Source organism: Camelus bactrianus, chromosome 13, assembly GCF_048773025.1.
Source record: "Camelus bactrianus isolate YW-2024 breed Bactrian camel chromosome 13, ASM4877302v1, whole genome shotgun sequence".
Lineage (NCBI taxonomy): Eukaryota > Metazoa > Chordata > Mammalia > Artiodactyla > Camelidae > Camelus > Camelus bactrianus.
The window spans coordinates 66,350,469-66,582,834 of NC_133551.1; the positions used below are offsets into that span (position 1 = coordinate 66,350,469).

Below are 232,366 nucleotides of genomic sequence, written 5' to 3' on the forward strand. Positions count from 1 at the left end.
TCAGAGCACTCCTTTCTGGCTGCAGTATGGAGAATGGATTTACCCCAGGAACAACAGTGGAAGCAGTAGTGACCAGCAGAGCTGGAGGAAGACTTTATCACCCCAGCAGCCATTCAGCACTCCCAGATTTTCTTTCGGGCCTCTGCCTTTCCCCCATTCTCAGTTCCTGTGGTGCGGGGGAGGGAGGGTTGGTTCTGCCTCACCCATGGGTAGAGCAAGTGACCAACCCAGGCCCAAATGAATCAACTCACCCTACTCCTTGGACCACTATGATTGGGTCAATGATAGGTCCAATAAGAGTGACTATCAGGACTTTGACTCAGACTACTAGGAAACAAACTTGCTTTTGCGTGCAGAACTTGAACCTGAGAGCATGTGAAGGCTGGAGCTGCTACAACCACCTTGCCACCAAAAAGAGAGAGCCTGGAGCTACAGGGGGCCATGACCTAGAACAGAAAGAAGAATAAAGCCAACCCAGGGGGAAATGGAAAATGAATTCCAGTGTCATCATTTGAGCCCTGAATCCAGCCATACCTGAAGCCATTTACCTCACTGTTCAGTCCATTTTTTTGCCAAGCCAATTTGAGTTTGGTTTCTGGCTGATACAATGAAAGTAAATGAAAGCAAATGGCTCATTGCAATTCATTTCTTAATACCGACTAAATAATCAAGAAAAAAAAAAAAGCACAATCTTACTTCCATAGACTGAATGAATGTATTCTCCCCACATTCATATATTGAAATCTAATCCCCAGTGTGATGGTGTTTGGAGGTGGGACCTTTGGGACATTACTCCTGAGGGTGGAGCCTTCAAGAATGGGATTAGTGCCCTTATGAAAGAGATCCCAGAGAGCTCCCTTGTCCCTTCAAACATGTGAGGACAGAAGAAGACAGGGGTATACGAAATGGGAAGCAGGTTTTCACCTGACACCAAATCTACCAGCATCTTTGATGCAGGAAAACGGATGTGGGGCGTGGGGAGGGCCGAGTTCCAGGTCTCGGTTGAGCCCCTGGGACGTGCCCTGCCAAGTGTGGGTCCTTGGCTTCGCGCAGGAAAGAATTCAAGTGCGAGCCACCGTTGAGTTAAGGTGGATTTATTTAGAGAGATACACACTGCATAGAGTGTAAGGCAAGGAAAGAGGTGCTCAGGTTAAAGTAAACGTAGGTACACACTCCACAGACAGAGGACAGAGCAAAAAGGCCACTAGGCGTGGTGGTGTCACTTTTTATGGTCTCAGTAGCTTCACACGCCTACAGGTGGGATCAATCCAACTGCCCTGGGGAAGGGGCTGAGATTCCCAGGAATTGGGCCACCACAGCCCGTTCTTTGGCCTTTTGCGGTTAGCCTTGGGGCTGTCATGGCACCTGCGGGCATGTTATTTGATCACGCTGTTACAATGAGCATATAATGAAGCTCAAGGTCTACTAGAAGTTAAACCTCTAAATCCTTAAGGCCAAGTAGGAGGTGAATCTTCCACCATTTTGGTGAATCTTCCAGCATTTCGGTGTTAAATTGCTGTCATTCCTCGAGTGGCTGTGCCCTGCCCCCTTCCATCCTGTCTCATCTTGATCTTGGACTTCCCAGCTTCCAGAACTTTGAGAAATAAGTTTCTGTTGTTTATAAGCCACCCTGTCTGTGGTAGTTTATTATCTGAACAGATTAAGACACTTACCAATCATTTTGATTAGTGAAAAATAAAAGCAAGTTCACTATCCCAAATACTCTCATGCACTACTGGTAAAAGCTGATACAATCTTCGTAGAGGAAAGTTAGGCACTGGTTATTAAAATTCAAATGTTTGTATCTTTCGCCCCAGCAATTCCACATTGACGGGTAAATTCTACGTGCTTGCACAAGGATGCAAACATGGAAAGATGTAAATATAGCATTATTTATTAGACTGAACATTAGAAATAACTCAAATGACTATCAAAAAGAAAATGGAAGAATAAATTGTGGAATTTCTATACAATCAAAGCTATTACATGCTGGCAACTCAAACAACATACATAACCATGTACATAATGAAATATGACACAACCTTTTAAAGGATTGTGATAGCTCTGTATGAAGGTATGGTGACTTGTCCACGACATATAAAAGGAAGAAAAAAGGCACAAACAACATGTATGGTATAAAGCATTTGTGTCTAAGAACGTTATGTTTTAGTACATCCTGGAATAGTCACTGAACTATGAGCCATGGTCACCTCTAGACAGTCAGCTCACGGGGAAATTTACATAGCCTCCTTTATATATTCCTGTAATATTTTATTTTTCTGAGACATTTATCACTACAATTTAAAAAAATTATTAAGTTTAAATATTTTTAAAAAGTAATAAAGATGCAGTCTGTGTACGTCTAACTCTGTTCTTTTAACATCATAAAGGAAAAATAGCTCAAGATGCTCTAAAAACAATAACATCGTTTCAGTAGATGAAGGGGGGATATTTCAGCAAATGTATTCAGGATCCTTCTCTCCCAATTCTGCACATTTGTAAGACTGCAGTTAAATTTTAGTAAGTCTTCCAGTTCTGAGGAGAACATGAGAATTAGGCCCTTTGGCATTAACAGAGCTCCAAAATTATCAGATCAAAAGCTCGAAGTTCTATCTTCATGTTGACAACGTCCAAATGCTTGGAAACATGGGGGAAAAGGACTGATCTTTCTCCTTATTGATCCAGTTGTTTTGGCTTTGAGCAGGAAGAGCTTTTGCATCCTATTTCAAGGTTTAAGGTCTGACCTAGGGATGCAGCTCCTACTGAAAGAAGAGGAGTTAGCGGGAATGAGTGAACAGTAAGTCGGGAGGGAAGGGTGAATGAAAAAGTAAAGATCCCATGGAGGCAAGGAACAGAAAATCCAACTCAAACTGAGCTTAGGCAACATGTATCTGAAAAATCCACTAGCGTCAGGAATGGCTGGATCCAGGGACTCAAAAGACTCAGGATTAGTCTCCATCTCTTTATTGTGGAGCTTTATATAGGAAGAATCCTCCCAAGTTGTGGCACTGGCACCAGCAGCTCCTATTACATCCTATTCTCTCTGAAATCAGGCAGGGAGAAGATGCTCTATTTCCTTGGCAGTCCCGTTGAGACTTGAATTGGTCCCGATTCTCTTTTGTCTGAATGGGGTCATGTTCAAAGCAATCACTGGGGCCAGAGAGATAAAGTAGGCTGACAAGTGTAGACCTGGTCAATGTGCCCATTCCTGGAGGTGGGGCAAGTTATGGCCAATCAAGTCATATGGACTGAGAGTGGGGAGAAGGGTTGTGTCTTCGAAGGAAAATCAGAAGGAGAAGGTTTCAGAAAGAACAGATATAAAATACAGGAATAGTGAAGTGGCTAGATGGGGCTTTAGCTCTATTTCAAATGCTATGAAGAAAAATAAAGCAGAGTAATGGAGACAAGAAAAGGAAAATCTTTCACCTTGTGCTGGGACTCGTACCCCTTTCTCTGATCTTGAGGCATTTGGGGATTTAATGGATCCATGCCATCAGCTTTTCGTTTTATACTTTGGAGAACCCTTGGGCGTGAAGCAAGGGAATTCAGGATCAACATTCCAGGGGTGGGAAAGGAGATCCAGTTTCACACTATAGGGGGCTCCGGGGTCCTGTGCGTCCCAGATGCTTCAGTGCATAATTGCCCTTCCTGGGTCAGGATTCTCCCATTTAATGATCTCCATCGAGTGTCTACTTGGCTGCAGGCAGAGCTCACAGTGATACACAGCCCTCCAGAGTTTACTCTCTATGGTGAGGCACAGACAAGGAACAAGTAAAAAGATACGTAGAACGTGTCTGGTGGTGAGACATGCTATGACAAAAGATGAAGCAGGGTGAGGGAGAAAGAGGATCACAGAGTGGCCAAAGAAGTCCTCTCTGTTGAGAAGACCTTTGAGCAAAGACTGAAGGACTTGAGGGATGGAGCCATGAAACTGTCTGGGGGAGCAGAGTTCTGGGCAGAGGGAAGGGTAAGATCAAAGACCTTGAGGCCAGAGGATGCCTGTGTTGTTGGAAGAACAGCCTGGAGGCTGGTGTGGCTGGAACAGAGTGAATGAAGGTAAGGATGGTAGGAGGTAAGGTCAGAGAGACAATGGGAGGATAGATCCTGCCCTGGTAGGCCATGGTGACAACTTTGGCTTCTACCCTGTGTTAGATAGGAAGCCAGTGACAGAGTAAGCAGAGCTGTAGCATGATCTGACTTCGAGTTTTAAAGAATCACCCCACCAATCAACCAGCCACCCAACAAACAGAAGGAATACTCTGCAGCTGTGTGGAGAACAGACTGTAGTAAGCAAGGCTGCAAGCAGAGAGGTGGATTAGGCATTTTTCGCAATAATGCAAATAAGAGATGATGGAGATGATGTTGGTCTGGGCTGAAGTGGCCACAGAGTCTGGACGTGGGGCAAGACAGTGAACGAGGTAACCAGGTCTACCTTGAATGTCCTACGACAATGGTGGTAATATTTGTAACTATTCGTGAGGACATTTGTAGACTTTTGCCCATGGCATCCAACTCCTACCTTCTTCCTGTTACGACATTAAGCCCCCTCTGCTAGAACTCACTTGGAGTCTTCCAGGATAGGCTATTCTTGACCCCCTTATACTTACAAATGAAGCCAGGTGGGCCAGATCCTTCCACTCTCTGCCCCTTAGCACAGGGATGAGCCCGTGACTTAAGCACAGCCATGGACTCTCCAAAGGCAAAGAGAATGGAAAAGGGGTTGGAAACCCCAGATTCATTACAGAGGCAGCATATACACATGACCTGTCTGTAGCATAGCCTTAACTGTTGTTTCTCCTGCCCAGCCTCTGTCAGACAAGGCCACCAGTGCATTGTACAACTCCAGGGGGCACCATTTCATGCTAGTCTCTCTTAGTCTATGGCAGGGATCAGCAAACCTTTTCTGCAAATATTTGAGGCTTTGCAAGCCAAGTGATCTCTGTCACAGCTACTCAACTCTGCTGTTACCGTGCAAAGTCAGCCATGGACAACACATAAACTGATAAGCATTCTGGGGGCAGTTATTGTTCTCAGCAACATTGTAAGAGAGAGATAGTTCTAATAAAACTTTATTTGTAAAAACATGTGGCAGGCAAGAATTGGCTAATGGGTCCTGGTTTGCTGACTCCTGGTCTGTGGGAATAGTGTCTTTTACCCCAGGAATTGTACGAACATGATTGCCGGGACTTTGGAGCTCCTTTTATTCTGGTTTTTCCAAGCTGGCCCTATAGCTTCCTCTTGATTCTATGAATCCCCATACCCTCCGTCTTAGTCAACTCATGTGGCCATATCAAAATATTATAGATTGGGTGGCTTAACCAACTGAGATTTATTTTCTCACAGTCCTGGAGACTGGAAAGTCTAACATCAAGATACTGTCAAGGTGGGTTTCATTCTGAAGCCTCTTCTCTTGGCTTGTAGGTAGCCTCCATCTCACTCTGTGCTCACGTGATTCTGTATGTGCTGAGGGTCGGGTTGGGGGAGACAGGGAGCTCACTCTCTGTGTCTCCTCTTATAAGGGCACTAATCCCATCATGAGGGGCCCACCCTCATGACTTGCCCTATTCTAATTACCTCCCAAGGGCCCCATCTCCAAATACTATCACATTGGAAGATAAGGCTTCAGCATGTGATTTGGGAAGGATTATTATATTGAGTGAAGTAAGTCAGACAGAGAAAGACAAATATCATATGATATCACTTATATGTGGAATCTAAAAAAGTAAAATGATACAAATTCTATTTACAAACCGAAAAAAGACTCACAGACATAGAAAACAAACTATAGTTACCAAAGGGGAAAGGGTGCAGAGGGATAAATTAGAGGTTGAGGATTAACAGACACATTACTATATATAAAATAGATAAACAACAAGGACCTACTGTATAGCCCAGGGAACTATATTCAATTTCTTGTAATAACACATAATGGAAAAGAATCTGAAAGGAAAATATACATATGCATGTATATGTATAACTGAATTGCTTTGCTGTACACCTGAAGCTAACGCTGTAAATTAACTACACTTTCATAAGAAATAAAAAAAAAAAAAGTCCCTCATTCCTACTGCTGGAGAAACAGCCTAAAGCAGATTACAACTAACAGAAGTCATTAGTGTCATCTTGATTTATGATACATCCGTGTGTTTAAGAGTTTCCTCACTACATAGTTTTAACTTCCTACCTCTTTCTTAAAAGGTTCAATCAGGACTGCAGTGAACAATAACCAGCCCCCGAGCTAGTTCATTCACGACCCAGCCTTCCTCCCCACATCCTCCCCTCATCAGCTGCTTGGCTGTTAGAGCTGTGTGTTTCCTGTTTACAAAGAGATATGAAATATATTAGTTGACGAGTCGGCCCATAATGTTTCACTGCTTCCTTCTGCCTCACAAGATGAATTTCACTTGGCCCTGGAGTTTTATTTGTCTTTGGAAGTAATGGATTGGATGATGTTTAGAAATTCATGACTATATAAGACCATATCTGTAAGGTGCTTACTTACATTATGCATATGTGTTTTATTTATTTATGTAATCCACCACGTTCCAAAGAGGATTGACTAAATGTGTGCTGTGCAAAGATTTAAAAAGAAAAAGAAAAGTAAGTGATGGGGCTAGGCAAAAATCAGGGGAAGGAATAAATCAGATGAATTAAGAGGCAAATTAGAACACAAAGTTGCCTTAACACTTATTGCCTGTAGTTCTGTGCAGATGCTTGAGACGTATTGCAAATCTTGTTCTGAGATTTCTGGTAGGCAAAGCAAATAGGGAAACACTTTTGATGTAAAATTGATAATGCCCTTAAGATTGAAAACAAACTAATTGTTCAGATAATATGGCTAATTCTAGTTTTTCAGTTACAAGATAAGTGGTAGTTGAGTGGCTACATTTTGTTTGGGCTCAGAAAACCAACAGTTTTTTTAAAAATAATTTTTATTTTATTTTTTATTTGGGGGGAGGTAATTAGGTTTATTTATTTATTTTAACAGACGTACTGGGGATTGAACCCAGGACCTCATGTATGCTAAGCAGGCAATCTACCACTGAGCTATACCCTCCCCATCCTGAAACTTTTTTAATTCCAGGAAGTGCTATACACTTTTGATACCCTGAAGAGAACTGAAGAAAAAAAGAAATCTAACTTTTCATATCTGATAAATTAGAGTTGGCCACTGTCACTGCAAAAGAATCATTTCTTTTACAAAGAGCCTCTTTAAAACACTTAAAAGATTTGAAATTTATATAGTAGTACCGTGGCATGTTTAAATATCTGCTGACAGATAGATTTCTATTAGGGTCTGGTGGGACCTGAAAAGCCTACTAGTTCATCCTTCCAGTCTAATAAGGAAAGAGCATTAACTTTAAAAAAATTAAATTGAAAACCACAACATAAAATGTATCATCTGAAAAAAAAAGTATCATCTGAATCATTTTGACTGTATAGTTCAGTAGTGTTCAGTATATTCATATTGTACAAAAGATCTCTAGAACTTTTTAATCTTGCAAAACCAAAACTCCATTAAATAACAACTCCCATTTCCCCCTCCACCTAGCCCCTGGCAACAACCATTCTACTTTCTGTTTCTATGAATTTGACGACTCTGGATATAAGTAGAATCACACAGAATTTGCCTTTCTGTGACTGGTTTATTTTACTTAGCATAATGTCTTCAAGGTTCATCCATGTTGTAACATGTGATAGGATTCTTTCTTTTTAAGGTTGAATAGTATTCCATTGTATGTATGTGCCCCACTTTCCTTATCCATTCACTCATCTATGGCATTTGGGCTGCTTCCACCTCCTGGCTATTGCGAATAATGCTGCAATGAAAATAGGTGTCCAAATATCTCTTTAAGATCCTCTTTTCAGTTCTTTTGGGTGCATACCCAGAAGCAGAATTGCTGGATCTTATGGTAGCTCTATATGTAATTTTCTGAGGAAGCTCCATACTATTTTTCACAGTGGCCGCACCATTTTATATTCCTACCAACAGTGCCCAAGAGTTCCAATTACTCCGCATCCTTGCCAACACCTATTGTTTTCTGTAAGATCATTAACTTTTGAGGAACAAGGGAACAGAGACTAATAGACTTAGAGTTTTGTGTATGATGGCAGAGTGCCTTAGCACACCAACATTCCAGGTATCCTTCCAAGGTACCCCGCCCCCTGTTTAAAACATTAAACATTCTTAGCAAAACAATATTTTCATGGAATAAAAAGTAAACAGCATAAGATACACAGATTGGGAAGAGAAATATAAAGCTTTCTTTGTTCCATAATGGCATGATTGTCTATGTAGACTATCCCAGGGAATCAACAACCAAAGAACTCCTGGAACTAATAAGCAATTATAGAAAGGTTATAGGATACAAGGTTAATATACCAAAGTCAATCACCTTCCCATATACCAGCAATAAAGAATTGGAATTTTAAATTAGAAACACAATACCATTTATTTTAGCACTCCCTGAAATGAAACACTTAGGTATAAAATCTAACAAAATATGTGGGTGATCTACATGAGGAGAGTTACAAAACTCTGATGGAAGAAATCAAAGAACAACTAAATGAATGAAGAGGTATACTTTGTTCATGGATAGAAAAACTCAGTATTGATAAGCTCAATTCTTCCCAACTCGATCTGTAGATTCAATTCAATCCCAATCAAAATCCCAGCAAGTTATTTTGTGGATATTGATAAACTGAGTTTACGCGGAGAGGCAAAATACCTAAAATTGCCAGCACAATATTAAAGAATAAAGTCAAAAGGCTGATATTACCTACTTTCAAGATTCACTATAGAGCAGGGAGAGGATATAGCTCAGTGTTAGCATGCATGCCTAGGATGTACAAGGTCCTGGGTTCAATTCCCAGAACCTCCGTTAAAAATAAATAAATATGTAAATAAACCTAATTACCTCCTCTCCAACAGCAAGATAAGGTCTTGAAAAAAAAAGAGAGAGATTTACTATAAAGCTATAGTAATCAAGACAGTGTGATATTAAAAGAATAGATTGATCAATGGAACAGAATAGAGAGCCCAGAATTCAACTCACACAGATATTGTCAACTGATCTTTTACAAAGGAGCAAAGGCAATTCAATGAAGAAAGGATAATCTTTTCAACAAATGGTACTGAAACAATTGGACATCCACAAGTAAAAAAAATGAATCTAGATATTGACCTTACACCTTTCATAAAATGGATAGTAAACCTAAAAGTAAAACACAGAATCATAAAACTTCTAGAAGATAACATAGAAGAAAATCTAGATGACCTTGGTTTGGCAATGAGTTTTAATTATCATTTTTTTGAAGTATAGTTGATGTACAATATTATGTGCTACAGGTGCAGAATATAGTGAGTCACAATTTTTAAAGGTTATGCTCCATTTATAGTTATTACAAAATATTGACTATATTCCCTGTATTGTACAATATATTCCTGTAGCTTATTTTATACATAATAATTTTTACCTCTTAATCCCCTATCCCCATATGGTCATAAATTCTTAGACACAGCACCAAAAGCACAAACCATAAAAGAAAAAACTGATAGGTTGATCTTCAATAAAACTAAAACTGATAAGATGATCTTTAATAAAACAGAAAATTTATTTGTGAAAGACACAGTTAAGAAAATGAAAAGAAAAGCCACAGGCTGGGAGAGAATATTTGCAAAACACATCTGAGGAAGGACTTGTATCTAAAACATACAAAGAACATCAATAAAAAATAAATAAAGGAATTTGTTCATTTACAAAATAAAACAAAACAAAACATACAAAGAACTTTGAAAAGTCAACAATCAGAAAACAAGGAACCCAATTAAAAAGTAGGCAAAAGAGCTGAACAGGCATCTTATCAAAGAAGATATACACATGGCAAATAAGCGTATGAAAAGATGCTCAATATCATAGATCACTAAGGAATGGCAAGTTAAAATCACAATGTGATACGATCATCTGTACATCTATTAAAATGGCTCAAATCCAAAATACTGATAACACCAAATGTTGGTGAAGATGTGGAGCAACAGGAAGTCCCATTCATTGATGGCAGGAATTCAAAATGGCACAGCCACTTTGGGAGACAGTTTGGTAGTTTTCTACAAAGCTACATATAGTCTTACCATAAGATTCAGCAATTGCATCCCTATAATTACATTTGTATTTACCCAAAGGAGTTGAAAAATTATGTCCATGCAAAAACCTACACATGAATATTTATAGCAGCTTTATTTATAATTACCAAAAATTAGAAGCAACCAAGACATTCTTCAGTAGATTGAATGGATAAACAAACAGTGATACATCCAGACAATGGAATACTATTCAGTGCTAAAAGGAAATGAGCTATCAAGCCACTAAAAGACATGGAGGAAACTTAAATGCATATTGCTAAATGAAAGAAGGCATTCTGAAAAGGCTGCTTACTTTGTGATTCCAACTCTGTGACATTCTGGAAAAGGCAAAACGAAAGGGAGTAAAAAGATCAGTGATTGCCAGAGGCTCAGGGATCATGGGAAGGAGGGAGGGATGAGTAGGGGGAGCACAGGGGGATATTTAAGACAGTAAAACTATCTATATGATACTATCACCATGGATGCATGATATCACACATTTCTTAAAATCTAAAGACCCATTTAACACAAAGGGTGAGCCCTACTATAAACTATGGACTTCAGTTAATAATAATATATCAATATTGGGTCATCAATCATAATAAATGTACCACCCAATGCAAGATATTAAAAATAGAGGAAATTATTATGTATGGTGGGGGGAGAGGGGATACATGAAAACCCTCCATACTTTCTGCCCAATTTTTCTGTCAAACTGAAACTGCTCTAGATAATAAAGTCTACTAATTTTTAAACATGTAAATAGTATTGTGACTAAGACAATTCTACGTGTCTTCCTGGGTGGCTCCCATTTCCCAATTCTCTTAGATATCTCTTAGAGTTAGGTTGGGCCCAAGGGACTGAGTTCTGAGCAGTGGAATGTGGGTGTAAGTCATTTCCAGGCCTGGCCCTTCAAAACATCCCCCTTCACCTTCCAGCTTTTTCTTTCTTTTGCAATGACCTTGTTCCAGATGATGGGAAAACAAGACTAAAGAGGACTGCCAAACTCACATTGGACTCTGTGTGAATGAGGAGAAAAAAACATGTTTTTGTGTTAAGCTATTGAGATTTGCAGGATTTATTTGTTACTGCAGCATAGCATAACATGGTCTGACCAAAACAAATACAAAAAGGCTTATAATGAAAACAAACAACAACAAAAATGCAGTTGCCCTACCTCACCTCTCCTCACTTTCCACTCTTATTTCCCAGAGGACCACTCTTAATGTTTTAGCAGCTTCTTTGGGTATTTACGTATTTCTACATATCCCTTTACTTCTGATTTTTTAATGTATCAATGTTAGCCGTGATCTATTAACCTCCCTTTATGGCAGCTGAGGTTTTAGCATTCTCAAATCATCAAGTATCCTAATCCTCCCCTTTCCATCTTCACCAGGTGATAAATATGAAATCTGAGAGTTGAGGATTAAAGTCACATTCGGTTATTACATTATTCAGAATATGCAAATGTAGAACCCTAATGAGCCAGATAGTATACTATCATTATGTTTCATTCCTGAAAACCTTTCATTTTCTTTCTAATCTGTATTTATACTTGCCTCATTTTTTGGTTTCATTTGCTTAGTTTTTGCATTGTTTTGTTTTGTTTTAATCTATGTGTTACCCATTCTTCCCGTACTTCTACAGTGGATATTTGTCATTCTTCCTGGCTGCCCAGAAATTAAACCCTTCCTATATTTGGGGAAGTCCTCCTTCTGAGACTGGTGGAAAGCAGAACTTCCACCACGGAAGTGGAAGTTTCTAGATGCTCACTTTCTCAGCCTCTTGCAGCCAGGGCATGGGCACTTGGCTTGGGCTCCACCCGTCACATGCACACATCTCAGAGTCTGAATAGATAACGAATGACTGGAGAAGCAGAAAATGCAAGAAGCTTTTCTGGGGTAGAAGAAGTTGCAACGGGGCAGCAGTGTGAGACAATGACCTTGAACCATGCACCAGGGACCCAGCAGTATCAGCTCTGCAAACTGCAGTGCCTGGTACTTAGCGGGTAGTGGTGGCATCACCCTCACTATACCAGTTTACAGCCTGGTTTGAGGAGTTTTTTCTAATTGGGTAGCTATGAATACCGTCCTCCAATCCCCTTGGGATTTTATGAGTGAATAAATTTCCCTTCTCCTTAAGTCAATTAGATTTGGTTTCTTTTAGCTTACAGATGGGGACACGTAGTTTCCTGCATGGTCACATGCAGGGCTGACTTCCCGGGCATATGACCTGGGCAGTTCCATGGGGTCCCATTCTGAGAAGAGCCCACCAGATTTTTTTTTTAATGTTCTGCTTTTGCTGTCTTGAAATCCTTAATAATTTTTAAACAGGAGGTCGTTCCTCTTCAGTTTCTTTTTGCATGGAGTCCTGCAAATTACACAGGCAGTGCTGGTTGCATGGAGTAGATACTGTGTGATCTTCTCTATTTTCCAGGAGATCCCAGTCCCAGAGCCCTCTGCCTTCCTATACCCAACTGGACTGAGCTGTCTGCACAGTTGTCATGCTGAGTCTTCCTTCTGCTGTCAGCCTGGGAGTCTCTTGCCTTTCTCCTGGGCCGGAGCCACTGTCTCCTGGATACTTGCCTTTGTCTTGTGTTTTTCTCTCCTAGGGGTGGAGTACATCATCAATCACTTTCTGAGAAAAAGTGCATGAGAGGTAAAATTTCTGAGAGTTTGCGTATCTGCAAGTATGTTTATTCAACCCTACACCTGATTGATGAATTGGCTGGGCATAGAATTCTATGTTAACATTTTTCACTTAGTATTTTGAAGTCTGTGTTCCTTTACTTTCTAGCTTCTCATGTTATAATGTAGAAGTTCAAGGCCATTCTAATTCCCAAGTCTATAAATGTGGCATGTTCTTAGTTTTTCTTTTCTCAGTCTCTCTCTCCTTCTCTGAAAGCTTTTTGACTTCCAGGCCAATGCCCACAAATTTCCTGGGGATGTTACTCCAACATCTAAATGCATTTTTTCCTACTTCATGGGGCTCAAACTAGGAGTAATAATTATAGAACCTCCCTGTTTCTTTCATTCAACAACTCATTTGTTGAACACTCACTGAGGCCTGGAAGGTTTGCAGGGTTTGCAGTGATCCACAGGCAGATAGGACTCTTGTCCTCTGGGGAGCTTGCGCAGCAGTAAACAAATGAGTACATGGAACTAGATGTCACAATTGCATATGTTGATACTTACCATGAAGAAAAGAGGGTGTTGAGATAGTGAAGGATGATGGTGATCAAGGGAAGTCTCTCTGTGTTCTGAAAGGTGGGGAAGAGTCAGCATGTGAAGAGCCAGTTTGGAATGTTCCAGGTAGTGGTTTCTGCAGATGCCAGAGTTCTTGTGCCAGCCTGTCAGACTTACCTGATTAGGATCCCTGTTACTTCTTCTTCTTCTTCTTCTTCTTTTTTTTTTTTGTATATATGTATTTTTATTGAGGTATAGTCAGTTTACAATGCTGTGTCAGTTTCTGGTGTATAGCATAATGCTTCAGTCATGCATGAACATACATATATTGGTTTTCATATTATTTTTCACCTGTAAGTTACTACAAGATATTGAATAGAGTTCCCTGTGCTATATAGTATAAACTTGCTGTTTATCTATTTTATATATATTAGCTAGTATTTGCAAATCTCGAACTTCCAGTTTATCCCTTGCCACCCCTTCCCCCCTGCCCCACCCCGGTAACCATAAGTTTGTTTTCTATGTCTGTGAGTCTGTTTCTGTTTTATAAATAAGTCTGTTTGTCTTTTTTTTTTTTTTTTCAAAGATTCCACATGTAAGTGATATCATGCAGTATTTTTCTTTCACTTCCTGGCTCACTTAGAATGACAATCTCCAGTCCATCCATGTTGCTGCAAATGGCATTATTTTATTATTTTTTATAGCTGAGTAGTATTCCATTGTATGAATATACCACAGCTTCTTTATTCAGTCATCTGTCAATGGACACTGTGTTACTTCTTGAATCTCATCTCTTACTCTTTTCCAACCCCTCTGGCCTCCTTGTTGTTCCTTGAACATACTGGGCATGCCCCAGCCCCAGGGCCTTTGCACTGAATACTGCCTCTGCTGAGAATACTCTCCCCACTCCCCCCAATGTATCTGCCTGGACTGTTTCCTCACTCCCTTCAAGTCTCAGATGTCACCTTCTCATTGGGACCACCCCTGGCCACCATGTTGAAAAATGCAAACCCACTCCTCAACACCTCTGATTCCCTCTCTCAGTTTTATTTCCCTTCCCTTCATCCTGATTCCTATCTGCCATACTGTACTTATTGACGTATCTTGTTTACGGTCTGTCTTCCCTCCCTGAAATGTAAGCTTCCCAAAGGCAAGGTTTTGTGTGCATTTTGCCCCTGCTGTACCTTCAGTGTCACAAGCAATGTCTGTCATGTACAAGGTGCTTGATAAATATGTTTTGAGTGAGTGGATGGTTCTGAATGTGAAAGAGCTTGGTATATTTGGGCAACAGAAGGCCAGTGCATGGGACAGAGTGAGCAGGTGGGGCAGGGCAGGAGAGGAGGTTGGAGAGAGGTGGGCAGAAGGCAGACACATGGACCCACTAGGGCATAGAGAGGAGTGTGGATTTTATCCTAAGAGTAATAGAAGGCCTTTCAAGGGTCGTAAATAGGGAAGTGACATTTTCCGATCTGCAAATTTTAAAGGGTCACTGTAGCTGCCAATTGGGGCCTGGATTTAGGATAGAAATTGGAAGTAGAAATGGGGAGACTAGTGAGGGGGCTACCACAATAGTTCAAGCATGAGGGCAATGCAGATGGAAATATCTTGTGTGCAGATCCCACATTTGATAAGAAATTGGCACTCAACTTTTATCTCAGGATCCTTGCTAAAATCCAGGGGTGAGTTTACTACTATGTCTTTTTGTGAGATCTTCCTTCAAGTTTCAGGTTTGGTTTTGTGGTTAGTGATCCAGCTAGACTCTAAGAGGGATTGGAAGAGGATAGAGTAAATCCTGCCAGCCCTCAGGAGTTAGGACCAAGAACTCAGAGGAATCCTTGCCCTCAACTTCAAATTCTTTAACACTGGATTTACCCCCCTCAGGGAAGAGGATGTAGCTCAGTGGTAAAGTGTGTGCCTAGCATGCACAAGGTCCTGGGTTCAATCCCCAATACCTCCATTAAATAAATAAAAATAAACCTAATTACCTCCCTCCCCTCAATTTTTTTTAAATTAAGGATGTACTCCCCTCTCCTTGGCTCACAGCTGATGATACTTCCTCAGTGTTCCCTTAACCTGTCCTGACCTCTCCATCCCCAGGGAAGGAGCCATTCCCTTGCTCTCTTCTGCTTCCAGGTCACCTGGTGTAGAGATCAACACCCACTTACTGCTTTAAATTGTAATTATTCATTTGTTTTCCTGTCTTCCCAACTAGACCATGAGTTCCTTGAGGTCAGGGACCTTGTTTACTCATCTTTGTGTCCTGACCTTGTCTATAGTGACTGGCAAGTAGCAGGTGCTCAGTCAGACTGTTGAACCTGACTGCCACAGCCACACTGGCCACACCCTCAGGACAGCCCAATTGCTAACCTCCTCGTTGTAACAAAAGAAGAGCTGGCTTGTCTTTATCAGCCCCGAGTCTTCAATCTGATCAGGCACAGACACTATTTCTAGGCTCTTTTCCACATTAGGCAGAGACTTCCCAGATGCAAAGGCCTCTGAGAGTTCTCTCCAGCAAGTGCTGAGACTTGGCCAGCCAGGGAAAGGACTGAAGTTGCCTCCAAATAAGGGGAAAGGATTAGCTGCTATTAAAACAACATGGGAGCTGTCAGTAAGGAAATAGTCTCTCTGAGATGGACCCTCCTGAAATTGATAACATGATGCTTCCAAATATGAGCTACTGACTGGAGGGAAGCCTGCCTGTCACCGAGCCTGACTCTTCCTTCCCAGCCAGGGACTGAGTGGTGTCAAACTTGCTGATGGCTGGTGTACAGCAGATGTCAGGATGCAGCCATGTGAGATTCCAGAGGGGGAGTTAGCAGGCATGGGCTAGTAATAGTAATGCCACGAGTAAAGTAGGGATTCAGGCTCTCTGAATAGTGTTGAAACACTGTGTAGAATGGATAGTCAGACATCTCCATGAGTCAGGTAGTCCTTCTTTTAGAAAAGCCTTCATTTCAACCTTTTATCAAGAATATTCATACCAAGTGTATTGGTTATCTATTGCTATGTAACAAATTGTCCCCAAACATAGCTACTTAAAGCAGCACTTGTTATCTCATCGTTTCTGTGGGTCAGGAAATTGGGAGAGGCTCAGATGGGTGGTCCTTGCTCAGAGACTCTGATGAGGTTGCAGTCAAACTGTTGGCTGGGGCTGCATTATCTGAAGGCTTGACTGGGGCCAGAGGATCTGTTTCCCTGACCTCTCACCCACGTGGCTATTGGCAAGAGGCCTCAGTTCCTCATTACATGAGCCCCTCCACAGAGCTGCTTGGGATTGCTTATGGCATGGCAGCTGTCTTCCCCCAGATCAAGGGATCCAAGAGGGAGACCAAGATGAAGCCTCAGTGGTATTTATGATCTAGTCTTAGAAGTTGCACACTGCCACTTCCACTTTATTCTATTTGCTAGAAGCAAGGCACTAAGTTTAGATCATAGTCAAGGGGAAAGGAGATAGGGCCCCTCTTTTAAAGGGTATGTCAAAGTTGCAGACATATTTTTAAACCGCCTCATCCAGTCAAGAAGAAACTAGAAAGTCCTTCCCTATGATCCAGCAATCCCACTCCTGGGCATGTATCCAGAGCAAACTCTAATTCAAAAAGATGCATGTGGAGGGGAGGGTATAGCTCAAGGGGTAGAGTGCATGCTTAGCATGCACAAGGTCTTGGGTTCAATCCCCAGTACCTCCACTGAATAAGTAAATAAATAAATAAAGCTAATCACCACCACCACCCTCAAAAGGGGGATATAGCTCAGTGGTAGAGTGCATGCTTAGCAAGCACAAGGTCTTGGCTTCAATCCCCAGTACCTCCAACTAAATAAATAAACCTAATTACCTGCCCCCACCAACAACAAAACCAAAAAAATTTTTAAGTAATTAAATAAATAAACCTAATTATCTCCCCCAACCCCCCCCCAAAAAAACTAAAAAGATACATGCATCCCACTGTTCATAACAGCAATATTTACAATAGCTAAGACATGGAAGCAACTTAAATGTCTATCAACAGATGACTGGATAAAGAAGTTGTGAGATATATATATATATATATATTTACACACATATATACACATACACACACACAATGGACTAATACTCAGCCATAAAAAGGAATCAGATAATGCCATTTGCGCCAACATGGATGGACATGGAGATTGTCACACTAAGTGAAATAAGTCAGAAAGAGAAAAAAAAATACCATATGATATCACTTACATGTAGAATCTAAAAAAAAAAGACACAAATAAACTTATTTATAAAACAGAAACAGACTCACAGACATAGAAAACAAACGTATAGTTACCAGGGGAAAGGAGGGTGTGCAGGGATAAACTGGGAGTTTGGGCTTTGCAAATACTAACTACTGTATATAGACTAGATAAGCAACAAGGTCCTACTGCATAGCAGAGGGAACTATATTCAATACCTTGTAATAGCCTATAATGAAAAAGAATATGAAAAACAATGTATATACGTGTAATTGAATCTCTATGCTGTACACCAGAAATTAACACAACATTGTAAACAGACTATACTTCAATTTAAAACAACAACAACAACAGTAACAAAAAAGGAAACTGGAAGTCTTGATGCTGCTAAGATTTCTATTGCCGTCAGACAAGGGGGATTCAGCATGAAGAAGAGAGTCCCAGATTGAGAGTGATGGCGAGTCTGTACATTAGTTCATCCATCCATCCATCTGTTCATTCCACAGCTATCCATTAAGCACCTACTGTGTGCAGTGGGAATCTGGACGATATGCTACAGGGCTCACGAAGAGGCTCAATTATGGTTAAAGCAACAACTGCTGACCTTTAAAGCACACACTTGCTGTGTGCCCGTGCTGCAAAGAGCTTTAGATCTAATGATCTTATTTAATCCTCCCAATAACCCTTTGAGGTGAGTACCATTATTATTCCCCATTTCACAAATGAGGAACTGAGACTTGGAGAGGGGAGGTCATGTACCATCAAGGGGTAGAAGCCATGACTTGAATCCAAGGACTCTGACCCCAAAGCCCTTATCCTCTAGCACTACACTGTAGTAATAATGGTCACAAGTATTAGTCCTACTTTGTGTGTTGCTATTATCCAGCTGAGGGCTCTCAGGCTCAGAGAGGTTGAGTGACTTGTCCAGGCTTGTTTGGGCAGAGCTGGGCTGCAAAGCCAATTCCTCAAAGTTCCGAGTCTGTGCTCTCTCTTCTCCACTTGTGTCAAACCAAGTCCTTTCTGTCCTGCTTCTCAGAGAAACAGAGCTAAGATGGAAAAGGGCCCAGGGGAGCGGGGAGGGGTGTGGGAAAAGAGGAAATTATCGCTGAGGCCTGGAATCTTTTATAAGCATGGATCTCCCCTGGTTGGTTGAAGAACACACCAGCATCTCTCCAGAGGCTGCTGTGAAGATGCTGTGGAATTTCTGGTGTGCCTGATGAGGTGTTGCTCCACCCAGGCTGTCAGCCAGCTGGCCCTCTCAGAGAAGCCCCTGTGGGGTCTGGATGCTCCAGACCCTGTGCTGCAACGAGAAATGATGTCAGATGCAGCCAATCATCATGGAGCCCTCACCGAGTGTCAGGCACGTAGCTAGGGTGTTGGGCACGTATACTCAGGGCATCCTCACGGCTGTAGACAAGTCCACAGTCTACTATTCCCATTTGCAGAGGAGGAATCTGAGGCGCACAAAGGGTGACCTGTCTGAGTCCACACAGATACCCAGTCTTAAAGTGGGTTAACTGGGGTTCGGAGAATAGGTGAGCCATAACAGTTTAAGTTCAGGGGCCTGGAGCTAGGGGGTCTGGAGTTAGAGGGCCTGATTTCATGGGCCCCAGGCACTCGTGGCTTTGGGGCCTTTCCTTCCATAAAAAATATTAAATATCCTATTTTATGACTATGATGGAATAAAAATGACTATGTGGGAATAAAGAGGAATTGAACCCAGACTGAATTCATTATTACAGAATTATTATCCTTATATTCATTTTTTCTCCTGATTTTAAAATAAATGAAAATTAAAACAATTTGTGGCCCCCTAAAAATATTGTGAACCCTATGCCTTGTGCTTCTTGTGTCTAATGGAGAAGTTGGTTGGGTCTGGGCACCAGTCCTGGTTCCCCTGCTTGCTGACTCTGCGGCCTTGGCAGAGTTACTTGACCTATCTGTGCCTCACTTTTCCTCCCTGGAATACGGGAATAACTGGGAGATTATATTATAAGTGGTGATCATAAGGATTGTTTTTACCAAAATATTTTTGATGTATTGCATTGTGTAAGTTTTAGGTGTACAACATGTTGTATTGGCACATTTATATGTAGTAATATAGTAATACGATTGTCATCATAGTGATAATTAGCACCTCTATTACATTACATAATTACCCTTTGTTTACAGTGGTCGGAATAATTAGCTCTAGTCTCTTAGCAAGTTGATGATTATAATACAAGTGTGTTGTCTATATTCACTATGTGATGCATTAGATCTCTAGGGCTTATTTACTACTCATTGTAACTTGATACCTTAAACAGCATCTCTTCTACCCCCACCATGTTACTTGGCACTTTCAAGTGACTTTTCTTGGTCCCACTGCTAACAGGAAGTCAGATTAGGAGTGTGCCCTGGGTTTGTCTGACAGCAAAACCTCTGATCTTAGCTTTCTCAATGTGACAGGGGAATAAATGGTAGAAAAGTCAGAGCTGAGAATTGCGCTGCTGCGAATTGGTTCCATGAATACAATGCAGTCAATAGATCATGCATTAGATCAGGATAATCTTTTAAAAAGTATATTGTGGTAAAACATGTGTAACATAAAATGTTACCATTGTATCCATTTTTTGTGTACAATTCAGTGACATTAAATACATTCAACACTGTTGTGCAACCATCACTGCTCTCCATCTCCAGAAATTTTTCATCATCCCAAGCTGAAACTCTGTACCCAGTAGATACTAATTCCCCATTTCCCGCTCTCCCAGCCCCTGGTAACCGCTATACTATTTCCTATCTTTATGAATTTACATCATATGCCAGCTGCAAGTCCTCTAGGACTTCTGACCAACTAGCTGTAAGTGGTGAGTTCTCACCACCCCTTCCTTGGGTTCAATAGTTTGCTAGAATGGCTCACAGAACTCAGGAATAATGGTTTACTTCCTAGATTACCAGTTTACTATAAAAGTAAAGCTTTAAGGATAAAGACAAACAGCCAGATGAAGGGACACATAGGACGAGGTCTGGAAGGGTCCCGAGTACAGGAGTTTCTGTTCCTGTAGAGTTTGAGGTGTACCACCCTCCCAGCACACAGGTGCGTTCCTGTTCACGGACCTGGACACCCTCCGGCCAGCCCCTTGGTTATGGTTTTCATGGGGCTTCATTCCAAAGGCACAGCTGATGAAATCATTGGCCATTGGTGACTGAACTCAATCTCCAGCCCATCTCCCCTCCCCAGAAGTTGAAGGTTGGTGCTGAAAGCTCCAACCCCCTCATCACACAGTTGGTTCCCTGACAACAGCCCCTCCCACCCTTGGGAGCTTTCCAAAGCTAATTAACATAAACTCAGGTGTGGCTGCAAGGGGCCAGTTAGGAGTGACAAAAGACTCTCCCTCCTTTCACTTTTATCCCTCTGAGCTATTTCAGAAACTGGGGACAAAAACCAAATATTATAACGAAAGATGCTCCTATTGCTCTTATCACTTAGGGCAGGATAAGAGTTTGAGGCGCTCTGATTGGTTGTAGGTGAGGAAAGGGACGGAGACCAAATATCTTTCTTATTATAGCACCATATCACAACAAATGTACAGTTTTGGCCATGAACCCTGACTTAAGGTTAGGAAAACACGCTCAGCCCTCGGGGGTCCCGGGATGGGAGTGAAGAGGCAAAAGCCTGAAGTCGGAGTCAGTGGGCTTCATTTGAAGCAGACTAGGGTGAGAAGGAGAACTGAGACTCCTCCAGGATCTGGAGGGACATGCCCTCCCTATGGCTCTGCTAAACCTCCTGCCCCTTGCTCCGTACATGGAATTCTGGAGGTTGGACAAAGCAATTCTGTATCAAATTTTGTATTCTACTAGACTGAAACACGAAAGCAGCAAACTAGCTGTTACTGGAAGGCTGGAGAAGATCTTAGGGATCATCTAGCCCGGTGGCTTCAAGCCAGTCACATGGATCCTGGAGCTGAATTGTCTTGACTGCGTGACTTACTAGCTGTGTGACCTTTGGCAAGTTAGTCAACCTCTCTAGGCCTCAATTTGCCTCATCATATGTAAACTGTGGGTTGTAATAATGCCTACTTTATAGAGCTATTAGGAGGATTTAAATGAAATATTGAATTCATGCATGTGGGGCACTTAAAACAGAGTAAATGCAATGTAAGTGTTTGTTAAATTTAGAAAAGAATGACTCAGTGGCCCAACTGAGGGACAGGCCAGGTTCCTATTCTCACTATGAGTAAAGAAGCTAAGATTTTACTTATTTTTTATGTCAGGCTTATTGGGCCAACTGACGTCCTTCTCAGTCCACGACCCCCATTTCTGGGCTCTCAGACATTCTTTACTGGGCATGTTTCCTCTAACAAACTAATAGCCCTAGGTAATGCCTAACCTCACAATAGCTCAGGCTGGCTTGTTTCAGTCCCTCATTAGAGTCGCAAACCCCACTGCCCTTCACAGATCCTAAACCTCTGACCTTACCTACAACCAATCAGAGACTTATGCACAAGCTGATTGGGCACCTTGTGACCCGACCTTGTAAAAGACCGCAGTGACCAGCCCTCGGTGCTCACACAGGCACCTGTCGTCTGTCTGGCCCTCTGTTGTCTATGACAGCATAACCTAATAAATGCCTTTCTGTTCCCATACTTTATTTCTGTAAATTCTTTTACCAAGGTGCGTGTCACCGGCTCACTGACCGGCTGCCCCATCATGTCCCACAATAAGGCTTCCTCGTAAAATGTCATTAAAAGGAAGAACAATGATTGACCACCCTGTTGTCATATAATCTCATATTTGACCAATGAGAAACACACCCAGGACAGCTATGTGCCCTGCCCGCGGGCACATCTGTACTGTGCTGAAAGGAAATGGAATGTGGGGGTTTTGTTTTCCTAAGAATGTCTTATGGCTCTTTGTCAACAGCTCAGTGTCACACTGGCTGGCCTGAAAACAGATTGCATCAGTGAACTCCATTCCTTTGTGACGAAGGTCATGAAGGATGTCCCACTGGTGGAGAAGATTTTGAGCAGTCTGAATGGTACTCCTGGGTGCTAGCGCCTTCCCTAATACAGATTTTGGGCTTGGCTCCCCAAAATACATTACATCCCTGCCTCACTGAGTGACAGCGGTGACACTGGGGCAGGGAGGTTGATGACTGTGCTGCACCTCTCATTAGTCTATCTAATTATGGCAACCCCATGCCCTTTGCCAATGACTGGTTCCAGGACGTAGAGTCTAGGCCAATAGGGGTCAGCGAGACTTTAGAAGATTTTTGCCAGGTTCTCAGTCCTTTTGAATGTGAACTAGGAACACATTGCTCTGGTTTCTGTGGGAAGTCCTCCTGCAGCATGAAGAATCCAGCCCAAGAATAGATAATATGTGTAAAGTAGGTTAGAGAAAAATCCCAGAGCCCTGAGCGCCCAATCTGTAGGCCTGCACCACCCAATATGGTGGCCTGTACCACCCAATATGGTGGCCACTAACCACATGCGGCTGTTGAGCATTCACAATGAGGTTAAGCCAAACTGAGATATGCTATATGTGTAAAATACATGCCAGATATTAAAGACTGAGGATGAAAAAAATGTGAACTCTCTCTCTCATTAATAATGTTTATGTTACATGTTGAAAGGATAATATTTTGGATAGATTAAGTTAAAGTAAATTGTTATTAACATGGATTTCACCTATTTCTGTTTACTTTCACTAGTGTGGCCTAGAAGACTGTAAATTACACATGTGGTTTGCATTCTATTTCTATTGGAGAGCACTGTTTTAGAAAATTTTGTGAGTTGGGAGATTCTCACTGATATGCTTTTGCAAGTGATGTGAGACCGAAAATACAAAATTTCTAAGCTTTAGAATAGGTCATCCTTGAGGCTTACAACAGCAAGTTCTCAGCCCTTTGGCTGAAAGTAGAGATGAAAAATTGGACATTTGAATGGAAACATAAACAAAAGTAGAGAGAATGATATAGTGAACCCCCATCTCTCAGCACCAACAGTTATCAATGTGTTTTATCTACACCTCCCTGCAGTACGCTGGGTTATCCTAAAGCAAAGCTTGGATGTCAAACCCTTCTTTTCATAAATGCCTCATTATGGATTTCTAAGCAATAAGAACTTTTGTTTTAGAAAATATAAGTACAATGTCATTGACACATTTAAAAAAACCTTTTATAATATGAACTAACTTCTAGTTAATGTTCAGATCGCCCTGATTCTCTCATAATGGTCTTTATAATTGGTTCATTCAAATCAGGATCCAAACAAGGTCCACACATCATATTTGGCTGAGAAGCCTCTTTAAGCCATTTTTCACCTATCACTGTTCTATTTTTTTATGCCATTAATCTGTCTTGTCCTGGGTTGGATAATCTCATTCTCATAGTGTCTTTTAACATGTTTCTCTATCCCTTGTTGTTCATGACAATTAGATCTAGAAGACTGATAAGATTCAGTTGAATTTTTGTTTTTGGCAAAAATACTGTCTATTCTATGATGGTTAATTTTTGTGAGGCTTTTATAATTTTTTTAATTTTAAAAATTTATTTATATATTTATTTTACAGTATCATAGTTTTTAAATGGAAGTTTAGTTGATATACAATATTATATGTTACAGGTGTATAATACAGTGATTCACAATTTTTAAAGGTTATACTCCATTTATAGTTATTATAAAATATTGGCTATTCACCATTTTGTACAATACATGTAATGGTTAATTTTATGTGCCAACTTGGAGGGCACTGGGGATGAGATTAACATTTAAATCTTTGAGTAAGCAGACTACCCTCCATAATTGGTGGGTTTCGTCCAATCAGTTGAAAGCCAGAATAGAACAAAAAGACCAGCCTCCCTGAGCAAAGGGGAATTCTCCAGCAGACTGCCTTTGGATTGGATGTGCCCCATCAACTCCCTGGGTCTCTAGCCTCCCAGGCCACACTGCACATTTGGGACTCACCAGCCTCCACAATTTTGAAGCTCAATCACTTACAAATAAGTAAACAAACAAACAGACAAAGAAATCCATCCTATTGGTTCTGTTTCTTTGGAGAAACCTGAATAATATAATACACTGTCATGACAAAATTTTGAGTAAAATGTTTTCTCTTATAATGAAAATAATACTTGCATATTAAAGAAAACAGTCCAAGACAAACTTTGCTGACATTTGGGTATATTTCCTTCCATCTTTGCAAAAATAAATTTTTAACAAAGTTGAGATCCCTCTCTAGAATTTTGTTTTTTGTTTAACATTATAACAAATTGCATTTCCTCATGTTATTACCAACCTTGAAAACATTATTCGATTGTAAAATAAAAGTAATACAAGCTTATTGTAGAACATTTGAAAAATACAGGAAAGTTTAAAGAATGGTTGAAAAGTCTCCTATAATCCCACCACACATTGGTATGTTTTTGTAATACATTCTAGTCTTTTTTCTCTTCATGGAAATCATAATAATAGATTTATTCTACTTTATATTACAATCCATTAAATATGCTTCAAACTCGTATTGTTAGATGGCTTCATAATCACATTTTACATAAATCTACCATGGGTTTTTTGGTATACATATCATCCCATTTTTTTATATTGCCCTATTTTTGAACTATAAAATGTAATTTTAAACTGCAAGTATATAATATCATAAGCAGAGTGTTCATAAGTCACCTCAGCATTCCCCTCTGGTTGGACATTTTGGAAGACCCAGTAAATATTAAAAATACCAGATGATTTCTCCTTCCCACCAGTTTCTTGCAAAACTGGTCCATTCATCCAGTTTACTCCCAACCTCTTCCCTTCTGATCCAACATCCCATACTTGCTTAGCTACACTTGTCTTTGTGTATAGGCTATATGAATGAATGATCACAGTGGGAGATAAGTTGAATGCTTGCCTGAGGATCTCAGATCTTGGACTTCATTTCATAGGCAACAAGGAACAAGTGAAGATTTTTTAATAACAGAGGTCCTTGAGCAGACCAGATATGTTTTCCAGAAAGATCAGTCTGGTAGGAAATGAACAGTAGGTGCAGAAGGGAAATGATGAAGGCAGGAAGTCTAGGTAAGAAGTTTTTCCAATAATTGAATTGAGAGGTGATGAACAGAGCAGTGGAAATAGAACGAGACAGATAAGAGGAAGATCTTGCAGACAAAGGCTTGGTAATTAAAGAGAAGGGAGGAACATGTAGAGAGGGCCCTGATTATTGAGGATGGTGAGGCCATTTAAGTAAACTCTGCTCTTATGCCCGTCAATTCCTGGAAGGGCAGGCAGGTGGAGTTCACTCCCAGGAAAATTCCCATCTCATCATAGCCAGCCAATCAGAAACATCCTCAAAAGGATGATGTAAAACATCTTTGCTATTCCTGTGCTCTCTGAATTGGTACCTTCTCTCTCTATCTTCTACCCTCTGCCTCCCCCCAGAGCCTCTGGCTCCACCTAGTCACGACCCCATATGATTGAGGCTAAAGAGACCTATTTCTGTCTTACCAATATTAATAGGTTCTCATAGATCTTTGTGGTTTTATTGTGATAAAAGATCTGCCTTCTCATCTCCTTCCAGGGTTGAAAATGGGAAGGAGCAGAGAGTGTGGGGCCCAGGGACACCCATCCTGCCATGCAACCAAGAGAAGAAACACAACGAGGACCAGGTTTGAAATTCACGATGCCGATTTCCACTTGATGGGTGGTGTGTTCTTGGCAGATGATGTGGACGGTGGTGATTGGGAACAATAATGGGAGCAGTGCTCCTGAGTCTCAGTTTTCCTGCCTAGAATGTGGCCTGAACATCACCAGTGTTATTGCAACTCTGCCTGAAGGTAAACGTTCTCTTCAGGATCAAGGTCTGTTTCTTGATTTAAGCAGTAGTCATCTTTTCTGCCAAGAGTCTGTGTCTGGGGTGGGAGGGTCCTTGACCAGGCCCTCCCTTTGCCTTATTCTTTATCAAAGTGTGTGTTGTGGTGAACCTCCTTTTCTCTGGCTTCCAGTTTCTATGCGGCAGGAGGTCCATGACAGTAACATCTCAGCAGCTCTTGGTTCCCTCTCTTACTGTTTCCAGTAGGAGGAGGGGTAAGGATCTGATTGGTGGGTTTGTGAGAAGGGACTGGGCATGCTCAGTTCAGTGCCGCCTTCTTTTCTTCTCTCTGAAAACGCATATCTTCTGCTCCTCCGTGCCTTAAGTTCAGCAGGAGCAGGCTCAACCCCTGAGGCATCTGCTCCAATCCAGTGTCATCTCAGACTGGGTGGCTATGTCTGCCTAATTCTGAGACCCCTTAATCGTCCACCAAAAGCCAAATTTTTCATTATCAGCTTTATTGACAATAAAATGATGTTTTCATCTCTACTTACTCGATTCCTGCATCTTCCCTTCATTTTATTCCAAATTCAAGCAGGAAAAACTGGCATGTTATTTACTGGGCTTTCCCCAAACCCTAACAGTCTCAGCAGAGACACATCTAAAACTTTATTGACAATAAAATGATGTTTTCATCTCTACCTACTTGATTCTCGTGTCTTCCCTTAATTTTGTCCCAAATTCAAGCAGGAAAAAGTGGCACGTTATTTATTGGGCTTTCTCCAAACCCTAACAGTCCCGGTAGAGACACATCTAAGATGCTTATAATAAAATTAGAGAATTGGACCTCCCCAAAAATAGAAATAACACATAATTCATTATAAGTCTAACAATGAAGTGATGGGATTTCAAAAAAAAGTTGTGTTCTTCAAATCTGTAGCTAAAATATTTACACGGGGCCCTGGTGATATACAGGCGATGGTTTACAGAGCACAGCCTGTTCAAACCAAACAGTTGCTCTGTTCCTGATTTTGGAAACTCGTCAAGGAATCAGTGTTTACTTAGACAACTTGGGCCCCAAGCAGCTCTTGTGTAGGCTGGATTCAATCCAAGGAGAAGCCAAGGCCCGGGAACATTCCTCCTTCTCCCCTGACCATTGGAACACAGACCTCTCAGCTCTCCAGGGCCCTCTGGAGGGTATCCGGTCCAGCCTCCGGTCAACTGTCCAGTCCCCAGGCTGGACTACGCAGACTAAGTTCTGTTTTAGAATTGGCCCCTTGGCGCCCAACCTAATGAGGAATCCTGTGTGTGAATGTCTTATTCATTTAACTCCCAAAGAGAGAGTGTAGGCTTGAGGGCAAAGGATTTGATGTTTAATACATGGATGACTTGAATTAGTCTGGCGCATAATGCAGGGGGTGGCCCAGCTGTGGGAAACAGACCATGGAGAGCCTAAGAAGGTCAAGACTGAGTGTCTGGGAAACAAGATCTGATATTCTACCCAAAGTAAGAAAACAAACCCAACATTATTAAAAAACAACATGTACATGCATGAGGATCAACAATACTGCATGGGGAAAAAAAACAACACATGCCATGGTACCTAGGTTCTCAATAAGAGGTAGTGTTTATTGTTATTATTGTTCTCATTGAGATAATTTTGAAAACTAATGAGATCAGCCTGTGGGTGGGCCCGGTGTGAATGACAATGATGAAACTGAAGTGAACGTCACTGTTTTGGGATACTCCTTCCTTTCTCTTATTTGGAAATTTCCTTTCCCTGATCTTAGATGGTTCTAATGGGACCATCAATCACTGCCCCTGCCTGTCAGGTGGTGAACAGTGACTTAGGCCTGGTCAATCTTTACTTCCAACATGATTGGTCCTGAGATAGGCTTGTTACCCAACCCGGCCAATCAGATCCTTCCATGAGGTTTGGAATCTCCCCCACCATGAGGCAGAGCATGAGCTTTGGTGTCTGAAGGTATGGCTCATGATGTTGGGCAAGTTTCTTTACTTCTTTGAGCCTCAGTGTCTTCATCTTAGTATATAGTGGAGTAAAACTGACCTTGCAGGGTTGTGAGGATGAATGGAGATGGTAGACACCAATAAATGACTTCTGTTGTTAACATTTATAATAAAAAAACAGAACTCTAATTAACTCTCCTGATTCACCCCCCCCCCCGCCCGATCAATCTTCACTCTGTGAAGCACTTTTGATTAACTATAATTGGGAGGTTCCCTGCTTTTTAGTAGGGAGGGGCCATCTTTAATTTTCCCTGACCCTTGAGCTCTCTGGAGGGTAGAGACAAGATGAGAGAATAAAATGTTAGGATGGAAAAGTCATTGTCTGGTCAGTCCGTGGGTAACGAGTGGTTGGGAAATCCTTTCTCTAGAGTTCAAGAAATTGTCTTCAGTCTAGATGCCAGGGCAGTGCTTTCTAACAGAACTCTCTGCTATGATAGGAACATTCTAGATCTGTGCTGTCCACTACAATAACCACTAGCTGTGTGGCTGTTGAGCACTTGGAATATGATTAGGGGGACTGAAGAACTCAATTTTGCATTTGTTTAAATGAATTTAAATTTAAATATCCACATGGATATCATATTGAACAGAGCAACTCTAGACTGAAGCATGGTTTTAGCAGACAGACAAAGAAGTGGGTGAGGATAATACCCAGTGCTTTCTTGGCCAGGAACGTGTGCAGGAAGGGCTATAATTCGGAAGCAAGGGGGTCTCCAGGTTTGGAGCAGTTGGTAAAGGAAAGTCATATATTTGGTTAGCAATTTAAAACAATGCACACTGGTTTGTGGGCTCTGTTGCAAAGCTACAGGACTTCAGAGAAGACTGTTTAAGAATTTTTTTTAAGTTTGTAAATTGCAAAGTAATTTAACCACATTGCAGAATGATTAGTAACCAGAGGGGGGAAAAATTCCTCCAAATTCCACCACACGGTTGTGATCATGTTTATATATTTCCTTTCAGCCTTTTGCACATGCTTCTTTATGCTTCACATGCATATTTATGTAGTGGGCATACATTTTAAATTATGCTCTCCATGGATATACATTTCTTATCCTACATTTTCCATTTATCTTAAGTACTTTTCTGTGTCATCATATTCTATGCATGTTTTTCAATAATTGCAAAATATTCTACTGGCTACACTCACTATATATAATTCATATAACCATCCACTGATTTTTGTGTATTTTAGGATGTTTCAAATTTTCTTCCAAGTTTTGCTACAATAGGTGTCATAAGGCACATTACTCCCCTCTCCTCCACCCATTATTTTTGTGTAACCAAAGCATGAGCTTCGAAGTCATGCAGATCTGGGTTTAAATCCTGGGCCTTCATCACTTATAGCTACATGGCCTCTGACAAGACCACTCATCTCCCTGAGCCTCAATTTTTTCATCTATAAAACAAGAATAATAATATCTGCCTTTCCGGCTGTTGTTGGTATTTGTAAATTGCTTCCCACACTGCCCAGGACCAAGGAGATGCTCAATGAATCCTAATACTGTCATAATACTTTTAAAATTATAATTATTTTTAGCAAGTTCAATTACTGGTTGTCTTTATAGTCTAGTCAGAGCTCTGAGGACCTCTCAATCGCAAGAAATGTCCTGATTTGCTTATGCTAATAAGTCTTGTGATGGGACCAGAATCCTTCTCAGCTTAGACTCTGGAAGTGGGGGGATGTCCCAAGGGCTTAGGGAAATGGGGACGATGGGGAAACTTGGGGGAAACACTAGGGGAAATTGCAGAATGGTCCGAGGAGGTTGGCAGGAGGGAAATTTGCTTTTCACCTACTGACGAAATTCACACTCCTCCCCTCAGACTCGCTTCTCTCCAAGCTCTTCTCTTCCCACGGTGATGGGTGGGGTGATGCACTGAAAACAGGGAACCTCAAAGTGAGGGCGGTGGAAGAATTACGAGGACCTACAAGGTGTGCTTTCTAGCCAGAGCTGGCTGCCATGGGGTGACAGGGAAGGTACTCTTTTGGGGATTCTGTCCTTTTAGGGGGTTCTGGTCCAGCCTGGGCCACCATGAGCAAATGTCTAAGCCTCTGCAAGCTGAGCTTTCATTGTCGGTTAAATGGGAATAATAATAATGTTGTCCTCATGGAATTGAGAAGCTCCAATAATAAAGAAACAATAGTGCTCAGCCCCCAGGCATGGAGCACCTGCTAAGTATCAGGTCCCAGGTGGTGGGATTCACACACATTCCCTTATCCAATGGTCACAACAGCCCCCAAAGGCAGGCATCAGTATTTCTACTTTACAAAGAGGAAATCAGGGCTCTGAGAGGTGAGAGCCCAGGTTTGCCCCGCTGCACCTCCCTGCTTTGTAAACAGCCCTGGATGGTTGTCATCTGTTGTTAGGACCCTCTGGAGTCCTCCTCAACTCATTCATTCCCTGGAGATTTTTACTAGAAAATTCTTCTAGGGGATTGTAGAGTCAATTGAACAAACTGTTTTGACATATATATGTTGAACACCTGCTGTGTGCTAGGCATAGTTGTGGGGACTTAGCAATGAACGCCATGGACAAATTACCCTCAAAGACCATATATTTTTGTGTGGGAAGACTGACAGGTTAAAAAGCAAACAAGTACATAATATGCCCTGGGATGGTAAGTACTGGGAAGAAAAAGAAAACTTGGAAGGGGACTGAATGTGATTTTATGTTCAATGATCAGAGAAGGCTCTGTGATGACAGCTGAGTTAGTCACTCAGATATTAGGGTCTACGAGTATGTCATCTTCATAAGGACCGAGCCCTGCCATCTTATTTGTCCCTAGAGCCCCCGTCCCCACAGAAGTTCTAGTTCCCAGCAGATGCTGAATAAATACTGGTTGAATGAGTGAAGGAACAAACAGACATCATCTCAGACGTGCCAGAGAAATGTCCACATCAGGACATGGGGCATGGGGTTTTGGATTCAGTTCCTATTAGCTGACACATATGGAGACCCTTCCTCATGCCGGGCACTATTCCGGTCTCCGTTGACTGCAGAACCACCCTTTCATTGGAAGATCTTCACCAGAAAATGTGGTGGAGGCTACAATTTAGCAGTCTAGAAGAGAAGAGAGCAAAGAGAATAAGGAAAGAGCAAGGGGTTAAGTGCAAGGAGTTAGAGTTTCAGGGTCAGGAAGGAGTTCAGCCAGTGTATTGCCTGACTTTTTTTTCTTTTGATGCAAAAAATAGCTAGTTCTGCTTTTTGGACTGGAGCTCACTGAGTCAGGAGTTCAAAGAGAAGAGCATGAGGATAGGAGTGGCAGATGTCATCTGCAGCAGATGGCGATGCCCTAGGGACAGATTGTGGCCTTGAAGATGCTTCTCTCCACCCAGCTCTGGCCCAGGAATCAACGTCAGGGGCAGACAACCAAGCTCAGTTCCTGGGGGTCCCCATCCCCGCCTCTCCATCAGGCCAGCCCTTCCCGAGAACATCAGCCTTGTTCCACCCTTGGACTCCACGCTAGGCTCAGCAGAGTCTCGGAGGCCAAGGGTGTGAGGAAGAATCATCCCAGCATCTGTTATTAACCGTTGTTTCCATTCTTCTGGCTGTGCTTTCTCCGGAGACCCAAAGACACTGGGTCAGTGCAGCTTTCAGCACAAACGGCTGATTAGCCAGGCCTTTGTTCAGCCTCACAAAAGAAGGGGATGATTATTAAAAGAACAGACTTTGCATTCCATATTTACCCCAGATGACATTGCCTTGATCCCTAAAATAACTCCAGATCGCCTGGGTGGAACTTGCTCGTTCTGTTTCATCTCACTATTTTGCAACTGTTTATGGAGACCATCACCATAGTGATATTATCAGAGCGGGTCAAATGAAACTCCAAACTCTTGGCTTGTTCTTGGCTTTCCTTTGTACCTTGGAACATGACTTTTTCACCCCAGTCCAGCTCTTTCATTTCTTATGAGCCCTTAAGTTCTCAGCTCCAAGTCAGCAGCAGCACGTTCCGACTGATTCCCAGCAGTTAAAAACCACAGAGGTGGTCTGCGCTAGCACGAGGGATGGAAGTACTTGGGCTGAGTTTCCAAACTGGAAACCGTCATTACCAGAAATCTCCTTTCCTTCGGAGAAAACTTGGGTCAAAGTTTCAGAGTGTTGAAAGAGGCAATACATAAACTAAAAATCTAAAGAACCTTCAGTGTTTGGTCCAAGGAACATGGCTATAGAGTTCAACAAATAAACACAGCTGGCGTGGGGAGAGCCTTTAGCAAACACTTATCTTCTTGATTATTTATTTTTCTCATAATCATCATCTTGGCGAACAGCCTTTATTGTAGCATTCTCATACGCTGCTGGTGGGGATGTGAATTTGTATGACTTTTCTAATAAAAAAAAACTTGGCAATGGGTAAGAAAGGCCGTGATAGCGTGCTCTTCCTGTGAAACAAATATCTACTTGTGGGTTCGAAGAAAGTAGTTAGGGATGTAAGCAGAGGAATATATACAAAGATGTTCATTGCTAATAATAGTGAAAGAATGGACATAACCTCACTGTACAATATGAGGGGATTGCTTTTAAAAAAAAATCTGATCTAGCCGTACAGTGGATACTAAACCATCATCACAAATTGGGCCACAGGAGAATCTTTAATAACATGTAAAATATTCATGATGTGTTCTTACGTAGGGAAAAAGCATGTTACAAAGATGTGTGTGCTGTATGATCCCATTTTTGTAAGATGTGCGTGTACATGGAGAGAAAAAAGATGAAAAAGATAGATTTTAAAAAGATGACAGTGATTATTCCTTAGGTATTTTTCTTTTTTTATGTTTATTATTTTTCTACAATGAGGATGTATTTCTGTGGTCAGATGTTTAAAAAGCTGTTTTAAAGAATAATAAGCCAGGGGCAGGGTATAGCTCAGTGGTAGAGTGCAATCCCTGGGTTCAATCCCCAGTATCTCTGTCAAAAAATAAATAAATAAAATAATAAATAATAAAACCTAATTACTTTTCCCACCCCCAAAAAAAGATGAAAAAAAAAAAAAGAATAAGTTGTGATGCCTTTTCAAGTTACCTCTCTGATGGACCTTGTGGGCAGAACCAGAGTCTTATTCCAGGAGCCTTCTTGCATATAGCTCCTCAGATAGAAGTGCTCAATGATCTCTTATTGTGGTTGAAGATAATGCATGAATTGTATGGTACAGGGGACCATTATATATTTGGCAACTATAGGTTTTCTGCCTATTTAGAATTTAAGGTCAAAGATATACCAGACTGACATAACCAGGTATAAAACACACAAACAATGTAATAAGATTGACAAATGTTATTTACAAAATACCAAGAATCGTTTGATGCTTGGTGGCAGCAGTGGGGATTGTTGGGGGCATCGTAGGACCCGTCTATGAAATCAAATAGCATACCTTATGCCACCAGTTTATTGCCTATCTTATTTAAATCTCATGACAGTTGTGTGTGGTAGGTATCATACCCCTATTTTATAGATATGGAAACTAGGATACAGAGGTTCACTCACCTGCTCTCTCACTATTGCAGGAAGATAGAAGATGTGATTACTCACCTAGAAGAGGGATAGATCCCAGTTTGTGACTGGAATGGTAGAGACAGGATGGAAGGAATAGATGGAGAAAGAAGACGTGCCATCCATGCCATCTATGGCATGGTCCCCAAAGTCTTTTACCAGACTGCTAAACCTTTAGGTTGCAGGCTGGAGAAGATAATAATTTTAGCTACCCTCGTTTGAGCACTTGGGGATGATGTTGCTATAAAAATGAGGATTACAGTGTGTCATTATATCCAACCTCACTGGCTTGTGGGAAGTAGTGGGAGTTCTGCAGGAATATATAGCACAAATGTGACGGAGAGTGAATTATATGGAAACCTAGAATCTGTCATCATTACGATTGTCGATCAAAACATCTAAACACCTCTTTGGCGTAAAGTAGAGGAGTGAAAAAAGCATGGGCTTTTGGATCAGACAGAATTCCATTCAAACCCTGGCTCCCCATCATGTAGTTAGGTGATCTCTGTCCAGCTTCGGTGGCTCTACTTTGAGGTATTTGTGGAAACTTTGCGCATTTGCTTAAATTTATTATCCCCATCATTTCCTGCTCTACTGGAAGCTATTTTGGGTAGCTCATTGGACCTGTATTAGTCAGGGTAGTGCTAGCTGCTGAAACAATCCCCAGTTCTCAATGGCTTACTACAATAAAGGTTTCTTTTCTCCCCAAAACGCAGTCTGATTGGATGTTTTCAGCAGATTCTCATGGAAGGGGACACAGTCTTCGTCCACTGTGGAGTCCTCCCTTGGGTCCTCTGCACTCAGCTGGCAAATGAACAAAGAGAGAGGGAGAGTATGGGGCAGGTCACAAGGGGCATTTTATGGCCACACCTGAAGGTGGCACATATCGCTTCCTCCCACAACCCCTTTGTCAAAGGCGGGTCACATGACCACAGCCTAACTCAAGGGAGACTGGGCAACACAGGGTTTGTGTCCAGGAAGAGGAAATGGAAAAAGTGACCATGTAGCTTTGTCAGGGCTACATACCAGGAGAAATCATGGGTAGTGTGGGGCAGAGGACGAAGGTCATCAGCAAAAGCCCAGCAGAAGTGCCAGCCAGTTGTCTAGGTAGTGGTTCCTGACTAGAGAAATCTTTGGCAATCAGAGTTTTCTTGACACATTGGTTTTAAACTGGGCTGGACCTTACAGGGTCTTAGACCAAGTATGCCTGATGGTCCCTGGCAGTTTTCAGCTATCAAGCAGGCAGCACAAAGAATATTAGAAATGGGCTCCATCACTGCCGACCGTGCTCTGGGCCTCCGTGCTGAATCACCCTGTTCCACCACACCCTCCACTCTTCCCCTTTGCATTTTGTTCTTGATCTTCCGACCTTCAGACTTGGTGATTCATTTGTTCCACTTACAGTCACTTTCTCTACTGGACCAGATACTTGCGATCTCTTCTCTGCCTTTGGTCTTTGTTTTCCTTTTTGGCTGAAACATGAAATCTTTCTGACTACAGTGGCATCGATCGCCTGAGATAAATAGGTCACCGTGTGTAGCCTGGTCCTAGGAGTTAACAACCCCAACAAAGGTCCTCTTAGGCTCTGCACTCCACTGGTTCACTTGAATGAAAAGTAAAGCCGATATTCATGTTTATTTGTTTAGAAAGATTGAAGTTTCTGTAGTGGAGAGAATGCTATTCTCTTTCCAAAAAAAGTTATTGTCCTATGTGAGTTTAAATAATACTTTACAAGGCTCTGAAATCCTTTTCTTAAATGGTATTTTGGAAAAGCATAATTTTCTTATTTTAATCAAATCCAATTTATCAATTTTTTTTTTCCTTTTTAAGCTAGTGCTTTTTCACCCTGAGAAATCTTTGCCTACCAATCTTGGGAAGATTTTCTTTCATGTTTTCTTCTAGAATTTTTATAGTTTTAGTTTTTCTGTTTAGGTCTATGATCCATTTTGAGTTAAGGTTTGTATACGGTGTGAAGTAAGGGTCAAGATGTATTTCCAGCATTATTTGTTGAAAATACTATTCTTCCCCCATTGAATTACATTGGCATCTTCATCAAAAAATATTTAACTGATATACGTGGGTCTGTTTTTGGACTATTCTGTTCCATAGATCTAGGGGTCTGTCCTTAAGCTAATGTCACACTGTTCTGATGTCTGCAGCTTTATAGTAAGTCTTAAAATCAGGCAGTGTAGCTCCTTCAACTTTTTTTTTCCTTTTCCCAGTATTCTAAGATCTTTGCATTTCTGTATATATTTTCAAATCAGCTTGTTCATTTCTAAAAAAAAAAACTTGCTGGGAATTTGAATTGGATTGCTTTGAATCTGTGGGTCATTCTGGGGAGAATGAACACCATAACAACACTGCATCTTCCAATCTATGAATAGGGTACATCTATTTCTGTAGCTCTTTAATTTCCCTCAGCAATGCTTTCTAGTTTTCAGAGTACCCAGGACTTGTACATCTTTCATTAAATGTATCCTGAAGCATTTTATGGGTTTTTTTTTTATGTTATGGTAAATGGTATTTTTAAATATTTTCTTCCCCATTGTTTGTTGCTCTGGTCCCTTATTCCAGCCTTTCACTAGACTGGTCTCTCAGTCTTGCAATTTTTACAGCTTACATCAGTTCTGCATCTGGTTTAGTTTCATTCGGAACATTGCCATGGCTGATTGAAATGAGAGCTTTGGAGGAGTTTTGGATGGCCCAAGTTTGCATCCTCAGTGACTGTGCTTGGAGTTTCTCTGGCACACCATCTAATGAGCTTCATTCATAAAGCACCATATCCCAGTTCTATCCTAACTGTGATGTGACTCATGGTCCGTGCCTCAGGGAGCCCAGAGAGCAGTAGGGGCAAATTACAAGTGAAAAGGTGGTTTGTTAAGGTGCATTAAGTACACAGTTTCCACGGGCACACAGAGCAGGAGGCCCCAGACTCAGCTTTGGAGGTGATCGGCAGAGAATACTACATGAAAAAAGAGGTGACGATACTTCTGAGCCTAAAGGGTTAGCCTCAGATACGTTAGAAAGGCCATTCCAAGCCTGGTGGGTGGCTGGCTGGCCAGTTTAATAAACTAAACATGAATTCTCCCAAATATGCATATAAAAACTCCAACAGCTGGTCCGCACGTGAGAAGTCTTTCTGTAACTCTGAGCATACCCCACAGATGGTCAGGATACAAATACTTCTGGTTCAGCTCAAGGCAGTTGTGAGTTCTTCCAGGTACCTATTAGAAAAGCAAAAACAAAAGCCCTGAGAGATTGGTATCCATCCTCAGACTAAAGAATCCTCTTGGAACTACAGACTTCAGGGTGTGCTAAAAAGAAGCGGAGTGCTGGTGGTCTGTCTACCTCCCTGCTTCTTGATACATGTTTTTCCAAGATGCTGAGGGGTGGAAGAAGTGGATGTAAGCTGTCTGGCCGAGGCTGTCTCTGCAAATCACACAGTGCTCTGACTTCAAAAGAAATCAGCATTTTGGGGCCTGTACTCAGTCCTGCTTAGGGTTCCAATGATGAGAAATTTCTGAGACCCAAAAGGAGCCTCTTCCCTTAATTGGCAGGAGCTTACCCAGAATGCATGCTGGTGGTGACCATCTGTTTATGGTTTTTTTAGTCTTCAGCATCCGTTCACCTTCTTTTGGTAATAGTACCCTGATTTCCACATCACCTCCCCTGCCGATCCATTACATTGGAAGCAGTTCCCCTCCCCCATTATCAGATCCCCATCCCTGCCAGCTCCAGGGGTGGGCTCATGACTGAGGCCTGCTGGTAACTGAGGCCATGAACATGGATGAGATTGTCTAAGGGGAGAGCACAAAGTAAGAGGAGGAGAGAACCCATGACTGAGCCTTGAGGCAGCCCATCATTCAGTGGTTGTGGAGAAGAGGATGAGTCTGCAAAGAACAGAGAAGATGCAGTCAGTCATAGAGGCAGGACTGAGGGGAGTATGGCAATAGCTTAGTGGTAGAGCACGTGCTTAGCATGCACAAGACCCTGGGTTCAATCCCCAGCACCTCCATCCCTAAGGCCTCCATCAAAAAAAAAAAAAAAAAAGTTGAGTGAAGGCAGGACTGAGATTGGGAGAGTCATGTGATGTCATGGAAACCCATGGATGAGAGCACTTCAAGGAGGAAGAGGTGACCAACAGTGTCAAAAGTGAGGTGAGGATTGAAACACTCCCATGTGCTCTTCAACATGGAGATATAGGTACCTGAGGGTCATTTCTGTGGAGAAGCGATGGAATAGAAGGGAAAACCAGGAAGTGGAGAGGGGACATACTGACAATTCTGTAGCTGTGAAAGGCAAGAATGAGGCAGTATGCTAAAGGAATCCACATAAAGGCTTTTTTTTTTTTTTCTTCAAATCAGATTTGAGACATTTCGGCATGTTTAAAACCACAGTAATCATCTAGCTGAGAGGGACTAGTTGAATGATCTGGGGAGAAACGGGATAATTGAAGTGTAAGGTTCTTGAAAGAATACAATCCCCAAGTGGGAAGATTATTTACAGCATTTCCCAGATTTACTTGGTGGACCACCCCCACTTCATGCAGAGTTTAATTAGTGTTCTGCAGAGGAGACCACTGTGGCCCAGATTAGGTCAAGGGCCTGTCCCCCAAATCAAGGCCATACTTTGGCTTCAGCCAGTCAGGATCCTGTCCTCTGGAGCTGCGAGTAGGCTCAACTCAACCCAAACTAAATGTCTGTAGAATTCAGTGTAGTGAGGGGTAAAAAGATGGCTGATTCTGGGGTTTTCTGGTATCTCCAAAGACAAAATAAAACATCTAAGACCACTGTTAGTCATCTGAGAAGATCCCCACTCAGGAAGAAGGCTCTGGCCTGCTAAAGTCAGAGGTGATTTAGGAGCTAAACAAGTCCCAGTCCCCTGGGATAGCTGTGCATTTATCAACCCAACAGTTCCAGCTGTGGAGACTTACTTGAAGAAGGAAAGACAGAAACCACATTGGGCAAACTTCCGGGTGATGCTTGCTTTCTGCGTCTTATACTAGCTGATGAGCAACCGAGAAGATTCAGCATTTAGGGGAAAGTTGGTCTGAGTCTCTGAAGTCCTCAAGTTTGCTTCTTCCTCAGGTGATGGTAACTATTTGGCTTGGGGCTTCCCTCCCATCCTGCCTCAATTCAGCAGAAATTTATGAGCACCTACTCTGTGTAAGTTGCCATGCTATGTGCTGGTATGTCCCATAGTAGCAGCACCATATTTTGCTGTTTACAAAGCACTTTCCTACATAGGCTCTCAATTTAGTGATTCCAAGAACAGACTTTGAGTCAGAAAGACCAAAGTGAGAATGAATGCATTGACTCATCTATGTGACCTTAGGCAAGTCGTTTGTCTAAGCCTCAATTTCCTCTTCTGCCAAATGGCAATAATAGAAGTTCTTAGCTCAAAGGGTTGTTGGGAGGAATCAGTGAGATAACATAAGAAAAGAGCTTAGCACGTAGTAAAGACTCAATGAAAAGCAGCCATTACTTTACTATTCATTTTTAGTCCACTTATTCACGCAATTATCCAATGATGTTGGTGTTGTTATCTTATTTCATAGAACTTCATTGAGCATCTATTATGTTCCAGGTGCTGAAAACCCACAGTGACAAAAAAAGCATTTTTTGTATTGAATTATAGTCAATTTAAAATGTTTTGTTAGTCTCTGATGTACAGCATAGTGATTCAGTTAAACACACACACACATATATATTTTTATATTCTTTTTTATGGTAGGTTACTACAAGATATTGAATATAGTTGCATGTACTACATAGTAGGACCTTATTGTTTATCTATTTTATATACAGTAGTTAGTATCTGCAAATCCCAAACTCCTAATTTATCTTTCTCCCCTTCTTACCCCACAGTAACCAAAAGTTTGTTTTCTATGTCTGTGAATCTGTTTCTGCTTTATAAGTAGGTTCCTTTGTGTCATTTTTTTTAGATTCCACATACAAGTGATATCATATGGTATTTCTCTTTCTGGCTAACTTCACTTAGTATGATATTCTCTAGTTCCATCCATGCTGCTGCAAATGACATTATTTCATTCTTTTTTATGGCTGAGTAGTATTCCATTGTATACATATGCCACATCTTCTTTATCCAGTCATCTGTCGATGGACATTTAGGTTGCTTCCATGTCTTGGCTATTGTAAATTGTGCTGCTATGAGCACTGGGGTGCATGTGTCTTTTTGAATTAGAGTTTCCTCTGGATATATGCCCAGGAGTGGGATTGCTAGATCCTAAGATAAGTCTATTTTTAGTTTTTAAAGGAATCTCCATACTGTAAGAGCATTTAGATACAGAAAAGGGGTCCCAGCACTGAGCTGTCAGAAAAGGAAGAGGAGCCATCAAAGGGAACTCAGAGGAAACCTGAGCACCAAGTGAGGTGTTTTGAGGAAGAGAGCAGCCAACTGTCCTAACACTGAGAGGGCAGCAGTAAGATGAAGCCCCGAAATGACCACTGGCTTCTGCAACATGGAGTTTCCAAGTCGACAGGTGGAGGCAGAAGCTCGACCCAGACTGAATCGTACTTGATGTGTAAGCAGCCACTGCAGAGAACTCACAAAGTTTTGATGGGAAGAGGAGCAAATAAATGGGGGAGGTGGCTGGAGGGAGACTGGCATCAAGGAGATTTTTGTTGTTAGAACTTTTTTTTTAAGGATATGAGATACCGGGACCTTTTAAAAAAGCAGGTAGGAATGATCCAGGATAGAGGGAGAAATTGATGAACGAGGAAACAGACCTCCAGAGTGCAAGGGAGGGGCTGGCACTGATAGGTGCACACATCTTCATTCAAAAGCAGGGAAGGCAGAGGACGTGGGCAAGGTGCAGAACTGCTGGAAGAGGAGAGGGTTCCTGTCTGACTCTGTCACCTCTGTAAAGTAAGAGGCAGGCTCATCCGCTCAGAGTGAAGGATGAGAAGGGGACAAAGGAAGAAGACTGAAAAGAAAATCCTCATTGTAGCGGGTGGGGAATTGAATATAGCAGGAAAATCGAGCAGGAAGGCTAGGCGGGATTGAGGGCTCAATGGAAGCTTGTGGACACCCACTGAAAGTGACACTTGTCGCTTCTAATTTTCCAGCGCTGTTCAGATGTTCTGATACCAGCTGAGAGTAGAGGAAGACATAGGTTTAACTAGGGTTGGGCAAGTTAGAAGGAAAGAGAAGGGCAGAGGGCTTACAGGGTTTTGCAAGGAAGTGAGTATAATGATTACTACTAAGTGGGTGAGGAGGGAAGTCAGTCCGAGAGGGAAGATAAATGCAAACTGGGCAGAGTCAGAGATGTGCAGGTCTTGATGAGGTTGAAGAAATGCTTGTGTGTGACATCGTAGTAAAGAGGTTAAAGTCAGATTTGAGATCTTGTGACTGTGTTTTCTGACATAGTGCAATTATTGGTGAGAGGAAGTCCAGTTTAAGACCGTGGGAGGCAGGGCTTAGGGAGGGGGGAGGAAAAATTCAGTTGTAGGGAAGAAATCCGTGAGAAGTCAGTAAGATTTCTCATGGATTATGCTTATGGATGCTGAAGTCATGCAGTAAGAGGGAAGGTGGAAGTCAGTTCATGAGAACAAAAAGGAGGGGTGGCAGGTGGATAAATATGATAGTATGAACTTCAAGGAGATGGGTTTTTGAAAGAGGAAAGAAGAAACAGTATTAAGGTCCAGAGGTGGGATCTGACCTATAGGAAGCCAATCTGTGGGCTGGCCAGTGACCTGTCCAATGAGCTGTCATCATTAAAAGATGAGATGGGGAGGGAGTATAGCTCAGTTGTAGAGCGCATGCTTAGCATGCATGGTCCTGGGTTCAATCCCCAGTACTTCCATTTAAAAAAAAAAAGATGAGATGAGTTAATTAGATTCTGTCTTGGGACCTGAACTCTGTAACACAAAAGGATCTGCCAGGTAATAAAACAAGCTAATTCAGAAAATAAAAGAGGGACAGAGGTCACCAGGACGGACCCTATGCATGCTGAAATGTTGCGAGAATAGGGCTATAAGCAAGCTGTGAATGCCAGACAGTCAAGGAAGGATGCAGCCAATGCATCAAAAGAAGCAGACATGGGGCCACATGAGAGAGATGGAGTAGCCTGTCCCTGAGTGGGTTGGTTCCTGAGCCTTCTTATGATGAAATAACTTAACTTCCAAAGGTTTTCCAGCAAGGGAGCAATGTGATCAGACCTGGGGTTATGACTGTGGGCTCTGGTCCCAGACTTCCTGGCTTTGAAATCATTAGCTCTGTGGTCTTGGGCAAGTTACTTAACCTCTCTGGGCCTCAGTTCCCTCATCTGTAAATGGAAATAAGAGCATTGCCCTCATAGGGTTGTAATGAGGATTAAGTGAGAAAACACAGGTAGTGCATTTGGAACAACAAGGCTTCCTTTCCATCTTATTTCTGTAAGTAAACGGTTCAAATGTCATTTCTTCTGCAACACTTTCTTTCATGCCATTATCCTTTAGCTTCCAGGAGGGACACCATGTTCTCATGGTCCTCCCACCTCCCGAGTCACTGCTCCTCCTCAGGCTCTTTGCTGGTTCCTCTCTCCTTAATCTCTTCTCTCCACGTTCACCTCCTAAGTGAGCTCACCTAGTGTCTTGTGTTTTTAAGTACCTTGAAATATCTTTATTAGCTGACAGTTCTTATACCATTATCACCAACCCCAGCTTCTCCCAGCTGTAGACTTCCACATCTGATTATTAATTTGACATCTCTATTTAAATTTCCAATAGGCATCTCAAACATTACTTGCCCCAAACTGACTCTTCCCACTCACCTCCCCCAACCAAAACCCAAACCCCTGTTCCTCCCGCAATCTTCCACAGATCAATAAATGTTATTTATCAACAGATCCAGTGTTGATCAAGCTAAAAATCTTAGCATCATCCTGACTCCTTTCTTCTTTTCGTGCCTACCACCAGTCTATCAGCAAAAATCCAGAACTTGCCACGCCCAAGGCAACTATCCTGCTGTAAGTGCCTGCATCTCTCTGCTGTCTTACCCTGCGTTTACCTCCTCCAGCCTCTGTTATGAGGATTAAATGAGTTATTATTTGCAAAGTGCTTAACAGCATCCATCACATAGGAAGCCTCATTTAAGTGCTTTTAAAATAAAGTTTAAAATGTCTTCAGTGAAGAAATAGCTTTCTACGGGCCCTAGTTCCCTACAGTCCATGCAGAACCCAGCAGCCTCCTGATCCTTGGAAAGGCCAGGCCAGATCCTGTCACTGCTCTTCCCCTCTCTGACCTCAGCAACCGGGGCTCTCCCCTTCACTCAGTTGGGGCTAGACACCTCCACCTCCTTGTACCATGGGACTGTCCCCATGGCCCCCTTGGCCCCACTTCACTAATCTGCCTGCCTGTTCCCTCACTTTGATTGTCCTCCACATCTCTAACCACCACCTGGCACCATATTTATTTAGAAGCTGATTGTCTCCCCTCCCAGGGTTCAAGCCCTGCAATAACACGGACTGTCTTATTCATTTTTCCATCCCTGGAGCCTAGAGCAGTGCTTGTATACAGTAGATGCTCAATAAATACTCACAAAGTAAAAATTTCACAGTGCCAAGCCCTTCTCTGAATCCCTGTAAAGCAGATCTGAGTCATTCTTGTGGGACTTAGTTGTATCACTTTTTATGCCAGTGGCAACTTTTACTCAACTTTGAGCTACCCGAGGACACCAGACTAGGATGTGGCCTGGCTTTTGGTACTAGCTCCTGCCACTTGTGTCACACCGTACAGTTTACAATCCTCTCACAAGTGACCTGATTTGAATCGCACAGAAGAGAGTGAGTGAGGGAAGGCAGTTATTATTGGCAGCATCCCAGGTTCCTGCCTTCTAAACCAATTTTCACAAATATTTGTTGAATGAAGAGGTAAAAAAGAAAAGAATTTCTGAGTCACTCTGTGGAATGAGGCAGCGCCACTGGACAAATGGGTGGATTCTCTGTAGCAAATCTAAAAATACATCTAACCTTTATTGAGCCGGGTTTTCTAATTTCCACCTGTGTGGTCCCCACAGCTGTCCTGTAGCAGGTAGCTATGAGAGCATCTTAATGTCCTGTTCACCTCTGTTTTCTTTGGTGCCTCAGTCATGGCCTGGTGTATGAGTGGTGTGGCCTGATGCTCTTTTTGGGACTTGCTCCAGATCCCAAACAGAGCAAGTGGCAGTGCTGGGATTTCATCTCAGGCTCGCTCACGAGGCTCTCTGTCCGGCATGGGCTGGCCCGGCGGGCCGCACCAGTTCCGGGTCCGCCGCAGGGGCGAGCGCGTGCAACGGGTGGGGCGGGGAGGGACTGACCCATCCCAGCCCCAGTGCCTTCCGCATCCCCGCCCAGAGGCAGGAGGGCACGGTCCCTCTGCTGCCCCCTGCTTCTGCACCCACAAGGCCGGGGCTTGGGTCCAGCTGCGGGCAGAAGGCCCCTAGGGGCCCCAGCCTGGCCGCGACCCGGCATCCCGACCCCGAAGCCCACCCACCCAGCCCACAGGGCGCCGCGCCCCGCCCCGCCAGCGGGCCCCGCCCCTCACTTCCCCGTTCGGCGCTCCTCCCCCCGCGCCGCGCTCCATACTTGGCGATCGCCGCGGCCCTGCGCGCTCATTGGCCGAGAGCCGGCTGCGTGGGGGCGGGCCCGGGCCGGGCCGGGGCGGGGAAGGAAGGTGGTGGCGGCCCTGCGCGGGGGGAGGGGGGCGCTGACCCGGATGTTCACTCCTGGGCACCCGGGGAAGTGGAAGCGCTGGGCCCTGCTGCGGGGGGGAGAGCCACAGACGCCGGGACCGGGACCGCCGCCGCCGCCGCCACCATGGTAAAGGCCCGACGCCCCCCCTCCCCTAAGCCCGGGGTCCCCGCCGGAGCTCACGTCCCTCTCTCCTCGCCCATCCCCGGCCCTCGAAGGGTGGGTTCCCCTCGGGTGGGGGAGGGGCGGGGTTTCGGAGCCCAGGTAGACACCATCCCTGCCTGCTCTAGAGGGGGCCGTCGGCCCCGGAGGCTTGGGTGGGCAGCGACCCTACCTCCAGCTCCCAGCCCCCAACCTTGGCTCAAGCTGGACTCCCACACTCCACCTCTGGGTCCTGGCTAGTCTCCCCCATAGCCCAGGCTAGACCCTCCTGGACTCGTGGTCCAGGCCAGGTACCCGCTCCGGGGACGCAGCCGTGATTTCCTTTCCTCCCCGTGGCCCGGGCTAGGTCCCCATCCCCCGTCCCTACAGTCCAGGCTAGGCCGTGGTTTCTTCCTCCCATGGTCTAGGCTAGGCCTCTGTCCCCTATCTCCCCCCTTCTCCATGGTCTCTGTCCGGACCCCGGTCAACCTCTCCTCCAGTGGCCTCAGCCCGTATTTGTTCCCTTCCGTCCCTGTCTTCAGCCTAAATCTTCCTCTTCTTTCCAAGGTCTTAAGTCTGGACCCCCACCCCTTCGCCCCTGGCCCCTGCCTGGACGTCATACCCTTCCCCCCACCCGCTGATCCCCTTCCTCGGACTTCTCAGCACTCTTGGCGTAGCCTGCGTCAGCCGCACTCTGTCCTGGGCTTTACCCTCCCTCCAGGGCCCTGCTCCCTGCCCTGCCCCCAACCCAGGTGGTCCCCTCCCCTCTACCTGCTGTGAACCTTCTTTGCCGCCACTAGGAAACGAGAGGAGCTCTCCAGCCTGGGTAGGCTTGGGGAGGGGTCCCGGGGCTGTGCCTTCTCAGGTTTGAGGGGTGCCCCTTCCGGAAGGCTGCCTGGGAGCGAGCGAGGGCAGGGCGGGCATCTGTGTGCCCGGAAGGCAGCACGGCGCTCTACTGGCCCTTCCCGCGGCCGCCGCCTTGGTGCCGCGGGGTTCGGTGCTGGCGGAGCGTCCCGCCTGGCGGCCGGGTCCCGCGGCGCCTGGACGTGAGTGGGAGCGGTGGGATGAGGGCGGGGGAGCCGACGGTACAGGGATGAACGCACAATCGCCCTTGTGAGGCCGCCGCCCTTGTGGGGCCCCCAGGCCCCGTGGCCACCATACGGCCCGGACACGATGCACCCCAGCAGGCGCAGCCTCCCTTTTCCCCTCAACTGTCAGCTCGTGAGGGTTGGAACTGCTGATTATGGAGGCGCCTCGGATCCGGTGAGCCAGACTCCCAGGGAGAGAGCTCGAACCACTCGTGCTGTTTGTTTTGGTAATGAAGGCAGGTGATCTGGGGGCGCTCTGACTGGCCAGAGGTTTCACCTAAGCTTGGACACGTGAGCCCGCCCTCCCTCCACTTTGGAACCTTCTGCAGGGTAGGCCTGACACCCAGGTTGGAGGGGCCAGAGGGCTCCTGCCTCCAGTGGCCAAGGACTCTTTGGAGACGGGACTGAGAGCTCGGGCCATCCCCCTGCTCCTTCTGCCCAGTGCAGGCAGATGTTTGCTTGTGGACTTTGGGCCCCAAAGGGTTTTGAGGCAATTGGTTCCTAGTTTAAGGAAGGGATATTGCTGCTGAACTAGGGTGACTAATTCAGAGTGGCTAAGTTGTTTTTTTTTTTAATGCGTTCCTGTATGTTGATTGAAAAGGTGGCCCTTGCCGCTTTTAATGCTGTTGGACTTCCCTGAGAGCATTGGTGGAGAACTGGCTGCAGTCAGGGTTGGCCCAGCCCCAGGCCTTGGTGGGGAGAGACTTCTCTAGGACAGTTTTTGGGTAAGGACTTAAAAAGCAAAGTGAGGTTTTATAAATTTGCCGTCAGGGCAAAAGCAGGGGAGAATGGTGGGGGTGGCCAGGTGGGGCTACTCAGGGCAGCATATCTGGGGGGTGTGGGGGAGTGGGGAGAGCATCTTGCCTTGGCCCTCAGTGCCTGAGTTTCCAAATGTGAGAGGAAAGTGCCTTAATGATCCAGAAGGAGCACGATGATACATGAGGCTTCTCAGGAGTCCTATATTAGGATCTTATTTGGACGATCTGAAAGGACTGGAAGGGGTGGAGGAAGAAGGCTACCATTTCTTGGGGGTGGTGGGGGGCTACTAGGTGCCAGGCCTGTGCTCTGTGCTCTGCTTGTTTAATCCACACAGAGCTGTTTGAGAGAGTTGCTGTCCCCATTTTATAGGTGAAGAAGCTGAGGCTCAGGGTGTGGAGTAACTTACTCAAGATGTTTAGTTGGTGGAAGCACATCTGGCAGGCTCTGAACCTCATCCTTCCCCTTGTCCCAGGTTGCTTACGTGTTGAGGGTATGAAGGACACTGTGTCGAAAATGTGATAATGGGTACTCAGAGATGGCAAGGGAGGGGCATCATTGGCTGACTACTGATTGTGTACCTGGTCCTTTGCAGAGTGCTGTCCTTTAATAGTGAAATAGTAAGGTGGTGATGCAGGCTTGTTTCACATAAGCTCTTTGAGGGCAGGGGTTTTTGTCTTATGTTCCGGGTCTGTATCCCTGTGGCCTACAACAGTACCTGGCACTGAAGAAAATAGCTTGGAGGGCTCTCTTTTGGGGTGTATATTGAATTCAGCCACTTGGATTTTATACTCATTCTCTCAGTAGTTTGTTCTTAGTATCCCCTAGGCTTATAAGTATTTCCGACTGCTTGTGGTTCAGTTTATCCCAGCTTGAATATTCTGACTAGTAAAACTGGAGACGTTTCGGGTAGGACACAAATGGTGGTGTGGGGTTGCATAATAATAGGTAAATGAATTAAAACCATGGTGGGTTTTATTTTCAATAGGTTAGATGGTAGAGAAACCAGATGGATCTGAGTTATCTACAGAGGGAAATAGTGATTTGAGAATCTAAAATGCGTTGGACTTGGGAGTAAATTGCATGATTTCTGTTGGCATCGGTTATGAATGCATGGGCAGATGGAATTTATTTGCATTCTCTTAGCAGGTAATAATCTCACCACTGTCTGTAAGTGCTTTACAGTCTCAAAGCACTTTACCCAGCTCTAGCTTCTAACTTAGGAATTATTGTTCCAATTTAGAGTTATGATTCTGGTGCTAGATGGTGGGGCTGTAGCAGGGGAGGCCCCGGCATGAGTGAATCCCTCCCCCACCAGCTCCCAGATAGTTTGGCTTGACAGGAGTTGGTAGGAGAAGCCTGTCATATTGTTACAAGGTGAAACAGTGTAGTTGACACTAATGTGTCTTGGCTGGTCTCCTGGTGTGGGTGAGATACAGTGCTCCTCTCAGACCCCACGTGCATTTACAGCCTTGTTCATTTAGACCCGCCAGGCCGCTCTTGGTGAAATGCTTGAAAATAGCCAACAATCGATAGGTTGAGATAAAGGAGATGCTAAATCATATGTTTGAAAGTAGATATTCCTATTTATAACTCGGAAGTCCTAGTCTACTTTTACATCCCTTGGGGGAGGGGAGAGGACAGATGACTGATGGAAAAGGGAATGGTGGCTGGGCAGGTACTTTGACCATTGAGACTCCTGCTTCACATGCTGGGAAATGCTTGCCATTAGACAAATTCAGAAGTGCGTTAGCAGGTCTTTGAAGCTTTAAGGTGACATTAGTTCACTGTATATGTACTGTGTATTTATGAAGTGCCCTCTCTGTGCTGCTTTATGTGCTGGGGACGAGGATGCAGTGAGGAGCAAGACAAGCAAAGGTCCCTGCCTTCCCACTTATGTTGTTTGGCGGGGAGGCGTGTCACTCAAGTTTAAGGAAGGAGAGCCTTGTTTAATGTAACTGCATGCACACTCGCGTGAGATAACGTGGAAGACTTTAGAGAAAGCTGGGGCTTGTGCCAGCTTCAGGCCAGGCCCTTCGCAGTGTGCCTGATCTGTTGCCACTACTGCGGAAATGAATTGCACTGCGCACACAGTCTGTTCCCTCAGAGGCTCTCCAGCTGGGAGCGTAATCTTGTCCCACAGAAGCCCTGCCCTTCTAACCTGGGCTACCATTGATTGAGGATCTACTATAATCCAGAAATGTGACTTAGGTTCTACCTCGTTCCCCCATTTGATGCTGAAGTGGTTGAAGGACTCAGGTCCGGGTTGACCTGACTCCTGTTCTCAGAAACAGTGAGCAGTCGGACCCGCAGGTGCAGGCTCTTGTCCCATATCTCCTTGTGGCGGATCCTACCAGTGAGAGTGGGGTGTGAGAGTCCAAAGGGCGCAGGTTTGAGATTGCCCACATTAAGACCAGCAGGAGCAGTGCCATTTCCAGACCTCACCTTTTAGAGATTAACCCCTGGATGTGGGGAGATGGAGGCTTAACCGTGTGCCAGGCACACTGCTGGGAGCTGTAGCCCACCTGGGACGGCCCGACCAGGAAGGTTCAGCCTCAGGGGGAGCGGCATGGTGGGCGATGTTAGGACTTTGGAGCCAGACGGCCTTGGGATGATAACAGTACCTCCTCGTGAGACTGTTCTGAGGATGAAATGAGGTGATACGTGTCAAGTGCTGTGGACAGCACCTAGCTGATAATTATATACATAGTAACTATTACTATTATCATTATCACCATTGTACAGATGAGGTTCAAAAAGGTATGTGATTAGTCCCTCTGTAGCTACCAAGTGGAGAACTGGGTTTTCTGAATTTAAAGGGACACCTTTCCTTCACTCCTTACTGCTTGCTCAAGGCTTATTGGAAGCTCACCTGGCTTTGGGCTGTGTCTTGAAGCACTTCCTTGACGGAACCTGAGGCTCTACTTCACCACAAAAGACAAGGCTCCCTGTGCTCTGGACACTATGTGTTTCCGTAGCCTGAAGCTATATCTCAGGTCTGGGTGCTTCGTCTGTGCCCATTGGAGCCCCTTATGACCTGAGCCCTTGCATTCTTCCAGGCTTGGAAGAAGAGGAACAGGACCGGGGCCAGAGCATGTGAGCTCCATAAGAGCAGGGACCTTGTGTGTCTGGTTCCCGCCAACCGCCCCACACCTTGCACAGGCCCCCTGGCGCTTGCCCAGTGCCTCGTAGACACTGCACGAATGAGTGGTGAGCACTCAGGGAGGCTGCCTTTTGTTTGCAGCCTCCTCTGCGGGACATGGGCTTTGGGGCTGGGCAGACCTGGCTTGGAGTCCTGCCTCTGCCACTTAGTATGTGACCTGAAGTGAGGATCCTACTCTCCCTTAGCCTCAGTTTCTTGATGTGTAGCTTGAAGATAGTGTTTTATAGGGATACTAGGAGAATGAAGTGAAAATTGTGATGTACTTAATCCAGTGCTTGGCACACAGTACGTGGTAGCTAGGATTATTATTTGTCTTATTCTTTATACTGCAGAATAAGGACACAAATAGAAGCCATAATCCCTGTCCCCTAATCCAGAAGGGGAGGCAAGATGCATCAAGAAAGTTAAGTGCAGCAGGAAGGAAGTAGTGGTGGGAAAGGCTTAACAAGGGCCACGCGCCCCCCCCATCCCTGCAGGCTTGGCTCGTAGTCCACCTCCTCCATGAAACCCTGCAGACCACTCCAGCCCACGAGCAGCGTGGGTCGGGGCTGGGTGTGAAGCCCAGGGAGGCTTTCCCCGGAAAGAGAGAATGGGGTGGGGTACAGTCAGGGAGAGGTCTTTCCAGGCAGGAGCCTGAAACAAGAGCAGAGGTTAGGAGTACCATCAGCCTTATGAGTGTGGGGACCAGCCACAGACTGTATGGCCAGTCGGGGAACCTCAGTCTCTGGAGGGAGTTGCGGACGCCTGAGTTGCTAGGCTGAGTTTGCATTTGATCTGGGACAGTGTGGAGCCAGTTAGATTTTTGACAGGGCAGGTAGAAATTTGAGGAGGCTGGCAGAGTCATGGTATTTTAGGAAGAGTCATCTGGCCGTGGGGTGGAGGGAGGGCCTGGGAGGGAGGTTTCACAAGCTTCAGCTGGTGAGGTTCTAAGGGTAATGGCCCCCGAGTTGCTGTGGGGATGGAGAGGAAGGGATGGATGAGAAAGATCAAGATAGGAAGACAAAGTGAGCCATTACGATTTACCACCTCTGGGCTGAGGGCGAAGCTTCTGTCTCCGGGCTCTCCTGTTCGGGCATTCTGCGAGGGTGCTTTATCATTGACCCAACAACTATTTCTGGGCCATTTAAATCCTGGATAGTGGTGTCTGCAAAACCTCGATATCCTACTAGTGAGTGAACGGGGATTTCAGTCTGTTAGCCCAGTGGTGCTACAGGCCGTCCTGTGTCTGCAGTGACATTGAGTCCTGCCCAACCTGTGCTGCCTGGGGCTCTGGGCAAACTAGCACCTGACATGCCCCACCTGCCCAGGGGGAGCAGGGCTGTGAGGCGGCTGTAATAGTTCCAGGGGCTCGTTTTCAGTGGATACAAAAGTACCCAGAGCAGCCCTGTGAGGCAGGCATTCACGCCACCCTCACCCCTCAGGCGAGGAGGCTGAGGCCTGTCTGCCCCTAGCCTGTGGTCTGGACACCGGCGCCTCTGCCGCTCAGGTGTTTTCCATCAGGTCATTCATTCCAGGGACGCCCATTGAGCAGTCAGACCTATCAGAACAGTTCGCAGGTCTTAAGTTAAATAGAGGAGGCAGATGGAAATGGGCAGATCTGAGATTCTGACTGACTTGGGCCCAGGTACAGGGACAGCAACCAGTGACTTCTCCCTGCTCCCTCCTGTTCCCACCCCAGTACTCTGACAGCTCTGAAACCTGTGAGAAGAGCCTTCATGTACAACTTTCTAGTGATAAACTTCCAGCCCAGTAGTTCTGTTTCTTCTGGGCAGCAACCCCGGCATTTCCATCCACCTGCCCCGTGGGGGTTATTGTGAAGCTTGAGTTTGTATGTAGGAGGTGTAGGCGATGCCTGGTATTTTGTAGGTGCAGCAGGCATGTTGGCCACTATCTGATTCTTTTATTAACACGGATGGTTAATATTGATAGATGGTGTTTCATGTAACCTCCCAGGCAGCCTGGAAGGCAAGGGGGAGTAGCCACCTGTCCTGCTGAGACCCCAAGAGGTAGAGTCCCTTGTCCACGGCTGGCAACCGTAAGGCCTTCCAGCCCAGTGTTTTCTGGCCGCCCAGGTCTTACCACACTGCAGATTGCAAGCGGTCGTTTCCCCTGGCTCAGACCCTAAACTTCTCCACCCACTGCTTAAACTCCTCTGTAAGTTCCTCTTTTAGCACTGAACTCTGCAGGACCCTTCTGAGTTAGGATCTGCTCTGAAAGTATTGTTATTTAGCAGCATTTGAGCTTACTGTCCTAGAGGTCTCCATAGGATTCAGGCAGAGGACTCATTATGTTACCAAGTGAAATATCTTTAGTTAAAAATGTTAGGTTTAGGGGGAAGGGTGTAACTCAGTGGTAGAGTTTGTGGTTAACATGCACGAGGTCTTGGGTTCAAACCCCAGTACCTCCGTTTTAAAAATAAATAAATAAATTTAGTTACCCTCCCTTACATTTATGTAAAGATGCATTTGCAGGTATTCTTTCTGCTGGGGTTAGTGACTCACAGGCAGCCTCCCATGGGAATCAAGCTTTTTCTGGTGGTACCGGAGGCCCCTCTTTCCTTCTCTGTTGTAGCCGTGAGACGTAGCCAGAGGGTTCAGGTCTGGTTTGCTCGCATGCGATGTTGCTACTCAAGGCTTCTCCATTCTGAGGCGTTGGCCCTGGATGGGTATATCTGATTTCACGTGGACGGGCTTCCTGCTTGCAGTTTTGTGCTCAGGAGCTGAGAGGAGGAGCTTGGTAAAAAGTCACTGTGGCCACTGAAGGAGCTCCTCCTGAATTTCTCTGTCTCACCTGTCGCTTTGTCGCTTTCCAGTCCCTTGCTTCTCTGCTGAGCACAGTGTGATCGTGTGTGGTCCCTGGGGCTGCATGTGGACCTGTCCCGGAGAATCTCACACCCCGACACAGCAGTGGCCAGGCTCGGCCGCTCCAGGTGCTCTGCTCTAGGAGAGTTTCCAACGTGCGCTGTCCTTGCTTCTTTCTGGATCCTTCTCCAGACAGCTCCCGTCTTGAAATCTCTTTCCTCCATAGGGAGTGTGGAGCCCAGGTAGTCCTGAAATTTGAGGCTCTGACTTGGTCTTGAGGAACAGGAATTGGAGTTGCCCTGAGACCGCAGTCTTCCTCCCAGGGGTGTCCCTCCTGGACTCTGTTGGTCACAATACCACCTTCTGTCTGCCCATGTTTCTGCTGGGTGCACAGTCACTGTCTCTGGTTCACTCAACTCTGTGAGGTCTGTTTCCTCATCGTGCAGATAAGGAGATTGAAGCTCAAAAAGGTTTAGTCACTTGCCTAAGGGCCCTGGCTAGGTATTGGCAGAGTCAGCGTTCCAGTCCAGGTCCATCCCACTCACGCCTGTTGAGCTCTGCTGGCCTGCATCGCTCACGTGTGGACCCACCAGGATGCTTATTTTTAATAGATGAGGTTCACCTATAGATCGAGCTATGGTGGCTGAAGAAGTCTGAGTTTAGATTAGAAGTTAAAAGAGTTTTTTGGTTCAGGTTGAAAATGAAAGCAGCTGGAACTTTCTGAGCCACGATCTGTCTTTTAAAAAGACACCTGCTAAACCTTCACTTATTAGCTGTGTTCTGGCTGCCGTTGGTTGGGGTGTCCCTTGGCATCTGGGCAGCATAGTTGTTCTTTGTGTGCATCCCGGTCACCATGACAGCCCTGTATTTACGAAACCTTACAGGTTTTTCCTGTGAAGCCCCTCGCAGCCAGGGAACCACACAGTGTCCGGGCGCAGGGGAACCTGAGGGGAGAGACCACACTGGCCCATTTTAATAGTTGTATGACCTTGAGCAGGGTGAGTTGGTTACCTCACAATGCCTGTTAAGTTCTGTTTCTTATCCTCGGGAGGGAAGACAAATGGCTCAGTACTGAGTGCTGTCACCGTGTTACAGTCTCCCTGGCACAGGGACCATGGCTCCATGGTGTTGAATGAATGATTGTCTAATAGGTCCTTAATAAAGGTGAGTGCCCTCCCCTCAGTAGGTTGAACCAAATGAAGCTGCCGCTTTCCTAGGTCAGAGATGGCTGAACAGCAGCATTTCACGTGGTTCAGCCTAATACAGACTAGACACTGGGGCAGGGCAGTACTGGAGTGTGGCTTTCTAGCAAGTGTCCAGATCTCCTTTTGCGTTTGAGCCCTGGGCAGAACCTGGCTTCTCAGGAAGTCAATGTTGGGCTCCTAGTCAGTCGGCATCACTTCTGGTGGGAGTGACAAGAATGGAAGGAGCTGAGCGAGGTCTACCTCGGGGTGGCATCAGCGCTCTCCCCCTGGCCAGGCCACCCTGGTGCTGAAGACGGAGGTGCCAGCTCTGGCGAGATCAGGGCTTGGTGGGAACACGGGTCCTCACTGCGCTGGTGGTACTGGGGGCTTTTCACGTGGTGGGCACTGAACGCTTGACCCCAAGTCACGCGACTGGCCATTGTTAGCATTTAGGGTGATCTTGATTCCAGAGTCCAGGGCAGTGAAGGGCAGGTTCTGGAGCCCGACTGCCTGGGTTCCGGTCTGAGCCTGCAGACTTGGGTAGCTTCCTTTACTCTTTGCCTCCATTTCCTTGTCTCACGATGAAATGGTAGGAGTAAAAGCATCTATTCCTGATAGATTTTATGAGGATTAAATGAGTTAATACATGTAAAGCTAGACCCAGGATAACATTAACTATTATGTTAACTATACCGTGTTATTATCAGCGACATGGACTCTTGGCATGTTATTAGAGCCAAAAACATGGAGACTCCTTCTGCTGTGTGTTCGGCAGGAGTTTGGACTTCCCGTCGAGGTCTGTCTCACGGAAGAAGTGTTGCTTCTCCCACACCCCTGGAAACAAACCCTTGTTAGTCATGGGCCTTGCAGAGCAGGCACCTGCCTCTTTGTGAACAGGTTACTTGAAATGGTGCTTTTGTTCCAGGTTATAATAAACGTCACTCTTCTGGAAAATGGCTTCTTTTTTTTTCTTCTTGGCATGAGTGGCCAGCACTGGGGTGCCAGTTATATATGGTGCCCAGAGCCTTTGAGGGTGGCAGAGTGTGGTACTATCAGTGATCCTCATTCCACCCCCATCCCCAAGGATATTCTGGTCCATTTCTTCCTTTTCTGAAGGTGGCAGGTTTCGTAGGGGCTCTCAGCTGCTACTAACCAGTGTTGCATTTATGAACTGCTGTAGACCGTAAGATTGCACTGCCTTGGGGGTCTAATATTTTATTTTAAGGACATGTGTTTGATGTTAGGATACATAGAGTGTTGGAGTTTAGGAGTATTAGAAAGAGGCAAGATAAAGGAAAATGGAGGGAAAACACGATTGTTGGAAGGCAGCCTGGATAGTGGAGTGGAAGGGGACCCCTGGATCTGGTTGCTTAGGGACTCTGTGAGCTTGAACTTTATCTCTCTGAGCCTCAACTTCCTCATCAATAAAATGGGCATAATATTCTCCTCTTCACAGAGGATTGAATAAGAGTAATATTCATGAAATGCTGTAGCTCAGGCCTCCTATATGGGCTCCTCATTATCTACAGGGATTTCATCATTTGTCTTGAAAGTTGGCACCATTCTATAAGGCAGAGATTCGGACTGACTGTAAAATGCCTGTATTAAGGAATGCCATAAAGCTGAAATGCAAGTGTCATGATGACCCTCAGGAGAGGCCCTGACCTCTGGCTTCCTGAGTGCTTGCTCTTGGGCACTCCGTTCAGCTGAGCTGGCCTTGGCACATTCACTTAGAGGATTTATCACTTGAGGGGACTTGGAGGGGGTCAGCCCCTCGGTGCTGAATGTTACAGGCATGTAATCTTTACCATAGCCCTGGTCATGCCCCCATCTTGCAGTTGAGGAAGTGGAGGCCTAAGAGGTTAAAATACATCTTGTACAGGGTCACACGGCTGCTAAGGGGCAGAGGTGGCCTTTAAATTCCATCCTTCTGATGCCAAAATCCAGCCCTCAGTACACACTGGAGGCCGGTCCAAGGGTGTCATTTTCATGTACAGAGGAAAATACTTTATGCTGATGGTTCTAACAAATGTTCTTTAGCACTTTTTAAACTTGCTGCAGCTCAGAGCAGGCTGTTAGGTGGCTGCCTTGGAGCCCATCTCAAGATGCACAAGAGTAAATGTGCAGTGGTTACAGTTCTTCCTTTACAAGGAGCCCCATGCCCACGTAGTAACTTCTAACCCGCAGTCAGGGTGTGGAATCGCTTTTGAGGCCCTCAGTGCTGTGTGGTCTCTATTCTTCCCGGCACCGTCTCCTCTTCTTTGTGCACATCCAGGAGGACTCTGAAATAATACAGCATAAGCTGTCAGGGATAAGCTAGTGTTTGCACTCGGGACCAACTAAGTCCCCACCCTGTCCGTGTCACACCGCACGCAGCTGGGGCCAGAGATGAGCAGGGAGGCCATAGTTGGCCATCCTCCTGGGTGACCAATGGATAACTAAATTACTCCAACCCCAGGAGATAAAACCGTACAGAGGTACTGAAAGAGGTTCTTGTCCTCCGAGAGCTTAGGGTGCTGGGGCGTGGGTGTCAGCGCCCATCCACAAGGTGGGCAGGCGCTCCATGGCCTCGGCTCATCGCAGCCTCATTGACTCGTGCTCTCATTCGGCATTAGGTGAGGTTCCTGCGAGATAGGTGCAGGTGTCTGACCATTTCCTTACCTGCCTTGATTTCTTCCTTCCTTCCTTTAAATAACCACCTTCAGGGGTTTGTCTGACTGCTAACCAGAATCTCCTTGTTCTCTTGCCTCCCATAAAACTGGCTCTGTAAGGCTTTTATGTTGATGGACTATAGGTTTCTTTCTTTTTTTAAGAATGAGGTTGAGCTTTTTCTTTTTTTAATTGAGGTATAATTGACGGACAACGTTATACTAGTTTCAAGTGTACAATGTAATGATTCAGTATTTGCATGTGATGGGCTGTGGTTTCTAAGCTTGCTGAATTCCAGATGCAGAGCACACAAAAGCATCTCGGGAAGTTTCCCCAGGATCCTGCTTTTAGTTTGATTCCACAGTGTCTGTTTGGTACATACTGATTGTTGAGGAAGCATTTCTTAAAAAACAGACAAGAACTAGTTGCTGTAGTCCCCAAGGAAGGGCCCGCCCATCATGTGAGTAATTGGCAGAACATGGACACGTTAACAGTGTTGGACCCTTGTGTGATGAGCTCAGAGTGCTTGGTGAGGCTTGAATCTTACTCTAGCATCCTTGCGAGGCATTGGATTAACTGCCAAAATTCTGTGAGTTGAATCTCATTACATGCCAGAATCTCTTAAGGGTAGGAAAAAGGCGCTTTCTAAAAGCTTCAGGTGATGGGCTGTGTGTTCGAACAAGTACAGCCAGATTCCAAATTAGCTGAAGCGTTCAGCAGGCCCTCGAGGTTAATAAGAAAGGATGACAGTTGCGTCTGTTATCTGTTAGATACGTTGCTTAGTACTTTACAGGCTTTATTCCCTTCAGTTCCCAGAAATCTCCTAAGCGTGAGCTCCTGTGAATTTAGGACTTTTTTTTGGTGGGGGGAGGTAATTAGGTTTATTTATTTATTTATTCTTAGGGGAGGTACTGGGGATTGAACCCAGGATCTCATACATGCTAAGCATACACTCTGCCACTTGAGCTATACCCTCCCCCCTGAATTTAGGACTCTAAGTAAATTGTAAGTTATGTGAATTTAGAGATTTTACAAAAATTGCTAATAAGTGGCAGAACCAGGACTCGAACCCAGGTGCTCTGACATTAAAGCCTTTGCCCTTAACCTCTGCTGTGTCGTTTAATTTCACTGCTCACACGAGGCTTGTGGATTGTCCAGATCTCACAGTGAATCCCCAGTCAACTGGGACTAGGGTCCGCTGTCTCACACCCCAGAACCTGGACTCCACGCTCCGCAGTAGGCTGTTGTCCTTTCTGCCACAGAAGCTCAGGCCCATTTGAAAACTCATCTTGCACAAGCTTCTCCAGGGACTCGTGGACAGACCACAGTTTACAACCTGACGTTGTGAGAGAGCTTCATGGCAGTTGGGTAGATCCATCCAGAAAGCCAGGACCCTGAGTTAAAGAAGGAATCTAGGGACAGGTTCAGATTCAAACCCAGGTCGCTTTGAGAGCTCCTCTTAACGCTGCAGTGAATCGCAGTGACAAGACACTGGGGAAAGTGGATGTTCAACAGTAGGTTGGAAAATGGTGGTACATCTATACCATGGGGTGTAGTGCAGGCGTTAAAATGTGAAATGTAGGGGGAGGTTACACTCAATGGTAGAGCGTGTGCTTAGCATGCACAAGGTCCTGGGTTCAATCCCCAGTACCTGCACTAAATAAATAAATGAATAAACCTAATTACCTAACCGCCTCCACCAAAATTCTTTTAAAAAGTAAAATGTGAAATGTGAGGGCTGTGTAGCAGTATGGAAAAAGTTTGTGATAGTGCTGAGTAATGTAAAAGACGAAGTCAGTCTAGCCTGTTCTCCAGCTCTGTAAATGTTCATGTTAGCATACCTCCCTCCTAGGGTTGTTGTGAAGGTTAATTAGAACAGTTTGTAAGCCCTGTCCTGTACTCTCTGTTTGCAGAGGTTACTATTGTCTTTATCTACACACACGTATGTATGTCTGTGTCATTTTCCCTTCCTTTTCTCCTGCCTCTTTTTGAGTCACTTCCTTAAGGTAAATCCTCAGGACTGGGATTTGGGGGCCAAAGAGAACAAGTTTTTTTCTCTCCGCTCATTCTTGCCATCACTTTGCTCTAACAAGTGCTGCAGCTTCTACCTGCTGGCTGCCCCCACTGGCCCTGGGATCCGACTCCCTCCTCCCTGCCTGGAGAGCTTTGTTTCCTCCGTCTGGCTCCCTGTTCTGGCCAAGTTGAGAGAGCTCCTTGCTTTCTTGCAAAAAATGTCCAAATCTAGGGTTAGCCTTCATGGTTTTGCCACAGCTGTCTCCATGTAGAACTGTTAATTAATTTTTTTTTAAGTTGCCTCATTTTTTTTTTAACTTAAATTATTTAGGAGGGAAACTGTCATTACCACAAATGGAAAACCAATATTCATTACCATAAGTGGAAAGCACACCTTCAAATAAACATAGTAACTGTTGATCTGAGATGCTCACCTGTGGACCACCTAAATCATGAGGTGACCACCAGTGTCTGACTCGGTCCTGTCTCTGGACCTCAGCTGGCAGCACCCCCTCCTGGCCCCCCTCCTTCCTGCCTGTGTCCGTCCCACTTACTTTCCAGGACCTGGTTCTGTCCCTGTCCCCCATGAGCCTTCTCTGACCTCCACAGCCCTCCACATCCATCTGCCTGTCCAGCCGTCTGTCCATCCATCCATCTGTCCGTCCCTGCAAACAAGGAACATTTAACTGTGATATGTGATATGCTCTGCTTGAGGGTGTGCATAAAAAGATACTTTCCATATCTATAAGCAACCCTTTCAGGTGGGGATAGTCTGACAAAAGAAGCTGGAGGGTGGAAGAGGATGGCTGTAAGGGTGTGTGCAGGTGCCTTGAAGAAGATATCAAGGCAGGGATCCCAGGGGAGAGGTGTTTTGTGTGAGCTGAGACACAAGGACTCCTTTGCCAGGAGGAAGCGGGTATAGACATGGCAAGCAGAGAGAAAGAACAGCAGGAGCCATAGCGCAGCGGTCCCGGCGAACACGGCATGTTCAGGGGAACCGACGGTGATGTACACTTGTTGGAGCTGAAAGGGGGAGGGGTGGGAGAGCTTGATGCGACTGGGCAGGGAGGCAGGGAAGTCCTTGTGAAGGAAGTCCTATGCCACTAAGGAGGCTCCGATTTTGATTTTGCCCTTGTCCATTTCAGCGCCTCTCTGTCCCCTGACCTGACCTACAGCACAGCCTTTACCTGAGTGGTTTGCAGTTGGCTTTTCTTTACTTGGGTGTTATTTGCTGTTGGTTCACTGTCCCGCCAGGCTCCGTGTCATTATTTGCTGAGGGCCTCCCGTGTGCCCTGCTCTGTGCCAGGCCCTGAGACGCTGGGCTGAATAACAGGACGTCCCCGCCTTGAGTTGCTCACAGCCTGCTGGAATAGGTACGTGGCCACCTGGCTGGACATGAACACCAATGGCAGGGACCCCAGGAAGCTTCCCCTCCTCGTTCCCTGCCGTAAGGGATCCCTTTGGAATCTGACAGTATTATTAAAAAAAAAGTTTGCAGTGTTTTCTCTTTTGTTATAAAAGTAATGTGTTAATTTACAGAAAAACTGGAAAATATAGAAAAGAAGAAACAAATTTGCCCATAACCTGACCCTGCCAGCAGCTACTGTTCGCCCTTTGGTGTATTGCTTCAGCAGCTTTGTTTTGCATAGTTTTCAAAAAGGTTTCTGTATGATTGAGTTCGTATTGTCTGTATTATTTTTATGTCCTGCTTTTTTTTCTGCAAAGTATTTTTTTGTTATAAACGCTTCAAGAACGTTTTAAATGACTAATATTTCAATTGGTTAATACTGTCGTTTGCCTAACCATTCCCGTGTTGTCGGGCAAATAGGCGTTTCTAAGTTCTCTTTATGTATTGCTCTCCGGTGAGGGCCTTTGTACAGCACTTTATTTTTGCAGGGGTGGGGTGGGGCGGCCTGCTCTTATTTGCTTATTGCATGTTATGACCTTGCTCCTGTAGATGGTGTCTCCCTGCTCTGGTATGTATAGTCTGTTCGTGTTGCTCATGGTTGTCATTCTGTGAAGTTACCGCAAACACTGATTTAGCAAATCCTGAACTGTTGCTCCCAGGGCAACAGGGTAAGGTTCCTGGGACGCTCTGGTGATAGCTTTTTTGTCACTTGACTAATATGTAACTGGGAAAGACAAATACTGTATAGTATCACTTATTTGTGGAATCTTAAAAAGGTCAAACTCAGAGAAACAGAAAAGTGGTTGCTGGGGGTTGGAGGAAATAGGGAGAGGTTGGCAAAAGGGTGCAGATTTTCAGCTCTAAGATGAATGAGGTCTGAAACATTTTTTTAAATGACCTTGTTTTACGTGTGTTTCTGCTTAAGGACACCTCACTTAATGTTGTGGACTCATTAACATGGAAGCCACTGCTGACAGCACCGTAACTCATGTCTGAACAGGGCTTGTCCGACACGTGATTTCTCTGTAAGGTGCATCACAGCCCTCCTGTGCTTGGGAACACCAGAGAGTGCTACGCTTAGGGGCTGTTTTTAAACAGCAGAATCAACAAAAAGGTGGAAAAGGTGGCACTAAATAGACTGTGAAAACAGCTCTTGTTCACAGCACGAGAGCTGGAACACGAGGGCAGAGCATCGCCGTGTTCATACTCAGCTGGGATCAAGTACATCAGACAACCTGGATTCTTCGCCACCCTGTGTGTGTTTGTGGATGACGGTGATAGTGCCATGAGTATTGATTTGGGGGTTATACACACAGTTTAGTGAGTGAGCGAGTTTGCACATATGGACTCTGGAAATGAAGAGAAGTGACTTTTCACACCAGGTGCCCAACAAGCCTGCTTTGTGGCCCTTGTGGTACCTACCTCATGAGGTAGAGGTAGTTACAGTAAGGACTTTAAAAATAAGATGTCAGTAGAATTTTTTCCAAATTTTTAATTTTTGTAGGAGGTGACGTGGAGAGAAATTATAATCCCTACGATCATTTGATACATAGGTTTTTAGTAAATGAGTGAGTCTTTCCCAAAGTCTGATAAGACTTGAGTGTTTGGGAGTCACTTTTTTCCTGTCTTAAAACAGGTATGTGCTCCTGTCTCTTGGAGGGAGTCTGACTGCAGCCTGATAAGGCCCTGGGTGTCCCTGGCCATTTTAGACGAGCGTCCTGTTCTTAGGACCTGCAGGGATGGGAGGGGCCCAGCTCTGGAGAGGCCGGCTACCCTTCAGTGTTTTCCAGCTACGTATACTTCCCAGTATCGGACACTGGTGTGGAATCCGAATTGTCCTTTAAACCAGAGCAGCCCTGATGATAGGACTCTTCTGAACCGGACAGCTTTGCAGGGGGAGGTTACTTCTGGACCTCCTGTCCTGCGATTTTAGAGGAAACATGCAGCAAAATAGAAAGGAGGGTCGGCTGAGGCAAGGAAATGGATTAAACACTGACAGCTGGCTCAAGTCTAGGGCGCAGAGGGAGGCCACCTTGACGGTAGTCTGGAGTCGGGTGTACGTAGGATCCAGGACATTGACTGCCACTGACTGGTCTGGTGCTTGGCGTTTGGACCTTAGCGCGTTTGGGGCAGGAAGGCTTAGGCTGGATCAGCTTGGGAGAGGGGGGTGAGCGCAGTGAAGTCCTGTGCTGCAGGGCACTCGGGCCCCGTGCAAGAGCTGCGACATATGCAGGGACCATGGCGTGTAGCCGCACTCTGCTGTTCGTCTGGCTCCCTCAACTCGCCCTTCTGTCTCTTTCATCTTTTCCTTTTATTCTTTCTTGCTTTAGCCTGTTGCCAGAGTGAGCCCAGGGTGGTGCAGGACATGTTCCCCTACTTGGCCGTCTACCAGCACAGTTTATTATCATTAATGCTTTTCTTTAAATCGTCTTGAGCCCAACACCACAATCTACTCTAAGCAGAAACATCTGTAAAATCACACAGTTGATGTGCTAGTTACATTTTTTTTCTGTGCATATTAAAATAGGTAACCACTAAATTGCATTTGTCCATATCCCTTCTAAAACCTCTCTTGAACCCCCGTGATCTGCCTGCCACACTCTGGAAAATGCTGGAGGGGCAGAAAGAGCACTTTTCCAGGAGTCTGGAACCCTGAACTCACGCCTTATCTTGGCCCCTGACATGCTGTGTCCTCTCCAGGCCTCGTTTTCTTCTTCATATTGGACTGATGAGCCCCAGGATCCCTCCACAGTCAAAATTTGCAGGATGCTGTTCAGTGGTAACTCCATGGCTTCCCAGCCCCTCTGACAGCAGCTCGGGACTCTGACCAGGACACGTACTTCATGTGCTCAAAGAAAGATTTTTTTAAATATTGGAGCTCAGGAACATTTTGTCTTCAAACTTGTGTATTTTTATTTGGGTTTCAGCTCTCACTGCTTGTGAGCCAAGGCAGCAGCTTGATCAAGTACAAAGGGTGAGGGTTTTGGAGTCTGGCGGCATCACGCATCCCTCTGTCCCTCTGGCCCCCTCCTGTAACGTGGGAATGTAAGACCCTCCTGGCAGGGCTCTTGTGCTGTGGAGGCGGCCAGGAGCACAGATCACGTGGTGTCTGATGTGGGTTCCCTCCCCATCCTCAGCCTACAGGGGTGTAGAGGTTAGTGTTGCTTCTGTCCCAGTCACAGAGTTGTTCTTGGACAGAGATGTAAAGCTTGGCTTCTGGAGCCAGATGGCCTGGGTTTGAATTCTTGCTCCTCTACTTTCAACTACTTAACTTGGGGCTTCATCTAACTCTCTGGGACTAGTTCCTCATCACAAGCTCTATTTGAGGTTAATTAAAGGAAATAAAGCGGTGCAATGTCTGCTGCTGTGCCTAGCATGTAGTGAGGGCTCCGGACATGTTGGTTTTATCGTAACTTGTGAGATGATACAAATCAGATGAGTAGTAGCACCTGGGTAGAGTAAGTGCTCAATAAATGGAAGCTGCTGTTTTTCTGACAGGTGGCAGGAGGCCTGGGGCAGGGAGTACTGGCTTCTGGCTGCGGAGGAGGGCGATGGTTTTCTTCATGTGACTCTGTCTGGTTGAATCAGAGATTTTTCATCCTCCCCACCTCCACCCCCCTGAAGCCTTCCATGCCTGTAACCCACCAGCAGGAACTGGGCATTCGACCGCAGTGCCCCAGAAACAATTGTAACTCAGTTTTGAAAAGGCAATATGGTCACAACTTTCAGAAGTAAAAATGTGTGCATGAAACACTGTAGAATGACAAATCTCCCTTCTGTCCTGTCCTCTCATGCCCAGTCTCTTCCAACTTGCCCCTCACTCCCTGATTCCTCTATCCCTGGGTAAGCACTCAATATTTCTAGGGTCTCTCTTTGTTTTGTTCTGTTTATTAAGGTATTATTTATGTACAATAAAATACGCCAGTTTTAAGTGCACAGTTCAATGAGTTTTGGTAATAATCATGTAGCCCCCACCTCAGTCAAGTTGTAGAATAGTTCCCTGCCCCTAAAATACTTTCCCCTGACTCCCCTTGCACTCCCTGCCCCTCTCCCCTCAACTCCTTCGCTCGACAGCCACCGATCTGCTTTGTCGTTATGGTTATGCTTTTTCTGTAATCTCATAGTAATGGAATCACAGCACACAGTCTTTGGTGCTTGGCTTCTTTCACTACGTGTTTTGTTTTTGGAGATTCATCCACGTTGTTGCACGTGTTGCTGGCTTGTTCCTTTGTAGTGCTGGGTAGGACTCTGGTATTGCACGGCATGGGCATACCAGTTTGTCCATTCACCAGTTGATGGACTTTTGGAGTTGCTTACAGATTTCAGATGTTATGAATAATTTTGCTATAGATCTTCACTGGTGAGTTTTTGTGTGGACCTGTTTTTTTTTTTCCTTGCCCTCATTTCTTTAGATATAACAAATAAAAATATCTCTTCCCTTTCTTACATGAAATGTAAGTGAAATATTATAAAAATGCTTCTGCACCCTGTCTTTTTAGTATTTTATTTATTTTTTTGAGGATTTTTTTTTTTTTTTAGATGAAGTAATGGGGATTGAAACCAGAACCTCGTGCATGCTAAGCATGCGCTCTATCACTGAGCTATACCCTCCCTTCCTGCACCCTGTGTTTTTTGAAATAGCCTCAACACCATATGAGAAGATTCATGTTGAAACTCTAGTTTGGTCATGTGCCCTAGAGTCTCAGGAACTGAGAGTGCTGAGTGGTCTTCCTGGCTCCTGGAGGGTGCCAGCCTGCTGGGACCTCCGAGAAGGTGATGGAGGTGGGTATGGCTACAGAGAGAGTCCATCTAATAGGGCTTCTTGCTCCGTGGACCATTGAAGGGGGTGAGTGTGAGGCTGAGTTGGGCTTAGGTGGGGTCATGTGAATGTTTTGGCATCAGGATTGTAAAGGAAATTAGCTTGTATACCAATCACGTCCTGTTCCAAAACCACAGGTGCTTAGCAGAGGTAAATACCCGCCCTTCTACAGTCCTTCTGTGTAAGTGAGGCTGGATGAAGTAAGTTCAGTTTATGGATGTGGAGGACAGTGGCCCACATTATGTGTTTGGTCAGAATGCATTTTGTTAAAGTCACACTTTGACCTGTCCCTGGTCCTCATTGCCTTCTAGACCCCTCCACCCCTCAAGGATATACTGTTTTGAACTTTTGGAGGGAGATTAAGCTTAATAGAATATGCAGAGTTTCATAAACAAGGAGGCTAATGAGATCTTTACCCTTCTAATCTTCTGGTAGTGCTGTTAGCAGACAAAAGGACTTAGGAAATCAAAGCCATTGTTTAAGGAAATAAATTCTGCGTTGCTTAAGGATGTTTTCTCCTGGAACTGCTCTGTCCACTGAACTTCCCGTGATGTTGGAAATGCCCTGTCTCTGCTGTCCCCCAACTACTAGCTACATGGGGCTCTTGAGCCCTCGGAATGCGCAGGTGTGGTTGAGGAGCTGAACATTTCATTTTGTTTAGTTTTAATTAACTTAAATAACCATATGTGGCTAATGTCTACTGTATTGGACAGTCAGGTCCACATGAATATTGACTCCCGTTGAGAAATTTTCTTTAGTTTAAAAAATTACTCTAGATGGGAGCCATAGGGAATACTATTAAGTGATTTTAAGTGATTTTTAAGCAGGTTATGTAAGTATGTTGTTTCAAATGGGGTATTATTTATACAGTACGTTTTCTGGGTGCCCACTATTTGTAAGGCCCCCTGCTGAGTACTGTATTGGATAATCGGAAGTTATCTAAGTTACTTTCCCTCCTTGGACCTCAGTCTCCATCTGTAAGGAGGCTATTGGACTGGATGGGCCTTTTAAAGTCCTTTCATGTGCAGTCATTTTTATGATTTTGTCTTTAATAGCAATAGTACTTACTTATTAAACTCCCCTGTGTACCAGGAATCATATCCAGGATACTAAGTAAATGTGTTATCTCATTTAACTATAATGATTTAATCATAATTTGGTCCCAGTGAGAATAGGTTTCATAGGTGAAAATAGTGAGGCTCAATGATGTTAAGTAATTCACCTGTAGTCACGTTGCCAGTTTCCTGTAGAGTTCAGATTCCCACTTGGGTCTGCCTCGTTCTAGGCTCTTTTTCAGTTAAATCTTTTTTTTTTTTAATGCAATGGCTGTTTTAAAAATACATCAGTTTCCTTAAACATTTACAACTCTTAAGTTTAAGTTGAATCCTTTTTTTTTGTTTTTAAATAGACTTTACAGTTGTGCTCAGTGGGGGTTTAGGAGGGAGGTGAGCAGGTGGCGTGGGTGGAGACCAGCTCATCTGGCAAGCTCACGTCCTCCTTCTCAAATCTCCATGAAAGGCCTGCTTTGAACACGCTCCTACTGAAATGCCCTCTGGATGCGATGCCCAGGCTGGGCAAAGCTCAGCTCTTGCCAGGAGCTCCAGGGAATGGCAGTGGCCTCGGGAAGAGAGGAAGAGGCAGAGCTTGGTCCTAAAACAGCTTCTTGCTCCCTTGTGTACCACCAAGCAGTAGAGACCCATGGCAAGGCTTGTGGGTTTGGAGCCTGAAAGTTGACTGTCTACCACCTGCTTCCTGGCTGGGCCACCTTGTGCAAGTCGCTCCACCTCTCTGAGCCTGGGCGGCTTCATTCCCACATCCACCAGCAATACTTCAGGAGATTCTCCCATGAGCCACTCACTGTTCTGAGTGCTGGGGACCCAACAGTGAATAAGAGAAGCTGTGCCTCAATGAAGTTTCATTCTCATTGACGATGAGCTTCCTTTTCCCATCCATGAAACAGAGATGTGGCTCTTGGGAACCTGCCTCATAAGGTAGGTTGTTCTGAAGAGTAATGAGCTCCCGATTAACACAGCTCCCATTGCCCCTTGCCAGAGATGCCTGGGTTGATTCCTCAAGGCCAGTGCTCTCTGTCTGGTGGCAGGGCTTTGGCTAGAGTCCTTGGTGCCGCAGGTGGCCCTGGTAGCTGTTCGGAAGGGCCGGTGGTGCCCAGCCGTGGTAGGCTCCGGTGTGTGGTACTTCTTTCTCCCAACTCCTTTTTTTTCCCTTTTTGGATGAAGAAATTCTACCATGTGGGAACTAATGAAGTAGGTGCCGGGAGGCTGAACAAGGAATTGTAGAAAGTTTAAAAATGAAGTAAATCAAAGCACATCTCCCGTTCTCTCTTTTAAAACATACTTTAATTTCCTTATTGTTCTTCTGACTACAAAAGTAATACTTATTCTGTTTGAACAACATAGAAACATGTAACTTGGAAAGTGAAACCACCCCTTTATTTCACCCCCAGAGATATTGCTAAGAGTTTGATACAAATACTTGTCCAGATATTTTCTACACATGTGCTTATATTTAAAAAAAAAAAAAGATCCCCACCTCCACAGACGGTTATTTATTCAGTCTGCCTTTTTCACAGCGTGCCTTCCTGTCCTTCAGATCCTGTTTCCTGGGCACATGGAGTCAGGGTACCTCACTGGATAAACTCAGCCTTGTCCTGAGGCCAGAACAGGGAAGCACATGTCCTCTAAGAAGCTGGCCTGGGGAGGTGGGTCCTGGTGAGAGATGAAGGCGGCCTCTGGAAGGGCAGGCAGAAGTGAGAGGGGAAATCCAGTAAGGCTAGAACTTTTCCCCACCGCACCCTCCTACAAAGACTTGCTCCAGTGTTTGACTTGACATCCTGGCTTTCCTGACCCGGTGAAGGCTTTCTGCAAACTCTGAATTTATAGCATAGAAGTGCCATCTCTACATGGTAGTGAGTAGAGAACCTGCCTGCATCTTTCAGAATTGGGCTTAAATTTGGTGAAACTTTAATTGGCGGTTTTTTTTTTTCTATCAGCTGTTTCACATCCTTTTAGAAGGATTTCTTTTTTGGATTATAAAATTCTAAAGGTTGGCTTTTAGACCGATCAGCTCGTTTGCCCACATGTGTGGAGATGTTTCTTTATATTAAAAAGTGGGTGGTAGTATAGGATAAAGGTAACTGCTGTGACTGTCTAAAGTTATTGAAGCTTATTTTAATTTTTAATCAAATTGAACGATACGAAATTGCCATTTCATAGGCCCAAAATGGGTGACTGTTGGCAATTTCATAAGGTTCAACTTAATAAGCTTCATTTTGGGAAGTTTGGATCATAGAAGGAAAGAATCACTTGTAACAATTTCTTTTTTTTATAAGTCCTTTCATTTTTTCATATACATGTGGATTTTGGTTAGTTATAGGCTACATACAACTTTTTATCTTCCTTTTTAAAAATTAATATGACCAAACAATGAGATACCACTACACACCTATTAGAATGACCAAAATCCAGAACACTAACAACACCAAATGCTGGTGAGGATGTGGAGCAACAGGAATTCACATTCATTGCTGGTGGGAATGTGAAATGTACAGTCACTTTAGAAGACGGTGGTTTCTTACAAACTAAACATACCATTAACTAAATGCATAACCCAGCAATTGTGCTCCTTGGTATCTACCCAAAGGAGTCGAAACCTGATGGCCACACAGAAACCTGCATGCTGACGGTCATAAAGCAACTCAGCATGGAGCCACCAAAACTTGGAAGCATCCAGGGTGTCCTTCAGGAGGTTGAATGTAGAAACAAACTGTGGTACATCTAGACAGTGGAATATTATTCAGTACTAAAAAGAAGTAATCTGTCAAGCCGTGAAAAGACATAGAGGAACCTTAAATGCATGTTACTAAGGGAAAGAAGCCAATCTGAAAAGTCTACATTACTGTGATTCCAACTATATGATATTCTGGAAAAGACAAAACTATGGAGAAAGTAAAAGGGTCAGTGGTCGTCAGAGGTTAGGGGAGAAGGAGAAAGGGACAGGCAGGGCGTAGGGGATTTTTAAGGCAGTGAAACTAATCTGCGTGATACTGTGTATGGTGGATACACGTCACTGTGCATTTGTGCAGACCCGTACGCTGTAACCAGGAGTAAACCCTAATGTAAACTATGGTACGTATGTCAGTGTAGGCTCATCAGGCATAACCAGGGTACCACTCTAGGTGGTGAGGGATGTTGATTAATGGGGGAGGCTATGCGTGAATGGGGGTAGGAGTTATATGGGAACTCTGTACCTTTTGCTAAGTTTTGCTGTGAACCTAACATGTTTCTGAAAAGTCAAGTCTATCAAAGAAATTAATATTGCTTAAAAGACTTTTCCACATTACTGATAAGCCTTTATAATCATGATTCCTTAATGGCTACTTAGTACTCCTTAGAGAAGAGAAGATGGATCAGTATCTTCCCTGGTACTCCATCTTTAGGCTGCTTCCAGTGTTTTGCATTATAAACAGTGTTTCAGTGACTGTGGTCCTTTATGCAGGTTTTCTTTATATTTGGATTCTTTTGTAGCCTGGACTCTCAGGATTAATAACATTGTGTTAAAGTATGAGCACTTTCACAACTCTCGACAAATACTGCCATATTGTTTTCCCAAGGTATCATGCCAAGTCATAAGGCCACCAGCAGTATGACTCAATTTATTGCTTCCTTGTCAGCCTTAGGTGGTTTTTCTCCCTTGATTTTTAATTTAATAGGCAGTAAGTAGGACCTTATTTTTCATTTGTGGGTTAACAGGTTTGAATATCTTTGTCCCCATAATGTATTTGCTAATTGCATTCGATGTCATTTCTCCCCACCTTTGAGCCATATCTGTATGTGTGCTTGTTCCAAGATGGGCAATTACCAGAAAGCAGTATTGCAAGAACAGAGCTCCCCAAGTGTACATGGTGGATTACAGCGCCCTCTGAGCCATTGTTTGGGGAATTAAAGGTGCCTAATTAGTGCAGATCAAGGCTGGAAGCAGGCGCTGTGGGCCTTGTCTGCAGTCCTGGGGCCCAGTGGTGATTTCTGTGCCATCTTCCACCTTCTGCTGTTCCGTGAACTCAGCTGAAATTTGATCACGTTACGGTATGGCTAAAGGGCCTAATTAGCCATAAACCTCAGGAAATTTTGAAAATTAAAGAGTCCATTAATCCCAGGGTCCCTCCCTTTGTGAATGGCTCTAATTCCCCTTTGGTTTGCTTGACTTTCCTGTTGTGCCTTAGTTCCAGCAAGGCTTGGATAGAATGACAGTCTTTTTACTGGAACTTCCTGCCTTTCTTGGGTTAAGTGTGACCCTCTAAGCCTCCTCTCTCACCTCCCCCCACCCACTGAGCTACTCTCTGAGTAATAGACTGGAGTGCTGGACATTATTCTGTTTCCTGGATGAAAATGCTCGAGTGCCTTAAGGTGCCTATAATGACCCTTACTAGTGCCTCTTACCTTCTCGTGACCTCGAGGGGCAGAGATGACCTTTTCAGCTGCATTTCTTGCTGAAATTGCTTTTGAGACTAAGTATCCCTGTTTCTCCTCTCTTTAAAATGCTAACGGTCTTGTGTTGGGCTTTAGATTCCTGTGGTCTGAACAGTCACAGACCGCAGTGTTCCCGTCCCAGGTAGACCACAGCGGCGGCCCAAGGGAAGTAGAGTCTGTCTGAGGATGTCGTGTACTTGGATGGGCTGATACTGAATGAAAGGCCAGGCCTGTGAGTTGGAGCGTGCCTTTCTGTACTGGCAGTCGTGCCTGGGTGGGGGCGGCCCTCTATCCCTTCTGAGGCAATGTATTTATGAGTTAAGGGTACCTATGTTTCAGAAAGCTCGACTGGGATCTTGAGGCTGGTGGTGTTGGGAAGATGTTCCTGTATGCCAGCCTCTGTGAAACCTAGTGTGTGTGTGTGTGTGTGTGTGTGTATGTGTGTGTTTACTGGCGTCCTACAGAATACTCAGTCCTGCCTTGGACTTCCAGCTGCCCCTCTTCTGAGAGGTTTTATTGGCATTCAACAACTGTTTTTGTATTTCTTTAATCTATCTCTCAACGCTCTTTGCTTCTCTTTGTAACTCATTCCATTTACTATATTGGTTGATCTTAAAAGTTATGAACCTTGCATATAAGAACCCTATAAAATGCAGGAAATAGGTGTTTATTTTCCTTGTGTATGTAACTAGCTCTGATAGTGTGACCTTTTCATAGCTTAGAAAGAAAGTAGCCAGTATTCCGTGTGGTGCTAGATGTGACCGCATCTGTGGACCTCTGCATCTGCCAGTCCTTCGGAAAGAATTTAAGATGACGAGCACTTTCCCGCTTTGGAGCTGTTCTCTTCTCTCTCTGTAGCTCCTCAGTGACTTTTTTAGTACAGGATTGCAAATCCAAGGGCCACCGTGGCAAGTAGATGGTATTGGTGAACTGGCCTGGCTGAAGAGACCAGAGACCTGCAGGGCTGTGACAGTCAGGAGGGCACATGGTGTGGGTGTCCCACTTGTCCAAAACCACAGTGTGTCCCAGGATAACCCAAACCGTGTATGTAAAAAACTAATGGTCCCAGGCCGTAGCCGAAGGATCGGTGAGGGCTTCCTGCCTGTGTGGACCTCTCGTTCCCTGCTGGACAGACCCAGCAGGTGGGCGTGCAGAGGTCCTCTAGAATTGCACTCTTCTTATAATTTTAAATTTTTTTTCCAGTTTTACGTTTATCTTACAACTGGAAGTTTGTACGTTTGACTGTCTTCATCTAACTCCCCTGGCCCCTACTCCCTGCCTCTCGTAGCCACAAATCTGATCTCTTTTTCGGTGAGTGAGTTTGTTTTTGAAGTGTAATTGACCTGCAACACTGTGTTAGTTCCTGGTGCACAACATAGTGATTTGATATTTCTGTACATTTCAAAATGATCACTGGGATAAGTCTGGTTGTTATCTGTCCCCATACAGAGGTATCACCTAGTTATTGACTGTGTTCCCCGCACTATACATTCCATATCTGTGACTGATTTATTTTGTAACTGAAAGTTTGTGCCTCTTAATCTCCCTCACTGATCTCTCTCCTCCACCCGCCCCAGGTTGGCCTCTTTTAGAGGATAGTTTATCTGTTGAGTTAAAAAATAGAAATGGGAAGAGACTGCCACTAGAGTCTTTGATGCTAGGAGCCCATAGGGGTCCCAGGCGCCCTGGTTGGCAGGGCTGTCCTGGTTCAGGGCTCTTCTGACCACACCCTACGCTGATGAGCCCACGCCCTCCACACCTTCGGCTTTTCTTGCTTTGTAGATGGCTACCTTTGTTTCCTCTTTGCCTGAGTACCCTGGCCTCCTCATGGGACAGGCAGCGATGGTTGCCTCTGTCTGCCACTCAGTGGCCCCGAGCGCGCCTAGTCCTTCCTCTGGGTCAGGCCGCCTATAACTGGCCCGGGAGGCTCGGGGCCAGTGGCCCCTCTGGGCCCTCTGCTTCCTGGCTGCTGGGTCTGCAGTGTGATTTCCTCTTTGCAGGCTGGTTCCTTGAATTGAGCTCTCAGTTTGAACTCACCCACTCAGCCCCTCCTCCTTCCCTTAACCGAGATTTTCTCTCCTCTGTTGGTTCCTTCTGTTGCCTGCGATTTTGTGTCCGAGGGGCGTTAGGCTACAGTGGGCACTTGAACACATCACTGAGAAGAGCAGGACTTGACTCAGATGGTTCTGCCTTTGCGTTATAGCCTCGAAGCTCTCCTACTTGAATGAGTACTTTTAATTCATTTGGAGAAGATTGTGACAAGTTTCTGAAAGGCGTTATGGACACTTTTGACGTTTACTGTAAAGAATGCAAGTTTGCAGTCAGACAGCCCGCATTTCCCGCCTCCCTGCTGTGGCCTGGGACAAGTTCCCTCATGTCACTAAGCCTCCCTTGACGGTGGGGTGATCCTGTGGACTTCGCAGGGTTGTAAGTCTCGAATGAAGATTGTGTGTAATGTGTAGAAGGCAGTTAATAGTAGCTGTTAGTAATCGTATACAGCTTGCCAAAATAAAAGGAAACTCCTTCCATATGTCATTTGCTCGGAAAAGCAAATGTCCATGAACTGTGGAAAAGAGTTTTTAAAAACGGGTGTAGCTATTACAGGGGGAGATGGGCGGCCTTATAGGACAGGCCTGCTCTTTGGGGGACCTGTCTTAAGTGACCAGTACTTCGTGCGGGTTGTAAAGTGAGAGTTGTAAACATGGCAACGGTCCCCTGATTCCTGCCACTTCTAAGCTTGTGTCCAGGACCTCCTATGAGAGGGCCAGGGAGCAGATGCCACTGAGATGCGGTGCCTGCTCTCCAGGAGCCTCCGTCCCGGCAGGAGGCAGATCTGAGATGGATGAAGCAGCAAGAGGCAGCGCGCCAGGGTGGCGGTCAGCAGCGCGGGTGCTAGAGGTGGCTGCCTGGGTTTGAGCCCCATGTGTCCTGCTGTCCTCACTTTCCTCATCCGAAGGGGAATGGGATTGTTATTTGGGGGGATGAGCTAACACATACCAAGTGCTTGCTTTACTGCCGGGTCCCCAGGAAGGACTCGTTAATTGTCTGCTGTGTACGTTGTGAGAGGCGGTGTTCACCAGCATAGTGAACAAGACCACGTCCTTGCTTTCTTGGGACAGGATGTCATAAACAGGAGCATTTACAGTGTGAGGGCTGGGAAGAAACAAAGTGGGGTGATGTGCTAGGACCTGAAGGCGGGGGCTGGGTGGGCAGGGAAGGCCCCTGCCTGGGACGGTGAGATGGGATTGCTGAGAGGAGGCCAGCCCTGGACGCATCTGAGGAGGGGACAGCTGGGGCCAGGGCGCTGGGGCGGAGGAGGAGAAGGGTCTGCTGGTGAGCAAAGCACCACATCCAGTTGCCAGGTCAGCAGGGCCTTGCGCATCAGGTTTTATTCTGATGGTAACAAGGAGCTGCAGGGTTCTAAGCAGGGGAGTACTATGATCTTATTTCTATTAAAATAGGTTACTCTGCCTGCCATGCAGGCAGAGGGCCTTGAGAGGCCAGGATGGAGGCAGGGAGAGAGCAGTTAGGATGTCCAGTAAGAGAGAGGGTGATGTAGTGGAGGTGGACAGAATTGGGGTTTGCTCAGACTCATGGGACTTGTAGGTTGACTTTGATTCCAATTAGAAGGCCCTTGGGGTTGGTTTGTGGTTGAGTGACAGACACCTGCAGATACAGTCACCATCAGGCCTCTCGATTTGGACGTACAGACTCCACATCCAGTGTTCTTCCCACAGCTCCCCAAGGCCCCTCACCATCCTTGCTGCGTCCCCGTGGTGGTGGACGGCCCACCAGGACCAGGAGCCAGTTTGCAGCCCCTTCTCTTCTTGGTGCTCAGGCAGATAGCAGAGTCATTGATTTGTTCCATGAATATTTATTTACTGACCATGAGTTAAACACTGTGCCAGACCCGGGCAACACAGAGGTGACCAAGAAGGACATCACCATTGCTCTCTTAGGGTTCCAGAGATGGACACCAACCAGAGGGAGGCCTGATGCCACTAGAGGCTGAAATAGGGGGACATGGGGTGGTCAGGGAGGGCTGGGCTTGAGCTGAGGGAATAGCAACCCAGGCAGAAGGAACCGTATGTGCAAAGCCCTGTGGCAAGAAGTTTAGTGAGTAGGAGGGCCTGAAAGAGGACAGTGTGGGTGAGGAGCACATGGGAAGTGAGAATGAGGAGGTGGGTGGATTTGTCTTTATCCCAGGAACCTTTGAAAGGTGTAAGTGATGAGGGGGTGATCAAGTTTGAGTCTTAAGAAGCTTTCTCTGAACTAGATGTGGAGAAGGGAGGGGGCTGGGGCAGGTGTGGCTCAAACAGGAGATGACAGGTAGACCAGATGAGATCTGATGGTGGCTTGTGCAAGGGGGGAAGGCTGGTAATGGTGATGGAGAGAAATAATAGTAAAATAATAATTATAATAAATAGTAAGTTAAAAGGCTTCATGGCGTTACTACTAGCACATAGTTAAAAGCTCAGTAAATTTACATGGTAAATGATAGGTTTTGGTAGGGGAAACCCTGAGGTTCGCTTCACATAAATTGAGTTGCTTTTGAGTCATCCAGAGAAGTGGAGGCAATGAGGTGATTGGGTGATGCGTCATTTGCTAATTTTCAGACTGTCCTGTGCAGAAGTGTGCTCCCCTTCTGGTCCCAGCCTTGTCACTGTTAGTTATGTGACACTTGGAGTGCTGACTTCCCCGAGCCTCTGCCTCCTCTCCTGTAGAGTGGGGGTGTCTTACCTACCTTGCAACTTGGCTTGAAAGTCCAGGGACTAAGGTGAGGGCACTCTGCAGGCTCCAGGGGGCTGTGCACACGTGGGGTGGGGTCCTGCTCCCCCGTTACATGGTTCTCCGTCCTTCCACCATGTACTGGTAGAGTCGGGGAAAAAAGCTTTGATATTTACCATTTATGGGATTATTCACTTCCTCTCTTCAGAGCTGCTTGTATGCCATCTGGGTCAGGGAGTTCTTTCTTATCCGCGGTCTTCCTTTTCCTGTTCCTCTCCTGTTCCTGTCCTATGCCCCCACAACTCCTCTTCCTCGTGCCCAGATGCAATGCTCAGAACCCGTGGTGGGTTCTCCTTGGGAACTCGTGCCGACTCTGGGCATTTCTGAGCAGTTCAGCTGCTGAGGTTGATGAGATGTTGCACGAAGATATGAGGAAGGCCTGCAGGTAAGATAGGGGCAGCTGGTAAAGATGAGAGGAACAGTAACAGCCCCTTTATAGGCTGGCGTGACGTGTGTCAGTTTGCCCTGCAGTGCGACACGGATCGGGCAGTGATAACTGTTACGGGCTTTGTAATTCAGCGGTCTTTTCTTGGCACTAGATGAGAGCAGTGCTAGCATGCAGGAATGAGTCATGCAATAGCAAAGATAATCCTTACAAATAATAAACATCCCTTTCTATTATTCCAAAGACAGACATTTGGTGGTGGTGTCGCTGGGGTTTCTCATAACCTCTGTGGACTCTTGACGGGTCTTTTCCAAAACAAGCATGGTGAGTGCACTTTGGGTACTTTCCCTCCCTTGCCCCTTTATGCGTCAGACGTACAGGATCTTCCAACACAAGCCTCAATGTCCGCTGACACTGCAAAAGGGTAAAAGGATAGTTTTTAAGGGTTTTTGCTTCAAAGGTTCTGTGCCAGCGTGTCTTTTTCTAGATTCAGTTTCTTGTTTGAAATGATGGGGTGAACTTTGATCACCTCCAAGTGCTCTCCCACCTCCTGCTTCAACAGAAATGATCCCATTGAGTGGCCTTTGCCCTCAGGCTGTAGAAACATTCCGGAAGTGTGTAGTCAGGAAAACGGACTTTTTGCAAATCAGTCATACCCTAAGGGATGATATAATGAACTTTCAAAACAACTTTTAAGTGAAAAATTCTTCTGCCACGTGTGATTAGCCCTGGCAGGATGTCTGTTTGGGAGTTCTGGGGGAGGGTGAGAATGCTCGTGTTTGGCTTCCCGAAGCAGGGCCCGCCTCTGCCTGCGAGTCAGGGAGCAGCATCAGAGCAGGGACCTGCTTCCGCGTGCCTTGCCGTCGACCTCTTTGAGGGCGCCTCTTGGGAAGTGCTCCAGTGTCCTGCTTTGCAGATGGGCACTTGTTCCCCACTGGTGCAGGCCCTAATCCACAGCCATGCCATCGCTGTTACCCATCTGAGCTTTTTGTCCTGATTGGGAGACCTAAGACTTTTGTCCCCTGGCCAGGAGCATATTTAAAGACCACCATACCACTCTCATCTAGAGTTAAATATACCAAAACGGCAACCACATTCTTCTGCCCTGAATTCAGTGCTGAAAAATAGACTGCTCCTGTGTGTGGCTTTAGGAGAGGAGGGCTGAAGCATGCTCCCAAGACTGTCATCATCAATCTGTCGATAAACTTGGACTGAGTTAAGGACAGGTGGGGAATAATTGAACTGGGTAGGTCAGATTTCGAGTGTGAACAAAGACACCGAGGATCACATTGTAATCATTTCAGTGTGGGGCACGCTCTCGCCTCCCTGGACTCGGAGGAGTCTGAAATAGTTGCAGAGAAAGGGAGCAGCCCAAAAAGAGGAAGCTGGTGGCAAGAAGCTTCAAGATGGTGTCCATCTTCACCTGGAAATTGCTCTGGAAGGGAAGCAGGGATCGTGGGAGGAGTGTGGGTCCAGGAGGTGGGCAAATGTGATCTGCATCCTGGGTCAGCCTCTTCCAGGCACCATGGCTCTGGCAAGCCCCTGAACCTCATTTTCTTCCTTTTGCCCACCAAGGAGTTAGGAGTTGACTCAGTATATGTTACATGCCTAGTAGGGTGGGCATCAAAAGTGGTAGCTATTCTTACTGTGAGTAGCGTTTTGGGCCCCCTGGAAAGGGTGTAATTATTTGATGCCAGGTTCTGTGCCAGGAGCTCTACCTGGCCTCTCATTTCATCCTAACGAATCTCTGAGGTTGAGTAGTGGTATTCCCATTCCCAGGTTAAGAACCTGGGCGTGTGTGGTGGTGGAGTGGGTGGTTAGGTACTGTGTGGAAGTTTCATTAGTCTTGCCTGGGGCTGCTTACTGGCCATCCCTAGTGCTGACACACTGTATATGCTTTTTTTTTAAGGGCATAAAAATGATAGTAGTCATGATCTCCTGATTTTGTAAATTGTAGAGTTAGAAACATAGCAAAGTATAAATTAAAATTACCTTAATCTCACTACTTACACAAAATGTTTGTTATTTTGGAGTATTTCTCTGTGGTCTTTTATTACAATTTAATTTTTCGGAGGACATGGACATAGGTATTATTGTGTGCAGGTTATATTGTGGGTGGCAGTATTGCATGGCAGTTAGAAACATGTCCCCTGGAGCCAGGCTGCCTGGGTTCACATTTCAGCTCTGCTGCTTACTAGCTCTGTGATCTTTGATAAGTTCCTTAACCTCTCTGTACCTCAGTCTTCTCATCTATGAAATAAGATTAATAACAGAAGCGATCTTATAGGCGTGTTATGAGGACTGAATGAGTTAACACATGTAGATAAAGCACTCAGAACAGTGTCCAGCACACAGAAAACCCTGTCAGTGTAACTTACAATCACCATTTTTGTATCTGATTACCTTTTCTTTTTAAACCTGATTTTGGCTGTTGTGTAATACCGCATTGCATAGACATCGTAATTCACACTGAGACCTGCTTATTCTTTTGTCTCCTTGAGCATGTTGGCACAATGGCTTGGAGACAAGATCCAGTTTCCTGGCATTTTCAGTATGAGACAAAGTGAGGCCATTTCAGAATCCTCTCCCCGCTTCTGCAGCTCCAGGACCAGACTTTGAGCCACACCTTGTCAGACCAGTGCGTTTCTTTTTCCTGGCTGTCGTCTGAATTTTCAGGCATCAAGGACCCAGTTTGTTCTCTTCCCCTGGCTCCGGCTTTGGGAAGTGTGGCCTCTTGGTCCTGCCCAGTGATACACAGTACACTTTGTGCTGTCAGCTTTACGTCGACCCCAAGGTCGGGGCTTTGTGCCGATGAAGCTGCTAGGGTTTCATCTGCAAATGAAAACCACCTGGCCAGCTGCTCTGGCCAGACGGAAGCCAGATGGGAGAAGTCAGGAGGGGGCACTGGGTGGCCTGGAGCAGTGTCTGGGTGTCGTGTCATCTGTCCACTTTCCCGGCCTCTCCAGCTGCAAATGATGGTTTGTAAGTTGTCGTCTCCTCTGGTGCCTGGATAATTTCAGGTTGCAAAGCTCTCCCATTTGGGCCATGGCCAGCCCAGATGTGACCCAGAACCTAGAAAGGTGACAAGCATGTCAGGTCTGACAGATGAATAGGAGCAACAGGTGGCTCAGTGGCTGTGAGGGTGGAAACCTTCACTGTCATGGTGAAGGGTGATGGCAGGCAGCATCAGCAGCAGAGCTTTTGGGATCCACACGGCACACGGGGAGGAGAGATTTTTGGATCTGAGCAAGGCCGGCGATTAAACTGACAGATCCTGAAAACAGTTGTTGGCATCCCCCTCCCCCCAAATGGTTGGCTCATGACAGCTTGCTGGCAACTAGGGAGTAAAGGTGGTCAGATCACTGGGCAACTTCTAATGAGATCCTTTGCAGTTGAATGAAGGGGAAAAGAAGCATTTATCGTAGGTAAGCATCTTTCTTTGGTCCAGATTGTCACAGGTGCCACTGAGTTTTGATTGGTGGTTCAGGGAGGAAACGTTTGGGAGTTTTACCTCTGGGCTTTGTGGATTGAGGAGGTTGCTGGAGTGGGAAATCATGTATTCATTTCAGTCTCTAAATCCTCTCCAACTCGGGGCGACAAAAGTAGAAAAATATTCATCAAATGTCCCAAAAGGCAAGAGGGAGGAGGAGAGGAGCTAGCCTTTTCAAGTTGATTTACCACGAGGAGTCAGAGTTCTGTGGCTTTGAGAAGGAAAAATCCCCTCCCAGGCGGAAAGTGCCGGAGGAGGTCGGCATTCTGGGCGTTTGCTTTCGCCTTCGGAGCGGCCCCCGCGCTCCTTTCCGGGCCAGTGGCACACCGCCCGCTTGCTGTTTGCTGTTTAAGCAGCCGGTGCTGCAGCCCCAGTCCTACGTCTGATTATTTGGAGATTATTTGGCTTTCTATCTCTAGACCGTGGCCCTTTAGTACTTGATGGGCTGATGGGTTGGCTGGCTCATAACCCTCCAGGAGAAAAACCCACCCAGTGCCCTTCCCGGGAGGCACCCAACGCCACATCCTCCCCAGGGCAGAGGCTGGGGTTTGCACAGCCCCTCTGTGTTAGCTCTGTCTCCGCCCTTTCTCCCCACACGGAAGAAAGCTTATAGTAGAATGCGGGTGAGAGTGCCAGAGCAAACGTGGAATCTCTCTGGCTCTTGAATATGAAATAAACTTTACACTGTAACTGTGACTCCTTGCAGATAGCTTAGGCTGCACCGCCTCGTGCATGGGGCACAGTGTTCAGATTGAGACCACTGAGCCCAGGAGCAGGAGGCTTGCAAGCTCCTGGGGCTGCATTGAACTAGGGCGGTTCACTGTGCCCTCCTCTGCCAGTTTTCAGTTGTGTGAGCTCTGGCTGACTGCTCTGACCCTGAACTTGGGGTGGCGTGCCTGGGACACGTCTAGCTAAAACTCATTTAGCTGGGTCGCCGCGTCCTCAGAATACCATAGGAAGACACAAAGATCTTGTGGTTCCAGATTCCTTCTGGGTGATGCTGGGTTCCCTCAAGGATTAGGTCTGGTCCTGCCCAAAGACTCTGTCTGGGCTAAGTTTTAAATTCATCTTGGCCACATTGAAACAAAGCAACAAATACTACAAAATCCTTATTTCCCAAAGGACGATAGCAGTTATACATGCTGCTGATTGAGTGTTCTCAGTGAGGGCTGGGCTAGGTAGCACACCTCTTGGGGGGCCCACTATAATCTTGTGTGTGGCCATCGTCAGTTTTTGATCAGTGGAGTTGTAATTTGAGAAAGCACATTCAAGATTAGAATTTTCTGTCTGGAAAATAAAGCCTAGTTTCTACACAGTTACAAACCTTTGAGGGTAAAGTTAACAAAATCCAGTTGGCAGATGGACCACAGATTTTTAGAGATTGAGAAATACTTTCATAAAAAACTTGGAAAGTTCAAAAAAATAGATAAAAGGAGAAAAAGAATCACTTAATCTCCCTACCCAAAGAAAAACACTTAATATTTTCATATGTTGTTTCCAGGATTTGTACATTTTTTTCTTAGTTGAAATTAAATTTTTATATCCAACTTTGCAGATTTAACATAAAATAGATAATTTACCCATATTTTTAAGGACAGTTTACACAAACATTGTAATAATCACAGACTGTATGATCATTTCCTTGTTGTTGGGGAGGTTATCTCCAATTTCTTGCAGCACAACAGTGGGCATCTTTGTGCATAAATTTGAGTGATTTCTTAGGGCAGATTCCTGGAAGGGTATGAACACTGTAAAAGCTTTGGTTACATAATTGTCAGTTACTTTCTAAGAGGGTCGGACTCCCCTGCACCGTTTCAGGCATTCCAGTTGCTTTTCTATTCTATAGCCATTGTGCCTTTGATGTAATGCATAATCTTCCACTCACCTCTTCCGGATGGCTTATTGTCATATTATTCATTCTAACTTTGGCCCATTTCTTTTCACCTTCGAGGACTTCTAGGGAGTGGCATCTTGTCAGGGGCAGCTTTAAAGTTTCTGTTGCACGAGAGCAGTGTTCTCAGTTTTCCTGCACAGCGGCATCCTGGAGTCCGGGAGGTGTTGGGGCATTTGGGCCTGTGCTCGGTCTTCTCTGCCACTTGTCTTTGAGGCGAGCCTGGCAGCTTGGCGTGAGCCTTATGAATGGCTCTTCAGGGCCAGTGCTGTCCTGTGTCCTGTGTGCTCTGGAACTGAACCACTCCCCCACCCTTATCTGGTGAGCCTCTCCGTGTAGCCTGTTTGTCCAGTGACTCCTGAGAGGCTGCCAGCTTCCTCTGTTCCTGCCGCATGGTCTTGCCCTGTGATCCTGAGAAAAGCAGGGCCCGGAGCTGCTGGCCGCCTCCCTCACTGGCCCAGGCGGAAGTGGGGCAGGGCCAGGGGCCGAGCAGCCGGCACCTCAGTGCTCCAGGCCTGCCCCTGGTGTGTTTGTTTCGGCTGCTTTATAACTGTGTAAAATGCCCTGGTTTTAAGTGTATGATTCAATTCTGTAAATTTTTTAGTAAATTTACAGTTGTGGAGCCATCGCCACAATCCAGTTTGACAATATTTTTCTCGCTTCCAAAGGATCCCTCACACCCATGTACAGTGACTCCCGGTTCCTGCCCTTGCAACCTCAGATCATTCTCTGGATGTTTCATACATACGGAGTCATATGGGTTGCTTTTTAAGGATATTACTTAATTGTAAAAATAAAGCTTGCTGGAAAACGTCTGGGAGAATAGAAGCCGGGTTATCATTAGCAGTTAACTTTGGGGGGTAGTTACCTTTAGGCGGTGGGATTGTAGGGGAACTTTTTGTTTTCTCTAGTGCTTGAATTTTTTACAGCAAGCTCGTATTATATTTACAATCAGAAGAAAAATATAAAAGGAAAAAAGTGCATGTTTCATTTGTAGAAGATACAAAAAGTATAAAGAGGATGAAAAAATAAGTCACTCAAAATTTCGCCTCATGGATAAAACCACCTTTTTTGTGTGTGTTTTTCTTCTTCAGTCTTCTCTGAGCATGTTTTTAAAATACGGCTTTCATACTTAAAATTTTGCGTCCTGCTTTTTCTTACTAGCATCATGTAAGTTTTTTCTTCACCTAACTTAAAAAACCTTGGCAAACTGTTAATGATTTTAAGTGGTTCGTCTTAATAGTTGTGCCATAATTTACTCACACTGGTCATTAAGGTTGTTTTTACTTTTTGCTACTGTAAACAATGCTGAAATGAATGTGTAAAAAGCCTTGTGTAAGACCTCTGCAGAATTCTGGGCCAGGAGGTTTATAACTGAAAAAAATTTTTTCTCTCAATTTGGAACTATTTTTACAAAATTGCTTTCTAGAATTCTCTGAATTTCATCTACTCCTTGAAATGATGTATTTTGACCCTGAGGGGTGGGGTCGAGATTTCCAGGAGATGGCTCCTTTAGTCAGGTTGAAGAACAAGGTGGGAAGTGGCAGGGAAATGAGGAAAAAAAGCCACACCAGGGCCCTAAGGAGCCCGGCTGTAGTTTATCTTAACAAAATCTCATAATCTAGACGTTCAGGCACATTGTGTTTTCTTTAAATAATCGTTTTTTGTTCATCCTTGGTTTTCAGCAAAGGTTTGTGTATTTATATGGGTGAGGAAATGTTTTAGTTGTTTTAAGAGGGTCTGTCCAAAGAGGTTTTTGGTCAGATTCAAGCCAGGGTTGCCTAGGGGTGGGGAGGTGACAGCATAGAAACAGACTGTGAAGGGGCAGCCATGGGGGACACACACGGGGGACACGGGAGGGGCTGAGCCAGTTACACATACGCCTCTTTCTGTTGCAGAAGCTCCTCAGAATCTGAACAGAGGTTTTAAACCCGGGATGTGTGGGGTCTGTGAACCCACCGGATAGCGTGTTCAGACTTTAGTGCGTATGTGCATTTCTTTGGGGAGAAGGTCTGTAACTGTCGTCGCCTCTGGCCTTACAGAGGGTGAGAACCATGAACTGCCCTGCAGGGTTTCGTGTCTTCCTGGATGAGGAAGGTCTGGCACCCACCCCACGCTGCGGCCACCACACATCCACTGTGGGGTCTTGGTCAGGTGACCCGGCCTCTCTGCGCTGCACTTACCTTGTTTGTGAAGTGCTGGCCACACTGGAGGCACTCAGATTCTCATCAAAATTATTATTTGAATTTGGGCTCATGAAGTTTTTAAAGGCAGCCATGGACCAGAAATTGTCCTCAGTAACCTCATATCCCTCACAGCTGGGCCGAGTCTGGTGTTGTCAGTGTGACTCTGTTATACGGTATCTTGTTTACTTTAAAACAAGGAGTGGATTTAAAAAATACTTTTATAAAAAGACATGCTCACTGTAGAGAAGGGTATAATTTTTTATTCTGGGGGGAGGATAAAAGGTATGAATTCAGACCAGTGCTGCACTCATCAGAACACTGATGGGTAGACCTGTTTACCCATCAGTGTTCTGATGAGTGCAAATAATGAAGCCTTCTTTTGGTGCCGTTGTTGTAGTTAGTTAGCACAGCACAAGGGAGCTGTATTTTTGTGGTATTCCAACTAAAGCCAGAAGCAACGGAACTTTCCCAAAAACAGACCAGAGTTGGAGATTGTAGAGTGCCTGGTGGCATCTTTACAGGAAACCAGCAAGGGCAAAACTTTCCAAGCTGAAGGGTTTTTGGTGATTTCTGAGGATCCTGTGTGTTTTTGGTCCCTTACGCACCTGGACCGCCTCAAAGCTTTGTCTATGGCCTCCTTTTGCTCCTCCCTTAGAGGGGCTTCCCTGGACCAAGGGCAAGTGAGAGAAGGTTGCTTCATGTCCAATAAACATTAGATTCAAACAGACCTTGAAGCTGGCAAGAACCTAGCTTAGATGGGGTTCAATGCAAGGAAATGGTGCCTGATTTAAATTTTTAAAAAACTTTATCGTGGAACATTTCAAGTATATAATATAATGAGCTCCACTTACCTGTCGCCGTGGCCAGTCTTGTTTCATCTGTACCCACCCACTCCACCCTCTTCTAGCTGAAATTAGTTTGAATCATATTGTCTGGTTTCATTTTAATTAGCAGTCTAGGCCTCTCCATTCTGAGAGCAGAATTCTCCTACACACTGTACCAGGGTCTCAATGACCAGAGTGATGGCTGGCTTATGTTTTTTGAAAATTGTCAATTTAAATTTTTTTTAGCCTTTTTTTATGATTAAAATATAATGCATGCCCATTATAATTGGAAATCACAAAGTTTAGAGGTAATAAAGCCCCTATAATTCTAGCACTTGGAAACACCCCTGCTGTGATGACTTTGAAGGGCCCAAGTAGGTGCCTCTTGTGTGCCCCGGCACCTCGGGCTGCTGGTCTCTGCATCTTCTGCTCTGGGCCTCCCATTAAGCCACCTTTCATCCAGCATCATCAGTGCCTCTGTCTCTTTGGAGCCTGGGGAGGGTCCGATGTGGTCCTCTCTTTAGTTTGAGACTTGAGTGTGTTGGTGACACGCTGGGTGCATGTTGTACAGAAGGGTTGAGCACACCCGTCACCACCCTGCAGTTGGTGGCTTGTTCTTTATATACATGGTGGGTGCTCAAGGAATGGAGTTAGATGTGTGTGCCGTGCTCCTCTCCCACCGGGCCAGCAGGGCCTTCTGTTTCTGCCTTGAAATGCTTCTCTCCCCAGGCTGGCTGGGCAACAAAGAGGAGTCCCAGAGAAAATACAGTCCTTGTCAGTCCATCTCCCACACTCACTTTCCTTCCATGGAAAGTCCTGCAGCAAATTAACTCCTGGTGTGCTCAGGCCACCAGTGTGCCATGTGTTCCCACCCTCTGAAGGCAGGGAAGGGTAGACTGCAGGCTTGAGCCTGGACACACAAGCTGCACAGCCAAGAAATGCATGGCACACTAACTGGGCGTTCCCCTTTTCAGAGTTTTCAATCTTGGGTAGTATTATATTACGTATATTTTCTAATTACATCAACTGTTCTTTGAAAGCATGGTTTTTGACGTAATAGTCTGTCTTAAGGATAAACTAGAGTAAATTAGTAGAGTTGGTTGCAGTGATAGCTCTCCAGACACTAACTCTGAGTCACTCTGCCTAGGGGACCTCAGCTTGGATGTCTGCAGACTTTCCTCCTTATCTTGTTCCTTGGGGTACAAACCACATGTCCTAGCAGCATGGCAGCTCCTTGCTTCGGGTCCAGTGGTTGCCATCCAGAGCAGTTGACTTTAGCCTAGACTGAGATTCATCCTTTCACCACGGGGAAAGGTTGGACTGAGCCACAACGGTTGGATTTCAGGAGAAATGCTTAATCTACATAAGAGAGCAAGTTGTTTTTACATCACCTCTCGCAGCTTCTGTTTCTGACACATATCCATTACCAGTGTGTCTTGTATTAAAGTGTTTCCTGGATGATTATATCTCGAAGTAACTTTTCCGCGCAGTTTATTGGATGTGTCAGTAATATGTGTGTGTTTCCCTACAGCTGTTGGAACAGTTGGTAGTGACCCCCGCCTCAGTGTGCTCTTGCCCTGTCCTGCTTCCTTATGCCTGGGGCAAAGGATGTGGTGGCAGCTGGAGAAACTGCTGACTTACTAGGTGTTAGGGCCTTGATTCCCTCAAAGAACCCCACCAAAAACCAGGGCTGAGTCTAACAGGAATAAGATCTCAGGTGAGTGGCACACGGCGCATTCAGTGAGTCAATGGAATTAACCCTGAGTTCGCCTGATGGTGAGTGGTCTCAGAATTGTGTCACATACAGGGCACAGGCAGAACCAGGAGTGCTCAGCCAGGAGGGCAGGTGCTCCGTGAGGAAGGACATGGTAGCTTGCTTCGCCAGGGATTTGCACATCCTTGGGGTGGCTCTGGAGGACAGAGAGACCATCAGTGAGTGGAAGTTGTAGTTGTAAGGAAGAGCTGCCTACACACCTGGGCTGTGTGGAGACAGGCTGCCCTGGAAATGGTCAAGCAGAGGCTGAAAGTCCCGATGCTGTAGGGATTTCATAAAGGGGAAGTGGGCCTCCGAGGTCACCAAAACTCAGATGCTGGAATCTTTAAGAACAAAAGACCTTTAACTCCAAGACTTTCCTAGTTGATACCATCTTTTCCCACATTAATACAAATGTATATGGTTATAGTCTACAAGAATGAGGTTGTGGTTAAGATGGTTTTAAAACTTTTATTCCTGTAAATGTAGAACGTTTGTGTGGAGGGGTTGGTTTCGTACTTTATCTCACCTTTCTGTTATGGGAGATTTTGGAATACCTTCCAAGAAACGTGTCGTTTCCTGTCTCTCTGATGGGCTCGCCCAGAGCCAGAAGACGGCTTTCCCACAAGCATCTCTCGTCCAGGCTGTGCCACCGCGCTCCATACCGCCTGGGACTTTTGTGGTCTTGGGTGGAACTCACTGATTCCTACATCCTGCAAGAATGAATCCTGGCCGATGAGGAAATCTGTTTTCCATCACTGATTGGAAACGGATTCCTACCCCTGCCCCCTTGCTCTGGATTTAATCTTCCTGTGAGAATCAGCTAAGCCATTTTCTCCCGTCAGAGGACATCCCAGCACTGACCAGCTGCCTGCTGTTGGTTATAAGGGAAACCAAAAGAAGGAGAGTGGGCAGCCTTCTTTGAAGGCCGCTTAGGGCCTGTCAGCCTCTGGTGGGGAGCCGGGCGCCCATCTGTGTACTCACTTCTGTGAACAGCTCGGTGTGTTTGAGAACTGAAATCCTAAGCCGGGCACTCTCCCAGGGCCCCTTGCTCCTGTGCTGAGACTCACGAGTGAAGCAGCACAGGGAAACGGAAGAGGTAGGGAAGATCTGCGTCTGGATTCCAGTTCCGCGTGTAGGCTTGGACAAGCCCTGGGACCTCTGTGAGCCCCGGATTCCGCAGAGAGCGTGGGAAGCCTCTGGGGTCATTTTCCAGAGTTCCTCGGCGTGCTGCTGGGCACTGAGACGCACGGGAAAACCTCCTCCTCTCTTCACTCAGCATGCTCTGGGTTTCCTTAAGTTTACTTCCTAATTGAATTTTCTCATTAAAACCTGCATTCCCAGAGCTTGGCCAGCGGTGCACTTTTGAGGTGGTAGAGGAGTGGCCAGCTCTCTACTTTCTTTTCTTTTCTCCACCAGCTTTACTGAGGTATAATTGAGGCCCACTAGGCAGCACATAGTTAAAGTGGACAATTTGATCATTTCTATTTGTTTTATGATAACACGTAACATCTGCCTCCCTGCTCGCCCCTTCCTCCTGCGCTGGATCCTGCACTCCCTAGCTTTCCAGCCACTTACTAGGCAGCGATTCCAGCTGGCAGAGCTGTAACAAGTGTTTCCACAAGCATTCCCACGATCCTTTAAGTGAGGAGCGTGACCTCGGAACCATGTGCCGTTTCCCCTCCCCTGATGTAGGAGGAGGTGGGAGGTAAGAACAATACTGGGATGGATAGAGTCCCTGTCTGGGGCTCTGCCGGAGAGCTGCACATTTGTAGGCCGTGCAAACACTCGTGTTCTCCTGGGATTCAAGGGTTAGAAGGGGAAAGTGAATTGATTTCTACTATCATGTTAGAGGAAGGAGCCTAGCAAAACAGCCCCCCTGCTTTTCTCAGCTCTCCTATGGTGCCTCCCTTTCGTTTTGGTCATGGAACTTAGGAGCTGAGTATAAGAAAATGGGCAAAGTGAGGCAAAGATGTTTTCTCAGTGTCGGGAAGCTCTCCCGCTGGTGAGTTTGGAGGCCTGCCCTGCCGAGGGCCCTGGTAAACAGTTCATTCAGTTTCCCAGGGCTGATGGGGATACGGGGAGAATACATTCCTCACTTTGGGAACTCGAAAGGTGTCTTGCTGTGACAGGACCTGGAATGAGCTTCATGCCCATGTGTTTTGTTCGTAACCACTTTCCCAGTCGTAGAGAGTCTCCATTTCCTATTGAAGTCTTTCAGACGGTGCAGGAGCCGTGAGCGTCTCAGGCTGGCTGGCTCTGCAGTCTTATTTATTCATGTGACTGAGCCACAGGAAATAATTGATATTACTGTTTATTTCCTTTGTTGGAAATGAGTGAGTGTCCAGCTCAAAACTTACTTTGGCAAGTTTGTCTCTGGGGGTTCATTTGCGTCCTGCGTGGCTCTGACTGTAATTTTCCTCCATAGGTGAGGAATGTCCTGGCTGGAGGTAATTAGGGTAATAACATCCCAGCCCTTTTGTCATTCAGCACCTTGTCCTCAAATTTCTCCTTCTTCTGCTCTCAGAAGCATGTTGTCAGGGCCTTTGGCCTCAGCCAGGGCGACATTTCTTATATTCATGGAAGACCTTAATGCCTGAAGTTACAAGATCACTTTTAGTGAAAGCTGTCAGTGAGTGGGTTTATGTATCCGGATGAGGTAGTTTGATCTCCTGTGGAATGGGGAGCGCTGTTCTGAGAAATCAAGCCTTCAGATTCATAAGGAATTGTCATACAAGCCATCCTTGAATTTCGGCCGTGTAGAAATTTGGGTTGAAGGAGGCTCAGCCCGAATCGCGGAGCCTGGCCTAGCCCTCCATTGCTCGGACAGCCAAGCCGTCAGGCTCTGCAGGCCCGAGCGCTTGCTGGTGCTCACGGTAACTGCCGTGCTGCGGACGCGGAGCCTAGCACTGATTTCTAGGGATTGGTGGGAGGCCAGAGAGGCCTTTGTTGTGAAATTTTAGGTTCTATCCTTCTACCATGTTTTCCCCTCTTGTCTGTCGACCTAACATATAAAAGTTACGCAGCAGTGACTGTGTCCCAGGGATGTGCTAAGTGTGATAGAAGGAGTATCCCCCTTGATCCTTAAAATAACAATACGCAATATGCATGTGCTGTTTAATTCCCCTCGTCTTACAGACTGGGAAACCTGAGGCGCAGAAGGGTTTGGTCACGTGTCCAGGGTCCCACTGCCAGAACCTGGTGGAGTCAGGATTCGAGTGCAGACCACCCCCTCTCAAACCTGTGTTGTTGACTGGGGTGCTCTGATGCCTCCCTCACTGGCTCAGCTGTGCAGAAGTGGATGTTAAGTTCCTTTTCTTTTGGGACCTCGAAAACAAAGAGGTGGCCGTGGTCCTCAGGACAAGAAGAGAGCGTGGTGGCAGCAGGTGGCCTGGCTGCCGGACAATACAGGGTAGGCTTTGGAGTCAGACAGACCTGCCTTTGAACCCCAGCTCCACCACCATTACCTGTGGAACCTACCAGGGTCAGTTTCCACATCTGAGAATGACACCAGTACTTACCTCCTAGGACTGCTTTTAAGATTAGGTGAGATAGTGGCATATTAAACACTTAGAGCTGTGCCTTAATAAATTTTAGCTCTTATTTTTGTTAATGCATTTTTGAGCCCTTCAGTCGGAGCCTGCCGTGGAGTAAACGCCCAGTGAAGGGGTTGTTAGCAGTCGTTGTGGTGTTATTGGTGGCGCCTGCTTTGCAGGGCAGAGTGGGAGGTGGTACTCGTGCTGTGCAGTGTTTGAGTTTAGTCTTCGGTTATCAGAAAGATATTTGGGAATTAGAACTTATTGCTTCCCTTTCCTTTATTATTTTTGTTCATTGAAGGACATTATTCATTCATTCATTTATTCGTTTTTAATGGAAGTACTGGGGATGGAATCCAGGACCTCGTGCATGCTAAGCATGCACTCTGCCACTGAGCTATACCCTCTCCTCTCATTGAAGGGCTTTAAGCTCTTTACTCAGCTACCAGCTTCCTTGAGGCATAGCACTCAGCATTCAGTTGAGGATGGAAAGAGACAAGGTTTCGAGCTTGTGAAAATGTCTTATTGCAGAATGTTCTCTAGCTCTACGGAAACTTGTCTGTTGATAGAGGAAAGTATTCTCACTCATAAAGATCAGTTTCCTCTGTCCGGAAAGAACCAAAAAGGAGTGGCCGTGACTGCTTTGATTTTCAGGCTCTCGCTTCCTGGCTACCCACTTGTATGCCTTCAGGTAGTACCAGCTGCAGACGTGGAGGGAGGTGTGTGTGTGTTTTAACTCCATGTAGGAATGTTAGAGTCTTGTGCCCTGTGAGACTAAGCTCCTTGTAAGAGGATGGTGATAGTACCTGTTTTTAAATTGAGCACTTAATATGTTTCAGAAACTGTACTTGTTTCTTCACACATATTTAATGATAGCAAGGTAGGTTCTTGTTGTTGTTGTTGTTCGTTTCATTTGATGAATGAAGGAATTGAGGCTCAGGAAGGCGAAGGGCTTTTCCAGAAATCCATTGCTAGGAAGTGGCAGGGAAGGATTTAAACCCTCGTTTGCCTTGCCTGACTTCCAGGGCCCTTTGTGCCACCCACAGCCCAGCCAGGGAGTCTGTATTAGGTCGTAGATACTGAAGCCAGAAGGACCTCGTTTTTAGACCTCTTGCTGCCTAGTGTATCCTGATGGCTGGTAGCAGGGAGCTTTGTGACAGGTCTTAGGATTTGCAAGTTGATCACAGGTTGTTAAAGTGTTCACTGTGCTTCACCATCACCAAAGGATATGAAAGCTTTGGGTTCCAGAGGGCCCAACATTGTGGCAGGATTTCTTTGTGCTGTGCTGTGCCCATGGTTGACCTTGTAGAGTGTGGCACCGTAAGAAGGTGCTTCCCTTGAGTTGGATGGGGAAGGCAGAGATGGGGCGGTGGGGGGAGGTCTTCCATATTGATTCACACTGGCATCTGAAGTGGGAGCTCAGGAACCCAGGAAAGAAAGGGGCCAGCTGCTTTGGATAATGCGTAAGCACTGTGTTCTTCTCCTCAAGCCTCCCTTTGGATGTAAGTCAAGAGGGAACGCTGCTCTCTTCTAGGTAAAATGTTTAGATTGATGGAGGCTCTAACTGCTCCGAATTCTTTAAATCTTGCTACTCTCCCATCATGACTTGTCCTTGTGTGTTTGCAGTTTGGACCCAGGGTCTCCCCTTCACTTCTGGAAGCTGTGTGTGGTGTGTTATTGGTGGGATCCCGTGGCCAAACGTTATGGATTTCATCCAGGCCAACTTATAAATCAGTTTAGGGGAATGTTTAGGTGAATTGGCTTATCTGCTGTGAAAAAGAGAGTATACTTTTCTCAGCCGTTGTCAATGAACGTGTGGATAATGTTTTTTCCAAAAGAATTTTTAACTGTTCTTTAGAGTACAGGGACACTCTGCTTTAATCATCTTTGACTTTGGTTGAGAGCCTTCTTGAGTTTCTTGTGCTATCGAGGTAGAAATGGACAGCGTGTATGGCATCCACGGAAGACGTCTCAGGATTGCCCCCTCTTGCGTGTCTAACTACCAGTTGACAAAGTGGAGGGATTAGTTGCTTGTTACATGAAACCAGCCAGGATCCTGCAGAGGCAGCAGCTGTAGACATCTGTGAAACATTACTGATCGGACAGTAGGTAATGGCTCCTGCAAATCTTCTGAAGGGGTCCAGGAAGCCATCAGCCAGAGAAACTATCTGAAAAAGCCTTTACTGGTTTTGAGAAATCCACCCGTCAGTGACAGTGTCTGTGGGAAGAGACTCTGTAATGCAGGATGACAGGAGATTTTTCAGAGTTTGGTGCAGATAGAATTGTCCATGGTGTGCCCAGCCTGGAAGAAGTGTCTGATTTTGTGAGCTAGCAGGTTGTTCTCTAAGTCATTTGAAATTAATTTTGTTTCAGTTTGGGTTGTTTAACATTTTCTGAGAATGTTTGGTTGCAGGAGGCAAAACGTGTTTTGTTCTGTCCTTCTCTGTCATTTGCTGCTCAGGATCTGGGACAAGTCACTTAACCTTTCCGAGCCTTGGTTGACTTATCTGTAAAACTTGGGATTATAATGCCCATCTCATGGAGCTGGTGTGAGGCTTTCCCAAAACTCCCATGTGCAATGCCTGGTCCACAGTAGGCCCAGAAAGTAAGCTAGAGAAAAGAAAGTGTTATTAAGAAAATCGTAAGGAAAAGAAAATACACTTACAGCACAAATACGTATTTATTTTTTAAAACAATCTGTGTGTAAGTGGACCACTGTTCAAACCCATCGTGTTCAAGGGTCAGCTGTATATTTGTTCTTAATGATGCCACTGTTAATCCTGATAATACAGAGTTTTATTTTAAATTTTATTTTTTGAAAAAATGAATCCCATCCCATTCTTAAATTTTGACTTACAGTTAAACAGATGGAAAGCACTAAACTGTATAATAAAGAGATTTGTTTTCTGGTCCTGGCTTATTTGCTGTTTAGTTATATGGTAGGTCATAATTAGTTATGGGTAAGACTGGGCCTCAGTTTTCCTCATTAAAGAAAAAAGTTGCTGATTAGATGGTTTCTGAAATCCCCTTTAGCGTAACATTTCTATGATTGTCTGTTTTCAAATCTGGAGAGACGGAGGGAGGCACACCCAGGATAAAATGCTCCAGTTCACCCAGCTGGCCGATTAGCAGAGCCAAGAACAGTGCATGAGAAATCTGGCGAACAGCGATCCCAAGCAGTGGACTTGTCCGTTGTCATCTGACCTGGGGTGTTTCCCTGCGTAAAGTCATTGCCTCTGATTGCTTGGTACGGCCGAGTCATAAAAGGCAGTCGGCAGTTGTCTTTAGGTTGAGTGCTGATTGGGAGTGGAATTTTCCAGCAGAATACAGGTCGGCAAGCTTTCTGAGGGTTCGGCGGGGATGCACAGAGGTGGGGGGTGCAGGAGGAAGGGGGACCTCTGTCTGCTCACAGGGGAAGTAGAAGACACCAGAACACACCCGTGCCTCCTCGCCTTGCTCTGGGCAGTGACTCCGCTTCCACAGTTTGGATGTGCCCACACAGTTGTGCCTCCTCGGGGACCCCCGTTGCTGACTCCTCACTGAGAATTGTTGCCCTTCTACCAGATATACCCGGTGAACTTCGATCCCTGCGGAGAAACCATTTGCTGTTCTGCAGTTAAAGATTTGGGGGCTGTCAATACTGAACCGTTTATCTGGAGCCTTGTCCTTAGCCACACTGCGGCAGAGGTAGGGCTCCACCTCCTGAGTGTGATTCACTTCGGATCTTTCACTCCCTGAAGGGATGCTGTTGTAGTATTTGACACGGAGCCTATGTGTGGGTTGCTAAGTTTTGCTCCAGAATAAATACGTCAGGGAGAGAGGCACTTGGAAATTCTCATTGCTGGGTGGAGAGGGCAGGTAGTTTTGGGGTCTCTGCTAGGGCTGTCTCGTTTGTATATTTCCAGTGACCTCAGAGGGGCTTGGGAATACCAGTAAGTAGGGAGAGAGTGAAATGGTAGAAATATTTCCTGGTGTCATTCTGGACTGGGTAGGTGGGTCAGAAGACTTGGGAAAGAAAACTGAACAAGGAGAGAACAGTACTGGACAGAAGAACAAAAGGAAGGTCTTTTGTGGGTGAATGTGGAATTTGGTCGGCTCTTACTGTCCTGCCCAGAAGGTCCACTTTCTTCTCCCGTTTTGGCTTTAGTGGGGGCCATCAGTCTGTGCATTGATGGTAAACAGGGCATTGTGTGGGGTGAGAGTTGTGAAAGTCTGCTCTCCTTTGTCAGTGCTTAATGACTTGGAAACTGAAATAACACTCCACCTACCTTTCTAGAGACTCCTGGCAGCCTAAATGGAAAACTTGCGTCAAATGAGCAAAAAATCAGGGTGGAAAGGGCTATTGAGCACCCAAAAACTATTATGTAAGAGTCCTAGCAGATAAGCCACGTGCTTTGCACTCTGGGAGAGTTCCTGCCGTTTATGGAGGATGGACCTTGGGGACACCCTTACGGGTCAGATGCTGTGCCAGGAACGTTACCTCACTCTCAGTGGCCCTGCAAGGTGGAGAGTGTGGTTAGGCCCGTGTTTTAAAGTTTTAAAAACTGAAGCTCCACAGGATTAAGTGATGACTTGCTGAGTTCTACCCTGGAGGTTAAATGGAAGAATAGGAATTTTTATTATTAGATCACATATGTGCCTTTAGGGTCTTAGACTTCTTTGAGAAAAGGATGAAAGCTCTGGGCCCTTAATCTTCGAAAAACGTGCACACACACCCCTTCACACACTGTCAAAGCGCCCACAAAACCGGGACTGTGACTCTGGACCCCAAGTTATGAACCTGTGGTTCATTCCTTCTCTCAACGTTTGTTTGTTGGTTTGTTTGTTTATTTGTTTGTTTGTTTTTAAAGACAGATAGGTTTCTGATTTCCTAGCCCATAGCAGATTAGATGAGAAAGTATAGCTGATGACCTGACAGAAGAGGTAGAAAAATTTAAAAAGCAGACACAGGGCCATGTTCCAAGAATGGATGCTCTAAATGGTGTCCCTTGGCCAATGAGAAATGGTTTGACTGTGTTCATTGCTTTGTCCTCATGTGAAGACATGGACCTTGTACAATATTTTAGAGGGAGTCCCATCTTTCAGGATTAATAGAAAGTTGGTACATTCATGCCTCAGTATCCATGAGAGATTGGTTCCAGGAGCCCCTGCAGAGAGAGGGACCAAAATTTAAGGATACTCAAGTCCATTATATAAAATGACATAGAACAGTGATTCCTGTCAGCCATCTGAATCTGTGGGTTTTGCATCCCTGGAGACAGGGCCAGCTGTGCTCTGGTTATCTGGAAAGGTCATGGGGAGGCGCTCTTGGCACCTATGTGATAATGGGGTACCTCTCTGTGTAGAGTAGGAGGGTGTGGTCCTTCCTTCCTGTGTCTTACTGTCTTCTTCCTTAGGTGCAAGTTCCATGAGGGCAGAGACCACATCCGAGCGGTCCAGCTCTGTGTGCCCAGCGCTTCCCCTGCACTCATGTGCTTCCTCAGGGACTGAGTCAGGTGGAAAGATAGAAACCTCTTAGCATGCGATGTGGGGTCAAGTGCTGGTTCTGCCACTGTCTATGTGACTCTGCAAAACTTTCTCTGAACCTCATTGCATGTAAAATGAGGGGCAAGACTTAGAGAAACTTGAAAAGCCCATCCAACTCTGAATTTCTGTGATCCTAGCAGAATGTTTTAAAAGCAGAAGCTTGTAAAGTGATCATGTTTTCATGGTGATCAAAATGACATTGACCCAAGGCACTGAATTATCCACCTTGATGTGGTTAATTTTACGTTGAAGATGACATTGACCCAACTATGATGATATACTGTGAACGCCAAAAGGTTGAAGGAGGCTTGGTCTGCCAAGTGGGCTCTCACTGTGGCTTTGATTAACTTGATGTGAGGTTTTGGGTTTTCCCATGGGAACAGAAGTCATCCAGAGGGAATGCTTTTGCTTGGGTTTGTGGAGACATCACCCTCCATGTGCCACTGTCATCACTGTGTCCCTCCCAGAAGATTCAACCTGAGGGCAGTCAGTCAGTGGAAGAAACACTTTTCTTTTTATTAATCCAAACTGTGCAGTTTTCCAAAGTGACCTACAAATGAGTAGTTGGCTGGACCGGCCTGTGAATCTTCCCCAAATAGCCCCCGGCACAAATTGTTCCTGAGCCACATAGTGGAAAACAGACTCAGCTTTTAAACAAAGTTGCTTGTTGGGTCACAGATTATGCAGGACAAACCATGGTTGAGTTAGACTCCATAAATTTGTGATAAATCGGCCTGGGCTCCAGTGACATTTACCTTCGTGTTGTCTGTGAAGTGTTTGCTGAGCCTCTTGGGAATGTAAACCAGTGAAGGTTCTGCTGAATCTAAGAACAAACTATAAAGGCCTTGAAGCTTTGATTGGTTGTTTATGTGTAGACAGATGCTGCGAAGTGACAGTGCTGTGTTGGCCAGTCACGAGAGCAGCCCAGGCTCAGAAATCGCAGCAGTTTGAGTTACTGATCGTCCTTAAAATTCCAAACACTGTTACAAAAGGGCGCACACAACCACACACACGCCAGCCAGGCTGCGGCATCATCTCCTAGCGGGTGGTCCCCGCTAGAAAACTTAGTCATCTCCGACTTCTCGTTCCTGGTAGGTAACCTGTCCTGTCTGCTCTGTCTCTTGAAGACTCTGGCCCTCCTGTCCTCTCCAGCCATACAGCCAGAGCCCTGGTTGTTGCGGAGGTCCCCCTGCTGACCCAGACTGTCTCCCACAGTCGCCAGCGGCATCCTTCTGTGTCAGTCATCATTGTGTCTAACAGAATCACCCCAAAGCCTAGTGATGTTTTAAGTAATCATGTCATCTGAATCTCCAGTGGTTTTTTGGGCCAGGAATTCAGGAGAGCCTTAGCTGGGCGTACTGACTGGGGTTTCATGCTACTGCAGTCCGACAGCTGAGGCTGGAGCAGCGCAGGCCTGGAGCAGTGGGGGCTGGCCAGGATCTCACTTTCCAGAGTTGCAGGGCCGCCTCCTGTGGCTTTCCCGCCTGGGCTCAGTCACTCCTCTTTACAGCATGGCCACCTTAGGGCAGTTGAGCTGGTGACGTTGCAGCTTGGGGCTGCAGCTCTAGGCGTCAGCAGGCAAGGCCGAGGGTGAGTTGACTTTCGTGATTTGGCCTCAGAGGTGGCAGAGATCGGGTCTGCTGTTCTACTTTGATAAAAGCCTGTTCCAAGGGGAGGTGACACGGACGCCACCTCTCGCTGGGAAGAATGACAGAGTCACGTTGTAAGAGGGACAGGTGGGGCGGCAGGGCTTGTTATGGCCATTTTTGGAAACTGTAATCTGCTTCACCTTCTAAGGCACAGCAATACGCCTCTCATTCCTCTGTGGAGAAGCCTTCAGGGGCTCCTCATTCCTTCTGGAGAAGAAGATTTTAAAGTTTTAAAGCCCAAACAACATGGCACAGAAGCTGTACCTGTAATGTCGGCAAAGGCAGAAGTACAGGGAGTGGGGCGGCTCTGCGGAGCCCCAGAGCCGGCCTGCTGTTGGCCCCCCGGACCAGGGCCGCACCGCTGTGGGGCCCTTCCTCCTAAGCGCGGTCACCTCCCAGCCTGTCCCCCGTCTCCCGGCACCTGCTGCCCCACGTCTCCCCAGGGCCCCTGCTCAGCTCGCGGTACCTGACTTGGGTGGCCCCTCTTGTGAGAAATATTGGGCGGGTCCACGTGCCACTCACACACTGTGGCCCTTTACTGCCACGGTTTTCTTTTGTGGATGGGGTGTTTATTGTAGTCAACGTGAGTTTATCACAGGTTGGGACATGTCCTGTTGTCTGCATCCCTACCCAGGAACTGAATAGCTGTTGTCTGGTGATGGTTTCCAAGTTAATCTTTGCCCTTGTAGTTCATTTAATAGGCCGGATTTTACTGTATGCAAGTGATTGACTGTCTGGGGTCTGAAAAGTGGTTGGTAGATTTTTTTAAGCCATAGTGTTTTCTTTGACTGACTGACTTACTCTGAGAAATTGTTCTAGTGTCTGTTAACAGTTATTTTACTTGTTATAGGGTGATTTATTAAACAGTTTGTGTTTTTCTTTAAGTCATGTGAAAAGCCAGCAGAAAGTGGAACATTCTCTAGCTCAGTTTATATTCTGAAAAAACACCACCAAATGCTTAAACCCGTCCCTCGGAGCCTCACCAGCTTACGGCGGGGAAGCCGTCCCCTCCTTATCCCAGCATCCTTACAAGGGCTCGTCTCCGATCTTTTTCTGGATAGGTTTTGACTACACTGTAAGTTCCTGGAGACAGGGACTTTGTTATTTTCACCGTTCAGCATCAGAAACAGTGCTTGTCACCTAGGAGACGCTCAAATAATTATTGAATGACTAATTGAATGGGCACAGAATTCTGGAGAGTGAAGTGACGTGGTCATTCGTTTGCTGTTTACCTTGTGAGCTGGACCCCCACCAGCGGAAGGTGGAACTGGGGAAGCGCGTTTTATGAGGAAAGTGTCAGGATCAGTTAGGAGTTTGAAGGAACTGTCACGTGGAGAGCCCTTTGTCATGGGATGATAGTACACAAGATAAGTAGGAAGCCAATTAGCAGTGACCAGGGCAGGAAATCCTAGGGAAATAACAGATACATGAAGAAGTGCAAATCAGGGTGTTGTGAGCTGTGCCTCGTTTGCACCCTTCTGCGTCCCGTTGTTGTGGACATCACACTCGCATTGTGATAATTTCCTCTCTTGTGGATGGTTGCTTGAGCATCAGGACTAGGTTTCATTCACTGAGCCTGGTCCAGGGCCTGGCCAGTGGTTGGCACTCAAGGCATGGTTATTGAGTTGAAACCGAGTTGTAGGCCTGCAGGGGGCTACTGAAGGGTGGGGCAGGTGGGACCCAGTGGGTACATCTGCACTTACACTAGGAGACAGTGCACAGGCCACCTAGGAGAAATCTTAGAGGCCATCTGGCCCAAATCCCAGGCCATGAGGTTAAGTGAGCAGACTAAATCACAGACATCCAGTGACAGTGCAGACTTCGGACTCTGAGCACCCGAATCCCAGTTCCTGTCCTTGCTTGCTCTTGTTTGTATTTTTTTCTACTACCTTTAAAAAATATTTAGTGAAGTGAAATGATGACAATGAAGCGGAATAGAGAACTCAGAAATAAACCCATGCATATATGGTCAGTTTATTTACGAGAGAGGAGCCAAGAATATACAATGGGGAAAGGATAGTCTCTTCAAGAAATGGTGTTGGGAAAATTGGACAGTCACATGCAAGAGAATGAAACTGGACCACTGTCTTACACAGTACACAAAAATCAATTCAAAAAAATTTAGGTAATGGGGGAGGGTCTAGCTCAGTGGTGGAGCCCATGCTTAGCATGCATGAGGTCCTGGGTTCAATCCCCAGTGCCTCCATTAAAATAAATAAGTAAATAAACCACCTCCCCCTGTGATATCACAGATAAAAAGTGAAAAATATGAAAATAAAATAATCCATAAAAAATATAGGTATCTGGTAACTATAAAGGAACACATGTGTAAGCTTAAGCATCATGATACCATGACTATCCTTGAACCCACTGTTCTGTGCACAACCTAGACGAATATCGACTTTGATCTTCTGCTGATGGCTTCTTCCCTTATAACTACTCTTCTCACTTCTCTGAATTTTGTATTTATCATTCTCTTGTCTTGGCTAATAAGAAAGCCTTGCCATATTAGTTTGAAATACACACACACACACACACACACACACACACACAAAATAATAAAGTTCAGTATTGCTTTTTTTTCCTCAAAGCTTTTCTTTAATTGACTTTTAAAAAATTGCAGTATAGTTAATTTACAGTGTTAGTTTCAGGTGTCCAGCAGCATTGCTTGTTTTTGCACTTCCCAGAAGGGGCAGCATCCTGGGAGGTCCCCTGGGACTTGCTTCCCCACCCGAGCCCCGCCATCGTTCTGTTTCTGCGGTCACTCATGTTGTTGCATGTAGCTGTAGATCATCCATGTTTTCTTCATTCTCTTGTGCTATTTCCTGTCTGGACCCTTCAGGACTTGGGATGACTCCCAAGTGAAGGGCTCCAGCTAACTCTAATTTTAACTTTTTATGAGCCATCATTAAGCTTTCCCATGTTGCTTGGCTTATAGGAAACTTTAAATCCTTTAAATTTAATGATAGTTAGACATCTTTAGCTCTAGAAATCTGTAATGAATATTTCCTATTAAGATTATTGGGATTAATACAAAACATGAGTGAGACCATTTTTGTAGTAGTATTTTAGTGCTTTCCACTAAATACAGTCAGAGGACGGTCCAGAAGGAAGCCTTATGTTACCAGCACACCCGGGGGGTGGGTGGTGGTAAGGCTGTGATCAGCATATTGGGGTTGAGGGTATGTGAATAGGCGCCACAGAACAGTTAAACAATGCCTTTTCATGTTGACTCTCCGGTCAAGTTACGACTTTACTTTTCCTGGCTAATACAGTACTCAATTTCTGCTTAATCTCTTCTGAACATCCCGCTATGTTCTGGATTAAAGATTCAGTGTAGCTAGGCTTCAATCTAAAATTTTTTTTCAAGTTCTCAGGAATATTGTTACTATCCAGTTGAAACTGTTTCCAAAGACCAGAAGTTTTTAATGTTATGGGTAGTCTGTGATTTAGAATTGTATATAAAATGTTTCTGTGCACATGCAGTTTTCTGGGACCTTACATTTATCTGTCTGGGAGTATGCAGTCCCTAAAACAGTTCTTTTAAACAAGGGTTTCTCAAACTTGACTCTACTGACATTTTGGGCCACGTTATTGGGGTCTGTCCTGTGCATTGTAGGGTTTTTAGAAGCATCCCTGCCCCCTCCCCAGTAGATACCAGTAGCTCCCCGCCCGCACAGTGATGACAACCAAAAATATCTCCATACGTTCCACATGTCTCCTGGGGGTTTGTGGGGAGGGCACAGTCAATCCCAGTTGAGAAATGCTAATACACACCATTTTTTTTTAATAGACTTGATTTTTTGAGAACAGTTTTAGATTCATAGCAAAATTGAGCAGAAGCTATGGAGATTTCCCATCTCCTCCCTGCCTGCCTCTGTGAACACGCGTAGCCTCTCCCACTGTCAGCTTCCGCCAGGAGAGCTGTAGTTGGTGAACCTACACTGCCACGTCATAACCACTCAAAATTCATAGCCTCCATTAGGGCTCATGTTCTGTGGGTTTGGACAAACTGAAAATGACACGTACCCACCACGATAGTATTATCCGGGATAGGTCTCTGCCTGTGCTCATCTGCTCCCCTCTAGCCCCCAGCAACCGCTGAGTTTTTTTTTTTTAACATTATCTCTGTAGTCTTGTCTCTTCCGGAACGTCATGCAGCTGGAGTCATATAGTTGGTAGCCTTTCTAGATGGGCTTCTTTCATCAGGTCTTTTCATGATTTGGTAACATTCCATTGTCTGGATGTACCACAGTTTCTTTATCCACTCGCCTACTGAAGGACATCTGCCTGCTTCCAAGTTTTGTCAAAAATTAAAGCTGACATAAACATCTGTGGGCAGGTTTTTGTGTAGACACTAGTTTTCAGCTTCTTTGGGGAAATACCAAGGAGCATGACTGCCCGATTGTGTGTTAAGAACACGTTTAGTTTTGTAAGAAACCGCCAAACTGTTTTTGAAAGTGATGGTACCATTTTGCCTGTCCACCATCAAGGAATCAGTTACTGTTGCTTCATATGCTTTTCAGCTTTTTGTGTTAACAAAATTCTGGATTTCAGCCAATTCTAGTAGATGTGTAATGATATCTCATTTGCATTTGCATTTCTCGGTGACGTGATGTTGAGCATCTTTTCATATGCTTATTTGCCACTGTATCTCTTCATTGGTGAGATGTCTGTTAAGGTCTTTGGCCCATTAATTTACACCTTTTAACTAATTTAACTTGAATCATTTAGGGTTTTCTATTCCTGCACGGCCAAGGGCGTACATAGCTATTTTATGGAGTTTGAACACCTAGCTCCAGTTGAGGGCAACAGGAAAAGACTTTAAGGTTGGGTTGAGTCAGGCAAGTGTTATAAAATATTTATATTTTTAAATTTTTTAAATTAAATCACATTTTTGCACACATACACAAAAAATACTCCCATTCAAACCCATACCACTATTTTTAAACATTTCACAGCTATTAGCTAAATCATCCCAACAACCCCGTGAAGTAGGTATTAATCCCTATTTTATGGATTGTCAACCTTAAAAATAAAACAGCCAGTTATTTTACTGGCAAAATGGGTTTATTCAGGAATAGCAGAGAATTGCAGTTCAGGAAAAGAATAGCAAAAACTATACACAAGTCCAGCAAACAAAGGAGAGGAACATTATAGAAAAAAGCGGGCACAGAGAGGGGTGCTTTGAAGGAACGTCCGTTGGAGGAAACTGAGAGTTCAGGGTGATGGTGGCTTCCCACTAGCTGGGGTTGTTCCTGAGCAAGGAGAACTCTTATTTCCTCCTCTGGGGTGTAGAGACCCCTTCCTGCTGGGAATGCAAGGTACCTCTTTCCCTATTGGAGTGTGTTGACTGGTAGTGCAAGAGAGCTCCCCCTTCTGCCTCTGTTTCTATTTTCAATGGGGTTTCCTTTATTCCGTTTCATGGGATAAATAAGCAGAGATTCCTTGAAGTTAAGAAATTTGCCCAGGGTCATAAGTTACTGAATGCCAGAAGAGGCTGTTGGCTATAAGTCCCTCTAGTGTCAAATCAGTTTATTTGTGTTCCTGACCCTAGAAGTGGTGTCAAAATGTCTTACCCTGGCAGCTGGCTAGACCCACATCACCGTGGCCTTGGCTGGCATAGAAGACATGGCCCAAGCAGGGAATACCTGGTTGCTGGAGTGTTTCACTAAGCAAAGCAAGTGCTGTAAGTTCCCTGGAGAGAGAGAGAGAGAGAGAGAGAGAGAGAGAGAGAGAGAGAGAGAGAGAGAGAGAGAGAGAGGGAGGGAGGGAGGGAGGGAGGGAGAGAGAGAGAGAGAGAGAGAGAGAGAGAGAGAGAGAGAGAGAGAGAGAGAGAGAGAGAGAGAGAGAGTGTGTGTGTGTGTTTCTCTGCAGGTTATAGCCAGTTTGTTGTATGTCTCAGAATAAATTGTCACTGATAACCATATTGAGCAGGGGATAAGGTTTTTTTGTTTTTGTTTTTTTCTTTTTTGAAAACAACCTGCCGTGCATGCCATATCAATTACCTGGAAGTGAAATTGCCTCCAGTTAATTTAATGTGTTATGTCTTTGGTGTGGATAAAGTGGGTCCTTGTCCCGCAGCCTGTCTGTGGTTCATTTGCCTGGAAGTGCTAATGGGGCCATAATCAAAGGTTTTATACATATATAAATATAATTTTTTCCCCCAAAGGTTATATTTAATTACCACCAAATGTTGTGTTGCCAGGAAGACCTTGTGTAGTCTATGAAGATTCTTTAGATTGTTGGTTTAGGGGTTTTAAAAATCCCGAGATAGGCCTGAGCAGAGCGGATTCAGGATACAAATCAGAGAGTGCGTCGGGTTGGTTGTGTCGGGGACTCCGTCTGCCTTACTTGCCCATCTTGGGGTCGCGTGTGATGTCCTCACCATTTCACCGGGCCTCCTTTCTCACCTTGTTTCTGGTCATTCCTCCTGTGGCCTCTCCTGTGCTGTAGCCCACTGTGCACGATTAATACTTTGTTCTCTACCAGTCTTGCCCCCAGTCAGATCCTCCCTCCCTCCCTTCATTATTTATTACGTATTTGTGGTGACTGGCACATGGTGGCTCTCTGCAAATATTTGCAGCATGAATATGAAATGGAGGGCTTATTGTGAAGCACTCGTGCACAGCTCAGGGAGGGTGCTCAGGGAACACCGGCTGTCTGGATCCTCCCAGACCTACCCCCAGTTTATGCACGTGTAGTTCACGTGGCCAGCGAGAGCGGGCGCTTGGCTGTAGGTGGTACAGGTCTTGGTCTGTTTTGCAAGGGCCTGGCACCCAGGAAGGTGTACCCAGCCTCAGCTGAACGATTGAAGAAGTGTAAACATCTGCGCGCATCTTGCCACTTGTTTTTCCCCTGGCGTGGAGCTCATCCAGCATATTTCCTGATGTTCACGTCCAGGTTCCAGCAAAGGACAGTGCCTAACCTGTGACGCGAGCCAGCTCACTGCAGAACCAGTTGGGAGTTAATACGTCTGATGGTCTGTCTCATTGGGGAGGGAAAGTTGATGGGGCTTTGAGATGTGGGTAAAGCAAGGCAGCTTTCCCAGCTCTCCAGCCCACCTCCCACTTGCTTAACTAACTTTTGGATGTTTCCACTTGAGACAGACACTGCTACCAGAGAGGGACTGGTGCATCTCCCTCCAGGAGATGTGGGGGAGGGGCCCCCGCAGGCCTGTCTGGTCTCAAGATGCCCCAGCAAGCTGCAACTGCGAGGATGTTTTTGAAAAGGGTTTTTGTTTTGTTTTGTTTTTCGTGTTTCTGGTGCACAGTGACTCAGACGCTCCTGTCTCTCCCTTGACAGAGTGACCAGCAGCTGGACTGTGCCTTGGACTTGATGAGGCGCCTGCCTCCACAGCAAATCGAGAAAAACCTCAGCGACCTGATCGACCTGGTAAGTGCCTGTTTGTGTGGTTTCTTGTGGGGCTGGGGCTTGGTTGCCTTTGTGTCCCCTCTTCCCTGCAGAATTCAGAGCACGCAAGAAACCTTCTCTCTCTCCAGCCAGGCACCCTCCTGGGTTACGAGATTCCTCCAGACAGAGGTGAGGTTCCCATGGTTGCCGTTCTTTCAGTGCCATCTGTGTTGTTAATAAAACCCAACACAGGCACTCTGATTACAACCTGTCCTCTTGCCCCCGATGCCTTGCTTTCACTTGCTTGGAGCTTACCTTTAGGAACAGGGAAGAAGAGGCCACACACATCCAGCAGGCTTCTAGCAGGGCCCGGTACCAGGTTCTGCTAGTCTCTGCCACGGTGGATGTTTCTCCAGCTGAAGCAGTACAAATGCTTTATGGCTTCACTTCTAGCTTGAAATGGAATAAAACCCAAAAATTGGCTTAAAAAAAAAGAGCTCATCACATGTAATTTTTAAATCTTTACTTGTGTATTCATATATGTGGAATGATTGGTCTCAAAATGATGCCAAAGATTAACTTGCCCCATAATGTTATTTGAAAATGTTCACAGTATTCGAAAACACCTATAAAGCTATGGGAAATAATGAAAAGAAGTAAAATAAAATCAGTCCTCAAGAGCCAACTGAGTTACTAGGTCATTTGGCCAGTGGGTTCCAACTCCGGGTCAGAACCTGAGCCCTCCGAGATTGTCCCCTATTCTTTTCATTGTGTCCCCTGCCTTCTTGGGTGTAACCATTAGTTGCCAACCATTGCTATCAGTTAGATTTCATTTAAAATGGTGACTTGAGAACTTGTTCTTATGCCGTAGTGATATATTTAGTTCCATCGTGTGAATTCAGAACAGTTTTACTAGGGAAAAAACGTTACTGCAGGAGACTTGCATCATTCACAGATAAAACTCTTCACAGAGGTCTGGAAGGTCCATTGTGCAACTATTTGTATTTACAGGGACACAAACTCCCAGCGAGAGGCAGCTGTGTGAACAGTCAAACCTGTGGGCGGAGTTGGGGCTTGCTATCTTTTCTGTGTAATAATTTAGAAGCGAGGAGGAGATTTCTCGAGGTAAATAGTGCTGATGAGAAAGCCAGCTGCAGGTGCTTGTGATGGAAGTGAGGAAGTGGTGGATGGAAACTGACAGGTCCTGGCTAGACAGATCTCCATTTTAGACGAGTGTTAAAGAACAGAAGGTTGAATTGTGATGCAAGTGAACCCACTATATGCTCAGAATTGGGGTCACACACCCAGAGCCCGGGGTTGGGGGTGGGAGGTGGAATAGATCCCTAAAACGGCCTTGGTGTAAAGAAGGGGTCTGGCGGGTGGACCCTTTGTTGCAGGCGCTTCTTGTCCTGTGGGAGTATGAGCATCTGTGGCTTATTTTCAGGTTTTTCTGGGGGTGCCATACACTTGGAGTTTTATGTGGAAGAGCCTAAGTGTTAAACATTGGCTCAGACATTGGATGAGCGTATGAAATGTGAGTCAAAGAAATGATCTTTACTGGGAAATGATGAAATGTTAAGTTGGATAGGTAGGAGGTGTCCTTGAAAGTTAGCAGGGAGGGCATGCACGTGATGTGAAATTGTCACCATCTGCCCACTTAGGAACTTTTGTGTGCAGTGCCGCGTGCTGAGCAGTTTACCTGCATGGCCTTATTTACTGCCCATCAGTCCTTCGGGGTAGCACTGCAGGGTGCAGCCTGGGAGGTGCTGTGTGCCTTCTTTTTCTGGGTCGGAGAGTTTTGATTGATCGTGTGCGGGTTGGGTGGGGTGCATGGGAGGAGGGGGCTGAAGCCGAGGGTGGGGTCCGGCCCCGCACTGGGTCAGCTGCAGAGACTGCTGCTTTCCCGCTTGGCCCAACGGCGTGCTCGGCTGCGTTTCTGCTTAGTTCACCGATGTAGTTATTACTGTGATTTAGAAATAGACCAAACATAGAAGTAAGAAGCGATGAGCACATTTTTCTCAGCGGAGTCTTCTTGGTGTTCAACAGGCTGTCTTGTTCTTATGGCAGTGGAAGTGTTTTTCCGCAGCTGGGCAGTTTCTCTGTGGCTCCCTCGTCACTCTGTATGTCAGATGCGCAGGCAGCTGCACTGGTGGGAGCCTGGACAGCCAGTTCCCTCGCTGCACGAGCTGGTTTTACTTGGGCTCAGCAGGGAAACCACAGCGTTGATGGTGATGGGAGGCGCATCAGGAGCCTTCTTTCGCCCCAGGTGAGAGAGGCAGCCTGGGGGCTTAGTGTGCTGGTGGGAACTTAGGCCCAGGTTGGACACACCACACTCTGTCCCTGATAGGCGACGTGTGGTGTGCGGCAGCCCAGAGATTACTGCCAGAACGCGCTACTCTCCCACTTTTAACTCTGTCTTCTGTGGAATGTGGCTGGAGGAGGGGAGGGAGGCAGACGTAGGTTGTGGGGTCGGCAGCTAACACTCGCTGAACACCTGCTATATTCCCGGGGCTGAGCTGGATGCTGCCGTTTGTGTTATCATTTCATCTAATTTTCACAATACCCCTCAAATGTCCGTATCACCACTTCACCTTTTTTTAGGTGATGTAGACTCTGAGGAAGAAGCAGGGCAGTGCTGTGGCGAACTAGGTGGCACAGGAATCCTGACTGCTCCTCCTGGGATAGCTGCTGGGAGCCTTCGGGTCGAATCACTCACACTCAGAGCAGCAGATTAAATATGGTGCATCTTCCTCATGTGTCTGTCTTACCTGTCTGGGGAAGAAGTGTTAAATAATTTGATTCATTATTAATCTAAAATATTAAGGCATAGATGTATTATGGAAAATTATTTAAAGTTCACATAATTAAAAAAAAGTAAAGTAGAGACATGAAAGACATTCCCTTCTTAGAGCTGGGCCACTTAGGATGTGCAATTTGCTTTTGTCCGCTGCTTCATGGGGAGGCTGGACCCCTGCCGGGTGGTATGGGGACCAACCTTGGGCCCCTGTCTCCCTGCTGAGCCTGAGCAAGATGCCATGGTGGATTCCCATCAACCGGGAATGGACTGGGGATTTGGTATTCTCATTAATTTTTTAATTTGAACTATGATGAGTGTCAAAATGGAAATGGAGCATAACTTTTCAACGAATTAGGATCTGGTAAGGCATGCCTCATTAAAACTATATTGACATGCTTCAAAAGCCACCTTCTGATTAATGGTCTTGCTTGCTTCAAGGTCCTTGCTATGCACTGCAGTGTGTGTGGGGCATTTGGGCTGGTTTGTGCTGGATCCAGTGACCAGTCCTGAAAATTACTTCTCTGAATGTTTTTCTTTCATCACTACTATTTTTCTTCTGTTTTCCTTGGAAATGACAGGGTGTTTTTTTGTTCTTTTTGTTGTTGTTTTTTAACTGGATTTGCTGCAAAATTCTTCTGTTCTTTTAAGAGTTGGTCCCTGTTGAGTGTATCGCTGTGACTCTGAAGTTCACTTGTTGTTTTGTTTTCTTCCCAAAGTGGTAATTGTAGAAAACCTGCCCTGTTGTGGGCCCATTGAGAAGCAGTGCGTCTGGGCCTTTGTTTCGTGGAATCTGGGATCAGTCAGATGTTTTCAGAGCAGCTCATGCTCTGGCCCGGTGTGCATTGCAGGCATTCCTCCTGGGCTCACCTGCCTCAAATAATGACGGGGAGGCAGTTGTTTTCAAGAAAAGTCTCCAAGTGTAAGACTGACAAGAATGTTAGGATTTGCCAGCGTTCCCTGTGAAGGGAATGGCCTCGCTTAGATGTCGGAGCCAGAGAGCTGTGGGGGGATTGATCCAGTCCACCAGTGGTCCAATTTCAGAGTAGAATTAAAGAGAAATGTGGCGTATGTTTGGCAGCTTGGCCAGGGCAGCCCGATTTATCATGCCAGATTGGTTTTCTTTTCTTTTCTTTTTTTTTTTTTTTTTCCTTTCCACCAGCAGAGCTTTTGCTGCCTTGGGATTATGATGTGTACTCTGATTGGTGGGAACTGACCTTCCTTTGCAGATGACCAAAACATCGTTTTATCACATATTAATCCCATTGTACCAGAATGAAGCCAGCCGAAGTCCGTTGTTAAGCTGTTTCAGAAATACCCACAAGTCCATGTGGGCAGGAATCATATGATGCTAAGATGCTCCCTTGGCTTCCTAAACTTTGACCTTCTATGGCTTTACTCTGCACACTGGCAGCGCTAGCCGAAACTTCTCGGCTGGGGTGTATTTTGAGCCCTGAGCTGAGGAAGGAGTTTGTTTCTGCAAATTGGCACCCAGCAGGCCATCGTCCTTTGCCTTTTTAAGAGCAAACCAAAAATAGCCCTAAGTCTGTTTAACCGGGCAGAAAAGTCTTTGCTTGCAAACGTTGGTTGCTTCAGGTTTTAATTCCTTTTCCCGCCTTTGCTTGTAGTCACCCGAAGGCCCAGCCCTTGGGTCTTCCCAGACTTTGCTCAGGCAAGGGGGAAGACTTCAGAGCTGGGAAAGCACCTTGGCCATTCTGCCAGGCCTGTGGGTTAGCGGTGGAAGAGCCGTCCTGATGCTTGGACCAGGGAGTGGAGAACTTGATCGGTTTTCATCTCAGCACATTTCTTTTTAGCAGCCAGAATTGCCCTCCAGAAATAGAAAGGGCCAGCCTCAGCAGTACCTATACTTTGAGCAGTTCACAGAAGTTGTCCACCTGTAGGTAGTGTGAAGTCTGCAGGGAGATTCCTGCTTGGCAGCTGGAGGGCACGGGGTGAACCAGCGAGCAGAGACCTTCAGCTTGTGTTGCCAACACCCCGCTCCATGAAGCAGCCAGGAAGTCAAGCTCGCACACCTTTGTGATTGAAATTAAGGCTAATGTTACTATTTAACAGTCATTAATGTTACTGATTATCTGATTTCTGCAAAGCATTGCCATTTTTCAGTCCCTGATAGTTGAATCTGTGAGATCTGGAAGTGCTTTTCCCGGGGAGAGCTGTGTGGAAGAGAGCATAGAGCTCAGTTCTGTCCGCAGGGGATGAGGATGTGCTGGGCGGGGGGCCCGGGAGGCCACACATGATCAGGTTCATCTGTGTTGGAGAGTAACCAGATTTAAAACAGTCTCATACCAGCATATTTCCTCCTTTATTTCAAAGACAGCATTTAAAATGTCTTCATGCTAAAGAGGTCTTAGCCTAGGCGAAAAGCCGGTGCACTCAGCCAGCATTTACTGAGCGCCTCCTGTGAACCAGACCCTGCGCTCAGCCCTGGGAAGAAACACAACCTTTACTCCTTGGCTTTTCTTCCACAGGGGAAAAAAAAAATACAGGGAGCCTAGAGCTGGATCCGTGATAAGAATGACCTTGGCTGGATTGTCTCGGCCCTTTGGTCTTGACCAGCTAATCAGCTCTGCCAACGGCTATCTAGAATCGCGGGACTGAGCTATTCTTTCTCCAAGTATTTAACGTCTCTGAGCACCACACCCCATCCTGGGCGCTGGGGCTGCTCGATGAAAGGCCTCGCTCCACAGAGCTGACGTCACTGGGGAGCTCAGGCGCGGTTTTCTGGAAGGGGGAGGGCTCAGCCATGCCCGCTCTGCACGCGGCATACCTGTCACGGGTCACAGCAGGCCCGGCTCTTTTCCTTCGCTTTGCCTGAAGGTGGTACAGGCTCTTCAGCAAGCTGCACCCTCTCTTCTGACTGGTTGCTGGCCACCTTGCACCTGGCCTCGTAACTGCTTCTCAGATCCTTTCCCGAAGTATTTCTGACAAAGTATTCCTGCAGAGAGCACATACATATCTTTGGAGTTTTGAGGGCAAAGCCGAAAGTGGCTGCCTCTAGCAGAGAATTTTGTGTGTTGTCTTTTTTAAAAAGTGCATTCCAAACCATAACATGCCCACATGCAAGACATTGTAACATAAAAAGAATGCTTTCTCCACCAAGGCCTTGAGTCAAGTTGCTGCTCCAGGAAGTGGCACCCCTCCCCACATCCAGGGACATGGCTTTGCTGTGTGCGTGTGCTGGTGCTCTGGAACCTTGGTTGGAGATGCTCAGCTGGGCTTTGTGACTGGGTCTCCCCTCAGCACTTAGTCTCCCTGCTGTCGGGCCCCCAGGAGCCCAGGGGAAGGGGGTGCCCCCCCGTGGCGCACGGGGCTGGGGCCAGGGTTCTGTAGCCCTGCCAGGCGAGGAGGGGCCTGTGCTGGCCCCTATTCGTTCCCTGGTACCTGGGCAGGTTCTCTGTGGGTTTCTGTTGGGCGTAGGGGCGCTTGGCTTCCACTCGCGTGTTTGCGGTGGGGTCTCCAGGAAGTTTTCTCTCCAGGGCCGGATGTTGTCTCTGGAGCGGGGGTAGAGGAATGGCCCGGATGATTGGTAATTGTGCAGGGACCCTGCACAGCCTCTGTCGTGCTGATGTTTCTGAGCTTATTCTGAGCTTTCCTGCAGGCGATTCTGTGCTGCAGTTCCCCCTTTACAAGGGGAGAAGGCATTCCCGCCAGGGGCCTGCAGCAGTATGTTAATGAACTCCATTCCTTGAAAAGTTGTGGTGAGCCTTTTCATGCATGCATTTTGCTCTTTGAATGGACTTCAGCTGTCTGACTAAAGCAGGGCAGAGTGAGAAAGCGGACTCTGGACCCGAGGTGCCGGACTGGCCCTCTGTTCCCCACCCAGGGGGCCTCTTCAGAGGGAGGTGCCCTCTCAGGACCCCAGCCTGTGGCTGAGGCAAGGACCTTGCCACCCAATGGTGATTTATGTCAAGGTGGCAGCTAGGCAGCCCTTCTAAACTAGGATGAAATGGCATCATTTGCTTAGAAAGAGAATGTGGGGCTTCCCTGGGGCCCCTCACCTAACCTGCCCCCACCCCATAGCTATGGCCAGAAGTTATTTGAAATTCTGATGAGTTCTGTTATATGCAGATTAATAGACCCTCATTTGATCTCATTAAGAATGAGACTGCACATGCAGTCCAGACAGTTAAACCTGAAACCAAACGAGCAAAGGAGAAAAGTACAGGGTTATTTGCTTCCTTTTGTGTGCTTGTTCCTTGGGGAGTGAAGCAGACTTTGCTCCAGGAGACTGTAACGATATGTCCGCTGGTCCTGACCATTCCAGAACAGTCAGGGTAAATTACCCACTATGGCTTCAGGCTTGATATTCTCCAAAGCTAAGTGGTTTGAAAGCTGTCTCCCATCCCCTTTAATGTCAGCCACCCTGTAGTATGCTTTTGTTATTTTCCATAGGAGATTATGAAGTTCAAAACAGAAATTATTTTTTGTTTGGTCTCAGATTTAGAATTTGACTCCGCCTCTTTTCATTCTCCATAAAGTCTTTTTCAGTGAATGACATAGGAAAAGAAATAGCTTTAATGAACAGCCATCAAATGTCAGAAGCACTAGTATGTATGTGCCTCATCATTAATACATCTCATCCATTACTTCGTTTACCTTCATAGCCGCTCTGTAAAGTAAGTGGGAGGACCCCCTTTTATAGATGGACCTGAGGATGTCCCAGAGCCATGTGAGGCCCCTACCTGATACGTGACCAAGGGAAGAGTCAGACCCAGCTTTGGGTCCAGCATATTGTCCATGGAATTACTACTGTCTTTAAAAATGAAAGCATTACAGTATGTCACTTCCCATATGTCCTGCTAAGGTCAAACCATCTTCAAAGGTGAAGCTGCAAAGGAAATTTGTGATGAGGGCAGGGTGGTCACCATGGAACTTTGAAGTACCTCAGGAAAAAAGGCTTTTAAAATTTCTCTTCCTGCCTCACCTTGTATGAAGCTCCTTCAGAGTTTAATGAGCAAAGAAACTGCTGCCTGATTCTGCCTGGCCTGGCTGACGGGAGCAGTGGGCTCATTGGAGCAGCTGTGCAGGGGTGAAAGCTTCTTCAGCAGACTCCCCTCGCCCCCCAATCCCCCAAACCCCCAGCGTGCGTGCTCACACACACACACACACACACACACACACAGGACATTGTGTGTTGGGGGTGGGGTGCTCCTTAAAAAAAAAGTCCTGCCCAATCACAAGTAGTATTAGTATTTTACTATTTCTTCTTTCAGTTAATAAAGCAAACCTAAAAATTTTAGGAAAAGCAGGTTCTTACACTGCAGGAAATAAAAGGACAGGTCAGTAAATTGACTGCTTTTAAATCAAATGTACTCAAGTCGGCACGGCATAAACCAGTTACACATGTAAGATGCCAGGGGATGGGAGGGCAAGATCCCGTTTGTAACAGTAGAACAACGTGCCACCTGGGAATACGCTTCCCACGAGGCGGGAGGAGCGCTGCGGGGCCCGCGGGGGCAGGTGCCGACGGAGCCGGACAGCTCAGAAACAGGCCCAGTGACGTGGGAGCTACGAGTGACAGTCATTGTTCCCTGTGACGGAGGAATTGATTCCTCAGTAAAATTGCTGAAACAGCTAATCATTTAGAAGCAAAACAAGCTAAATGTCCATTGCAGGGCGCGTACTCATACTCCCGTGGGCTCGTATTAATAGAACGTGAAGGACCCAGAGGGAGAACATCAGAACATCAGTAAGGTGCAGATTAACATGATTAAAAGGCTAAGAACAAACTGAAAAATATTTGTAGCTTCTGGCAAAGAGTGTATGTCTTTAAATCTCCAGAAAACACCTTCTGAGGTTGTCGCCATCGTTGTCCTCACTGGGCCAAAGCAGCGGCAGGGCCTTCGGCAGCTTGTCCAGGGTCACCAGGTAGCAGTGGGGGAGCCAACCTGTGAACCCGGGCAGTGTGATTCCAGGGCCCTCCACCACCATGTGCTGGAGCAGAGCTAGGTGCACAGACAAGTGATGCACGGACGAGGCAGTGCAGATGCCCAGCACACAAACCTTTCCGTCCTTCCTAGTCCGAGCTGTGCAAAATGAAACAAGATGACTGGCTGGGAAAGCCTCCTTCACTGATGACCCCTCCTTCTGCTCAATGAATGGGTGATATTTCTGGATGCAACCTATACTTCTCCTGACTTTCACGAAATTGGTCACCTCACCTTGGTTTTGAGTCTCGTCAGGAACAAAGACAGCAGCAGTTGGGGAAACATGGCGCACTCTATTTACCCTCCAGGAGTTTCCTCATGCCGATTGTCATAATAAAGGTTCTGAGAAGTCCTGCAGTTAAAAAAAAAAGAGAGAGAGGAAACAACCCCATTTTCCTTTAACCCAGCGTTTCTCTAACTCACTTTTATGCAATCTACTGTGGAAAACATTGGTTTCCAGAAAAGGTTCATAACCTATGCATCAGATGGCCTGGATTTTTAGATTCTTTTGGGCAGTGGCACTGAGTGTGATGTTTTGAATTTTCATTAACTGTTTGATAAAAATGGCATAGAAAGAAACATAGCTTTTCTTGCTGTCTTTTTCAAATAGAGAACTAGCTCCTTCAATGGGGGGGGGGAAGCATCACATTCATTGAGCAAGTCTTACCGGAAGTCAGGAAGCCTGGGTTGTGACTTCTTCTAGTGCCGCCAGCCCGCTCTGTGAGCAGCAGGTCCCTCTGGGTCTTCGGCTCCTCCTCTTTGAGGTGAGGGCCAGATGGGCTCAGTCTCAGAATCCGAGTTCTGTTGCTGGAACCAAAGGAGCATCTCCATGGATACCCTTATGTTGATGTCACTACTTTCAGGGTCCCCTTTTGCTGGCAGAAGAGGCATCGTTTTCCCTCAGGTCTGTGATCACATAACCTGCCCCGAATGGTGACTGGGGGGAGAGAGGCGAGCAGGTGGACCTCTGGCGGATTTCCCCTGGTCAGGCCCCGTCACCTTGGCTGCTCACTTGAGTGGGCAGAGTGAGGCTGACTGGCCTTGAGTCCCACCTTGGTCACTGTCCAGCGTTGAGACCTCAGGCAGGTTACCTCACTTCCCCGAGTTTCCTCCCATAGACCAGATTCGGATAAGAAACGTGCATTCCCGGGGTGGCTGTGGGTATTTGGGAAGGCATATAAAGTGCTAACGTGCGCACATAAGACACGTGCTTTAAAATGCTGACTGATGCTTTTATTAGCATCCCTGGCTTCTGCCTGCCTGGAGGCTGTGCCCTGACATCCCCAGCAGCCTCCCTGACTCTGTTTCCCCAGGCGGACACAGCCCCAGCCTTGACTTCCGGGGTTTGGAAGGGGACAGTGTAACCCAGCACAGAGTTGTAAGGTCTTGGTTTATTTAACCTGAAAGGGAGGAGATTTTAGATTGTCATGAAAACCATCCCCCCACCTTCCCGAACTCTCAAGTTGGAATCCCTGAACAGAAAGCCGGAAACAGAAAGCCACTGCCCTCAACCCCATAGTGAGTGGAGGAGGCCAGAGCCAGACTGTGGCTGTCTGGTTCCATGGCTAGGGACAACATTTGTCACTCCACAGAGCTAAGGGTGATCTAACAGCACGCTCCTCCCTCTGCTCTGGTCGGGGGTGGGCTCCCTGGATGGTGGGTCTTTTTCACTCCCCTTGCTGATTGCTTTGGCAGTCACCCTTCCCCTTGCTTCAGTCCCCTGGGTGCATAACTGCTCCCAGTTGTCAGATTATCATTCAGAGTTCTTTGGAAGCCCTGGGACAGGAACGCTAAACAAAGTAGTTGGATGGTCTGATAAGACTTTAAGGTTGATTTCAGTGTCCAAGGACGAGCCAGCTGACGTTGTAGCCTCCCAGGTCATTTGACCTCATGGCCTTCCCTCAGCCATCCAGGGGTGTGCCACATGGGTACTTACCTCTATATCATCCAGGACGGGCCACCTGTGAGCTTGGAGCCCTTGGGATCCTTTCTGTTCTCCAGGGTCCTGCTTTCTTGTGCCTTCCCTTGCATTCAGTTTCCACTTGCACCTTCTCAGGACAGCTCATCTCCTGTCCCCATCTTGAACCCACATCCCTAATCTTTCTTCTCCTCCCCCACACTGCCAGTGTCACCCCCAGGCACCCCTTTCTCCAGCTTGAGAACCCCGGGTCCACGCCTGAGAGTCTTTCACAGTCAGCCAGCAGTGGTCCTCTAGTCCCTGGCTTTTCCCCTCTTGGGCCTCTCCTGAATCTGTTTCTTGTGGTGGGGAGGCTGTTTTAGCATCTCACCTGCTGCTACCTGTTCCTACCACTGATGCACATGCCACCAGCCAAGGAGGGAAAGTTCGCGGTGGGCTTGAAGTAGAGTGCCTGGTTATTTTGCACATTGCTTGGAAACAGATTGGTTATTTAATGGTTCCCTTCTCGTGACTGCCTCCTCCCCCCTTATTTGTGAGGTTAAGGCAGTGTATTTTAGTATACTTGGAGGCCAGAGTTCTGTAAAATTCTTAGTTATGTATTTTTGGGGCTAACTCTTAGTGTGAGATTGGATGGCCGAAATGTGTGCTTAGGAGCAGTGGGGTATAATACAGCTGAGCCCCTGCAGTCTGAAGGCCCAGCCACACTTCACTTTCATCTTCCACACATCTTAGCTGTGTATCCTCTGAGCCTCGACTTCCCCATCGAGGAGACGGGCACTGACCTTGAGAACCAGAGATCGTGTTTGTAAAGCTTCCGCATGGTACCTGGCTTAGAGTGGCTGTACCGGGTTCTGAGATCACATGGAACTTGCACCAGTGTGATGTGGTCATTGTGCAAACGAATAGAAACCCTGCTGGTCTCCTGGCTTTAAGTGATAACTGTCAGATACAAGAGACTATTCTAGACGCTTTACATGTTTAGTACAAGGTTAGTCTTCTATGTCCACCATTTTACAGATGAAGAAACTGAGAGATGAGTTGGTCAGAGCCTCTCAGCGGATTAGTAGCAGCGTCAGGGTCAGGGTTCCCCCAGGCCCATGTGACTCAGATGCCTGTTCCTCTCCCGCCATGCTATCTGTGCCCCCAGCTTCTCCAGGAACAGCTTTCTCCTTGTCACTGCAGGTCACCAGCGGGCGGCTGACTCTGAATGCAGACATGGTCACAGTAATTAGCACCAGGGAGAAGCTATTCAGTCTTCATAGAGTGTAGCTTTCTCCTTCCCACATTGGAAGGGCATCTTTTTGGCCTTCCATGGTCTAAGCCGAAATGCTGATGGAGTCAGAAGTGGCTGTAGTATGATCACGTGGTCCCCGCGTCCAGGCTGCCACCACTGAGCGCATTGTGTCTGTTCTTCTTTGTGGGGAGATGGGAGGTCGGGGAGGGGAACCTGGCAGCACACCCAGAGGCTTCCCATTGCTTGCATAAAGGAGTCAGAGCTTTAGAAAGGTGCAGGGGTGAGGAATGATTCCGCCCTCCCCCTTCTTTGGGTCAGGGGCCCTCATCAGGCCGGACACTTTTTATTCATTAGTTGGGCAGTTTGCGGTTGCCCCTTTGCCACATCTGTTGCTGCCTTCCTGGGCCTGTCGCGCTCACAATTAAGGTTCATTAGAGACCCTGTCAATCACAAGATGCACAGAACTTGCCTGCGAGAGGCCTTCCAAAGGGGCTGTCCAGCCCTGTGGCTCTCTTCACATGTGATTACCGACCAGATTCTAGATATTTGGCGCGCAAGAGAAGTGGTATGAACAGCGCTTGTGAAACTCCAGACTTTCAGGTCCTAGTGGGCCTGTTACCTTTTATGTAATTGAAACCTTCAAGCTAAGACCAGAATTGACGTTACAGATGGTGGTGGTAGGAGTTATGTCAGATGGAGGCTTTGGAATAAGTATCTGACAGCTGGCTACTCAGGAGAGATTTCGAAGCCAAATACAGAAGAGATTTAATTATCGTTAATCTCCCTTGCCCCTCTTTCTGGAATGTACAGGCACGCTTAATTACTATTGACTGGAAGCTAAAATAACACTCTTGGTTCAGAACAAAACCCTTTAGGAGATCTGCCCCGGGCTGGAAATGATTACCCTTTACCGGCGTGGATTTCTCTGTTTCTGACTGTTTGCTGAATAAAGTTGGGAGCAGAGATGTGCGTTGGGCACTTTAAACAAAGCTGCTTGCTTACCACTTCTTCCCCAGCCTTTTCCTCCCTGTTTCACTGAGCTTCCTGCTTCCAAACACTGCATGTTCCGGGGAGCCGCATCTCCAAGGAGTGTCCCCCAGCAGGAGTTGGCCCAGAGCCCTTCCTGTTCATCGTGTGCTGTCATTGTGTGCACCCCAAGGGCCCTCAGGCCTCGAAGCACCTGTAGGGTCCGTGTGGACAGATCCTGCGTGGTGCCTGACCACATCGTTGATGCTAAATAAACATTGGTTAATGGTCCAGTCAACCCACCCCTCCCCAAACTCTGAGAGGGAAGGCGGCATATTATACATTCTAAGCCGTGTAATCTGAGGCAGAGGGATGAACGGAGATGCCTCGTGAAGCTGAGATGTAGCTCAGGAGACCTCAGCCCCTCGTCCTAGGGCTGGTGGCCCTGGCAGGTGGCCGTCTGCGGGAAAGCAGTAAAGCATTGCCGGTCTCTAAGGCCACTGGAGTCTGAGTTAGCGGCACCTGGGTGTGCCCTGAATGTCCAGATGACCTTAAGTAGGCTGCTGAAATTCTCTGTGCCTCAGTTTCCTCATTTGCATGAGGAGGAGAATGATGAGTTTACCTCATTCACAAAGAGGCCAGTTGTAAGGACCACGTAATGTGGGTCAGGGGCTTGGGGGGCAGCATTGGGTGCAGGTAGGCCCAGTGTCAGAGCTAAGTGCTGTGATGACAGAAAAGAAGGTGCTGGCCAGCTCTCCTCAGGGGCCTTATGACAGCACGTGGTCTGTGCAGGACAAGTTCAGCGACAGAGCAGCTTGAACTCTTGGCCTTCCCCGTTACACCTCAGCTGTCCTTTTGAGGAGGCGTGTGCTCCCTGTCAGAAGTGGCCGGGTTACCCATTTGGCGGGTGTGGTGGGGGGGTGCTTGATTAGACTCTGGGAGATGGTGCTATCTCTCCGCCAGGTGGGGCAGCGAGGCCGCTCAGAGCTTCTCACACTAGCAGGAGGGCCGTGGCCTCTGGCACTTTACCTTTCAGGCTTGACGGTGAAGGCGTTAATAAGTGGGACATGGGACAGCTGGGAGTGCGGGAGAGAGGCAGGCCCCCCGTGGCACTGGGTGCAGCTCAGGCTGTTGGAGGCCAGTGGAGACGTGGTTCCATATGCCCGAAGTGGTCTCTTTTAAAGAGTGCTGCCCACCCCCATCCAGCCTGTCGGGTGAAGGTGTGTTTATCCTCATTCTAGAGCAGTTCACTGAACGTTTTGCTGCTTCCCCACCCTGGGTCACTGGATGGCTCCACCAGCCTCTGGCCCCCCCGTCTGTGGTCCCCCACCCGCCGCATCTCCCTCCCTGCAGCCGGAGTAACCTTTCCACATGCAGTGCTGATCGCGACCCTCCACTGCCCCTTGTGATTCCACGCTGTCATCAGAATGGGGCCCAGACAACAGCCTGGGTTTGGGAGCTTTTGATCTGGCCCTGTCCACCCTGCCTGCCTCCCCTAGAACCCCTCTCTCCGAGTCATACTGACCTGCTGTGGGGTCTCCCTGAGGCCCCGAGCCCTGTCCTGTTGTGCATGCCATGCCGTCCGCTTTAGGGGGCCTACATGTCTGCACCATCCCCACTTTGCTTCTCCATCAGACCTCTGCTCGGGCCTCTCTCCCCAGCCCTCTCCCACTGCATCACCCCAGCCATGGCACTTCCCTTCACTCTCGGGTGAAATTGCTTGATGATATGACTCTCACTGCCCACCAAGCCCTCTGAGGGCAGGAGTGTTTTCTGTTTTGTATCCCCAGTGCGTGGCAGGTCATGGACATCCAGGGAAGGCTTGCTCAGGCCCCTGCTGAGTGAAAGATTTGTGTCTTTAATGAGCTCATAGTCGTTGGGGAGACAGACGCCCAGGTGGATATACTACAAGGATTCCGATGGAGAGGACCACAGAGTTCTGTGGGAGCACCACCAAAGGGGCACCAGACCCACCCTTCGTGGGTGGTCTCAGGGGAACCTTGGAGTAGCTGAAGCCTGAGACATGCCTCACAGAGTGAGAGGAAGGGAGCCAGCCAGGCAGAGAGGGAGCAGGGGCAGTGTGTCCCCATCCCGATTACAGCTTGGGGACCGATGCTTGGTGAGCTTTGAGCACTGGCTCAGGCCTCGTGGGTCCCTTGCACAAAAGCAGGTGATGGCACACACTCCAGTTTCGCTGAGGATCAGCTGCTGACTGCTACTCTGATTTCTAGGTGGATAAGGGCGGGGACAGAGATCAGTGGACTATCTGCAAGTTTAAGATTAGAGCTGCAAAATGTGCCTTTTTACTATATTATTCCACCTGCCCATCAGTCTCTAGGAAAGCCCACATCAGCCCTTTCCTGGGAAGCAGTGACCTTGCCAGCTCTGCTGAGACCACATGCTTGATGGAACTGCCAGTGCCACCTACCTTCATCTTGTCCGATCTCATGGACACCCTGAATCCTATCAGTCAGGTGCTCCGCCAAGTCAGGGCGCCTCCTTCTCTGTTTTGCTTGGTAACAGCTGCTGCCCCTGAGGGAACCTGAAGTAAACTCTTGACTTTCCATTTTTCCTGAACTCTTAGATTTTGGTGGAGGTAAGGGTTGCAGGGTCTGTGCCTTTGTTCCTGATCCTTGCTACCCTTGTAACTTAAGATTTGGTAACTCTTCTCATAACTGCTGGGGGCACAGGGTATTCTCCAGAGTAGAGTTAAATACCTATGCTCCAGTGTTGACTGTCACCATGTCCCAAAAAGAAGAGGAACAGCATGGCTGTTTGGGGGAAAACCATTGCTTATGCTCCCACCCCGGGGAGTCCAAGCATTCCCGGTGGATGGAGCAGAGGTAACCATTTTTCTGTTTTATTATAGATCATCTGCCCATGTGCAGGGTCTTTTAGTCCATTGGAAATACTTGTGAGAGTGCTGTATAATACATGCAAGTGGAAAGTGTGGTCCCTCGGTCTGAGGGGGTGTTTAGTTTTTCCCTTGAATTGTATTTCTGTCTTAAAACCCCCTGACAGAGAGCTTTCCTGCATGGTGTTGGTGGGAAGCACCGTTAGGAATGAGAAAATCTACCCTGTCTTCTCCCAGGCCCAGTGGTCCTCTTCTCTAGCTTTGAGGGATCACCAGGACCACTGAAAGGTGGCCAGGGATGGGACCACGCCCCTCCATGAGAGTGTCAAGCAAATTCGAACTTGCTGATTACCCCATTGCTTTCCACATTCTTTCCATTCCTGAGACCACGGGGAGATTTGCCGATGCTCCACAGGCTTTGCAAATCTTTCCCCAATTAAAGGGCCTCCCAGCTGCGTGCATAGCTCTTCTGCCTCAAATCTCTGCCCTTTTGTGTTTGTGTTTAAAATTCCATCTTTCCAAAATGTTTGCCACTCAGCAAGTCTCCTTGAAAGCTCCTACTTTTGGTGGGAGGGGGGAGGTTTCTTCTTTTTGGCTTTTATTCTGCCTTTGTACAGGAAATTTAAGTCTCTGTGGAATTACATGCGCAAATGTTCTTTGGGTTTTGTTGTTGTTAACCGTGTGTGTGTGTGTGTGTGTCTGTCTGTCTGTCTGTCTGTCTGTCTGTCTGTCTGTCTGTCTCTCACTGTGGCCTTGGAGATGGCTATGCATGCTCCTTGTGTCTGTGCTGTTGGAGCTTCCAAGTGGATGACAGACTAGAGTGTCATGTTGATTTCACTCTGGGCAGAATGAACAAATGAGCTTGGTCCTCCAGCGCATCTGTATGAGGGGAGCAGTACTGCGATGTCAGGGAAGTACTCTGGAAGGAATCAGGGAGGATCAGGGTATGTCAGCAGGAGGCACAGCTCTCCCTTGATGAAGAAAGTGCCTGGTTCTTGTCAGCCGGAGCAGGAAGCATAATTCATTGGAAATGCACAAAGACCCGTTCCTTGGCCTTGCCTTAATATAATCCTCTAGGAGGAGGTCTGTCTAGGTCCTGCTTTTCAGAAACTGTATGGCATTCTGTCGCTGGGGGGCTCGGAAGTGTTTTATGAAATGTTTCGAGAGTTTCCGTGAAGAGGTCTGAGGAGTATCTCTCTAAGTTAGGTCCTGCCCTCTGGCTGGTGAGAGATGTGAGACATGCAGGTGAGTTGGAGAGAGAGTCCACCTCCCCAGGACCAGAAGAGGCAGGAAGCATTTCCTTTCCGAGGGCTGTCAGGAAGCCCAGTGCGGGCCGGCGGGCACTGGCCCTGGAGGACGAGTGCCCAGGTCATCCCCCTGACCAAGTCTGCTTTGGGAGATAGATTTAAAACCCTTGAGAAGAGTGTGGCACACTCAGCCTGCTTCCCCCGACCTTTGAAGTCATCCAGGAACTGGGCAGGTGTGGAGCAGCTGCGTGGCCTGTGGGGTCAGGGTTGAGGCCGCCCGGCAGGAGCCTGTGTTTTCTGATGAGTATCCATTACCAACCCCTTTAAGAGCGGGTGCTGCGCTAACTCCAGCGACTCAAGTCTCTGATCAGCAAAGCGAACGGTAACATTGATAAAGATCTCTGCCATGGGGAGGAGGAGAAACTGGGCTTCCCTTTAGTGAACAGAACAGGGGCAGGGGCTCCTGGGGGAAGGACCTCACTCCTGGAAGAGAGAAGAGGGGGTTATTTGGGTTCTACAAATAGAGAAATTTCCTAAGAATTTTACACTGGGACTCGATCAGGGGAGAAGCCCACGCAGTCACAAGCCTTTCCCGTCTTCCCTGCATCATTTGTGCGTGCGCACCTCAGAGGCAGACCCGGGGATCTCACAGCTCCTTGCTCAGGTGTTTTAGGAGGAACGTCACAAACTTTTGCTGAGCTTGTGAAGCCGTATCGTGGGTGGTTGTAGAGATAGTAAGTAGATAGACTAAGTCTTGCACTGTGAAACTTTGTAGGATCTTTAAACTGCAATGAACCATATTGGTCATCCAGTCTAGTGGTTTTCAGACATTTTTAAGATCAGTGGAGCCCTCTTTTCAAACTAAATCTTACATAAAACTTGAATGAAACAAGACAGAGGTGGGCCAGACTTGCTCTCTTACTCTCACCATCCTGAGCCCCCACGTCTACACCAACACTCCAACAAGTACCTCTTCTCTGCCTTGGAGGACCGTAAAACCCATCTTGTTCGGGTGGAGATGAGGAGACTGAGGACCAGGGCAGCTGCCGCTCGTCCGGTGATCTAGCCCTACTTCACTGTGGACCCATGTCTGGCTTCCAGCCTGGTGACGCACCCCTCCCGTGTGCTGCATCAGTTTATTCTGATGTGGGAAAGCTCTGGGTTGTAAGGATCAGTAGCCAGATAGACGTAACTGCGTGAGGAGAAAGATAACACTGCCCCTGGTTCCTGATGCCCGGGGTCATGTTTTACTAACCAAAACTTAGGTCACGTAATGTAGTCTTATTTGCTGGAAACCCCAGTTAATTTTTTTGTATTTGCATTGAACTTATAGTTCCCTGGATCTGCCTGTGCTCTCTGCCTGCAGTAGCCTCTCAATTCACTTTTTTTTTTAAACAACAGCTTTCTGGAGATGTAATTCATATACCGTAAAATTCACCCTTTTAAGATGTACAGTGTTTTTTTTTTTTTTTTTAGCATCTTCGCAGGGTGGTGTGGCCATCAGTGTTCAGAGTTCCACAGTGCACTCCCGCACCTCAGTCCTGCTGGCTTCTTTGTGACCGATTCTGCCACACTTGCTTCAATTTTTATAACTGAGCTCGGGTGTTAGCTCCTCAAGACAACTTCCCTGGCCTCCCCTGCCCCTTCTCACCTCCGGAGATGCTCTGGGTGACCCTCCTCATTTCCATAGCACCCAGTACTTCCATGTCCATAGCACAGAGCATGCTGGGACTCCACTTGTGCCCCTCCCTCTCCTCTTAGACTTCGAGCTCCTTGAGGGTACGGACACTGTATTTAACCCCTCATACGCTTAGGTGGATTTTAACTGGAGGATTTGAATTTTACTTCCTAATGAGCCACAGTGGAGAAACAGAGGAGCTCTTGATCCTGGAAGACACAGCAAACGAAGGGGACACATTCGTTGCTCCTAAATAGGGCTGACTGCTTCTCCAGAATGAAGAATTACAGATTTTTCTTAGTCTGTGCGTGGTCATTTTCTCTGGGTGACTCAGTGAAATTAAAACAAAACCTTGATGAGACACTCATCCAATGGAAGGAATCCAGTGTGAAACATTGAGGCCAGCCAAGATGATTTTTGTACTAAGGGAGGAAAAAAAGCCACCGACTTGTTCTGGGTATGCCTCACGTAACGTGGCACATCCGTGTTGGCCCCTCCACCCTTAAAGACAGACAGACACAGCACAAACAATTCCACTCGAACCAGCAGTATCACTGGAATCTTGGTAGACCGTTGGACTGTCGGAATTTAGAAGTTTGTGGTCTTGAGAGTTTGGAGCGAGTATGTGGTGGAAAGAGCCAGGGCTCTGGCATGTGACTCAGTGGTTGTGTAGCTCTGAGCCTCTGCTTCTGTTTCATGGGGTCGTTGGCCTCCTGGGTGGCTCGCAGGAGCCCTGGGTGAGGTGGACCCAGCGTGGCATCAGCCCGCTTATCGTTAAGGCCTCAGCAGGCCGTGCTCCACCTACTCGTCCTGACCCTGCACATCTTCCTCACCTTGGAACCTGGGGAAACCTTTTTGTGCTTCAGGGTGTTTGGTGGGGTTTCAAATTAGAAATACTTCCTGAGCTGTCCCCTGGCTTTTATTCCTTGTTCCGCCACAGCTTGTCCCTTTACCGCTCAGCCAAACACCCATAATTTCCCTGGAGTGTCCCCTCCAGTGTGACACGGAAGAACACCAGTCCCAAGGACCCTCCCAGGCCAGCGGCACTGGCATTACCCTGGCTGGTGGCCGCTTCTTGTTCAGGTGGCACGTGCCCTCGTCAGAGAGTCCCTGCCAGAATCTTCCTTCACATGCTCCATGGTGTAGCCCATCCATGACTCTAAGGGAGGTTTAAACGTGGCGGTTTTATACACACGTTTTATAGATCCTGAGGCCAGGCCTGTGCTCCCAGTGATGAGGAAACGGACTGAGTTTTCTGTTCCCTTGGGATTAGACCTTCCTGCTTCCCTGGTCTGTAGGAGAGAAGCTCACACGGACCTCATCATGCGAAGCCTGCTTTTGCTTCCCTCTGCCGCCGTTCAGTTGAGGATTCTTACGGCTGAAGTATTTTTGTTCCTGGGTTACCTGCCAAGCAACATGCTAGAGGTGGCACCGGCTGGCTGGTTGAGGGCTCTGACTCTGGGGTGGGATTAATGGGTTTCCTTGAATTCTGGCTCTGCCACCTTCTAACTTTGTGACCTTAGCTAAGTTACTTAACCTACCTGTGCCTCAGTGTCCTCATCTGTAAATAATCATACCTTGGCATAAGTTAGGATAACAGTAGTACTACTGCTTGGTACCGGGTTGCCGTGATGATAAAGTGAGGATGTGTGTTCCATGCTTAGGAGAGAGTCTGCTGGCAAAACGGGCATGTCACATTGTGAAAATTCAGGAAGTTGTCCAATTGTGATACATACATTATACTTCAATGAAATGTTTAGACAAAACAAATTAAAAAAAAAAAGAAGAGTGTCTCGTGCATAGCAAGCACTTACAAACATGTTTGCTGTCATTAGAACCATCACTTTTATAATACTAAAATAGAGAGTGAAGACCCTCTGTTCTGCCCATGAAATTACACTGTCTTTACAAAAAGACCGCTTTATATACAATTTGTTCTTATATATTTATACCTGGTCCTTTTCCCAAAAAAATTTGAGGTGGTTTATGAGACTGCAGTATTGCTTTAACCACATAGACTGAGAAAGCAGGACCGCAGGCCATCTAGGAAGAGATCTCAGCTCTCTGTCCACGGTTGCCTTCCTCGCACGGGGAAGGCTGTAGGACCAGCTTCAGGGAGGTGCCTGCGTGGAGCGTGAGGAGCAAGGCCAGCCCAACTGGCCCTAGCAGGATGGTGGTCCACAGCCCAAAGAGGGTGCAGGAGCTTGAATCTCCACCCGACCTGGGAAGCCCTGGGTCACCGGGACGCAGAGCCCCTGGTCATCGCACTCCCGCCCAGCTGGCCCCCAGTCGGTCTCTGGGGCACTGAAGAACGTCAGGGGAGCTTCCACTGAGGGAGATGTGGGCTTCAGAAGATTAGAACTCAGCCTGAGTGGCCCTCCTTTTCCACAATCCACCATGACCTCACCGACATTTAGGAAGCCCTGCCAGCATTAGGCTAGGTCCGAGGCAGTCCAGACATCTCATCCCTGCCCTAAGGAAGGACACCCGTCCTGAGTCTGTGAGGCCCGGGACTGAGTCTTGTACAGTGTGCAGGAGCATAGCCTGGGGGCTCATGAATGAGGGTTATTGCCTCTGCTAAGGAAGCCTTGGGAATACGTAGAAGAGGGCCTTGAAGGATAACTGGGGGTCTCTGGGTAGCCCTGGGAGAAGGACAGACAATCCTGGTGGGGAGCCTGTCCAGGGTGTTGGGTGGAGAGGCAGATGAGGGCCTCGTGGGAGCTGTGGGAGTGCGGTGGGAGGCTGGGACTGAGGCTGGGTTGGTGAGCCTTCCTGTCTGCTGCTCTCCAGGCCGAGGAAATTATCTGCCCAATGTGCGGCAACTCCTGATTTTGCAGCTAGGTGGCCATGTGCAGCTCTCGGGACCCAGTGCAGGTAACTTAGACCCAGTGAGTTCTCTGCCTCCAGCTTCTTGAAGGTGCTTGTGTGTTGTGCCCTGTCCCTCGGGGACCAGTCCTGAATGAAGAGGAGCGGGTAACTTAGAAAGACCCTGGCTTCTCTCTGCAGACATTCGTGATGAGTTCGCTCCTGGCCAGGGAATGGTTAATTTAATTAGACTCCAAGTGCCTGGTTTGTCCCCTTCTGGGAAGCGTAAGGTTACACGTGGACAACAGGGGCCTTGTGTGTGCCCCTGGATGACTCACATACAGTGATTTTAATTTCTCCTTTCAATTTGTCTTCTCTTTGTTCTGCCCCTTCCTGACCCTTCCTTTAGAAAACCTTTCTGGCCTCTTATTCCAGGCCGTGAGCTTCCAGAGGGCAAAGCTTTGGAGTGTGAATGGCCAAAACCCAGCCCAGGACGTGTGCTTTGTTTCTTACTTATCTCTGGGGTGGTTTGGGGCTCCTGCCCGAGAAAAGGAAGGGAGAAGGAGGGCTTATTGTTTCTTGAGAAAGCTTTTTGTTGTCAGTGGTACCTGAAAAATTGATTTCTAAGAAAAATAAAATGTGTCGATTAGAAACGATTTCCTAACCTTGGCCCTGCTGGCAGCTTCATGTGTGTTAGCCCCTCAGTGCCGTGACCCCAGCCGACAGCATGTGCCTTTCATGAGCGAGTCCTCGTCTGCTGGCTCTGGTGCCCAGACCCGCGTCCTGGATCTGAAGGGCACGGTTCGCTCATGTTTTGATGTTCCTAAAGTGGAGAGATTGCTTCTTATACTTGACATGTACATTTAATGATGAGCTCCTTAAAAGCAAATCTTAAAATTTACAGTCCTCAAGTACAGTCTGTACTTGTACTTAAGGAATATTGTTCTTAGAGTGGAATGATAGCTTAATTAGAAGAGAGGCAGATCTGAAACGGGAGGAGGGCTGGCACCCCTGGGTTCAGGCTGTGCTGGGTGGTGGCGTGGGGTCCTTGCTTGCAGTGCAGGAGTAGGGGAGTACAGACCTAGAGTCCCTCCAGTTCTCTTCCCTTCTTAACCCCCTCTCCTCAGAGACCAGCTGGAGGAGGGGGGTGGGAGCGAGAGCCCCTCCCCTTGTCGGCCTGGTGGGGCCTGTGCTTTGGAATTGCTGGGTCAGAGCCTGGAACTTAGATTCCAGTTCTGCTCCACGCCTCGTGGACTGAATGAGCAGCTTCCCTGCACTTGGGTTTCCTTGTCCACACGGTAGGGAGGGAGGGTCATCGCCAAGGAGCCCTGCCTCCAGGGAGGCGCTCGATAACATTTGGATCCTGAAGTGACATGCCTTGAGGCCTCCCAGGAGTGAGCAGGTGTTCCTGGAGGTGAGTGGGGCCCTGCGCTCCCCCTCCGCTCACTCAGGTCAACCATCCGAGTCAAATTTACTGGCTTGGAGGTTCCCCAGTGCGAGCACTCAGAGAGGCGTTAGATCAGTTCACATGGAGACTGTGCTTCCAGAGCCCAAAGCATTTCTGGTGGCAACAAACTGAGGTCCTTGTGACAAAGCTGCCACCAGGCTGTTGTGGGGAGGACTTGTATTTCCTCTGCCCTGAGCAGCGGGGTGGGGCTGGGGTCTCTCATCTCCTGTAGGCTCTGGAGGCTGCCCGGGCCCACTTCCATGGATTGGTCCTTGAGTCCTGGACACCTGGGAGGCTGGGGATGAGGCGGGAGGGATGCTTTAAAAGTTTTTATGAGAAGCAATGTGCCAGGGCTTGCCATCACATTCAGAGTGACCCACTGTGCCACCTAGCTAAGGTCCCACTCCAACCTCCACTGGCCCCTGTCCACCTCTCCAGGCCCACCTGGTCCCACTCTAGCCCACAGATGCTTCTCTCCCTTACACTCACCTGGGGGCCTCCTGCTGCAGAGCCTTCGTGTGGGCTCTTCCCTCACAGTCCAGTGTCTCTCCTCCTTCCCCACATGTCATCTCTGCCCGCCCACCCCAGACCACTGAATCCCTTCAGTCCCCCATTCCATCTCCGTCAGGGTTGCTTCACAGCCCTGGCCACTCTCGGGGTGGCTCCCTGCGCCCTGTCTGTTTCCAGTGGCTGGAACATACTATCTTGTCTGCCACTGAATCCGTGGCGCCTAGCACGTGTCTGGCGTGGGCATTCGGTATCTATTGAGGCAGGTGGTGTAGCCCCCAGTTCTGAGATTTAGGAAGGTTACACTCAGCCAGGAAGTGGCAGACCAAGGATTTGAACTTGTGTTTGACTTTGAGGTTGGTGTTTTCCAAAACACACTGTAGGTTATGTTTTTGACACTAGCGTGTGTGTCGGTAAAATACTCTCCCTGTTTTCTTTTTTATTCTTATTAGGGAAAAAGGGGGAAAGTCTGGGGCCTTGGGAAAAAGAAAAGGAATGGATTGTAAGCAGAGACCTCTGCTGGCCACCGGGAGGGAGCTCTGGTATCCTGATGCTTGCTGTCTGCGGGGAGGGGTGCCGGCCAGGACTCTGCCCAGCCACGATTTCAGCAACATTACTCATCTGTGTGTGCAACCCAGTGAACGGGGTCTGTTTTCGATTCTTCTCTCTCAGCCAGCGGGCAGATCAAAAGGCGGAATGTGTTCACTTGGCCATTTTTTTAAGAACCGAGATACAAGGGCGCACTTCTTAAAGACGAGGGCACCGTGGATGAGATTATCCATGGAGTTGAACTGGTCTGGCTTTTGTGCTTTTTTTTAAGGGTTCATCTCAAGTTTCTTTTTCTGGTTGAACAATTTTTTTCAACATTAATAACTAATGGAGAAGGGGAAGAGGCAAAGTAGAACCATATGGCAGCCCAAACACAAACCTCACTTGTGGCCGGAAACTTCTGATTTGTATCTCTTTTCATGTGATCAGCTGTTGGGTCAGATAGTAGAAAAGTATTCAGTTTTGGGCAATAGCGAGAGTGGATGTATTTTTTTTTTAACCCAGATTTACTATATCTCACATGTCTTTTCTTAGACATTGCCTAGTAGCTGAGTGACTTGGGGCCAGTTACTTCTCTAAGGCCCTGTTTCCCCTTCTTTAAAATAGGGATGGTCTCCGTGTCTGTATGCCTGGAGGCCGGAAGGAGACGGTGGAGGTGGAGTTTACAGGACAGCACCTGGTGCGCCGGCTGCTGCTCGTCATCCTCCTCCTCTTTAGGCACTTAGTGAGCTGCCACCTGAGGCTCATGGCGTGGTAGCTTCCCTCCTGCCTTCTACCTTCTGGGTTTTTTCCCTCCCCCGGCCCTAGTTCATTTTATTCCCCTTTTGTCCCATCTTTCCTGTGGCCCTGTGGGCACCCGTGAGCCAGATGGGGGTACCGTGGCGAAGAGCATGGTGGTTTAAGGGATGTGGCCACAGAGGAGGTCGTGGCAGTGAGAGACGATGGAGCCCTGAACTTCACCACCAGAACGACGGTGGGAACACTGTGTTGGCCAGTGCGGCGTTGTTTATTATTCCAAGTCACTTAGAATTAGGTTTAAATCCCCCCAACAGCTTGGATCGGTCTGACACCTTTTGGTGTTATCTGAACTTTCCTTACGAAGGCTGTTAAGCAGTTCAGATGGGCAGTTTGGACAGAAACCACCCGGCCCTTGGGCGGGCGGCACCAACCGCGTGTTCTCGCCGGCGTTGGCCGAGCCAGTGACGCTCGCACCCTGAAGTGAACTCCCGGCCTTGTTTGGACCTGTCCTTTCATTTAAATTGCTGTGCAGACTCATGATCCATGAGAGTTAATGTGATTCCTTCCACTGTTCTGAGCACTTGACACGGCTGGGAGGTGGGGGTAGGGTTGGAATGAGTGTAGGGAGAGAGTCATTAACTAATTGACTAGATTGCAGAGATAAACTGCCTTTATTCTGGGTCTATACTGTGACCTCAGATCACAGGATTAATACCCACTTCCACGAAAGCCAGCAAACATGCTGGAGCACCACCACAGTGCGTGTGCTGCTGGGCTGAGGCCAGAGGACCTGCCTCTGTCGGCAGAGTCAGCGCTCGATAAAGAATGTTAAGTATCGAGGAAGAAGTAAAATGAGGGCCAATGGCAGTGTTAGGACAGCCATCCCCAAAGCATTTGGGGTTCAGGTGACATGAGTGTTCCTGCAGGAATTCCAGAGAAGTTGGAGTTTGGGCTGGACCCTGAAGGATGGTAGGATTTAAAGAGTATGAGGGTAGGTTGCCAGATTTAGCAAAAAAATATATGTCCTGTGTAACATTGGAGACACACTTCTAGCAAAGTCATATTCATTATGTATCTGAAATAAAAATTTAACTGGCCGATGCATTATTTTACTCAGCAACCCTAAGTGGGGAGGATTGTTGAGTGGAAGAATGCATGTGCAAACCCACACGTCCCAGAAGCAGCGTGTGGGGCAGTGTGGCGGTTTGAGAGGGTTTAGGCAGAAGTGGTGGGCGGGGTGGGGTGGGGGTACGACGAAACGGGTGGCGCCAGATCATGAGCACCGCACCCTCAGGTGGCTGCTCTGGCGCAGGTCTGCGGGCACACCGTGTAGTCCTCACTTCTCCTTCCCCATGACGACAGCACGATCATTCCCACAGAGCATGTTATCGTTGATCAAAGACACAGGACTGATGGAGGTAAGTGGAATACGAAGATGTGGCCCCACTTGAGAGTTTATCCAAAAAGTGAAAATGGCACGTGCTTGGGTGAAGAATCATCCGCCACGTCACGTGCCAGGTGCTTTTCATGGTAGGCGGGGCACTCCTCGTTCAGGAGCTCTCTGTGTTTTTCTGTGCGTGGCCATAGTTTGGGGAGTTACAGTTTAGAATTGTGTTTGCCTGAGGTTGGTTAGTACCTGGCCGTAGATTTAGAGAAGTCCAGGCACAGATCTTCAAGGGCAGCTGCTTCTGGGCGCTCAGGTGCTATCACCGTGGCACTGCTGTGCTCAGAGGCTCAGTGCCTGCTGCAGCCCAGGACCCTCCCCCCAACCCAGCTTCCCTGGCAGAAAGAAGGTGGGCCACATATCCCCCCAGTTCACCCAGAGAGAACTTTTCCCTGCATAGGCCCTCTCATTGGTAATGGTGATGGTGATGGCAGAGTGGAGCTCAGCCTGGCTCAAGCTTTATGGAATGAGGGGCCTGTGACCAGAACAGTAGGAGAGGAGGTTGGGCGGGCAGGCAGGCGACAGGGGTGGCTGTTGATGACAGCTTGTACCACCCATCGACCCTTTGCACTGTTGCCCTCATCTGCTTTGTCTGCTTTGAAAGACATGAGTTACAAAGTGGGAGGAGTAGAGTCCCTCCTGGTCCTTTATGCTGACCTTGAAAATAACCCTGATCCACTTGGACAGGCAGGGAGGGCTGGATCCCAGTTTCTAGAAAAGTGGCTGCCACATTTTTTGATTTCACAGGCCAGAAATATTTAAGACAGAAGAGGAGTAAGTCATTGGGTTATGAACCTTTTAAACAAAAGCAAAACTTACCATTTCATAAAATTACAGGCATCTTAACACTGGAGGAAAAAAAAGGCATTCTCAAAGGACGAATACGTTCAAACATATGAAGGACTTAATGTCATTTCAATTACAGTCTTTCTTTACCTGGCTTATTTTCCCTGAAGCAGTAAGACTCTTACCACAGCCCAGCAGCAGTCTGTCTCTGATGGAGCTCACCGACTGTTTGACAGACGAACCACCTCAGGCCAAGCCCATGCCCATGTGGCTAGTGAACAGTCGAGCAGGGACCCGAGCCCAGGTCTCAGTCCCCAGTCCAGCTTTAGGGTTGTGCCCCTGGAGGTCACGTAGTAACACAGCTGCCAGGACTTTCACTAAAACTCCAGCTCTCTGGTGCTCTTCCACCACATCACGGTTCATATTTGGGGTTGCCTGGTTGGAACCACGGTGAAATGGTCATTAGTGTCCATCAAAGTTTAGTTCTTGACTACAAACTTTCGATGAAGATTCTTGCTGCACACCAGTTTGTTAATTTAAAGATAAAGCTGATTGGCATTTGGGAGGCTCCCTATTGTGAAACCGCTCCCTCCCTAATGTGCCAACCACCTGCTGTATCAGGCACTGCCCTGGGTACAGAGTACAGCCACCAAGAGGACTGAAGTCCTTGCCCTGGTCCAATCTGTGTTCCAGTGAGAGAGACAGAAAAGAAACCAATACAAAAATTTCAGTTAGGATAACTGCTGGGAAGAAATTACTGAAATGCTTTTGATCCATGGATTAACCTCTTGGTTAGGAGTGAAGTCAAGCCCGTTTTTTACCAAATCCCATTATCCTGTAAGCCTTCCTATGCGGGGGCTTAGTTCCAGCAACACACTAGTGGGAAAGGGGCCACATGGCCGGCTCCGGACAGAACTGGGATTAAGAAGAACTGGACTCTCAGTGGTCCATTTGCAGCCAGTGCCTGAGGCTGTACAGTGGATTCGGGTGCCATCTAGGCTGGAGCTGCTGCCTGAGAATGACAAGGCGCAGACGGTGTACCGGGAATAGGAGCATCGGCGTGTCGGTTGCTATCATGCACACGTCCTGAGTGCACCAGCTCATGGACTCCCCACCTGGCTTGGTTTCATTATCCCCACTTTACAGGTGTGGATGTGAGTCTTGACAGAGAAGTAAAGGGACTTGCCCTTCCAGAAGGCCAGTAAGTAGTGGAATGAGGAAGTCTAACTTCAGAGCCTGTTGGCTTGGTCTTTTCTATAATCCAGGATAAATTAGGCCAATAGTGTCAGGGCCTCTACAAGTTTGAATGAGGTTCTAGGCAAAAGTCAGGGCCCAACAGGTAAGCCAAGGTAGCAGTCCAACAGAATGGAGATGCCAAGGAAGGGCTGTAACGTGACAGGCAGGCATATCACCCAGGGCCATTCACTTGGCCAATGACAGGAGAGCAAGACTACTTCAAATCCCAGCTGCCTTCGGTGGAAGCTGTTAAAATCTTCCCTGCGCTGGTCTGGACTTTTTTCCAGGTGAAGGGGTCTGTGGCTGTCCATAGCTGAGCAGGGGTGGGGGTGGGAGGGTGGGGTCTGTGCCACCAGTGTGTGCCTTTGGCGTGCACAGTCTTCTTAGCTGTCTACCAAACTGGAGTTCCGGCGGTTCGAGGGGCAGATTTCTGTCTCTACTGCTTGCCTCTTGTGAGGACCGTGGGTAACTTAGTGGCTCTGGGTTTCAGTTCTGTAATCTGTAAAGTGGGGACAATACGTAACTACTTCATGAGATGCGTGTGAGCTTTAAGTAGACAATGTGCCCATACAAAGGGCCTAGCATAGTGCATGAGCCACAGCAGCCCCTTGGAAATGGGAGGGGGTGATACTCTCATCACCAAAACTAATTGTAAATAGCCCCATTTTTATTTGTATGGTTTTTTTTTTGTTTGTCTGAGGAGGTGGGTACACAGGTGATTGTTGCATCAAGAAGGAGGAATTCTGAAATAAGCACCTTGTGGGGTTAATGGTGTGTGCATTTCTGGGGGGCTGGTGCTGCTCCCTGTATGAGAAACTGATCGTGTCCATGAGGCCAGCATTTATGTGAGCCACAAGGCAGGGGAACCATCTTACAGTTGTGTCAGACAGTGCCTTCCAGGCTGAGTTCTGAAGCCTCATGGTCGGCAGAGATGACTCGAGAAAGCCCACGGAGGCTGGGTAGTGTCTGAGGTGGCGGTGCTCCCCAGCCATGTCCTCCTGCTGGCGGTGTGGGCCTTCTGGAGGCACAGACACTGCTGTAGCTGTCAGCCCCTCTGCGGAGCTGCCCTTCTGGGTGTCTCTGCCACATGACTTAACTTTTCCATTTGGAAGGGTTATTGGTGCAGTTGGCAGCCACTTGTCTGGTAAACGATATGGTGGGGCCTTCGTAAACCCAGGCCCATGAAACGAATAAGTCAGCACATTGAAAATATAGCATGGAAGTGACTCAAGCCTGAAAGAATCCATTCCTGAGAGCACTGCCATCCCTTCCTGGAATATTTTGGTGGAAATTGATGTTTGAGTTGGGAGCAGGAGGCCAGGGGCCTAGTTACTAGCAGGGCTGTGTGTCAGATTCAGCAGCGTTTGCCCGGGGATTCAGCCCTGCCTGCCGCACCCCCCGGGCCGCCGCCTCAGCCAGGGGCTCAGGGTCAACCTGAGAACTGGAGCTCGGCGCTGGGGGTGCTGGGAGCGCTGGGGGCGCTACCTTTGCAGCAGGTAGGGCAGACTCCACAAGGCGACCTGGTAGTGCTCGGCCGGGGGCCTGGAAAGCGCTGGAAACCACCCAGCACAGGAGCCTGTGCGAGTCCTCCCGCTCGGGTGGGTTATTCTTCCCCGGTTCTTTGGGTTCCTGTGTATTTCAGATGTTTACCTTCTCAGGACTTCAGCTTGTACTTTGCCCACCAGAGACCAACACCAAGCACATATGTACTTAAATGTGCTAGACCACCCCGGCAGCCAGGTAATTAAAGCTGCGCGCAGTTTGGAAGGAAGGCTGTATTGGAAATCACGCTCCCCTGTAATTTAAGAACAAGTTTCTTTACAGAGGGACACAGTTGGTGTCAGAAACATGTGGAAAAGAAAGGAACAAGCCCATAATCCTGGCAGGGTACCAAGGGCCAGATGTTCAATACGCTGACCATGGTGTGGCTCCAGTTGCCGTTGGCCGACCTGGGTTTGATGTGTTATTTTAACCCCTGTTCTGCCTTTTCCTCTCTTTCTGCCAGGTCCCCAGTCTATGTGAGGATCTCCTGTCTTCTGTTGACCAGCCACTGAAAATCGCCAGAGACAAGGTGGTGGGAAAGGATTATCTTTTGTGTGACTACAACAGAGATGGGGACTCCTATAGGTGAGCTCCTGCCCCAGGCACACCGTACCTCAGGCCACTCAGTACCTCTGCCAGCAGCCCAAGGACCACTGAGCTTTGACAGCCTATAAGCCCTTTTTCTGTTTGTCCTTCTGCTCGTCCTTCCTCCCTCCCTCATACCCCTTCCATCCTGTCGACCAGCAGATGTTTATGGAGTGCCTCCAGTGAACCAAAGTCCTTGCCCTGGTGGAGCTTACAGTCTAATGGGAGGAGGATGTTGTTCAAAACCAGTGAGCTGCTTCGTTACAATTGCATCAAGTCCTGCAAAGGGGAGGGTACAGGGTGCACACCTGGTGGGATCCGAGCACAGGGAGGGCCTGCGTGGTTGAGGGCATGCGGATGGAGCTGTCAGACACACCGCCCCTCCCTTTCTCTTTCCATCAACACCAGGGCTGTGAATACCTGAGCTGACATTTGTCCCTGCCCTGGGGCATCACTGGTCTAGAGCAGACATGACTCATGCAGCCGGGGCTAGGCTTATTCAGCTAGGAAAGGCTGAGGTTAACTCCAGGAAGACCTCCCGAAGGAGAGGATGTCAGAGTTAGGTCTCTGAGGGTGTCTAGGAGTTCTTCCTATTAAAAAAGATTGGGAATCCCTTAACCAGTCTAGTATTCCTGTGGTCGTTGGCTGTAGTTGGTGCCTTGGAGATGGAGGAAGAGCACAGTCTACTTCAGGTTTATGTAGAGGCCACAGAACCTGGGCAGAGTCTTACAGCTTCAGCCTCATTCTCTTTGTGGGGAGGGGGTGGGCCTGAGAAAGGAAAGCAGGAAAACATAGCTGGAGTCAGCACTGCCCCCTGTAGCAGACGGGAACTTTGACAAATTGCTTATTGTCTCTGATCTTTAGTTTCCTCATGTATGAAATGGAAATGATAGTATTCGTTCTTTCAACAGAATGCTAATTACACATCTCTGTGAGCAGGTGCTCGGTGTGGCAGGCACTGTTCTAAGTCACTCTGCGGTGCCGCTTGTATCCAAGTCAAGGACCCTGGCAGTTAGCAAGTGCATAAACAGTGTGGATGGTAAAGAATGGATGAAGAAATAACAAAGGACCAGGGGAGGGAGCGGTGGGATGCAGAGACAGGGAAGGCTCTGACGCTGGTGGCCAAGTTTGAAATGAAATTTGAGGATAAAGAAGTTCAGTCCCCACACTCATCCAGGAGGACAGTGTTCCGGCGTTAACGGCCCTGGGTGAGGATGAGCTGGTCAGAGTCAGCCCGGCAGGGAGGCCTTCCAGGCCAGGATGAGGGTAATAGGACTTAGTACAGGGCACTTGGGTTAAAAGAAATAGCATGTGTGAAGTGCTGAACAGTGTAGAACTTGGAGTGAGTTACAAAGATTCAATTAATAGTGACTTTTTAAAAGAGACAAGACAACTGTTTTATAATCACGTCCCTTTCCTAGCTTCAGATGGTTATTAGGGAAAGAATAGATTTTGGCCTGATCCAGACTGGAGACTAGAGTGGAATTGGGGAGAAGTAGTCAAATGTGAGGTAAGTTTTAAAAGTGAAGCATTCAAGTTTTAAAAGTGCAGCACTGTCTGCAGGTGGACAGGGTGTGGAAGGATGAGCTGCTGAAGGTGGGGTCGGTGTGTATTGAGGTGAGGCAGACTCTGGGAGGGGCTGGTGTGGGGACAGCTGAAACTGCCCATTGGATGGAAGTGGAGATGTCGGGTAAGGAGGCTGTGGGTGGTCTGAGTTCAGGGGCTCCGGGTGGAGCTGCAGCTGCAGGTGTGCGTGTCCCAGCACAGCGGCACTGAGAGTGCCCTGCGGTAGATGAGGCTTGGCCTTGGAGGGCTGGCCGCTGTCCCGCTTGTGCGCGTAGGGCCAGGCCTAGCCCTCACTGGGAGAGGGTGCTAAGGGGGCCGACAGGCCAGGGAGCCCATGGCCAAAGGACAAGCAGCCTCACCAGGCACCAGGTTCATAGGAGGCTTCCTGGAAGAGGTGGTCCTGGAGCTGAGTCTTGTTTGGTGTCGTCATGTTTCCTTTTTCCACCTGGAAACCAGGGCTTGCTGTGTGAGGCAGCTGCTCCTCAGCAGCTAGTGGAAGGGCTGGGATCATTTCCAGTCAGCGCCAAGGCCAGGCCTTCCCAGAGGTGTGGTGCCTGCAGCCCCTCCAGGGCGCCCCGCTGGCTCCCACTGCGTTCCTGGGGCTCCTAGAGGGGCCTGGGGGACTTCAGCCGGAGAGGAGCCCAGAGTGTCAGGCACAGGGCTTTCCTTTTTTCTCTTCTTGGTATAAAACTTCAAGGTCTTCTGATTTTCTCCACACATTTCTGTCCTAACTGTGTTTGATCGTTTGCTTAAATAAGATCCTTATGGTGTGATTGTTTGCCAGCAGCACTGTTTGAAACCTGTTAGCTGAAACAAAAAGCATTCTCTGAGGGAAATGAAAGGCCTGACTTTTGAAATCTAAGCGTTCCTGTCCATCTGTCTTTTTTCAAATGGCCTCCATTTAAGCTCTTAAATGTGTTCTGAGTGCCCCTTCCACTCAGAATATTCTGGGTAATGTTATGATTTTTCCCCCAGCTACAATTACCCTGGCTCCAGGGCTAACGGCTTGAAATGCTGTCGTCTGTGAGCCAGGAGCAATGTGAGTTACAGGCTTCTCGAAAATTCCAGGCCCCCAGTTGTCGAGAGAGATGGGCTCTTCGTGTCGAATCAGGTCGCCTTTAAATGGAAGCCAGTTGGGGTGGGTCACCCGGGCCCCCAGGACAGCACTGGCCGTGCAGCTGTGGAAACGCAGGTCTGACCTCTGAGTGTCTGAGGGGAGTCTAGGGGCCGCAGGGGAGGTGGGGAGTTGAGATCCTCATGCTTGGATTCCTTTCCACTCCCCTTGTGAGTGGAGGTAGCAGGCCTAGTTTACAAATAAATGGTGCTGGTGGTGACAGCATTCTGCAGCTCCATCCCTGTCTCTGGGTCTGCTGAGAGGTCTTTGCTAATTTGTTTGTTTGTTATGCTTAGGTGTCCCTCTGCAGAAAGTTGCTCCGTCTCTGTCGGTTTGGGGGGCCCCAGCAGAGTTGCTCTGCACCCTTTCTTCCCCACCCCACGCCATGAGGCTTCACTCAGTGCCCACAAGCTCGGTGCCGGGCGCTGCAGCGCGAGGGCCGGGGCGGGGGGCGGGGATGTGACAGCTGCAAGAATCAACATCTGTGTGGGGGTGAGGGGGTGGCGGGGGTGGTTACTTCTGCTTTGTGTTGGGGGTTGCAGGCGGGTGTGCAGTAATCCATCCATTTTTCTATTTTTTTAAAATTCTAATGAGCATGTGGTTGAGTGCCGGGCACTATTCCAGGTGCTGAGCAAACAGCGGAGAGCAAGACAGACAAGACTCTTGCCCTCTTGGAACTTAGGTTCTAAAGTTGGTTGTCTAAATCAGTTCAAATTAAATAAAATTAAAAATCCAGATCCTCAGTCACACAAGTCCTCAGGAGCCGCATGAAGCTGGTGGACAGCGCAGAGACAGAACATTTGTTTTGAAAAGTTCTGTCAGGCAGCCCAGTTTTGAGAGATGAGAACAATGAGAACACACAGGTCAGCCCTGCTCAAGGAAGGAGAGGCCTCTGGAGTGAGGGCTAGCCCGGTGTTGGCTTCACACCTGCCCTGCAAGCCAGGTGGGGTCCTGCTTGTCCCACGACTCTCCTGTGGCCTGTGTATGGTCTGATGTGACCACAGGAGCTGGCTGCTGGCCACGGGGCAGCAGGGAGCGTTTCCCCTCATGGTTGCAAAGTCTCTACCAACACTGTGGTGAGTGGGGTCGGGGAACAGTTGGCTTGAAGAGAAGGGTTTCCAGGCACCTTCTGCTTTGAGGTGGCCAGGGCAGCTGCTGCCTGGAGACCCTTTAGGGACACCAAGCACAGTGACTCTTCCCCTACTTACCTTTGTGGACCAGTAGCCGAGAGAGCCAGGACCCCTGCCTGAGGGCGACTCAGAGAAGACGCCCAGCCTCCTTGACTTGATTTGCTGATGTAGGTGCCAAGCATCCAAGAAGGATGTTTGTGCACAAAATTGGTTAAAACTGGGGTCCAGGAGATGGTGATACCTTTTTCTTCCTTACCATCAATCCCAAATCAGAAGGTTCTTTCAAGTCCTCAGTGAAGTGAAGTGCTGTTGTCAGGAAGGGAACCCAGGAAAGGTAGTGGGGTTTCCTACGGTGGACACTTCGAGGTGTTTGTGCCTGAAAGTCTGAACTCCCACATTGCCCTCTCCTGTTCTTTCCTCTCTCGCCTTTTTAATTCTTTCTCTGAACTCCACCTGTAGGAATTAATGAGTAGGTATTTCCCTTATAGCCCCCTTTCCAGTACTCTGTGATTAAATGCTTTCCTGATGTGCCAGAATACATTTTTAAAAAATGCAGCAAGTTCTTGGGCTGGAAAAAGTGAGGCTGGTTCTCATTACTTAGCAGCTTGTGTGTGTGCACCGTCCCCGGAGGCTGGAGAGCTGTCCTCTGTTCACGGGAGAACTCAGGCTTTCTTACGTGTGATCAGCCTTTCCCCGTGGGGCTAGCTCTCTCACCTGCTTCCATAACTGACAGCTCTCTTCTTAATCCTTAATTGTGTGTGAAGGTGTTTGAGGAGTAAAAGTTTCTCCAGAGCTGCCAGCAGGTCAGGGAGGAGAGAGGGCGTCTGTTGATCAATACAACGGTAAAACAAAAGGAAATTGGGAAAAGGGTGAGAAGTCACATTTGTTGAACACTTACTGTGTGCCAGTCTCTGGTCTAGACACTTGATGTACTTTTCTTCTTTGCTCCTCAGAACAGCCCTTTGGGTAGCAAATAGTAGCCTCAGTTTGCACATGAAGAAAGGGAGGTGCAGAGAAGTCAAGACACCTGTCAGAAATCCGCAGCTGGTGGGAGGTGGAACCCGGGGCTCATACCCAGGTCTGGTGGAGTCTGAGTGAGCCCTTGCTCTGCAGACCTCAAGAAAGCTGTGTTTGTGGCCGGGGCCTGGAAGGATCTTTGCTGTGGATGGTGGCTTTTCCTCTGCAGTTTCAGAAGCTGGGGCTTGGACCTGCAGCTCACCAGCCATACCTCCCTGGAACGATTCACGTGGTCTCCTTTTTCTCCCCTCCAGGTCACCATGGAGTAACAAGTATGACCCTCCTTTGGAAGATGGGGCCATGCCTTCTGCTCGACTGAGAAAGCTGGAGGTGGAAGCCAACAATGCCTTTGACCAGTATCGAGACCTGTGAGTCACACGCGCCCTCTGCCCTGCTGCTCTCACCTTGTCCATACGTAAATCACAGATGGGACCACGACCAGGCCAGGCAGTCTCCCGCGGACCTGCCCCCTGGCTTGCCTAACTTGTAAAAGTTCTGAGCACCCACAGCAGGGTACTGGGCGCTAGCATGGTCATCAGGTCTTTCGCAGGTGGCTGGGTGCTAAGGTGTTGCCCTTCCCGGGCGACACTCTGGATCCTGCTGCTTCATCGTCACAGCAGTGCTGCTGGGGCTGAACGCCTTGCGCAGAACTCAGTGCCGGGCATTTCATGTACGTTGTCTCCACTCCTCACAAACTTGGTCGTCACTTTAGTCCCCATTTTTCAGACAAAGAAATGAAAGCTCATGAAGGTTAAGGTATTTCTGTCCAAGGCAGGCGGCCGAGCGAGGAATCAAACCCAGCTGTGTCCGTCCCCCAAGGCCCCTCTGGTTTTCTGCTGTAGGGCACGTCCTAACTCTTCTCACCTGGGGCTCAAGACCCTGCTTCCGGACCCGTCGCTGGGCAGGAGGAGTCGAGGTCCTTAAACAGTGGGGCTTGGGCTGCCCCTCTCCAAGCTCACATTTTGCTGACTGCTGAGTTTGTTGGGGGGCCTCAGCCCCGGCTTTGGAAAGTGCTTTCGCTGGTCTCCTTAGATTCCTCCCCTTTCTGCTGCACCATCACAAAGGGTGGCCACCTCATCAGCCTTGCAGGGAAAGGCTCCAGAGAAGCCTCATCCTCTGAAGCACTGTTCTCTTAGTGGAATCACATTGTTAAGTTCTACACTGAAAACTCAGCACAACTGTAACGTATGCGATGCTACCTTAGTACAAGTTCAATCATTCGGGGGAGGGCTTGGCAGACACTTCTGTAAAGGACCAGAGAGTAAACATTTTAGGCTTTGCAGGCCACGTAAGTCTCTCTCACGTTCTCTTTGTTCTTTCATGTGTATATATATCATCCTTTAAAAATATAAAACCAGTTCTTGAGCTGTTGTCCCAAAGCAGGTGTTGTTCCACTTCGAACAGGAACTGCAGGTCTCCGTCGTGCCGACGGTTGGAGTGGTCGTTGAGTTCTCAGTAGATTTGATATAGCACATTCAATAAAGAATTTCCTTTCGAAGCTGGTTCTGGAGGAAAAGGGACACCTCTCAGTCTGACACACAAACAAACAACCCCATGACACTTAAGCAAAAACACAGCTCTGAGGAAGCCCCAAACATTTGAGTCTCCCCTGAATGCATCAGCTGTGTGAATCCGCTTTATCTTCAGTATCTATCACGTGCCAGTATTTTACAGACATTATCTTTAATCCTTTCAAGAACCTCTGGGCCAGTATTTTACAGACATTATCTTTAATCCTTTCAAGAACCTCTGGGGGAGATGATTTTCCCTTCTTTACAGATGAGGAAACAGGTTCTGAGAGGCTAAATGACTCACCACAGGACATAAGGGTGAAGATCTAGGATTTGAGCCCATATTTTCCTGAAGTTTCCACAAATTCTTGATGTTCACAGTTGGAATAAATTTTAGTGTTTAAAGAGTTCTTCCATCTAGAACTTCACCCTGCTGCAGAATAGCTCCTCTTCCAGGGATGCTGAGAAGCTGTCTCGTTGCTGTTGTCTCTGATCTGTTACTCAGCCATTTGGCAAGAAGCCAATCCCGCTACTAAATAAGAATTCCTAAATGGAATCAGTTTCATGTGATAGTGATAATATTGATGCTAAAATAGCAGTGAGGATGACAGCCGTTAACAGCCAGTGCCTGCGAGCACAGCATTAACTGCCTCGTGCTCTTACCCCATTTCATCCTCACGTCAGCCTGTGCCAGAGGATTATCCCCTTGTTATAAGTGAGTCAACAGATTCAGAGATGTGAGGTCACTTGCCCAGGGTCACACAGCCAGAAATGTATTTTACATAAAATCATCCTTTTCACTCCAGCGTCCAAAATTTATTCACTTACTGGACCAGCATTTTGAGTGTTTGCCACGAGCCAGGTGCTCACCAAGTGCTAGGGCTCCAGCCTTGAATCCAGCCGACCAGGTCCCTGCTGTGTCTGCTGTGGGAAGACAAATGAGTGCAAACAGGTCGGTGTTTTGGAGGGTGACGGGACAGGGAGTGACTGGGGACTTTAAGTGCAGGGGTGGGGGATGCCTCTCGGGGAGCTGACACCGGAGCTGGTCTGATGCTGGGTGGGGAAGGAGCAGTCTGGGCAGAAGGCGGCTTGTGCCAGTGGCTCTAGGCCAGGGCAGCTCTTGGATTCTCCAGGGATCAGGACGAGACTAGTTCTAATTTCCTATAGGTTTAAACCTTTGGGTTGTGATTTCCTGAATGAAGTGATGGAGACATGTTGCCTTGTGCTGCCATTTGGGACCAGACCTGGGGATGAGTCCAGTGTCGCCTTTGCTCCTTCCTTCCTTCCTTCCTTCCTTCTCCTGTCTCGCTGGTTCTCACGTATAATGACACGTGGTCCGTCTTAGGTGTGTGCCCCGATCCTTACAGTGACTGTGGGTGAGTGGGAGTTTCCTCATTAAACACATGTTGAAAGCGGTGCTCGGAGAAGTTCTCAAGCAGGTTAACCTGCTAGAAAACAGCGGGAGCTGGGGCTGGTACCCTGGGTCGAACTCTGCACTGCCTCCTGAGAAGGCTCCCTGGCCTGGGCAGATGTCCACTTTGAAGGTGGCTTTGAAGCCTTAATGACCTGTGTTTCTTTGTGCCTGGGCCTGGGCCTACACAGGTGAGCTGACCTGCGGGGAGGTTGGGAGGTGGTGACAGGACAGCTTCCTGCTCCCAGTGGGGTTCTAACTGGACAAGCCAGACCCTAAGGCTCTGGGACAGTCTGTAGAGTGGAGTCCCAGCCAGGGGTTGCCGTTCCGTCCCCAGCAGCATCAGTGTGCTCTTCACAGGGGGAGGAGAGGGTGCAAGGCCTCTGGTGGCACCCACAGAGACGGGCAGGAGGCCCTTCATTCCCCCGTATGTGAGGGACGCAGGGGGGGCTCAGTTCTCCCCGTGTGACAGCAGCCACAGGCCACCAAGGGATGGCAGTTGGAGCTGTCACTGGGCAGCCAATCTTCAGTTTCAAAGCACCCAGTGTTATCAGAGTTCTGAGGACACTCCACTGAGGCCGTAAGTGAGGAGCATTTTCCCAGCTGGACCACACACGATGAGGCAGCTCGTTTCTGGCCTACTGATTATGAATCAAGTCTCCTTTTTCTTCCTCCCTCCCTCCCCTGTCTTGGTCCCTCGCTCACCTCTGGAAGTTCCCGTTGTCACAGTGCCCCGAGAGTTGTTGGCGGCCATGTCAGTGACGTTGGTAGGGCCCAGAGCCTGAACTCGTCTCCCCGTGATTCCGGAGCAGAGGGAGGTCAGCCAGGGGCTCAGAGGCCCTGTCTCTGCCTTGAGCAGCACCGGCCAGTGGTTACTCCAGGTTTTCTAGGGACCAGATTGTTCCACGGGATGAAGGGGCAGTTACCCTTCATCCCGCCCCTTCCCAGTAGAGACCTGTTCCCGTAGGCAGAAAGGCTCTTTGGCTGTCACCCCAGTGAAGGAAGCCACAGGGCTCCTCTGTGGATTCTGCCACCTGCCTTCTTTTCACATCAACAGATGGGCTCAGGCAAAGATCACTCTGAGGGGAGGCTTCACCCCTGATGTGGCCTCATGTCTGCTGGCTCTTGTCTGAGCTGCTGCCCAAAGGGCCGGGAAGATGGCCTGCATCCTGGGCCTGCCGAGAGGTGCTCGGAGCCTCGGCCAGACCACTATGCCAGAGAAGGGGAGTGACTGCTTCCCCGGGGAGGACAGACTCTCTGGGGCGCCCTGCTTCAAAGTGGGGCTTGGCCTGCGCCCCCAGGGATTGAGGACCGTGATGAGCAGGCCCATCCCCAGTGCTATCCCTGACTTTAATCCCTGATGCCCAGGTGTGTCTGAATTCCGGATTCTGATGGAGTGCAGAGTTAGATCTGGGTGTAGCTTGTGTTCTGGCCTTAAGACCAGTGACTCCCTCAAATGTCTGAAAGCTGCCTGACTCCAGCCATCGGGCTTAGAATCCCCTTGTGTTGTAGTGAGCACTGTGCTGTAAGGAGCCTTCGGGGACTTCATGTTCCAAGACTGTGAGCAGGAAGGACTCTCGCTCTGTACCAGAAAGACCGCACCAAACTCAGCTCACACACAGATTTGTCTTCATCTTCTGAATGGTTGGAGATTTGACAAAAGAAAAATAGAAAACAGAGACAGGAGGTGCCCCTTCCTGCCACTGCCCTCTCCAGCACCCTCATTGGCTCATATCTTAAGGCTAAACCTGGGGGTGTTTTTTGTTGTATGCCTGTGTGCACAGGAGTGAATACAGCTTCCTGGTTCCCCTTCCTCCTGGGCTGGTCATGGGCCCATCGGCTGTGTTCTTACTCCTGGTGTTCTTAAAAAGATGAGTGGAGACTTCAGTGAGCACGTGGAGACTGATCCAGGCCAGGCGGCCTAGAGCCACCCTACGCCCTGCAGAGAGGCTGTGCTTGCTGCCCCCAGAGGCCTCTCTCTGCCACGAGAGATAAAAGCTGCTTCCCCAGCATCCTGAGGGAAAGCCTTGGCTTCTGTCCTCTGGCTCTGGGCTTTGATCCCTGGGTCTGTGAAGGTTTTGACTTTGTAGGAAATTAGAATAAATTATCAGCACATGGAGTTAGTATGGTCAGAGTGAGGGAGCTGGGCCGGGAATGGATTGACTAGCAGGCCCTCCAGCTTGCGACTCCGATGGGGATGTACCGTCCCCCGCCCCTCCTGTGCATGGCATTTCTCCATCATGGCTTCAAAGTGCCAGCAGTTGGGGGCATGACTCCTTCCCCAAGGTGGGCAAGAGGTGAGTAGGGGCCCAGGGAGGTGAGTTGCATGTCTTCCTTTGAAGCCCACCGGTTCCTTGTTTCCCCCGCTCCTCCCAGCTCCCTGCCACGTTCTCACCCTCCCACCCTCCAGGCCCTCCCACATTTATGGATTTCCTTCTTTGCCATCCCCAGAGCAGTGGAAAGGGATCATGGCGGCGAGTTTTCCCCAAGAGAATAACTATTAAGCAACTGTTGATAGCACAACTCAGACAACCCCGATTTTAGAATAAGATAGTCTGCTGAAAAGGCTTCGGAGATGACAGGCACGTCTTGCTGGCGTGCTGGGGCTGCGGGGGGTCATGATCTACTTGTCTTGAACACCATCACTTCCCTTCCTCAAGCTCTCCCACCCTGGTCGTCAACATCTCTCCCAAACCCCAGGGTGGTTTTCTAACTAATTCATGGGCCTGGCTCAGTTAGCCCCTGGGGAGTAGGGAGAAGTAACAGAAGGGGCCAGCTCTTGGGTGGCTGGCTCACAGGATCACCTCTTTCTCGGCAGAGTTGTCTTGACCTTTCAGGCCTAAGCCTAGGGTAGCTCATCAGTCACAAAACTTCATCACTTGTCGTAAGCATGCATCTTTCTTGGGAGAGACTTAGCAGCGGGGCCTTCGACATAGGGTAGGCACTTACAGCTGCCAGAGAAACATCTTATTTGCAGTGTGAGCCGCCAGTTGGCTGCCATGAGCTCCACGATCGGTGCTTTTGAGTTTTCAGGTTCCCAAAGAAGATGGGAAACCCTCCCCACTCTGGCTTTCACCCCGGCTCTCGCCATTGCCTCTGTCCGCCCGGGTTCTGCTGAGACCAGATGTTCTAACCGAAGGGGCTGGCACTGCTCTCTTTCAGAGATGATTACTCCCATCTGTGCTAGACATCTTGCCCCATGCTCTGCGATCCTTGGCTTTTGGCTTGCAGCAGATAATAACCTTCAAACATGCGGTTGCAATTTATTGGCTTTATAAGTTAATTTTAGTGGGTGTGCAATTGATTGAAATCAAAGCTTAATGAAGGCCAGAGTCTGGGGGGTGGAGGAGTGGGGTGGGAAGGCATTTTGTGTTCTTCCTTGCTTTGGGTCTGAGATAATCTTCAAAAGCTTTAATTAGGTTTTCTAATCAGTCCTCCTTGTCTGGAAGAAGTTTACAGAGAGAAACAAGGCTAGTGTCCCTGTGGCAGTCCCAGAGCCCATGCGCCTCTCCAGCAGCGGCCAGGGTGCTTGGCAGATGGCCTTCCTCCGGCTCCCTGCCTCCTCTCCCCGCTCTGGGGCCACCTTGCAGTTGGGGGTGTTTCCGCTCCTTCCTTCCGTTCTCTGTGCCTGTCAGATGAAATTTGAGCAACTGTGGCCCAGCCAGAGCAGGACATCCATATTCCTGTGTGGAAAAAGTTTGTTGCCTTGGTTTCCTTGATTTTTGAAACTCCGTGTTCCCAGCTGCCTTCTCAGACCTTGGATCCTGGGCTCCTAGGGACTACCCCTTCCTCAGATGTGAGCATCGGGCCTGGGGAGTTTTAGTGTTCTGGTGCTGGTGGGAATAGCAGATGGCAACGGGAGTTTTTCTGCTGAAGTAGAAGTAGCAGAAGTCTGGGAAGCAGGTACCTGATGGTGGGTGGAGCCACTAAGATGGGAGGCACAGACACCTCCCAGCGGGAGTCTCTGACCCCAGCAGAGTGGGGAGGAGCGGGGCTTTCGGAGAGACTTGGTTTTGATTCTCTGTTCTGTCATTACTCACAGACTATGAGCAAGTCGGTTGACTTTTCTGAGCCTCTGTCTCCTTGTTTATTGGCAGGGCACCACTTGCCCATCCAAGGGGCTGAGGGGGCAGTTGGTGAGGTCTGTTCCTGAGGCTCACCTTGCACCATGCTGTTCATTCGACCTTCATGCATAACCGAATTCTGCTTTTGCAGCAGTCACCTGTGTGGATGTCTTATGTTCGGAGCATTTATGCTCGCAGCCATGGGGTGGCTCTGGTGCGTAAGTGGGGAGACAGCAGGCTGTGTGACGTCACCAGCCACGATAGGAGGCATCGGGTTCTGGTCGGGGCTCTGCCACCAGACTACAGGGAGACCTTGAGTAAGTCTGTTCCAGAAGTGGAGTGAAGCTGTTCCCACCTGTGGTGATGGGAGAGAGGACTTACTTATGATCCACCCACCAATACTTCCTGAGACCCGGCTGTGCTCTGAGCACTGGGGGCGTTGTGGGGGTGGGTCAGGCGGGGCCCCTGCCCTCATGGGGCTTAATGGGGTGATGAGGTGCAAACATATGAGCAAAAGACTTCCACAACGTGACAAGTGCTATGAAGGACCAAAAGCCAGGCACTAGGGTAGGGAAGAGTGTCGGCAGTGGTGGCTGGGGGAGGGACCGTGGGTTGTCTGTGGTGGGCTTGCCCCTGCTTGGAAGAGCATTATCTGAGCGGACCTGGGACCGCTGTCCTTGCAGGGTTGTTCCTTGGGCATCTGGGAACTGAGATTTTGGCCATTTCCTTCCATTCCCTGATTAGGAATGGTCACAATGTGTAAGCTGTTCATGCAAACGCTATGGTTTATGCTGAACTCCACCCTCCCTTCTGGAGTCTGGAACCCTGCTGTGTGCAAGGTAGAGGGTGCTCACCAGTGCGGTCCCTGGGCACCAGGCCTCCAAGGAGCTTCTGTGGAGACAGCACCTTACATGCACTCACGGCGCATTGGTGGTGGAATTAGGCCTCGTGTGACTCCACTGGGAGGGCTCTTGGAAGTTCACGCCTGGTTCCCTGGGCTGCTTCTGCCTTGTCTCCTTTCACTGAAATTGTGAAACTGCGGGTGGTCTTGGGGAGCCGGGCTGGGCCGTGTACCCTGGCGGGGAGGGGCAGTGGAGGTGGCCCTCTGAGCTGTGTGGCTGTTGAGTGAAGGCTGAGCAGGACGTGGGCGGTGGGGAGCGGCGCACAGGCCCTTGTCAGGCATGGACTTGGTGCGTCGGGAGGGGTCTGAAGGGTCCCAGGGGACACAGGAACCTCTGACACACATCCTAAGGAGCTCCTCCGTGAGCCATTTGGAGGCTAGATCGGAGGGGCCGGGAGTGAAAGACCCTGACTGGACTTCTCTTAGTCTGGCTTGTTCCTAAGTACTTCCCTCTGCTGTGGCTGAGCGGGACTTGTTTGAGGTTACCCAGTGTGTCCACCACCACAAACAGCCAGACCAAGTTACCTCTGGTTTCTGGAGTCGGAACCCCACTGGGAAGTGGGTGGAAGCGCTGAGCGGGGCGCGTGGGAGGTAACAGAATTGTTTAGGAGAGTTCGGGAGCAGGCGAAACCTGGACCGTCGGGTCCGGCTCATCTGCCCCCACTGCCTGCCCCTTCAGGTGGGTCTGGGTGGCTCGCGGTGCCCTTGCCCAGAGGTGGAGGGCCTCTTCCACATCCAAGGGTCTCCTGCAGGATCCTGCCCCAGGCACCACTTGCTACACATCCTGTGCTCTGGGGACAGCAGGGCAAAGGCCGGGAAGTCGTGTCTGGCGTCCAGCTTGTCGGCAGTGTAATTAGTGTTTGGGTTTCCACATGTATTACTTGTATCTTCAGCCATGCGTACAGAGGGCCTCTGAGACCCTTCCCTGTCTGCCGTGGGCCTCCAGCTGCCACAGTCTTGGGCTGGCGTGAGAGTGCTGGGAGCAGTTGATGGAGAGACCCCGGGTCACCTCAGCTGCGCTGTTTTGATTAAGTGGGAGGCGCGTCGAGAGAAGCCCGGTCCATTGTCCGGGAAGTTGGATTGAGTTTCTTCCTCCTCAACCCGAGCTGTAAGTTTCAGCTCTTCCACGAGCCCTGCTCTGAAGCAGGGGTGTCTGCTGCAGTTTCTAGAGCCCGTAAAGAGGGGGTCCAGACAAGCTGCCTGTTGCCCCCCAGCCTGGAGGGCAGTGATGGGAGCATCCATGTGGGTCTCCTCTGCCTGGCATCCTAAGCTTGCACCCAGGGTTCGGTTGTTCTGGCGTGCACTGTCTGTGTCTCATCTGCTGGAAGAAAGTTAAATGGAAAATATGAGTGTGCGGAAAACAAGTTCATTTACAAACAGGATCTCCTGAGTCAGCATCAGGGACTCTGGTTCCTCCAGAATTCTTGGGTTTCTGTCCCCACATGGCACACAGTCACACTTGGGGTTGTGTGATTCCACGTGTCGGGGTGAAGGGAGGACCAGCTCCCTCCGGTAGTGGAGCTCCCTCGTCCTGCCAGGCACCCTGTGCTCCTGGGATGCTGCTGGGTGGAAGTATCAAGGATGGGTGGTCTTAAAAAGGTCCAGCCAGCAGGCCCCTGCTGCTTCCTTGAGGTGGAGGACCCTCCTTTCCAGAATTCCCGATATAAGGTGCCTGGTGTTTGCCTCAGACTCCTGGCCACTCAGTGCACCCCTTCCTTCCTTCCCAGACATTCTCCTCCACCTAGAGGCGGCATTGTGTACAGTGGTGTGGTGGTGGTGGTGGTGGGGTGTGTGCGTGTGTGTGTGTGTGTGTGTGTGTGTGTGAGAGAGAACTTACCTAAATTTAACCCCACAGGCTGAACCAGGGCCCCCTGAGGCCTAGCCTACCCACCTGCATTCCCTGTGGTACCCCCAACCACAGCTGGGGGTCTCAAGATGGCAGGCAGCCTGGAATGGGAACAGGACATGGCTCTGGGGCAGCCAGCACCCCATTTCTCACCTTTGTAACTTGGGTGCATTCCTTTCTCTCTCTGGGTTTGCACCTTCTTAACTGTAAAATAACATAGCAAATCCTCGATACAAACTGGGTTCTCAAAAATGGCAGCTCTTGGACGATGGTGATGACTTTGAAACTCCAGAAGACCTTGACCATCCACGTTGTCCTGAGGTGGTCTAAGCAGGGTTGCAGCATTTCCGTGGGTAGTCAGAGAGGCAGAGGATGCTTCAGAGGTGCGAGGTGAGGACGGTTAGGTCTAATCCCAAGCTAGCTTGGCAGCCCCTGCAGCAGCACCATTGTTTCCAGAGAGGCCTTCATTATTTCTCTTGAAGTAAAAAAACAAAAACCTTGTAAAGAGAAGCTGTAAAGTGCAGCCGCCGTCCAGATGTGCACTTCTAAGTGCAACTGGCATTAAAGTCACACATGCCTAAGCCGATTGGTGTGTTTGCTCTGGAATTGTTGCACCTGTGTGTGCTGGATGGCATTTCTGCAGAATACCTGTCCCATGGCTGTGGGCAGACTCTGGGACGTATTCCGAAAACCATGGTGGAAACAGCTGTTCCCAACACACAGATGGGGGTGATGTGGGCATCAGTGTCAGATCTGGGCATGGCCAGCCCACAGCGAGGCCTTGCTCTCATTCTCCGTTTTGCCCAGAGCCCACTCTCACCCCCAGGGCTGAGGGTATGGGACCGCGCTCACAGAGCACGCAGGACCTTGTTCTGTGGGCAACTGAGAACACGGCAAAGTCAGGAGAAGGGAGATCTCCCCTTCTCAGCCCAGAGACGGCCTTATGATGCCACCTCGCAGCCACTGGTGGCTGTGCGCTTGCTCCGTGCCGGGCTCCGCCATTTCCTCTACTCTTCCTGGAGCCTCCCCGCAGTGGTTTTACAGATGCGGCTTGAAGGGGAGGCTGGTACACCAGTGTGGGGAGGAGAACCCACATTTTCCAAGCCCTCGTGATTTGGGCTGTCAGCCTGCCTTCTGTAGCTCCCATGGGCTTCCCAGAAGCTGTCCCCAAGGGGCAGCACCCACGTCCTGTCGGACGGGATACACTTAGCTTCTTGATGGCCAGCCTGGAGCCTACAAAAAGAGAATGTTGGTCTGCACCGCAAACAGGGAGGCCAGGTTTTAGATGCTCCTCCAAGCCAATTGGAGAGTTTTCCTTTTTCCTGGGGTGGAGTTGAATTGTTCCCACTTGTGGGTGCCAGGTGCCTTTTAATGTTTGAAGGATGTTAAGGATGATCAGAAAAACAAACTACTGGTAGCTGGGGATTTTATTTTCTTTTTCAGGCTGGGAGGAAACAAAAAGAGATTGGGGACAGAACCTCAGCTGAAAGTAGAATGGCTCTGCGTCTGGGTTTTATCCTCCCGTCTTTGCCTTAAAATCAGCCGTAAGCACGGGAGCTTCTGTTTGAACGAGCACCCACGTGATCTCCTCCTTACTGTTGTGACCGAGCGCCAGCCGGTCACAGTGAAGAGTGTCCCTCGTGACCGTTTATTCCAGGTCTTGCTTCTCTTTAATGAGACCACGTATGTCACAGAGGGACACAGAGTAGGGGAGTGAGATCTCACAGACTCCTACGGCTCTCATCCTCTCCCAGGTCCAGTGTTCCTAGCTTGGCAGTGGATAGTGGAGGGATCATTTGTTTTAATTGCACTGACATTTAAAGATTTTTCAGTCTGAACCCTGCATTTGGCATTTCAGCGAAGCCCACTTCCTGTGTTCCCTTGTCTCTCCCGCCTCCCCAACCGGCTCCTTCTCTTTGGGCAGAATCAAGACTGGGCGTTCCCACTTTCGCACTGTCCCGCGGTTTGACAGGAGTGTCCAGACCATAGCTGTCCTTCCAAGCTGACCATCAGTCTCCCCAGAGTCTTTCCTGCAGCCGACACTGATCTTTCTGGAAAGTCTTGGAATTGGCTCAGAGAACTGGTGCACACAGCTTGGAGCTTGGCTGGATCCTTATTTGGATTGCACCGACTTTGATGTATATTCCCATATACACCGTATATTCCCTTGGAGGTAAAGACCTCCAAGGAAGGGTGGTTTGGCTAGGGCACGGATGGCAATAGATTCAGAATCCCAAAAGATAGGTTGAAATGGTACAGCCATGTCTGTGAGACTTAAACATAACAGATTTGAGTGGAAAGTAGTATTCTCAGGTCCAGTATACCAAGTTCCCAAAAGTATAGGATGTGGGAGACAATTTCATGACAACACATAAGAAGAAATATTTTGTCTGAGATGACTGCGAGCTCGGTGCGTGTCAGTATGAGTGAGGTGTGGTTTGCACCCCTGGATGGAGAAGTGGCCTCGGCTCCCAGGGACATGCTCGGCTGCGCTGCTCAGGGGTTGACGTGCAGTCGGTGCATTGACTTCTGCTCTCATTCGCTTGAGGAGGAGCATAACCAAGGTACGGGACCTTAAAATCATGTCTTAGGTAGATTAATTGTAAGGACAGAAATGCCGGACAAGAGTTCGTAAACCATCTTTACATATTTAAAAAGACTATGTAAAATAGATAAGCAACGAGGATTTACTGTGTAACATATAACACAGGGAACTATATCAGTATGGTGTGATAATCTATAAAGGAAAATAATCTGAAAAATATATATGTAACTGAATCATTTTGCTGTACACCTGAAACTAACACAATATTGTAACTCAACCATACTTCAATTTAAAAAAAAAAAAGACCACATGAGGAAGGGGCATTATGTTCTAGTTTTAGGTGATTCCAGAAGGCAGTAGGTAGAAGTTTTCTCTCGGGCCCAAAGAGAACTATTTGAATTGGTCAAAGTGGAGATGTTTACCTTGGGAATGTAGTGAGTTCCCTGTCACTGGAGGTCTGTAAGCAGAACTTTGATCAGCATGATTAAAAGGTTAGGAATCTGCACTGTGGTGCTCAGAGTCTACCCCATACCAGCCCTCGTGCAGGCACCAAATCCAGGAGTGTCAGGGCTGGGAGGGAGCCTGCTGAACCTCGGGTACAGCTCTTACATCTCACAAATGAGAAAACCACTCTGGTGCCAAAGAAATATTCCTTGTCTTTCTCTTTGCTTTATTTAACGACACTGACTGCTGAAGCTCTCACGCTTGCAGCATCTAGGGCCCTTGCTTTGTGATATCTCCCCCACTGCCCTGACTTGTCTGCATCTGGGGCCCCTCGTCTGTACCCCAGTATTGCAGGTGTCATTGCACTGCCAGAGATCGCGTCTGCTCCAGTCTCCTGGCCAGTCCTGGGAAGGCAGCTCAGCCCACTTAATGGCTATAGGACCACGTCTAAGTGACCGTCACTGAGCCTGCTCCCAGCAGATCTGTGCTGGCTGTGGTTCTTGGGGGTCATGGCGTGTGACTCATTTTAACCTGTCAGGGCCTCTGTCTTAGAACCACAAGTCTAGCTACTCTCCCAGGAGGCGACTTGACAGGAAGGAGTGAGGGCCAACCTCAAGCCACATCCAGTCCCACCTTCCCTGTTAACATTTGCAGCCCAGCATCGGCCACGCCTGGTTACAGCCCCGATCTCTGAAACAAAGTTTCCATCCTGGTCCACACAAGCCTCAACCTCAGACACTCCATAAAGCTTTGGGAGCAGAAACAGGTTTTTTTCTTTCTTTTGTGAAGTCAGTCATTTTGAATGTGAAGTTCTGTGTTCCCCTATTTTCTCCTCCTCCCCAGAAGTCCTTCGGGGGGAGAGTGACAGACGTAGAGTCTGTATGTGTGACTCTGACGTTGGTCAGGTGAGGGGTGCTTTTCAGGGGGAGACGATGGAGGTCTCTGAGGAGAGGGGAGTCCTTGACACCACGGGCTTTTTGTCGATCCCAGCTCAGCGATCTGCCTGAGGTAGGGCCGCTCCCCCAGACCCTTGATCGTCATTGGCTATGCAGGTGCATAGCCAGCCCCACCCGAGGGGCTTGCTGAGGCTCTGGGCTCGTCCAGTGCAGGCATGGCCCCTGGCGAGCCCGTCTTTTGAAATTTACGAAACCTGGGCCTGCCAGGTGTCGTTGACATACTGTTTTCCAAATGGTGGGACTTACAGAGCCAGCCTGAGTGGCCCCTCCTCCTTGGTCCCAGCTCTGTTTGTCTTAGAAAATGTCCATCTCTGCTGGGAAGGTCTCGAAAGCCACCAGGACTGTGGAGCCGATGGCGCTTGTCTGAAGGGGCTCACTCTTGGGCAGACCCCAGCTCAGCGTTTTCCTCCAGTTGTTCCCAGGTTGGTCTGTTGTTTCCCCTACTCCTGGCATTCCTGGCGTTCTCAAAGGCCCCACTCCTTCCCAGTTCAAGACTTTCCAAGGTGGCTTCTCTGCAGTGTCCCCTGGTTTTCCCTGTGGCTCACAGGTTACTCACTCTTCACCACATATATGAATTTCAGCCCTGCACTTCTTGAAGTACCGAGGCCTAAGAAAAAGCCTAGGGGTTTCATCTTTGGGTGTCCATGTTTTAAAGCTGTCCCCTGAGCTGCCCACTTGACCAGAGACCCCTGGGCCTTCCCTCCTGAGCCCTGCCCAGCTGGGCTGTGGCAGTGGTCCTGGGACCATCTTCCCTCCCTCCCTGATGAAGCTGGGGCAGAGTGTGGATGGGGCTGGTTAGACCCTTGGGCAGCCTGCTCCCAGCTCTGGGCCACTCTTGAGCCTTCGTTCACGTCCCAGGAGCGAGTCGCCGGCAATGGCATGGCCACCTTATTGAAATACCATGTTAGCATTTAAACAATATTAATACTATTTGACTCATTAAATATACAAAGGCCAGTTAAAGTGCTTCCATGTGTGTGCTGTTAGTTCTGGCGGGCAACTCCTCAGATGGCTTTATGTGGTTTCAGACAACATTTTAGCACATTCTTAAAATACCCACAAAAGCCTTTATGTAAAAGCTCATAAATGTGAACCACATAAAAATTATTTTTTTTCCTGTTTCATGTCATTATGATCAAAGTACAGTAGGTAAGAATAAATTTTCAAAAACTTGTTGAGGTCCCTCTTTAATTAATGCTTCACGCGCAGAACCGAGCCATAAACCAGGGGACGGTGCTGTCCGTGTGCCCTGCAGCCCCCTCGCCACCGGCCAGGCACGTGGCCGAGGCTGGAGATTCTGGGCAATCTGGGTCGGCCCTTTCTGTTCACTCCCTCCTCTGCTCCCTTTGTCTTGGGACATCAGGTTGAGACTTGCAGCCGCTCAAGTCCCCGGAGATCCCTTTAGGGAAATGGAATGCGAGGCCACTCTTGAATTGTGGCGTCAGGGCCGTTTCGGCACGTCTGCCTCGCCTCGCCTCGCCTCGCCTCGCCTCGCCGCCCCACTGCAAGTGGGCGCGCAGTGTGCAGATGGGCCGCGTCACCTCTGGTGCTGCTGCTCTCATTTTTTTATTGAGTCAAATCGCCTGTAAATGAGGATGCTACCCGGTGGAGTACAATCCCCACTATTGAAAACAATTATGGAGATCACGTGTCCCCGTGGAAAGGTGCTCGCCGTTTCATACCAAGTGCAGAAAAGCCGAACCCAGCGCAGTCCCGCTGCTGTGCTTAACAGTTACATAAAAAGTGAGCATCTGGACAGAGACTGGAAGGGAATTTGGAAAAATCAGATTTATGGGATGAGTTGATTTATGGAGTTATGGGCTAAATTTTAAGTTTCCTTTTTTTAAAAAAAATAATGTTCTTGTAATAAAAATTTTAATATGGGGGGGGAAAGAGTAGTAACCCACACGGAGGCCAGAATCGAACTTGCATTTTTACCTTCTCTGTCTCCAACATTTTGTAACTTTGGACCCTGGTCAGTGTGGCGCACGGGGGAAGCTGAGGATGCTGGGGAGAAGCTGCCCAGAGTGGGAGCCAGGCCACAGGGTGGGACGTTGGAGGAGAAACAGCCAGTTTGCCTTATAAAACGATAATGCTGTTGTTTTACTTTTCTGCAATAAAAGAGAAATCCAAAGGAACGGACTGAGGGGGCTCAAGCACAGGCCACCTGGTGCTTTTGAACTGGTCACCGGGTGGTGTCGACAAGGGCTGTTGAGCCACCAAGCTCTCTGCTGGTTCCCTTCCAGGGCAGCCTGACCTGCTAACCCCTGAGTCCCGTATCACAGGGTGGTGAGCCTTTGACAAGAACCACACTCTGGTTTGGGAGGCGCTTGAGGACTGCAGGCTGTGAGGGGCGGAAGGATGGACATGCCTGCGGGGCTCCACGCCTTCACTCCAGGATCACCAGCGGAAGAGAGGAATGATCGGCCCATCCTCTTGGCCAACACAAGAAAAGCCACATTTTAAAAAGTTGTTGTTTTTTCCCTTTTGATGTGGGGTTGCTCTCCCTGCAAGCAGACTAGAAAGGAAAACTGTGTGTTGGAAACCAGCCCTCTGTCAGCAACAGGACGGGGATGGGCAGGTCTGCCTGGGCTGCTCTTTCGCGGCAGCGCCACTGTGTATGCCTCCTGCTGAGTCGTGAGCTGAGGGGTCGCCAAGGGCCAGGAGAGCAAGCAGAAGGGTTCCCAGAGCCCATGCTGCCCTCTCCCCTGAGTCTCCGGGTGACCGATGCGTCTCCACATGTCTCAGGAGTGCGCCAGGACCGCCCATGTGTGTCCGGCTCCCTACAGGGCTGGGCTGGATCAGGATGGCCCTCTGGGAGGAGATGGGGCCTCAGGCTCTGAACCAAGACACTTACCTGCTTGGGGTTTGGAGAGAGATTTAGGGCAAGAGAAAGAGTCTCCCTGAGCGGGGGTCCTTGAGTGCCCTGCGTTGGCAGTCTCTGGAGGTCACCTGGGGTGGCACCGGGCTCTGGGCCCCCACAGGTGTGTCTCTTCATCCTCTCGGGCTTTCTCTCTCACAGTTCTGCCCCGTGCTGTGCCGGAGCCAGGGTCCTCCCCACCCTCAACCTTTTCACAGACATTCAGCCCCCGGGCTGGCACCTCATCCATCCTCCAGGCCTCAGCTGCCTTCCAGGCCCACTTGCCAGGGGAGGCAGAGCTGTGAATTGCATTTGCCGGCTTTGTCACAGTGGCTAGTGTGGGAGGGAGGAGTGGGCACAGTCTCCCTGAGGAGTCCTGATGGGGAGGGGGCAAGGGTAGCCAGGGTGTGGACCGTCGGGCACCCAGGGGTCCCCGCAATGCATTCGAGCAGGAGGATGAGCAGTCACGGTGCCCTGTGGCTCACAAAGCAGGCACTACTTCCTCGATCTGATCACCTCTTCTTACCCCTTGGTGTATCCATGTACTGACCTTTGTACAGAAACTTACTAGTTTGAAAGAGTTTCAGATTTACAGCAAAATTATCCAAAAAAGATTACAAAGAATTCCTCTATACCCTTCACATACATTCTGTAAATATTAACATTTGCCATGTGTATTTTTTTTATTATATAACAGCTTGATTGAGATGTAATTCACATATGTTTATTTTTAGTTCTTCTTTTGTTATTAAAATTAAGAATAATCTTTGATCAGGTATCTACTGCCCTGCTTTGCTTTTGTCTCTCAAGAGTCCTATAAAGTAGATAGTATCCTTGTTTTATGAAGAAGCCAAGGCCCAGTTCACACAGCTGGTACCTGTGATACGCAGCTGTTGGGCAGATAAACGTGTCCGCAGAGCTAGTAACTGGGGGTTCGGGGATGGGGCCCGTGCCGGCCTGAGTCCCAAGGCCGCCAGCTCCCACCCTCCTTGAGGGTCCCGGAGGTGCCTGCCGCACCAGGGATGTGGGGTTTATTGGGGTCAGAGAAGCCACCGACTTTCTGGTAAAGAATGTGCTAGCCACCAGAGATGAGGTCTTTCCGAGTTTTGGTTGGTCATCGGCAGAATGTGAGATGTGCAGGTCAGCTTGGTGGTCTGTCCGCCTTTGCTTTCTGAGCTCCTCGGGCCTGTGCCCACGGCCGCTCGCTGCCTTGGTGCTCTTGAATTTGGGGTCCTCACCTGATTTCCTTTGCTCCTCTGCCCTTTTCTTGCACTTGATCTGAATGAGGAATTTTTCCGTGTGGCTTCAGACCTGAGGAGGAGGCTCCATCCCAAGCTTAGCCCTTCATCTCTGGCCACAGTGTTGCTCCAAGTTGCTCTGATAGGCCATCAGGAGCCGTGGAGTGTTCTGGGTCAGAGCGCATGGATGTCTGCTCTCCGTGGGAGCAGTCTGGAGCGCTGGGGCTCTGTTTATCCCTCTTTATCTCTTCTGTAAAGTAGCCATCCCAAAAGATAGGCATATCGAACAGTAATGCCTGTGGGGTGTCTCTGTCACACACTTAGCTGGATCCTTTGTTCGGAAGGAATACGAAGCCCAGAGAGGTTTAGTTCTCTTGCCAGAGACCACCATGCTAGAGTAAGTGGCAGCTCAAACTCGTATTATCTTTAGGACTCCTAAGCCTGTGTTCTTTCTGTGCCCCACCCCACCCACCCCACAAAAGGATGCTGTATGCCCTCCCCTGACCAACAGATGATCAGGACAAATGCAAGGATCAACCCTGGAACCACTGTAGGGAGGGTCCTTAATCCCAGACAGACATTTGGATGAATCTTTGTCAAGTGACAACCCCTGGGACCTGGGCTGATGGCCTGTAATTTGACGGGCTTAACATCTAATGGGCACATGGGCCTGTTTCCTGCAGGTATTTTGAAGGCGGCGTCTCATCTGTCTACCTCTGGGATCTGGATCATGGTTTTGCTGGAGTCATCCTCATAAAGAAGGCTGGAGATGGATCAAAGAAGATCAAAGGCTGCTGGGATTCCATCCACGTGGTGGAAGTGCAGGTACCGCTCCCCAGCGGCTGGCGGCCCCGGACCTCCAAGTGCAGATCCCCCCCCCCACCAGTGGTGCAGCCCTGTTCTCTAGCCGGTGCTTCTTGATGGGGGATACTGTGATGTATAAACCCCTGCTTATTCCTTAAAGTGCCTCCAGCCGTTTGGATAAAGATAAGTCAGGATTGCAGTAGTCATTGATCCTAAAGAACTTGGATACACATGACTGCAGATTCACTCCCTTTAAAACCCAGTGAGATTTTTAAGAAGGGTCGTGTGATGGAAATGTCTAGGAAGGGACATGTTAGAGCCACCTGAATTCAGGGGCCACTTGGGGCTCTCCTCAGCTCCAGGTTGTGCCCCAGGTTCTGATCTCTGTCTCGTCCTCCAGGAGAAATCCAGCGGTCGCACCGCCCATTACAAGCTGACCTCCACGGTGATGCTGTGGCTGCAAACCAACAAGTCTGGCTCTGGCACAATGAACCTCGGAGGCAGCCTTACCAGACAGGTAGAGTGGTCGGGGCCCACGGGAGCCGGCCTCAGAGCTGGCTGTGTGCTGGGATGAGTGAGCAGCTGCCCCCACAGAGAGGCCCTGGGACAGCCGCTGGGCCTGACATGGTCTCCCCACAGGCCTGTCGGTGATTCCCAGATTCAGTCACAGGAAGTTTCATCTCAGGTCAGGGTATTTACATTAAAACGCTACTGTGGTGGCGAGGACATACTGCTGGTAACACTTTAGAATGAATGAATTTCTCAGTTGTGACTTAGTTCATGTATTAGGGCTCTTGGTTGCAAGTGACAGGTAAAACTCTGACTTAAGCAAAAATGGAAACGAGTCAGCCCACAGAATTGTGATGTTCAGACTTTCATTCAGCACGGCTGGGACAGAGACACAGTGATGCCAGCAGGACTGTGAATCTCCCTGTGGGGGCTCCTGGGAGAAGAGCTTCTCTCTCAGCAGGTCTGCCCTAACCCCAGAAACGTCTCACTGCCAGATCGGGTTACCTGTCCGTCACAGGATCATCTCCTGAGGCTAGGAGGGTGAAATAGTGGCTAGACCTGGGTCATGTGACCGCCGAGGTGGAGTAGCTGGAACAAGGGTATTGATTTCCTAGAGTAAAACCAGGCAGCTTTTCACAGTAGAGGGCGGGGTGGATGTGGGCCAGTGGCAGGCACTGGACACTGGTGGAGAGGTGCTTTCTGCAGAGAGGACTGACGGACATGATCTTGTAGGTGGAGGTGGGCAGTATGAGAAGTGACCACAGAGCCAGAGGGTCAGCCTAGATGCTTGGCAACAGGCTGCTGGGAAGTAGTAGCCAGGGTCCCAGAAAGGAGAGAAAAGGCTGGAATAAAAGCTGAAGGGATTCAGAAGAGGGAGTGCCTACTTCAAGCACCTGAGCAAGTTTACCGGCCTCCCCACACACGTACCCGGTGGTGACTGGTAACCGACATGCACCTGCTCTCTGCTCAGTTCCGGCCCCCACGCAGCAGCACCCCAAGGATGCAGCCAAATGATGCTCACCAGCATCCTTCAGTTTGCGCCCTAGCCGGGCACTTCTCAAAACTCAGAATATTTTTTCACCTCATAAAGAAAAAAATGAGTACATGTGGTCAGAGCAGTCCAAAGGCTGATTGAGTCAAAGGGTCTTTACATTGGAAGAGTTCAGAGGTCACTTCCCATCCTGACAGGACACCTATGCCTCCCTAATAGGATAGGACCAGGGAGCTCGCTGCCTTGGGAGACAGCCCATTCCTTTCACATCAGCCTCCATGAAAAATTGCATCCGTCCGAGAACCTGTCCTCCAGAGGGGGCCCCAGGCTGCTCGGCTGGCGCCTCACCAGCGTGCATTCGACTACTTGGCTGCCCAGTCCCTACCCAGCCTTCCCCTTTGGGAACCATAAGTTTGTTTTCTGTATCTGTGAGTCTTTTTCTATTTTGTAAATAAGTTCATTTGTGTCGTTTTTTTAGATTCCGCATATAAGTGATACATGATATTTGTCTTTTCTCTGTCTGACTTAATATGATAATCTCTGGGTCTATCCGTGTTGTTGCAAATGGCATTATTTCAGTCGTTTTTTATGGCTGAGTAGTATTCCATTATGAGTTGATCATTTTTAAAGTGAGGTTTTACATGTGTCCTCACACCCTGGTTTTTGTCCATTCTGCTTGTGACAGTTGAATCTCAGTTTTGGTCATCAAGGTATTAGTTGTCCCTTCTGGCTTTGTTCCTTGCACATTGACTAAGATGACTCTATGTCTTCATATTAGGTCAAGGCCAAGTTCAGAGCCCTCCAACCTGGCTTTACTAAAGACTGCCTTAGAGGGAGGCGCCAGCCTGATAACCATCTTTCTGGGGTACTCGTGATTACGGTGGGCTTGTTTAGCTCTAACCAGGGCTTCAAGTTTCCAGACAGATGCCGTTTGAACTGAACCGCTCCCTGCCGTTAAGTAGGAGCAGGTGACTGCAGACCTGGCCGTGGTTTCTTTCTCACCCTTAGGCCCCAGTGCGTCTCCGTACCTCAGGCTCCTTTTATGTGGTAAGGAGCAGTGCTTTGCTGTTTCTCATCTCTGTAGTTGTGAGCAGCCCGGCCAGGCGGATGGGCTCTGAGACCCTCCTGTACAGCTGGAGGGCACCGTCCTGCTCACAGCCTAGTCCGTGAGGGACCAGCGTAGCGCCACCAAGGAGCTTGTCAGAAATGCAGGAATCTTGGGCCTTACCTACCCGGGGCTACCAAACCAGAACCTAAATTTCACAAAATTCTCCAGGTAGTTTACATGCACATTAAAATTTGATGAGCGCTATTCTTTCGGGTTCTACCCCCAGTTCCACCTTGCCACCAACAGGTGGTTCTGGAGACACAGCAGAGTGTCATACAATTCAGTTACAGTTCTGACACTCTCTGCCTGGAGATCCCACAGGTTAAGGGCTCAGTCCCACAACACTGCCTGCCCTCCCCCCTCACACACACCTTCAGATGCTGCAAATCCAGGTTGTCACCCGGGCTTCTGACCTACTGGCTACAAATCAGAGGTTCCCACAACCCCCTCCCTGGGTTCCATTAATTTGCTAGAGCTGCTCACAGAACTCAGGAAACCTGTTTACTCACTAAGTTGCAGGTTTATTATAAGATATTAAAGAGTATGAATCAATAGCCAGTTGAAGACATACACAGGACAAGGTCTCCAACAAGGGGGACTGTCCTCATGGAGCTTGAGGGCCGGCGTGGTGGCACCTGGGAGCGTTTTGTTTCCCTGACCTGGAAGCTCTCTGAACCCCATCCTTTGTGGGATTTTATGGAGACTTCATTACATAGGCACGACTGATTAACTCACTGGCCATTGGTGATTGATTCCACCTCTAGCCCTTCTCTCCTGCATGGAAACCAGGGGTGGAACTAAAAGTTCCATCCCTCTTTTCATGGTTGGTTCCCTGGCAAGCAGCCCCATTGTTAGGTGCTTTCCAAAAGTCATCTCATTAACATAAACCCAGTTGTGGTGGAAAGGGGCTTGTTACGAGTGACAAGCCACCATTTCACCTTTGTGACGTGACTGATTCAGGAGACCGAACGTAACAAGAGATGCTCCCGCTACTCTTATCTCTCAGGAAACTCCAAGGGTTTGGGAGCCGTGAGCCAGGAATCGCAGATGAAGACCAGAAATACATAAGAAACATACTTTGGTTGTCTGAGTAACCAGATGCACCTTATAGATCAGCTGTCACAGCTACTGTGTACCTTCCTCTTGCCTGTCTTCTGCTTAGGTATCCTGAGCACCCATCTCCCAGGTGTCCCTTCAGGTGTGGCAGAGGTGAGCTGGGAGCTTGGGCTGGAAGGTGCTGCCTCCCCTGGAGCAGGCTTGTCCTGACTTCCGCTTCACACATCTAAGCAGGTTTAAGACCTTGTTTAAGGGTCCACGTTTAGGACTCTTCACAGACCAGTCCCAAGGGAAGGCCTTAACTGTGCCAGGATGGGGCGGGCCTGGTGTAACAGGAAGAAGTCCAGACAAGTTAACACTTGGCCTCAGAGAAGGCGGTGTTGGCGGCAGCACAGCGTCCTTGAGAGCGTCCTCGGGGTGGGGGGCTCCTTCTGCAGAGTTGGCCATTCCTTTCTCCTTCTCCGGCTGCCTGACTTTATGAGGATTCCTTTTAACATAAAATGTTTTTTTCAGTCAGATAATAATTATACTTTTAAAAAACATTGTTGTTGTTTTTTTTAAATAAGGCAGAAAGGATACATTTAGTTACTCTTTTAAGTACATTTGTATCCCAGTCACAGAAGCATGTTCATGTGCTTGATCAGTTGTCGTGCCAGGCAGGTGCCTGGGCCGTGTGTCGGGGCCTCCACCACCTCTGCCGTGTCGCAGGGGCCTGCGGCCGCAAGGGATCGCAGGACTCCTTCTCTGGCCTCTGGACAGGGCTGTCCCTATGCCATCCCAGATCCAAGGCTGATGCTCACTGGGCAGAGCCTGTCCTTCTGCATGGAAATGGGCCCTTGTCTTCCAGGAACCGCTGACTGGGGAGGGGCAGCCAGCTCTCCCACAGCCTCCCCCCTGCCCGCCACCTGAGGAATGGTGGAAAATCCTAAATCTGTATCCGGAGACTGTTTCCTCCATCACTTACCGCTCTGAACTGTTTATAATTCTTCCTGGTTTACAGTGACCTGGACAAATATTTAATCCTCAGCCTTCCTAATAGTTTAAATCAGAGCTGTCAGCCCACGGCCAGGCTCTGGTTCCGGCTTGCCATGAGCGGTGCCTGCTGCCAAGCCAAACGCGGGCCTGATGAGTGGCTGTCCTCAGCGCACCGGGCCGGGCCTTGGGCCTGTTTGGATTGCCTGTGCTCTTGGGCTTTAATGAGGAAATTCATGCTCTGTCATCATCCTAACGGCCGGTCACATAACTCATCTGAGGTACATTAAAGCTGGGGCTGGTTTCCAATGTAAGTAACTGTAAAAGGAGGGGCTGGGAAGCAATGAGGGTGACAAATCTAAGTTAATGATGCGTAGCTTCTGCGCAAACAGGGGAAATGAGAGTTGCGGGTTGAGCTCTGTGTCCCAGATGAGCCTTGGGAAAATGTCTGTGGTTGTCTTGGATGGGAGGCGAAGGGGTTCCAGGAAAGTTGAGCAAATCAGTGATAAAGAGCAAACACATGTGGTTGTGAGGACCGCCTCCTTTGATTGGGTTGTGAACAAGATGGAGCTGTCACTCGCGTTTAACAGGTCAGTAAGCTGTTCAGTAGCTTGCCCATGGCGACTTATCTAACTAACAGGCAGAGCCAGGATTTGAACCCACATTTGTCTGCCTAGAGAAAAAGAAAGCTACGTTCTACCACACTGCAGTCTTTGGTCTTAATCTGTCGCCTGTGCCTGGCGTTCAGCAGATGCTCATAAACATTTACACAGAATTGCACTGAGCAGTCAGCGGGGTGTAGACAGGGACAGGTGCCCAGGGACATTCCTTGGGCAGCCCCTCCTCCTCCAGCAGCCAGTGTGGGTGGCTGCAGTGGACCAGTGGCCCCAGAAACAGGCACGACGAGTCGGGCCAGAGCCGTGGAATCCTGTGGAGAGGGACTTCCTGGCGCATGCTCAGCAGTACCACCCTTTGGTACCCACTTGCAGGAAACAAGTCAACCACATGAGACGTGTTACCACCGGAGGTAGTGAGAAGGGTTTTAAGACTTTTGGGCAGTCACGTGATCTGATCAGATCTAGTCTTCAGAAGATGGTTCTGCCGACTGGCCTGGAGGACAGGTTGGCAGGAGGCTGTTAGAGTCATCCAGGAGAGGGGTGACCAGGGGTGGATGAGGCAACCCCGGGAGGTCTGGAGGGTCAAGCCTATGGCCAGGTGTCAGTGTTGGAGCTGGTGCCAGCCTCAAGGTAGGAAATAACAAAGAAGGGCAGAGGCCAGAGGAGTAGAGGAGGGACAGGTCGGAGATATCTTGGGGTGGAGTGGCCACAGCTTGAGGTGACCACCAGCATGTGAGGCTGCGGGTCAGAGGTGTCTTCCTCACTCCATTAAGCAGTACTTGCAGTGACCCAGGCCCCCTTGCAGTCCCATGCTCACTCTCGCACATGCACTCCCACTGCACGTATGCTGGGATGGAAGGAACCATCTCACTGGGTCCACAGGGCCAGCTGCCGACCCTGCAGATGTTCCAGGCAGCAGGCTGATGGCTCCCAGCCCTCCAGAGCCTGTCCAGCTCACACAGGCCACCATGCAGCAGCACCAGTCTGGGTCGCCCTTCCCTGGCGTGGCCCCCAGGGTTACCCCAGTTACGTGTTTCCCATGCCCGTCTTAAAAGGGCTGGGGCTCGGGGGCAGTTCCCTGCAGGGGTCCCTTCCCCGGGCTCTGCCCCATCCCCTACTTTCGTGGTGCAGACAGTTGCAGGGCATGCGAGTGCCTGGGTGGGGAGCTGCCCCCACAGACTTTCTTCACACTGTTGGTAAATTTACTTGAGCCATTTTGTGGACCCCAGCTGTGGAGACACCCCAGCGGACTCAGACCAAGGCGCCCTCACCTCATCTCCTCACTCTGGTCTTTTGTTCTCTGCCACCACCAAAAGATGTCCTTTAGGAAAATGAAGCAGATAAGCATTTGGCAAATCCCCGCAGCTGTGGGGCTGGGGGAGGAAAGGTGAGAGGACGCTCATCCTGGCCCCTCGTAGCATTTTTGAGGGGAGGAGGGCGGAAGGTACCCTTTGGCAGATAGCCACCTGGGCCCTGGTGAGAAGGCTGTGGAACAAGTGAAAAATGTTGCAAGCCAAGTACCAACATGTTGAGAAGGAAGTTGCACTGAGAGGTCACTTCTGTGTGACAGCTGGAGGTGTGGGAAAGAGGCAAGACCGCAGATCTCTGGAAAGAGATCCAAGGTTTCCGATCTGGGGCCGGGCCCTGCAGATGTTCATTGGATATTTTTTTTCAGACCCTAAATATTTAGAAACGAAGGTGGAATGTTTTGTGGAGTGGGGAGTTGAGGCCGCTCACTCGCAAGCCGCAAGCCGAGCTCTCTCCCTGCTGAGCAGCGGGCGCCGGCTCGGAGCTTCAAGTGGTGGAACTCCAGCAGGGGCACCTGCTCGCGGTCCTGGCAGGGAAGTCCTCTGACTCGCGCTTGGCAGTTAGGCGAGGCGGTATGATTTAGCAGGGGAAAGAGGCCTGGGGCCTTCCTTCCAGATGTGGGGAACAGAGGGGCCCGGGCCAGACTCGGTGTGGTTTGGGGAGTGCTTTCTCGCTGGGGGCGGGGGGACGCAGCCGCAGCCGCAGCCTGCTCCCCTGTGCCCTGAGGTTGCCTGGGTTCAGAAGTCGAGATGCTTCAGCAGCGTGGCTTCTGTAGGGATGGTTTGGTTTGCAAGTCCGGTGACCTTATGTGGAGTGACCCAGTGTCTGATTGAGAAGGAAAGCTGGCGAGACTGCCTCCCTGTGACCATCCCCCACTAGGAAGGTTGGGCAGGAGAGGAACGGAGCAGGGATCTGAGGGAGGGAGGCGGGTGAGACAGGGGTGAACACTGCTCGGAATTTCCAAGCCTGGATTGTGGTTTGTCCTTGATTTTTCCGGTAAAGAACGGGGATAAAGTTGAGCAAGGGGAGAAGTCTCATGGAAGAAAACAGGTTTTGGAATTGTCCAGACCTTGTTTCAGATCCTAGCCTAGTCTCTTTCCAGCACTGTGACCTGGACAGACCACTTCCGTTCTCTGAAATTCAGCATTTTCACCATAGAGTTAATAATGCCTATTTGGAAGGATTGTTGTGGAGTAGAAATAAAAAACCATTTTGACGCATGATGTATGCTCAGTAAATGATAGCTGTCCCTGCTCCGACCACATATCATGCAGGCAGAGACTTTTCCATCTTCTAGAATTTATACAGTTTTAGGCTCGATTAAAATTTTCCTAAGCTGGGCAAACTGAACCTTCCTTGAGAGGCTGTCTGACCACTGTCTTCTGGCTTGACAGCATGTCAAGTCCTGGCCTACAGCCCAGCTCTTACCCAGAGTGACCACGAGGCTGCTGCTGGCTTCTGCGCGAGAGCCAGGACCGGAAGAGTACTGGGAATGGGGCTGCTGTTCAGCCAGGCGCCGTTCTGGGCATTGTGAGTGTATTAGCTCATTGAGTGCGAGGTGCAGGCAAGGAAATGGGGGCCCAGGCAGCCCAGGGTCTCACCCCTGGGCTCCAGAGCAGGAGCCGTGAGCAGGGGCTGGCTTCCTGCAGGGCCCCGCCCTCCAGGCTGTGCTCACTGGAAAATGCTGCACGGCCGGAAGATACTCTGCTTCCCTTTTGAGGGAAAAGGCCTGCTTTCTAAACACTTACCTGTGTCCTTGGCATCTCCAGGCTACAGAGAGGAGCAGAGGTGCTTGATGGGGACACGTGGGCTGGGCTCTGACTTCAGACTCGGTTGGAACCACCTCGTGGAACATCTGTGCGACCACAGCACATAAAAATGTTTTCCTCTGGCAGCCACTTTTATAAGGATGTAATAATATCTGCATTGCAAAAATAGTTCTATTTTTGGCAGGTCAGCATTGCCAGCAAGCTGCCCCTGACCAGGTGTGGAGGGAGTTGACTGGGGTGCAGGAAAGGGGGCCGCGGAAACATGTCGGTGTGCCAGGCCTCTGCCCCCACCCCAGCACCTCTTCTTCCTTCCTTTCCTCCTCCCCCCCACCCCCTGGGCCCTGGTGGGCCTTGGCCTTGGCCTTGGGCTCAGAACCCCTGCCACCAGCTCTGCAGTCCCTTGTGTCCTCCCGGGGGTTCGGCCTTCTCACCCACCCCAGCCCCGCTGCCCAGAACTGTTTTACCTTTGAGCACGCAGCACATCCAGCTCTTCCCTTTGTTGGAAGGCAGCTCTTGATTCTGAAGCGGAGACGATACCCCAGAGGTCAGATTGCTGATGTGACTTGACTTACCCTGGTGGCCCTGAGCCCTTTGCCATCAGTCTTGGCCTCACTTTGGGAGGTTGCTGCTCTTTTAAAAATGGAGCCCTCATTGAGCTCAAAGCCTCATTACTTCCCTGGGGTTGCCAGGCCTCTGCGGTCTGCATGGAGCTGGGGATGGGGAGAGACCCATTTGTGGGAGGACATACAGTTCATTTGGGCTAGACACCCAGGTCTCTCCCAGAAGAGCAGCTCTGAGACACCCTCAGGCCAGGCACAGGAGCCTCTTCCCCGTGGTTTGGGGGAAGAATACGTAGTCCAAAGACGCCTTTGAAAAATGGGTAGATAGGTCAGGCACTGTCCCTCCCAGGGAGCGCCCCTAGCCCCGGTTCAGCACGCCTGGGTCTCGTGGCAGCAGGGATTTGCTCAGGGCCCAGGGCAGTCCCACAGACACCGTGGCTCTGCCCAGGCTGGGGCACCAGTCAGACCTGAAATGGTGAGGAGTGGTTTCACTTTGAAGTTTGCTGCACTCTCGCCTCTGCTGTTTTGTGGGGACCCTTGGAATCTCTGAGGATTGAGACCCCCAGGATCCCTGGACCTGGGATGGCTCAGGGCCTGGTGTTAGGGGCAGAGCAGCTGAATGCTAGCATCTCTCTCCCTGTCTTCCTTTTGGCCAGTCCTCAGAAAAACAGACTTGCCAGAACCAGGCGTCTTCATTCTCAGAGATAGTCCCTTGACTTTGCAAGGGCCTCGTGAGGCCTTAGGTTCCAGGCTGTCACTCTACTTCAGGTCCCCCTTGTGGCTTCTTGACAAATGGCCACCACATTTCTCCTCAGACACCTCCAGGGCCCTGGGGCTCATTGCTCTCTGAACAGACGGCTGTCACAGACAGCTCTGTCCCCCTCAGCAGTGACGTGGGTCTGCTCCCCCTGCCAGACAGCAGTCCTACAGAGCACAGCCGGGATCTCCTGAGTCTTTCCCTTCCAGCCTGAAACACCTGCCTTCTTTGCTATTTCTTGGGGCCAGGGTGTTCAGATGTTTAAGCAGAAGAACCCCAACTTGTCCCTGGCTCTCTGAAGCCACACTGAACCCAGCCCTGCAGTCCTGTGGCTGGGCTGGGACGGAACAGCGAAGCCTCACCCGGCAGCTTCGTCAAGTGCTGGGGGAGGGAACGTGCCCCTGATCTGGGCACCAGTAATAGCTTCATTGTGGTCCCTAAAGCTGTGAGAACACTGCCCTAGCAGCCACATCACATTCTTACCGAGCTTAAAATCGTCTAAAACCACGAGCCTCTTCTTGGGACTTGTTCCCCATTTTCCCCCTAGAGAGGTTAACGTTTGAGCCGAGGTACCCGGTGTGCGTGTGCCCAGGTGAGCGCACTCAGAACGTGGAGGCAGGAGGAACAGAGGCATCAGAGTCTGATGGTGCTGTCATCTGGGCAGAGCGGTTGACATCTTTAAGCTTCAGTTTCTTTAGATTTAAAGTAGTTATGAAGACTAAACGGAGTGGGGGACTGCCACCTGGGAAGCACTGTGCCCTTAGCTGACTCGTGTCTCCGGGTCCCGCAGTGACCCTCCTGACTGTCTCAACCCTTGATGCTGTTGATAGGGTCCTGTGAACCCTCTCAGCTGTGTCCAGGGCAGGTGGGCCCAGGGCCAGGTAGAGAATCCTGCAGGACGCCCTGGAGGCCACCCTGGGAACACGAGCGGGCATCGTCCAGCTGCGATCCTCAGCCATGGCCACGGGGTCTTAGGTGGGAACCTGCTGGTCATGTGATCTTATGAGAGGCCCCCTGATCCCCCAGGCCAGCATCCCCATCACAAAAGGAAATAAGAGATTCTCGTAGCAGAACGTGTTGGTAGCGAGCCCATGTTGGCTCTTGGAGATAATCTGATTTGAAAATGTGCCAACTGGTGGTTTCTTAACAGTCCCATCAAAAATTGTTGTCTGGATCAATGTCAAACGTGTTTAATTTCCAACCCTGATCTTCCTTCTGTTATGAAAGTAGAGTCAGCCTCTGCCCTCCTCCAGCGTTCCAGCACCTCCAAAGTGCGCTGTAACTTTTCAAGGCTGTCTGTGTCACACAATAGGGTTTGTCTGACTCTGGAAGCTTAATCACTTGAGTGACCTGGTGCTGTCCTGCCATCTGCTTGTGCCTCTGTCTCCCCATTAACCGGGTCTGATCTACCTTTCCTGGCCGGAAGATTGTTCTCGCTGATGGATCAGGGAAGTGAAAATAGGTGAGGAGCAGCAGAGGCCTGCATCCTCGGAGCCCACCACGCACCTGCCCTGTTCTTCCGGCTCTGACGGCAGTTAACCTCCCACCTTTGCTCTGCTTTCTTCACTAGTCTGAATTCACTTTGAGCTCTCGCCTTCCTGATCCAGGTCTGATCTTTTCATCCTGTTCCTTGATTACCTATTTCAGCTTCCGTGTTTTGTTTCAATAACTGGTGGTGGGAGCGACGGCGCCACTCAGTTTAGTTACAGCATTTGTTCACGTAGCTCCTCCGTTAGGGGTTTATAAACTCGTGAGGGAAGTAAGCCATAAACATGGGGGGAGTGGGAGAGATCTCGACATCATGACTGGCTGCTCATGTCTGGAGTCAGCGCTGTCTCCCCTCCCTGCCTCCTCCTCTTTCGGTTCTCAGAGTACTGATCACTGGGCCAGAACTGACTCTGCCTCAGACTCGAATCGCTGGGTCTCACCTCCTCTGTCCTAACCAGTGGCCTGGATTGAGATTCTGTTGTTCAAGTTCCCCACTGTCACTCAGCCAGCCTCGCAGTCTCACAGTAGCAAGAATGCAGCCTCTGAAGTAAGGACGGCTTTGACCCGGGTTCTGCCATTGCTACCTGCGTGACCTTGGGTGGGTCGCCCCATCTCTCTGAGCCTCCTGTCTGACAGCAGGGTTGTTGGTCCCTGCCTCTGTAGCTGCCGGTACAGGAGCACTGGAGGCACGTTGGAGGCTCACCTGTGACATCAAGCCCCAAACCTGGGGTGGGACAGCCTAAGCCTGGCAAGGGTGGGTGGTCACCTGTCCCCTCCCTGCTGTGGGCTTGTGGGGGTGGGGAGGGGGGTTGTGCGCCACCAAGGACAGAGGTAAGAGACTCTCCCCTGGAAATGGGGATTCCACGTGGCCACAGGCTGGACTGTTTGTGACCTAAAACACGAGTCATTTGGTTCCCCCACTGGAAAAGAGGCCACGTGCCCCCACTGCTGGCCCTAGGCCTGCCAGCACGAGTCACAGGCCTGTGCCATTGCCCGGCTCTCTCTGACTCAGAGGAACGTTTCTGTCTCTTGCAGATGGAGAAAGATGAAACCGTGAGCGACTGCTCCCCGCACATAGCCAACATCGGGCGCCTGGTAGAGGTGAGCAGGCCTCCCGGGCTCTCTGGGCTCCGAGTCACTCCCACAGTGTGGGACCTTTCTCCCTGAAGCCTGTTTGCGGGCTGGCTGGCTTCCCTGCTTTCTTCCACCCTGCAGCAGCCAGCAGCACGTTTCTCATTTTTGACCCCAGCCTCGTGTTTTCTGAGGCTTCTGACCTGGGTGCAAGCAGGGCTCAGCTCCAAAGGCACCCCCTTTGCCGCCCCCCCAACACATGCTCTCAGAAGACTCAGCTCCCGGAGCGGGAGGGGTTTGGCACAGCAGTGGAGCGCATGCTTAGCAGGCATGAGGTCCTGGGTTCAATCCCCAGTGCCTCTATTAAATAAATAAATCAATACCCCTAATTAGCCTCCTCCCCAAAACAAACAAAAAAATAACTAAAAAAAAAAAAAAAAAAAAAAAGACTCCTCTTGGAAAGTCCTGAGCCCCATTCCGCTGGGTGCAGGTGGAGACCTGAGCTCAAAAAAGCTTGAAAAGCAGATGTGGGGATGCCAGTAGGCTCTGCCGTAGCCTTCCCCTCACCCCACCTGAAGGAGGGGCTGCCCTCCAGCTTCACAGAATTGTCCACAGTCAGTGAGGGGCTGAGGGGTGGTGGTTTGGGTTAGCCCGGCTCCCAGCCACGGTCAGCGTTGGCCACCAGCACCTGGGTTGGCTTCCTCGGTGCCCAGGGCTGGAGAACAGGTGTCAGAGCTCAAGTTAGAGGCCCCCTCGCCGGCTTTGGCGCAGGCTTGTGTCCCCCCCTCTGTGGTCACAGCGGGCACTGCAGGGTGCGGGGAGGGAGGCGGGAGGGTGTGGGCCTCGGGACTCCTAACTGTTGCCAGCAGTCTGACTGACCTCCCTTCCCAGGACATGGAAAATAAAATCAGAAGTACGCTGAATGAGATCTACTTTGGAAAAACAAAGGACATCGTCAATGGGCTGAGGTAATGCACCCCAAAGCACAGGTTTTGGAACCAGAAAGATGTGGAATGGGTCACTGCTTAATAGCGCTATGGCCTTGGGTCTCAGTTTCCTTGTCTGTAAAACAGAGCTAAAGTGCCCACCCTATAGGGCCGTTACTGCAGACTTTGAAAGGTAAGGCCCTACGCACACAGTTTGCACTCAGCATAGAGGCTGGTTCCTACCACCTTTTTTATTTCCCGGGGCATGTTCACCCAACAGTATTGGTGCCCTCATCCCAGCAGTTGCCTCCTCTCAGTCCCCCAGCCTTTTGAGTCCCACCTACAGAATCTGCCCAGCCCTTTTGGCTCTGAGGCCCGAAGTTGCCGCTAGACCAGACCCTCCAGGTGCCTGGGGGAGGCATGCCAGCAGCCTCCTGGTTGGCTGCGTTTTGCGGCAGCAGGGTGTATCCCACAGAGAGAGTTCCCCAGGCCGCTGTTTTCTGGAGAGGCGCTGGCCGCTGCTGCCCCTCCCCACCTGTCTTGTGCCCTCAGTTCTGGCCCAGGTGAAGGCTGAGGGTGTCAGGGGCTCACTGGGTCCTCAGGGTTGTGGTGGGCAGAGCCGGTGGCCAGAGCCCCTCCAGGGACGTCAGAGGCTGCTGTGGAGTGAACCCCAGGCCTGGAGTCAGGAGGCTGGCATCTCCTGCAGGCTCTGTCCCCCTGAGCTGTGTGGCTCCTCCCCATGTCCCTCTGCCCGTCAGGGAGTGGGGCTCCTGAGGGGAGTGGGTGAGATGGAATCTGTCTGCAGCCCCACATCCTGCGTGAGTCCAGGGGTTCACGCTCTGCCCTTGGCTTCCAGCCCTCTAGCCCCACTCTGTGGGCAGCTCTCTCCTTTTGGGCCAAAAAGAGAGGCAGAAAGCAGCTCCAGGGGCTGCCCTGGCTTGTGAATTTGGTCAGGAGACAGATTTTTAGCCTCCCACTCATACAATTGGAAGAGTGGGGTCCCTCATCAGCTTCCTGATTTCCACCCTGCCTGTGGGGCACTTGGTCTGGCCCCTGGTGGGTGTGAGCCCCTCCCCTCCCCTCCCTGCAACGTTACTCTCCTCTGCCTGTTGAGCCTGGGGCCTCATAAGTCATCTCTGTCCGGAGCTTCTTAGCCTGGGACCCCTGCACCATCGACGCCAGACGCACCCACCCACCTGCACGGTCCTTGAGGCTCTAAGACTAGAGGGAGCTGCACAGAGCCCGCGGTGGGTGGTTTGAGCCCTTGAAAACCGTGACCACCGCTCAGGAGAGCTCCAGGGCCACGACCTCCACACTGCCACCCCCAAGCGGCTGTGGCCTTGGTGACACGCCCCTCTTCTGCCTGTGTATCCCCTGTACTTCCTCCCAACTGCTGCCCCACCCTGTGCTCCTGGGCCCGCGTCCTCCCCTCCTGCTGCACTCACTCTGCACACTCTCTGTAGATCTGTTGACGTTATCCCCGACAACCCCAAGTTTCAGCAGCTGCAGAGGGAGCTTTCCCAAGTGCTGACGCAGCGCCAGATCCACATCCAGCCTGATAATTAAGCCGCTCCAGGTACCCTGCCTGCGAGGCGTGCGCGCCCGCCCACTAAACAGGACTCACCAACCCGCCGACACCGCCCGACCACTTACACCCCACTAACCCTGTGTCTCCCGGCTGCCAGCAGCCACGTTAACGTGTAGATTCGCCCCACGTAACATGGACCCGTATCACGCGTGTGTGTGTGTGCGCGCTTTGCACTCTGGGCTGGGGCGGTGTGAGGCAGGTGGGCGGTTTGGGCTTCTGCTCCTGAAGAAGCCCAGTCCAGGGGATGCCTTTGCCTCCCCATCAAAGCCGCTCGTCTGCCTGCTCTGATGGCCCTGCCTTCTGCTCCGCCCGCGGCTTTGGGGCAGCCTCTGAATCTGCTGTAGACGGGGCCTTGCCAGCTCTTCCACCAAGGACCCCAGAAGCCAAATAAGCCCCCTTCTCAGTGGGAGAGGGTCTGTTAGGGGCCAAGGACCCCGCAGACCCGTTGCCTCTGGAGCTGCTGGGACCAGCATAACCCTCCGCCCCAATGAGCTGCAGCTGTCCTCTTAGATGCCTGACGCTGCCGGAAAGGAGAGCAGTCTTGCTTGTTGACAGTGGCTGAGAACCGTGACTTGAGCTTGTGACAAATGCAGATGTGTGAAAGCAGCCAGCATCCCGGAGCGGAGGAGGCAAACTGGTTTTTACAGAAGGGGTTTGGGAACCGGGCCGGGCAATGCTGCGGAGCCCAGGGTTGGGGGCTTTCCCCAGGCCCCAGGGGCTGGACTCAGAGGCCCCGACCTGGAAGAGGCTCCGTGGAGTTTTGGGGGCCGTGGGTAGAGGGGCACTTATGTAACCAGGCGGGGTGCTCTTCTGCGTCCTGGGATTTCAGCACAGTCTGGTCAGCATGTGCCAACCTCAGGCCCCAGGCATCTGTCAGCCTCTGGCCTCGTTCTGGGACAGTCACACTCCCATCACAGCACTGAGAAACCCCTTCTGTAAGGTGTTCCACGTGGTGCAGTTTTCTCCCCAGCCCCTCAGCTTTTAGGGTGGGTCTAGAATCTTTTGGATCCCTTGCCTGGGCCAGTCCCATGTCCACCCACTGGAGGCTTTCTGACAGAGACCCTGCCCCCGCCCCTCCCCCCCAGCAGTGGGCAGCCCGGCACCTGCTGTCCAGAACGGGTCCTCCCTCCCGCTGCCTGGCAGTGACTTCCCCGAGCTCTGTCCCCTCAACAAGTGTCCTGCTCCTCATACCTCCAGCTGTTCCAAGCCTAACGTCCGTCCCTTACCTGGTTCTAACTCTGGACATTTCTCCTTTGGGAAGAAAGGGGGCCCCGCTAGCCTGGTGTGCTCCTTCCCAGAAGAGCGACACCCCTACGGGCCAGAGCTGTGTGGGCTGCCTCTCTGCCCACTGCGTCCTCCCGCTGGGCATGGTAACCTCCCATGGGGAGCTTTCCAGTGGTGGTCTTCTGGTGGTTGGAGCCTGAGGGCCACCGGGGCTGGGGTCTGACCCTTCCTTCGGCCTCCACAGAGCAGGGCAGATCCTCAGAAATGTGGATTTCAGCAGTCTCAGCCAAAAACGTCTGCATTTCTCCTGGGAGTTTTTCACTTGCACACAGGCTCTTTCTTGTCTCTGCCACCTCTTTGCCGTTTCCAGGGTCCTTCCCATGATGTTTCTAGGACTCAGCAGCCAGAATTCCCCTTGGGATTCTTCCGTTTCTCCCAGGTCCTGCTTCATTGTACTTCACTCACAGTCGGCAAAGGGGGCTGCTTTTTGGTCCTTCCTTCCTGCTCTTTTTCTCGGTCAGTGCGTATCAAGCGTGATTTCGAAGGAGCAGACTGTCCACTGCATTCCTGAGAGGCAGCCTCCCAATCTTTCTTTCCACTGCTTTGAAACTCTTGGAAAATTTATGAATAGGTTAATATGTTCTTGGTTAACCCACACATTGGGTACTTCAACCAAGTTATCATTCAGATAATTGCCGAGGCATCTCTCTGAGCCTCAGTTTCCTCATCTGTAGATTGGGAATGATGCTCAGACCCCTCCAGGATGCTTGTGAGAGTTAAATGTGTGTGTGAAGCACTTTGTAAATTGTACAGCCTTTACAAAGCTTAGTTGTGCACTTTGTCGAACCCGACGTAAGTGAACATTTCCCCTCAGATCCAGGATTGGATGGCAGCGACCCCGGGCCCTAACCCCAGCCCTGTGCTGCCTCTTGAAGTTGCGGCTGAGGGATTTCCTTGGCCAAGATGGTGCCTCACAGCAGAAGCATGAACGTGCTTGCCATCCAGGTGCCATTCAGGCCATGAACACAGTGGGCTCAGATGTCCAAGGGGCTGAGGACCAGCATTGCACCCGCCTGCACTTGGGGGAGCAGCGAGTCCCCTGCTGGGCAGGGGAGAGGTCAAGGGGAAGGTTTGTGGTGGGGTCCTTGTGGCCCAGAGTCCTTACCTCTCGGCCCCCGGCCTGAGTCCACCGCTGGTCTGAAGCCCAGAAGGTCTTTGCTGCGTCCTGCTTGGAAGCCACTTCTGGTCCAGGCTGATGTTAGGACCTGTGCCCAGAGGAGTGGGCTAGGGTTCTGGTGGCCAGGTCACCCCAGCCTGGTGCAGAGGTGGCCTCCCCTGTGGTGCCCGGTGAGGTGCTGAGGGCCCGGCCTCGGGCTCCAGGCCCCTCCATGTCCTGTCGGCCGAGCTCCTGGAGCAGGTGGGGGCTGCATGGTGGCCCTCAGCCCCTCGCTGCCGCCCTCTTCTGTTGTACCTGCTGATGACAATTCTTCTCCTCCCTGGCAGGTCTGTGCAGACTTTTGCAGACAAATCAAAACAAGAAGCTCTTAAGAACGACCTGGTGGAGGCTTTGAAGAGAAAGCAGCAGTGTTAAGCCTCTGCCTCCCACTAACCGGACACGCCGTGCGCTCGTTAGATTCCTTTCTTAGAAACTCGTTTTCTGCTCCCTGCCCTCGTCCCCTCCCTCCCGACAGGCCACGTAACAACTTGCATCACCACCGCACAGCGCCATCTCTCCCTGAGAATAAACCCGATAAACACCCTTCTTGTCTCTGAGGCCTACTTCCCACCACATTTTGCTATCAAAACTCTCGATATTTCCATAGAGACCGTGTTTTTTTGTTTGCCCCGGCCCCCTGTCTCCCCACCACCCCTTGTTTATAGGCATAAAATACACTGTCTGTCTGCCTTCCTTCCCTCCCACCTTTTTGTTACATTGGTGTAAAAAATGTAAAACAAAAAAATTTTATGAAATAACTGTGGTGTGTGAAAGATAGAAGAAAAACTGGAAATCTGATTCCACGTGTGTTTGGGAGTTGCTTGGGGTTGGGGTTGGGAGGGACAGGGGACAGCTCTGGGAGGAAGGAGAGGTGGCCCTCAACGTCGTCCCGCCAGCCTGGCCCCTGTCCTGCGGAGACCACACGGTGGGGGCGCGGGGCGCGGGGACCTGCGGACCGTCCTGCTCTTCTGGCCAGGTGCTTTTCTGTCAATTTTTATGGAATGCAAAAGGATTTTTTGTTTTATTTTGTTTTTTGTAAAGCTTAAAAAAATCTACATCTTATACTTGAGCTTCCATACTTAAAAAAAAAAAAAAAGGAAAAAAAAGAACAAAAAAAATAAATAAAAAGAAACTGGGACGCAGTTAGCCCTGGCCTCGTGTTCTTTATCACTGCCTCACTTCCCAAGCTTGTGTGGGCTCGGCAGGGTGTTGAGCAGAGGAAGTGGGGGCCTGCATGGTGACTGAGGAGGACGGAAGGGGCCCTTGCAGGATGCCCCTACTCTGAAGAGCTGGGGCCACTTGAATTCGCTTCAGGGTTGATGAGGTGGGGGCTGCTCCCGGGCCCCTTGTGTCTTCTCGGCAAACACCTGCTGTGCGCAGGCAGGTCCCCGTGTGTCCAGAGACTTTTGCACGGCCCTCGGGGATGGAAGGAAACGCCTGGGACCCCACAGATCTGCCGTCCTGGTTTCTGGGCTGATACCAGGGTGTCTGGCCGGGCATCTGGGCCCACACCTTGGCTAAGCCCCTCTGGGTTGAGGTCCCTGGATCCCTGTCTCCTTGGTCCCAGCTTCTGTCTGCTTGATCTGATGAGAAAGTTTGCAGATGGGGCATGTCTCTGTTGAGTGTGAAGTACCCCAGATGTAGACAGGGAAACAGAGAGGTCCCTGTGCTCAGTGCCTTCCAGCACCAGGTGAAGGAGATGCGGCTGCTGGGCAGGGGAAGGCTGGAGCCCATCCTCACCCCCACCCGGGGATCCTGGGCAGGGGGCCCAGAGCCCGTGTCCACATGTGTGCAATGGAAGTGACATCCTCATGGGATTGCAGTGGGACAGGGCCTGGCATGAACACGAGGCCCTTTTTATGATGTAGTCAATCATGTGACCAGAAGTAACGCCCGAAAGCCGAAGTGACTGACACTTGCGAGCCTGGTCTTACTCTTCCTTCTAGAATCTTGCACGGGAGCCATCGCTGCTCATTTTCTGGTGCGAAGTCAGGCGGTGAGACGCGGGATAGTGGGCTCTGAGACCAGGTTTCCTCTGAGGGGCAGCCGGAAGCAAGTGGCAGAAGTGTGTGTAGCCTGGCACCCCCTGCTGGTCCTTCTTCTGCTCCCACTAAGGCGAGCATCTTGGGGACCAGCAGGCCCGAACGCCCCTAAGACAGGATAGCAGGCTGAGGAAATCGCACGAAGGAGCCCTGGAGGGTTGACTGGCCCTAGATTGAGGGCTCCTTGAGGGACAGTATTTCAAGCTTTCACTTCACTCATTCGTTTGCCAAACATTTATTGAGCACCTACTGTGTACTGGGGACACAGTGGTGAACAAGATGTCTACTGCCTGGAGGGGGTGGGGAAGTATTTACTAACCACAGTCTTTACTGAGCCCTTGCCTGTGCTGGGTGCAGAGCTACAGGTGGGTGGCTGTCGCCTCAGGGTTGTCACAGGCTGGGGGACTGATACACAGTTATCAGTTGAGTCGAGTTGGTCCACAGCGAAAGGCAATGCTAACACTAACCCATCAGTTAGCGCTTGGTCATATGGCACCTGCTGTTTCCCAGGGCCCCACCCTTCTGCTCTTGAGGAAAAAGCCAAGTGTCTCCAGAGGTGGGTGAAGACGGGCAAGTGGGGCTTTGCCCCTTCCTCAGCTGCCGGGACTGAAGGCCATGTCCAAACCATGGTTTCGAAAGATCCCAAGTTCCGTAAGTAACCAAGGGGACCCTCGGTGGGAGGGCCGGAGCCCAGGCGCTAAGGATGGGGCTGTGGGCCATTCCTTCTTTGTAGGAGATGCCACCTGCCTGCCCCTTGACCCTGCCCCAGGATCTGGGGAGCCCCAGGCATTTCCACAGATGGCATCTCAATAATAGCTAAAATGTAAGCCACCAAGGCAGAGATCTTTGGAAGTGACTGGGCCAGTCTCCTGCTCCGCGTCAGTGTCCTGCAGGAGAAACGCTCCTGGACCAGTTACCAGGGCAACTGGTAAGTGCAGGGCCACTTTGGGGCCAAGTCTGGGCCTGAAACCAAAGTGCAGAACTTGGCTGGGCCCACGCTACAGTGTCTTGTCCCTTCAGGCCATGCCTAGAGGCGAGGCCCCAACCACCCCTTCCCTGCAGCCAGCAGGAGAAAGGCACCCACCCACCTGGGACCCTTCACCTCAGGGACCCACCAGCTGGCGAGCGTGGCCCAGTCAGGCCAGTGGAACCTGCTGATCCGTCAGGCACCTCTGCTCTTTGGGAGGAACCAGGGGAGGATCTCGGTACCGAGGGACACACTGATGAGCCTTTACCCAGCACAGCGAGCCCACAAGGCTACTTTGTTCAGCCACAGAGACGGCCTCCATCAGACAGGGCCTCCGTGGGGCATAGGCCATGCTTCCCCCATCAGACTGGGTGCTTCCCAAGGAGGAAGGATCCACAGCTCTCAGCAGACTGGGTGGTGCCCGTGAACAAGAGCGATCACCCCACAGACTGGGCATTCCCCAGAAGGATTATGTCTCCCCCACCAGATGAGGGATCCCCCGGGCCGGGGCTGTGATACCTCATTCTTCCCCACCCAGCTCCAGCTCAGGCCCGCACTTGGATTCATGCTGCCAGGCCGAGCCCCCAGGTCTTCAGGCTGGGCGGGCACTGAGCCAGGTCATAGCCCCGGGTGGAGCCAGAATCTGGTTCTGAACCAGGCCCGGGCCGGAGCCAGCACGAACCTGGGCCCCCAGGGTACCATCCACTGGGACAAGGCCAGAGGCTCGTGGGAGGGGCTGCTCAGGACAGCGGGAAGGGAGCCTGGGCTGTCCCCAAAGGCAAGGGTGAGGCTAGATGGCACCCGGCCTGAAGTCCAGGACTGCAGCCAAGGGTGGAGGCAGGGAGGAGACTTGGAGGGCCCCTGAGCCCTGCCAGCCCTGCCACGGCCCTGTAGTTGAGGGACCCGATGTGCATCCAACATCTGCCACTCCTAGCTGGGGGGCTTTGGGCAAGTGGCCTAATTCCTCAGAGTCTGATTTCCCACCTGTATAATGGCCACAATGACTGTGCCTACCGCAGAGGGGATAGTGAGGACCGAATGAGGGCACAGCCCAGCCCTGCACACAGCAAGTGCTCAATAAATGTCAGCTGCATGCCAGGTGACACACAGGGCTCTGCAGGCCTGGGTCTCCCCACACCCCAATTCCTTCCTCCTCCTCCTCCAACTAAACCCTGTCACCTGCTGTGAGCGCTGGCCCCGCCCCCACCACCTTGTCCTCACATCAGCCCCACCTTGGAAGCAGCCCTGACTCCCATCTCCGGGCCTTGGCACACCCTTCCCTTTCCCAGATGCCCTTCCCTCTCCCTCAAGATTGGGCTCCAGGAGCCCTCCTCCATGAAGCCTTCCCTGGTTGAGTGCTCATTCCTACAGCACTTTGTACCTTCTGGTCAGAGTCCTTCCCATGAGAGCCCTGAAACCGTCTCCCCATCCCAGATGCCCAGCATATTGTGGTCCAGGGTGGGTGGACAGACGGGCTGAGTTTGGTAAATATTTGTGACATCAAACTGGGCCATGGCGCCCCCTTGTGGCAGAGGCTGCAGCCCTGTGGCCAGGCTCCCTTCTCTGGGGCTGGTAGAGAAGATTCTAAAGGAGGTTCACGCTGAGGCTCAGCCTTCACCCGCACCCGGCACCACCCACCCTGATGGCTCGTGGGACCCGTTGGGCCTGGGGCGGGGTGTGTGGGGGCAGGAGCAGGTCAGCACGGAGGGGAGCTGGCCCTCCTGTCCTGGCCACCCACGGGGTTGTGGCCAAGAAGAAAATGAACTCCAGAGAGGGTCTAGGAGACAAACTGAGGTCAGGGCACAGGAGCTAGAGCTTGGGGCTAAGCCCAACCCTCCTCTCCAGCCTTCCCACCTGCAACACTCTCATTGGTTACCCTCTGCTCCTTCTACCATGTTACCTCCTCCAGGAAGGCCTCCCTGGTCTCTAGGGAGAGCTGGTTGTCCCTCTCCTCCAACTAAAAACTATCAAAGCTAACCTTCATTGAGCTCTTACTGCATGCCAGACTTTGGGGCTATCCTCCGTAATGACACCATTTTATTTAATCCTCAGAAGAACGTATGAAGCAGCAACACTGTTAACCCATTGCACAGATGAGTAACAGAGGCACAGAAAAGCTAAGATGCAGAACCAAGATCGGAACCTTAACTGTTCTGCTTCATGCTGAGCACCGTGGTGCAGGGACCCTGTTGGAGTGTCATTCTCGCTGCTGTGTCTCCACTACCAGGTGTGGAGCCTGTCACAGAGAAGAAGGTTGAAGAAACCAGAGGCCCGAGAGGCCAGGCAGAGGCAGCCAGCCAACCCAGCCCCTTCCTGCTTGGCTCCCCCACACCCTGGACCTGTAGGTAGGACCCCTTCCCCATCCAACACTGTTCCCAGAGCAGCCCGGACCCCGCCGGCACCTCAGGGAAGGAACGAGAACAGGCTGCGCTGGGAGTACCGTTTACTAGGACAGTCCTGGCCGCACCAGGAGGAGCGGGACCCTCCCCGGGGCTGAGCGGGCAGAGTGAGGTAGGTGAGCCAAGGGGCAGCCGTTCTGTCCCCCTAGAGGCGAGGTTTTGGCGGCAGCCCCTGCGTTAGGCTCCCAGGGACAGATGCTCAGACCCTGAGAGGTGAGTCCCCAGAGAGGGTCGTCCTGCTCCAGGAAGAGGCAATCAGTCAGGGCTTCTCGAAGAGGCAGCTCCAAGCTTTCGGAGGTGTTGCAGGGAGGGGTTGGGCTGGACTTCTAGGCCCCCCGGCTTCCTCCACAGCTCAGTCCAAGGGCACCATCACTGCCCAGACTTCTCCCTTCCTGAGTGTGGCATCTGGAGGTCCCTGTCATCCTGGGCTGGGCCTGGGTCCTGGTCAGCTGGGGAGGAGTGACTGGCGCTCTGAGGAGGTGGCCGCGTCCCGGTACAGCAGGAACTGTATGGAGATCTGGACAGGTTGATGTCAAGGCCGAACAGAGCAGACTGGGTCAGACCTGCCCCTGCGTGGCCTGTGGCTCCATCCGAAGCTACTTCCCCCCTCCCTTCCTCTGTCCCCAACTCTGCCAGGTTGGGAGGGTCAGCCACGGCCTCCCAGCTGCTGCTCTTGCTGCCTCCCGACCCCTCGACCCCAGACGAACCCCATTCATCCACCAAGTCCAGCACTGGGGTCTTCCTCCCTCGGGCATCCTCCCCTGACCCCGGCCCCAGGATCTTGCCTTCCTTCCACCCTACAGTGTCCCAGTGGTTTCACTAAGTGGCGCTAGAACTCGACTTTTCTTTATCTCTCCTTGCACCCAACAGGGAGTCAGCAAATGTCGAACTATAGCCATGTTTACTTTCTCCTGAAGGAGATCCAAATATTGCCCTGCTCAGCCACCCAGCCAACATTTACTGAGCACTCACTGTGTGCTGGGTTGGGCGCTGAGTGTTTCCTGAGACTTTATCTTATGTAGTTGCCCCATTATCTTGGTGAGACAGTGGGACAAAGATATGGAAGCACAGAGAGGCTAACGGTTGGCCCTGTGTCACACAGCTAGGACGCAGGAGAGCCAGGATCTGAGCTCAAGTTTTTCTGTCTCTAACTCGTGTGTCTTCACGTTCCAGCTTTCCTTCCTCTGGCCTCCATGGGCTGATTTATGCCCTGTTCTCTAGGGCCTTTGCACAAGCTGTGTCTGGAACATCCCTCCCTTGCTTTGCCTGACTAACTTCTTTTCCTTCAGGGTACAATTTAAATGGCATGTGTAGGGGGAAGGGTATAGCTCAGTGGTAGAGTGCACGCTTAGCATGCATGAGGTACTGGGTTCAATTTCTGGTAACCCCATTAAAAATAAATTAAAAAAATAAAAAACCCTAATTACCACGCTCCCCAAAAAAGAGTAAATAAATAAATGGCATCCGCAGTGGCCTCTGCTGAGCCTCTAAACCAGGACAGCCCCCGGCTCACATACACTTGCAGTTTTTCTCTGCGGCAGTTGGTGGATCCCAGTGAAGTAATTATGATTATGTGTGTCCGCTCAGCCTCCCCACTGAGCTGTGAGCTTCCAAAGGCAAGGGTCATTCTGTTGTTGCTCACTACTTGCTCTGGTGCCTAGCGGGGTGCCCTGCACACGGGAGGTTTGACTCTTGATGGGTGGATGGAAGGATGGCCGGATGCTGAAGCTGTGTGCAGGCAGAGGCTGCCGCAACCATGCTGGCCCCGCCAGCCCTCACGCCATGAAGGATACGATGGTGTCGAGCAGCAGGACGCCCAGGCTGCCCACGAGCCAGGGCAGGTGGTGCAGCAGGTAGCTGCCCTCGCTCTGGCCCACCTCGGGGTTCTTTAGCAGCACGCTCAGCCCGTACAGCGTGTTCCCCAGCATCACCAGGGCGAACAGCGAGTAGGAGATCCCCTGGGTCGACTTCCGAAGGAACTAGAGAGGGTGGGGGTTAGAGACCTCACACGGGGCTCTCGGCTCTCTGGACTGTAACTGTCCACATGTCCATCTGCCCTGTCACACTGCACATGCTCTGAGCCAATTTCACAGTGTGACCGGTGTCTACCATGGGCCAGGCGCCCAGACCAGCCCCTTCCAGGGCCTGACTCCTCATCCCCACTCCAACACCCTCTCCAGGGCCCCCTGCCCTATCCCGCCCAGGTAGGTAGGAGACCATGGCTGCACCACCCTGCCGGCCCCGAGGTGCTCTCTCCCTGCCCCACGCCCATCCCTGACCCCCCACCTTCACCTCTACTCTCAGCCCCTCGCTCTCACCTGACCTCCTACCTCCTTGGGACACATATGTCACATGTATCCCTGGATGGCAGGCATCCCATTTCCAGAGGCAGAAACTGAGGCTTGGAGAACCGGATTAAGCTGCGCAAGCCAACAGTGGTGTGGACAAGACCTTCCGCGCCCACGTGCTACTCCTTAACCCAGGGGCCCGAGCGGCCAGCCCACCGCCCCTGCCCACGGCTCACGTTGGTGCGGATCTGAGGCAGCCGGGAGAACAGGTACAGCACGCTGGAGATGGAGCCGATGACAAAGCCGATGACCTCTTGCTTCGTGAAGGGCTGAGAGGGCAGAACAGGATGCTCAGTGCCCAGGAGGGGCCGGGGTGCAGGGTGAGAGCCCCGAGCTCCCTCCTAGAGGGCAGTTCCCTCGCTCCCGTGGCTGTATGGGGGAGGGCCTTCAGGACAAGCCGGACCCGCACCCCCACTCTACCACCGCGTACCCACACCTCACCTTATTGCCCGGTTCCACGGACAGGAGCGTCCGTCCCCGGAAGACCTCCCTCGGGGCAGCCACAGAGTTGGTGCTGCTCAGCAGTGGGGTGGCACAAGCCACCCCCAAGATGAACAAGAGCACAGAATTGATGGGGGCAGACCCTGTACACATGGCAGGAGGGAAGCTGAGGTTAGGCACCCAAGTGGCAGCAGACAGACTGGGCTTTGAGTCCTCAGTGGCTGTGTGACTTTGGGCAAGTGACCTAATGTCTCTGAGCTTTTATTCCTCATCTGTAAAATGGGTATAACTACAGTACCCATCTTCCAGAGTTGTAAAGGTGAACTGATGAGGGCAGTGGGAGCAGGAGGGTGGTTATCAGGCATGGAAATGCTAATGAAGACAGCCCCAACCCCATGTGCTGGGGTTTACTGTGCAGCCCTGGCTCTGACCCCTTCTGAAATCTGAAGGGCAGAGATGGCCTGTGTGCCTTGTCCTTGTTTCCCCAGCACAGAGGAGCAGCTGCAGCGTGTTCGGTGACTGAGAACCTCAGTGAAGGGCACCCTGTGGTCCCGCCCGGATCTGCTCATCGCCCTCTATCTCGGCTGATCAGCCGATCAGGGCTCAGGCTTTCAGATAAGGCCTTTCTGAGGTTTGGGTTATCACCAGCAATGGGAAACCTGCTTCCTCTCAAGCTCCCAGGCCTCCTGGCTGCCCCAAAGTGCCTGAACACAGAAGGACCAATGTACTCACACGGAGAGGGGCGTTTCTTGAACTTGTAATGGAAGTACAGGGACAGCATCAGCAGGTCGGCCAGGACGTAATACAAGGCTGTGTAGGTCTGCAAGAGACGCGGGGGCGCAGGGCGCTGGCGGCAGGCCCAGGCTGCTGGGACCGCGGCCCAGCACCGGGGCCCCCACCCCAGCCCAGTGACCCTGAGCAAGCGGCTTCACCTCTGGAAGCTTCTGTTTCCATGTCTGGAAAGGAGGGGGTCATAATTCCTCCCTGGCAGAACCAGACATTGGAGGCCAGGGCCTGGAGGGGCACCAGCCCAAGCAGATGGAGGAAACAGTGGTGGGCATTATGGGTGGGTCAAAATAGGGCTCAGAGGGTAAGGGGTGGCTCATGTCTCGCTGGATACAGGGGCAATTAAGGCTCTGCACTCCCGCCTGGGGACACAACAGGTTCCTGACTCTGCCTCCCAGCCCCACCCGGCTGCAGAGCGACCGCACCCGGGCCTCCCACAGGAGAACGTTCCTCCTCCAGGACCCCACATCCCAAAAGCTGAGTCAAGACCTTAGCACCTCCAAGGTCCAAGACCCCAGTGACCCTTTGGATTGACATGCTCATTCTGCAGGTGGGGAAACTGAGGCCCACAGAAGGGCAGTGGGCAGCCCAATGTCACACAGAGGCAGAGGGCTCTCTCCACAGTGTGGGGCCCTTGCAGGATGGAAGGACACCCCTGCCATGGCAGTTCTTGGCCGCCCACCCCACCCGGGGATCGGCCCACCTGCAGGGGCAGCTGGTCAGCCAGGAAGGAGCCAATGAGATTGCAGGAGTCTCCACCGATCCAGCCCAGGAGGAACCACAGGGACAGGGCCTGGTCCATGTTGCCCGTCTTGCAGGCCTTGATATACTGGCTGTGGCAGAGGAGGGAGGTGCATGCTCAGAGGCCGAGGGCTGTGACACCGCGTGGAGGGTAAATGTGGGAATAGCCCTGGACGAGAGGACTGCGGGGCAGGGGCTGCACAGAGGTCACCTGGAACCAACCCTTCCTGCACGCAGGATTCTCATGAGCCTTTCTTTGCCCTTAGGGGGTTTTTACTGGGGAATCCCTTCCAACCCGGCACCTTGATGGGACGTGCATCTTTCCAGAGAGATCCATAGAGTGACACAGATTCTCACCCAGAGCACCCAGGGGCTCTCGGTGGGGCCCTGAGGTTTTTATAGGGTCCCAACGTCTTGTCTCAGGCCCTGAGAACCATTTCACAGGGACCCTGGATTCTCTCTTCTGTGGAGGGGCTGATGGGTTTGACAGAAGGATGGTGACAGTGATATGGCCTGGGCTCTGCCTTATCTCCAGGGATGGCTGATGATCAGATGGGCCAGACTACAGCCTGTTATAGGCAAGGGGCACCAGAGAAGGGCGGGGCTGTGCCTCCTGGAGCTCACGTTACAGAAGCCATGCGGTCAAGTCCCTTTCCTTCCAATCCCCTCTTTGGGGACTGAAAAGTCATGGAATCAGGATTCACATCCAGACTCTGAGGCTCCAGTCCTGCTCTGAGCTGCTCCACAACTTCCGTTTGCTGCTGATAATTCTTTTTAATCATTTGCATGTATTTAAATCAGTAAAAGGTAACTAAATAGCACCGCAGCCCACCCATCACCCAAGACAGAAACTAGGAAAGCTGGACAGGTCTCTGGTCTTCCCACAGCCATCATTTCTCCTCTGTCGCCTACCGAGCCCCACCCCTACCCACCTCCAGGCCTCTCCAGTTCCTACCCAAGCCTGTTCCCTTCGTTTCTGTCTACGTTCTCAAGGATCTAAAACCCCAATCTTGCCCAAATCTGTCAGAGCCCTCCACTGCTCTTCAATAAGGACCGACATCCTCCCGAGCACGTCCTGATAAGGCCCCCCGTCCCTCTGCACGTCCCTCCACCAGGATTGCTTTCCCTTCCTCCAAACTCTTCATGGGCAGATGGCCTGCCCACTCTCTCCTCTACATCCTTCAGGAAATGTCAGTTCCTCCTCAGGGCCTTCCCTGATGGGCACTCTTCCAGCATCTGCCAGTTCCTCCTGGACTCAAGCTTCCTGAGCCCTGCACAGGCCTGGCATGGAGAAGGCCCTTCAGGTTGAACTTGTGGCCCTTAGGAAAGCCTCCTCTAATAAACTGTGACTTGATGTGTCTCCATAAATCACAGGGAAGTGATTCTGTCACACTCAGGGAAGGCCAAGTCCTAATGAGAAGCACAAAGGTGGGTGGGGCTCTCTCCCAGGCAGCTGACCCACCTCCCCAGTTAATCAGCCAGGCCCAGGCAGGGCCAAGATTACACCAGGTGGAAAGGGGAAGCCTCAGCCAGCTCTTCATAGTTCTGGGGAAGCTCTCACCTGAGGACAGGGAGTTGCCCTGCCTCGGCCTCCACCAGTCACCTAGGCCAGTCCAGTTTGCCTCCTAAGGGCCACCTATGCCAACCCCATCATTGCTTGCTGGATACCTTACACAGCCTCCAAGGCAGCCTCCCTGCCTCCAGCCTCTGTCCTTGTGCCTCCAGTCCTCCTACCCTATGGCTCCCAGGTTATCTTTAGTGGGTGGCAGAATGGAAGCTCTGCAGAGGCAAGGATGGCGTCGGTTCTGCTTACTTCCGTCACATCTTGTATGGCAACTGGGACAAGCTGAGGTGGTAAAAATGTCCAGCCCTCAACACATGCTAGGACAAGTCAATGGGATAAGGACAGGCTTTTAACATATGGTACTGGGACAACTGGGAACTGCATGCTAAAGAATGAGGTTGGATCCCTACTTCACACTGTATACAAAATATAACCCAAGCTAGATCAAAGCTCTAAATGTAAGAGGTAATTTGTGATACTGTGATTATACAGTAAGACATGTATATGTTTGGTCTTCCCCATTCCCTGCAGAGAGCGCCTAAAGCCGGTGGAATGTCCTAAGGGTGGAAGGAAAGGAAGGTGTCTTCTGTAATGCTGATGAGGTGACTTCTGGAAAGCCCTCTTAGGTCTCCTGAGAATCGGGAGTGGTTGCCATGGGAACCAACCACGTGATCAGAGGTATCATACCTGTGTATGAAGCCTCCAGAAAAATCGTTTCTCAGAATTCTGTGAGCCGTTCTAGCAAACTAATTGAAGCTAAGGAGGGGTCGTGGGAACCTCTAAATCTATAGCCAGAGGCCAGAAGCACAGGTGACAACCTGGACTTGTGACTGACGTCTGAAGTGGGGAAGGAGGGAGCGGTCTTGTAGGATGGGGCCCTAAACCTGTGGGATCTGATGCTGTCTTCAGTCGGATCGTGTAAGAATTGAGCTGATTGCTTGGTATTGTGGGAAAAAACACACATCACAATTGGTGTCAGAATTGGATAAGTCTACACAAAACTCTTAGAAGAAAAGATAAAGGTGATTCTTTGTTAGCCAGATTAAGCTATTACTTCTTAATACAACATACATACAACATCGAAAGCACAAACAACAACAACAACAAAAAAGATAAACTGGACACCATTAAATTTTTGAATTTTTGTGCTTCAAATGACACCTTCAAGAAACTGAAAAGACAACCCACAAGATGGGAGAAAATACTTGCAAATCATGTATCAGATGAGGGTGTTGTATCTAGTACAGGGGAAGGGCATAGCTCAGAGGCAGAGTGCGTGTTTAGCATGCATGAGGTCCTGGGTTCAATCCCCAGTACCTCCGTTAAAAAAAATTCTACTTTTATGTGGAATCTAAAAAAAAATGAGACAAATGAACTTATTTACAAAACAGAAACAATCTCACAGACATAGAAAACAGACTTGTAGTTCCCAGGAGGGAAAGGCGGGGGTGGAGGGATAAACTGGGAGTTCAGGATTTGCAGATACTAACTACTCTATGTAAAATAGATAAACTGCAAGACCCTATTGTAGAGCATAGAGAACTGTATTCAATACCTTGCGATAGCCTATAATGAAAAAAAATATCTATGGTGTATGAAAAGAAATATATATATTTGTATAACTGAATCACTATGCTGTACACCAGAAATTAACACAACATTGTAAACCGACTATACTTCAATTTAAAAAAAAAAGAAAAGAAAAATGGGTGAAGAATCTGAATAGACCTTTTTCCAAAGAAAATATAAGTTGGCCAACAAGCACACGAAGAACCACTTAATACCACCAGCCATCGGGGAAACACTAACCAGAACTACAATGAGAGAGCACTTCATACCCTGTGGGACGACTAGAATGAAAAAGACAGGAAATAGCAGGTGTTGATGGCGATTCAGAGAAACTGGAACCGCCATACACTGCTGAGAGGAATATACAATGGTGAAAATGTTTTGGAAAACAGTCTGGCAGTTCCTCAGAAGATTAAACATACAGTTACCATGTGACCTGGAAATTCTACTCCTTAGATCTACATCCAAGAGGAGTAAACACATGTTCCCACAAATACTTGTACAGAGCAGCCTTAATCATAAGGGCCAAAAGGTTGAAACCACCCCGATGTCCAGCAGTGGATGAATGAATAAACAAAATGTGGTACACACATACCATGGACTAGTATCAAACATAAAAAGGAATGAAGTACAGACACACACGCGCTACACACAACGTGGGTGAACCGGGGAGATGTTATGTTCAGGGCAAGAAGCCAGTCACAGAAGGCCACGTGCTGTCTGATCCAGTTATATGAAATGCCCAGAATAGGCAAATCTACAGACAGAAAGTAGATTGGTGGCAGGGGTTGGGAGATTTAGAGGGAAATGAGGAATGACTCATTTCTCTCTGGGTTTCTTTTTTGGGTGAAGAAAATGCTCTAAAACTGATTGTGGCGATGGCTTCACAACTCTGGATATACTAAAACCGTGGACTTGGACGCTGAAATGGCTGATTCTATTGTGTATGAACTCTCTCTCAATTAAACCATTATCTTTCTCCCTCAGGATAGAGAGCACAAAATCTAACAGTGGAGCGTGTCCTTATGTTACAAGGCCCCTGATGACCTCTTTGACCTCACCTCTCCCTGGCCCCTAACTCTCACACCCTCTGCCCAGCCATGGGACTGAGCATACAGTGTGTTAACGGCCGTCCTTATAGCACCAACCTTGTGAGGTAGCGAACAATATTCCCATTTTACAGATGAGGACACTGAGGTGCAGAGCAGTCAAGGGACTCATGGTGTGTCCTCAGTCCCTAATCACAGCAGTGGCCACGCTGTTTTGTAATCACTGCCTGTCCGCCACTAGACTATCACAGGACAGAGGCCTTGTTTGCTGCATCCCAGCCCACCCCTTCCTCTGCCTTTTCTCTTACTAGCTGTGCAATCCAGAGCAAGTCACTTAATCTCTTTGGGTTTCCATTTTCTTGTAAAGTAGGGATGGAGACTGTATCTATTTCACAGGGTGGTTATGAGGATTAAACAGGGTACAAACATGTCAAGTGCTTAGAAATGAGCTAGGACACAGCGGGCACTCAGTGAACAGTAGCAGGTGTTAGTACTATTATCTCTGTGTCCCCAAGGCCCAGCACAAGGCAGGGCCTAGAGTGGGGTTCAGTGTAGGGCCCTTCGGAGGGGCTGAAAGTCAGTGAGTGGGGGTGGAGGGGGGAGCACACTTGGCCTTGAGTCTGGAGAGGCCCGAGGGCAGCCAGGCAACACCAACTCTGCTCAGCCCCTCACTGCCCCAGCCGTGCAACCCAGCCTGGTCCCACCACCCTGATGTTACTCACGGGAAGGTGGATGCAGCGAAGCAGAGAATGGAGATCAAGCCCAGGCCCACACTGGCCTCGTCCCAGCCGTCCTGGGCACACTCGCCAAACACGTCCCATATCCACTGGCGGGAGCCGTTGGGGCAGTTGGAGAAGTTGCCGGAGCCCAGTTTCTTCCAGACCATAGTTGCAGAGGAAGGGAGGGAGGGAGAGAGGGTACCGGTGTGCCGAGGCAGGCGAGGGCTCTACAGGGAAAAAGAGGGGGCCTTCAGTTTGGGGAGATCCAGGTCCCAGTCCTGGTCCGGCCAACCTAAGCCCATCTCAGCCTTACCACCTGGCACCGGCCGAGCCCCTGAGCCAGACAGAGGACACAATCAACCTCAAGCACTAAGGTCAAAGCAACCACGCGTGCGGGGAGCGCTGGCTCTGTGGTCAGGGACAAGAGCATTCAAATCCCAGCTCGACGTGCTAACAGTGTGACTTCGGGCAAGAGACTCAGCCTCACTGTGCCTCAGTTTCCTCATCTGCAAGATGGGGACGACAACAGTGCCTCCTCCACATAGTTGTGAGGATTAAATGAGTTCATAAATATGGTGTAGAGAACTGAGCCCTCAGACAATGTCACCTCTGTTATAACTCTTGAATGTCTATAACTCTGAATTCTTCTTGTAAATTACACTGTGAGGGTCTGCTGAGACCAGGCCCATTAATTACATTATCTCATTTAAAGTACAGTTGTCCCAGATGAATGAGTAAAGAAGATGTAGTGTACACACACACACACACACACACACACACACACAATGGAATACTACTCAGCCATAAAAGGATGAAGTTTTGCCATTTGCAGCAACATGAATGGACTCAGAGGGCATTACAGTAAGTGAAATAAGTCAGACAGAGAAAGAAACACTGTATGCTATCACTTACATGTGGAATCCAAAAAATTACAACAAACTAGCAATTATAACAAAAAAGAAGCAGACTCACAGACAATGAGAACAAACTAGAGGTTACCAGTAGGGCGAGAGAAGGGAGGAGGGGCAAAATGGGGGGGGGGGACTAAGAGGCACAAACTATTAGGTATAAAATAAGCTACAGGGATATATTGTACAACACGGGAATATAGCAAAGTATTTTATAATAACTGTAAACGGAGTATAACCTTAAAATATAAAGTACAGTTGTCCCCCAACATTGGTCAGATGAGGCAAATAGAGAAGGACCAGGGAGCCCCCGGGTTGCACAGGTGGTGGGACTGAAGTTTGGCGTGTTTGAGCTGTATTCTCTCAGCATCTCTTGTGTGTGGGATGCCTGCCAGCAAGGCATCCAGAGCCACCTCCCCATTCTCACCACTGACAGAGCTAGGAACTGGCTGCTTGCAGGGGCAGGCAGGGAAGTCCCCTCCTGGTGTCTGGGCACCCTGAACAGTGACTAGAGCAGTCACTGCCCACGTGACACTCCCAGAGGAGGAAGAGAAAGTGGGGCTGTGGAGAATCATCACAGCCCTGAGCTCTTGAGCAGCTCTGTGCTAAGCACCTCACAGGCCCTTCTGCATTTTTGCCACACATCAACTCTATGAAGTGGGGGCTGCTGATACAGCCATGGGGACCCAGGAAAGTGACTTGCCAGGACCATCCAGGCAGGAAGTGGTAGGGCCAAGAGTCAAAGCCAGGACTGGGATCCAAACCCCTGCTCATAGCCACCATGCCATGCTGCCCCCAGCACTTCTGTCCCTGGGCGCGGTGGAACCCTCCCGTGGTCTGGCGCAGCAGCCCAGCGACTCGTGCAGCCAGAAGGCAGGCTTCCCCTTTTCACTGAGCTCAGAAGGGCTTTCCTTATCCAGGGTGAGGCTCTCTCCAGCCACCTCCAGTTCCTGAGTGTGTCAAAAGACCCAGGATTCTCATAAAGCAACGTCCTATTACTGAAAGCTAGAGACTGAATGTTATGTCCCACCCCCACCGCCCGCCTCCAAATTCCTATGTTGAAATAACGTGCAATGTGATGGGATTTTGAGCTGGGGCCTTTGGGGAGTAGTTAGGTCACGAGGGCAAAGCCCTCATGAATGGGATTAGCGCCCTTATAAACAGACCTCAGAGAGACCCCTCGCCCCTTCTGCCAGGTGAGGACACAGAGAGAAGACAGCCACCTATGATCTTGGAAGTGGATCCTCACTAACAGCAAATCTCCCAGCACCCTGATCTTGGACTTCCCAGCCTCCAGAACTGGGAGAAATTAATGTTTGTTTCTAAGCCACTCAGACTACGGTACAGTGATCTGAATGGGCAAAGACATCTCGGCCAGACCTTTGGAACTGCTGAGGTCACAGCAATCTGGGGGTATCGGAAGGGAAAGGAAGCGAGTCAGCTTCTTTTCTCAGGAAGCTCGAGGCTCTCAGCCCTAGTGTGACTCGCCAGGGAGCCCAGAGCTGGACGCAAGGGTATCCGAGGTCACCACCTGCCCAGTTCACGGCAGTACCTCCAGGGCCCCACAAGTGTGGCTGAAAGCCTCTTCCTGTCCCTTGGTGACCCACCTTGACCTTCGGCACAGCTGATGCCTGAGCCGTTTACCTGATGTCCTGCCACCAGCACCTGCAAGGCCACCCAAGGTTAGCATCCAGTCCAGGTAGGCGCTGTGCCTCTGCAGTGCCAAAAGGCATGGCAAATCAAGTCCTTTGCCACCCTCGTAACTTCTCTGTGAGGGGAACACTGTCCTCATTTTACAGATAAGGTTGAGTGGCCTTGCGCAAGTAACCGTCTGAGTCTGTCTATAAAATGAGGATAATGACACTTACTCCTCGGGGTTGCTGTACAGATGAAATGCACATAAATCTCTTAGCCGGGTGTCTGATGTAACGGTAGTGACTGTTTTGAGAAGGAGAGTCCAGTACCTCAACTACCCTGAGGCCATTCTCACTCCCTCTTTTCACCCCGATTAGGGAAGAAATAAGGTGGACACATGCCCAATGAGGGGGAAGGGGGTTGAGGGATGTACCTTGGCTCACAGGGCCCAGGGCACTGGGTAGGTGGTCCCCTGTCCATGCCCAGAGCCCCTTGTACAGCTCCGGGCTCAGGACACTCTGAGACACACCTGCACCCCGAACAGAAGGGGCTTTCCTCTGAGGGCCACTGTGCATGGAGCCTGTCACCTGTAGATTCTGGCTTCTGAGAATGGGCCCACCTCCTGGTCCAATAGCATCGAGTAAATGGATGTCCGGGGTTGCAACAAAGGTTGATCAGCTCTGTACGTCTGACAAGGACCACAGCAGGGGGGCCTTGGACTCAGTGAGGGCACATGTTTGAAATTCAGGATCAGTGAGTCTGGGCTGGGGCTCAGGGACCTCGGGTTGAAGAAGCTCCCCCAGGGGATGCTGGTGCATGTGGCCAGACTTTAAGAAAGGCAGCGCTGGGAAAGGCATCTCCTGCCACAGGCAAGCTCCTCTTCCAGATCCCAAGCTGAGTCAGGGAGAGGCTTCCCACTGAAGCTGCTCAAGTGGCCACCCTTATCTATCAGATAAGTCCAAATTCCTTGAGACAGGGCCCCAGGGTACTCCAAGAACTGACCTCCCTACCTCCTCTCCAGTTCCTCCCTCTGAATCTTCAGACAGTCATCCTCAGGCCTGCAGACTTCTGTATATGCCATCTCTTCCCCTAGGCGTGTTCTCTCCCCGCCGGAGGGCGTGGTAAAGATACTAAGACCCTGTTTTCCACTGCCTTCTCAAAGAGGGGGTCTTGCAGGAGCTGACTGGACAACACTTGTCATCTCTTCCCCCACCCTGGTCCGTATGCCCGAAGAACGCTCATCACTCTCTTCAGCGACCTTCACATCTAAGCCCACTCCACTCCCTTCAGCCTAGTTGTAAACTTTTTCTTGGGGCCTAGACACACCAGCTGCACAGTAAAGGTTAAGAAAATTAGTGAAAGACAGACAGAGAGATGGGGCAGGGAGGGGAGGGAAAAAGGAAGGAAAGAAGGAAGAAAAGAAAGAAAGGAGAGAGAGAAAGTCCGAAAGGAAAGAAGGAAGACCTAATTGGGAGCTTGGACGGCCTAGGGATGAGGAGAAAGTACCCTGGAACTGACCTGTCTGATGCCTACTAGTATAGAACTCTTGGGCAAGTGATTGAGCCTCAGAGTTCCAATCTGTAAAATGGAGGGGGGGGGCGTAATGCAAGTATCCACCCCCTAGGATAATGGCAGAGTTAAATGAGATAATCCAGGCCAAGTGATTAGAATGGTGCCTGGCACAGGTGAAACACTCAGCAGTAATAGTCAGGGATGGCTATTATTCTGTTCTGGCTGTAGCTCTCCCCCCTCCCCTACAGGGACCCTGGCAAACAGCAGGCTTCAGTACGCGTTGAATAGACAAGACTGCGCCAGTCCTCACACTTCCAAGCGCAGACTCCCCACTTACACACTTGGAAGCCTGTCCTAGGCGTGTGGTGGGAGGGGACAATCTAGGCTCCCTGCAGACCTGGGGAGTACCTGAGGGGAGGAGCGTCCCGGCTTGGGGCGGCGGTCCTCCAGCTCCTTGGTCTCAACGCCCTCTGAGTGACTCAGCCCAGCACGGGCCGCCTGTTTGGTGGGGATAATGACAGGGCAGCCGCTGGGATTAGTGCTCATTTGCCGCGAGGCCCCCCTCCCCTGGCCTGCCCTGGGGAAAACAAAGCCGTCAGAAGTGAAGGGGCCTGTCGGCCAAGACCAGGAGCTGAAAAGGAAATCCAGACCCCAACCTTTGGCCAGGCCGATCCAAGAGGCCATGCTGGTCACCCCTGAGGAGGGGGACGTGGGCCCCCAAGGCCTCCCCAATCCCAGCCCACAGCCTCGCTCCAGGATCTCATGCCCCAAAGTGGGGACAGGAGCCCCAGGATGGTCCAGGGGCTGGGGGAGAGGGTAGGAAAGATGTAGTAGGGAAGGTCTAGGGTCCCGACTCGCAGCCCCCAGCCTCATATTCGGCTCACCACCTCAAGATCCGCCGCACCGCCCGGCTTCTGAGTTCTGTCCCTCGGGTCTGAGTCAGCTGACCCGAAGCCCCGCTCCGCCCCGCCCCGGAGCCACGCGGCTCCGCCTCTTGCGCCGCTCACTTGACGGACGGCCCCTGGAGGCGTGGCGAACGAGCGTGCGTGGAGGGGCGCCGCATTACTTTGTCCTCATTCCCTCACCGCCTCCGGGGCTCCACCCCCGTGGCGGGTGGGCGGGGCCCGAGGCTCCCCACTACGCAGGCGCCGACTTCATGCTCCGGACCTTGTCTCGCGCAGTGGTCCGCGCAGCCATTCGCTGCGCGCGTATCCCCCAGCCTCCCGAGGCTCGCGCCGCCGCCGCTATGTCCCGACCGCCGCGGGCCTCCTCGGGTTCTCCGGCCCGGCCCGCCACCGTGCTGGGCACCATGGAGATGGGGCGCCGCATGGACGCGCCCACCAGCGCCGCAGCCGTGCGATCCTTCCTGGAACGCGGCCATACTGAGCTGGACACGGCCTTCATGTACAGCGACGGCCAGTCCGAGAGCATCCTGGGTGGCCTGGGGCTCGGTCTCGGCGGCGGCGACTGCAGAGGTAACTCCTGGCGCCCGCGTCCTGGCCCCCAGGCCTACCCCTGCACGGTGCAGCCAGACAGTCCCACGGGACGCTGACCTGACCCCAGCCGTGCACCAGCCTCGGTCAGGACAGACAGCTTAGTCCTTTTCCCGGGGCTTTGACCTCCCCTTGGTCACCCCGCAACTCTGATTCCCTCTGCTCCTCAAGCCCCAAGCACATCTTACCCTGGTCAGCTCAACAGTGCTTTGTCCTGACCACTTTCCCCTCCACTTCCTCCCCTGGGGTTTACAACTCGGTAACCCCCAAATGTTACCCTGAGCCAGATCTAGTACTTCGTTTCTACTCCCATTGCTTTTTTAGTGCACCGCTGCCGCCCTGGCCTCCAGAGCTATGCCGTACCCTGTTCCAACCCTGCCAGGTGCCCATAACCGGTTCCCAGGCGTTCTTCCTACGCCCTTCTGCCTATTGTCCTCACTGCTCTTGAGCTCCCCCAGCGCCTTTTTCTCATCCTTGTCTTTCGTCAGTCCCTAGACTTTACTCTGTTCAGTTGGCAGTATCCCTGACTTTCTTAGGGAAAGCTGTAGCCTTATCATTGTCTGGTCTGAGGGAACAGGGGTGGTAGAGTGAGGAGGAAGGTGTAAGGGCTAGGTAATGCCTTTCTGTCCATTCCTGTAGTGCTAGGCTTTTCATTGGCTGTAGAAGGGAAAGCGATGCTATCCTGTCCCCAGGGAGCTCAGAGTCTAGTGGGGAAGATGGAAGCAAGTGATTGCAGGGGAGCCCAGAAGAGGAAGCACTTTTAGGGGGAAGAGGGCATGACCGGAACAGGGAGAGGCACTAGGGAAGGCTCAGAGAACACTGGAGCTGGGCCTTAAGGGACCAATAGTGGTTTGCTGTGCAGAGAATGAGAGGAAGGGGCATGAGAGGCTGAGGGCATAGCTGCGCCAAGATGGGGCTTGGAAATGCAAAGTGCCCAGTGTGTGGAAGGATGGCCAGGAGGCAGGTGTGGCTTCAGTAGAGGATGTGTGTGGGTGTAGGGATGGTCCCTCATCAGCCTGATGCCACTGGAAGTGCCTGGCACAGAATGGGACCCAACAAGTGTCAGCTGTTACTATTACTACCACACTCTGATTCCTTTTTTCCATCCTGAGGCTCTTCCTTCCCAGGTGTGGGCCGCTTGTGTGCGGTCCCCTCTAGGTCCTCGTTAGATTCAGAGCCTGGTGGATCTGGAGGAACAGACTGGAAATGTGCATCTCAGACCCACACTTTCTAGTTCACCTGGCTGCCTCTCGTTGCTAGTGAAGATTTTGTTTCTGAGTTTTTTCCCCTCCAGCCCTTCCCTGCTTCCTTCTTTGAGGCCTGGCACTCACTGGGTCAAAGTCCTCAGGCCGGACCCGAGGGAAAGTTCACACCAAGAATGCAGGGGGAATTGAGAAGTGTAAGGAATGGAGAAAATCTGGACTTGTTCTCTAATATCCAAGTGGTCTGATGACTCCCTCCCTTGTGAACTACTGAGTTGCCTTTGCCAAGTATGGAAAGTACAGAATCCAGAGAGCCAGAGTTCTTCATAGCACTTCCAAGCTGCTTGCAGCACAGAACACTGTCTCGTTCTCATGGGGAGTGTCTCTACAGTGGATGTGAAGACGTGCATGCTCCCGGGAGTCTGGAAGGGGAGGGGGAAACCGTAATTGCCCTCTGCTCATTTTACCTTCTACCTCTCTCTCAAATTGATCTGCCAAGGGCTAGGCTTGGCAGCTGGCTCTCTCTCCTGAGTTCTTGCACCAGCCTCTTTACTTGTCCCCCTGTCTGCAGGCCTGTCCCCTTGACTTCTCTCTCTGTACCACAGCCAGAGTGAGACAGTTGACCAGTTCAGTCATAAAATCTTTGAATGATGGTATTTGAGAAAACCCTTTGGGATTTAGGTCTGTGCCCCGTTCTCTTGTCTCGTGTCCCGTTGCTCCCTGCCTGGAGTTTGTACTTTTAGAACTCAGAATTGCAGATGACCCTTCACATACTGTGCTTTCTTGTCTCTGTGACTCTGCCCGAGTTCCCACCCTTCCTTGTTGGCTGTAACTCTTTTTGGAGACTCAGCTCCGGGGTCAGGAAGCCCTCCCTGGAATTCCCAGGTTGACCACACACCTGTCCTCTGGGTTCTACCCCACTTACATATTGTACCGTCACTGTCTAGGCTTTGAGCTCCTTGAAGGCAGAGATCGAGGGTTTTTAGTTCATCTCTGTGTACTTGGCCCCTAGTACAAGACTTTGCACAGCCAGCAGTTGCGACTAATAATACAACAGCAGTGAACACTGAGAACTCACACGTGAGAACTTGTTTGATCCTCACGATCTCCCTATGAGGACAGTTCCATTGTTACCATCCCCATTTTACAGATTAGAGAATTGAACCTCAGAGAACTGAAGTAACTAAGCCTGGGTCACTTGGCTAGTAAGTGGTTGTAATAAGTTTCTTAACCTTTATGTTCTTCCTGCAAAGTGAAAATCGCTACCAAGGCCAATCCCTGGGAAGGGAGGTCCCTGAAGCCTGACAGTCTCCGGTCCCAGCTGGAGACATCACTGAAGCGGCTGCAGTGCCCCCAGGTCGACCTCTTCTATCTACATGCACCTGACCATGACACCCCTGTGGAAGAGACACTGCGGGCCTGCCACCAGCTGCACCAGGAGGTGAGGGTGGACCCCTGCTCCTCTCTTTGACCTATCATTACCCAGGAGAGTAGAGGCTCCAGGGCTGTCCCAGAGCAGAGCTGGGGAGAGACCCGACTCCCAGCATCCCCAGCCCAGTCTCCCCTTCCTAGCGTCCCAGGCTGTGATGGGTTCTGACCTTGGCCTCTCCCCTGCAGGGCAAGTTTGTGGAGCTTGGCCTCTCCAACTATGCCGCCTGGGAGGTGGCTGAGATCTGTACCCTGTGCAGGAGCAACGGCTGGATCCTGCCCACCGTGTACCAGGTGAGGCCAGGGCTGCAGAGGCCTCTGTCCCCAGGGTGCCTGTTGATCTTGGGTCCTCCCAGCCCCTCCGACTGTCCCCGTGCCCTCTCCATAGCAGCCGCTCCCTTGCTTACAGCTGCGGATGGCTCCCGGGTGCCCTTAGCCCTGCCACCAGGCACCTGCTCTCTGCTCTGGCTCCCCTTCCTGCCTGCTGTGTGCTTCCATCCCTTCCTGTTTCTCCCTGTGCACGTCAGCCTGGAACACTCTCCCACCTTCTCCCTGCAGACTGCCCAGGTCTCACTTAGAGGCCTCTGCCTCTGAAAGCCTTTCCTGACAGCCCAGTGGGGCCTCCAGTCTCCAGAGCTTGTCTTCATATATTGAGCGAGTATTTGTGAACATCCTTAATGATTTCAGAGCCCACCTCTCTGTGATCACCTGTCTTCTGTCTGTTTTTAACGCAACTCTAACATCTCTTGGAAGCAGAGACCTTACTAGATCCACTTGTGTTTGGGAACTCAGTGTCCAGCCCACAGTTGGTGCCTACAGGTATTTACGGAAGGACATACCCCGTTCAGTGTCCCTTCGTAGGGGCCAGCACCATCTCCTCATCCCCTTCCACCACTAGTGATTTTGGAAATTATTGCTGAAGTCATGGACAGGTTTTGACTGAAGGTTTTTAAAGAAAGCTGAGGTCCCCTGACCTGTGCACCCTCTCCAGCTGGCCCCTTCTGCCTGCAGGGCATGTACAACGCCACCACCCGGCAGGTGGAAACGGAGCTCTTCCCCTGCCTCAGGCATTTTGGACTGAGGTTCTACGCCTACAACCCTTTGGCTGGTACGGGACAGACTTGGGACCTGGGAAGCAGGGAGGGGTTTGACAAGAAGCTGGGCTGGGTCCTCCATCCCTCCTGGGTACCCCGCTGGCCCCACTTCGGTCCAGAGCAGCCTCCAGGAGCAGTGCGGGCAGGGGATCTGATGACAGCCTTCCCGCAGGGGGCCTGCTGACCGGCAAGTACAAGTACGAGGACAAGGACAGGAAACAGCCTGTGGGCCGCTTCTTTGGGAACAGCTGGGCTGAGGTCTACAGGAATCGGTGAGCTGCGGATGGGCCACGTCAAGGTGGGGGGTGGGGAGGGGGGTCCCCTCTATCTGAAATGGAGAAGTTCTAGGCTGCTTTCCTGGGGGCTCCAGGCCTTCCTTTGCTGCCTGGACCTACATCTCGATTCCTGGAGGTATTACAAAACGCCCCATAGGGTTTCTTGTTTTCTTGTGATCTCCGTGACAAATCCCTGGACCATATGCCGGGTCTTCCAAGTCATAGCTCTTCCCTGAGAAATGCTCACCACCTGCCAAGAGGGAAGGAGAGGGCCTTGGATGGAGGCTTAGGAAGCCTGGGGCCGAATTGTGCCTCTTTACTAGTTGCTTGTTTCTCTAGGTCAAGTGAGGACAGGCTTTGGGGTCTCAGGAGTAAAGATACTGTTGTGGTCTCTGGTGAGGGAGCCAGCATCCTGAGTGGCTCTGCTGCCCAGTAATGCAGGAGACCCACAGCCCTTCCATGCTGCGGGGTAGGGCTGGGCACAGCTGCCCTGCTTGGCTCTTGGACTATGGCCCCCAGTGTGACTCCATGGTATTGACCTGTGTCACCACACTACACCTGCCCAGGTTCTGGAAGGAGCACCACTTCGAGGCCATCGGCCTGGTGGAGAAGGCCCTGGGGGCTGCATATGGGCCCAGCGCCCCCAGCATGACGTCGGCCGCCCTCCGGTGGATGTACCACCACTCCCAGCTGCAGGTAACCCAGCCATCCCCAGAGGCTCTGCTTCTGCCCTTTTAGGGGAGCCGGAGTTACCTTAAGGTGATTTCTAAATAGTTTTTACCTCTGAGATGTCTTCCTGTTGTTCTTAGTAGCTGTCCAAGTGCCAGCCCTGTAAAGAGGGCTTTACAAACATGGATTGAGTGATCATGTTGGCCTGATGAAGTGTGATTATTCCAGTTTTACTGATGGGAAAACTGGGGTTCACACAGCTGTGAAAGGGGTAGAAATGTATCACAGATTTGACTGCAGCCCACTCGTCTGGTGGGAGCTGGAGCTCCCCTCTCTGGTGCCCCGCGTCTTCCTGGCTAAGATGTTTCTCCAGCTTCAGCCTTACACAGTTGCATAGTGTCTGGCACATAGATAAAGTAGGTTTTCAATAAATGGGAGCTAAGAACTTTCCATAATTTCTCATTCCCATAACCACGCTGAGAATTGAGAAGCAGATTGACTCCCAGGGGGTTTAAATAGTGGAACCAAGCTTACCCAGCTGCTAGCGGCAGAACTGGGCTCTGAATTTAGGTCTGTCTGATGATGAGCCGTGTAACAGCAGGAGGAAAGACAGGGTTTGGAGTCACAGTTACCACTGTTGAAGGTACCTAAAGTTCTTTCCAGAACTGTGTAGGGTGTAAATAAAAATCAGATCCCAAGGCTTGGCTGGGGTGGGGCTGGAGGGGGAGTGTAACTGGGGTCACCATGCTGCAGAAGAGCGTTGACATCTGGCCGTCTGCCCCTGCAGGGAGCCCCAGGGGACGCGGTCATCCTGGGCATGTCCAGCCTGGAGCAGCTGGAGCAGAACTTGGCGGCCACTGAGGAGGGGTCCCTGGAGCCAGCCGTCGTGCAGGCCTTTGATCAAGCCTGGCACCTGGTTGCCCACGAATGTCCCAACTACTTCCGCTAGGCCTCGCCCTGACTTGGGGTGGCAGGCGGCACACACCTCTCTCTCTCTCACCTGGCCAGCTTTGACCTTTAACTGCGTTATGTATCCAGTTCTTCTCACAGTCCCTGTTCACAGATCGTTTATTTCCTCTGTTGTTAATACTCCCAGTGGCCTCCGTCATGTGACGGGGCTGCCGTCTACTCGGGCATTTCCTGTCTGAATAGAGCCCCTTGACCTGGCTGAAGCCCAGGCCCACAGCAAACCTGGTGAACGTTTCCTCTATAGCCCGCGGCCTGTGTCCTGTCCTTCCCGTGGGCTTGGTGAGAAGCAGGCAGGAGTAGGGGTTAACCTTCAAAGGGCAGGGGCAGCGGGATGGTCTCCCCAGCCTCCTGCCCTGAATCCAGGTTGACCCCTCAGCAGCAGGGCTGGAGGTGGCCCTCACGCTTCTTCCCACGAGAGACAAGAGAGCTCACACCCAGAGGCAGATTGCCTCTCACTTAGAATCACCTCATTCAACACTTCGAAATGGAATTATTTGGGTAAAAACCTACCGCTAGGGTCACCATCCAGCAGAATAAAACCTCTCAGGACGCCGTGGGACATTTTAACATTCACTCCGTTTCAGCAGTGGCTTTTTACTCTTGTCTTAGCAAATCCCAGTTTCCAGCCAGGAGCACGAGGGCTAGAGGACGGGAGAAGCCCTGGCCCTGGTGGTTCCTCTCGTGTCCCCAGAGCTATGTGGCCCCGGTGCTCACACAGGAGCCAGGGTGGAAGCTGGCTCAAGGTGAACAAAGGGAACCTTGGGAATCCAAACAAAAGTCCAAACCCAAAGGCTTTTTAAGAAAAGTCTCTTTTGCAGGGAGACACCCTGCTGACAAAGTTTTATTATTTACAGAGAAACAGTCTGTCCCTGTCACCTCTCTCATCTTCACCCACAGCCAAATAAACAGCTGCTCCTACAGGGGGTGGCGGCAGTCCCATGTGGTCCAGCCAAGAGGAGACATGAACAGGCCCTCAGTCCCAAGGACCCATCAGCTGTCATCGTCCTCCTCTGATTCATCTTCCGACTCAGGCGCGCTCTCTGGCAAGTCATCGCCCATCTGCTGGAACCTTCCAGACTGCGCATCCCACATGTATTCGATGGTCACCTTGAATTCGGCCATTTCATACCCGAAAAGCTTCTGCAAGAGACAAAGGAAATCAAAGGTCAGGAGGAACAAGTGTGGTCAGAAGTGTCTGTGGCCCCTCCTGCCTCGGCCTGGAGATGGCTGGAAGGGGTCACACTCACCAGGACGCGGGCCTGCTCCGGGGTCAGCACATCACCCTCCCTGCACACCTCGTAGTCGGACAGCAAGGTCACTACACCTGCAGAGGAGGGCAGGGGTTAATCAGCAAGCGTTCAGCTGCCTGGGAGTTTCAGGGCAGGGGACAGTGACCCCTACATAGTCCCTTAGCCGCCGTATTCTGGCTGTAAGTCACTGTCCGCTTTCACCCCAGCTCTGAGGGGGGCGCTCAGCCCCACTTTCACATGAGAAAATGGAGGCTGGTAGTAATAACCTGCTCAGCCAGAACGGGGGAGGTGGGGGCAACGGCAGGCTTGGAAGCCTGCAACCTTGGCTGCTAAGCTGTGACCTTTCAGCTCTAGGGATGTCCCCGTACCTTTCTTGAGGGCAGTGGGCAGGCCCAGCTGCCTCAGCTGCGGCTCCATGGAGTGGGGGAACTGCTCCAGGGGCCCCGGGTCCAGGCTCACGGTGAAAGTTGCTTTGTTCCCCGCTCGAGCGTAGTCCATTTCCGTGTATTTTGTGAACCACCTCGGGGGAAAGGGAAGTGGCAGGAGGGGTGGTTTGTGAGGGGCCCGCCCACGTGCCTGGAGTCAGGCTCTGCCCTGGGCCTCGCCCCCACCACCCCCATACTTCTCAGCTCAGCCTGGAGAGAAGTGAAGCACTGGAAAGAATAAAGACTCGGTAACAGGGTTCCAGGGACCAGTTCTTAGCTGATGTACAAAGCCCGGGATTATTCCTTCCCTGGAGACCTCCCCAACCTTTCCCTTCCCACCACTCCCCCAAACACTTACTCGTTTACTTCCTCCTTAGTGCGATTGGTGAAAAGGAGACCAACTTCACCCCTCAACTTCTTGCTGACCTACAAAACCACAGTGAGGTCGGTTCAGTCACATTAGAGCAGTGGTTCTCCACTGGGGACAACACTGCAGCCCCACCCCCCACATCTGGCAACATCTGGAGACATTTTTGGTTGTCACAGCTGGAGATGGCGGCACTACTCTCTGGGCCTGGAGGTTAAAGCAGAACAGAGCTTTACGCCAGGCCTTGCTCTCTCCAACCCCAGGCCAGCCTGACGGCCAGAGTATGTGTCGTGAGAGCAGCAGAAGGCAGCCTGGCCTTGGCCCCTCCCAGGGTGGCCTGGAGACTCACCTGATGCAGATTGTCTTTGTACTCGTCAGATGGGCTTCGACCCAAGGCTACCATCATCACTTTGTTTTTGCCGAAGAACATCCTACAGAGAAAAAGAAAGATTCATGAAGGAAGTGCCTTGCCCTGTCCTCCCTTTAGTTAAGGGCAAAGCAGCTCCAGTCTCCAGAGCCTGAGCCTAGGCCTAGGCCATTTTGTAGCAGAAGGTATGGCCGGAGGCTCCCATTTTTCCACGCAGCCCTGCCCCCTCTGTCCCCGGCCCAGGGTCCCTTTTGTTATCTTCCTGCACATTCTCTGACATTCACTGTATTTTGTCTCAGCCACTCTGAGTGTTAGGTGATCATGCCCCCCCGGCCCACACCCCCATCTGGATGTATGGAAGAGGCCCATTTAATGGTATGAACCAGAGCAGGTGAAATGTTCCTTAAGGGACCACACCCCAGGGTTAACGGAGTTCCTTCTCCTGGAGGAATCCCTGAGCAACACCCAAGTCCCGCCTCTGGAGGAGCTCAATGCCAAGACCAGCTTTAACAGTTAACAAGCACCTGTTGCTGGAAGTGTGGCATTTTGTTCTTATTAAGGCGCCATCTGTGACCCTGGTACCCAAGGCCGTTAGCTGCCCCTGTGCTTTGAGAGCAGTCCGGCCCCTTCGGTGTGAGGGCAGCCCCCCCCTCGGCCGCTCACTCACCGGCTGTGCTTCCAGGCGCTGCGGATTTCCTTCAGCTTGCTGTTCCTCATATTGGCCACAGAGAAAATGAAGAGGTACTTGTACATGTCCACACATTTCCGAAGCTGCGGGACAATTCATGGGGCTCTGGAGTCCAAGGGGCAGCAGGGGTTGGGCAAGACTATGGCCTCAGACAGGAAGAGTCTGCTCTCGATCTCTTACAACCATGGAAGTTTAGAGCCCGAGGCCTCACACTTCCACTACTGAAGCCAGGATACTCAGTACAAGGGCTGCCCTGATACCAAGCAGGGAAAGCTGAGCCCAGGCCAGCAACCCACCATCCTCCCAGGCTTCCGACTTACTGCGGCCAACAGTGGAACCAGCCGCTTTGCTTTGTCTAGTAGCTCTTGACAACCTAGAAATTTAGCTACACTAGGATGGCTCCTGCTACATGGAAACATAGAAAGCCTTACTATTTACTCATAAGAGGACACAGCTTATTGGCTCTGTGGTGCCCACGTTGCTGGCTGCAGCCACGATGAGCTGGAAGCAGCATCTCTGAGCAGTAGACTCCGCTCTCACCCAGCCCGCAGCACTAAGGCAGTGCAGTCAGAGGGCTGGTGCATATACCCACATTTGGTGACTCCCTGGCTTTCTGGCATGGGGCAAGTTAACCCATCTCTGTAAACTTCAGTTACCCAACTGCCACAGTCACGTCGCATCTCCCTCCCACGGATGTTGTGAGGAAGGAGTGGAAAGGCACGTATGAAACAGCACTGCAGGGCAGAGCAAGAGCTCAATCAAGGCTGCAAAGCATCACTACGGGAGCTTTTATTGGTGCTGCTGCTGGAGGAAGAAGGGCTGGATCAGCAGCTTGATTTCTTTCTTAAAGCAGCATGTTTCCCTGACAAGCAGCCCTACACCCACCTTTGTAAACCAGACACAAGTTCTGGAAAAATAGAAAGAACAAGCTCTTACCTCTTCTATCAAGTTCTGTTTCAGTTCCAAGCCTTTCTTGGCAGTTTTGGTTAGGGAGACTAATACAGAGAAGAAAAAGGGGACGGTGAGACAAATGGGGACGCCCTGGAGACTCGTTTTCTTCTCCCCTTTAGCAGCCCAGCTGGACCAAGCCAGTCTGAGGAAAGGCGGCAAGGCTTTCGCGGCCACTACTTCTGGTACACAAGGCTACTACCAGTGTCCCCAGAGAACCTACTCTCCAGTGTTCCGGAGCCTGAAGATCCCTTGATCTTTCCTGTTACTTAGACAAACCAGGTGTTCCTTAGCCCCTCTGAGGCTAACCTAAAGATCCCTCCTGAGGTTTGGGGGCAGGGCTGGTACTGCCTCTGCTTTCAGTGGCGGACCTCGCCTGCTAGCCATGGTGCATAGAGATCATCTCTGGCTGGCCTGTGCTGTGGAAGGACGAGTCTGGGGACAGTAGCTCCTTTGCCACATCTTGTCTTGCAGTTTGGACCCATGGATGCAACAATGCCTCTTTGGGGAGGGACAAGCATCTCTAACAGCTGGGGCCCAATCTGCCCCTGACTCAGAAGGTTTGGCATTTGCCAGATTTGACCAGGGCTCTCTCCACAGCATCCGATTATTCCACAAACACTTAAGAGAACAGCAAATGAAAAGCCCTGGGTCCTAGGAGGGGGCCACCTCTTGCACTCACAGTCCCTCTTCATGAAGCACACATGTAGAAAGGTAATCATACCAGTAGGGGCAAGTGCAGCACTGGGCCAAGCCAGCACCTTGCTCTCTTGGATTATTGCTGGTCTGGCTGCTTCTGCACCTGTCCACTGACCCTGCCTTCTCCACTCTATTCCCAAAAAGGTAACTAAGGTGATCTTTTAAAAGTAAAGTTGAACCCCATCAATCCCTCTGCTCACCTGGGTTTTTGAAAGGTAATTCCTTGCAAAAACCTTTCAAGCCCTGCACACCCTGCCCAATTCCCACTCTGCTTTTTGCTTGCTCTGTTCAGCTACACTGGCCTCTTATCCCAAAATATGTTAAACATGCTCCCGTTCCAGGGCCTATGTACTTTTTGGTGCTCCCTCTCTTCAGACCACCACTCTCCCAGGTAACTCCAGGTTTCTGCTCATTTGCCTCCTCATCAGAGAGGCCTTCTCTGTCCTCACTATACAAAAGGATACCACCATCTCTTTCACTTTTACTCCAGGGGACTCATTACTATCTGACTTTATTTATTCGATTTTTGGTATTGCAGGGGAGAATACACTTCTGACGATTAAAATGTTAAGCTCGATGAGGGCTCCACGCCTTCCTTGTTGTAACTATCGTGTCCTCCAACCCCTGGAGAGTGCCAGACCCCTAAATATTCGTTCAGCGAATAAACTAGAAAGCTAGGGTGAGAGACGCACCACGGTAGTCGGGAGGTGCCTACGAACTGCCAACCAAGAAAAGAGCCAGTCATACGAAGACCGGAGCACAAGCACGCCAGGCAGAAGCAACTTCAAGTACACAGGACCAGACTCGGGAATAAGCCTGTGCTGAAGGAAAGGGGGCTAGGGTGGCGGGAGCGCGAAGACCTAAGAGACCGGCTGAGGTAGGAAAGGTGGGCCACGGCGAGATAGGGCACAGCCTGGGTGTTCAGAGGCTGTTCCCCGGTCAGTCGGCCTTGGAAAAGCTCTCCAGGCCGGCCAAAACAGTCTCCGCTCCTTGACTCCACCAGGCTCCAGCCTCCTCCGGTGCTTCCGGTGCTCCTGCCGCCCCCAAGCCCCCGTCTATCCCAGCTCACAGCGTAGCGAGCCCGCGGAGGTCCTGGCGTCTTACTCAGTGCCCCCGAACCCTCAACAACAGCTGACAGACAGCCGACGAACTCCCCCAACCCGGGTCCAAACGCCCCTTTCGCCCACCTTTCTTGTCGCGCTTGGATTTGGGCATCTCGCTGCAGACACGTGCGGCGGAAGGCGGTGTTGCCTATTAGGACCCCAGCAGCGCGGGGGCCTCTGGGACGGCCCTCGGGGGCTGCCCTCGCGCGTGCCTGACCCAATCGGCTCTGCGGCCAGCCTCTCCCGGCCCGGCCGCCGTCTGCGCTCTTCCCCTAATCTCCGGGGCGACTTCCCGCGAGGGCTGGGGACTCCGAGTTCTGAGCGGCCAATCGAGGGCTCCGCGCACGGTCCCAACTCTATGGTTCCGCGGAGGCGGAGCCTGCGGCCCGGTGCATGCCGGGCCAGCGGTGGGCGGGGCCAGGGCGCCCATCATGGCGGCGGCAGCGTCCCGATTCTGGCTCTGGGCTGCCCTGCTTATCCCTGCGGCCGCAGTCTACGAAGACCAAGTGGGCAAGTTTGATTGGTGCGTACGGGGGGCTCTATTCCTGAAATATTTTCTCAGTACCTGCCTTCTATCTAAAAGGAGGCGTGGATTACCATGCAGCAGGGCCGGCTACATAACTTGCAGGGCCCACTGCAAAATGAAATGTAGGACCCCTTGTTCAACATCTAAGTGTTTTAAGGTGGCGATGGTAGAGCGTTAAACAGAGAGTTGGGGGCCCTTCTGAGCCAGTCCCTGTGCGACTGTACAGGTCGCAAGCCCGTGAAGCAGGCTCTGCCATCCAGGCATGCTTGGTCACTTTTCTCTCCCATCAGGCCCCATTTCTATGACAGTCGGGTTTCTGATCTAGTGGGTGTCAGATTTCTACAGCCTTCAGTGAAATCTGATTCCTCCTCGAATTGGTGTCTCTTGGGCATGAAAACAGGGACTTGAGTTTTAAAAGTGCTAAACCGAGTCCTCTTTCCCCTTCCTTCCAGCCCAACTCTGCCTTAGGCTCAGAACTGGGCTGCCCAAGACTCATATAGCTAGGAGGTGCTATTCATACATTCGTTTACTCACTGACTCACTGCCTCACTCACTTTCATTGGTTCACTCAGTCAGTCACTCACTCACCCCCCAGCCCACCCACCCATCCACCCACCCCTTCCTTAAGGCCATGGAGTTGGCTGGCCTCTGTTTGAACGTCAATTTACCACTTAAGGGGTGTGCGATCTTGGGAAAATGACTTAGCCACTCCATGCCTCCGTTTCTTTATCTGTAAAATGGGCTTACTAATAGACTATTACCTCCTACAGTACTTGTAAGGATGAATAAGATAATTCCTTTAAATTACTTAGCGCAAGGGCTGGCTCACTGAGTGCCATCAGTATGTTACCAATTATTACTCAGGGAACACTTTAGTCTTCAGATCCCTGCTCTTCTATGAAGTCTTTTCTGAATCAGATAAATTGATTCACATATTAGTGAGTGCCTGTTGTGGACAGCGGTCGTTCTAGGTGCTGTGGATACAGAGACGGGAAGGAGCTCAGTCTAGGGAGACCAATATATAAGTATGTGATATAAGACAGTGTGACAAATGCAACATGTCACATTTTTAATGATGAGAGCAAATGCTCACAATATCATGTATACAGTTGACTCTTGAACAACGCAGGAGTTGGGGGTACTGACCCTCCCTGCAGTTGAAAATCAAATATAACTTATAGGCAGCCCTCTGAATCTGCGGTTTTACCTCCTCAGAGTCAACCAACAGCAGATTGTGTCCTCCTGTATCATTTACTGTAGAAAACAGCCAGTGTAAAAGTGGACCTGCACAGTTTAGATCTGTGATGTTCAAGGGTTGACTGTATTCATTACTCATGTACAGCATAGATGGTATGATTCCAATTTAGCAGAATATTAGGTACATGCAATTTATAAATTGAAATATAAACAGAAGGAAGTACACCAAAATGTTAAAAAGTTTGTGGTGGTGGTATTTTAGGCATTTTTTGTTTCCTTTTTTATACCTTTATGTATTTTTCTTGTTTTCTACAATAAGTAGGCATTACTTTTATAGTCTAGATGACTTAGCCACTCCATGCCTCTGTTTCTTTATCTGTAAAACGGATTTACAATAGACCATTACCTCCTACAGTATTTGTAAGGATGAAAAAAATAATTCCTTTGAATTACTTAGCACAAGGGCTGGCTCACTGAGTGCCATCAGTATGTTAGCAATTATTACTCAGGGAGCAGTTTAGCTTTCAGAGCCCAGCTCTTCTGTGAAGTCTTTTCTGTTTCAGATCAATTGATTCACATGTTTGTGAGTGCCTATTGTAGATCAGTGGTCATTCTAGGTGCTGTGGATACAGAGATGGAAAGGAGCTCAGTCTAGTGGGGCCGTTATATAAGTATGTGATATAAAGACGGTGTGACGAATGCAACATGTCACATTTTTAATGAGGAGGGCAGATGCTAACAATATCATATGTACAGTTGATTCTTGAACAACGCAGGAGTTGGGGGTACTGACCCTCCTCGCAGTTGCATGGGATTTAGACTCAGAAGGTCTTAGTTTTGCATTCTAGTCCCAACAGTAATTAGTTGACTTTAATGGACTTTGGTTTACTCACCTGTAAAATGAGAGTAATAATATTTGTCCTGTGTACTTCATGAAGTGTTCAGTGAGTACACTGAGGTTAAAATATGAAAGTACGGATGGGAACTGGCAAATGTCATATAAACCTGTCTCTCTATACTGTATAGTTTCTTCTTAAAAAAATTAAACCAAACAACATTGTAACAAGAGCAATGAGTGTAAGTGCCACATGTTTAATTTGCTAGAGATCGCAGTTCTTTAACAGCAATGTGCGAAGACCTTCTGTGTACTTGGTAGTGTGCCACGGGAAGCTAACTGTATTCCATTTATGCCCAAATAAGAGTGTTGAAAGTGATGGGGTGTATTCTGAGGAAAGTGAGTAATGAGTTAAATGGATCCTGAACATAGTATGGGCTAGAATACTAGGCTGTGGAGAACAAAGGCCTGACCCCGTCTAGTGGGTTTTATAAGAATATTTGCATAGTTTTTCTTCAAAGATAGGTGAAAATAGAAGGAAACACTGGATTGTGTGTTCATCAACAACAGGGTTTGTGTCTCTTATCCCATGTGTAGTATGAGTGTCTGGTCCCACTATTAATGGATACAGAGAGGACTGCAATTTTGTTCTAGTAGGATTTAAGCCAGGTGCTCCTCTGGGTGTTCCTTGAGATAAATACGTGCTTGCATTTAGAAGGGAGACTTGTATTTCATCTATCAGGGTGTATTCTCTCTTCTTCCCTTTGCTTCTGAAGACATTGCATAGAAATACTGCTTTTGGTCAGATCTCTTCATCAGCAAACATTTCTGATACCCACACGATGGTGATAACCTCATGTGCAATTGTCTTTTTCCAAAACATTTTGTGCAGGGATGGTTTTGGCCCCTTAGATTTCCCTGTACTCTTTTTTTTTTTCAGGAGACAGCAGTATGTTGGGAAGCTCAAGTTTGCCTCCTTGGAATTTTCCCCAGGATCCAAGAAGTTAGTTGTGGCCACAGAGAAAAATGTGATTGCAGCATTGAATTCTCGGACCGGGGAGCTCTGTAAGTGAACTGGGTAGACTGGTTAGCTTGGGATGACAAGGCTGCCCATACTGAATCCAGGATGGCCTGTGGCTTGTTAAATCAGCCTGGCTGATTCCCAGGTTAGGGACAGATGGGCCAAAATTCTGATCGTTTGTGTTTTTCAGTCTTGTCATCTTTGAATATTTAATATATTCCTATAACTGGCTTTTGAGTTTATTTTTTCAGCCTGAGTTTTGAGTGTTCTTAAATAAGATATTGCTGCAAAAAACACATTACTCTGTTTTGCACTGAAGTTTTGGATCTGCTCAACTCCTTTAAATTACTTATACTGCTTTTATGAATGTTTTTAGGCACTAAAATCATGGAAGTATAATTTACAGTCACTACTTTTCTTGTGAATCATATGGATTTTGTTAATTTTGTCATTGTCCATTTACATGTTTGTTGGGGTGGTTGTGGGGATGGGAGGTGCGGAGACCTGAGATTGGGACAGTGGTGGCTGCCCTCAACCCCACCTCCCCTCCTTATGCATTGTGAGTAAGTGGATCACTGCCAGCTAGCTCTGACCCTTCCCTGCCTCAAAGTAAAATCAGACACTTCTGTGCAAATGAAGCCCTGTTCGATTCTCTCCTACCCGACTTCTTGGATGCCTCGCTCGGGTCCATAGTAACATCTGACTCTCCTGTCTCCCAGTGTGGCGCCATGTGGACAAGGGCACGGCAGAAGGGGCTGTGGATGCCATGCTGCTCTACGGACAGGGTAGGTTGGGTTCTGCTTCGTCTCTGTCATGGCGTCAGCTCCTTCTCCTCATCCTTTGGGCCCTTTCTTTGTAAGGGGTGTGGTAGGCAGTGGGGTAGGGGTGTTCCCAACAGGACAAGACAGTGCAAATAGTTTCCATTTGCTCTCGTACATCAGAGGTGAGGCCACTGCTCACAGGCCCTAGGAGGCTTCACACGGAGCATCAGTTTGGGAGATGACCTCATGTGGTGTTTTCTCTTTCAGATGCAATCACTGTGTCCAATGGAGGCCGGATCATGCGCTCCTGGGAGACTAACATCGGGGGCCTGAACTGGGAGGTTACCTTGGACAGTGGCAGGTAGAGGGGAAGAAGCTGAGTTTCATCTTGGCTGGGTTAAATAAAGGCTTTGCTGGAACACAGATCTACATGGACAGCGACTCTGGGCTTTTTGGCTTTTTTCTCAGGGGGAAAAAACCACTGAAGAGCCAAAGAGCATCAAACACCCAGTTTTTGGTGTTCTTGAGGTTATGAGACACATGTGCTTACTCAGCCAGCATTTACTGAGCACCTGTTAGACGCAGAGCTCTGTGCTGGGCACCGTGTTCCTTCTGGTACTTGACTGCTCTTCCTAATCTTACCATGATGTGAGAGCTTTGCAGTGTTCTAGATGTGAGGATGTAATATAAAACTCCCAGTGTTTTAATTTTATGTTTAGGTAACAGTTCGAGCTACTGTGACATCTTTGCTAAAGTTGTTATAGGGTCATTTGCGTTAGCTTAGACATCTTTGATAGTAATTCACTGAGTAAATACTTTGGGAGCCCCAGGCAGTGGGAACACACTGATGAGTGTGAGATAGTTTCAGTCATCAAGGAACGTGTCCTTTGGTGCATGTAGCCCAATAGTGACAGAACTGTCTGACGGCTGCCATGTAGAGGGTTGGCCTGGTTGCTATGAAGTCCCAGGAGAAGGAGGGAACAACCCTCCTTAGGAGGAGATTGGGGGTGGTTTCAAGGAAACAGTACAGCCAAGTGGTTGAAAGTACAGTCTCAAGTCAGCCAGGGAAAAGCAGAGCCAAGATTAGGATCCAGATGTTTTTGACCCCAAAGCCAAGCTACGGTGATCGTGTCTGGGGTTGCCTCCTCCAGCCTGAGGCTCAGGAGGCCTTGGGCAGTGCTCACCCTGTGCCTCTGCTCAGTTTCCAGGCTCTGGGGCTGGTGGGGCTGCAGGAGTCAGTGAGGTACATCGCGGTCCTGAAGAAGACCACTCTTGCCCTCCATCACCTCTCCAGTGGGCACCTAAAGTGGGTGGAGCATCTCCCAGAAAGGTAAGGCTGCCTTCCCACCAGGTGATGACTGCCTCATCCTGCTCTCTTTGATGAGGGCATCCAGCTTTGTCCTTGAGGGCTGAAGCGTTTGCTTTGACTCAAGCTTCCCTTATATTTGCATCACGTATAGCCTGTTGGGCTCACTAGATCTAGGCCTGGACTGCCAGGCCATGACTGCCTCTGGAGTTTCCTTTGTAGTGAAGAGAAAACTCTCCATCTGGGCATAAGAGCCTGCCAAGCAAGGAGAGTCACTCACTCACTCATGGTCAAGGTCTTTTGGGCTTTTTGACTTCTAGTTCAAGTCAGACTGAGCCTTTCACTTATACTAACATTAGAACAACTCAAGGATAGCTCAGAGTAGGAGCTGAGTGAGGTGTGAGTTGGTTTCCAGATGTTCTGGTGGTGGGATGCACTGGAGCTGGGAAGGAACAGGAGGGAGGGAGGAAAGGATCTACTTAGACCGCCTGTGGCCATTTTCAGAGTTTAAAACAGGGACCCAAAACTCAAATTCCTATGGGGCCAAGTGCATAGCATCCATGAGCAACAGGCCCAGTGGGGAATTGTTGGGAGCTGCAATGTGCCTAGCCTACCGGGAGGGGGCAGCCTTACTCAGCTGATTGGTGCCCTATAGGAATGTAGGTAGGCCTAGTGTTACCACAGCTCACTTTTTAAGAAAAGCTAGAATTCTTATTTTTATCATGTAAAATTTCAGTTCTAAATGTTGACAACCAGTTAAAGTTCAAAACAAAACAAAACCAAAAAAACTGTAAGCCAAACAAAACTTATTTGGGACTGCTAGTTTGTGACATCTGGCTGAGGACCTGGCCACCTGGTTTTGGAAGACCCCTGAGGATGGTCCCGTCCTATGGCTAGAGCTGTTGCCCCCTGCTCTTTCTCCCCTCTCTCAGTGACAGCATCCATTACCAGATGATGTATTCCTACGGCTCTGGGGTAGTGTGGGCCCTTGGCGTTGTTCCCTTCAGCCACGTGAATATTGTCAAGTTTAATGTGGAAGATGGGGAGATTGTTCAGCAGGTATGGTCTGGCTCGAGGAGCCTCATGAATTGTGCAGGGGAATGGTAGAGCCCTTCTTTGCCCTGGGGACCAGGGAACTCATCTGGGCAGGTTCAAAAGCCAGTCATCGTCCCTGATTCTGGGCACTTGGAGGCTGCCTTCTCCTCATCAAGCATTTACTTAAAGTTCTCACATTTGCACAGGGTGTTCTCCTGGGTTGGCTAAAAAATTGCAAAGATCTATTCATTACCTGCAAGTATCTTACAGGATAATACTGCAAGATGATAATGCGAAACCATATATGACAGATAGAGTAGAGAAATCTGAAGTGTCAGGTATTAAAAGCGATCTGGGGTATTTTTCAAATGACAAAAAGACAATCCTGATTTTCTCCAGCTTTGGCTCTCGGGAGGCTGGGAGGGTTGGGAAGGTCTCTGTGGGAACCAACTGGGAAGAACCTTTGAGCTTAGGTCCCCCAGTGGGATCTGGTGGTGACGTTGCTGATGAGCTGAGAGGGAAATGAAAGTATCCCCGTGCGCCTCCTGTTCTGATGTCTTTCCTGTAGGTCCGGGTGTCGACTCCCTGGCTGCAGAGTCTCAGCGGAGCCTGCGGTGTGGTGGACGAGGCTGTCCTGGTGTGCCCTGACCCGAGCTCACGGGCCCTCCAGACCTTGGCCCTGGAGACGGAATGGGAGTTGAGGCAGATCCCACTGCAGGTGAGAGGCCAGGGCTGTTTCCCCCAGCGCCCGGCATTGCCTTTGCTGCTCAGAAAAGTCTTTGTCCTGGGGTCACTGCTTCCTCCCTGAGCCTTGGCAGCCACTGAGAGGTCAGGCTTCTGACCGAACGGCTGTAAGGGGAAGTGGGCAACTCTCCTCTTGGGAAAGCCTTAATGGGAGCTTCTGGAGCCACGCGCCACGGCCTGGTTACTTTCACTGGCAGAGTGGGGCAGCGGAGGCCAGCCTGGGGTGGATCGGTGATTTGTCCACTTCTAGCCCTCATCCTCTTTCTTCTCATTTCCCAGTCTCTTGATCTAGAATTTGCAAATGGATTCCAACCCCGGGTCCTGCCCACGCAGCCCAATCCAGTGGATCCTTCTCGGGCCCAGTTCTTCCTGCAGCTGTCCCCAAGCCACTGTGCGCTGCTGCATTACCACCACGGGGTCCTGAGTCTGCTCAAAAACTTCCCACAGGTAACTACACGCAGCACAGTTTGCTAGGATTCAGGAGGAGCTAGCCAAGACGTGGATGCTAGAAGTCCCTGCCTTTGGACCTATAGGTGTTTTCTTAAGAAATATCTTTCCATAAGTGGTTTGACAGGGGTTAGCCTTAGAGCAGAAATGGATTTTTTTCTTTCTGAGAGTTACAAAGGATTTTTAGAGTAAGACTGATGCCTTTCTGAGTCCACAGGAGAGTATGTTAACTAGAGCTTCCCTATGGATTCTAAGAGCAGCATGGGGCGTAGGATTGACCTGTGCCTGTGTTGGAGGTAGGGGAGAGGCTTCTTTTCAGCTGCGGATGCTCTCAGATGCATTGGCCATATTGGGAGCATTTTCAACTCCAAGGCCAAGAGTCCTCCCTGTCGAGGTGACCCTCTCTAAGGCTGCTGGCTAAGACAGGTCCCACAAGGCACTGACACCTTGCTTTATCCCCAGACTGCCCTAGTGAGCTTTGCCACCACGGGAGAGAAGACGGTGGCTGCAGTCATGACCTGTCGGAATGAGGCGGTGAGTACTGGGGGTGACGGCACTTGGGCTTTTCTTTCCGTACCTTTGCCAGGAGCCCTGAGAACCAAAAGTCTGGGCATGTTCACCTGGTCATTTGGAACCCAGGGAGCAGGAGGCTGTTGAGAAGTAAGTTCTCACCGCATCTGTTAGAGCTTTCTGCAACCACCTTCTTGTCCCCACCAACCTCACTTTCACGTGGGACCCTTCAGGGCTGCCTGGGCTTTGTGGGCAGGAATGAGAAGTGGGACTTGCCTTCTCCTAAGGGCTGGGGAGACACAGAAGTGAAAGCTTCATTTTGGTGGCTGGGAAGCGACCCTTTGGCTGACCTTTCTCCTTCTGTCCTCTTTTCCTTGGCAGAAGCCTAGCAGTTCTGAAGATGGGTCAATGGGGAGCTTTTCAGAGAAGTCTGGTCCACAGGTAGGGTGTGGCATTGCAAGGTGTGCCAGACATAGAGACGCGGGAGGCCATCCAGAGATGCTGGCAGGGCAGCCAAGGCTCTAGCAGGTCTCCCAGAGTTCCCAGCCTCAAATGGGCTGTTCTGAGTTCTGTACATTAAACCGTGTTTCTCTTGATTTTTCATAGTTGGGAGATTAGAAAGTAGAATCTCTAGAATGTGTTCTTAACTACTTTCTCCTCTGGGCCTCAGTTTCCCCGTTTCTTTTGGATCCCGGCTGAGGGAGCTGAATGGTAATCTGTGAACTGCACTGAAGCAGAGCGTGGGATCCTGGCCAGAGGCATCTGTTTCTGCCGTGGCTTTTGTTGCTTGAGGTTTTCCCCAGGGGGCTGTGACTTCCCTGCTGACAGTCTTACCAGCTCTTTGGGAAGGCTCTGCTACCCTGTACTGGCTTCTGGAACAAATGCGTAGTGGTTGTAGTCTTATTTATTTACTCAGGCACCTTATTTCTGCCTTGGGGTTTAGCTTTTCTTTAGCATGTATTTCCTCTCCTGGCCTGGGGGCTTCTCTAGGGTATTTGTCACCAGTTCTTGAACTTCCTTTGGGGGACTTTGCTTTGGGGGATCCCTCTCTCTGACCCATGCTGTCTGTGCCCCTAGGACTCGCTGGCTTGCTTCAACCAGACCTACACCATTAACCTCTACTTAGTGGAGACGGGGCGGCGGCTGCTCGACACCACGATCACCTTTAGCCTGGAACAGAACGGCACTCGGCCAGAGCGGGTGAGTTGGGCCTTGGGCTTCAGGCTCAGTCGTTGGGGCCAGCTCGCAGCCATGGGTCCCGGAGGAGGATCACAGTTCTTCCTGAGCCACTGGCTTGTCCTAAGTCCCCGTGACTAATGCTGCAAGCAGGTACCATTTATGCTGCATCATCAGTGCGCCAGGCTCTGTGCTAAGCTTTTTACTTACGCGCTGATTGATTTAACCCTGTCGGTGGTCTTGTGGTTATCACTACCCTCGTTTTACCAACGAGGAAACCGTGCCTGGTGGGATTCAGGACCCTGTCCAGTGTCACCTGCGTGTTCAGTGGTGGTCCTCAGCCTCTCTGAGCGGTGGCTTCTTCGTCTCTGCAACGTCAAGTTGGGTCCTGGCCTCCTGCTTGTGTGGTGGGTGTGACTGGTGCATGAGGAGTGGCGTGGTAGCTGAGCAGTACTCCTGTCCCTCCGTGGGGAGGGTGTGAGCTAGAGCCCAGAGCTGTTGTGGTGTCGGCTCCTGAGAGTGCACAGTGCCTACTTGGGGTCCAGGTAGAAGCTGAATTGTGCGCACGTCAAATGATGTCATGATCTGGACCGCAAACAGCTCCTCGTGCTTTGAATCTTGGGGTCTGGTGATCTGAGAGGTATTTGGATTCTCGCCGACTGCAGTGGTCACGGCCGTTTGGTTTATAGCTGTACATCCAGGTCTTCTTGAAGAAGGATGACTCAGTGGGCTACCGGGCCTTGGTCCAGACGGAGGATCATCTGCTACTTTTCCTGCAGCAGCTGGGTGAGTGGACCTCCTCCAACCCATCTTTTCTGAGGCCTGCCCATGAGTCCATTCTAGTGTTTATTTGGGGCTGTGAATAGGCTTTTGGGAAAGATTCAAGTGGAGTGAATCCTGAATGTTTTTTTCAGAGCCATTTGTCACCTTTTGAATAATTCCTTAGCATTCCAGGGTGGGATATAGAACTTTCCTCGCCTATCCTGTTGATTCCAGCCCCATGCTCTGCTCTTTCTTTTTGTCACAAGAGCTGCAGTGGTCCCTGAGCCACCAAGAAGAGTCTTTTTGGGCGATGAGAGCCTGGCTTTCATAACCATGGTTTCTACAGCAGGGAAGGTGGTGTTGTGGAGCCGTGAGGAGTCCCTGGCGGAGGTGGTGTGCCTCGAGATGGTGGACCTCCCCCTGACTGGGGCACAGGCTGAGCTGGAGGGCGAGTTTGGCAAGAAGGCAGGTAGGAACCCAGGAGGCTGGGAAGCAGAGTCGCTGGCGGGATGCTCTGGGAACAGGCTTGGTAGTTGGACAGGAGATGCTGTCTCCCGGTGGCCCTGGCTTCCGGGCACAGCCATTTGGCCAGTCTGTTCTGAACTAGCTGTGTGACCAGTTTTCCAGTGTGTTTGTGGCCATGTGGTTTATGTAACCATTCTTTTCTCCAAAAGGAGTGACCTGTGATTCCCTCTAGGGAAAGATCCTGATGAAAAAGAATCTTAACTTAGTATAGTCATAGCTACCTTTGTTTGAGTACCTAAAATTTGTCAGGCACCACGTCAGGCAGTGGATAACCGTTGTTCCCAAGGCAATAGTCACACCTTTCTAAGGAGACGTGATGGGGTTGATCTGTTGCTGTGGTAATAGGCCAGTGCCCTCTGAAACGGCCACGTCCCAACCCAGCACCCCAATGAACGTAGTTCACTCTACTCTGATTCAGTCCTGCCCCGCTTCTCCTGTCCGTCCATTCATCTAGCTGTCCAGGTGATGTCTGTTGAGGGCCTGCTCTGGGCCAGGCACCCTGCTAGGCATTGCAGATCTTCTTAAGCCGAGCATTAATTTGACTTTACTATTTATTTCCGCTGCCTGGATCCAGCCATTCAAGGTAAAGCCTGCTTCCTGCTGCCTTGTTGCTCGTTGCCTGCCCACTTGGCTAGCTTTTGGTTAACTATTTGTTTTTCCTGACTTGCACCGACGAGATCTGTACCGAGTGTGTGCGTTTGTGTATGTGTGTGTGTGTACACGCAGGTCTGTGTGGACTGCTGTGCCTGCGACTTGCCTGTTTGCCTCTTGCTTCTCTCCCTTGGCCTGAGGTTGATAAAAATAGGATCAGCAAAGGCACTCCTCCTTTTCTGTGAGCGCTTACCATGTACGCCGCCCTGTGGGAAACCCTGTATGTACATCACGTGGTCTAATCTTGGGAACCACCCTACAGTCTACATGCCATTTTACAGATAAGGAGCCAGAGGCTAAAAGGTCACCCAGCCCATAAGGAGTGGAGCTGGGAATTTCATCCAGGTCTGCCAGACTCCAGAGGCTGTGCTGTTTCCTGTACTACCTTGCATTGGTGACCAGTTTACTAGATGGAGGAGATTTGAGGGGGGTAGCCTCGTGGGTGGAGTAAGGGGGAAAGTGAAAGATAGCCCTGGGAACGGGTTGTAGGCAGGTCTGTTGGGTGCAGGTGAAACAGTTGACCAAGTACGACTGAAGCTGCAGGAAATGGCAGTGCCTGTTAATGATACACGATACATGATACACGTCCGTTTGCCCCCGCTGCACCCTTCCCTCTTCTGGTTCTGTCACGGTCCCCAGAAGCCTTCCTCTGGCCATTCTGGATGCGGGGTTGTTGGGGGGACCTTCACAGCACGGCTGCATCCTGCATGGCTGCCCCCTGACCTCTTAGTCTCCTATTCCAAGACTCCAGGCAGGTGAAGTACCGAGAGCCAGGTAAGGGGGTTTTGGAAGGTCCTGCATGGCTGTATCTGAGCGTGAGACTGTTGGCATCAGACACGGACTGCACCCCGGCTTGTGGCCTGGGTGTGGATGACTTGGGCACTCCGGAGGAGAGGGAGAGAGCCCCCCCCCCCCGCCTTAGGATAACACCAGGTCCGCGGAGGAGTGCGCCTCAGCTGCGTTACCTTTTCCTTGACACCAGACGGCTTGCTGGGCATGTTCCTGAAACGCCTCTCGTCCCAGCTCATCCTGCTGCAGGCATGGACTTCCCACCTCTGGAAAATGTTTTATGATGCTCGGAAGCCCCGAAGCCAGATTAAGAATGAGATCAACATTGACACCCTGGCCAGAGACGAATTCAACCTCCAGAAGATGATGGTGATGGTGACGGCCTCAGGCAAGGTGAGGAGGGCGTGAGCTGAGCCTGCTGAGGTTCTGGAAGCAGGAAATGAAAAACTGGCAGGGGAGAGCGCCGGTTCTCATTTTCAAGGAGGGACCTGGTTCTTTGGTTGGTCTCTAGTCTCAAGCCCGTTGTTTGCCTTGCAGCTCTTTGGCATTGAGAGCAGTTCCGGCACCATCCTGTGGAAACAGTATCTCCCCAGTGTCAAGCCAGACTCCTCCTTTAAACTGATGGTCCAGAGGACCACTGCCCATTTCCCCCACCCGCCACAGTGCACCCTCCTGGTAAAGGACAAGGTGAGGCCGCCCCTCTCCCCTGAGCCAAAGTGAACGTGGTGTTTTGGTGTTCTGTACCTTAAGTATCCTCAAGGCCTTTGGAAGTCTGGGTTAAAGGCAGGGAGTCGGGTTAGAGCTCTGTTTCTTCCAGTTTTTTGGCCTGCGGGGAGGACCCCTCTGGGACCTGTGTGGAAGTGACCATAGGGTAGGTGGATGTCACCAGGTCCCTAGTAAGCCAGCTCTGCTTCTTCCCAGACACAGGCAGCCGTCAGTACCTTAATGGCTGTTTGCTCTTCTCCAGATGGTGAAGAGCAGGACACAGAGCGGCTTGTATCTCTGCCTGCCAGGAGCAGATGGCTTTTTGTGGATTCCTTCTACCCTCATCAGAAAGGGGGCTTGGTAGTGGTTCTCTGGAATGGCCGCCCTGGGGCTGCGGAGCTGGTCCTCGGCCTTGTGCTTGTCTCTCAGCACACCCCGTTCTTGGTTGGCTTTGGAGCTAGAGGCAGTTTACCTTTTACCCCTTTTGACACTTTCATCTTTAGCCAAGACTTTATTTTCTATGAGGAGGGCAAAGATTTGGGAATCTGTCAGAGCTGAGCTAAGTCCCAGCTTTCCAGGTTTATTTACCCTTTGGATTTGCATTCTTTTCCTGTCGGGGGAGCCTGACCGTTTGCCCATTTCAGGAGACGGGAATGAGTTCTCTGTATGTCTTCAACCCCATTTTTGGGAAGTGGAGTCAGGTGGCCCCTCCGGTGCTGAAGCGCCCCATCCTACAATCTCTGCTTCTCCCCATCATGGACCAAGACTACGCCAAGGTGCTGCTGTTGATAGATGATGAGTACAAGGTACGGCGTCTTCAGGGTGGCTGCACCGCGTCCCAGGGGAGTCGGGTGTGGGGCAGGTAGTCAGACAGCTCCTGCTGGACCCGAGACGGGGGCCATCTGGTCAGCACGCATTTGAGCTCGAAGGGCTAAGTGACTGTATTACTCTTCCTGCACTTGTGAAAACTCAAGAGTCTAAACTAAATTTAAGCCCTAATTGAGTTTAGTAGACTCTAATTCTTTAAATAGTTGCTGTTTTATTCTTAAGGCACTCTTTGATGGGAAATAGCAGTGAGTCCTGAGAAACTGTGCTTAGAGATTCCTTTTCCCTTAACTCTTTTTCTTGGGCTGTCTGGGGTTTTTAAGGTCACAGCTTTCCCAGCCACTCGGAATGTCTTGCGACAGCTCCATGAACTTGCCCCCTCCATTTTCTTCTATTTGGTGGATGCGGAACAGGGACGGCTGTGTGGATATCGACTTCGAAAGGTAGGGGAGGACATCCTGGCAGAGCCTGCTGCGATGGGGTGTAGGTGTTTCCTGGTTATTCGGCCAAGAGGTGAACTATACTATTCATCCTATTTTTTTTAATGTGTTTTTATTTATTTATTATTTTAATGGTGGTACCAGGGATTGAACCCAGGACCTTGTGTGAGCTCTACCACTGAGCTATACCTTCCTCCCATTCATCCTGTTGTGAACTTAGATGAGCACGTTCCTGATGTCTGATTCAGAGTCAGTCATTCTCATGTTTTTGAGCAGCTATTCCATGGCAGGCACGTTCTAGCTGCTGTGGAAGGTGTGGTGCGTGACAGACAGTCTGCCCCTGTGTGCAGCTTTCATTCCACGTTCCTTTTCTATAGCAGAGAAGGGACGTTTTTCCCACTCTTCGGAGGGTGGGAGGTGGGAATGGTGATTGAACAACAGTACTTTCTATAAGTAGATGACATTGTTGACCCACTCTGGATGGAACGTATACTTTGAGTTTTGGATTTTCTGGCAGCCAGGGAACTTGAACTTGGCCCCATGTTGGGCCTCAGTCACATGCTCCTGATCCTGCAGCTTGGTGCTGATAGATATGATGACTTGGCCGATGTGGACGTTGGCCACTGTGCCCTGGTGCTTTCCAGAGGTGCCCTGCGTAGCTGTCTGGAGCCTAGACTGGGAACAGCATGATGTCAGATACGAGTGTCCGCTGGAAAGGACTGTCTCCCAGGTCCCAGGTTCCTTCGTGCAGCCCAGAGGAGCAGCAGTTGCATCCACAGCCCAGGAGGCTGCTGTTTGTAGCCATTGCACACCAGACTTTCCTGTCTGCCTTACTCAAACTGAGAGTTCCAAAACTTCTTTCCAAACTAGATCCTATTGCTGTTTTTCTGGGAGCTCTGATCCCTGTTCCTTCCAGCACAGAGGCCCCAGTCGAGCTGCAGGCCGCATCCAGCTACAGGGTTCTCAGGTCTAAGTGTGTCCTCCTGATGATCAGTGCTGGCTCTGTTGCCCCGTCCTAGGATCTCACCACTGAGCTGAGCTGGGAGCTGACCATTCCCCCAGAGGTACAGCGCATCGTCGAGGTGAAGGGCAAGCGCAGCAGCGAGCACGTTCACTCTCAGGGCCGTGTGATGGGGGACCGCAGCGTGCTCTACAAGGTACGGCTGGGGGGTCTGGCGTAGAGCAAAGAGCGAGGGGTTGAATTCTGGCTCTGGGATTTGGTAGTTGCGGGACCTTGACAAGTCATTTAACCCCTTTGAACCCTTATTTATTGTCTGTGAGATGGACATGATATGCTCTCCTAGGATTGTTATGATGATCACATGAGACACGCGTGCTCAGCATAGTACCAGGCCTACAGGCAGTACTTGATCGATGTTAGCTGTTGTTACTACCAATCGTGGTAGTACTGATGGAACTTCCGGGGGTTAATTAAACCTTTGTTGACCCATTAGAGACACCATTTCTGTGATCCAACACCCTGGTTAGTGGTAAAGGCAGGGAGATGGGGAGGTGACCAGTCAGCTGCAAGACTGTCCTATGAGGGAACATGGTCGTTGTCATAATGAACATTAATTACACCCCCTGGCAGAGCAGAGCCTGAGTTGGAGGAGGAGGTGTAACAGAACAGAGTAACAGGACTGAGGACCCCAGTGGGGAGGCTGCTTCACTAAGTATGGGGTAGCGCTGGAGAGCGCAGGCCTCCGGTTGGACGGTCCAGGTTCAGGCTGGCTGTGCATTGTGGGAAACGTGCTTCGGCTTCCTGACTTCCGTTTTCACCAGTAGGATGGGGATGACAGCTCCTACGGCACAGGGTGGTTTTGCAGATGAATGATTAACACGTGACGTGACTAGGACAGTGCCTGCCACGTCGTTAACATCGTTAGGTTAGTGCCATCACTTGAAATCTTTGAGAGGTGCCTTTCATGGGGCTACAGTCAGTTTTACTTATTCAGCATAATTCAGAATTTCTCAGAATAATGTAAAGTCTAAAGTACATTTTGATTTGTACTAGAAAAAATATATTCAACATGTAATTTTATTTTTATGAGATAACATTTACTGGAATTCTCGTATTTTCATATGTTGAAAAGAATATTAGTTACGAATGGGGATTTCTGGGTTCATTTTTTGTTTGTTTGTTTTTTGGAGGGGATAATTAGGTTTACTTATTTTTAATGGTGGTACTGGGGCTTGAACCCAGGACCTCGTGCATGCTAAGCACACCCTCTAGCACTGAGCTGTACCCTTCTCCTGAATTAATATTTGTTATGAAGAGTTTTTTTAGCTTAGGTTTTGTTGTTGTTGTTAGCTTTTTTTTGGTGAGGGGAGGTCAGTTTTAGATTTACAGAAAAGCTGCAAAGGTAGGACTTACACTTCCGAATACCCCTTACCTGGATTCCCCTAGGAGACTGGTGCATCCGTCTAAATTAAGAAACCAACATTGGTACAAGACTTAACTAAATGCAGACTTTTTTGGGTTTCATCGGTTTTTCCATTAGTGTCCTTTTCTGTCCCAGGATCCAATCCAGGACCCCACATGGCGTTTAGTTGTCAAATGTCTTTAGTTTCCTCTGCTCTTTGACAGTTTTCTATCTGTTTTTGTGTTTTATGACCTTGATAGTTTTTTGAAGAGTACTGTCAGGTGTTTTGTAGAATGTTGCTCACTTGCGGTTCGTCTGATGTTTTTCTCATGGTTAGAGTTGTTACAGGGTTTTTGGAAGGGATACCACAGAGATAGAGCAGCAGACTGATTTCTTTCTTTCTTTGGAGTGCCAGCTGGATGCCACGTGCTCACATCAGTGAACAAAATAGACAAAATTTCTTGTCATTATGGGGCTGTACTTGGGAGACGCTAATAAAGAAAATAAACAGGTAAATGACGTAGCATATCAGAGAATGACCAGTTCTATAGAAAACAGCCGAGAAGCGAGAGAGGGTGTGCTGGCATTGGGAGCGGATACAATTTAAAATAGGGTGGATAAGGAGGGTTTCACTGTGAAAGTGACAGTAAAATTTGAAGGAGTGAGGAAGTGATATCTTAGGACATCTGGGGGAAGAGCCTTCCAGACAGAAGAGCCAGAGCGTTCCTGGTGTGTTCCACCAACAGCAAGGAGGCCAGTGAGACTAGAGCAGAGTGAGTGAGGAGGGTCTGGGCTGCTGAGGGTCAGAGAGGTGACGGGTCCAGATCACAGGCCAGCACTCTGGCTTTATTCCGAGTGAGATGAAGAGCCGCTGGGAGGTTCTGAGCAGAGAAGTGACATAAATGACTGAGGTTTGCAGGCTGTCTTCTGGGAGGCCTGCTGCACTGAGACTAGAGGGCGGAGGATGGGAGCCGGCAGGCAGTTAGGCTACTGTGATAATCCAGGTGAGATGATGGCGGCTTAAACTGGATTGGTTAGGGTGGTGAGACAGGATCAAATTCTGGATACCTTTGAAGGTAGAGCCAAGAGAATGTGCTCATGGACAGGGTGTCTGTGTTTGTGTTAGAGAGAAAGGAGTCAAGGATGACTCAGAGGTCCCAGCTCTAAGACTCTTGACATGGGGGAGGCCCAGAGGGGAGCAGGTTTTAGGCAGGGATCGAACAGGAGTTCAGTTTGGGGCTTGTCAAGTTTGAGATGAGACATCTAAGAAGAGATACCAAGATGGAGGTCTATTAATCAAGTCTGGAGTTCAGGGAGAGGTCTGGCTGTGGAAACTTGGGCATTACCAGCACCAGAAGACGGTGTGAAAGCCACGAGTTTTGCTGAGATCATCATGAGGGTGAGTGTAGGTAGAAACGTCCAAGAGACCAGGTAGATGAGGAGGGGACCCACAGCTGGGGCTCAGGAGGAGTGGCCAGTGGCACAGAAGGAAAACCAGGGTGCGGGTGTTCTGGACACTGGGCGGAGAAAGTGTCTTGAGAAGGGAGTGATCACTGTGTCCCCTGGCACTACTATGTCAGGTAAGATGAGAACTGGGACTCAACCGTTGGTTTAGTGAGAGGAGGCACCGGTGGAGAGAAGTGGCGTTGCTGGAGCAGCGTCCTCCGGTCAGTGAGTGGGCCGACCTGGGCTGTGTCCTGAGTTATCATTTGCTTCTCTGTGCCTTGTGCTTAACCACTTAAAGACATTGCATCTGTGAAATGTGGATAATAACAGCTATTTGCAAGGATGTTAACGGGATTCAATGAGATGATACAGGCAAAGTCCCTGGCATGGCCCCCAGCACCTGGCAGACACTGAACGATGCAGTGATGACCAGCTCGAAATGGGAAGCCCTCCCAACCCGAAAACCCGATTCCTCCACCAGCAGAGAGCTCCGGGCCTGCCTCACAGCGGGGCGGCGCTCGCAATGTGCCACCGTGGTTCTGAAGGAGCTTTTCTCTCCATCTCCCCAGAGCCTCAACCCCAACCTGCTGGCTGTGGTGACAGAGAGCACAGACGTTCACCACGAACGCACCTTCATCGGCATCTTCCTCGTGGATGGCGTCACCGGGCGCATCATCCACTCCTCCGTGCAGAGGAAGGCCAAGGGCCCAGTCCACATCGTGCACTCAGAGAACTGGGTGGTGGTAAGGCGGGCGCATGCACTCGGGTAATGCCGGGGGCCTGGCATGGCTTAGTTGTGTGCGGCTGGTCTTCCTGCAGCTTAGACCCTTCCCTTACTTCTTGTTCCAGAAACCAGTTGCTGCTTTGTGTTTTCATAGAATTCAAAACCCCTGGCTGGCAGCAGAGGGTGCCTACATTTGATCCCACTTCCTGCATTTCTTGACTTTACAACCGTGAACTAGTTATTTAACTCTCTGTGTTTCCTCATATATGAGACAGGGGTAACCACAGTCACCTCTAGTCGGGTTTAAGACAATGCCTGACACATAGTAAGCACTCAAATGTTAGCTATTCTTACTCTGACTTCTAAAGAATCTTGAGAAGTCTTTTGTCTTGTGGTGAACTTGGATAGTCTAGGTACAGCTACCCTGAAAGTTAGAAACTTGGTAGCGAGGAAGAAAACTAGGGTTCTGGGAGGTTTGTTCCTTCCTGGATATGGAGCTGTTGGAAAGGTGCCTTTGCCTGTGATCCCCGCTTCCCAGCTGAACCAGCAGCTGAGCCCCAAGCTGCCTCCTCCTCTCTCTGCAGTACCAGTACTGGAACACCAAGGCCCGGCGCAACGAGTTGACGGCACTGGAGCTGTACGAGGGCACTGAGCAGTACAATGCCACGGCCTTCAGCTCCCTGGACCGCCCCCAGCTGCCCCAGGTCCTCCAGCAGTCCTACATCTTCCCCTCCTCCATCAGTGCCATGGAAGCCACCATCACCGAGCGGGGCATCACCAGCCGACACCTGCTCAGTGAGTGACCAGGGGAGGGCCCCTGGGTGACCGGGCTCCCTTTGGCAGCCACACTGAAGGACAGAGCCGGGCATTACTGAGGAGGGCTTTATTTCAGCAGGAAAGGTCCCTGGTCTGGCTTTGCCGTCCGTAAAAGAGATAAGATGTCTCTCCTAGTCCTCATGTCTGATGAACCACTTTCCCATCTCTGTTCTGTTTTCACCCGGCTTAGAAAGTTGAGCCCTGACATCATCCCTCATAGACAGCCTGTGCTGATGGGCTGCAGAGGCTGGCAAGGTGTAGGGTCTCAGCTTTATGCAGTTCAAGTTCAGGACTCAGTGATCATCTGAGAAGCGATTTTACCGAAGATGTTTAGGACTCTCAGCTTTGACAGGCACTTGGGATTACTGTTTTATTCTCAGATATGAAGAGGACAGCCCTCTTGGTAGTTCCCCAAGTTTGATCCCCACCTTTCCTGAAACCAGCCGGGTCTCAGGTTGCCTGGTCCTCCCACGCCCCTGCAGCAGGCACACACTTGTGTTTGGCTAACAGCCAGGAGGCTCGCTTAGCTGGGGCTGGTATTACTGAGGAAAGGAGAGGAATGAAGAGACCCAAGTGGCTTTCCATGCCCTTCTCTTTCATCTTTATATATTTCTGGATTCTGGAACTTTGTTTTGTGATGTTTCAGGGTGATACATGATGAAACTAGTATCTTCAAACATGGGAACCTTCATTCAGACCCATGTGTATTGGATTATTGTTTTGGGCCATTTAAGGGAGTCTCATTGACCCATTTTTCAATTTGAATCTCTGTTTAAGTTTTTGTGATAAGGACATTTTTGTCAATAGCCCTAATCTGGGGTTGGGTCAGTGTGAACACTCACTTTTGTTGACCTGTTTCTGTGTAGTTGGGCTGCCTTCCGGAGCAATTCTTTCCCTTCCTAAGGCCCTGCTGGATCCCCGCCGCCCTGAGATCCCAACAGAACAAAGCAGGTGAGCCCTGTGGGTAGCGCTGAAGGCTGTGACCTTCAGGAACCTAACCTGTTGATTCTGTTTGGTCCTTGGTCTGCTGTGTGCTGTCCTACTGTGCTAGGGATACGGTAGTGAACACATCTGCCCCCACTGCACTCTGGCGGAGGGAGATGAGATGGACAATAAAGAAGATAAACAAGTGAAATTATTCTGTGTTAGGTGCTTGTCAATGCTAAGGAGAAAGAACTAAAAAGGGATGGGGCTGTGAAGGGTTGTGGGGGTATGAGGGGTGAAATTTGAGAGGGTGGCCTGGGAAAGCCTCTTTGAAAAGGTGGATTTTGAGTTAAGGACTTGGAGGAGGTAAGCAACTGGCCTTGTGGATATCTGAGGGAGAACATTCCAGGCGGAGGGAACTGCCATTGCAAATGCCCTGAGATGATGTCTGGTGAGTTTGAGGGGGAGCTGGAGGCCCTGCAGCTGGAGCAACCAATGGAGGGGACACTGGGAAATGAGGAGAGGGAGGTAGTGGGGGCTGGGTCATGTGGGGAAGCCTGTAGCTTGTCACTGACAGCATTAAGTTTTGTGTTTCCATCCATCATCTCTGTGTATCTCCTTGCTTGCATCCCGAATTCTCTTCCCTTAGGGGTGTGAGGAACTGTGGGCCAGGCAAGGAGATGGTAGATGTGTCTTTGCACGTAGGGGAAGGAGGAATTTGGTTTGGAGAGAGGGGGGAGGTTAAAGCTGGGGAAACAAGTGGTTGACAGTAGTGTTTTCAGAGCAGTGTGGACTGCGGCACTTTGGAGTGAAGAGCAGGACTTGGCCTCATGGCTCAGTGTTTTGGTTTTAAATGTTTCTGACTTTCTTCCTCTAGTGTGAAATACTGGTTGCCTGTTTTCTTTTTTTTTTTTTTTAAAGATTCAGAACAAGTTGGAATCCAGATCTTTCTTGCTTTCCAGAAAGCTTTCTTTCTTGCAGCCCTTCCTAATAATCAGCTGCTGAATGTTTAACTCCCTGACACAAGTCGGCCTTGGAGGAAGATCTGAGGCTAGATACGAGGCCTGGAAAGCTCCCAGGGCTCAGCGCTGCCGGGAGCTCCCCTTACAGCGCTTCTGATGTTTTGCAGAGAGGAGAACCTGATCCCGTATTCCCCAGACGTGCAGGTCCACGCCGAGCGGTTTATCAACTATAACCAGACGGTGTCTCGGATGCGAGGCATCTACACAGCTCCCTCGGGCCTGGAGTCCACCTGTTTGGTGAGTGGAGCCCACAGCCACCCTGTGCGACAGCTGCTCTGTTTCACCCTTGGGTGAACACCTCACTTGTTTGAGCTCAGGAGTCTGTTTCCTTTCTTACCAGGGTCTGAGGTTGTGGCAGATCACTGGCTCCCTTTGGCTCCCTTTCTTACATATTTCTCATTCCTTCTGCCTTCCAGGTTGTGGCCTATGGTTTGGACATTTACCAAACTCGAGTCTACCCATCCAAACAGTTCGACGTCCTGAAGGATGACTATGACTACGTGTTAATCAGCAGCGTCCTCTTTGGCCTGGTTTTTGCCACCATGATCACAAAGAGGCTGGCACAGGTGAAACTCCTGAATCGTGCCTGGCGGTAAAGACCCAAGACCCACTGCCAGGGAGCAGAGAGCCCGGGGAGCGAGGGTCAGCTCAGAAGCTCCAGCTGCAGTTTGACAGGTTTGGGGAGGATGGGTGTCGGGCGCTCATCTCAGCTAAGAGTGGTGGGGAAGAAGATGGACTCTCAAGGAGACTCCTTTTGGGATACGTCTGATGCGGAGTCATCGGTGGTGGATGGAAGCAGAACTTACCCTCTCAGCCGAGATCTCAAACCATCTCGATGGACTTTCCCCTGGAGTTCAAAAGCCATTGCCCTGTTTCCTTTCTGTGCCCATCCATGAATGTTGTTTTATAAGACACAGAACAGATTTTTCTCTTTTGTGAGGCCTGTTCAAATTAATTTTGGTTTGCCTGTTTCCCAGGTTTATCTAGAAATTCTTCTGTTTCCCTGCTCCTTGCTTCAGAGTCAGAAGGAAACCCTTATTGACAGCTCCACCTTACAGGTGCATTTGCTGTTTTACACTGGGGAGAAAGAAGACCCATCCTTAGCTGAAGTTAGGTTGAAGACTGAGCCAGCCTCTCATGGCTTCTCTCTAAAGTAACTGTGGGTCAAGGAATGTACAAATGGTGACAAAACTTCTTTAAACTAAGCCGCTAATTTCATGCTCTCATTTCACATCAGTGGGCTGCCCAGTCATCAATTCAGTTTATCAAAAGCCAAGTGCATAATAGTGTCTTGGTTTATTGGTCGTTGTCTCTGCTTTTCGCCTAAGTTGTGTCCGAGCTGAGGCATTTTTACTACTACTGAATTGTCTGAACCTTGAAGAGATTTAAAGGGAGGAAGGCAAATCTGCCCATTTCACAGTCTCTCATAATCTCTCATTTCACCCACGGGCCAGTCTAGCCACCTACCCCAGTTAGAGAAAGTTGTCCTTGTTTAAGAACCTCATTATTTATTTTCAGTTATAAATTAATGTGTGGGTTACTGTATTTCTCTTAAAATGAGCAGATTTGAAGTCTTACTGATCTTTAAAAAAAGGAGGGAGGGAAAGGCTGGGGGAGGAAACTGGTGTCTTGTGGATATAGCATTGCTGATTGGGCTGTTGTCTCTGCTGCAAGTTAAAGATGTCCTAAAAGCCTTCCCTTGTTCATGGATCTGGGGGATGATGGAGTTTTTCTTTACTGTGAAGAATGAGAGCCCCGTCAGAGAGGTACGTTTAAGGGTCTGAATAAAGCAAGTGACGAATAACACTGTTTTAAGTCCTCTTTTGTGGCTTTGGAACATCACACTGAGGCTACTTCTGCATTAGAGGCGACAAAGCTGTGCAGAAGTGGGGTGTAGGTAGTAGTTTAATTGGGAAACATGCCAATTTAATTCTGTAAGAGTTGTGTTATTTAAAAAACAAAGCTTTTTCTTTTTGTGGTGATATGCTAATGGTAGAGAAGGAAGAGAAATGAAAATAACTTTACTTTAGGATAAGATTGTGAAATTAATTTTAATGAATGAACATCTGAGTATCTGCAGAAGAAACAGGCATCTATTCATCCTGACTCAAGGCATATTTTGTTTAAAAGTGACCTGGGAGACAGGAATAAGTACAAGTTACAAAAGATCTGCCCTAATTTCGAGAAAGCCTGGCTGGAATTCTGACTGTCCTATATAAATACGTGCAAGCTGCAGCACTAGTGGTTGCCTTGCTGCCTGCTCTGCTTACACAGCCCAAAAAATCTGCTAGATTCTAGTTTCCATTTACCCATGTCTGTGCTAGAATCTGAAAGAACACGCTATGGGAGGGAAGTTATCTGCCCTTTCACAAAATTCCCTGTTTCGGCTTTAATTATTACTCTTTTCAAAGAAGGCGGTTAAAATAGCTAATGCTATCGATACAGTCAAATCGAAGCCTTCTTAGTTCTCAACCTTTCTTTATCTTAAAGCAGCACTGGGTTCTGACCGGCTATGCTCCTCCACCTATGGCTTTTGAAACTGTTTCTTCCCAATTCTCTGATGTGTTTTGTCTTCCTCTTTTTCTGTGCATAGCCCCAGAGCCATCTGGCCCCCTGCCTTCCATCTTCCTTAATTAGGTTTTTTTGGAGCCTCCTGCAGTGTCTCATTTAAGAAAGCAAATTCTCCAGTATTTTTTCATCATTTTAAAAAGTAGTATGGTCAACATACGAGATCTTTTGGTGTAAAGTTTTGTCACTAAATAGTATTTATTGCTTCTCATTCCCTGTTGGGAATAATGTAAAATGGTTTGTGGCTTTTGTTATAATTTCTCCTTAGCCTTTGACTCTGGACAGGAGTCAGTTACTGGGGAACGTGCATGAATTAAATACAGAATTGCAGTTAGAACATTCAGGTCAGTAAGACCCTTTTAAAATTCTGATAGGTAATTTTTGGGGGAAGGGGGTTTAAAAAGTAATGTATTATGCTCTACTTACCCTCTTAAGATTATAACTTACTGATTTAACACCATTTTTGGAAGAGGTTGATACCTGCTCCCTTTTCCCCATCCCCAGCAAAGAAAGGTGTGCAGTTAATACAATTTTATTGTCATAAACTAGGGGTGGCTCTAACACACAACTGACCCAGCAGTTTAACTACAAAAACAAGTTACAGAGTTAAACATTTCTGAAACCCAAATAATTTTTGTTAGCATTCCTCCAATTCCTTATTTTGCTTAGAGTCTACAATTTTAAGTTGCAAGTTGAATCATTTTGCCTTTCTCTATGGAGTAGACTTCTGGGCCTTGACCACCCTTTTGTCTGCACTGGAGCAGATGTAAGACTTCTTGAAGGCATTCCTTTGGCCTTCTGTTCAGCCATGAATCCCCGTCAGGTTCCCTCATGTTAAGGAGAGGATATTGCTGCGCTCCCCAGCTTTAATGAGGGTTAAACTGTAGAGCTCTGTGCTTAGCTAGCAGCATAGAACAGCTGTGCTCCAGGAAGTTGAATGCTGATTTCATTGGTCAGTTTCTCACCATTGCAAAAAGCTCTTCGGACAGCTTACACAAATGCAAATGATGTACGATAAAATAAAATGAATTGACACAACATTGTAAATGGACTATACTTCAATAAAAAAATGAAAATTAACTGGGTGAAACAGCAGTTATAAGAATAAACATAACTCAGAAGGAGACTGGTTGAGACATTTGTGGCGGACACCTCCATATGTATATATATATATTTTAACTTTTTTTTTTATTGAGTTATAGTCATTTTACAATGTTGTGTCAAATTCCAGTGTAGAGCAATTTTTCAGTTATACATGAACATACATTCATTGTCACATTCTCTTTCACTCTGAGCCACCGCAAGGTTCTGTATATATTTCCCTGTGCTACACAGTACAATCTTGTTTATCTATTCTACATTTTGAAATCCCAGTCTGTCCCTTCCCACCCCCTGTCCCCCTGGCAACCACAAGTTTATATTCTATGTCTATGAGTCTGTTTCTGTTTTGTATTTATGCTTCTTTCTTTTTTTTTTTTTAGATTCCACATATGGTATTTTTCTTTCTCTTTCTGGCTTACTTCACTTAGAATGACATATTCCAGGAAAATCCATGTTGCTGCAAATGGCGTTACATTGTTAGTTTTAATGGCTGAATAGTATTCCATTGTATAAATATACCACATCTTCTTTATCCGGTCATCTGTTGATGGACATTTAGGCTGTTTCCATGTCTTGGCTATTGTAAATAGTGCTGCTATGAACATTGGGATGCAGGTGTCATTTTGAAGTAGGGTTCCTTCTGAGTACATGCCCAGGAGTGGGATTCCTGGGTCATATGGTAAGTCTATTCCTAGTCTTTTGAGGAATCTCCATACTGTTTTCCAGAGTGGCTGCACCAAACTGCATTCCCACCAGCAGTGTAGGAGGGCTCCCTTTTCTCCACAGCCTCTCCAGCATTTGTCATTTGTGGACTTTTGAATGATGGCCATTCTGACTGGTGTGAGGTGATACCTCATTGTGTATGCGTGCGTGTGTGTGTGTGTGTGTGTGTATAAAATCCATCTTTTCTTCAGGCTACTCTCAAATCAATCCCTAGATTAAGCCAGACCAGCAGAGAACTGAGCATCTAGATTGAATTTGGGGCTGGGTGGGGGGGAGGCAGTATTTTGTCATAGCCTATCCTCAGGAATGGATTTTAGAACTTGGTTCCGCATTTATTCTAGAGATGTTGTTAAGGACATTTTAAAATATATTATGTAGAGGACCAATGAGAAACTTCCCTCAGGTCTCAGTATCAGGAATAGTTGTGTCGGTCTTAAGTCACTTAAAATCTCTTTTCCCTTGATTTTAAATAGAACATACACACTAATGGGATCATGCTGTTTAATTCTGCTACTTCAACTAATGCATTTTAAACATCATGTATTCAT

At 49.2% G+C, this 232,366-nt stretch overlaps 5 protein-coding genes, 1 long non-coding RNA gene and 1 pseudogene across 18 annotated transcripts; 3 read left to right on the forward strand and 4 right to left on the reverse strand.

Annotated features, from left to right (window-relative positions):
* Positions 1 to 36,830: 36,830 nt before the first annotated feature.
* On the reverse strand, positions 36,831 to 45,765 carry LOC123617541 (uncharacterized). Its single transcript, XR_006725695.2, has 2 exons — positions 45,397 to 45,765; positions 36,831 to 37,039 (listed from the first exon to the last, which is right to left on the reverse strand). It is a non-coding gene; the product is annotated as an uncharacterized LOC123617541 (long non-coding RNA).
* CAPZB (capping actin protein of muscle Z-line subunit beta) lies at positions 44,458 to 175,365 on the forward strand. 3 transcript variants are annotated; one of them, XM_074377295.1, is made up of 10 exons: positions 44,458 to 44,613; positions 103,326 to 103,415; positions 133,530 to 133,651; positions 138,733 to 138,846; positions 156,938 to 157,079; positions 157,459 to 157,575; positions 169,230 to 169,295; positions 170,157 to 170,233; positions 171,655 to 171,767; positions 174,507 to 175,365. In XM_074377295.1, the coding sequence occupies exons 1-9, from the start codon at positions 44,611 to 44,613 to the stop codon at positions 171,755 to 171,757; spliced, it is 834 nt and encodes a 277-aa protein (XP_074233396.1). In that variant the 5' UTR covers positions 44,458 to 44,610; the 3' UTR covers positions 171,758 to 171,767; positions 174,507 to 175,365. The 3 variants fall into 3 exon arrangements, with proteins under 3 accessions (XP_074233396.1, XP_010955749.1, XP_010955750.1); XM_010957447.3 differs by lacking the exon at positions 44,458 to 44,613 and adding an exon at positions 45,784 to 45,888; XM_010957448.3 differs by lacking the exons at positions 44,458 to 44,613; positions 171,655 to 171,767 and adding an exon at positions 45,784 to 45,888.
* Positions 175,366 to 179,654: 4,289 nt separating this feature from the next.
* On the reverse strand, positions 179,655 to 193,899 carry SLC66A1 (solute carrier family 66 member 1). 9 transcript variants are annotated; one of them, XM_045518480.2, is made up of 9 exons: positions 193,787 to 193,866; positions 193,308 to 193,397; positions 188,848 to 189,071; positions 183,906 to 184,031; positions 183,149 to 183,263; positions 182,417 to 182,559; positions 182,152 to 182,244; positions 181,421 to 181,606; positions 179,655 to 180,144 (listed from the first exon to the last, which is right to left on the reverse strand). In XM_045518480.2, the coding sequence occupies exons 3-9, from the start codon at positions 188,944 to 188,946 to the stop codon at positions 180,073 to 180,075; spliced, it is 834 nt and encodes a 277-aa protein (XP_045374436.1). In that variant the 5' UTR covers positions 188,947 to 189,071; positions 193,308 to 193,397; positions 193,787 to 193,866; the 3' UTR covers positions 179,655 to 180,072. The 9 variants fall into 9 exon arrangements, with proteins under 9 accessions (XP_045374436.1, XP_045374440.1, XP_010955755.1 ...); XM_045518484.2 differs by having other exon boundaries at positions 183,906 to 184,035; positions 193,787 to 193,864; XM_010957453.3 differs by having other exon boundaries at positions 183,149 to 183,236; positions 193,787 to 193,859.
* Positions 193,900 to 194,019: 120 nt separating this feature from the next.
* AKR7A2 (aldo-keto reductase family 7 member A2) lies at positions 194,020 to 200,602 on the forward strand. Its single transcript, XM_010957760.3, has 7 exons — positions 194,020 to 194,374; positions 196,848 to 197,035; positions 197,212 to 197,316; positions 198,034 to 198,130; positions 198,289 to 198,388; positions 198,958 to 199,087; positions 199,848 to 200,602. Exons 1-7 carry the CDS (start codon positions 194,056 to 194,058, stop codon positions 200,007 to 200,009), a joined length of 1,101 nt encoding a protein of 366 aa, XP_010956062.2. The 5' UTR covers positions 194,020 to 194,055; the 3' UTR covers positions 200,010 to 200,602.
* A 220-nt stretch (positions 200,603 to 200,822) lies between these two features.
* Positions 200,823 to 206,147, reverse strand: MRTO4 (MRT4 homolog, ribosome maturation factor). Its single transcript, XM_010957454.3, has 8 exons — positions 205,961 to 206,147; positions 204,063 to 204,121; positions 203,106 to 203,209; positions 202,421 to 202,502; positions 202,063 to 202,130; positions 201,648 to 201,799; positions 201,277 to 201,353; positions 200,823 to 201,169 (listed from the first exon to the last, which is right to left on the reverse strand). Exons 1-8 carry the CDS (start codon positions 205,986 to 205,988, stop codon positions 201,020 to 201,022), a joined length of 720 nt encoding a protein of 239 aa, XP_010955756.1. The 5' UTR covers positions 205,989 to 206,147; the 3' UTR covers positions 200,823 to 201,019.
* A 98-nt stretch (positions 206,148 to 206,245) lies between these two features.
* EMC1 (ER membrane protein complex subunit 1) lies at positions 206,246 to 229,230 on the forward strand. Of its 3 annotated transcripts, none has more exons than XM_074377292.1 (23): positions 206,246 to 206,399; positions 209,375 to 209,499; positions 210,175 to 210,240; positions 210,484 to 210,577; positions 211,418 to 211,546; positions 212,455 to 212,581; positions 213,126 to 213,275; positions 213,581 to 213,748; positions 214,211 to 214,282; positions 214,640 to 214,699; positions 215,336 to 215,458; positions 216,124 to 216,220; positions 216,543 to 216,665; positions 218,355 to 218,554; positions 218,699 to 218,848; positions 219,511 to 219,672; positions 220,015 to 220,134; positions 221,151 to 221,288; positions 224,510 to 224,683; positions 225,249 to 225,459; positions 226,347 to 226,431; positions 227,534 to 227,663; positions 227,843 to 229,230. In XM_074377292.1, exons 1-23 carry the CDS (start codon positions 206,308 to 206,310, stop codon positions 228,020 to 228,022), a joined length of 2,976 nt encoding a protein of 991 aa, XP_074233393.1. In that variant the 5' UTR covers positions 206,246 to 206,307; the 3' UTR covers positions 228,023 to 229,230. The 3 variants fall into 3 exon arrangements, with proteins under 3 accessions (XP_074233393.1, XP_074233394.1, XP_074233395.1); XM_074377293.1 differs by having other exon boundaries at positions 216,546 to 216,665; XM_074377294.1 differs by lacking the exon at positions 214,640 to 214,699.
* LOC123617604 (small nucleolar RNA SNORA70) lies at positions 220,849 to 220,962 on the reverse strand (annotated as a pseudogene).
* Positions 229,231 to 232,366: the final 3,136 nt, after the last annotated feature.

Coding starts and splice junctions, on each gene's coding strand:
- EMC1 (XM_074377292.1), top strand. CDS start 206,308: ATGGCGGCGGCAGCGTCCCGATTCTGGCTCTGGGCTGCCCTGCTTATC. Junction 210,578..211,417: donor GTTACCTTGGACAGTGGCAG/GTAGAGGGGAAG, acceptor GCCTCTGCTCAG/TTTCCAGGCTCTGGGGCTGG. Junction 218,555..218,698: donor TGGTGACGGCCTCAGGCAAG/GTGAGGAGGGCG, acceptor TTTGCCTTGCAG/CTCTTTGGCATTGAGAGCAG.
- SLC66A1 (XM_045518476.2), bottom strand. CDS start 189,011: ATGGTCTGGAAGAAACTGGGCTCCGGCAACTTCTCCAACTGCCCCAAC. Junction 181,607..182,151: donor TGCCTCAGATCCGCACCAAC/GTGAGCCGTGGG, acceptor CACCCTCTCTAG/TTCCTTCGGAAGTCGACCCA. Junction 180,145..181,420: donor TCCTGCTGCTCGACACCATC/GTATCCTTCATG, acceptor CAACCTGTCCAG/ATCTCCATACAGTTCCTGCT.
- MRTO4 (XM_010957454.3), bottom strand. CDS start 205,988: ATGCCCAAATCCAAGCGCGACAAGAAAG. Junction 203,210..204,062: donor AACAGAACTTGATAGAAGAG/GTAAGAGCTTGT, acceptor ATTGTCCCGCAG/CTTCGGAAATGTGTGGACAT. Junction 202,503..203,105: donor AGCGCCTGGAAGCACAGCCG/GTGAGTGAGCGG, acceptor TTTTCTCTGTAG/GATGTTCTTCGGCAAAAACA.
- CAPZB (XM_010957447.3), top strand. CDS start 45,799: ATGCACCCCAGCAGGCGCAGCCTCCCTTTTCCCCTCAACTGTCAGCTC. Junction 103,416..133,529: donor TCAGCGACCTGATCGACCTG/GTAAGTGCCTGT, acceptor TCTTTCTGCCAG/GTCCCCAGTCTATGTGAGGA. Junction 157,576..169,229: donor GAGGCAGCCTTACCAGACAG/GTAGAGTGGTCG, acceptor TGTCTCTTGCAG/ATGGAGAAAGATGAAACCGT.
- AKR7A2 (XM_010957760.3), top strand. CDS start 194,056: ATGCTCCGGACCTTGTCTCGCGCAGTGGTCCGCGCAGCCATTCGCTGC. Junction 198,131..198,288: donor CGCCTACAACCCTTTGGCTG/GTACGGGACAGA, acceptor GCCTTCCCGCAG/GGGGCCTGCTGACCGGCAAG. Junction 199,088..199,847: donor ACCACCACTCCCAGCTGCAG/GTAACCCAGCCA, acceptor CTGCCCCTGCAG/GGAGCCCCAGGGGACGCGGT.